Source organism: Prunus mume, linkage group LG5 (assembly GCF_029339155.1).
Source record: "Prunus mume cultivar Tortuosa linkage group LG5, ASM2933915v1, whole genome shotgun sequence".
In the NCBI taxonomy this organism is placed as follows: Eukaryota; Viridiplantae; Streptophyta; class Magnoliopsida; order Rosales; family Rosaceae; genus Prunus; species Prunus mume.
In genome coordinates this window covers 14,366,708-14,610,500 of record NC_142702.1, presented here as the reverse complement: position 1 = coordinate 14,610,500, position 243,793 = coordinate 14,366,708, and the positions used below count along the sequence as shown (strand labels likewise).

At 36.6% G+C, this 243,793-nt stretch overlaps 17 protein-coding genes, 5 long non-coding RNA genes, 2 other non-coding genes and 11 pseudogenes across 56 annotated transcripts; 18 read left to right on the top strand and 17 right to left on the bottom strand.

Annotated features, from left to right (window-relative positions):
- Nucleotides 1-449: 449 nt before the first annotated feature.
- LOC103331313 (SKP1-like protein 11 pseudogene) lies at nt 450-917 on the bottom strand (annotated as a pseudogene).
- Nucleotides 918-3,228: 2,311 nt separating this feature from the next.
- LOC103331314 (putative pectinesterase/pectinesterase inhibitor 51) lies at nt 3,229-5,357 on the top strand. The gene is made up of 2 exons (XM_008233934.3): nt 3,229-4,292; nt 4,387-5,357. The coding sequence occupies exons 1-2, from the start codon at nt 3,353-3,355 to the stop codon at nt 5,064-5,066; spliced, it is 1,620 nt and encodes a 539-aa protein (XP_008232156.2). The 5' UTR covers nt 3,229-3,352; the 3' UTR covers nt 5,067-5,357.
- Nucleotides 5,358-5,477: 120 nt separating this feature from the next.
- LOC103322632 (protein ALP1-like) lies at nt 5,478-6,261 on the top strand (the record flags this gene model as incomplete). The annotated part of the gene is made up of 2 exons (XM_089052358.1): nt 5,478-5,703; nt 5,777-6,261. Coding segments are annotated over 2 exons (711 nt in total), but the record flags the coding sequence as incomplete, so codon positions are not given.
- Nucleotides 6,262-6,603: 342 nt separating this feature from the next.
- Nucleotides 6,604-10,454, bottom strand: LOC103331329 (G-type lectin S-receptor-like serine/threonine-protein kinase At4g27290). Of its 2 annotated transcripts, none has more exons than XM_089053193.1 (7): nt 9,049-10,454; nt 8,559-8,690; nt 8,163-8,317; nt 7,875-8,085; nt 7,520-7,757; nt 7,288-7,438; nt 6,604-7,109 (listed from the first exon to the last, which is right to left on the bottom strand). In XM_089053193.1, exons 1-7 carry the CDS (start codon nt 10,325-10,327, stop codon nt 6,813-6,815), a joined length of 2,463 nt encoding a protein of 820 aa, XP_088909319.1. In that variant the 5' UTR covers nt 10,328-10,454; the 3' UTR covers nt 6,604-6,812. The 2 variants fall into 2 exon arrangements, with proteins under 2 accessions (XP_088909319.1, XP_088909320.1); XM_089053194.1 differs by having other exon boundaries at nt 8,163-8,302; nt 9,049-10,452.
- A 3,548-nt stretch (nt 10,455-14,002) lies between these two features.
- Nucleotides 14,003-18,584, bottom strand: LOC148917049 (uncharacterized). Its single transcript, XR_016127318.1, has 3 exons — nt 16,499-18,584; nt 14,983-15,040; nt 14,003-14,588 (listed from the first exon to the last, which is right to left on the bottom strand). It is a non-coding gene; the product is annotated as an uncharacterized LOC148917049 (long non-coding RNA).
- A 325-nt stretch (nt 18,585-18,909) lies between these two features.
- LOC103331315 (B3 domain-containing protein Os04g0386900-like) lies at nt 18,910-20,466 on the top strand. The gene is made up of 3 exons (XM_016794532.2): nt 18,910-19,078; nt 19,486-19,657; nt 19,993-20,466. The coding sequence occupies exons 2-3, from the start codon at nt 19,517-19,519 to the stop codon at nt 20,293-20,295; spliced, it is 444 nt and encodes a 147-aa protein (XP_016650018.2). The 5' UTR covers nt 18,910-19,078; nt 19,486-19,516; the 3' UTR covers nt 20,296-20,466.
- Nucleotides 20,467-24,348: 3,882 nt separating this feature from the next.
- Nucleotides 24,349-26,205, top strand: LOC103331316 (putative pectinesterase/pectinesterase inhibitor 51). Its single transcript, XM_089052955.1, has 2 exons — nt 24,349-25,324; nt 25,419-26,205. The coding sequence occupies exons 1-2, from the start codon at nt 24,385-24,387 to the stop codon at nt 26,096-26,098; spliced, it is 1,620 nt and encodes a 539-aa protein (XP_088909081.1). The 5' UTR covers nt 24,349-24,384; the 3' UTR covers nt 26,099-26,205.
- A 22,041-nt stretch (nt 26,206-48,246) lies between these two features.
- Nucleotides 48,247-49,569, bottom strand: LOC103331270 (SKP1-like protein 1 pseudogene; annotated as a pseudogene).
- Nucleotides 49,570-49,584: 15 nt separating this feature from the next.
- Nucleotides 49,585-58,308, bottom strand: LOC148917048 (uncharacterized; annotated as a pseudogene). The gene is made up of 7 exons (XR_016126989.1): nt 58,303-58,308; nt 53,903-53,956; nt 52,237-52,292; nt 51,978-52,083; nt 51,883-51,893; nt 51,803-51,850; nt 49,585-49,842 (listed from the first exon to the last, which is right to left on the bottom strand). The product of XR_016126989.1 is annotated as an uncharacterized LOC148917048 (transcript).
- A 2,514-nt stretch (nt 58,309-60,822) lies between these two features.
- LOC148917047 (putative disease resistance protein At1g50180 pseudogene) lies at nt 60,823-62,645 on the bottom strand (annotated as a pseudogene).
- A 5,218-nt stretch (nt 62,646-67,863) lies between these two features.
- Nucleotides 67,864-68,835, top strand: LOC148917046 (uncharacterized). The gene is made up of 3 exons (XR_016127485.1): nt 67,864-68,084; nt 68,505-68,576; nt 68,705-68,835. It is a non-coding gene; the product is annotated as an uncharacterized LOC148917046 (long non-coding RNA).
- A 727-nt stretch (nt 68,836-69,562) lies between these two features.
- Nucleotides 69,563-70,446, top strand: LOC148917045 (uncharacterized; the record flags this gene model as incomplete). Its single annotated transcript, XM_089052357.1, has 4 exons — nt 69,563-69,746; nt 69,869-69,961; nt 70,061-70,177; nt 70,285-70,446. Coding segments are annotated over exons 1-4 (552 nt in total), but the record flags the coding sequence as incomplete, so codon positions are not given.
- Nucleotides 70,447-76,106: 5,660 nt separating this feature from the next.
- On the top strand, nt 76,107-76,209 carry LOC148917044 (U6 spliceosomal RNA). The gene has a single exon (XR_016127582.1). It is a non-coding gene; the product is annotated as a U6 spliceosomal RNA (small nuclear RNA).
- A 1,026-nt stretch (nt 76,210-77,235) lies between these two features.
- LOC148917043 (U6 spliceosomal RNA) lies at nt 77,236-77,338 on the top strand. The gene has a single exon (XR_016127572.1). It is a non-coding gene; the product is annotated as a U6 spliceosomal RNA (small nuclear RNA).
- Nucleotides 77,339-77,695: 357 nt separating this feature from the next.
- On the bottom strand, nt 77,696-81,768 carry LOC103343936 (uncharacterized). Of its 3 annotated transcripts, XR_016127189.1 has the most exons (5): nt 81,589-81,768; nt 80,856-80,902; nt 80,507-80,649; nt 80,064-80,154; nt 77,696-78,138 (listed from the first exon to the last, which is right to left on the bottom strand). It is a non-coding gene; the product is annotated as an uncharacterized LOC103343936 (long non-coding RNA). The 3 variants fall into 3 exon arrangements; XR_016127188.1 differs by having other exon boundaries at nt 80,507-80,902; XR_515009.2 differs by lacking the exon at nt 81,589-81,768 and having other exon boundaries at nt 80,856-81,512.
- A 1,116-nt stretch (nt 81,769-82,884) lies between these two features.
- On the bottom strand, nt 82,885-83,557 carry LOC103343934 (SKP1-like protein 11 pseudogene; annotated as a pseudogene).
- Nucleotides 83,558-86,965: 3,408 nt separating this feature from the next.
- Nucleotides 86,966-89,686, bottom strand: LOC148917042 (uncharacterized). Its single transcript, XR_016127444.1, has 5 exons — nt 88,916-89,686; nt 88,080-88,164; nt 87,658-87,803; nt 87,287-87,363; nt 86,966-87,126 (listed from the first exon to the last, which is right to left on the bottom strand). It is a non-coding gene; the product is annotated as an uncharacterized LOC148917042 (long non-coding RNA).
- A 3-nt stretch (nt 89,687-89,689) lies between these two features.
- On the top strand, nt 89,690-91,645 carry LOC103343933 (putative pectinesterase/pectinesterase inhibitor 51). Its single transcript, XM_008247565.3, has 2 exons — nt 89,690-90,776; nt 90,871-91,645. Exons 1-2 carry the CDS (start codon nt 89,837-89,839, stop codon nt 91,548-91,550), a joined length of 1,620 nt encoding a protein of 539 aa, XP_008245787.2. The 5' UTR covers nt 89,690-89,836; the 3' UTR covers nt 91,551-91,645.
- Nucleotides 91,646-94,015: 2,370 nt separating this feature from the next.
- Nucleotides 94,016-94,843, bottom strand: LOC103343563 (SKP1-like protein 1 pseudogene; annotated as a pseudogene).
- A 398-nt stretch (nt 94,844-95,241) lies between these two features.
- On the bottom strand, nt 95,242-98,730 carry LOC103343880 (uncharacterized). Of its 2 annotated transcripts, none has more exons than XM_089053449.1 (5): nt 98,526-98,716; nt 98,350-98,399; nt 98,103-98,208; nt 97,960-98,018; nt 95,242-95,781 (listed from the first exon to the last, which is right to left on the bottom strand). In XM_089053449.1, the coding sequence occupies exons 1-5, from the start codon at nt 98,637-98,639 to the stop codon at nt 95,730-95,732; spliced, it is 381 nt and encodes a 126-aa protein (XP_088909575.1). In that variant the 5' UTR covers nt 98,640-98,716; the 3' UTR covers nt 95,242-95,729. The 2 variants fall into 2 exon arrangements, with proteins under 2 accessions (XP_088909575.1, XP_088909576.1); XM_089053450.1 differs by lacking the exon at nt 95,242-95,781 and adding an exon at nt 95,863-95,887 and having other exon boundaries at nt 98,526-98,730.
- A 2,989-nt stretch (nt 98,731-101,719) lies between these two features.
- Nucleotides 101,720-104,895, bottom strand: LOC103331272 (putative pectinesterase/pectinesterase inhibitor 51). Its single transcript, XM_008233884.3, has 2 exons — nt 103,417-104,895; nt 101,720-102,603 (listed from the first exon to the last, which is right to left on the bottom strand). The coding sequence occupies exons 1-2, from the start codon at nt 104,450-104,452 to the stop codon at nt 101,924-101,926; spliced, it is 1,716 nt and encodes a 571-aa protein (XP_008232106.2). The 5' UTR covers nt 104,453-104,895; the 3' UTR covers nt 101,720-101,923.
- Nucleotides 104,896-107,323: 2,428 nt separating this feature from the next.
- Nucleotides 107,324-114,066, bottom strand: LOC103331287 (crossover junction endonuclease MUS81-like; annotated as a pseudogene). The gene is made up of 11 exons (XR_016127408.1): nt 113,805-114,066; nt 113,631-113,709; nt 113,419-113,505; nt 113,183-113,308; nt 112,346-112,574; nt 111,324-111,472; nt 110,729-110,790; nt 109,435-109,592; nt 108,441-108,518; nt 107,891-108,123; nt 107,324-107,676 (listed from the first exon to the last, which is right to left on the bottom strand). The product of XR_016127408.1 is annotated as a crossover junction endonuclease MUS81-like (transcript).
- Nucleotides 114,067-129,706: 15,640 nt separating this feature from the next.
- On the bottom strand, nt 129,707-131,683 carry LOC103331273 (mRNA splicing factor, thioredoxin-like U5 snRNP). Its single transcript, XM_008233885.3, has 2 exons — nt 131,038-131,683; nt 129,707-130,502 (listed from the first exon to the last, which is right to left on the bottom strand). The coding sequence occupies exon 1, from the start codon at nt 131,520-131,522 to the stop codon at nt 131,067-131,069; it is 456 nt and encodes a 151-aa protein (XP_008232107.2). The 5' UTR covers nt 131,523-131,683; the 3' UTR covers nt 129,707-130,502; nt 131,038-131,066.
- LOC103331274 (SKP1-like protein 1A pseudogene) lies at nt 130,082-130,759 on the top strand (annotated as a pseudogene). The gene has a single exon (XR_016127406.1). The product of XR_016127406.1 is annotated as an SKP1-like protein 1A pseudogene (transcript).
- A 779-nt stretch (nt 131,684-132,462) lies between the features above and the next one.
- On the top strand, nt 132,463-135,545 carry LOC148917041 (uncharacterized). Its single transcript, XR_016127409.1, has 2 exons — nt 132,463-133,413; nt 135,387-135,545. It is a non-coding gene; the product is annotated as an uncharacterized LOC148917041 (long non-coding RNA).
- A 1,169-nt stretch (nt 135,546-136,714) lies between these two features.
- LOC103331288 (eukaryotic translation initiation factor 5B-like) lies at nt 136,715-142,426 on the bottom strand. The gene is made up of 11 exons (XM_089053451.1): nt 140,952-142,426; nt 140,750-140,857; nt 140,437-140,537; nt 140,236-140,326; nt 140,030-140,140; nt 139,829-139,894; nt 139,117-139,176; nt 138,451-139,008; nt 138,022-138,141; nt 137,155-137,274; nt 136,715-137,072 (listed from the first exon to the last, which is right to left on the bottom strand). Exons 1-11 carry the CDS (start codon nt 142,179-142,181, stop codon nt 137,007-137,009), a joined length of 2,631 nt encoding a protein of 876 aa, XP_088909577.1. The 5' UTR covers nt 142,182-142,426; the 3' UTR covers nt 136,715-137,006.
- A 2,166-nt stretch (nt 142,427-144,592) lies between these two features.
- On the bottom strand, nt 144,593-151,539 carry LOC103331277 (signal transducer, putative (DUF3550/UPF0682)). Of its 4 annotated transcripts, none has more exons than XM_089053446.1 (11): nt 151,249-151,539; nt 150,752-151,145; nt 149,938-150,144; nt 149,203-149,424; nt 148,469-148,528; nt 148,076-148,142; nt 147,814-147,960; nt 146,982-147,073; nt 145,892-146,074; nt 145,663-145,799; nt 144,593-145,236 (listed from the first exon to the last, which is right to left on the bottom strand). In XM_089053446.1, the coding sequence occupies exons 1-11, from the start codon at nt 151,362-151,364 to the stop codon at nt 145,002-145,004; spliced, it is 1,860 nt and encodes a 619-aa protein (XP_088909572.1). In that variant the 5' UTR covers nt 151,365-151,539; the 3' UTR covers nt 144,593-145,001. The 4 variants fall into 4 exon arrangements, with proteins under 4 accessions (XP_088909572.1, XP_088909573.1, XP_088909574.1 ...); XM_089053447.1 differs by having other exon boundaries at nt 147,814-147,957; nt 151,249-151,537; XM_089053448.1 differs by lacking the exon at nt 148,469-148,528 and having other exon boundaries at nt 151,249-151,536.
- A 1,940-nt stretch (nt 151,540-153,479) lies between these two features.
- Nucleotides 153,480-156,819, bottom strand: LOC148917040 (uncharacterized; annotated as a pseudogene).
- Nucleotides 156,820-161,142: 4,323 nt separating this feature from the next.
- SAR3 (SUPPRESSOR OF AUXIN RESISTANCE 3) lies at nt 161,143-167,677 on the top strand. 3 transcript variants are annotated; one of them, XM_089052150.1, is made up of 7 exons: nt 161,149-161,260; nt 161,327-161,363; nt 161,973-164,583; nt 165,767-165,890; nt 166,238-166,386; nt 167,123-167,220; nt 167,407-167,677. In XM_089052150.1, the coding sequence occupies exons 3-7, from the start codon at nt 162,022-162,024 to the stop codon at nt 167,600-167,602; spliced, it is 3,129 nt and encodes a 1,042-aa protein (XP_088908276.1). In that variant the 5' UTR covers nt 161,149-161,260; nt 161,327-161,363; nt 161,973-162,021; the 3' UTR covers nt 167,603-167,677. The 3 variants fall into 3 exon arrangements, with proteins under 3 accessions (XP_008232110.2, XP_008232111.2, XP_088908276.1); XM_008233888.3 differs by having other exon boundaries at nt 161,143-161,332; XM_008233889.3 differs by having other exon boundaries at nt 161,143-161,363.
- A 10,970-nt stretch (nt 167,678-178,647) lies between these two features.
- Nucleotides 178,648-192,557, top strand: LOC103331279 (uncharacterized). 21 transcript variants are annotated; one of them, XM_089053510.1, is made up of 20 exons: nt 178,648-179,036; nt 179,567-179,753; nt 180,793-180,847; nt 180,937-181,014; nt 181,126-181,185; nt 181,321-181,425; nt 183,333-183,443; nt 183,982-184,023; nt 186,123-186,233; nt 186,386-186,516; nt 187,161-187,279; nt 187,362-187,465; nt 187,549-187,591; nt 187,712-187,803; nt 189,067-189,115; nt 189,417-189,487; nt 190,413-190,532; nt 190,994-191,079; nt 191,481-191,521; nt 192,295-192,557. In XM_089053510.1, the coding sequence occupies exons 2-20, from the start codon at nt 179,677-179,679 to the stop codon at nt 192,303-192,305; spliced, it is 1,506 nt and encodes a 501-aa protein (XP_088909636.1). In that variant the 5' UTR covers nt 178,648-179,036; nt 179,567-179,676; the 3' UTR covers nt 192,306-192,557. The 21 variants fall into 21 exon arrangements, with proteins under 21 accessions (XP_088909636.1, XP_088909630.1, XP_088909634.1 ...); XM_089053504.1 differs by having other exon boundaries at nt 191,481-191,526; XM_089053508.1 differs by having other exon boundaries at nt 187,359-187,465.
- A 2,935-nt stretch (nt 192,558-195,492) lies between these two features.
- On the top strand, nt 195,493-196,941 carry LOC103331280 (RING-H2 finger protein ATL52-like). The gene has a single exon (XM_008233898.3). It carries the CDS (start codon nt 195,686-195,688, stop codon nt 196,805-196,807), a length of 1,122 nt encoding a protein of 373 aa, XP_008232120.2. The 5' UTR covers nt 195,493-195,685; the 3' UTR covers nt 196,808-196,941.
- Nucleotides 196,942-201,550: 4,609 nt separating this feature from the next.
- LOC148917039 (RING-H2 finger protein ATL52-like) lies at nt 201,551-202,990 on the top strand (annotated as a pseudogene).
- Nucleotides 202,991-213,586: 10,596 nt separating this feature from the next.
- LOC148917038 (non-specific phospholipase C3 pseudogene) lies at nt 213,587-214,582 on the top strand (annotated as a pseudogene).
- Nucleotides 214,583-215,318: 736 nt separating this feature from the next.
- LOC103331281 (non-specific phospholipase C3-like) lies at nt 215,319-219,837 on the top strand. The gene is made up of 4 exons (XM_008233899.3): nt 215,319-216,713; nt 217,886-218,295; nt 218,457-218,627; nt 219,183-219,837. The coding sequence occupies exons 1-4, from the start codon at nt 216,079-216,081 to the stop codon at nt 219,515-219,517; spliced, it is 1,551 nt and encodes a 516-aa protein (XP_008232121.2). The 5' UTR covers nt 215,319-216,078; the 3' UTR covers nt 219,518-219,837.
- A 3,668-nt stretch (nt 219,838-223,505) lies between these two features.
- On the top strand, nt 223,506-227,554 carry LOC103331283 (non-specific phospholipase C3-like). The gene is made up of 4 exons (XM_008233901.2): nt 223,506-224,266; nt 226,180-226,589; nt 226,775-226,945; nt 227,083-227,554. Exons 1-4 carry the CDS (start codon nt 223,638-223,640, stop codon nt 227,415-227,417), a joined length of 1,545 nt encoding a protein of 514 aa, XP_008232123.2. The 5' UTR covers nt 223,506-223,637; the 3' UTR covers nt 227,418-227,554.
- The last annotated feature ends 16,239 nt before the right edge of the window (nt 227,555-243,793 follow it).

Genomic DNA, 243,793 nt, shown 5'->3' with positions numbered 1-243,793 from the left:
TCGTAGAGGGAACAAAGCAGGACATGAGGTTACTCGCTTTGTCACTCGTTCTGGAGGTTCCCATGTTTGGGATGTGATTTGGCCACATTGGCGGTTTAATGTACTAGCTGAGGATGCAAACCTTGATTTACGTCTATGAATTAAATTTCCCGAATTTTGGCACAAAAAAAAAAGTTAATTATTGTATGATCAATTTCTAAGATATGTAATATGTTAAGAATTTATCGAGAAAAAAGAAAAAAGGGAGGCATAATAACTCTTGTATCATTAGACATATTTGACAAAAGAGGTTTTGTAGAAATCTTAGTTACATCTAAGCAATCACCTAACAAAAAACTTAAATAAAAGAAACCCAGTTGAATTATAAGTAGAAACAAAATAATAGTCCAGACTAGACAAAAAGTACAATTATCTAATAATAATAGGCATGTAAGGGTTGTGTAACTCTCTCACTCGAATGCCCACTCGTTCTCCTCACGAATCTCCTTTTCTTCCTCAGGCGTAAAATCATTCTCGATGTTGAAGATCACACGGATCTCTTCAGGTGTCTTGTCCTGGATCATGTCCGCCACAGTCTGGCAAGTCAAATCCAGTAGGCTCTTGATGTCCAGATAGTTTGCAGCCAAGATTAAGTCAAACAGCTTGCTCAAGTCCACCTTCACGAACTCAGCGTCCCAGCTCTTGAGACTCTCTTTGTTCTTGACATCGGCATCCTCTTCATGGTGCTTCTTGCAGTACTCGATCACCTTTGCTAGGGCGCTGCTGGTCACATTTGACAGAGGTATCACGTCGTCGGCACAGTCATCCTCCACCATGTGCTTGATGGTCTGCGACTGCATGGCCACAGCCGCCTCCATCTCAAAGGTCTGGTTGTCGTCGCTCTTTAGGGTTATCTTCTTCATCTCGTCAGAGGCCATGGTTTTTGGTCTTTGTAATATTAATATAAGTCTTTAAGTTGAAACTTAGGAGAGTTTTTCTTTTCTGGCTTTGGAAGTTGAAGAGTTGAGTGATTTGAGTTTCAAAGACTTGGCATGATTTTATAGCCTACTCATAACACTTTGTCCAAGTAGGAGAAGGATGAGATGAGATTAAACTGTTGGCCCATCTCAATCGTATGACATATTTTCGTACATTTTCTCACCATTTTACTAACCCTAAAGTAAAAACAATATGGCTTGAAACAAGCTTATAGTTTCGAAACTAATTTCAAGGTAAAATTGTTGTCTGACAAGCTTCAAGCTACCGTTTGGATTGCTGGAATTCAAGCAATACTGTTTTTCAATGCCGACTTTTTGTATCACATGTTTTACTATTTCTTTTACCCACCAGCATAATATTGGAAGAAACGCAGCTCAAACCCCCAATCATATCCATATTCATCTGTACAAGAGCTCTTACTCAAAATTCATAATATTAGTCTCCTGATTATGCTAGTACATGACTGAACTTCTTATCTGGTCTAAAGTCCAAGCATAGTAATGTAATTCTTAAATACATGACAGAAAAATAGGCTCTTGTTATCTCATTTGGTAAACTCCCAATCATTACAACATGAGCCCTGAGTTTTATCAAACCTGAACTTTTTGTTTTTTTCTTTTCCTTTTCCAAAGGAGGAGAAATCTATGGATCCTGAACCTCTGCATTTTCCCGCATTTCACAAAATGTTGAGCGTTAGGCTACGTCATCTATTATAAATTTTGTGTTTTTTTTTCTCAACAAAATTGACGCGGGTATCATCTTTCCTTTACGTCCCTATATCTCTGTCTTCTATTAGCTCCTATCTCATCGCTATTCAGCCAAAACCCATTGTTTGCTTTGCAACTTATCAATATTCCTCCAATTTATAACTTTTAACTTTCATAAAAATACTCAATTAATTGCAATACCCGTTGATTATAGCCTACCCATCTTTTGCAATACCCAATTGATTGTTATTTGGAATTCAGCCAAATTCACGAAACGAAGCGGCGCCACTCTATATTTGGATGAAATGATAAACTACACAATTGAAATTTACAAAAATAGGTATGTCAAGCAATTCGTTCATCCTCGAAATTTATGCCTTCATATGAACTTACTTTACAAGCAATATTTTCAGCTCACATATTTAATATCTAAATGAGTCCTAAACTAATACCCTCAAGGCTCTCTCCAAAAGATAACCTGCAAAGAAACATTTATCAAGACTTATTAAACAACCCCAAGTAATTAATATCTAAATGTTGCCACACTATTATTATTGACAATCGATTAACATAAGGAACATGTAATCAAAAGAACAAGTTTTTGCAAATAACCCACCAGTGTAGTGATTTCGAGTTCTAGCATCCTTGTAGTATGTGTATATTATCGCCCCTCACAATATAAAAGGTCCTAAAAAAACAACCCAAAAAAAAAAATAATAATAAAATAAAATAAAAAGAAGCTGGAAACCTCAACCTTACAAGGGAAGTCAACGCTTCTTACATAATTGAATCCATAATTGATTATGTTTCTGGCCTGACTTTATTCTTACCTAATAGGTTTTGGTTTCCTTGTAATATGTACACTGATGTGATTTAGCACTACACTACTAAAAAAAGGCTCAAAAGAGACTGAATGCTATCAGTTCCTTTTTGCTTCTTTAGGGACTGAAAACAGTACCTATTGATAATATTAGAGACTGATATATATCAGTGTCTTTTAAAGGGATTATCTATTGATAATGTCACTGATTATAAAAATCAGTGCCTAATTTTTGCAATGGATCCCACATTCCTAGCACCCAATACTCGTACATCAATCCCAAATACATCCGTTCCTAATATAATCAAAAGGCACATAATGCTCATCAGTCCCTATTGAAATAGAAAAGCATTTTCATTATTTTGATATATTTAAATTTATTTGGTGTGTTTTTACAAAAGGGAAAGAGAGGGCCACAGCCTTCTATATTCTTTATGTTTGGAGATATATTGTTGCGATGGATTGAAAAGTCTACCCAGTGGGTTAGCAATAACAAACTGCCTCACCCACTTGACGTCATTGAAAATCGGTGGCTTTTGGAAAGAGCTGGATTCATTCCCTTATTGAGTCATTGATATCCATAACAAACTTTCCCTTTCCTCTTTGTTAGAGAGGCCATCAGCCAACTTTATTTTCCTACTATAACAAGAGATTTCCTAAAACGAGAAAAAAAAATATAGAAAATATTTCTCTCCTCCTTTTCTTGCATCGACAAGGTGGTAGCATTATAGGCTATAAAATCAATCCAAAGTCTCTCAACCTTTGCAACTCAAATCACTCAAACCCTCCAACTTCCAAAGCGAAAAAAAGAAACTCTCCCAAACCCAAGTTCCTGTTGCTCATCCCCATGGCCTCCTTCCTCTTCCTCCCTTTCCTCTCCCTCACTCTCTTCCTCTCTCTCCCCTCCGCCGCCCGCAATCTTCAACCCCGCATGCACGTCACCGCCCCTATCCCTCTGATCCAGCAAGTCTGCAAAGCCACGAGATTTCCCGACACTTGTCAGGCCTCCTTAGCCGGGCTCGCCACTGACCCAAACACCACCCCAATCCAAGCCATCCAATCCTCTATCAAGGTCTCCACCGATGACCTCCACACGGCGCAGAAGATGGTGAAGGCTATTCTAGACTCGTCCGCAGGCAACCAAAACCGCACCACCGCCGCTAACAATTGCCTCGACGACCTCGGGAACTCCCGGTACCGCATTTCGCTGGCCACTGACAACCTGTCACGTGGAAGCATTAAAAACGCACGTGCCTCCTTGAGCGCCGCGCTGCTCTACCAATACGACTGCTGGTCGGGTCTCAAGTACTCCAACGACACCCAGATGGTCAACGAGACGATGGCGTTTCTCGACGCGCTGGCGGGAAAGTCCAGCAACACCCTCATCATGATGTTCTCGTACTACAACTTCGGAAACGACACCAAGTTGTGGGCCCCACCCAAGACCGAGCGCGACGGGTTCTGGGAGCGGGTCGAGGGCAGAGGGTCCGGCCAGGAGGTTCGGGGAGGAGTGCCGTCGAATTTAACAGCGGACGTGACGGTGTGCAAGGAGAAGACGGAGAAATGCTACAGGACGGTGCAGAGGGCGGTGAACGCCGCACCGGATAACGCGGGAGAGAAGAAGTTCGTGATTCGCATAAAGGCTGGGGTGTACGACGAGATCGTGAGGGTGCCCTTAGAGAAGCGGAACGTGGTGTTTTTGGGTGACGGGATTGGCAAAACGGTAATTACCGGGTCGTTGAATGTGGGCATGCCAGGAATCTCCACGTACAATTCTGCCACTGTCGGTAGGTTATTTGCGTAACTTTTTATTTTTATTTATTACAAGTTTTTATTATGCTTTGAAAGTAAAGGTTCTGATTGTTTCTTATTATTTTTCAGGTGTTCTTGGAGATGGGTTCATGGCCAGTGGTCTCACAATCCAGAACACAGCAGGCCCTGATGTCCACCAAGCAGTAGCCTTCAGATCAGACAGTGATCTCTCTGTGATTGAGAACTGTGAAATCTTAGGCAACCAGGACACTCTATACGCACACGGCAACCGCCAGTTCTACAAGTCATGCAACATCCAAGGCAACGTCGATTTCATCTTCGGAAACTCAGCTGCGGTTTTCCAAGACTGCAACATCCTCATCCGCCCTCGACAACTAAACCCCGAGATCGGCGAAAGTAGCACCGTCACAGCTCACGGCAGAACAGACCCTGCACAATCAACTGGTTTCGTATTTCAGAACTGCTTGATCAATGGCACCGAAGAGTTCATGAAGCTGTATCAAAACAACCCCAAAGTGCACAAGAGCTACTTGGGGAGGCCATGGAAGGAGTATTCAAGGACAGTTTTTATAAACTGTACCATGGAAGCTCTTCTTTCCCCAGATGGGTGGATGACTTGGAGTGAGGATTTTGCTTTGAGCACCCTTTTCTATGGGGAGTTTGGTAATTCTGGAGCTGGTTCTGATTTTTCCAAGAGAGTGCCCTTTAGTAGCAAGATCCCACCTGAGCATGTTAATGCATATTCTGTGCAGAATTTTATTCAGGGAAATGAGTGGATTTCAACATGAAAATTTGTAGGGATTTTGAAATCCGTTATTAATAATAGCAGATATATTACAAATTTATAAATAAACCCAATCTTAGACATGTATTTATAAAAAAAACCCAAGTACTATTTAAACATAGAAACACACCCAAAATCAACCCCAAAGTCAACTTTTTGGGTGTGTTTATAAATGAGTTTTGAGTGTGTGTAATGATGGGTTTTGGGTGTGTTTATAAAGTTTTTTGGGTGTTGGGTTTTTTTATAATTTCAACCTCCATTTTGGGTGTTTTAGTGAAACTCCCTTTTTTTATAATTTCAACCCTCATTTTGGGTGTTTTAGTGAAACTCCCTTATTATTATTGTAGTTTTTGTATTAGTTTTAGTACTGTTATTATTCAAAATACATAACATCTAATGCCTTAATTTATTTTAGGGTTGTATTGGAGCTATTGATGGCACACATATACCAGCAATGGTGACAGGGCGTGAAGTAAGTAGTTATCGTGATCGTCATGGTAAAATATCACAAAATGTGCTAGCTGCTTGTAACTTTGATTTGGAATTCATATACGTTCTTAGTGGATGGGAGGGTTCAACTCATGATTCCAAAGTGTTAAATGATTCTTTATCAAGGAGGAACGGACTTAAAGTGCCACAAGGTATATATTTATTTATTTATGTCTATATTAGGTAGTATTGTAAATATTAATTGGATTTGTGTCGTATATTTAGGTAAATATTTCTTAGTGGATTGTGGATTCCCAAATCGGCATCAATTTTTAGCTCAATTTCAAGGTGTTCGATATCATCTTCAAGATTTTGCCGGTCAAGGTCGTGATCCTGAAAATGCAGTTGAGTTGTTCAATCTTAGACATCCTTTCTTAAGAAACGTAATTGAGAGAATATTCGGTATATTTAAATCACGATTCACAATTTTTAAGTCTACCCCTCCATTTCCATATGAGACACAAGCAGAGTTGGTCTTAGCTTGTGCAAGGTTGCACAATTTTCTCCGCAAGGAGTGTCGTTCTGATGAATTTCCTATTGAAGAAAACAACGAGCATTCAGCATCGTCATCATCACTAGAAAATGAGGGAAATAATTATGACCAAGTTTTTCAAACCCAAGAACAACAACGCGAGAATGCTAACCAATGGAGGGTTGGGATATCTTCAAATATGTGGAGAGATGCTATGAATGACGGGAGTCAAAGATGAGCAATGAAGTAGATACTTATTTGTTTTTATGCATTTAGAATTATAGTTTCCTTATCATTTTTTTGTCATGAAATTACTTTTATGTTTTTACTTTTGCGCATTTGTCATAAACATGTAGACATAAGTCTTTATTTGGTTGCACATTTGAACAAATTAGATGCCCTTTTTAAAAAAAATTTCTTTGGATGTATTGATTTGGAAGTTCAATAGCTCAAATGTCTTTGTAAAGGTACTAAATCTAGAAAAACGATAAACAGCCCAATATATATATATATATATATATATATTCGAACTCTAATAAACTCTTTTAAAATCTACGATAAAACTCTAACAAACAACATCAAAATCAATCTAGGAATTCAATCAAACTCTATGTGGAGTTGATAGAAATCAATTGAACTTCATTGAAATCTACAAACTTTATGACTCCATTTAACTCTTTTAAAATCTTAATTGAATACACCCCCTAAGACAACAAGCATCAAGTCAATCTGCCAAACACATTCCGTGATGATAGACAGAACCATCAACAAAGCACCCAGAACAAAAATCTACCGAGCCTCGATCACTGTAGTGCTGCAATAATTCACTGAAAACGGGCGCTTCCTTGATGGTGATTCAGGGACACTTCGTTCAGTGTAAAAACCAGGCTGCTTTGGTGGAGGCAAAGTAATATCACTGCTCAACATTAGAACCACATATGACATGTTTGGTCTATCTTCTGGTACTCTTTGTACACATAACAGCCCCACATGAAGACACCTTAACACTTCAGATATGTTGCACGAATCATATAACGTCGTATCTATCAATTCCCGTTGTTTATCTTGAATCCATAATGTCCATGCCTTGAACAAATTGAAAAATAAATGAGATGTTGGTAGGATGACATGTAATTAGAGCATTGCTACATTCTGTCTATACTGGTATATGGCATGTCATTGGAAAAAGTGCTTAGAACATTGCACTGTCTAATTCGCTAGTTTATTCAAAGTAAAATGATGGTACTTAATGCTTTATACTCACATGTCCAAGAAGGTTAAGGTGGTGATCTGGATGAGAAAATCCCCTATTCTTTTTCCTACTCAACATCTCTAGCAGTATAACTCCAAAGCTAAAGACATCAGATTTCATTGAGAAAATTCCATCTACTGCATATTCGGGAGACATGTAACCACTGAACAATCAAGTTTCAGTAAGTAAGAATTTCAACAAAAACAACACAATGTAAAATGTAAACCATAGAAAATATACTTACTACGTTCCAACCACTCTTTTTGTATTACCCCGACTTTGATCACTTCCAAATGTTTTAGCTAGGCCGAAGTCTGAAATCTTAGGGATCATATCATTATCAAGCAGGATATTGCTAGCTTTCAAATCTCTATGGATAATCCTTAATCTAGAGTCCTGGTGAAGATAAAGAAGCCCTCTAGCAATTCCACCAATAATGTGGAAGCACGTAGGCCAGTCGAGCAATTTTTGTCCCTCTTGATCTGAAGAAAATTTCAGGCTGTTAACTCAATGCAACATTGAATCCTTGTAGAATAAGATTAAAGGTGAAGGATAGTATGACTTAAAAGCCATATGGTTGGCATCAGAGAGGACCATACCAAAAATAAAGAAGTCCAAGCTTTTGTTGGGCATGAATTCATATATCAAGATTTTTTCCTCTTCTTGAACGCAACAACCCAAGAGCTTTACAAGATTGCGGTGCTGAAGTCTTGCTATCAGTATAACTTCATTTTTAAACTCTATAATTCCTTGTCCGGAATTCTTCGAAAGCCTTTTCACTGCAATTTCTTTCCCTCCTATCAATGTACCCTATGGATCATCATTTAGAAAAGCCTTAAAACTTGTATCACAGAGTAGCTCACTTTCGATGCATAAATTTATGTTACCTTGTACACAGGTCCAAAACCACCTTCTCCCAGCTTGTTGCTGCTTGAAAAGTCATTAGTGGCTTTAGCTAGGGTGGGCAAATCAAATAATGGTAACTCCATGTCTTCACTGTCTTCTCCAAGGTAATCTTTTCTGACTCCTGAAATTGGTAGATCTTCAGCATGGATAAACAGATGTGTAAGAATTCTATTGGTTAATCAATTGGTCAAATCACCATATGCCATGTGTCACCATTTAATTGGTTCAATGCTTTACCCTAAACCAACTCTTGGAGAAATTATAGAATAGTCTAATGCATATTTCATTGGAACACAAGAAAATCAAACTATCTAAATTAAATACTAATAATCTAATGCATATTTCAGTCGAGATACTTTCCATGTTGAGATATTTACCTTGATTTCTGAGTTTCCTCTTTCGTATATACAATATCAATGCAATTGTAAACCACACAAGAAAAACTGCAGAGCCGATGAGTATTCCGGGTAGCTTTTTCTTCTTGAAAGTGCTCTTTCTCTCAATTCTATCTGAAATATTATAATTAAAACAGAAGCTTCATGCAATTTTCTCATGGTTAAAGTAATGGTGAATCTAAAACCAACTTATTTTAGCTATACTTTGCATAACTGCAGATGAAGCAGCAAGGCCAACCCAGGAAATCTCCACCATTTGTGGTTTTCATGCTATTACCATTAGGTAGAAGAACATGTAATTCGGGTTTTCATGCTGCTTCTTACTGCTGCCCCATCAAACCCCCTTCCAAAAGCAAAACACAACAAGCAGACAAAAACTCGTTTTTCCTTAACCTTTAAATATATTGTCAAAATGTTTTCCACTATCGTCTTGAAAAACAAAAATAAGATCAAATAAAAGTCTAAGACTTACCAAGTTCTGAAGCTTCAATCCGTATGTAGAGGTCTTGACCGCCACCGGCAGTTAATTCCTTTATGTCAAGGAGGCTACCAAACCACAGCAAGCAGCCAGTTCCCCTGATATCTAAATTTGCATATGCCGTACATGAGCAGTTGTTCAAACATAATCCATTGCATTCCTTGAGGCTCATGCTTTTGTCAAACCATGAGGAAGATGTGTCTGGCAATTTAACCCCAGTGTATGTTAGGAAGCCATCTCCAGAGCTGCAAGCCAATGGAATCTTTCTAACACACCCATCAGACCAATATCCTAAATTCCAATCTTTTGGAGATTTTGGTACAAATCCCTTCAAGCATGCACATATGGGAGAGACATTGATACGGCAACTAGAATATGCACCACACAAGGCATAATTCTCACACTGGTCTGCTTGGAATGTAGAGGAAAGTTCCCAACTATGTGTTTGGTACACCCATCTGAATTGCTGCACAATGCCTGATGGATTCAACATATATCTCAAGAACATGGACGTGTTTAGAAGCCTGTACTCATAATAGATCTCATCCTTGTTCAACACAAATTCAAACTCCAATGTTGGGTTTGCTTGTGTTTTTGGAGGATATGGATATGCTGTAAAATAAAGGCCGTTCCATGACCCTCCTCTAGCCATTATCTTAGCTCCTTTCATAATAACAACTTGTGGCAAACCACGGAGATCCATCCCTACTGAAAACTCTCCAGGAGCAGGATCGTCTGTGCTCTTCCAAGACGAGGCGTACCTATCTAAACCAGTAACTAAGTCCCAACCAAGCTTCATTTCTGGTAACAATGTGTCACAAGGATAATCAAAACTCTGCCACAAGAAGCTATCAGGGTTAGTTTCATTTCCATCTTTCACAACAAGGTTTCCTGAATCCATGAGTTGTGATACTGGATTCCCTGCAGTTCTAGATGAATTGGATGTCCATTTCATGCTGTTTGAGCTATTGAGAAGGACTAGAACTCCTTGCTCGGTAACCTTCAAAACTCCTGAAGAATCGCCAAGTGGTGTTTCTCTGTTGGCTACCCATACAACTGTATCAGTATCAAAAGAGTACCATATTCCCAAGTATCGGCCCTTTGACGCACCAGGGCTAAAGAATCCCAGTTCGAAGCTTCCACCTGCTGAAACTAGAGTTTCACCATCTCTCATCGATCGACTTGGAGTGATTGTGTCTAATGCGGTTGTAGTTGAGATTCCTATGAAAGAGATTAACAAGGAGCAGACAAAAAGTTTTCTCAAGGCTTGCATCGATATTCTGAGACTATAAAAGTTATGCAGAGAAGATGGAAGAAGCAAAAGCTAGAAGTAAAAGACCCCTGGTTTCGAAACTCTTGGCCGTGGACACCCTTTATATAAGCTAGATGTATTATTCTCTTAATGCTAAGGAAAAACAGAGGAAATATTCTCTTAATGCTAAGGAAAAACAGAGGAAACCTTAGATGATTGGGGACAGGTGCCGACAATTCCAAGGTAGATGTATTATTCTCTTAATGCTAAGGAAAAACAGAGGACACTGGTCCCATCACCAAGTGGGCCTTCGAGATACTGGGCTTGCGGGTCAGAGAAGAGTGGTTGTATCATGAATCACTGCTGACACAACACCTTGGTTTCGAAAGTTTTGGCCTTGGACTTTGGTTTCTTACAGTGCTTGGTTTTTTTATAAATACATGTTTAGGATTGAGTTTATTTATAAATTTGTATAATAATAATAATATTTACTATAACGAATGAAGTAGTCATTACTTATCTTAAAATACCACATAGCTTCATAAACACATCAGGATACATCCTATATAGCTGTCGAAAGTGTTGAGGATCCTTATTTAGTACCTTATTTATATAATTGTACCCAATTGTAGAAATTGGGCATCGAGCTAACGAAAGTTCAATATGACCATCATGTATGAGAGCCATTAAAGCATTGAGCACTTGAGCTATTGCTTCTGTTGCCATCAACAGTATTTTAATGGTTTCATAATCATGTTTTTCTAATTCTTCATCGTCCATTTCCTCTTCTTCTTTTTCTTCCCCGATTTCTTCATTCCATAGTACTTCATCTACTTCTTCCATCTCCATTAATAATGTTACTAGATAATACATGCAATTTTTAATTAGTTCATAAGAAAAAAATATATATATGAAGATAATTTTTTCCCTTTTTGTTTTGTTTTGGCATGGACTAGATATATATAGTACATTGATAAAGAAGGGAAACGCAGAACAAGAAAAAAGGATGATTGTAGATGAAGAAGGCTATTGACATTTGATGAACAGCAACAACAACAAAAAAGGATGATGTAGAAAAGTACATAAACAAAAAAAAAACAGCAACCAAAAACCTATTTAAAAAAAACAGTAACCAAAAATAGAAGAAGGGAAAAGTAGAAACAGCAATTGCTTGGGAAACGCAGAACAAAAAAAAAACAAGGGATGATGCAGAAAAAGTACAGAAACAAAAAAAAAACAGCAACCAAAAAACTGTCCCAGAAAAAAAAATAGCAACCAAAAAAAAAGAAAAAGAAGGAAAAGTAGAAACAGCAATTGCTTGGATATATGATGACAACAATAACTAGTCAACTATTCATACATGATGTGCATCAAATACAAGCAACAGCAATTGCTTGGATATATGATGACAACAATAACTAGTCAACTATTCATATTTGATGCACATTGCTTGTATATATGATGAAAACAATAACTAGTCAACTATTCATACATGATGTGCATCAAATACAAGCAACAGCAATTGCTTGGATATATAATGATGTATAGCAACATCAATTATTCAAGCACTGGAAAGCTAGAAAAAGAGAAGAGATTTTTTACCTCCACTGGACAAGCACACATGTTCAAGGACTAGAAAGCGTAGAGCACGTTCAAAGTTTCTAGGGTTCACATAAGATTTGTCAAAGCATTTTGTGTTTATACTTACCACTTTATTTTCTAACGAAATCGGGCAACTTATTAATTCCTTCAAAATAAATTACTTTTTGAATACACCTAAATTTTGTTTGACTTTTTAAAAGTCATAATTAAATATACCTAGATTTCGATGTATTTTTTTAATATCAATTGAAATCTGAATTGAATACACCCAAACTTTTACAAACTCTTTTAAAATCTAAATTGAATACACCCAAACTTTTAAACTCTTTTAAATTCTTTTAAAATCTTAATTGAATGGGAGACAATGACATGAGACATTATCATTATTCATGTTATGAAAGAAAAATGTGTTGAATTAGAAGTTGGTTTCGAGCTTTGCCATTCATTTTATTTTACTCTGTTCTACTCCCCCAAGGTATGCTGTAAGTAATGATATTTTACAACCAGAAAATGTGTGAATTGTGAATAAGTGTGAGACTTCATCCATTTAGGTAATTTTACGTTTGTTGAAATTCACATCGCAGCCCAATTGGTGTTTTTTTTTTTTCATTAGTTATTTCCTGATGCACAAATCTTAGAATGAACACTGATAACAGTAAAAGATGAAAACATAGTGTTTCTTTTCTTTTCATTCCTTTGAGAATAAGATTGAATTTCAGCGGGAAGGAAAGCAGTTAATACATCAGCGCATAGGAGAGAGGAGACCCGAGGGACCTTCATCTAAAGAAATGCCATATTTGGCGCCACACACGCTTTAACAACCAATGGAAGTAGAAGATTATGAGTAACAATTTTCCCAACTCTCAATGAAGTGTAAAGCTTTTTGGATTCTCTGAGGAAAATGCTAAAATATAAATATGTTTTGAATGTATTAGGTTAATTTTATTTTTCTCCATAAGGAGGTATATTTAAGAGTTTACAGGGTGCTTTACAAGAAATTAGATACAATAAAGAATTAGAAAAGTATCTCCTAATTACACAGTGATTTGTCAACTATATAAAAATAGAAAAGTAAATCCCTTAATTAATCAAGGAAGTAAATCTCCTTGATTAATTAGGAGACTCACGTCAACAGAAAACTCATGTCGTGTTTGGGACGATATTAACATAGGTACGGCACGCAGGTCTGGTTCGGGAATTTGATCGAACAAGTGGGGCGCATTAATCGCCTGAATCAAAGTAAATATTGAAGAACCGGCCCAGGTGATCTTATTTATTATTATTGTTCTAATGGCTTTTGCATCTTGTCACTCATTTGTATTGTTATGTAACATACGCAAGATGAATTGAAGGTGCACCACTATATTTACCATTGCATACCCCATTTCTACCACAGTTGAATTTAAGTAGAGGCTGAGTTGTGCTAATCCTTGATTTCCATTTAAGATTTGACATGCATGCATGATGGCTATTTTGGGCTCTTTTTGAGGTTGTAAAAGTCAAATATGTTAACCAAAAGTGAAGCTTCATGGCTTCTGGGTAATTGTCATGTGGGTTTATATGAGAATTCTACAATAAATTTGTTTGGCAATCTACCACTGGAGATGACACACACACGTAGTCAATTATCAGCTGTCAACTTGGTCGAGTCTTTTTCCTCCTGTGAAATGGCCTTGTATTGCATGTCCTAATTGCCCGAAGTCCATGACTTTATTCAACGGAGACCAACTTTCCAAACCAAGGTGCCGTGTAAAATAAGAAAACCAAGTCTAACAAGTATACGCTTACTTGCATCCCAAGAAATGCAAAATCATATCCAAACTCCACTCTATATAAAAGACAGAGATTCACTATTCTCGCGAATCTCAAAAATCATTTTATGATGCCATGTGGATTAATTCTCACAACAATTTGATATTTGAAGTAGAAACACACGAGGAACACTACAACAAGCCAAAATATTTTTAACAAGAATGGAAGGTTCCAGAGCCAGATACTTGCAAGTTCTCAAAATTATAAATGAAAATTAGCCAATTTGAGTTCGGGTTTTAGCAATGGAATTATTTACAAAAAGGTAAAAACAAGTAGAACAGATTAGAAGTATGACTTTGTCATCATAAATAGCAAGAGAGAAATGCAAACGTCAATGGAAAATGTGGAGTTCAATTATAGGACTCAAAGCAAGTGGAGAGATTTTGCAAAGCCCAGAAAGAATAGGGCCACTGAGGAGACATGCGGCCTTACTAAGATGTCCCAGGGAGGTGAAAGTGAAACTGACTAGCTGAAGCCCTACTTATCCAAGGATGAATAGATCGACTCAGTTGAGTTCTTCATATAGGGGAAACCAAAATCCCATGGTGGGTTTTTTGCTCCACAGAAGGCCAAAATAAGTCCCAGTTGCAATGTCTTAGGTTCTCAAAACTGCATACTCTAAATTCACGGTAACCTATTTTTGTAACACGACGTTGATGTGGGAACAAACCAAAAAGGTAACCCAAAAAAATAAAAATAAATAAATGCATAAAAATATAGAGATGACGACGTTGGCCATTGACTCTAGTACTGTTAACTATGGGCTGTTAACTACGACTTGAAGAGAAGACGGCATTGGTCGGAGGTTGTTACGCCGTTTCGCCTCATCTGCTATTACTCAGGTCAACCCCTTCGGAGAGGTCGTGAACTGCATGAACAAAAGCCACAGTCGAATACACATTTACAATAATATTACTGACAATTCCACAGGTATATACTTTTCAGAAAAAAGGCCATTAGCTTAGCTTCACAGAATTCACTGCGCCATTTCATAAAAAACTACTCATAACTGAAGAGGGAAACATGAAAAGTTCCCTCATTGTATTTAAAATTTTCAGCTGACTCAATCATGAAGTAGCAAAATATGTCAACACAATACAAACACACAAAAAGTAACCAAAAGCAGAACCAAAAGTCGCCATGTTTTGTGAAACCGATACAAAGTAAAACATATAAAAATGATACTCAGACAGTTCAAAATCTAGTTAATGTTCAATGAAAGTATTAGAAGAACTAGCATATAACAGACTTCGAGGACTGACCTCTATTTTGATTTTGAATTGAGTATGAACATTCTCAATTATTCTCCCAGGTCGTGATCTAAACACAATAGACACGAAATTAATCACAGTTCTATAAACAATAGCAAACAATGGACAAAGAATAGGACAAACATTAGTATTGACTATTGAGGATAATACAATAGCAAGAATCCAACATGAAGAGTACATAAAAGGGAGACCAGTTACAACACGACACAGAGGAAGGTGCTCTCACTCAAAACCGCCCCTCTCTCTTCTCTCTCATTGATCTCCCTCCCTTCGAGCAAGAGGGCTTGGGGCTGATCGGAGAAGAAGATTGGGGTTGTTTTAATTCTGTTCAGCTTTCATCGTCTCCCAGTCTTTGATTCTTCTCTTTTTATTTGTAAATATTTAAATTTAGTATTGCTCTGTCTTTCGTTCTGAAATAATTATTACTTAACCACAAAACTCTTTCGATGTCAAGAAAGAACAAGGAGTATCTTTCACTGGCTTTGACATGAAAAGAAATATGGCAGAAGAAATAAGTTACTGACCCCCCGAGTGGCAAATTGCTCTCGATCATCCAAAATCAAGATCACTTGATATGCATCTTCAAATGTCTCCCCAAAACTTAGAAGCAGCAAGGAAAAGACATTTGAACTTGCTTTGAAACCATCTGATCTAGACTTGGGCACAGGATGACACTAAGAAAATCAACGAGTCAATGAGCAACAACATATAACAGTACACTCTGCAGTGTTCAACACAACTCGAAAAGGTGACTTTCAAATCTAATAAGGAAGTGCTATAGAGGTTCCTACTTCGGTGTTACAAATCTACAGCTAAAATTAGCATGTGACTCTTAAAGTATGATTTTTAGTAAAACTCCGTATGGAACTATTTTGACACTTTTCAATTTGACATGATATTTTCAGATATATAACAATTCAAAAGAAGGTGTCAAACTTATTAACAAGGATCCAAAGAATCTAAGCCTAATATACGATTCATTGTTCTACCCCATAGATAAGCATTGAGGAAGCCTCAACTGAAATTTCACAAACAAACAAATGTAGGCAGTCAAATAAAATGAAATCATACAAAGGTTGTGCATAAGAAAACAAGATCTGGATTCTATACAAAGGTTGTGCATAAGAGAACCCACGCTGAACTATACAAAGGTTCCAACAGACGATAGCTTAATTTTTCATTGCCACACTCAAGTGAACACTTTAAACTGACATTTACAGGCAACCTGCCTTCGTGGTATTAGGTCATAACTACCTTCATGGTCTTTGGACATGCATATCCTCTACCAACTGAAAGATATTCACAGAGTTCCAATCCATTTGCCCATTCCTTTGAAGGAAAATCCTTCAGAAGCCTAGGTTTGTTTTAATACACTTAAATCTCCTTCTATCTCTTTTTATAAAGAAAACATAAGGAAAAAGATAAATGCAACATTCAAGGGCCTTCAACAATGCTTATCAACAATAGGAGAATATTAAAAAGAAAATTAGCAAATTATCATATGGACCTGCTTGAGCTTTTAGGCTTGAGGTGTGAAAAGGCACCAGATTTTACGTCAACAGATTCACCAACTGCCACTGACAAAGCAAAAGGAAACTGTGGCTGTGCAACTTTGTCATCACTCTAAGAGACATAGTTAACCGCAGGAGAAGCTGCATCAGAATCCTTCATTGAAGTAACTTTACTCCCAAAGCTCAACATGGGAGTACCAGCATTTGATTCTTCTGCTGGGTATAGCCAAAAACTTTCATAATACAAAATGTAAAATGAAAGTACATAAGAGAACTTGGGTCATAAAGATATTTCTTTCCATTGGGTCATCAAGATACTTCTTCCGGAAACAAAAAATCAAGATACTTCTTCCCATTGATGTCATGAAGATAGCCACCTTGAAATCAAGAAAAAAAAAAAAGCTTTCAAAATAAGAAAGCAAATACAATGATTGTACACAAGAGTTATTTGTATTTTCACAAAGACAATGTTAGGCCAATTCAAGGACACAACTAAGAAGTTTACTTCAGACACTTTTATAATCAAAGGATGCAAATCGACACTCTGCCACCCAACTGTGAAGGTTTGCTTCAAGATCTAACAGTCATTACATTCATGGGTTCTTGTAACTAGTAGGAAGGAATTCAAGGAGACAAAAACATATGGATAAACAGTAAATAGTGTGACAGAATTACTTTTCACAGTGGAATAGTCAAGACTCAGGGAATATGTAAAAAGGCTACAAGGATACAAGAATACAAGACGACTCATAATAAGCTTTCATGAGAAGAGAAATGCTAATTACTACAGACGAAACCAAAACTTGGTCCCTTTATCTAATGAAGCCACAAGGAAATGAAAGGGGAAAGGATAGAAAATACATATTACTTAGTACCTCATGTATGTAAAGCGTAGGAAACCATTTCAATATTGTCTTCATATCAAATACCAATACCTCTACACTAGTCCAGGACGTACGATATATCTAATTTCTAAATACATCCAAAATATTGGTAAAGATTAGTGCCAAAAGAAATACTTCCACACCTTATCAGCATTGGTATTAGTAGCATTGCAGTTATCAGCTGCTAAGCCCCATCTCAACAGAAAAGCAGCAGTAAGAACATTTTCTAGATCCAGTAAGAACTTAAAGTTGAAAACAATGGCACAAGCAAAGACTCATATTTAGCCCCAGATTCCAAGTGAGAGAGTCGTCCTACTCTTTTCTAATAGATTTTAAACCTCAAACCACAGCTTTCCAATACCTTAGCCTCAATTAAGCCATAAGGAATAACAGTTAATTGCCTGATTATTAATGCTGCCAGAAGACAGCTAGTGGCAGCTCATTATAGATCAAAGGCCATTTGATCCTTGTCATCATCTTCAAGAAGAGCACAAGCATCAGTGTAAAGTTGAATAGCTTCATCAGGTACAGAATCTTCCAGAGCTCTGTAATAAGGTCATCATTTCAAATATATTTGCAAAACACAATAAGAAAACAAAATAAATCACGAACGTATATTTGCAATACACACTAAACAAGAGCACTAGTGACTCCATTTCCAAACTAGATCTCTATAAATACTGTAACAAACACCTTTTATGTTTTTGTTTTCTTGTTTTAAGTACATTTGAGTATTTCAGGTTGCAGATAGAGTTTGAAAGACAACCCCCAATGCAGAATGGTAGAGAGAACTTACTGTCCCTTCAAATCCCAAAACACCTAAGGAAGTTAAAAGGCCGTAAACTTTTGGGTTCAAAACAATCATCACCAAAATTGAATAAAAAATTTATCAACAAATTCTCATATTGTTTTGCAGTGGTTTCAACCCAGTCATCTCCAAAACCAATTAATACAATTTGCAGTTAGCTTGAAAGTGCATGAATCATGAAAAGTTCTTTTATGAACTAATTCCGGCAAAGGACTTAAAAATTCTATCGAGGGTTAAACAATCTAGGACATTCCTTGTAAACCCGATTGAATTGAAATCAGAAAAACCCACCAAAGCACCAAACCCAAACGCAATTTATACAAAAACCCAGATATCAGAATCGAACATGCTGTCTGTGGTTGACATGGGTGATGAGCACTAGGGCTGAAAGGACTGCAAAAATCGGAAATTTAAAGCAAAAAACCTGAAAAAGACAGAGACTTTACTTACCCGCTTGTCTGTGCTAAGTCAAAAGTCAAATGACAGCTTCTTATCAACAAATGTTTTATGGAACTATAATATCATAATCCACATGGGATTAGTTTGTCAGACCAGCCGTTACAAAATATACCAATTAACAACACAGGTCAATGAAGAAAGAAACGAAGACTTCTTCATTGACAGCAAAAGTGCCAGAAAGAATTGGAGGGAAAATTAGTTTCAAATTTCAAATTTTAAGAAATTCATATATAAAATAGGAATATATGAACGTACAGTCTTACCAAAAACAAATTAGCACAGTTCTTAAACCGAGCTGAGCCTTTTTTGGCTGATTGGCTCTCTTCTTCTTTCTCTCGCCGTTGGCTCTGTCAATCGGCTACTTCCACCAGATCTTCATGCTCTCTTCTTCACCACACCAAGCCACTTCCACCAGATCTTAAAAGGTAGTTTCTTTTTCAAAATGGGTTTCAAATTTCTTGGCTTTAGGCATTGTTGTGAATGTAGTAAGCCTAAGAGCTGCCGATTATATAAGAAAATGCCTAAATTTTTCATGTCTTAAGGCCTACCCAACAGATGGGTTTACTGCTTTTGTCTATTGACAAACGTTATGTTTAGTCTCTTCAGTTTCTATATGTCTCATGCACTTGTTTCATTGTGTTTCACCCTTTCGGATTATTTATTTCTAATAAGTTTTTGCCTACAAGTGCATATAATTCTGAAGTTCTCTGAAATTCTTTGCAACTTTCCATAACCTTTAAAATTCATGATCTCTTTTTCATCATAAGATGTTTTTGGTGTTTTGTTTGTACTGTTGAGTATGTTTTCATCAGTATTATGATTACTTTTGCAGATAATTTCATTGTTAATTTCTAGTTGATGAAATGGGAGAACCTCAAATGGGAGATCTACCCCCATCAAATCCCGTGATTGAACTGGAAGGGGATGAATTTTGGCCACTTTCTGAGAAACCCTTTTTTGATGTGGTTTTGACGAAAACAACTGTCAAACCCATATACCAACTGGTAAATTATCCCATAATTTTCCATATTTAAATGATGGTGAGACTTCCTCCTATGTCAATTTCTTAACTATTGGTGCCAGTCTACATGATTGACCATTGCAATGAAGTAACAATTTATTTGATGAGCATGATGTATGGGCAATTTGTACATACGTTTTAGTTTTAAATAAAGGGTTGCCTTGTTCAAGCGAAAAATAATATGGCTACTACTGAAACTTTCTTTTTCTTTGCAATTGTAGGTAATAATGTTGTGCATTGCTAATTCTCTAATTTGGGATTATCATTTTCTTCGCTTTAATTAGTCTAATTTGTTGAAACAATCATTTGTTTGAGCAGGTGGTCCCAGGCAAATTTAGTGCAACACTACCTTCCTGTACAATCCCCACGTTTCTCACATTTCGGGGAAAGAACTGGGAGATGATATATCATGGATCATCTAGTTATAAAAGACTTGATAATTGGAAAGTATTTGCCATTGACAACAATTTGAAGGTTGGAGATGCTTGTGTGTTTGAACAATTGGAGTGCAGCAGTACTAGGCTAGTATTCAGAGTCCAAATTCTCAGAGGTGACATCCCATCTGAATTTCTAGACAAGCTCGATGGTGATAATGTAGATGCACCAATTGTTCTCGAATAGTATATGCCATATTGTCTTTTACTGGATGTTGTTAATTTCCCGAATGAGATTACTTTTGTTAGCTAATATGATTTGAATTTGATGGAACTCTAGCATAGCCTATTAAGGATGTGATAATTGTATGATTTTGAACCCATGTGTTCCAATCTAGGAGCTATGGTGTCATTTGACAAGATACTTTAGTAACATAAGCATCTATTATTGTTCAGATAACTTTAAAGAATGTAATTTAGTAGCGTACTTTCTAACAAACATCCTCTTTAATAATTTCGTACCATTCAACTGTCATGCTGCTCAAAATGCATCAAATAACTTGAGGAATGATTTCTGAAGGTCTCATAACCTACGATAATAATTGTACTGTCTGTTTTCTGATGAGTGGGATTTAAAGTAAAAAACCAGAAAAAGATAGAGACTTTACTTACTCGTTTGTTTGATGTGGGAGCCAGAGATGGAGAAACAAGCAAGGGAAGGCGATAAGGATAAGGATAAGTCCAATACATTTGCAAAACACAATAAGGAAGGATGATATGGCAGAGTACAATAATATGCAATATGCAGAACTCAAATCCCAAATTTCTTCACAAATGTGTTAGTTTAACAATTCTTGACAAGAGCAAATGAGCAGAGGAAAGTTGTCTCTTGAGGTTTGAATATGTTAAGTCAGGCTAAATCCATGAGATAATAATTCCAGTATCTTCATATCTAAATAAATTCTATTTAAGCATCCCAATAGAATCAGAAATGCAAAATCATGTCCAAACTCCAATCTATATAAAAGACAAATTTAACTGACAATCATTTCACCATACCTTGATTAATAAAAATTCAAATAAAGAAAATATACATTATCATGTCCAAATTAATAAGTTTCCTGGCGAGCCTGATGATCTGCACCTATTTCACTTGCATATTCTACAAGGAAATAAACCAAATTAATAGGTTTACATTTACCTCTCTGCTCATTGTCCACTCTAAGACTTGGAAATCATCAGATGGGTAGTGCAATAAAATCAAACCAAATTCCCGATTGAATCTCTTCCTCCCCAAAAAAGTAATTCTTCAATCCAAATATCTTAACAATACATCTTCACTGCAAGTTTCATATTTAAACGATGAACCAAACTTAAATGTGATGCGATCAATGACAACATATAAATAATATAAGTCATGAAATCAACAAGTTATAAGTTATAACTGTAACTAATGGTATAGGGCTTGTTTCGTTCAATGAAAATTATGAGAGGGGAAGCATTCCCAATATGTCAAGTACACTCAAGTCCTATTTAGTCTTATTCAAGCCTCTACACTTGAAGTCCCAATACAAAGTTTTTTTTTTCTTTTATGAAAGGATGTTTGTATATCGACTTTCACACTATAAGGGCGATAGCCCTCTCTATTGGAAGTCAAGTGTGCACCTACTCTAATAATAACTTTCACACAGTCCCTATTGGGTAGCCCTCTCCATGTTACTAAATTGGTTTACTAGCTTCACAATATGGGAAGCCGTTAATGTGGTAGCTTTCACTCTATTAGGGTGGTAGCCATCTATGTTAGAAATGAAGCATATACATCTACCTACCTCAACATTAGCTTTCACTCTACCCTAATAGGTAGCATTCTCCTAATTTATTGTGTACACCTATTTTGTATAGGTAGCTTTCACACCATTAAGGTGGTAGCCCTATCCATTAGAGATTAAGTGCGCACTCACACCTCCATGGCAGCTTCACACGTCCCCTACATGTAGTCATCTCTATACATAAACTATCCTTAAAACGTAACACTAGTGGTCAATCTAGAGTCATCATTTTACAAGTTTTGGAAGAGTTTACTCCATTGGTCAATCTATGCAGTCTTTTACAAGACTAAAAAGAACTAAATAGGACTTGAGTGTACAGTAAATATATGTATCAATGTTAGGAAAACAATATCTGCAGATTTGAATTCAAGAGTATGATTATGTCTATTGACCCTTCTTACTTAAGCTGGATATAGAGAATGATACATCATCTGGAGACAACTAGCCAAATCTTCTCCACACACATACTTATACCTGCAATGCAAGTTGCAACTTAGGATATTCAATTAATTTAAATTTATATTTTAAAAAAATAGGGCCGTACATAATACCTCAATTAATCTTCCAATGATAAGATAAGGTTGGACCATATTCTAGTATATAAAAAAAGATTTTCTATTTAAACCCCGCACTTCTCTTTGTTCACCCCACTACTTAAATCATTAAGCTGTAAGTTTTATTATCGTGTAAAAAGACAAAAAATGTCATCCAACTTAATAATTAACCTTAGTACATCTATACACACATCCCACACACCCCACCACTCTTCATATTAAGTTTTAGAAACCTCCTTCCATCTTCAAGTTTACAAACTCTCTCTCTTTCTCTCTCTCTCTCTCTCTCTCTCAACTCAACAATACCCAAGTGTTAGAATTCCAGTTACAGTTCTTGGAGATAGGTAAAGTTGTTCTCTTTCTCTAGAAGTATTAAATTTTGGATTTGGGGTTTCATTTGTTTGTGTTTTTTTTTGCTGGAAACAAAGAAAATTATGGGGTTTAAATAATCTCTTTTAGTTCTTATTTCTTTAGTTTGGGGTGTATTTAAGGGTAGTTTGGGAAGATAGTGAGGTTTTCTTAGAAATTGCGAAAATTTAAATTAAAAGTTAGGATGAACTTAGAACATGAGGTGAACTAAGAGAAGTGTGGGGTTTAAATAAAAAATCTCTATAAAAAGAACATTATTTGGCTCATTATTTAGAAAGAACAATCCCTAAACTTACTCGAAAAAACATATGTTTTCGTCTACGTATCAACGATAAATTTAACAAGGAGTAACGACTCATTTCACATAATATTTCTTTACGTAAATGAATTTGGTGGTAGGAGCTTTAGTTGTGGCCGGCTTATTTTTTATTTAGTTTTAATTTGTACTATATACTTTCTATTATCCATGATTTGGCCTTTTTTTTTTTTTTTTTTTGGTCTGAACCATGATTTGGCCTTATATCACTAGCTAGTAGTGCATCGCATGTTAAGCTAATATAACTAAACAATTTAATAATAAATAAAAGGCGGGCTTGGAACATTGCAATTGACCTGTTGACGTGTGGCAACAAGGCAACAAGGCGTCGCTTTTTCCTGAGTTGCGAAGGGTTATCGAGCTCGCCGTATCCACCGTAGTAACTGTCACTGGAGTAGTTTTCCACTGACATACAGCAATGCCTCTCTCAGCGACAGATTGAGGAAATGAAAACGCTCTCGAACTTTCTCGCTCTTTCTCTCTCACTTTCCCGGGAAAATTGATGTCAACTAATCTGCTGCTGAATCTGATAGCTAGCTGGCTAGCTAATTAGAAGAAGTGAACAAGGCCAGAAGGGCGGAGCTGCAGAGGTTACAATAAAGACAAAGGAGGTATGGAGTGGAGCGATAGGAGCTTCCACTTGTAAGAGACGTCGTTCTGCTGATCTCTAAACTCTGTCGGTCCTTTATGGCCACGTCACTCCGCTAGCTAACTCCGTGGTGACCTCAACCTTGTAAGGGAAGTCAACTCTTCTTACATCAAATATTCCCTTTGACGTATTAAATCCATAATTGATTGTGTTTCTGGTCTGACTTTATTCTTACCTAATAGGTTTTGGTTTCCTTGTAGTATGTACTGATGTAATTTAGCACTAGTTTACTCCTTTCCCTTATTGAGTCAACGGAATTATTCACACAGCCTTCTATATTCTTTATGTTTGACCAATGGTTGTCAATGTCATGAGGGTTTTCCCATCCCAACCAAGCTACCTGCATGAGAAAGGAAAAAAAACTTTCCCTTTCCTCTTAGTTAGAGAGGCCATCAGCCAACTTTCTTATCCTAGTAACAAGAGATTTCCTAAAACGAGAAAAAAATATATAGAAAAATTTCTCTCCTCCTTTTCCTGCATCGACAAGGTGGTAGCATTATAGGCTATAAAATCAATCCAAAGTCTCTCAACCTTTGCAACTCAAATCACTCAAACCCTCCAACTTCCAAAGCAAAAAAAAAAACACTCTCCCAAAACCAAGTTCCTCTTGCTCATCCCCATGGCCTCCTTCCTTTTCCTCCCTTTCCTCTCCCTCACTCTCTTCCTCTCTCTCACCTCCGCCGCCCGTAATCTTCAACCCCGCATGCACGTCACCGCCTCTATCCCTCTGATCCAGCAAGTCTGCAAAGCCACGCGATTTCCCGACACTTGTCAGGCCTCCTTAGCCGGGCTCGTCACTGACCCAAACACCACCCCAATCCAAGCCATCCAATCCGCTATCCAGGTCTCCACCGATGGCCTCCACACGGCGCAGAAGTTGGTGAAGGCTATCCTAGACTCGTCCGCAGGCAACCAAAACCGCACCACCGCCGCTAACAATTGCCTCGACGACCTCGGGAACTCCCAGTACCGCATTTCTCTCGCCACCGACAACCTGTCACGAGGAAGCATTAAAAACGCACGTGCCTCAATGAGCGCCGCGCTGCTCTACCAATACGGCTGCTGGTCGGGCCTCAAGTACGCCAACGACACGCAGATGGTCAACGAGACGATGTCGTTTCTCGACTCGCTGGTCGGAAAGTCCAGCAACACCCTCAGCATGATGTTCTCGTACGACAACTTCGGAAACGACCTCAAGTTGTGGGCCCCGCCCAAGACTGAGCGCGACGGGTTCTGGGAGCGGGTCGAGGGCAGAGGGTCAGGGCAGGGGGTTCGGGGAGGAGTGCCGTCGAATTTAACGTCGGACGTGACGGTGTGCAAGGAAAAGTCTGAGAAATGCTACAGGACGGTGCAGAGGGCGGTGAACGCCGCACCGGATAACGCGGGCGAGAAGAAGTTCGTGATTCGCATAAAGGCTGGGGTGTACGACGAGATCGTGAGGGTGCCCTTAGAGAAGCGGAACGTGGTGTTTTTGGGTGACGGGATTGGCAAAACGGTAATTACTGGGTCGTTGAATGTGGGCATGCCCGGAATCTCCACGTACAATTCTGCCACTGTCGGTAGGTTATTTGCATAACTTTTTATTTTTATTTATTACATGTTTTTATTATGCTTTGAAAGTAAAGGTTCTGATTGTTTCTTATTATTTTTCAGGTGTTCTTGGAGATGGGTTCATGGCCAGTGGTCTCACAATCCAGAACACAGCAGGCCCTGATGTCCATCAAGCAGTAGCCTTCAGATCAGACAGTGATCTCTCTGTGATTGAGAACTGTGAAATCTTAGGCAACCAGGACACTCTCTACGCACACGGCAACCGCCAGTTCTACAAGTCATGCAACATCCAAGGCAACGTTGATTTCATCTTCGGAAACTCAGCTGCGGTTTTCCAAGACTGCAATATCCTCATCCGCCCTCGACAACTAAACCCCGAGATCGGCGAAAGTAGCACCGTCACAGCTCACGGCAGAACAGACCCTGCACAATCAACTGGTTTCGTATTTCAGAACTGCTTGATCAATGGCACCGAAGAGTTCATGAAGCTATATCAAAACAACCCCAAAGTGCACAAGAGCTACTTGGGGAGGCCATGGAAGGAGTATTCAAGGACAGTTTTTATAAACTGTACCATGGAAGCTCTTCTTTCCCCAGATGGGTGGATGACTTGGAGTGAGGATTTTGCTTTGAGCACCCTTTTCTATGGGGAGTTTGGTAATTCTGGAGCTGGTTCTGATTTTTCCAAGAGAGTGCCCTTTAGTAGCAAGATCCCATCTGAGCATGTTAATGCATATTCTGTGCAGAATTTTATTCAGGGAAATGAGTGGATTTCAACTTGAAAAATTTGTAGGGATTTTGAAATCCGTTATTTAATAGCAATATTAATTAGTGAATGTACAAGGAAACTCATCTTATTGTCAAAATACTTTTTTATTTGAAGTACTAATTTGTTTTTGGTAAATACCATGAGGTGTCCTTACACCCGACCCTGTGCAGAGTTTGACTTGCACCTAGCGACAAAGTGCTCTCTACTAGTTTCGAAACCCTACCACTTAGGCACTAGGCAATCTACTAGCTGGAGGTAGCAGTTTGCCAGCCACACCACACATTGTGATTAAAGTATTAAATTTTTCAATATTTAAGTTTTAATGCTAGTTTTCTATGCATAATTTTATTAAGGGAAATGAGTGGATTTCAACATGAAAAATTTGTGGGGATTTTCAAATCCTTTATTAATAACAACAAATATTAATTAGTCAACATAATTTTTCAATTTTTAATGCTAGTTTTTTCAAGTACTGTTTTTAGGGATTAAAAAATGTAGGTTTGACACATTTGATTGCTGGATTTTTTTCAAAGGGGTCAATGGTAAAGATTGCTGAGAACATCAATCACCAAGTTTTTATTTGCTTGGAAAAGACCTTTTTTTTCATTAGGATAATTGGTTGAGAACTGCCAACTGGTTCACTAAGAAGGTGAAAAGTCATGCCATCAATCACCAAGTCATGGCTGCTCTTGCATCCTGTATATGAATATAAAAAAACTTCAACATTATTGCAATACCTTTAGCCGACATTGATTTGGCTGATTGAAGGAAAAAGTTTGTTTTGTTGGTTTAGGGACATTGATTTTACAGTTGAGTGTTGAGGTACTTTAGGGACTTAATTCTTGTTGGTTTTCATATTTGCTTGTCTTAACTAGCCTTGTGATTTTACAGTTGAGGTTCTGTTGTGATCAATGTTTATACTCAAAATGATTTTTCCACACAAAATGATTTGGTCTATACTCAATTCAGATTATAAAATTAGGTCTTTGGCTTTGAAAACTTGTTTGAGGAATTCTTGTAAGTAATTAAACTTAAATTAATATGCTTGGACTTTAGTCGACACGTTCGCCTAGCATAAGAAATTCAGTCATGTACTAGCATAATGAGGAGGCTAATATTATGAATTCTCACTCAATTCAGGGTCAGCCATGACTTTTGGGTGGCCCTAGGCTAGAAATGAAAATGAGGCTCATTTCTTTTTCATTCTCCTGAATATAATAAACTAACATGGAAAAAAAAAATTCAATTAAATACAATTTGGATAAATAGACACGGCTCCAATATTGCCCATATAATCGCTTTCCCAATCTGAAAATAAACAAGAATAAGGATACAAATAATTTGCACTCTTTCATATTTCCTTGCTAAATAATCTACTGACAAGAATTTTTGGATAAATAAAAGAATTTCTAGTCCCTATTGGCTTTCTTTCTTTGATTGCTACTTTTAGCAATTAAATACTTAAATACTTTCAATTGATGTTCACATATTACATAATTTTCATTTGGACTATTCAAAAACACTTGTAATCAGATTTGGGGCCTCTAAATCCAAAACTATTGAAATTATTCTCCTCTAAAATCATATTCTTCAGCTTGGTACATAAATAAAATATATAATTTGGGGCCCTATAAATGCGAGGCCCATGGCCATCGCCCTCCTTGCAAACCCTCAGGGCCGGCACTGGCAATCACCTAAGCGAAAACAAAAATAAAAACCCAAAAACCAGTTGAATTATAGGGAGTCTCTAACTATATGATATCCAACATATCACTACTACGTTTCACCATTTGCGCGACGAAAGATTGCGCGACGAAGAATAATTCATCGCGCAAAACATCTTTGAGCGACGAAACAAAATATTCGTCGCGCAATCCACTGAAAATTTGCGCGATTAAATTTTTCGTCGCAGGAAATGTCTTTGCGCGACGAAAAAAATCGTCGTCGCGCAAAGCGATGTTACAAAAAGCGGGGTGGAATTTTTTTGGCGCGAATCATTTGCGCGACAAGACATATCGTCGCTTAAGACAATCTTGCGCGACGGTACATTAATTCGTCCCAAAAAAAGGACAGAACCTAGTGGGTCCCCTTATTTGGCGGTAAAAACTTGTGCGACGAAATTCTTCGTCGCACAAGACAGCTTAGCGACGGGAAGATTGTTCGTCGCGTAAGAGAACGAGGATATTTTATTTTGGCGCCAAATTTACCTGGTTGGGATATTTTTGTTTGCGCGACGTACGTACTTTTCGTCGCGTAAAGTTCCAAGTTTGCGCGACGAATATATTGTTTTGCGCGACGGAATTTTGTTTTTGCGCGACTATATTGCGCGACGAAAGGTTGCGCGACGGAAAATACCAGCGTCGCGCAAAAGTTAGATGTCGGCAGGTGATAGCGCGACGAAAAAAAGGGTTTGCGCGACGGACGGTTTGGTTTTTTGCGACAGAAGTTTGCGCGATGAACTTGTGTATTCGTCGCGCAAAGTCCTTCTTCTTCATATTTGAATTCTGCCATTGCAGAGGCAGAATGCAAAAACAAAGCATTCTGCCTCTGCCTCTCTCTCAACCTCTCTGCCGTTATTGGGACTTGAAAACATTGATTGGGTAAGTATTTTTCGTCATTAGTTTAAAAGTATTAATTTAAGTTCGTACTAAGGTTTTTTATTTTGTTTTCGTTAGGGACATTTGTAATTAGCGATTGGTGGAGAACGATTGAGAAGGTATTTTATTCGTTTTATATATTAATAATGCCAATTTGTTATGTTTAAAATTTTCTTGTGAAGTTATATTTATATTATGTTGTTAAATTGTGTGTAACGTAGCACAATCTGTTGTGATGTACGAAGTTAATTGAAATTAACTTCGTGCTTTTATTTTTATGTTTAGTAACACTTAGTTTCCCGTTTGAGATTAGTTGAATTTCGTGCATGGATGCGTAATGCATGACTGCGGTCTAATTAATTCTTGAATTGTCCCATTATTTGGACAGTTTGGTAATGCATAGTGTTGTCACGTAATCTATGGCTACATGATTAGGTTTCGATAGTGGATATTTCGATGTCATCTCGGTACGTTCTTCGGGTGGTACGTAGGTATTTATACCTATGGCCACCTCAAGAATGGCGAGATCTTGTGAAATTCATCCACGTCGAAATCTAATCTCATGTAGTCGTAGGTTACGTGGCAGGAGTATCACATTCGAATGGGATAGGACCCTTACCGGAGGCATAAGGTGACATTATAACTTCGTATGAAGTTGTTGTGATTGTTGTGTTGTGATTCTAGTTTCAGGAATTATGGATAGAAGGTGGATACTGAGAACCCGAATAGATGCGCAGACGAATACTTGGATGGAATCGAGGATTTTATTGAGTTTGCACGTAGACACAACCCGGGTGCAACTAGAATCCGTTGTCCTTCTAGGAGGTGCAACAACACGTTATGGGAGACAATTGAAAATGTTGGATTTCATTTAGTAAGGAATGGAATGATTGAGACATATAGCATTTGGAACCTTCACGGGGAACAATTAGAGCATGCTTCGTCTTCAAATGCCACAATAGTGGACAATGTTCAACCTATTGTGGATGCTAATGATCAAGTCATGGATATTATACAGGATGTTTTTCCATTTGCATCGACCAACATGAATCAAGAAAAGCAAGATGATGTGCCTACACCAATAGACAGTGCGGAGTTTGAACAATATGAAAAATTGTTAAAAAATGCCAACCAAGAGTTATACCCGGGGTGCGAGAGCTTTTCCGTTCTCACGGCCATTGTGGAGCTAATGCACGGAAAAATAAAGTATCGTATGTCGAACCTGTGTTTCGATTACTTTTTGGGGGTTTTCAAGAGAATGCTTCCGACGGACAATTGTTTGCCGAAAGACTATAAACAGGCGCAGAAGGTGTTGAATGGTCTTGAATTGAGTTATGAAAAAATCCATGCTTGCAAAAACAATTGCATGTTATTCTACAAAGAGCATGAATCGTTGGATACATGTCCTATATGCAATGAGTCGAGATTCAAGATGACATCTCAGAATAGGACGACTAAGATCCCACAAAAAGTCATGCGTTATTTGCCCCTAAAACCTAGGTTGCAACGATTGTATATGTCGACGCATACTGCCGCAAACATAAGATGGCATAAGGAAAAACGGGTAGACGATGATGTCATGCGGCATCCTGCAGATGGAGAGGCATGGAAAGAGTTCGATCGAACGTTCCCCGAATTTGCTGCTGATCCTCGAAATGTTAGATTGGGACTTGCCAGACGGATTCAATCCGTATGGGGTTCTAAACCAACAGCACAGCACTTGGCCGATTTTCGTATTCCCATATAATTTACCGCCTTGGAAATGCATGAAAAAGAATACATGATGATGACTGTTTTGATAACTGAGGATTCTGGGAGGTCAATCGATGTTTACTTAAGGCCGCTGGTTGATGAGCTGAAGGATTTATGGACAAGCGGTGTTCGCGTCACGATAAATCAAGCTGGAAAGATGTTTACTTTGCGGGCAGCAGTTATGTGGACTGTGAATGATTTCCTAGCATATGCAATGGTTTCTGGGTGGAGCACAAAAGGTTATATGGCATGTCCTGTCTGCAAGGAAGATGTAACTTCTGGTTGGCACGCTCGAAAAGTTTGTTACTTTGGTTATCGGAGATGGTTGCCATGGGACCATGAGTGGAGGGAAAAAGATAAAGAGTTCGACGGGAACACAGAGCGTCGCCTTAGACTCAGAGAATGGTCCGGTGATGAGATATTGGACCAGCTTAACGGTTGGATTTTGCTCTCTTGGGAAAGCAGTTAGTCGTGTCGGACTTTCTACACATATGAACTGGACGCACAAGCCTATGTTTTTTGAGCTTCCATATTGGTCGAAACTAAAATTGAGGCACAATCTAGATGTGATGCATGTTGAGAAAAATGTATTCGACACATTGGTGGGCACGATTCTAGATATTGAGGGGAAGACAAAGGACACGATCAAAGCTCGTCTTGATTTGGAAAGAATGGGCATACTGAAGGGGTTTATGGATGAATAGGGACAATGATAAAGCTAGAAGGGATCTTGCATTCTTTTTATGAAACCGAATGACAAGAAAGAGTTTCTAAAGTTTGTATCGTCAATAAAGTTTCCCGATGGGTATGCTTCTAATATCGCACGTTGTGTGAATGTTGAGGGGTAAATTTACTGGACTTAAGAGCCATGACTGCCATGTGTTTATGCAACGCCTACTTCCTGTTGGTATTCGACACCTATTGCCGGAAGATGTAGTGAAGCCAATCATTTTGTTGTTCAGATTTTTTCCCAATGACGGCAAAAACTTTGCAGCGGACATGTTTCATTGCGCCATGACATTGTCCAAGTCCTATGCAAGTTTAAGATGATATTTCCTCCAGCTTTCTTCACAAGTATGATGCACATGATGGTTCACTTGCCAGAAGAGGCATTGCTTGCTGGTCCTGTCAACTATCGCTGGATGTATCCAATAGAAAGGTATATAATCCTTATCGTTTGTGTATGCATCATTATCACATGCTTGCTAATTTGTATCATATCGTTTTATTTTGGCAAGCTTCTCGGAGAGCTGAAAAAAAGTGTATGCATGCAGTGGCCGAATGATCAATCGTAGAGGCTTGGGTTCAATATGAGTCGCTTACTTTCTGCGGAATGTATTTAAAAGATGTGGAGACGGTTTTCAATCGTCCTCAGCGCAATCATAACGGAGGTATGAGAAATGAAAAACTTTCTGTTTTTTCCCAAAGCACATGACCCTTTGGAGATCCTGGACGCGGAGAGTCGTTTTCTAGAAATGACATGGAGGTAGCGCATTGGTTCGTACTGAACAATTGTGATGAGATCATGGGATACTTATATGAGCATGAAGAGATGATGAAGCGAGAACATCCATCACATTTGGTTGCCTCCACAATGGTTTTTGGATTCTGTAAGTTATCAGTGTTTGTTATTTGAGAAATATAAATTGTAGTTTTTAATTTTGTCAGACTAACATATGAATGGTTTTGTATAATATTAGGTGAATAAGTTGAAATCATCGAATTCCCCAACTTACAATGATGAGTTATATAACTTGGCGTTCGAGCCGATTCGCGCTGAATTGTTCTCGGGTTGTAATGTCAACGGCGTCAAATTTTTGGGCGAAGCACGAGATGACAAGTTGTGTACGCAAAACAGCGGTGTCCATGTCCTAGGTGGAGGCGAAAGTACGGACATTGATTTCTATGGCAAACTCACAACTGTCGTGCAATTTCTTTACAAAGATCGATACCAAGTGATCATGTTTAAGTGTCGATGGTTTGACACCAACCCAAATAGGCCGGGAAGTGTTAAAATCGATCATGGCTTACTATCTGTGAACATGAACAGAACTTGGTATGATGACGACCCTTATATTTTGGCAAACATGGCAACACAAATTGTGTATCTAGATGACCCTAAAGCCGGAAGCGGTTGGGACGTTGTTCAAAAGATGGATCACGGAGCGTGTATGCTATACCAGAACTAGACCCAACGACAACGACGTCGACAATGTGGCTGACCAACGTTTAGAATCTTCAATGAAAAATGATGCGGAAACACTTCGAGATACTAATGTTATACAAGAGCCATTTCAAATACAAGGAGTGTCTTCAATCGAAATACTGATTCAGTCAATTACAATTGACCTCGGTGATCTTCCGCGATACGATGTTGTAGTTGGCTCGAGCAACGACGATGATGTAGTTATAGAGGAGGCGGAGGACGAGGAGGAGGAAGAAGATTGGGAGACCGAAAGTGATGATAGCGAGGATAATGAAAGTTATTATAGTTTAGATGATGAATGATGAATTTTTTTTGTAATGTTATTATGTTAGTGGACATATTTTGTGATATGCAAATGTTTTGATATATGTACTTCTTATATGCAAACATTATATATGTGCAAAAATGAAACATTATTAAAATAAATGTAGTTATACACCATTGGTAAATAAATATATCCAAGTAATTTGTATCATAAAGTTTAAATTTATTTTGACAAAAAACTTTTAAAAAATGAAAACCATATAACCGAAAAAATGAATACAAAGAAAATAAGATTATCAACCATCCTTCAATTCTCAAATCAAAAGAAAATAGAATAAATGATACTTTCATACAATTAATTATATGTAATGATGAATAATTCAGCTTAATAATATGTGAATGAAAATAACCTTGCGCGACGAAGTCATAATTGTCGGGCACATTTTGCGCGACGGAAAACGTACACGTTGCGCATACTCTATTATTGCGCGACAAATAATTCCGTCGCGAAGTACCTTTTCCACGACGGACAATGTACACGTCGCGCATACTCTATTATTTGCGCGACAAATAATTTCGTCGCTCAGGTAACGTTTGCGCAACGAACAAAAGACCTCGTCGCACAAACATATACATATATATTTCTGATATATACACACGTATATATTTGAAATTGACGATCGAAGTAGTTCACTGTATTCACATAGGGTTAAACAGTGTAGCTGTAAAAAATCATCAAAATCAGAGTCAAAATAACCGTTAAATCATGAATTTTCGTTTATAACCGTCGAAACGTTTTGTCCCATTACTTGATCTCTGAATGTTTTTTTTTTCTCATTTTCGACGTATACGATCTCGAAGTATAAACAAACATATGTGACGGCTGGATTACTGAAACTAGTTTCCTAGAATGTGTATTCCATCAAAACACAATATTCATAAAAAATGAATAATTGCTTTATACATTCATTCAGTATAACATAAGATTATGTGATGTCCTGTACTGTAAATATCTGAAATTGAAAATCGAATTACATCTCTGTATTCATATAGGGTCAAGAACCGCAGCTGTAAAAAAATTTCAAGATCGGAGTTAAAATCACCGTTGAATCGGGACAATTTGTTTAGAAACGTCGAAAAGTTTTGTCCCGTTACTCAATCTCTGAATGTTCATTCATTATGATTTTTGACGTATACGATCTTGAACTATAAAAAAAGAAGATTGTCGGTTGGATCATTGAAACTAGTTCAGGAGTTCGGGTTTAGGGCTTAGGGTATAGGTTTTAGGGTTTATGGTACAAGGGTATGGGTTTGCGCGACGAAATCACATTGTATTCGCGCGCAAAAGATATGCGACGAACGGACGTTGATTCGTCGCGCAAAATGATGAAAAAATTGCAGCCCTTCTCCGCTCCAACACTTAGCGAAATTTTTTGGGAAAAGCTAGATTGCGCGACGAAAGTAAGTATCTTCGTCACGCAAAACGATTAAAAATATTGCAGCCCTTCTCCGTTCCAACACTTAGCAAAATTTTTTTTGGCAAAAGCTAGATTGCGCGACGAAATCAAGTGTCTTCGTCGCGCAAAAAGAGTAAAAAATATTGTAGCCCTTCTCCGCTTCAACACTTAGCGAAATTTTTTTGGCAAAAGCTAGATTACGCGATTTAAAGAAAGTGATTCGTCACAAAATGAAAAAAAATTTGCGTCCCTACACTTGGCAAATTTTTTGGCAAAACCTAGATTACGCGACGAAAGAAAGTGCCTTCGTCGCGCAAAATGAAAAAAATTTGCGTGCAACACTTGGCGAAATTTTTTAGCAAAAGCTAGATTGCGCGACGTTTTTAAGTATCTTCATCGCGCAAAATCCTTTGATTTATCTTCCCCGCTCAAAATCAAATCCCAAAATTTGGGCGGCTGGACAAACTTGCGCGACGACACTAGTGTTTTCGCGCGCAAAAGTGATATTTTCACAACTTTGTGCGACGAAAGGATGGTTTTAGGTCGCACAAAGGTCATATTTTCAGAACCTTGCTCCACGGGAAGTCATGTTTGCGTCGCGCAAAAGTTATTTTAATTAATTTTGCGCGACGGATTTTGTTATTCGTCGCGCAAAGTCGAATAAGTTTTCTGAAAATCGCGATCTTCTCCTTCTTCCCAGTTTCTCAAACGGAACCCTAAAACCTCTCGCTCTCTCCTCCGTGACCTCAGCCTACTCCGCCCCAATTGGACCACTGCCCACGGCCGTCGAGCCATGGAGCTTGAGCAGACCCGCCGGAATTACCCGAAACGGCGGATCCGTCTTGGTGCCGACATCATCGATGCGGGCCCACTTACTAAAACCCAAGACATTCTACCAAAATTTTGGCAGAGTCTCCCCTGTAAAATGCTCAAACCAACAATAAACAACCTGCAATAATTTACATCAATATACAATCCAACTGCCAGCATGCTTTTAACATACTACAATCCAACACAAAATGGCCTCCGGCCTCAAGTAGTAGCCTAACATGGGCAATAACAGAGCGTCTACAGAATTTATTTACAACAAACAGGGGAGTAGAAAGAATTTATACAGACCCTATTAACAGACGACAAGTTCGAAGCTCGTGACTTGCTCGAATGCCTTCAGAGAGCAACTCATGCAGGGGCGAAAGAAAGATGTGAGTGGACAGAAATAAAGTTTCACTTTAAAACAACATAGTAACCCCACCAAGTAAAAATAATGCTCTAGCATGCAGTTTCACAATTCAGAAACCAAAACTCAAGTACAAAAATCCCAAAGTCCAAAACATCTCCACAACTCAGGCTCACAACTCATTTCCCAAAATATATGCAACTCTCAACACCCGTAAATCCCCATATATAAATATACATATAGCTAGGACTCTAGTATAGTATATATATATACTCCTCTCCAAACTAATGTACCGGGGAGACAATCCAACCGGGGGATTGTTGGCTGGTACGCAGGATTTTGAACCGAACCCGCGTCCGGGATGAGTAGTCCAACCGGGGGACGGAACTCCATAGCTCACACGCCGGCGCGCCAACGACACGTGTAGCTCACAATCTCATATCAAGTCCTACGCGCGCGAGACGGTATCATCACCCCACCGCATCGCGCCAACGACGCGTGTGTGATGATACTCAAGCAATATGCATACTCTCCCCATACGCCGCACCGCCAACGACACGTATGGAAAGTGTCTCACACACGCATCGCCAACGCCATGTGTGAGACCCAGTAATCTCATGGCCTTCCCACCCCACCGGCACTGCCAACGACGTGTGTGGGAAGCCTAGTAACTAGGGAAGGGTACTCACCTACCATACTCATATCTCACAACCATCCATCAAACTCCTATCTTTCCACAATCTCACACAACAACCTCTCATACTCTATACATAGACAATATAGATAGCCATCCCAAAATCCATATCAACATAATCATCATACTCAAATATATATGTTCATATTCAAAATATATATATCCAAGATATATAAACATATTCAAATCATCGACCAAAGACTTATTACATCAAAGTCACCATCATTTAAAGTATATGCACAAAACTTTCATAATTAAAAACCATGCATATGCTTAAAACAAAGTCCACTCACAAGTAATCCCAAGCTGCCCGCCCCGTGAGGGTCCTACTTGCAGTGATCAACCAAGTACCTATTCCAAGATACAAATCCTTGGTTAATAAGACGATGCACTTCCAAACGGAAATTCACGAAAGGAAATACTTAAATCCCCAAGTTCCCGTGCGCTCACGTCCCAAAGGAACATCCTAAGGTCAGTTCTGATTGGAATTCGCTTCCCAATCGCACGGTGATCGCGATTTCCTAAACTTCACATTATTGAATCGGAACATCCGGGGCTCCAATTCACGATCCGCGAATTCCTATAGGTTTCTAAGAGTACCTAAATCAACATACTTCAATTTGGAAGCGATCCAACGGTCAGAACTTATCGAACCCGGATAACGCACAATATGCGAAATCCGTTCGATAGTCAAACGATATCCAAATTGAGATCCGCGAAATCCTACGCACTCGTGACAGCCTAAGGATCTCAACAGGACGAAAAACAACTTCACCCACCTTGCCCACGCGCCGCCACGCGCGCGGCAGCGCTGGTGTGTAGAGAGATTTCCGGCGACGGAAAATCTCCAAACCAACGTTCACCCTTCCAATCCTAGATACTACTCGAAGAATGGAGCAACTTTTTCAACTACGGCAACATCCAATTCGGACGGCAAGTGGCCGGAATTTCAAATTGAAATCCGGCCAAAACCTAGATTTCCAATTCGGTTCCAAAACTCAAAATCGGTCCAAACCTAAACAACAGTCAGCTAGAACACGTAAAGAGGATGAGAAACCTCACCTTACCCGTCGGAAATGGTGGTGGAGGTGAGAGATCGAGCGGTGAGAAGTTCTCGAAACCGCCGTTTTACGCAAATTACGGACAATACGGCGGTGCGTGGTGGGACGATCGGGGACGGAAGCGGGAGTGGCGGTTCGTTTGGGCAACGTGCCGTCAATCGGGGTGGCCGGAGATGACGGTGGTGTGGGTTATTCTGTTCGGATGAACGATGTCGGGAGGGAGCTCGCGGAGAGAGAGAAGACGGAGGGAGAGAGAGAGTGAGGGTAAATGTAAAAACTGATTTTTACCCCAAATTGACTTGAAATAATTACGGTTCTGCCACCGAACAAGTTTTGATCGCCAAAGCTTCGTTAAATCTCCGATTCAGGCCTCTCACATACAGTTTAAATCTCAGTACCACCCACGCAACCACACCACTCACGGTCCCAAAATCTTCCCGGATAAGAAAGTGACCAAAATCACCCTTAACCCAGGAATAATTTAATATTTTTCCCTAATTAAATTAAATAGGAAAATAAACGGGGTCGGGGTGTTACATTCTACCCTCCTTATAGAAAATTTCGTCCCCGAAATTCACATACCTGTCAATGGAAGAGATAAGGATACTTGGCTCGCATCTGCTCTTCGGGTTCCCAAGTAGCTTCTTCAACAGTTTGGCTTCTCCACAAAACTTTCCTACCGGGATGGATCTAGAACGCAACTTCTTTCTTTCCTATCCAAGATCTGTATGGGTTGTTCCTCATACGTCAAATCTTCTTCCAATTCCACAGGTTGGTATTCTAATACATGGGAAGGATCTGGCATGTATTTCAGAAGCATAGATACGTGGAATACATCATGAACTTGAGACAGTTCTGGAGGTAAGGCTAGTCGGTAAGCCACAGGTCCAATGCGCTCCGTGATCTCATAGGGTCCAATGTAACGAGGGCTTAACTTCCCACGTTTCCCAAATCTCATCACGCCCTTCCATGGAGATAACTTCAGGAACACCCAATCCCCGACTGTAAACTCAAGATCCTTGGACCTGTTATCTGCATAACTCTTCTGTCGGTCTTGTGCAATTTTCAACTTCTCTTTTATAATCTTCACCTTCTCATTTGTTACTCGGATACTATCCACTTTTTCCAGTTTCTTGTCACCCACTTCATTCCAACAAATAGGAGTCCTGCACTGCCTCCCGTATAACGCCTCATAAGGAGCCATCCCAATACTCGAATGATAGCTGTTATTATAAGCGAATTCCACCAAGGCAAGGTGAACATCCCATGCATCTTTAAACTGTAACACACAGGACCTCAACATGTCCTCCAGAGTCTGGATAGTCCTTTCCGATTGTCCATCGGTTTGTGGGTGAAAAGCCGTACTGAATTGCAATCTAGTACCCATAGCTTCTTGCAAACACCTCCAAAATCGAGAAGTGAACCTAGGATCCCTGTCCGATACAATGGATACAGGTGCTCCATGCAATCTGACAATCTCGTCCACAAAAAGTTTTGCCAACCTTGTCAAAGGATAGGTCTCCTTGATGGGTAGAAAATGAGCAGACTTGGTAAGTCTATCCACTATCACCCAAATTCCATCATGACCCTTTGAAGTACGTGGAAGCTTAAAAACAAAATCCATGGTAATCGCTCCCACTTCCATTCAGGAATCTGAAGTGGTTGCATGAGTCCCGATGGCTTCTGTCGCTCTGCCTTCACTTGTTGACATATCAAACATCTGCTCACATACTTAGCAATGTCTCCCTTCATATGCGGCCATGAATAATATGCCCGTAGCGTTCGGTACATCTTCGTACTACCCGGATGCATGGTGTAAGTAGAGCAATGAGCTTCCTCCAAGATTTCTCTTTTCAACTCAACATTCTTACCAGGTACACATAGACAAGCTCCTTTTACCAAGGCTCCGTCTCCCCTTATAGCATAATCCTTCCGCGTTCCATTCTCTACTTCTCCCCTTATCCTACAGAGTACAGGATCTTCCAACTGGCCTGCAATTACCCGTTCCACCATAATGGGTCTCACATGCAAGCTAGCAAGGATTCCACCTTGTTGAGTCATCTCCATTTCTACTCCATCTTTCCGTAGTTCCACCAACAACGGAAGATAGGCCGACCTTAATATGGGCTAAGTTCGCAGGAGCCTTCCTACTCAATGCATCTGCAACCACATTAGCTCGGCCTGGGTGATACTCGATCGTACAATCATAATCCTTGATCAATTCCAACCAGCGCCGTTGTCTCATATTCAGTTCCTTCTGAGTAAAGAAATACTTGAGGCTCTTATGATCCGTGAAAATCTGACAGGTCTCACCATACAAGTAATGTCGCCAAATCTTCAGAGCAAACACTACTGCGGCAAGTTCCAAGTCATGGAGTGGATAATTTCGCTCATGCTTTTTGAGTTGCCTCGAGGCATAAGCAATCACCCGGTCATGTTGCATCAAAACACATCCCAATCCCTGTAAAGATGCATCACTGTAGATCACAAAGCCCCCCGAGTTATCGGGAAGAGCCAAAACAGGTGCGGTGGTCAACCGCTTCTTCAATTCCGAAAACTCTGTTCGCACTCTTCCGTCCACTCAAATGCAACATCCTTCCTTGTCAACCGCGAGAGGGGTGTCGCTATCGAAGAAAACCCTTCCACAAATCGACGATAGTAACACTGCTAACCCCAGAAAACTTCGCACTTCCGTTACACTTGTGGGTTGTACCCAATTCACAATAGCCTCAATCTTCTGTGGGTCCACATAAATCCCTTCCGTTGAGATTACATGTCCAAGGAACACCACTCTATCCAGCCGACACTTGCTAAATTTGGCATAGAGTTGCTTCCTTCTTAAAGTCCTCAATACCAACCTCAGGTGCTTTTATGCCCTTCCAAAGTCTTAGAATAAACCAAGATATCATCTAAGAACACAATCACAAAGTGATCCAAATAAGGTCGAAACACTCTGTTCATGAGATCCATAAATCTGCTTTGGAGCATTCGTCAACCCGAACGGCATCACCAGAAATTCATAATGTCCATACCGCGTTCTGAATGCGGTCTTGGGGACATCCTCTTCTCTGATCCTCAACTGATGGTATCCTGACCTCAGATCAATCTTAGAGAAATACTTGGCATCCTTCAACTGATCAAACAAATCATCAATCCGCGGCAAAGGATACCGGTTACGTACTGTCACCTTATTCAACTGCCGGTAATCAATACATAACCTCATGGTCCCATCCTTCTTCCTCACAAACAACACCGGTGCACCCCATGGGGAAACACTAGGTCGGATGAAACCCATATCCACTAATTCCTGCAGCTGAATCTTCAACTCCCGGAGTTCAGCTGGTGCCATCCTATAAGGAGTTAGATAGATAGGATTGGTGCCTGGAAGAAGTTCAATAGTGAACTCAATTTCCCTTTCAGGAGGTAACCCCGGAAGATCGTCTGGAAAGACATCAGGAAACTCACTAACAACAGGAATATCTTCCAGATTCAAGGTGATCTCTCGGGTGTCGATGATATGAGCTAAAAATCCTTCACATCCTTTCTCGAGTAATCTCTTAGCTGTAATAGCAGAGATAAGGCAAGTAGGGAGAATTCTACGTTCCCAGGAAAATTACTTTAGGCTGTCCTGGACTCAGAATGTCACTTCCTTCCGGTAGCAATCCACGGACGCATGATGCTTCTCTAGCCAATCCATCCCCAGGATGATATCCAAATCCACCAATTCTAAAGGGATCAAATTGGCTTCCAACCATGCATCTTCTACTTGAACATAGCATTCTCTGAATACGGTCTGCAAACATGACTTCCCGTGGGTAGAGAAATACTAAAACTTCTGTCATAGGTGTCGGCCTCACTGACATAGGGTACAAAATTGTGTGCTCGAAAGAATGTGTGGCCCCCGGGTCAATTAAAACACGAGCAAGATAGCCGAAAATAGGGATCATACCGTAATCACATCCGGGTGGCTGTGCCTCCTGGGGTCATAGAAAACACCCTAGCTGAGTGGTAGAACGCCCGGTGACCCTTGAATTTCTGCCACTTCTTCCCAGAAGATGGCGGTGCCCTACTCTGGAAGATCCTGCTGCGGAGGAAGTAGCACCACTCGACTCGATCTTGACCCATAGTACCACTGCCCTCTGGCTCCGATCCCCTGGTACATCAGGGGTAAATCGATGGGCAAAACCTCTTGGTATGCCTGCCTGTCCACAAAAATAGCATACTGGGCCGCCGCTCAAGCTTGGTTTACCTCCTTGAAAGGAATTAGGGCAATCCTTTGCAAAATGCCCCACCTGTCCGCAACTGTAACATGTCAACCCGTCTGCACTGGAGGGAGTCCTAGTGTGCTAGATGCAGGCTGCTCTGGCGAGTCCATCTTTGGGCCAGTACGGATCTCCACTACAGGCTGGATCCTCGTCCACCCGACCATCCACCACTAGCGAGCTGGAACTAGATCCTCCTCTCTTGGATGGACCACGACTTGGGCCACCCAATCCTGTGCATCTCTCGGCGTCTTCCTGCACCCAAGGCACATGTCCTAGATACTCTGTCAGCAGCTTGAGCTAAAGCTCTCATGTTGGGATACGTGCTAGCGGTAACCTGGTGAATCTCCCACCATAGACCACCCTCAAAACGCGTCTGCACCGGTCCTCTTGGTGGCCACTAATTCCGGTGCAAACCTCGATTCATTAAACTTGTGCTCATATTCGGCCACTGACATTGATCCTTGCTTCGGATACAAAAACTCTGTCTTTTTGGCATAGCGATAGGAAGGTGGATAGAACTGATCAGAAAAGATCCTTTGAAATTCCTCCCAGGTAATTGCAGCTGGATTCCCATAGCCCCTCTTTGCAGCTTTCCACCAGTGATAAGCATTCCCTTTTAACAGAAAGGTAGCCAAACGGACCCTATCTTCATCAGGACACTCCGGTACCTCAAAAATCCGCTCCACATCAGGTAATCCATCAGCCTCTGCCGGATCTGGGCCACCCATGAACTCTTTGGCTCCGAGCTCTTTCACCCTTTTAATTTCCGAACTTTCGATTACTCGCCTCCCATAAGCGATAGTCATGGTGCGGGTGAATTGACTCAGCACATGGCGCAAGTCCAGGGCATTCTCTCCGGCAGGTGGAGATGGTGGAGGAGATGGAACTGGAGGTGAAGGAGGTGGTGACGGAGATGGTGGTGGAGGATTTGGGCCCCATCTTTGACCACGACCTCGTGTTCTCGGTCGGCGTGTTGCCATGGTTCTACACAAAGAAACCATCGAATCATTAGATCAACAATGCAGCAAAAGTGCAAGTGTCGAAGGAAAATGAACCTAATGCTCGATACCAAGGTGACAGGACCGCCGGAATTACCCCCAGGCGGATCTCGTCTTGGTGCCGACATCATACGATGCGGGCCCACTTACTAAAACCCAAGACATTCTACCAAAATTTTGGCAGAGTCTCCCCTGTAAAATGCTCAAACCAACAATAAACAACCTGCAATAATTTACATCAATATACAATCCAACTGCCAGCAAGCTTTTAACATACTACAATCCAACACAAAATGGCCTCCGGCCTCAAGTAGTAGCCTAACATGGGCAATAACAGAGCGTCTACAGAATTTATTTACAACAAACAGGGGAGTAGAAAGAATTTATCAGACCCTATTAATGCAGCGACAAGTTGAAGCTCGTGACTTGCTCGAATGCCTTCAGGAGCAACTCATGTCAGGCGCAAAACAGAAAGATGTGAGTGGACAGAAATAAAGTTTCACTTTAAAACAACATAGTAACCCCACCAAGTAAAAATAATGCTCTAGCATGCAGTTTCACAATTCAGAAACCAAAACTCAAGTACAAAAATCCCAAAGTCCAAAACATCTCCACAACTCAGGCTCACAACTCATTTCCCAAAATATATGCAACTCTCAACACCCGTAAATCCCCATATATAAATATACATATAGCTAGGACTCTAGTATAGTATATATATATACTCCTCTCCAAACTAATGTACCGGGGAGACAATCCAGCACCGGGATTGTTGGCTGGTCGCAGGATTTTCGAACCTAACAGCGTCGGGATGAGTAGTCCAACCGGGGCGGAACTCCATAGCTCACACGCCGGCACGCCAGCGACACGTGTAGCTCACAATCTCATATCAAGTCCTACGCGCGCAGACAGTATCATCACCCCACCGGCACTGCCAACGGCGTGTGTGATGATACTCAAGCAATATGCATACTCTCCCCATACGCCGCCTGCCAGCGACACGTATGGAAAGTGTCTCACACACCGCACTGCCAACGCCATGTGTGAGACCCGTAATCTCATGGCCTTCCCACCCCACCGGCACTGCCAACGACGTGTGTGGGAAGCCTAGTAACTAGGGAAGGGTACTCACCTACCATACTCATATCTCACAACCATCCATCAAACTCCTATCTTTCCACAATCTCACACAACAACCTCTCATACTCTATACATAGACAATATAGATAGCCATCCCAAAATCCATATCAACATAATCATCATACTCAAATATATATGTTCATATTCAAAATATATATATCCAAGATATATAAACATATTCAAATCATCGACCAAAGACTTATTACATCAAAGTCACCATCATTTAAAGTATATGCACAAAACTTTCATAATTAAAAACCATGCATATGCTTAAAACAAAGTCCACTCACAAGTAATCCCAAGCTGCCCGGCCCAGTGAGGGTCCTTTGCGAGTGATCAACCAAGTACCTATTCCAAGATACAAATCCTTGGTTAACGATGCGTACTTCCAAACGGAAATTCACGAAAGGAAATACTTAAATCCCCAAGTTCCCGGTGCGCTCACGTCCAAAGGAACATCCTAAGGTCCGGTTCAGATTGGAATTCGCTTCCCAATCGCACGGTGATCGCGATTTCCCTAAACTTCACATTATTGAATCGGAACATCCGGGGCTCCAATTCACGATCCGCGAATTCCTATAGGTTTCTAAGAGTACCTAAATCAACATACTTCAATTTGGAAACGATCCAACGGTCAGAACTTATCGAACCCGGATAACGCACAATATGCGAAATCCGTTCGATAGTCAAACGATATCCAAATTGAGATCCGCGAAATCCTACGCACTCGTGACAGCCTAAGGATCTCAACAGGACGAAAAACAACTTCACCCACCTTGCCCACGCGCCGCCACACGCGCCGGCAGCGCGGGTGTGTAGAGAGATTTCCGGCGACGGAAAATCTCCAAACCAACGTTCACCCTTCCAATCCTAGATACTACTCGAAGAATGGAGCAACTTTTTCAACTACGGCAACATCCAATTCGGACGGCAAGTGGCCGGAATTTCAAATTGAAATCCGGCCAAAACCTAGATTTCCAATTCGGTTCCAAAACTCAAAATCGGTCCAAACCTAAACAACAGTCAGCTAGAACATGTAAAGAGGATGAGAAACCTCACCTTACCCGTCGGAAATGGTGGCTGGAGGTGAGAGATCGGCGGTGAGAAGTTCTGTCGAAACCGGCCGTTTTGCAAATTACGGACAATACGGCGGTGCGGTGGGACGATCGGGGCGGAAGGCGGGAGTGGCGGTTCGTTTGGGCCGTGCCGTCAATCGGGGTGGCGGAGATGACGGTGGTGTGGGTTATTCTGTCGGATGAGCGATGTCGGGAGGGAGCTCGCGGGAGAGAGAGAAGGCGCGGAGGGAGAGAGAGAGTGAGGTAAATGTAAAAACTGATTTTTACCCCAAATTGACTTGAAATAATTACGGTTCGCCACCGAACAAGTTTTGATCGCCAAAGCCGTTAAATCTCCGATTCAGGGCCTCACCGTCTACGGTTTAAATCTCGTACCACCCACGCAACCACACCACTCACGGTCCCAAAATCTTCCCGGATAAGAAAGTGACCAAAATCACCCTTAACCCAGGAATAATTTAATATTTTTCCCTAATTAAATTAAATAGGAAAATAAACGGGGTCGGGGTGTTACAGAGCTTCTACGCCGTCGCCGTCCATCCTGCCGCCGTGATTTTCTCCGTTTAGGCGAATTTTACGCCGCCGTTGTTCTCTCTCCTCCGTGCACCAAATCAGGCAATTGAGGTATGCTTTCTGGACTATTTTTGATGCTTTAGCTGATGGTTGGGTAGGATTTGATTGATTGTGTGCATAGGGTAGTGAATTTGAAACCCTAGGATTCGGCCGGTTTTGAAATTGAAATTCCGGCCACTTCCGGCCGTTTTTCGGGGTAGGTCCGAGAACAAAAGTGCCTCCAATTGATGTTTTGAACCTAGGGTAGGAACCTTGGCCCTTAATTTTTAGGATTTCCCGGTGATTGTTATCGCTTAGGGCACCCACCCGCCGCCGGCGTGAATCTTGGCATAGGGCTTTTGTCCCAGGTGCAAACATTTCGTTGTCACGAGCGCGTAGGTGTGCTCGGATTGGAATTTGGTTATCGTTTGAGCCTCAAACGGTTCGAACCTATTGTGCGATTTTTGGGTTTGATATGTTCGGACCGTTGGATCGAGCTGAAACTCACGTATGTGGTACCATGTATTTATAGGATCGTTTAGGATTTGATGGATCGTGGATCGGAGTCCCGGATACTCCGAAATCGCAAACCCTAGGTCAAACTATGATTTTAATTAGTTAGTTCAATTTTTTAATGACATTGTATGTGCTACATTTGATTAATGAAATTGTGCAGATGTCAGACTTGATTACACGTCGTAGGGCGGTGACGACTACACCGAGTTGGAGCCCGGCTCGGCGATGTCGGCTACCTTGCTCGGCAAAGACGATGTAGCGAGGATCACGTGCTAGCTGGTCTGGGGATCGGCGGTGTATCATCATCTTCTTGGTGGTGCAGCCTCTTAGCGTTAGGTGGCGACACCGCCCGCTACCACCACCGACACCACATCGGTCGATCTTGGTGCCTCGGAGCACCTCAAGTAATACCCTTCCACTTTCGTTTTTGTTTTTAACATTTTTTTAATCGGGAATTTTATGGTTCAATTTGTTATTTATGTAACAGTATTGTCATATCCCTTTGCAGCCAAGAAGAACACCCGAGGGCCATGTCGGCGGTGAAGGCGGCGAAGGTCACCGGGTGACCAACGATCGTATCGACATCGGATATGACGAGCGCCATCGGGCTGCACCGACGGCGGACTTGCATAGCTCCTTGGCCCACGACATTGGCCACGTCGTGCGGACCCATTGCCCGATGCAATGGAAGTCTTGGAAGGCCATGCCTGACGAGATCAAGATGCAAGTTCGCGGCCAGTTGTCGGTATGTTTCCTATCTTTTAATTATTTTTCTTTCAAACTTTATATATTTCTATTACTTAATGTATGTAATGAATTTATTGCAGACGAACTACCACTTAGAGGACATCAACGAGGAGACCTTGGCGTACGTCAACAGACTCTTCGGTGAGAGGTACAAGTAGTGGAAGAGCGACTTGCACCACCATTTTCAGGCTTTTGATGATCCGCAAGTCGCTCTTCAGGAGGGTTGCCCGAAGGAGCTTGAGGGGCGAGAGGATAGTTGGGCATGGCTCTGTGCTCATTTTCAGGCGCCCGATTATGTGGTATTTTTTTAATAATATTTGTTTAATTATTACTGACAAGAATTTTTGGATAAATAAAAGAATTTCTAGTCCCTATTGGCTTTCTTTCATTGATTGCTACTTTTCGCAATTAAATACTTAAATACATGCAATTGATATTCACATATTACATAATTTTCATTTGGACTCTTCAGAAACACTTATAATCAGATTTGAGGCCTCTAAATGCCAAACTATTGAAATTATTCTCCTCTAAAATTATATTCTTCAACTTGGTACATATATAAAATATATAATTTAGGGCCCTATAAATGCGAGGCCCGTGCCATTGCCCTCCTTGCCCACCCTCAAGGCGGCACTGGCAGTCACCTAAGCAAAAACAAAAACAAAAACCCAAAAACCAGTTGAATTATAGGGAGTCTCTAACTATATGATATCCAACATACTAATTTTAATAGATCACTCAAATGTCCACCGGTTCTCCTTAAGAATCTCCTCTTGTCCATTTTGCACCATCTAGTCAAAATGTTCTTCAAAACCATCTGTCCATTTCACTGACGCATAGAGACCATCAAATGGAGAAGTTAAATAGATTTGTCATGTACTCATCTGTCCATTTCACGATGTAAACAATTGTGTGGTGAAAACATGCAAGCATGTTGATGACATTAGATTTTATGTCTGCATGTGGAAAACAGTACTTGATGCGCACTACATTAATTCAAGTGTTGTGAATGACTAAAACAATGATTGGTTTGTCTTGAGCTTCTGAATTATTATTGGGAGTTTCACTAAAACACTCAAGATGGAGGTTGAAATTATAAAAAAATCCAAGCACTATTTAAACATATAAACACACCCAAAACCCATCATTACACACACTCAAAACTCATTTATAAACACACCCAAAAAGTTGACTTTTGGGTTGATTTTGAGTGTATTTCTATGTTTAATAGTGCTTGGGTTTTTTTATAAATACATGTCTAGGATTGAGTTTATTTATAAATTTGTAATTATTATTTGTGTATTGAATTCATTCACCATCCAAAATTTCAATCTGGAGTGGTAAATTTCCAGCTTTAAAAACAAAACGAAACAAATCTCAATTTATTATTTTGAGTTAAACTCTATTGCAATCCGTAGAATAACTTGGCCAATTTGCAAACTTGGGAAGAACCAATTAGAAAAGTCATTAAGTTCTATTAATCTTTTACGTAACATAATTGGTTAATTAAGATCGTCATTAACTTTGTTCCTGCATTAATCTTTTACGTACGTCTTCTTCAATTGCATACTAAACTTAGACAGAACCAAAACCAGCCACCAATTCGAAGAATCCAAATTCCAGAACCAAAGAAAGAAAAGAATTCCAAAACCAAAGAAAGAAAAGAGACATAACTCTATCATTAGAAATATTTGACAAACAAGGTTTGCCAGAAATCTTGGTTACATCTGAGCAATCACCTAACAAAAAAATTTATTAAAAAAAAAAAAAAATTGAATTATAACTAGAAGAAAAATAATAGACAAAATGTCAAATTATGTAATAATAGCATGTATGTAATGTAAGGGGATCTCTAACTCTCTCACTCGAATGCCCACCGGTTCTCCTCACGAATCTTCTTTTCTTCCTCAGGTGTGAAGTCGTTCTTGATGTTGAACGTCTCACGGATCTCTTCAGGTGTCTTTCCCTTGATCATGTCCGCCACAGTCTGGCAGGTCAAATCCAGCAGGCTCTTGATATTGAGATAGTTTGCAGCCAAGATTAAGTCAAACAGAGTACTCTGGTCCACCTTCACGAACGCAGCATCCCAGTTCTTAATGTCCTCTGTGTTCTTCTCGCCATCGGCATCCTCTTCATGTTTCTTCTTGCAGTACTCGATCACCTTCGCTACGATGTTGCTGGTCACGTTCGGCAGAGGTATTGGGCCATCGGCGCAGTCGTCCTCCACCATGTGCCTGATGGTCTGTGACTGCATGGCCACAGCCTCCTCCACCTCGAAGATCTCACCGTCGTCGCTCTTCAGTGTTATCTTCTTCATCTCAACGGAGGCCATTGTTTTGGTCTTTGTAATATTAACTAAGACTTTGAATTGAGAACTTGGAGAGAGTTTCTTCTTTGGCTTTGGTTGAGAGATTTGAGTTGCAAAGGTTGAGAGACTTTAGGGTGATTTTATAGCCTACCCATAACACCTTGTCCAAGTGGGAAAAGGAGAGATTTTTTTTCTCATATTAGGAAACATTCTCATACTAGGAAAAGGAAAGTCGCTGACGGCCCCTGTAACAAATAGGAAAGGGAAAGTTTTACTTTAATTATATATTTTTTCATGCAGCTTGATTTTATCCTACCCTATTATTGGGCAAGATTTTGGTAGAAGATGCTGGGGGCCTTGGCTGCACTAATTAAGGATGGCATGACTTTGACCTCTTGATCTATCTTAATCCTAATGACTTACCCTGATGAGTTAGCCGTTGGCTCGTTATGCGTTAACAAAGAGAGAAAAGAAAAGGAAAAAACTGGCTCAGAGACTAAAGTAATGAAATGTAAGATTGATACAATTTCAATCTTTTGCTATTTCTTTCACCCACAAACAAAACATAGGAAGAAACACAACAGTTGAAGTAAAACTCTAAACCTCGGTTTCATTCAGATTGACTAAAGTCCAAGCACATTAATGTAACTATTACAGACGTTAAAGAAAATAGCAAAATATGAAGGATAAAATATGAACCCTAATGCCAGACATTCTGGACAGCCTGAACCTGGTTTGTGGCTCAACCTGCAAATCATTCCACTACATGCAAGAGGAGAATTGGAAAATGAACTCTTGACTTTTATCAATCCTGTTTTTTTCTTCTTTTTCCAGAGTTGGAGAAATGGATGGCTTCATACGAACTTACAAGCAACATTTTTAGCTCAGATATTTAATAATTAAATGAACCCTTGATACCCTCAAGGCTCTCTCCCAAAGATAACCTGCAAGGAAACATGTATCAAGAGTTTCAAAACAACCCCAAGTAATTTGCCAATGCCTTGATGCGATTATTTATGTAGGTAAACTGTCTTTAGCTTGAATTGGAAACTGTAAGATAAAAATCACCAAAAAGTGAGAAAGAAAAGGTTGCAGCAGACACAACTTTTACAACACCAATACAAGTAATCTCAAAAACCCAATACAAAATTACTCGACCAGCCTGGCAAACTAAGCACAAAATTAAAAGAAATGGGCAGAGACAAAGCAATGCGCTGGTAAGGATTGAAACATCTGCAGGAAAAACATTCCTATGCTAAGTTTGGATGCTCAGGACATGCAGCTCATCCCATTATCGACAAGCACACCCACATGCATGTAATTTTTGAAACTATAATAAACTAAAATACATCCATTTAAGTAGACTGAAAAATTGACTTGTTGCATAATTCAAAGGACCTTCTAGCTCCAAAGGACATGTATTTTTTTAAAAAGAAGCTCCAAAAGACATGTTTTATAGGAGCAGGATTAGTCATCTGATTTGACTTCTTATATATACACTTTCACTTAAAGAAAAATCACAACTTCCTTCAAGGCTCTATATACCACAAAAGGCAGCAGGGTAGCATTATCTAAATAGTAGGAGAAAATACTCTGCCAATATAACTTCAGCATCTTAGTAAGTACAGAAGCAAGGATGGCAACCAACACAGCACATCTAATCCCCAACCTATGGTAAATTTGTTATACTTTAACAACACTGCCATAAAGCAAAGAATAACTCAACAAGTTTTCAAAGCCACTTCCAGAAAGACCTAATTTATCATATCAATTGAGCGTAGACCAAATAGGCATGATCCACATCACTATCTACTATTACCAAGTGACAATAAGGTTCACATCCTCACACTAAATAACAATAATCTTTGTAACATGTCTAACATCCAGATCAGTTATTTTATTTTTATTTTTAATTAAGAAATTTATCACATTGGGCATAACCAAGCATTGAGGAATGAGAGGAAAAAAAACAGAAAAAAGAAATAAGGATAGCACAAAATCAATCTGCATGGAAAAAGTAGAAGAGATCTTATCTATCTTTTTTGTTTTTTGTTTTTTTTTTTTGTGTCAAAAGAAAGGATCTATCTAATCCACTCAAAAATCCATTCCACCATTGTATCCCTCAATTCCCATTAAAGAACGGTCTTCTCCCTTAAAAAAAATTATGTTCCTCATTTGCCAGGTTTGATCCGATTCATAATAAAATTTGGTGCTAGTAAATATGAAAGGTGGCTGCTGGTATAACCTGAAGGGCCACAAACCACGGGAGACTGGCCTTGATGAGCACCACCAACACTGAATTTAAAAATGAGAAAATAGTAATAACATTTTAGAAGGAAGGGAAAGGTTCAAGAATTTATCCCAGATGTCAAATGATAGTGCGATACTCAGCTCGCCAACCTCCGTTAGGTAGGGGATCTTTATGAAAACCCAACAAAGAATTAAGTCCCTAAAGTGCCCCAACACTCAACTGCAAAATGTAAAACACTTCAATCAGCCAAATCAATTTTGTAATGTTGGCTAAGGTATCGCAATCATCTCAAGTTTTCTATATTCATATACAGGATACAAGAGCAGCCAAGCCTACATTCTTACATTCAGGAAAAAGAGCCTTGATTTTTCACCTTCTTAGTGAACCAGTTGGCAGTTCTCAACCTTTTTCCCTAATGAAAAGAAAAAGAAAAGTCCTTTTTTCCAAGGAAATAAAAATAAAAATTGGTGATTTGATGTTCTCAGCAATCTTTACCATTGACCCCTTCAAAAATCCAGTAATCAAATGTAAAAACTACATTTTTTCAACTATGGCCCTTATGTTATCTTCAAAATTCTAATTATCATGTTGCATCAACTCAATAGTACAGCAAAAAAAAAAAAAAATAATATCCCTAAAGACATGGAACTTACTTGTGCATACAGTACTTGAACTCTTGGCCCCTAACTAGATCTTTCTCTTGAACTCTTGGCCCCTAACTAGATCTTTATCTCCTTCTTCAAGCTACAACCAGAACACATGCCACATAAAATAATAAGTTTAACGGAACCAAGCCAACAAAGGAGAGCATAAAATAGTCCATCTTACCGGATCACTCTCGTAGACAAGCTCATAACAAGTTGAAGAAAGGCATCGCAAAGCACAATTCTCTTTTGCTATCAAAGAAGACTTACATTGCCAACCCCACAATCCGCTATTCCCATAGTGTAAGGAAAAAAAAAAGAGCAATCAGAGCACTATCATATCTATCATATCTATGATTTGCAAGCTGACAATATGCTTACTACTAGGAAAAGCACAAAAAAATAGTACATGGGAAATCAAAAATAGAGGAGGAGGTTGATACCTCTCCTCGTCTCAATAGCAATGGCATTGGTTCTTCTTCTGCCTCGTCTCAATATCCTGCCAAATACCCACATACAAAAACCCATCAAAATTCAGAATTAATAAAAAGAAACAAAAATCCCACAAGCATAGTATTAGTATCGATAAGAAATTAATAGAAAGTCAGAAACAGAAGCATTACAGAGATTGGGCGTGAGACTTGGCGAGAACTGTGGGAGATAACAACAACAATAAAAAAACTAAAAGCACTGGAATTCCAAGCAAGGAAGAACATGAAGAATGTTGATTCGCCATTCTCTTTTCCTTCTTCTGCGAGTTGAATTTTGAACAATTATAACTTTTTCTTCTTCAAGTTTGTGAGATGAGCGGCACGGACACCTGACGTGACTTGGGCTCAGGCTCAGATTCTCTGCAGACGGTGCTGGATCAAGCTAATGGCCCAATTATCATCCCCATCGTTTGGCCCGTAAATTACTTTTTTTTTTGTTTTACGGACGAAAGCCCGTAAATTACTTTGATACAACCAATTTGACTACTTTGCCCAACAAAATATTGTGTTTTTTTTTTTTTCTGTTGGGACCAAAATTTTGTACTTAATGGTCTTGCAGTGGACTCTTTTATAATCTATTCTATGCAATTATTTAAGAAAATTATCTTTTTTGATTTAAAAGGGTAAAATATCAATTTTTCTAACTATAACCAAACCATTCTGATAATTGATTTCAACTAGTATTATAAAAAATAAAATAAAAATGTATTCAAACGATACTCTAAAATAACTCTAATCGATGTGGAGGGGGACTCGAATGAGGACTTCACTAATAAACCCATTTTATCATGACATGATATACAAAAACTCTTATAGACCCTATTTGGAGTTAAACAACCCAAAACTAGCCACTTGTCATTTTCTAATTGGTTCTTAATGTGTTCAAATTTTATAATAACAAGTGACTAGTTTTGAGTTTTTCTCTTCAAATAAGATTTATATGAGTTTTTGTACAATATGTCATGCTAAAATAGGTTTTTGAATAAATATCTGGACCTGAATTTAAGTGCAGGTGCAAACTCACTCCATGGCCAACTAACCTAACATAAGCAGTATTAAAACTTAAATATAGAAAAATGTAGTACTTCAAAGTAGGGGTGGGCGCGGTTCAGTCCGTTTCAGATTTCCACCTCACAACAGAATTGCTACTATTTAACCAATGCAATTCTATCTCGTTTTGGTAAAAAAAAAAAAAAAAAATTATGAAACCAGTCGGTCCAGTTTAAACTTGTTCCGGTGCGGTTTCCAGTTTTTTTGATTTTGGACAGTATATTATTTTATTTATTTTCAAATTATTTATTTTATTTATTTTCAAATTATGAAACCAGCAGCTATATAGGATAATTCACACAATTTCATTTCCATATTTTCAACAATATAGATTTTGCTGGTTTGCAAAAACTATAGGATTGCAATGCAAGTTACAATACTATTATTGTTACAATCAACTTCTCCTTAAATGATGTTTAATATTGAGATGTACTTCACTCGACTAGCTTCTTTTGTTCTAGCATATGAGGAAACCATAATATTTTTTGTTTGAAAAATGAGAATAATATCAGGGAATTGTTTAATTTTGCTTTGTCTAAGATAAATGAAGGTAATCAAAGTTTCTTACATGCAGAAATCTTCTCATAACATCAAGTGCAGTGGTTTTGCGAATCACATTGGCCTGCCAAGAGGAAATATACATAAATTAAAAAGCTAAAATTAAAGTTTAAAAGCATAAAATAAGCATGTAATGTGTGCAACAATATTAGATGCCAAATCAATTCACCTCTATTTTGATACTTGCTCAAGACACGTGCCTTCACACACATAAGTACTTCGATGTATCTATAAACACACAAATAGACAAATATAAGGTTATCAATTGACATGCATGAGTGGAGTCATTCAACCGCTTTCAAGTCCGGACATTTTCTGAATGTTTGTCTAGGGTAGAAGCGACGATGTATTGAGTTTAAAGGATGGAGGCGTCGAACCATTCGGAAGTGAGAGGTAAGAATTGTAAGCATATCGTGTTATAAGTTATGAAATTGCATGGTTTCATTGTACACCCGATGACGCTATGAAATTGCTTCTTTACATTACGTATATGTTATGACATATTGTATAATTGTAGTTGGTATAGAATGCACTAGTGAGACGGTGAGGGCCTTAGAGGCATCAAATATTGCTTCCACTGACGAAAGATATCTTGGTGGTTGTGAAGTATCAAGTCACGAAGCACAAGTAGTGAACAGTGAGAAAATGTCAACCGAATAATCGATGGGTCAAAGTAGACAGTATAATGGGCTTAATTGGAAGCATTTGAGGAAAGAAAATGTTATAGGGGTTGGAGTTTAAAACGTTAGAGTTAGCAAAGGAATTTTACTTAAGCTATGCAAAGGCTATTGGATTTAGTGTAAGGAAAGACACATTGATTTATAATAAGGAAGGAAAATTAACAAGGAGACAGTGGTGTTGCTCAAAGGCAGGTGTGAGAGAAATGACCTATCGAATAAGGTGCGATCACCTAGGCGGTTGATAAGAGAGAATTGTTTGTCTTTTTTGGTGGTGAATTATGACAAGAAACGTGAGGTTTACATCATAAAAAACTTTGAACCAAATCACATAAATGAATTAATGATGCCATGTGAATCACCTTATCTCCGATCAAACGGAATGTTGCGAAGGCGGATTTAGCCTAAGCAATGGCAATCCGTAAAGTTTTGGTGATGACATGTCATATTAATGAGTACATGGTAGACCAATTAGTGTTGTATTTGAACGTGGGCTTCCAAATCAAGAATTTATATAATAAGTTGGATGCATTACATAGGAAAATCTTGTTGGACAGTGAAACTAACGTTGCACTCGTCTACATGAAAGTGAAAGGGTCAATGGATCTTGAACTTTTTTGTAAGTTCAGTGTGGATGAGGAAAATAGGTTTGCTAACTTGTTTTGGAGAAACTCTACTTCACTTTAGATTATGTTGCCTTTCGAGACGTCCTCATATTCAAGAGCACATACAAACTAATATTTACGACAAGCCTCTAGTAGTGTTTGTTGGTTCGAACAACCACCGAGCGAGTGTAAAATTTGTTTGTGCCTTATTACTTGATGAGACCTTTGAAACATACAAGTGGTTGTTAGAAACATTCATATCCTCCATGAAAGGTAAGAAGTCTATATCAATACTGACAAATGGAAAAGAGGTGAGGCGCAAAGTAATTAAGTATGTGTTTCCATGTGCAATCATAGGTTGTGCGCATGACACATGGAAAGGAATGCACAAAATAACTTAAAGGATGAAGAATTTGTACGAGCATTTAAAACATGTCTTTAGGAACCAATTGCACTTAATGAGTTTGAAAATAAATGAGAGTTTTTGAAGGAAAAAGTTACTACACACTAACAAAAGGAATGGCTAGAAATGATGTATGTAAAATGAGATGTGTGTGCGAAATCACGCCTTAGGCCCAAGTTTTTCGGTGGTATATGCAACGCATGAAGTGTATGAACAAGTTTAAGAAAGATTACTTGAGGAAATGCGTTAAGTTGTTTAAATGCATTTCGGCAATAGATAAGGCCATGACACATATAAGGAATACTATGGCGAATGAAGATTTCGAGCCAAAACAGTAAAAGGAAGTGCTTACAACAACATTGAAAATTCTTGAGCAACATGGTTCCCAAATTTACACTCATAGGTTCTTTTTATTGGTACATAACGAGATCAATGCTTAGTCAGGGCTTATTCATGAAAAAAAACATTAATAATTTTGGAGGACGGTTGTATATTTTACCCAAATACGGAGAATAGCAAAGTAATTGGAGTTGTGTATGCCTTGGTAAGGAAGATGTTCGAGTAGAGTGCGTCAAATATAAAAGCGAAGGCATTCCATGTTTCCACTTGTATTATGGGATGAAGTGGGAGCATGTTATAGAAACTCCCTTGTCACTCATAATGAAGCGATGGACAAAGAGTGCCTGAATGGACATTAGATACGCATTTATGTCACAAAGTGGTAGCAAGAAGGTTGTAGAAACTGCAAGATATGGAAGTTTAAGTTGTATGGCTAAGAAAATGTGTTTGTATGCATCAAATAGTAGAAATGGGTATGGGCTTTTAAAGAATGAACTCATTCAATTGGAAGGAATAGTTGAAGCTTTATGGCAGAAAGAATATGAGATGAGGCTTAAATTGGGTAACACGCAAGTACAACAACGCATGTTGTGTTGCAAAAATAGACACACAAAACGTAATTGCTCTCAAAGAAACATCCATCCGAATGGAAATGAAGTCGTGAATTTGCCTTCTGGTAGTCAAAGCTATGTTCGAATCCCACATTTCCTATATCACTTATGCTAAAAACAAAATAAACAAGAAGGGTGGAGAATTAGAAATTGGTAATGATTAGAGAGCACAATTTTATAACTATAGATATCAGACCAGCCATTACAAATTAGAAATTGTGTTTTGTTTGTACTGTTGGGTATCTTTTCATCAGTATTATGATTATTTTTGTAGATAATTTCTTTGTTAGTTTCCAGTTGATGAAATGGGAGAACCTCAAATGGGAGATCGGGCCATATCAAATCCTGTGATTGAACTGGAATGGGATGAGTTTTGGCCACTTTATGAGAAACCTTTTGTTGATGTGATTCTCACAAAAACAACTATCAAACCCCTGTACCAACTGGTAAATTATCCCCTAATTTTGCATGTTTAAATGGTGGTGAGACTTCCTCTTATGTCTACTTCTTAAATATTTGTGTCAGTCTATATGATCATAGTTGCCAATTTTATTACATAAATCAAATAATCTATTTGGCAATTTACACATACTTCTTAGTTTTAAATAAAAGGTTGCCTTGTTGAAGCGAAAAATAATCTGGCTATTCCTTAAATTTTCTTTTTCTTTGCAATTATAGGAAATAATGTTGTGCATTGCTAATTCTCTAATTTAGGTTATCATTTTCTTCTCTTTAATCAGTATAATTCGTTGAAATAATCATTTGTTTGAGCAGGTGGTCCCAGGCAAACTTAATGCAACACTACCTTCCTGTTCAACCCCTACGATTCTCACATTTTCGGGTAATAATTGAGAGATGATATATCATTGATCATATAGTCATAAAAGGCTTGATAACTGGAGAGCGTTTGCCATTGACAATAATTTGAAAGTTGGAGATGCATGTGTGTTTGAACAACTGGAGTGTAACAATACTAGGCTAATATTTAGAGTCCAAATTCTCAGAGGTGACATCCCATTTGAATTTCTAGATAAGCTAGATGGTGATAGTATAGATGCACCAGTTGTTCTCGAATAATATATGTCGTATTGCCTTTTACTGGATGTTGTCAATTTCCTGAATGAGATTACTTTCTGGAGCTAATATGATTTGAATTTTATGGTGTCATTTGACACGATACTTTAGTAAGATGAGTATCTGTTATTGCTCGGATACCTTTAAAGAATGTAATTTAGTAGCAAACTTTCTAACATTTGTCTTAAATGATTTTGTACCATTCAATTGACATGCTGCTCAAAATGCATCAAATAACTTGATGAATAATTTCTGAAAGTCTCATAATCTATTGTCTGTTTTCTAATGAGTGGGATTTAAAGCAAAAAACCTGAAAAAATATAGAGACTTTAGTTACCTGTTTGTCTGTGCTAAGATGTGGGAGCTAATGAGCAAGTGAGTGAGAGAGAGAGAGAGAGAGAGAGAGAGAGAGAGAGAGAGAGTTATAGTGGTAACGATAAGTCAAGTACATTTGCAAAACACAATAAGAAAGGATGATATGGCAGAGTACAATAATATGCAAGATATATGTCATTCAGTTCAATATACATAACTCAAATCCCAAATTTCTTCACAAATGTGTTAGTTTAATAATTCTTGACAAGAGCAAATATGTATAGTAAAGTTGTCCCCTGAGGTTTGAATATCTTATGTTAGGCTAAATCCATGAGATAATAATTCTAGTATCTTCATATCTATTAGAGATTTAAGTGTGTACCCACCTCCATGGCGGCTTCACATGTCCCTTACATGCAACCATCTCTATACATAAACCCTATTTAAAACGTAACAATAATGGTCAATCTAGAATCATTATTTTACAAGTGTTGGAAGGGTTTAGAGTCTTTTATAAGTAAATATAAATAATATACGTATAATATGAGTCATGAAATCAACAAGCTATAAGTTATAACTGTAACTAGTATGGTATAGGGCTTGTTTCAGTCAATGAAAATTGTGAGAGGGGACGCATTTCCAATAAGTAAGTACACTCAAGTCCTATTTAGTCTTATTCAAGCCTCTGCACTTGAAGTCCCAATGCAAATATTTTTTCCTTTTCTTTTCCTTTTCTAAAAGGATGTTTGTATAGCGGCTTTCACACTATAAGGGCGGTAGCCTTCTCCATTGGAAGTTAAGTGCACACCTACTCTAATAGTAGCTTTCACAAAATCCCCAATGGGTAGCCCTCTCCATGTTTACTAAAATGGTGTACTAGCTTCACAATGTAGGAAACCGTTAATGTGGTAGCTTTCACTCTATTAGGGTGGTAGCCATCTCTATTGGAAGTGAAGCATATACACCTACCTACCTCAACATTAGCTTTCACTCAACCTTAATAGGTAGCTTTCTCCTAATTTATTGTGCACACCTATTTTCACACCATTAGGGTGGTAACCCTCTCTATTAGAGATTAAGTGTGTACCCACCTCCATGGCAGTTTCACACGTCCCCTACATGCAACCATCTCTATACATAAACCCTATTTAAAACGTAACATTAGTGGTCAATCTAGAGTCATAATTTTGCAAGTGTTTGAAGGGTTTAGAGTCTTTGTTGTTTGGATGCACAAGCTCATTACTAAAGTAGTTCTTAAGCTCGTTGATTCCAAGTGTTTAATGGAATTTTTGTAATGTTGTTAGAGACCTTAAGAAATAAATTTATAAAAAGACTAACAAACTATGTCCAACCAACCATGAGTAGAAATATCAACACAAAAAAGAAGCAAGAAACACATAAAAACTCATATGCCAGTGCTAAACACAGAAAAACAATGCTCAAGAACTATCCACTTTCCCCCCAAACAGAGCATACAACGAAGTTCCTTCGTTGCACACTTAGTACTGGACTCAATATTGAACATACGACATAGAGTCTCGGTCACATCACCCTTGGTCCTAAGCCCAGCCAAAGATGTCGACTCCACCGCCACAACATGCATAAGTCTCGCATAAGATCGTGAAGATGACAAGTCTTAATCTTCTTACTCAAACCATGTTTTCCAACTTGAACCATGCACCTCCCCACTAACTCACTTAAGCACATATATGATACAGCTTTTATTACTTCCACTGATGTCAATGATATAAAACCTTCTGCCATCCATAGTTTAGTCAATGTACTCACCGGTTTTTCATAATCTTCCGGAAAATGGGCTAAGTAGAGAAAACATAGTTTTAAGTAATAAGGTAAGTTATCGTAACTCAATTCCAATGACCATGATACCCCTTCATATCCTTCACCTTTGTAATCGAGCCCAAGGTCTGTGCCTCTTCTTATATATGCATAAACATTCTTATGAACCGCATTCCACTCTTCAACTGTATCTTTTCTAGCTAGAAGTCATGCAAGCACTGTGATGGCTAGTGGCAAACCTTTGCAATGTTAAGCATCTTTGTTCCTAACTCTTTCTTTTGTTCATAAATTTTATGGTATGAGAAACAATATTAAGATCAGATACATGTGTTCAGTTGACAAAAAGTATACAAAACAAATTATCCCATAAGTTTCTTATTTGTCTTTGGGCTACAACTTTGATTTGTGTTGGTCTGTTATGTGGGCCCTGATTTATTTGGATATTAAGTGAGAGATTTGTTGTTAGGTACACGTTCTTTCTATCGAAGAAAAGTAATTTCTAGAGCATAAGTTTTGATTTGAGCATATTTTCTGAATATAAATATTGTAATAATATATATATATATATATATATATATATGTGTTGTGATAATAAAACTAATATCTTCATGTAGAGGCGTTTTGAATATTCTATAGTAGAATTTTCTTAAAGTGACAAAGAAAAAGTTAGTTGACACACTAAATTGATAAACAAGAAAAGTAGAGATAAAAGGTTTGTGTGAGAACATATTTGTATCTTCCGTTCCAAACATTGATGTCTTCTCAAATAGTTCCTAGCTTTCATCATCATTCAATGACTGTGGTTCGAAGAGGAAACCATTTTGTTCGCATGTGAAGCGACTTCTTGTTGGGAGTAGTGAGTTAAATTTGACTCTTAGTTTCCTCATTCATTAGAAATCTAGCTTGCAAATAGCTCCACGCATTACTGATCCAAATGTCATCAAGCACCACCAAACATTTCCTCTTTCTTTGCGTATTCCAAAGCCTCTCTGCTATTTGATCAATCTCCAGTTTTGTAATTTCTTGTCTTTGCTCATTGGTAGGAGCAATGAGTTTAGTTAGAATTTCTTCCAAAATTTTCCGTGCTTGGCATTTTGAGAGATACACACCTAGGCAAAGCAATCGAAATGACGCTTAACATCACCATGATGATAAACTTGTTTTGCAAGAGTGGTTTTACCCAACCCGCCCATCCCGCAAATAGAAACAAGTCGGAGGCCTTTTTCTTTGATCAAATGCGTAGCCAATATCTCTATTCCAAGGGCTAAACCAACCACATGAGGGTCAACAATATGAGGATAAGCTATCCTCCATTCCTGTTGCCTCTTGAAAAAAGTGTCACCTCCACTCTCTTTTGTTTGGTGTAGGTTTAAACTTGGCAAAATCGAACTCAACTGTGAAATTTTGGTTGTAATTTTCTCAATTTCTGAGCCAATTTGATGAAGATTAACTCCTTTTATGAAGATGCTAGTACACCTTGTCAAAACATTTGGTTTCCTCTTGAGAACCACTTTTAAGAAAAAAGTTTCGATGACATCCTCAAGATCATAAGTAGCATCTCTAACACTTGCCACCCAAATATGTATTGCTTCATTTCGTCATTGTCTTGCGTCTGCGTCTTTCAAGTAGCCTTGCATGATTTGTAGCTGGGTTTGTCCAATCTCAATCTCATAACCCACTCCATCCAAGAATTTCAATTCCTAAATGATAGGGCTTTTGAGCCCTTGAACCACTATTGAAACAACACCCTCGGCCATAGTAACAACTTTTCTTTTTTCTTTTGTTTTTTCAGATTGATAAAATAATCTTACCAATAGAGAAGTCTCAATTCCGTTCATATAGGAAGTAGCAGAAGTGCAGAAGTGCAGAAGTCAACCAAGTCTCCGCCCTGTTGGTGAGTCCTTACTTAGTTAGAATTTTGGTTCCTTATTTAGTTAGAATTTTAGTTATTTATCAATTATTATTTAGTCCTATTGTAATAGAGATTTATTTCCTATTGTAATTTAGATATATTTCCTATTTTATTTAGGGTTAACACATATTTGTACTTGTATAAATACCTTCATATTGAAGAAGAATATGAGCAAATATGAGCATATCTGAATATTTGCCCTACTTTGTTTGACATGGTATCAGAGACAGGTTCCTAACCTATGATAACCTCTGCCAAATTGAGAGTTGTTGGCACTCCTCATTCCTAACCCACCATGGGTCTTCATCTTGTATAGTCATCATCTCATATGTGTTTTAACCACACCTAGCCTTCACATGCTTCTTTGCTATTGTAACAAAAAAATTATTTTTCATCTTTGTATGCCAGATGGTCTTTCTTAATGTCTCAGCTTCTTATCTTTGAAACTTCATAACAAGTCTCTTTACTCCGTGAGCCTCGTCACCGCTCACCGAGCCGTTGCTTTCCTCCATAAGCCTCGTCACTGCTCACGGAGCCATTGCTTTCCTCCACGAGCCTCGTTACCGCTCGCCGGGCCTTTCCTTTGACTGTTATGCTGGTCTCTGTCTTCTTCGGCTGCTCTCTTGAGTTGCCTTTCCACTTCTTAGTTTGAGCCCCTTATCTTTGTCTTTGTCTCTATTCATGATTTATTGGGTTTCCTCCCTTACCATTCTCCTTATATGAAGTTTTTTCTTCATGGGACAGCCGTATGCTACCACCTTCCCCTCTTGCATTTGTTTCTGCTACGAGACTGGCATGTTTGAGTCTCTTTACTATTATTTCAATTTCTCTTCTTCCAAATCTCGACCCTTTACCAGTGTCAGATTTGATGGGAAGATAGATGCAAATTTATTTGGGTGCTGCAACTTTATTTTTTGGTGTTGCTTTCTCCAAATCTCGACTCTTATACATTGTCGGATTTGAGGGGGAGTGACACCGCTGCTCATCTATTACGCTGCAATTCAGCTACCTATCTGCCATGGCTGATTCTTCTACATCTGAGCATCAGTCAACTTCTGTTTCTTAAGTGCCACTTTTCTTATGATTCCGACAACCCCTTCTGTTCAAGGGGAGATGGGGAGTGAAGAGAAGTTGTCTTTGCGATAATGGAAGTATTTGTCATTGTTGTTGCTACTGACTACTATGTCCTTTGCTGGTGCCAATATAGTTGCTCATACCTATTGGGTCTCTTGCTAGGGACAATGTTATTGCTCTTGCCTATTATGACTCTTGCTAGGGACAGTGTTGATTACTATTAATGATGCATGTTATGTCCCTGCCTTGTTGCTCTTACTGGTGCCAATGCCTTGTATTGCTATTGTTGGTACCAGTATTGTTGCTCCTGCCTGTTATGATGCCAATATTGTTGCTCATGCCTTTGCTAGTGTGTTTTCGTTATGGTCACGCTCGTTGACCTTGCCTTTGCTCTTGACTTTCTTTGCCTTACCTTACCTTATTTCTTTAAGGTTTTGCTTTACCTTGCCTTACCTTATTTTTTAGGGTTTGGTTTCTGCAATACCTATTGACATGCTCACAGGGTTCCTGTGTTCTGTCTTATCTATTGCCGTGCTCACGGGTTTCGTATTCTCGCTTTATCTACTGTCGTGGTCATAGGGTTTCGTGTTCGCCTTACCTACTGTCGTGCATACAGGGTGTTTGTGTTCTGTCTTATCTATTACTGTGCTCACAAGGTTTCTGTGTTCTTCTATGTGCCCTATTTTTTAGAGTTTGCTCTTGTGTTTCCACTGCGAACTTTGCTTTAGTTTGTCACCTGTTTCACTCGTGATTGATGAAAAGACCTTCTCTACAATTGGTGCTTCTCAAGTATGATGTTTTGTGGCTCGCTTGTCAAGTTGAGTGTGAGAAATATCTTTGGCCCAACTTAAGGGAGAGTGTTGGTGAGTCCTTATTTAGTTAGGATTTTGAAATGGGTCTCCTAAGTGTGTTGAAATGGGTTGAGCTATTGTAGGTTGTCCTCAAATATGATAAACAGCTTTATCAGTTAAATAGTTGTTTCACCTAGAAATGCTTAAAGTACTCCAAAAAATCATATATACCTTATAACCACCAAAATATCATGGATGGATACAAAACAGTGCAATACTATGTACTGATGGAGAAAATGCAGTTGGATATTACTTGTCAGAAAGTCACTAAGCAGTAGGATATTTAGCTAAAAAGTTTGGAAATTCAATGGTATCCTGGCAAAAATGCAGATCACATGGACGGCCTCATAATAGACTTATCACAGCCGCAAGGGACTAATTAATGGTTCTGGGTTGTGAAGATGGCTGTAAAAAGTTAAAAACCACCCAAAACATACTAGAATATGAAGGCAAATGATTTCTGAGTTAAATTTGGTTTTCTTTGACTGCAAACCAGTAAATTGGGTGTCCTTTTGTTAGTTGCCCTTAGTCATTTGTGTACACATCTAGAACATGAAAAGGAAGGAAAACAGAAAACAAACAGGACCATGTGTTCTTGATCTAGTCATACATATTTCTCTTCCTAATGTTATAGAAGATGTCCTGTAAAAAGTTAAAAACCACCCAAAACATACTAGAATATGAAGGCAAATGATTTCTGAGTTAAATTTGGTTTTCTTTGACTGCAAACCAGTAAAATGGGTGTCCTTTTGTTAGTTGCCCTTAGTCATTTGTGTACACATCTAGAACAATAAAAGGAAGGAAAACAGAAAACAAACAGGACCATGTGTTCTTGATCTAGTCATACATATTTCTCTTCCTAATGTTATAGAAGATGTCCTGTAAAAAGTTAAAAACCACCCAAAACATACTAGAATATGAAGGCAAATGATTTCTGAGTTAAATTTGGTTTTCTTTGACTGCAAACCAGTAAATTGGGTGTCCTTTTGTTAGTTGCCCTTAGTCATTTGTGTACACATCTAGAACATGAAAAGGAAGGAAAACAGAAAACAAACAGGACCATGTGTTCTTGATCTAGTCATACATATTTCTCTTCCTAATGTTATAGAAGATGTCCTGTAAAAAGTTAAAAACCACCCAAAACATACTAGAATATGAAGGCAAATGATTTCTGAGTTAAATTTGGTTTTCTTTGACTGCAAACCAGTAAATGGGTGTCCTTTTGTTAGTTGCCCTTAGTCATTTGTGTACACATCTAGAACAATAAAAGGAAGGAAAACAGAAAACAAACAGGACCATGTGTTCTTGATCTAGTCATACATATTTCTCTTCCTAATGTTATAGAAGATGTCCTGTAAAAAGTTAAAAACCACCCAAAACATACTAGAATATGAAGGCAAATGATTTCTGAGTTAAATTTGGTTTTCTTTGACTGCAAACCAGTAAATTGGGTGTCCTTTTGTTAGTTGCCCTTAGTCATTTGTGTACACATCTAGAACATGAAAAGGAAGGAAAACAGAAAACAAACAGGACCATGTGTTCTTGATCTAGTCATACATATTTCTCTTCCTAATGTTATAGAAGATGTCCTGTAAAAAGTTAAAAACCACCCAAAACATACTAGAATATGAAGGCAAATGATTTCTGAGTTAAATTTGGTTTTCTTTGACTGCAAACCAGAAAGGGTGTCCTTTTGTTAGTTGCCCTTAGTCATTTGTGTACACATCTAGAACAATAAAAGGAAGGAAAACAGAAAACAAACAGGACCATGTGTTCTTGATCTAGTCATACATATTTCTCTTCCTAATGTTATAGAAGATGTCCTGTAAAAAGTTAAAAATCACCCAAAACATACTAGAATATGAAGGCAAATGATTTCTGAGTTAAATTTGGTTTTCTTTGACTGCAAACCAGTAAACTGGGTGTCCTTTTGTTAGTTGCCCTTAGTCATTTGTGTACACATCTAGAACAATAAAAGGAAGGAAAACAGAAAACAAACAGGACCATGTGTTCTTGATCTAGTCATACACATTTCTCTTCCTAATGTTATAGAAGATGTCCTAATTTCAAATCATCTTCCCCATTAATTAAAAAACATTAATACTTTTATGCTCATATAATACTTCTTCATTGAAATACACAGCAGCAAAGAACACAGAGGCAAAACCAGTCAGATGATGGACAAATTTTTTATTTCTTCTTTGGTGGCCAACAAGCCAATTCATAAATAAAGAGTAAAAATCTGTAGCCAGAAAGTGCAGAAAACAATAATTTCACAACATATAATCTATTCTTTATTGGAACAACACAGATTAAAAAACAAGGATAGGTTGAGACTATACCTTTATTGGAGCAAAACGAAGTCTTAGATTGAAAGATGATAGATGGCAAAATCTGAAAACCAAACACACTCTATCAGATTAAAAAAGATGATTAACTTCTGTTTTTTGGGTCGAAATCTAGTTTCAAAATGAAACCACTAACAAAACAGAATGTAGAGATAAAGAATCACTGTGCAGAGAGTAGAATACAAACAGAAAGTAGAATACAAACAGAGCCCAGCCAAACCCATTAGATAAAGAATCATATAACAAAAAGAAAGTAAAGATAGATAGATCAAACCCATTAAATTGAATACCCATAAATAATATCAACAAAAAAAATTAAAAAAATTGCAACTAGAATGAAGCTCACCTGCGAAACTTGGATGGCCTGCCTTCTTCTCCCACTCTTGATAGAAAACTGATATAAGGTGTATTTCTTAGCGCGCAACAAAAAAAATTTCCCCTGCTCTTGAGATTTGCAGAATTCCACCAATTATGAGATTTGCAAATCCCGTCTTTATTTCCTTTTGCCAAACACACGGTTACTGTTTTTACTGCTGTTGAAGTTAGGGTAAAAGCTAAAACTAATATGGGTAAGTTTTGGGCGTGTTCTCCCCACCCCATGGCTCCACTTTTTCTTTTCTTTTTTTTTTTGTATTTTTTTTGTATTTTTTGTATTTTTTGTTTTTTTAGGTGCTGACTAAATATGGAATAAATTTTGAAAGACAATAACTCGTGTGTGGGCTGATGATAAAGCATGATTGGGTTTCCTCAATCCAGAGTTAGAATTTTGTGTTGTTTTCTCTACCTAGTTTGAACGGGTGAAGCAAATTCGTGCATTTTCAAACTTTCAGGGGAGGTCACCAAATCCAAGAAAAATAATTGAATTCCTTTACATGGTGATATGGGAAACAAGACTATTGAATTTGGCCTAAAATGCAATACCATATCGAATTTGGATTCGAATTATCATATTTAACACATCAATGGTTTTTTCAGATTTTCAAATACTCTTGATCACATGTTCTTCCGATTGATAAAGATAACAAATTATCAAATAACATAAAAAAGTTTGATTTCCCTCATCATCATATCGAAAGAATTAAGTGAAATTACTAATGTAAATGAATTTAATTTGGATTACATTGGCCTAATTTGGATTAAGTGAAATTACTAATGTAAACGAATTTGGATTGTATTCGAATTTTGAAATAAAACTCTTTCGTACTATAAGACCATCAATTTTAGCTTGATCCTACCTTTTGTTTTATCATTGAATATGTAACATAATGGAGTTGAAACGTACAGTCGGGTATAGATAATATGATCAACACTAAAAAATATAGATGTCTTTATCAATCTCAAATAATTTAAGGAATTCAATTATTTAAGTACAAATAATATAGATTTGTCTATTTCAATACTATTGATTTCATGAATTTGGATTCAATTGGCCTAATTCGAATTTGGATTCAATTGGCCTAATTCGAATTTGGATCGTAAACAAATTGGATTTGGATTACATTGGCCTAAAATGCAATATACCATATCGAATTTGGATTCGAATTATCATATTCAACACATCAATGGTTTTTTTAGATTTTCAAATACTCTTGATCACATGTTCTTCCGATTGATCAACATATTTAAACTTGATCAAGTTTAAAACGGACTCTTTCGTACTATAAGACCATCAATTTTAGCTTAATCCTTCCTTTTGTTTTATCATTAAATATGTAACATAATGGAGTTGAAACGTACAGCCGGGTATAGATAACATGATCAACACTAAAAAAATACAAATGTCTTTATCAATCTCAAATAATTTAAGGAATTCAATTATTTAAGTACAAATAATATAGATTTGTTACAGAAACCGTATATGTGACAAATACTAATCTCAAATGTGATCAAGTTTCAAAGCCCTTTGTTTTATTTTCTTTAATTAATTAATTAAAGAAACAAAATATAAACAAATCAGCAATTAACTCCCGTTTGCCCAAAAAAAGTGGGGGAAAGCCCAAATTAATTATTTGTTTGCCGCTCAAGCCTCTTTTTTAATTTAGGTTTTTTGCTAACCCTAACAGTTATCAGTTTTCAACAGCAGCCACAAAAGAGAAAAACAAAATCTTCCATACGTCTTCTTCATACGTCTTCTCCCTAAACCCTCTTCTCCTCAGCAATATCAAGGAAGCCATTGAGCCGTACAGGTAATTTCCTTTAGCATACCCATCTAGTTTGAACTGCAACTTGCAGTTTTTGGAGAAAACAAGCAAGCAATAATAGAACGGCAAGAAGCAAAGGCCAATTAGGACTTTGAATTGGAAATATCCATGTATCTATCTATATCTACTGTAAAATTGCATCCGTGTCTTCAATCCCATGCTGGTTGGTTGACAGTCAACATGATACATGTAGATTAATCCAATAATATTTTCATGCGAATTGAAGCAAGACCTCTACCTCTCTCTCTCTCTCTCTCTCTCTCTCTCTCTCTCTCTCTCTCTCTCTCAGCAAATTGTTTTCTCTACCTAGTTTTTCCTTTTTGGATGAATTTTTTTTAAGTATTATTTCTGATTTATGTTTTTTTTAAATTATGACATGGGTTCTTTTGTGATTATAAATGGCAGCCATGGCAAAAAAGAAAAAGAGCAATAATAGAGCATCACATGATCGTGAAATGCAAGAGACAAATCAAACATGTATGAGTTATTTGTGTCGTATTATCGATTAAATTCTTGTTTCTATTATTTTTTATAGTTGTATTTCTATTATATGTTTTTAATTTTTCAATTATGTTTTGTGTTTATATTTCTCTTACAAATGTTAGCCGTGGCAAGAAATGGAAAGAGTCAAGATAGAGCATCAGGCACTGCACATCCTCAGTCATCTAGACTCTCCTTAGATCGTCATATTTCCAATGAGTCATCACATGATAACGAAATGCAAGAAACATGTATGATTTATTTTGAATTTTGAATTTTCTTTGGTGTATATATATATATATATTTCAATTATATGATTAGTTCTCAATTAATTTTCAATTTTTTGCTCTATTATAAATTGTAGCTAGGGCAAGAAAGAGAAAGAATCAGAATAAAGCATCCAACATTACACATCCTCAGTCATCTAGACCTTCCTTAGACCAACATGATGACCCCATTGAGCCATCACATGATAATGAAATGGAAGACATGCCCCTTGAAATCGAACCATCAAATGAAGAAGGTAATTTTTTATTTATATATATATGAGGTTTAAACTGAACCTTCACATGATAATATTTATATATATATATATGATCCTATAGCTAGTTTTTTTTGTACCTTGTACTTCAAATATATATATATTTTTTCTTATTAGGTTCAACTGTTGGAATAAAAAAAGGTAGAGGGAAGGCTAAAGGTAAAGATGGAAATGGCACTCCAATTGTAATACGTAGAGGAAGGTAATGTATAAGCCTACAAAGTTAGTCATTTCTCGTGTAGATTTATTTATTTTTATTTATTTAAATTTGGTTTAAATTTTTCAGGATTATAACCACTGGAGCTGTGCGAACTATAGGAGTGCTTTTTTATCAGGCTATCGATGGAGCATAGCCAACATTTAAAACATTTCCATCAACTCAAATGGATTTACTGTATGATCGCTTTAACACAACAGGATATACACACACATGCTCAGAAGAAGAGATGAGGGAGGCATTCGAACAACATATTAAATTGCGATATTCCGATTGGATGTCCGCATTGAGAAATAGCGTTTTTAAGAAATACAAGACTACTGGTGATAGATACACTCATTGCCCATTAGGAATATCTCAAGATGTTTGGTCTAAACTGGTTGATCATTGGTTGCAGCCTACATGGCAGGTAAAAACTCAATTTAAAATAATATTGTTATGACTGACTAGTGTATGCTTTGTTTTATTTATAGATGCCTTATATGTGTTCACTAAGTTGATATTAGGTTATGATTTACTTTTTTCATGTAGGATAAAAGTAAAAGAAACAAGTCTAATAGGGCGAAATCCACAGTTGTGCATACCACAGGTTCTGTTCCAATGGAAAAGTACAGAAAAGATGAGGTAAAAATATCCATTTGGTTGTTGCTTTTTGTTGACTGTTCCTTTTGTGGTTATTTCCAAATTTGGTCCTAACAAACTTCATTGTTTAAATCTTAATAGCTTGATCGAACTGGAATTGAACCGAGTCCAATTGATTGTTTCAAAAAGTTCCATGTAAGTAAGCCTAAGAATGGAGGAGAAGAAAGTTGGCCAAGTGAAAAGGCTAAAGAACTTTTTGTACGTTGCCCCTACTTTGTTTCTCTTTTTCTTTTTCTTTTTAAAATTTTTTATTCACATGACATTTTTTTTATATCCATGTTTATATTTCAACTATTTCATTGAAGGAAAAAATGGAGAATAAAAAGGTTGCTGCAACGGAAGACGAGAATGAAGTAGATGATTGGGATATATACAAGGAGGTTATTGGTGGGCCAAGTCACGGTCGTATCCTTGGCTTAGGTGGTGGCTATAGTACAAAAGATGTGTATCCCTCAGATGACCAAGGTTGTAATAAACGTATATGCTTAGAACGTGAAGAAGAGCATGAGAAATTAAAGGAGGAAGTGAAGGACTTGAAAAGTGTGCTGTATGAATTGAAAGATCTAGTTCAAAGTATGAGGGAAAACAACTCAAATACTTATGCACGCTCAAGACAATCTGCTTTAATGGTGAACTCTTTTCTTTCTCATTTCAATATTTTGCTCACTGTTAAATATTGTATTTGTTATTTTTATTCTCAAATGATTTATGTCTTATTAATTATTATCTTTTATTCGACAGGACAATGTAGAAAGTTGTTCAGATGCTCACCTCGAAGACGAGTAGTGCAACATCAATTGTATTTTGCTACAATATGTATTTTGAATTTCAAAGTTTTGATATATTTGCGGATTGCATATATGTTTTAAGGATGATGGGGATTGTTTATGTTTTAACTATTTAGAATAATTTTAATTGAATGCATAAATTTTTGGTACAGTATGGTGTCGTATGATTTTTTTTATTATTATTACCAATTAAATACGGATGATTAGAAAACTATTTCTAGCAAATATTATAATTCAAATTTCTTTTTATTAATTTTTTTTATAAAATAATTACATTTTTCGACCGCATTTCCCTCTCGATAATGCATATTTCCAACAAACACTTTATCATCGGAAATAGTTTCCGACAATAATTGCCTATTTCCGACAAAATTCCCCACGACATAATCGGGTTGAAACAATTATATTTCCAACCACTTGTTCGTCGAAAATATTTTCTGATAGGATTAATCTATTTGCGACAAACTTTGCGACGAATAAATATGGTTGGAAATATATATTTCCGACATAACTTGCCCATCGAAAATATATCTTTATACTCTTTTCCGACGAGCTATTATATATTTTCCACAAACTCTTTTGGTCGGTAATGATAATTGCGACGAAATCTAGCCCTCACAAATAATATATCATTGTCGGAAAAAGTATTTCTGACGACACTCATTGGTTGAAAATATGAATTCACAAAAACAAGAAATCACGATAAAAGAACTATTTCCGACAATCAAATAAGTAATTACGACCACATGTACGGTCGGAAATAAATATGTAGGGTCGTTTTAAAAATCCATTTCGATAGAAATTTAAGCAATAGCTACGAAGCATGGGCGTCGGAAATACATTATTTCCGACGGAATGGTCGGAAATGAAGTATTTGCAACCGAGCTTTTAGCGACGACTGCCGACGGACTTTTGCCGTCGAAAAAAGATATTTGCGACGGCAAAAGGCCTTTTGCAACGACAAAATGCCCTCGCAAAAGGGCTTCTGTTTTGTAGTGTCATTTAATTAGAATTTTAGTTACTTACCAATTATTATTTAGTCCTATTGTAATAGAGATTTATTTCCTATTGTATTCTAGATATATTTTATATTTTATTTAGGGTTAACACATCTTTATACTTGTATAAATACCTCCATATTGAATAGAATATGAGCAAATATGAGTATATATGAATATTTGCCTTACTTCGTTTCACTCGCCCTACCGTGTCCCATAATTATTCTGATATTTCCACAATCAATGCCAGCTTTGAAAAGCATCCTATTCCAGCTTTGAAAAGTAGCAGAAGTGCTCACCTGAGGACCAAATTTTGAGGGACTATGAGTGCCAAACACGTCATCCATTGGATTAACTAAAATGGTTCTGAAACAGGAGATAAAAAGGAAGAGGGAAGCAAAATGGGTTTTGTTGGACTTTTAAAGCTACTATATAAACACCGTTGGATTAATCCAATGGGTGAGATGTGTTTGGCTCTCAGAGTCCCTCAAAATTTCGTCCTCGGTCGAGCACTTCTGTTGAAAGTAGAGCTTAATCTCATACAATCACTTTTTGAGACAAAGCGACAGCATTATCTCATCATTCAAGCCTCATGCAAGTTGTACCATTTTATTCTGTAAAACTCCATTGTAGGAGAGTGACCATACCACCAAGGCCTCACTTCCTACCCATTCATTTCCATACTACCCGACGGCCCTTCCCATTTCTCTCTCATTAGCTCTCCATTTTCTCATGTTTGGCTCTTTCCTTCTCCCTCAATATTTGTTTTTGTTTTTGTTTTATACCATCCGTTGCCCTACACTCCCACACTACACCACCCTGTAAATTTCTTCTTTGTGTCCCATCCTTTTCTATTTGTTTGGAGAGATAATAGTTGACATGGCTTTCAATCTCGGTTTTTGGTTTTTTAATTTTTATTTTAATAAGTAGCTCAATAAATGAATGAAAAATAAATAAGTCTAGTCAATAAATTGTTTGGCGACCGTCAATATTGCTTCAGTTGCATTTGGTTCATGGGAAAGGAGGCTCTAAGATAGAAAATCAATTGCTTTCCCATGTTTGGTAAGTTCAGACAGAGAAATAGTTGCCTAAAATATGGGAAATAAGAGGAAAATGTAATCCTCCTCGTTTTCCCTTTCCATGGAAAACTATGGAAAAATGGGCCAAAATTAATTGCATGTTTTTCATGACCATTTTGTCCCCATTAAGAATTTAAAATTACAATATATCATTAAAAACATTCTATTTAATTTAATATAATATATGTATAATTGAAAAATTATACAAAATTTATTTTTCATTCCTACTCAAAACAAACATTAAAAAGTAAATAAAATGATATGTCCCGGTTACTTTCCAAGCATTATCTAACATGGAAAAAGAATCTTCAATTTCTCATTCCTTGATAAATGACATGGGAAGTAATTTCCCCTCAAATTCATTCCGTAAACCAAATGAAATCTTGTCTAGTTTTTCTAAGTCACGAGTATGTCATTGATTGACAGTGACATAAAGAAAATAGTGATAGATGCAATATTTTTCCTTTGAGTTGTTTTTCTTGATTCTTGTTTCTTTTGTGGGTTTGATGATTTTCACATTTAAAGGTAAGAAATAGAAAATAAAAGAGAGCTCATTTTCCCACTCTTCTTGAATGTCTAGCTAGAAGTCATGCCAACTTCATCGCAATTCTTACTCGATTATGCTCAATTATTTATTAAATAATAAACTGGTCCCAATTTTTATTTGGGAATAGGAAATTCCAATTCGGGATTCAGCTATTAGCGTAAATGCTCTTAAATGTTCAGAGCTGCAAGACCCAGTAAAAAATAAATAGTTGTTCATTGGAGAAATGCAATTTGTTTTCTTTAAGCTTTGAGTTTTGTGTTGGTAAATTAATTTTGTGCATGTACAAAACAAAAAGATGAAAGGAATTTGTATGAGCATCATGTTTAAATTAGAGAGATTAACTATAATGTTTAAAATATAGGGGAGGTTTATGACAGCATGCAATAGAAATAGTATGTTATTATAAATCAGTAAAGGTTGTAGAAGAAGAGATTTTCTTTATCTCTTCCAGCCGAAAGCAGCCCATATCTCGTTTTTATTTTAAAAGAAGAATAATCATACTCTTACCACATTTGTATATCATATTTCCATACCACTTTATGTGGCAGCTGAGGTGGACATCCATATCAATTAAAATTATTTAATATTCTCTTTTCTTTTATGATTTATTAACACTTTAAAAAAACTATTAATTAAACTTTCTTTATTAAAATACACTTCATTGATTTAATTGATGTGGCATATGACATGGACATGCCATATCATTTAGCATAGAAATATGGGATAAAAATGTGGTAAATGTAACATTACTCTTTTTATGAAATGAAAAGGAGAAAATGAATTTGCTTTTTCAAGATATTAACACGACCAATTGAATTAGCTAAATTTTCCACAATATGTTTTTTCTTTTTTGGGTGATAAAATAGAAGCGTCGAGTTATTTTTGAGGACTAACTAGTGACGGTGAAGACTGAATAAAACCGAAAGAGACTGAAAGATGGCAGACCTTCCTACGTCGTCGTTTAAGGCAAACACCGGTAGATGGTTTAGTTGTTTGGGTTCTTCCCATAAGCCTAGATGGTTTAGGTTTAACATGGTTCAGTTGAGAAATTCATGTTTTCCTTAGCATCCAATCTTTTAGGGCCCGTTTGAGAATTATTTCAATATTATTTTTTAGTTTTCATTTTGTGTGCTCTAATTGGTGTTGTGAAACAGGATTCAGTGTCTGAACCGCTTATTGTTGCAGATTCCTGTTGGTTGGGCGGTCGTGGGGATTCTTGTCTCACCCATTTTCTTATTTCTAAAATGGGCTTCTAACGTGGACATAATTTTGTGAACAATACATGTAGAGACTTTTAGACTGAAGCATTATGTTTCAGAATTTTGTACAAATACCTTTTGAAGTATAGGGGTTATGAGGTTATTAATATACGTCTCTCCCTCCTGCCCTCCTTGGTTGTCTCCCTACGCGTACCCTCCCCGATCGCCCCAAAAAATTGGTACATTATTATGATTATACACGAAGGTACATACATGTACATGCAATGTACATATGAACGTACATTAAATGTACCCAAGTTTCCAACAAGGGACAAAAATTGAAATTTAATCTAAACATGGAAGTTTAATAAACTATCTTATTCAAGGGTAACAGTGTAATTATCTTGATATATGTTCCTATGGATTTCATCCATGTAATTGGTTAAATTAATAAACGAACAAACATTGGAGAACCATGACAACTGAGAGTCATATAACCCTCACATGCGGACTTATATATAAATTATTTTGATCCTAAATTCATGATTTTATAGAGTTTTCATCACAAATGGTCTTTGATTGTTGAAAACCCCGAAACTGAAGTTTTTGTCCTCCTCTCAAACTGTGTTTCAAGAATATATATATATATATATATATATATATATATACAGTCCCCTTCTATTAAGGGATCCCTCAAATAATTTTATTTGAGGGACGCCCTTTAGGGTACCCTACAAATTTTTTTTCAATGATCCAAATCATCTATTTTTTAGGTCTTCATTCATAGATCATCTTTACAAAAAATTAGACAAATCAGAAACCATTTCGAAATCCAATTGTGTCCTACAAAATCAATGAATACGGTGCTTCAAGAAAATACTAAAATTTCAATAAATCAATTGAATGGTCAAATGATATCGGATTCAAGTGATTTTTTGTAGAGATGATCTTTGAATGAGTATCTACAAAATAGACGGTTTGGATTAGTGAAATACAATCTAGAGTGGGGCCTACAAGGGTGTCCCTCAAATAAGCTTATTTGAGGGATCCCTCAATGGAAGCTCTCTGTATATATATATAGGGTTCAGGGTTTAGGGTTTAGGGTTCAGGGTTCAAGTAACTTTTTGTAGAGATGATCTTTGAATGAGTATCTACAAAATAGACGGTTTGGATTAGTGAAATACAATCCAGAGTGGGGCTTACAAGAGGTGTCCCTCAAATAAGCTTATTTGAGGGATCTCTCAATAGAAGCTCTCTGTATATATATATATATTCCTGTGGAACTTGTTTATTGAATATTTGGAACGAAAATTATTTTGGTGGCTTAACTGCTCTATTAACGGCAAATGGGGTTGTTTCTGGGCTTTTAGTTTTTGGATTAAATCAGCAAAGAAAGGCCCAAGTAATAAAGCACGTTAGACCTTGTTAGACATGGGATACGTCACACGTGAATCCCACATTCGAAAACCTCTCTATGCATGAAAGCTTTATATATGGTCGTTTAACAACAAAGCTCGTCCCTTCGGGGACATCCGATAAAATTGGAACGATACAGAGAAGATTAGCATGGCCCCTGCGCAAGGATGACACGCATAAATCGAGAAATGGTCCAAATTTTTTTGGCCTTTTTTGCGCGTGATTTTCCTGTTGTCTTGAAGGTGTTTGATGTTCAGCGGATGATAGTCTTCATTCTATTTTTTCGATGTCAAAAGCTCGCCTACCGGCTGTTTGATAAAATGACTCTGTTACTACGGCCCTTATAAAATTGTTCAAGTTCAAACTTTCCCAAATGATCACAAGGCAAGATAGCATCTGGGTTTATATGCAATGCAATTCAATAACAGTTTTGCTTGGTTCGAAGTGTTGATAGGCTCCATTCAACTTTGTTTCTTTTAGTTCAATAAAACCAACATACATATTCTCCGCTATCTAGTTTTCATCTTTCATATTCATCGTCTTGATTAATGAGAGTATGTATGGCCTTGGCAATGGTATGTCACCATGTTAAGATGCCAGTTTTTTAAACAGGAAAGGAGGAGGAAAACAAATGCAGCAGCAGCAATCTAGGAAGTCTATGAAACTTTTCGTACATTGCGAAGAATCAACTATCGTTTGTTTCCCTAGTTGCAGAAGATTATAGATCAGTTCAGTAGCTGATATTGCAACTGGTTTTGACATTAAAATCATTAACTTGCGGAGCTTTTACACATTTTCTGTATGATTTTTTATCATCTACAACCCGTGTTTTACATAATATCCTATACTTCGAAACCGTGTTATGATCACGATGATCACGAATATGATGCCTCAAGTACTGACAGATTACTTGGGACTACATCTGTACAATACCTTGAAAAAAATTCTCCAAATCTCAGATCAATGTTAATCAAGAAATCTTAAGATGTTTGGAATGAAAAATTGTGAACCTTTTTACTCATGAATCAATTAAGTGGGGTTATAATTCAATCCACAAAGAAAGGCACAATAATTAAAGAACGTGACCGTGTGTTGGGAGATTGGGCTAGGGATCCGATAACAAAAGGTGGGGAAGCAGCTTCGCTATTAAAAAGATAGCACAGAGTCCCACATTGCAAAAACCTTCTATGCATCAAAGCTTTATATATGGTCGTTTAACAACAAAGCTCGTCCCTTCGGGGACATCCGATAAAATTGGAACGATACAGAGAAGATTAGCATGGCCCCTGCGCAAGGATGACACGCATAAATCGAGAAATGGTCCAAATTTTTTTGCACTTCTTGTGTGATTTTTGATTTTTTTTTGCTCCCACCTTTTTTTTTCCCGGTTTTCAAGGTCTGAGTGAATCTTTTAGACAGAAGCATTATGTTTCAGAATTTTGTACAAATACCATTTGAATTATAGGGGTCATGAGGTTATTAATATACGTCTCTTCCTCCTGCCTTCCTTGGTTGTCTCCCTAAGCGTTCCGTACCCTCCCCGATCGCCCCAACTATCCTCGATCCTCATCTCTGAGCCACACCCCAACCACATCCACCCAAATCCACACCATTTCATGGAATTCAAAAATCAAATCTTGCAGTGTGAAAAACAAAACAAAAAGAACACAGCAGGGGGAGAATCTCATGTTTTCCACCATGTATATAGCCTACATTTGATGATCTAAACACACCCGGGTTAATTTTCATCACATTGTGAACAACTTAAGCAAGACCCAATTCAAAATTCTAGAAAAGAAGCCCTACATTGGATGCAAGCGGTCTCTTCGTCACGATCCATGGCGTCCCCTTGAAGACTCTGTTGGGAAAAGGGTGACTTGTCCCCCAACAAGCTGCAATTACACCAAGAACCAGGGCAGTCAAAAATGGGGCATGGAGGGAGAATCAGAAAAGTCAAAGAAGAAGTAAACGGCATGTCGTGTACTGGAAGAACAGCCATTCGAGAAGAGCATAGTGTTCCATGCCGGCAAAGAGGAGAGACTGAGCAGGCACATTGGCTCTCGATCAATTCAGCATCACCAGCTTCCTCTGTATCTCTTCCATTTGTCTCGCTGCCATTTCTAACTCTAACACTAAACCAAACAAAATGTTATTAATACACAATAAACACAATGTTATTATGATAATTGAATGAGACAATGAAGGGTGTTTCTTAAGACTTTTTTTAATTCAATTTCTTTGTATGATTTGAAACTTTGCAAGTCTATAAGAAATGCAGATAATTCTCTTGGAAATTTTACTAATTTTGGCGTTGAAATTTCTTTACAGTGTGTTTGGACAAGGGAGTTTAATTTTTTATAGAATTTGTAAATGACGGAACTTGGAAACCTTAATAATAAAAGTATAGTAAATTTGGCTTACACCCTTCAAATTCAATTTGCCGTACCTAAAACCCTTCACTTTTTGTTCCTATAAATAATACCCAATTTGTATAAATAAAAACCCATGACTAGGATTTAACTCAGCAAGTTACCTAATTAAGCATAAAATCTGATTTATTGTACTTTTCGGATTCCAAAAATACCCCCAACTAAGCCATTATTGCATTTTGTATATTAATGTATGAATCAATATGGAAATAGTTTTTAATTGGATTGTATATAATGACAGATGTTGAATTTGGAAAGATCTCCAAATGGTTGTAATGGATGTAAGAATTAATTTTGAAACATTTAAAAAAATTTAACAATAAATTCAAATTTGGGTAATCGGTTTGTTTAATAAAATGTTTATGTTATTTTCTTTTTATGAATTATACATGACTAATAATCCACTTTATAATTGTTTATGAATAAAACTGTACATACTGATTATGTTGAAAAAATAATGTACCTATTACTTGTTTGTTTCATGAAAAATATAATTTACCTAGTATGAAAAGTGTACATAATTATCTATTCCAATATACCTACATTATACGACATCCAATATACCTACATTAATTTTAATGTACTTACAATTAGGATTTAGGTATTATATGTCATCCAATGTACCTACCATTTGAATAATATACCTACTACGAATAAAGTACCTATTATTTATCTAATTAATGTACCTATTTTTTTCTATAAATAATATAGCCTTTTTTCTCTGAATAAAGTACCTATTATTTGTTTTATTAAAAGCAATTTTTTTAAATGAACCTATTTTCTCTCTCCAAATAACGTACCTATTTTTTCCTCTAATAATGTACCTATTTTTCCTCTCCAAATAATGTACCTATACACATTTACAGGTATATTGTAAAATAATTTACCTGTGGGTAAATAATGTACCTATATTTTATATAAATTATGGTGCACCTATTTTTAATTATGAAAAATATACGCAATTACAAAGTAACTGACTTTGTTTTTTTTTTTGGTAAATAATATACCTATATTTTATATTTATATATTTATATTATATTTTTCATAGGTACATTATTGGATATGTAATTTACAGTTTTTTTTTGTTTGCAATTTTAGTGGGCGAGATGTGAGAGGGAATGACAACTAAAAGAAATGGGGTGATTGATATGCTATTAATAGGGAGTATATTAATTACAATTATGGCAGTTAATGAAATGCTTGAAATAAAATTATAAATAAAATATGAAGTTTAGTGGCAACGATGTAAAAACATAGAAATACTACGACCTCTTATATCATACTGGTCATTTAAATTTGAAATTGGGTTTTACACATAGATTTATAGAGTGATGGGTATATGTCTAGGAAATAGAAAATGTAGGGGTCTATATTGGACAAGCCCATAAAAGTACAAATATGATTTAAAGGAGATGCTAATGATATTTCTCTTTTCAAAGTTGGAAGAGATCCAAGTATTATTTTCTACTTTTTGAATAATCATATGAATAGCTGGAATAATTATATAGCACAAAGAGAACTACGTGAAGCTGATCAAATAGTAGAACAGTTCCAGGATACAAATCATAAGAAAACTAAGCAATTATTGTCAAATGCAAGAAGATCTAAGTTGAGGAACAGAAACAAACCTTTGATGCCAAATCGTCAACCTTCTGTTGAAGACTTAAGAGTATCTTTGATTGTTCAGAAAGTTTTTTTCCCAATTCAGAAACATCAGGCCTGCAAGTGACCTTTGATTAAACGTACAGAATGTTATTGTATCGAATGAAATTAGTAGTTCAAACATAACTTATGCAATCAACCCGTCTAAGCATTTTATCTAAACTGATTGGGATTCGATTTTATCAGAGGTGGTTTTTTTTTCCAAAAGGATAAAAGGTTTGACAATAAACTTTCAATGAAGCAATTATTCTTTTTACTTCAGCAGAGTTGAAACACAAATCGAAAATAGATACTCTTACACTGCATCTATGAGGTCTCTTTTTAGTGGAATAATAAACTCTCAATGAAGCAATTGTTCTTTTACTACAGGGGAGGAACGGAAATTGAACTGGGAAATAGATATTCTTACAATGGATATATGGAGTCCAATGTTTTATGGACTGAATTTATATATCAGCAGGGAAAAATTTGCACTCCTCGGTGAATATTTGAGCTTGTCTCTCAGCAATGGAATCAATTAGTTGTATGTCCCTTGCTCCCTGCTCATTGATACTGCAGAAATCACAGTTCATACCAGATCTCAGGCCAACATGGGTGTTTGAAATAAGAAAACAAATCACGTGCATAATATAGAATGAAATTTGAAATGATAGAAGTGCTAGGAGTTCCTTTATTAAAAAATAAAAAATTCCCAACACAAATGCAATACTTAGTATCATCCTTAACCTCCATTCTTGATTATCAGCATAAATGCTCACCTCCACAAGATCTACAATTAGACGAGATCTTCATAGCTTCCTCGTCCCTGCAACAAAAAGGTATCACATTCAGTAAGAGTGTTGGAAACTCACAGAATAAAGAGTTGCTAGATTTCACGTCGAGTGCAGAAGAATGCATGTGGTCCAATAAAACATTTTTATTCCTAAATATGTTAATCTTGTCTAGAGTGCCAACTAGATGCATAATGTGCATCTTGCAAACAAATCTTTACGTCATCTTTGATTATATTCTGTTTAGTCTACCTTCTATTGCATAAAAAGTTTTTGATGATCTGCCAGTACAACTTTGTTTCAAATTGACTATTTCCATGGAGGTACATCAAGGGAGAATCATATTTGACTACTCTGATCGTATCTGGGGGACTAATCTAGAATTTTTGGATGTAAAGGAAGCTCCAACAAGTGGATAAGATTAAACTTTATCATATAACCAAAAGGATTCAGATAATACAGCAATTTTAAATAGCTTGGCATCCTTTAAGAAAAGAGTACCAGTTACCAAAATTTACTAGATCAACTCATGATACTATCATATCCTAAAAAATTAGTTGCCCAACAGATACGAAAGGTTAATTGAAAACCAATAAACAATAAATTCAAATGTGATAAGTAAAAATGCACTTAATTTGTACAGCTAAACTAGAGAAAAACCATTTTTCACCCATATCAGCCAGCATAAATACTCCTAAATCAACATAAATCCACAACTAACTTGGATAGCTTCTGCGTCTATAATAGTAGTAATACCCAAAAACTTTGCAATCTCTGCCAAATCTGCAAAACAGAAGGTCATCATTTGTTATAGTAACAATAAAGAGAAACATGGTCAGATTGTCCCATCAAGTGACTAAAACAGTGCAAAATAGCAAGTTCATCATATATAACCGACATACTAAGAAATTTAGAAATTTGGAAATTTAAACAGTCAACGGATATATCAGCTGGGTTTAGAAGAAGAAAAGGTAGACATAAACTGAAGAAATTCTTTACTATTGGAAGTCTTCACAACAGTTTGTCATCTTAATTATCATCAGGAAAATATCAAGAGTTTGCAAGACTAGTTGAGCTAAAAAATTGCAGCCCGCATTTTCATTTAAAATAATATTATGCAGGATGACTGCTCTTAACTACTTGAGCTAACATACCCTTACCTTATTGAATTTTAATTATTGTAACAATAAGATAATAGAGAAAGAGGGGCATAATTGAAGAAGCATTTTTGCATTAATTCCATCAGAACTTATCACTTCCTAAAAGTTCCTCTGTAATTTGATGATAATAGAGCATGATATAGAAACTGACAATGAACGAGGTAATATATTATATAACCATCGATTTTTCCATCATTATACGTTTGTAAATATTATTGAGTTGAAATGACCCTCTCAGTTTCTCAAATTATGAACTCATTAGGAATAAATATCAAAACCAGTAAATACCTTAAATTTTGTTTCCTCTCAAAAAGCTATTTATTCAATAAATGTTTTATTACATGCAGCATGAGATGATCCATGCAAGGCTACAAAAGTTCGAATACAAGATTAAGTTTTTTTTATAATTATTCTAGCTATTTTTTCCTCGTAAATGATGCTTTATGTGCTTGTAAATTATAATAGGTTATAAGAAATTAGATAGAACAGCGTGTGAAGGTATTTGTGAAGTGATGGGACACTTGTGGTTGGAATGGTTTGTGATGAACAGTTAAGAGCAGGTGAAGTTTTCGTTTACATCTCGTAGAGGGAACAAAGTAGGACTGCATATAACATTGGCGGTTTGGAGGTTCCCATGTTTGGAATGTGATTTGGCCACATTGGCGGTTTAATGTACTAGCTGAGGATGCAAACCTTGATTTACGTCTATGAATTAAATTTCTCAAATTTTGGCACCCAAAAAAAGAAAAAAAGTTAATTATTATATGATTAATTTCTAAGATATGTAATATGTTAAGAATTTATCGAGAAAAATGAAAAAAGAGAGACATAACTCTTGTATCATTAGACATATTTGAGAAAAGAGGTTTTGTAGAAATCTTAGTTACATCTAAGCAATCACCTAAAAAAAACCCTGTTTAATTATAACTAGAAGCAAAATAATAGTCCAGACTAGACAAAAAGTACAATTATCTAATAATAATAGGTATGTAAGGGTTGTTTAACTCTCTCACTCAAATGCCCACTTGTTCTCCTCACGAATCTCCTTTTCTTCCTCAGGTGTAAAATCATTCTCGATGTTGAAGATCACACGGATCTCTTCAGGTGTCTTGTCCTTGATCATGTCCGCCACAGTCTGGGAAGTCAAATCCAGTAGGCTCTTGATGTCTAGATAGTTTGCAGCCAAGATTAGGTCAAACAGCTTGCTCAGGTCCATTTTCACGAACTCAGCGTCCCAGCTCTTGAGACTCTCTTTGTTCTTGACATCGGCATCCTCTTCATGGTGCTTCTTGCAGTACTCTATCACCTTCGCTAGGGCGCTGCTGGTCACATTTGACAGAGGTATCGCGTCGTTGGCACAGTCGTCCTCCACCATGTGCTTGATGGTTTGCGACTGCATGGCCACAGCCACCTCCACCTCAAAGGTCTGGTTGTCGTCGCTCTTTAGGGTTATCTTCTTCATCTCGTCGGAGGCCATTGTTTTGGTCTTTGTAATATTAACTAAGTCTTTAAGTTGAAAATTTAGGAGAGTTTTTCTTTTCTGGCTTTGGAAGTTGAAGAGTTGAGTGATTTGAGAGAGACTTGGCATGATTTTATAGCCTACTCATAACACCTTGTCCAAGTAGGAAAAGGAGACAATTTTTTTCCTCCTATTAGGAAACATTCTTATATTAGGAAAAGGAATGGGCTGATGATGGCTCCTTTTTCAAAAAGGAATGGGAAAATTTTTTATTTTGTTCAATCATATATTGTGAAAATTCCTTTTTCCCCCGATAGGCAAAACCCCATGACCAAATTTAGAAGACGTGTTAAGATGCTGGCTAGTTTTCACACATGCATCATGCAGAAACATAAAGCATACAACACCTGACTCTTTGGGGCAGATTTTGCATTTTGTACATTTTCTAAATGGTATGACATATTTTCGTACATTTTCTTACCATTTTACTAACCCTAATGGGTTAGCTGCACAAATGTAAGATACTCAACTCAAATGTAAGATTGATACCGTTTCGATTGCTGGAATTCAAGCAATAGCTGGAGAATAAACAAGAAACTCGGCTGAATTACATCCAATTATTGTTTTTACTAATTATTTTACCCACCAGCATAATATTGGAAGAAACACAGCACAGCGCAACATTAAAAGTAAAACTCAAACCCTCCATATCCATATTCATCTGGCTCTTACTCAAAATTCATAATATTAGCCTCCTGATTATGCTAGTACATGACTGAATTTCTTATACTAGGTGAACCTCGGTTTCGTTCAGATCTGGTCTAAACTCCAAGCATATTCTTAAATACATGAAAGAAAAATAGGCTCTTGTTATCTCATTTGGTAAACTCTCAATCATTACAACATGAGCCCAGAATTTATCAAACCTTGACTTTTTTGTTACTTTCTTTTCCTTTTTCTGAGGACTAAAAATTTATGGATCTCGAGTCTCTGCATTTTTCCGAATTTCACAAAATATTGAGTGTTAAAATAATCCAATATATGGTTGTAGATAGGCTACATCATCTATTATAATTTTTGTGTTTTTTTTTCAATAAAATTGACGATACCGTCTTTCCGTTACGTCTTTGTATCTTTGTCTTCTATTAGCTCCTATCTCATCACTGTTCAGCCAACACCCGTTGCTTGCTTTGCAACTTATCAATATTCCTCCAATTTATAACTTTTAACTTTCATAAAAATACTCAATTAATTGCAATACCCATCGATCACAGCCACTACCCATCTTTTGCAATACCCAATTGATTGTTATTTGGAATTCCGCCAAATTCATGAAGCGAAGCGGCACTCTATATTTGGATGAAATGATAAACTACACAATTGAAATTTACAAAAATGGGTATGTCAAGCAATTCGTTCATCCTCGAAATTTATGGCTTCAAATGAACTTACTTTACAAGCAATATTTTCAGCACACATATTTAATATCTAAATGAGTCCTAAACTAATACCCTCAAGGCTCTCTCCAAAAGATAACCCCTGCAAAGAAACATTTATCAAGACTTATTAAACAACCCCAAGTAATTAATATCTAAATGTTGCCACACTATTATTATTGACAATCGATTAACATAAGGAACATGTAATCAAAAGAACAAGTTTTTGCAAATGATCCACCAGTGTAGTGATTTCGAGTCCTAGCATCCTTGTAGTATGTGCATTATCGCCCCTCACACAATATAAAAAGTCCTAAAAAAACAACCCAAAAAAATAAAAAAAAAGCTGGAAACCTAAGTGAGACTGGAAACCTCAACCTTATAAGGGAAGTCAACTCTTCTTACATAATTGAATCCATAATTGATTGTGTTTCTGGTCTGACTTTATTCTTAATTACCTAATAGGTTTTGGTTTCCTTGTAATATGTACTGATGTGATTTAGCACTACACTACTAAAAAAAGGTTCAAAAGAGATTGAATGCTATCAGTCCCTTTTGGCTTCTTTAGGGACTGAAAATAGTACCTATTGTAGTATTATGGACCGATATATAGGCCTTATCATTTGGCCTATGGGCTCATGGGCCGATGGGGGCCCGCCCTCATTGGAAAAAGCGGCCCAGCCCGTTATGGGCTTTGAGATGGCTCGGCCCACCTTGGGCTGGGCTAGGCTTGGGTGTCTGAAGCCCGGCCCGATTAAGCCCAAGAAAGTCCGGCCCGGCCCACTCACAAAAGCCCGGCCTGTTAGGGCCGCATACATATATAATTATGTATAAATAAGAGTTTAGGATTAGGATTATATCATATATACAATTTGTTTCATTTCATTTACTTTTCTTTACTCATTCCTAGTTTATAATTGGATGATTAGCACATTAATTTGTGTCAATTATTGATACAACAATTATATATATACATAAATAAAATGAACAATATATCATATCACTAAATATAATCATATCACGAAACATAATCGTACTACTACCACCAAATATAATCATGTTTTTCTTGAACACATCACCAAACATTTACATATTTATTTATACAATCCTTTAAAAAAAATATCTTTTTGGTACTTATTATTTTTTAAAATTATTTCTTAAAACGTATTACGGTCTAATTATGTAATAACCTCAAAAATAATACTTTGTTTTATTATTTTTGTGGAAAATCTTATTAAGTTGTGTGACTTATTGGGTATTTTATGAATTTGGTTTGATGTGAAAATATTGGAATTAAGTGAGTTTAATCTCAAATTTAGACTCAAATGCCCTTATGATTAAGTTTATGATTTTTTTCGAATGAAGTAGGCTCGTTTCGGCCCGGCCCGTTGGGCTTAGCCTAGCCTAGCCCAATGGACTTTCTCAAGCCCGACCTGGGCTTTGAATTTTCTAAAAAAACCCTGCCCGATATTTTCTCTCTCCTCTTTAAATCCCGGCCCGACCCGGCCCAAGCCCGTTAATTTTGGGCCGGGCTAACCCAACCCGACCCATTGACGAGCTCTACTGATATATATCCATGTCTTTTAAAAGGGTTCTCTGTTGATAATATGTCACTAATTATAAAAATCAGTGCCTAATTTTTGCAATGGGTCCCACATTCCTAGCACCCAATATGCGTACATCAATCCCAAATACATCCGTTCCTAATATAATCAAAAGGCACAGATGCTCATCAGTCCCTATATTGAAATAGAAAAGCATTTTCATTATTTTGATATATTTAAATTTATTTGGTGTGTTTTTATATTATTTGTAGTTTCCGTGCCTTTCAAACATTCATTGGTTTTTTTTTTCGTTTTCAAATATTCATTGTTTTCCAAATAAATGAATTACATTCCTAATGGAAATACTTATATTCAACACTTCAGAAAATAATGAGAATACACCATACACAATAATTCCATTAATCTTTTCATAATGAAAATACAAAAAGTGTTGCAAGTGGTGGACCTATTACAGAACTATGATATTAAAAACCAAAAACTTAATTGGAAAAGAGAAAAATACAGAATTTCATTAAGCTCCACCTAGCTGTTCACCATTAACTGCCATTCAGCTCCTCCTTGCTTGACTTGATTCGCCATTGAGTTTCTCCTTGCTTGACTGGATTTGCCACAATCACTCAACTGAGTATTGGCTTTCCTCTGGCCAAAAGGTAATTGTAAGGTACTCTCTATATGCTGAGGTATATATCAATATAAATGAAATACAAACAGCATGCCTATAAATTACTAATTTGCATATTCTCATTCATTTCAGTGGTTCTGACAAGATCTGGAAGTGAGTTTTCACAGTATAACTCACCCTGGTAAGAACTTTGCAAGAACAGACAATCTTTTAGCACCGGGTCTCCCAACTTGCTTGATTATGCAGTCGTCTTCCTGACATCCAGAAAATGTGAAGAATAAAAAAAGGGAAAGGGCAATGATCAAATATCAGTTTACCATATAGTCAAAGGATTATTTCTCCATTGTTACAAAAGAAGTAACTTTCTGATTTGAACGAGTATGACAATATATATAGCAGTTAAATTTCGCATTGAAGAAACAAATGGGAATCAATGTAGATAATCTCTTGGAGTTATTTCAGTCAATGATAAATCAAGATCACATAAGCATTCAAGAACCAATAACAATTTGATAAACCCATGTCAAAACACAGAGATATGCACCAACCTAGCTATGATTTCCAAACAGAACAGCCTATAAAGCTTTAGCCCATGGCCTTAACTTTCTGTCCGCCGAACCATATCCTCCTCATGATGCAAAGATTCAGGACTCTAGACTATCTCTCCAAGTCATTTGTTGTTAGAGAAAAATACCTGCAACATATTACCAAATAAGTCTCCGGCCAGCTTGTCTATTGTATCTTAAAAAGAAAGACATAAAATTAGAAGGAAAATAAAAACTCCAACAATAACAAATAGAAGCCACAATTAGTCAAAGTGGTACACCAAATTTAACCTTATGTCTCTAACTCTACTCAATACAAAACTTCATCAAAATAAACTAAATTTATCAGGTAAAAAGGACTAATAAATATATTTTAGGAATATACATTAAGATATAACATGTGCTCATCAACAGCCATAAAATACCATTAATTAAGCTCCTCCTCCTTGACTTGATTTAGTCTCCATTTGCTTCAAGGGGCAGCTCATCTTCAAGCCTTTTTCCATTCCTCTACACCAAATTTTTCCAAGATATTAAGACAAATTGTACCTAATGTCAATTGTCATGTACAGCACTTGTGCCCCTGTTATAAGAAATTTATGAATTACCTCAACACCCATGTGTACCACAAGCTTACCAAAAATGAGAAGAATCTAAGACTCATGAATTAGTAAATTCGAGGAAAGCAGAAGATGACATTTAATCATAATGCTGCAGTTAATACCTACCATAGAGATAGATGACTATTAGTAATTAAGATACATGGGTAAAAGGGTAAGGAATAACTCAAAATTAGCTTAAACAGTAAATGACTACTATGTTGCTACTCTTACTCCTGCCTAGTATGTGAATCCCTCCTATTCATTGGTTTTGGTCAACATATTTGCATTTTCAAGCTCAAAGAAGCATCTTTGTACCAAAATATTTGTTGCAAAAACTGCCTCAATCCTTCATTTGAATGAATGTGTTAACTAATTAATTAATTAATTAATCTGCTTCAAAAAGAGAGAGAAAAAAAAGGAGGAATTCAAGCATTAGGAAAAAGTAGCAAATTTATGATGAGAATTGAAGGTTAGTGCAAGTGTAGATAAGGGCAAAGTTCATATCTTGAAATGCAATATGATTCAGAGAGTCCCTTTATAAAGAATTTGGGCTTGTGCGAGTGCGCTGTCAAATGGAACCCTAAAAATGATTCAAACATGTCGCCTTTGAAGAGTCCAAGTTCACAATGAAAAGAAGAGGAGAAAAGAAACAACTATACCTTTCGCCTTTGAGCTGGAGGAGGCAGCTGTTTGAGTTTGGTTTATGGGTAAAATTTTGGGGTTTTTCGTCTGGGTTTCGGTGGGATCATTCGATGGTGCAAGACGCAATTAACGGGACTGAGAGGGCTGAGGGAAGACTGCGGTGTGGGAATATATTAACGAATAAGATGGAGAAGCGACGTGTCAATTGCCGAAGACCAATGGACATCGTCATAAAGGTTTAAAAAAAAAATTGAAACCTATGAAGCCACGACAATCAATCCGAGAGAACGGAGGATCTGAGTGAGATTGAGAGGTTGAGAGAGGAGGGAGGGAGGAGAGGAGGTAGTTCAAGAGTTGAGAGAGAGAGAGAGAGAGAGAGAGAGAGAGGTCGGCTTGCCTGAAAAAAAAAAAGGAAAAAAAAACCTAAAATCTGAGGGTAAAAGAAAGAAGGAAGGGAGTAGATGATGATGTATACGTATAAGTTTTTAGTTGGTACTTGGTACAATGGCACGGTGGAGGGCTTTTAGGCATGGTTTTTAAGTTATCCGTGCCTGTAGTGAAGATGGCGGAGGGCTTCTAGGCACGGTTGTTAGTTATCTGTGACTTAATGGTTGTCATTGTCAATGACATGAGGGTTTTCCCATCTCAACCAAGCTACCTGCATGAAAAAGGAAAAAAAATCCTTTCCCTTTCCTCTTTGTTAGAGAGGCCATCAGCCAACTTTCTTTTCCTAGTATGACAAGATTACCTAAAACGAGAAAAAAAATATAGAAAATATTTTTCTCCTCCTTTTCCTGCATCGACAAGGTGGTAGCATTATAGGCTATACAATCAATCCAAAGTCTCTCAACCTTTGCAACTCAAATCACTCAAACCCTCCAACTTCCAAAGCAAAAAAAAAAAACTCTCCCAAACCCAAGTTCCTCTTGCTCATCCCCATGGCCTCCTTCCTCTTCCTCCCTTTCCTCTCCCTCACTCTCTTCCTCTCTCTCACCTCCGCCGCCCGCAATCTTCAACCCCCCATGCACATCACTGCCCCTATCCCTCTGATCCAGCAAGTCTGCAAAGCCACGCGATTTCCCGACACTTGTCAGGCCTCCTTAGCAGGGCTCGTCACTGATCCAAACACCACCCCAATCCAAGCCATCCAATCCGCTATCCAGGTCTCCACCGATGGCCTCCACACGGCGCAGAAGATGGTGAAGGCTATCCTAGACTCGTCCGCAGGCAACCAAAACCGCACCACCGCAGCTAACAATTGCCTCGACGACCTCGGGAGCTCCCAGTACCGCATTTCTCTCACCACCGACGGCCTGTCACGTGGAAGCATTAAAAACGCACGTGCCTCAATGAGCGCCGCGCTGCTCTACCAATACGGCTGCTGGTCGGGCCTCAAGTACGCCAACGACACCCAGATGGTCAACGAGACGATGTCGTTTATCGACTCGCTGGTCGGAAAGTCCAGCAACGCCCTCAGCATGATGTTCTCGTACGACAACTTCGGAAACGACATCAAGTTGTGGGCCCCGCCCAAGACCGAGCGCGACGGGTTCTGGGAGCGGGTCGAGGGCAGAGGGTCAGGCCAGGGGGTTCGGGGAGGAGTGCCGTCGAATTTAACGCCGGACGTGATGGTGTGCAAGGAAAAGTCTGAGAAATGCTACAGGACGGTGCAAAGGGCGGTGAACGCCGCACCGGATAACGCCGGAGTGAAGAAGTTCGTGATTCGCATAAAGGCTGGGGTGTACGACGAGATCGTGAGGGTGCCCTTAGCGAAGCGGAACGTGGTGTTTTTGGGTGACGGGATTGGCAAAACGGTAATTACCGGGTCGTTGAATGTGGGCATGCCCGGAATCTCCACGTACAATTCTGCCACTGTCGGTAGGTTATTTGCATAACTTTTAATTTTTATTTATTACAAGTTTTTATTATGCTTTGAAAGTAAAGGTTCTGATTGTTTCTTATTATTTTTCAGGTGTTCTTGGAGATGGGTTCATGGCCAGTGGTCTCACAATCCAGAACACGGCAGGCCCTGATGTCCACCAAGCAGTAGCCTTCAGATCAGACAGTGACCTCTCTGTGATTGAGAACTGTGAATTCTTAGGCAACCAGGACACTCTCTACGCACACGGCAACCGCCAGTTCTACAAGTCATGCAACATCCAAGGCAACGTTGATTTCATCTTCGGAAACTCAGCTGCGGTTTTCCAAGACTGCAACATCCTCATCCGCCCTCGACAACTAAACCCCAAGATCGGCGAAAGTAGCACCGTCACAGCTCACGGCAGAACAGACCCTGCACAATCAACTGGTTTCGTATTTCAGAACTGCTTGATCAACGGCACCGAAGAGTTCATGAAGCTGTATCAAAACAACCCCAAAGTGCACACGAGCTACTTGGGGAGGCCATGGAAGGAGTATTCAAGGACAGTTTTTATAAACTGTACCATGGAAGCTCTTCTTTCCCCAGATGGGTGGATGACTTGGAGTGAGGATTTTGCTTTGAGCACCCTTTTCTATGGGGAGTTTGGTAATTCTGGAGCTGGTTCTGATTTTTCCAAGAGAGTGCCCTTTAGTAGCAAGATCCCATCTGAGCATGTCAATGCATATTCTGTGCAGAATTTTATTCAGGGAAATGAGTGGATTTTAACATGAAAATTTGTAGGGATTTTGAAATCCGTTATTAATAATAGCAAGTTTTTTATTTACTTGGAAAAGGACCTTTTTCTGGTTCACTCTAAGAAGGTGAAAAGTCAAGTCCTTGTTGCTGAATGTAAGAATGTAGTCGTGGCTGCTCTTGCATCTTGTATATGAATATAGAAAAACTTCAACATTATTGCGATACCTTTAGCCGACATTAATTTGGCTGATTGAAGGAAAAAGTTTGTTTTGTTCTACATTTTACAGTTGAGTGTTGAGGTACTTCAGGGACTTAATTCTTGGTTGGGTTTTTCGTATTTGCTTGTCATAACTAGCCTTGTGGGCCAACTTCAAAGAGAATGGCGGCTGAGGCACAACTTCAGAGAGAAAGACGAGCCCACAAACGAGCAGCACAACAAGTCCCAACCTCAATCTCAGTTTATCTTCTCTTTGAAATTCCGAGAAATACTAACAAGGGCTGTAAGCATGCTCTCTTCTACATGCTCTCTTCTACATGTTCTCTTTCTTTGTAACTATGTTTATACTTAAGAGTTCCTCCCAGCCACCATATGTGTTGAGCCAAAAGCTGTGTTTATCTTCTACAAAACTTGTTTCGTTATCTGCAACTAACCCAAAAGGCTTGTACGTAGTATCATGAGGTCTTTCAGATTATGCCATCGGCCACCTTTCGTATCTAATACCACAAAATTTTATTACGAATATAAAATCAAATTTGACAAATGAGTAAGACAGCTTTTGAGGGAGATGAATGGGAATTGAAGGACAGATCAGTGCAACATATTTTTGAGTGGTTTGGATAGATTGATTTTGTGTAAACCTTATATCCTTTTTTTGTCATTCCTGCATTGGTTACGACCAAATGAAAGTTTTGGGATAAATTTTTTACTTAAAAACAACTGATCTGGAAATTGGACATGTTACAGATATTATTCTTATTTAATATGAGGAGATGAACCTTATCGCCATTTTGGAAATAGTAGATAGTGATCTGGATCTTGAAATTTGGCCTATACTCAATTCAGATTATATATAAACTTTTATTTGTGTTATTTTTAACAAACAAACCCTTTTCATATTTGACAAAAGTGAGGCTTGCAGAAATCTTGGTTAAACCTAACTAAATAATCACCAGGGGCTCGCCCTGACTTTTGGGTGGCCCTAGGCTAAAAATGAAAATGAGGTATATTTCTATTTCATTCTCCTGAATATAATAAACTATGCAATTAAATACAATTTGGATAAATAAACACGGCTCCAATATTGCCCATATAATCACTTCCCCAATCTGAAAATAAAGAAGAATGAGGATATAAATAATTTGTACTCTTTCAGATTTCATCGCTAAATAATCTACTGACAAGAATTTTTGGATAAATAAAAGAATTCTAGTCCCTATTGGCTTTCTTTCATTGATTGCTACTTTTCGCAATTAAATACTTAAATATATGCAATTGATGTTCACATATTACATAATTTTCATTTGGACTCTTCAAAAACACTTATAATCAGATTTGGGGCCTCTAAATGCCAAACTATTGAAATTATTCTCCTCTAAAATTATATTCTTCAACTTGGTACATATATAAAATATATAATTTAGGGCCCTATAAATGCGAGGCCCGTGCCCATCGCCCTCCTCGCCCACCCTTAGGGCGGCACTGGCAATCACCTAAGCAAAAACAAAAACAAAAACCCAAAAACCGTTTGAATTATAGGGAGTCTCTAACTATATGATATCCAACATATTAATTTTAATAGATCACTCAAATGTCCACTGGTTCTCCTTAAGAATCTCCTCTTGTCCATTTTGCACCATCTAGTCAAAATGTTCTTCAAAACCATCTGTCCATTTCACTGACGCATAGAGACCATCAAATGGAGAAGTTAAATAGATTTGTCATGTACTCATCTGTCCATTTCACGATGTAAACAATTGTGTGGTGAAAACATGCAAGCATGTTGATGACATTAGATTTTATGTCTGCAAGTGGAAAACAGTATTTGATGCACTACATCGATTCAAGTGTTGTGAATGACTAAAACAATGATTGGTTTGTCTTGAGCTCCTGAATTATTATTTGTGTATTGAATTCATTCGCCATCCAAAAATTATTATTTGTGTATTGGTAAATTTCCAGCTTCAAAACAGAACAAATCTCAATTTATTATTTTGAGTTTAACTCTATTGCAATCCATTGAGTAACTTGGCCAATTTGCAAACTTGGGAAGAACCAATTAGAAAAGTCATTAAGTTGTTAACATAATTGGTTAATTCTGTTCATTAATCTTTTACGTAACATAATTGGTTAATTAAGATCGTCATTAACTTTGTTCCTGCATTAATCTTTTACGTACGTCTTCTTCAATTGCATACTAAACTCAGACAGAACCAAAACCAGCCACCAATTCGAAGAATCCAAATTCCAGAACCAAAGAAAGAAAAGAATTCCAAAACCAAAGAAAGAAAAGAGACATAACTCTATCATTAGAAATATTTGACAAACAAGGTTTTGCAGAAATCTTGGTTACATCTGAGCAATCACCTAACAAAAAAATTTATTAAAAAAAAACAATTGAATTATAACTAGAAGAAAAATAATAGACAAAAAGTCAAATTATGTAATAATAACAGGTATCTAGGGGATCTTTAACTCTCTCACTCGAATGCCCATCGGTTCTCATTACGAACCTCCTGTTCCTCCTCAGGCGTGAAGTCATTCTTGATGTTGAAGATGTCACGGATCTCTTCAGGTGTCTTTCCCTTGATCATGTCCGCCACAGTCTGGCAGGTCAAATCCAGCAGGCTCTTGATATTGAGATAGTTTGCAGCCAAGATTAAGTCAAACAGAGTACTCTGGTCCACCTTCACGAACGCAGCATCCCAGTTCTTAATGTCCTCTTTGTTCTTCTCGCCATCGGCATCCTCTTCATGTTTCTTCTTGCAGTACTCGATCACCTTCGCTACGATGTTGCTGGTCACGTTCGGCAGAGGTATTGGGCCATCGGCGCAGTCGTCCTCCACCATGTGCCTGATGGTCTGTGACTGCATGGCCACAGCCTCCTCCACCTCGAAGATCTCACCGTCGTCGCTCTTCAGTGTTATCTTCTTCATCTCAACGGAGGCCATTGTTTTGGTCTTTGTAATATTAACTAAGACTTTGAATTGAGAACTTGGGAGAGAGTTTCTTCTTTGGCTTTGGTTGAGAGATTTGAGTTGCAAAGGTTGATAGACTTTAGGGTGATTTTATAGCCTACCTATAACACCTTGTCCGTGTAGAAAAAGGAGAGATATATATATTTTTCTCAAATTAGGAAACATTCTCATACTAGGAAAAGGAAAGTGGCTGACGGCCCCTGTAACAAATAGGAAAGGGAAAGTTTTATTTTAATTATATATTTTTTCTTCTTCGCTGTTTATTCTTTTTCATGCAGCTGATTTTATCCAACGCTATTACTGGGCAAGATTTCGGTAGAAGGTGCTGGGGGGCTCGGTTGGCTCGTTATGCGTTAACAAAGAGAAAGAAAAGAAAAGGAAAAACTGGCTCGTTATGCGTTAACAAAGAGACTAAAGTAATGAAATGTTAGATTGATACAATTTCAATCTTTTGCTAATTCTTTTACCCACAAACAAAATATAGGAAGAAACACAGCACACCTTTTAAAATAGAGTTGAAGAAACCAACAGTTGAAGTAAAACTCTAAACCTCCATGTTAATATTGAAACAGTAGCAACACATTCTCTTTCATCTCTATCAGGATAATACACAAAGGTTTGATTTCTCTTACTGAAAACTCATAAGCAGCCTCCTGAATATGCTAGCACATGAGAAATTCGGATTCTAGGCTGACCTCGGTTTCATTCAGATTGACTAAAGTCCAAGCATATTAATGTAACTATTACAGACGTTAAAGAAAATAGTTGCAAGTTGTCGCATTCGGTAAACTCCCAATCATTGATGAAGGATAAAGTATGAACCCTAATGCCAGATATTCTGGACAGCCTGAACCTGGTTTGCGGCTCAACCTGCAAAGCATTCCACTACATGCAAGAGGAGAATTGGAAAATGAACTCTGACTTTTATCAATCCTGTTTTTTTCTTCTTTTTCCAGAGTTGGAGAAATGGACAGCTTCATACGAACTTACTTTACAAGCAACATTTTTAGCTCAGATATTTAATAATTAAATGAACCCTTGATACCCTCAAGGCTCTCTCCCAAAGATAACCTGCAAGGAAACATGTATCAAGAGTTACAAAACAACCCCAAGTAATTTGCCAATGCCTTGATGCGATTATTTATGTAGGTAAACTGTCTCCAACTTGAATCAGAAACTGTAAGATAAAAATGACCAAAAAGTTAGAAAGAAAAGGTTGCAGCAGACACCACCAACTTTTACAAAACCAATACAAGTAATCTCAAAAAACCAACACAAAATTACTCGACCAGCCTAGCAAACTAAGCACAAACTAAAAGAAAAGGGCAGAGACAAAGCAATGCGCTGGTAAGGATTGAAACCTCTGTAGCAAAAACATTCTATGCTAAGTTTGGATGCTTAGGACATGCAGCTCATCCCATTATCACCAAGCACACCCACATGCATGTAATTTTTGAAACTATAATAAACTAAAATGCATCCTGCATTTAAGTAGCCAGAACAATTGACTTGTTGTATAATTCAAAGGACCTTCTAGCTCCAAAGGACATGTATTTTTTTAAAAAGAAGCTCCAAAAGACATGCTATTCTCCATCACCAAATAACCTAGTTTTATAGGAGCAGGATTAGTCATCTGATTTGACTTTTTATATATACACTTTCACTTAAAGAAAAATCACAACTTCCTTCAAGGCTCTATATACCACAAAAGGCAGCAGGGTAGCATTATCTGAACAGTAGGAGAAAATACTCTGCCAATATAACTTCATCATCTTAGTAAAGTACAGAAGCCAGGATGGCAGCCAACACAGAACATCTAATCCCCAACCTATGGTAAATTTGTTATACTTTAACAACACTGCCATAAAGCAAAGAATTCCTCAACAAGTTTTCAAAGCCACTTCCAGAAAGACCTAATTTATAATATGAATTGAGTGTAGACCCAATAGGCATGATCCACATCACTATCTACTATTACCAAGTGACAATAAGGTTCACATCCTCACACTAAATAACAATAATCTTTGTAACATGTCCAATGTCCAGATCAGTTATTTTATTTTTATTTTTAAGTAAGAAATTTATCACATTGGGCATAACCAAGCATTGAGGAATGAGAGGAAAAAAAACAGAAAAAAGAAATAAGGATAGCACAAAATCAATCTGCATGGAATGCAAGGAAAAACTAGAAGAGATCTATCTATCTTTTTTTTGGGTGTTGAAAGAAAGGATCTATCTAATCCACTCAAAAATCCATTCCACCATTGTATCCCTCAATTCCCATTAAAGAACGGTCTTCTCCCTAAAAAAATTATGTTCCTTACTTGTGAGATTTGATCCGATTCGTAATAAAATTTGGTGCTAGTAAATAATGAAAGGTGGCTGCTGGTATAACCTGAAGGACCACAAACCACGGGAGACTGACCTTGATGAGCACCACCAACACTGAATTAAAAACTGAGAAAATAGTAATAACATTTTAGAAGGAAGAGAAAGGTTCAAGAATATATCCCAGATGTCAAATGATAGTGCGATACTCAGTACGCCAACCTCCACTAGGTAGGGGATCTTTATGAATGCCAACTATTTGCTAGTCAGTACAGTTCTGAGGATATATTTCAGTATAATACCAGAAATTGTGTCTTTTAAGAGGTCCTAGACTGGTCCAACAACTGCCCTTGACTATACCTTTAACCCATCGCAACACAACCTCAGTGTCTACACTAGACAAATTAGCCCACAGGCGGGTTAACACAAGCAAATATTAAAACCCAACAAAGAATTAAGTCCCTAAAGTGCCCCAACACTCAACTGCAAAATGTAAAACACTTCAATCAGCCAAATCAATTTTGTACTGTTGGCTAAGGTATCTCAATCATCTCAAGTTTTCTATATTCATATACAGGATACAAGAGCAGCCAAGGCTACATTCTTACATTCAGGAAAAAGAGACTTGATTTTTCACCTTCTTAGTGAACCAGCAGTTGGCAGTTCTCAACCTTTTTTCCTAATGAAATGAAAAAGAAAAGTCCCTTTTTCCAAGGAATAAAAATAAAAATTTGGTGGTTTGATGTTCTCAGCAATTTTTACCATTGACCCCTTCAAAAATCCAGTAATCAAATGTAAAAACTACATTTTTTCAACTATGGCCCTTATGTTATCTTCAAAATACTAATTATCATGTTGCATCAACTCAATAGTACAGCAAAAAAAAAAAAAAATTAATATCCCTAAAGACATGGAACTTACTTGTGCATACAGTACTTGAACTCTTGGCCCCTAACTAGATCTTTCTCTCCTTCTTCAAGCTACAACCAGAACACATGCCAGATAAAATAATAAGTATAACGGAACCAAGCCAACAAAGGAGAGTACAAAATAGTCCATCTTACCGGATCACTCTCGTAGACAAGCTCATAACAAGTTGAAGAAAGGCATCGCAAAGCACAATTCTCTTTTGCTATCAAAGAAGACTTACATTGCCAACCCCACAATCCGCTATTCCCATAGTGTAAGGAAAAAAGGAGCAATCAGAGCACTATCATATCTATGATTTGCAAGCTGACAATATGCTTACTACTAGGAAAAGCACAAAAAATTAGTAAATGGGAAATTAAAAAGAGAGAAGGAGGTTGGTACCTCTCAATATCTGCATAACATTGGTTCTTCTTCTGCCTCGTCTCAAAATCCTGCCAAATACCCACATAAAAAACCCCATCAAAATTCAGAATTAATAAAAAGAAACAAAAATCTCACAATCATAGCATTAGTATCAGATAAAGAAATTAACAGAGAGTTAGAAACAGAGGCATTACAGAGATTGGGCGACGAGACTTGGCGAGAACTGTGGGAGATAACAACAACAATAACAACAATAAAAGGACTGGAATTCCGAGCGAGGAAGAAGATGAAGAATGTTGATTCACCATTCTCTTTTCTTTCTTCGGGGAGTTGAATTTTGAACAATTATAACTTTCTCTCTTGTTCCCGTTCTTCAAGTTTGTGAGATGAGCGGCACACGGACACCCGACTTGACTTGGGCTCAGCTCAATTCTCTGCAGACGCTGCTGGATCAAGTGTATAGCCCAATTCTCATCCCCATCGATTGGCCCATAAATTACTTTGATACAACCAATTTGACCACTTTGCCCAGCAAAATATTGTGAGGTTTTTTTTTTTTTTTTTTTTTGCGACCAAAATTTTGTGCTTAATGGTCTTGCAGTGGACTCTTTTATAATCTATTCTATGCTATTATTTAAGAAAATTATCTTTATTGATTTAAAAGGGTAAAATATCAATTTTTCTAACTATAACCAAACCATTCTTATAATTGATTTCAACTAGTATTATAAAAAATAAAATATTTTTTTTTTCAAACGATAGTATAAAATAGCTCTAATTAGGGATGGCAACGAGTCGAGTAGGGGCCAGGTATGACAATACCATCCTCGTCCCCTCTGTCTATCCTCGTCATCGTCCTTGTCCCCAAACTCATCCCCGTTTAATAGGTTTTGGGGAATCCCTGTACCCGTCCCCATCGAAGGACTATCCTCCATACCCGCCCCAAATCTCAAATTTTTTTTACCAAAAAAAAATATATCATACATTTTTACATTAAGTTTCATATTAAATTATCATTCAACACATTCAAATTAACTATAAAGTTTAACTCAACTATTCAAAATTACATCAATTCAAATGTGGATTTCACTAATAAACCCATTTTATCATGACATAATATACAAAAACTCTTATATAGCCTATTTGGAGTGAAAACCCCAAAACTAGCAACTTGTCATTTTCTAATTGGTTCTTAATGTGTTAAAATTTTATAATAACCAATTAGAAAATAATAAGTGACTAGGTTTGGATTTTTCTTTCCAAATAGGCTCTATATGAGTTTTTATATAATATGTCATGCTAAAATAGGTTTTTGAATAAATATCTAGACTAGAATTTGGGTGCAAGGCACAGACTCACTCCCTAGTCAACTAACCTAACATCTGCAGTATTAAAACTTAAATATAGAAAAATTTAGTACTTCAAAGTAGGGGTGGGCGCGGTTCGGTCCGGTCCAATTTCCACTACACCGGAACTGCTACTAGTTAAACATTCGATCCTATTTTAGTAAAAAAATTATGAAACCGGTTGGTCCGATTTAAACCCGTTCCAGCACGATTTCCAATTTTTTCGATTTTGGACAAGATATTATTTTATTTATTTTTACAACTTCTAACTAATATTTTATTTTTGGGCATAAAAATTCACAAATGATCCAATTTCATGCAAAGAGAGATTATTGGACCTAGAAAAGAAAGGTGTTTTGAGATTGGGCTTGGAAAAATATTAGTTATGGGATTAGAAATTTAACGTTGGACTTAAATCATTTTAAAAAAATAAAAATAATACCCATCCGGTCCAGTCCGGTCTGATTTGGTAAGTTGTGAAACTGACACCTGAATCGGTTTAGTTTGGTGCTGATTTGTTGACTTTTTAGTTAATGTGATTTTTTTTTCTTTTGGTTATTTTCATTCGATGTAGCTCAGTGTTCCGGTTTTCCGGTCTCGTTGCCCGCCCTTACTTCAATAACAAACTTAAATATTTAAAAGCTAACTACAAAAGACCCATGAAGTCATTTTCAATTTTATAAATTTACACCCTCAGGGCTCGTTTGGTACATCGGATTGTACTAACTCATATATGTCGGATAATAATAATCTGTCCAGATAGTACTAACTATATATCCATAAAATTATAAGGTATTTGGTATTGTTCCGGATAAATAGTCTGACTAAGTTACACGTATTATAAGTTTTTTCTTTTCTTTTGTTTTTGCCAAAATCTATAAGACAAGATTACATCAATTAACTCATTATCATAATTGTAGAACTTGGGATGTTTATTGATGAAGAAAAAAAATATCACATTTTGATATATTTAAAATAAATAAATAAAACTTATTTTCTGATGGTTTTTGTGTTGACATCATCCTTTTACCACCCTCCTCTAAACTCAAATGCAAATTGAAATGTCTACAGCTACCCAACCCAACAAACAAGTCATATATTAATTTGCATATAAACAAACAAACATAAAACTTAAAAATCAAGAAAGTATAAAACTTTAAATCAAAATGATGAAGAAAATTGATGAAAGCAATAAACAAAGGACTTGTTGAAAGGGGAGAATGTCAGACCCGACTTGGACTTGTTAAAATCTCCCTCGATAGGTGGAGAAATATCCGTTGATTGCAGAATTGACTTCGTGATGTTCTGTTTATCCTGGGGACTTTTCCTTCAATTAGGTATGCAAACCCCACCAACCCATTGAATTGCAATTTCACGAACTTGGACGTCGTCGATGGCGATGAAGCGAGAGTCAACCCCAATACCAACTGTTGACTGGTGCCTCTTGCGTAGGAGAATCATAGGGAGAAGAAGATGAAAGCGTATGATGTTTCACGCGTTTTTTTTTTCCTTAACTTTATAATTAAACATGTATTATTTAAATCGGGGGTTTGACTAATATATATATATATATATAAACCGGAGTATATGAGTTGTATTAGTTAGTCAGATAAGAAAAGTATTAAAAGTCCAAATCGTTTAAAATAGTTCAGGTCATTAAATAATACAAATTGACGACATTGACTATTTATTCCTATCCAGAGTCTAATACGGTGTACCAAACGAGCCCTCAATGTTCGTTTTCAAACATAACCGTGTGGTTGGAATATTGAATCTCAATTCTCCCTGTGTTATTCAACGAAGATTGTGGTCGAAAATACACATTCTTATTCAACTTTCATTCCCAATCAACCCAGACAAGACTGCAGACTTTTTCCATTTCTTGTCTCTCAAACCAATTTGGATCTCTCATCTTGTTCAACGAATGCGACTTCACCTTGTTGAGGTTGAAACTTGTTCGTCCAATGTTCGAGAAAACTTTGAATACGAAAAAAAATAAATCAGTGATGGTTGATGGCCCTTGCTCATGACTCATTCAAATCTCACGCCAACCAGAAATGTAAATTATAATAAAGAGGGCACATTATAGGGTAAACGTTACAAGAACTGACAAAGAAAAAATCAACCATCTTTCCCTCCACAGCTCCACTAAAAAGAGTATTTAATAATTTGATATGAGCTCCTTGTACACTCACTGCTAATTAATATTTATTGTTATAAAGGATTTGAAAATCCCTATAAAATTTTCATGTTGAAATCCACTCGTTTCCCTGAATAAAATTCTGCACAGAGTATGTATTAACATGTTCGGATGGGATCTTGCTGCTAAATGACACTCTCTTGGACAAATCAGAGCCAGCTCCAGAATTACCAACTTCCCCATAGAAAAGGGTTTTCAAAGCAAAATCCCCACTCCAAGGCATCCATCCCTCTGGGGTAATAAGAGCTTCCATGTTACAGTTTATATAAACTGTCCTCGAATACTCCTTCCAGGGCCTCCCCAAGTAGTTCTTGTGCACTTGGGGCTTGCTGCGAAACAACGTCATGTACTCTTCCGTTCCGTTGATCAAGCAGTTCTGAAATACGAAACCTGTCAACTGTGCGGGGTCTGTTCTGCCGTGGGCGGTGACTGCGTTGTTTTCGCCTTTCTCGGGTTTCTGTTGTCGAGGGCGGACGAGGATGTTGCAGTCTTGGAAAACCGCAGCTGAGTTTCCGAAGATGAAATCGACGTTGCCTTGGATGTTGCATGACTTGTAGAACTGGCGGTTGCCGTGCGCGTAGAGAGTGTCCTGGTTGCCTAAGAATTCACAGTTCTCAATTACAGAGAGATCACTGTCTGATCTGAAGGCTACTGCCTGGTGGACATCAGGGCCTGCTGTGTTCTGGATTGTGAGGCCACTAGCCATGAACCCATCACCAAGAACTCCTGCATAATAAGTGTTAACAATTAGCATCCTTACTTGCTCAGGAAACTATCAAGCATAAAAGGAAAAAGCTCAAGGAAAAATTGTTGCTTTCATGTCACATTTATTTCCTACAAAACGTGGGTGAAGTTGTGGAAAAATGCAAACTAGAAAGAAAACATCAGAATCAAAATAATAAGTAGTGCCAAACTAAAGGAAACACATTTCTCTGTTTTGTCTTAGGACAAAATTATTGCTAATTGCTCAAAATAAGACAAAAATATTATGATAAAAATGTCCCTCGGCAATATCATCATGACTCTCTCGGTGTCTCGAGAGTCATGTGCAGACAGCAATACCAAACCAAATACGACAAGTAGTGGAATCTTAAGCTAAGCCTTTGAATAAACCCGAAAATCTTAATGCCATAATGCCTCTCAAATCCCCTAGCTTAGTACTAGCCAGCCATTATCCTAAGCACCCATACCTAACAAGATTAATTGAAGAAACTATCTCTCTCCTCCCATTCCAACTAAATACTTCCATGTCTTAAAGAATGAGTTCATTTTACTTCAGAAACACATGAAAGTGTTTCCCACCAATCTTTACGTTTAAAAATTACAATTGCTTAGATGGACCGCAACATAAGAGTGTGTTCCAGCATGTACTGCACGCACCCATCCTCCACAATTACGTGGGTGCGAGTCCACACCACCGCACCACAAATAGTGTGATCGCTATCTACTGCATTTGTTTTTAACTACCAAGTTGGAATGGCAAATTAAAAACTTCAGTAATTAAAAAAATAATAAAAAAAAAAGTATGCAATGACCTACCGACTGTGGCAGTGTTGTACGTGGAAATTCCGGGCTGGCCCACATTCAACGACCCGGTAATTACCGTTTTGCCCATCCCGTCACCCAAAAACACCACGTTTCGCTTCTCTAAGGGCACCCTCACGATCTCGTCGTACACCCCAGCCTTTATACGAATCACGAACTTCTTCGCTCCCGCGTTAGCCGGTGCGGCGTTTACCGCCTCCTGCACCGTCCTGTAGCATTTCTCGCTCTCCTCCTTGCAAACCGTCACGTCCGCCTTTAAACCCGGCGGCACTCCGACCCGAACCTCCTGGCCGGACCCTCCACCCTCGACCCGCTCCCAGTACCCGTCGCGCTCGGTCTTGGGCGGGGCCCACGACTTGGTGTCCTTCCCGAAGTTGTCGTACGAGAACATCATGCTGAGGGCGTTGCTGGATTTTCCGGTCAGGGAGTCGAGAAACGACATCGTTTGGTTGACCATCTGTGTGTCGTTGGCGTACTTAAGGGCCGACCAGCAGTCGTATTGGTAGAGCAGCGCGGCGCTCATCGAGGCACGTGCGTTTCTAATGCTTCCACGTGACAGGCTGTCAGTGGAGAGCGAAATGCGGTACTCGGAGTTGCCGAGGACGTCGAGGCAGTTTTTAGCGGCGGTGGTGCGGTTTTCGTTGCCTGCGGACGAGTCTAGGATAGACTTGACCATCTTCTGCGCTGTCTGCAGGCCATCGGTGGACACCTGGATGGCGGACTGGATGATCTGGACTGGGGTGGTGTTCGGGTCAGTGACAAGCCCGGCTAAGGAGGCCTGACATGCGTCGGGAAAGCGCGTGGCTTTGCAGGCTTGCTGGATCTGAGGGTTGGGGGAGATGACGTGGCTGCGAGGCGGGTGGCGGTTGCGGGCGGCGGAGGTGAGAGAGAGGAAGATAGTGAGGGAGAGGAGGGCGAGGAAGAGGAAGGAGGCCATGGAAATGAGAAAGAGGAATTTGGGTTTGGGGGATGAAGAACAACATGGTAGCTTGATGGGTTTTATGGGTTTTCGATGATGATGGGTGGTCATGGCGTCATGGGTGCGTTATGAATTTGGGTGCGCATTCAATGGGTCAATTTTAGAATTTGGGAGTTAGTGGGTTTTGGGAGTTGGATTTGGTTTGTTTGATTCTGGTTTAATTTTAGGCAATAGGAATTGAATTCACGAGACAGGTCACGGGCATGGCTTTTGGGGATTTTGGTTGCTCTGTGTGTCACGGATTTACAGAGAGCTAGGTTTAGGGATTTGGAGATTTCAGTGGAACAGGGAAGGCCATCTGGCGGACTTGAATTGGGAGAGAGAAAAAGGCGAGCAGTAAACCAATCCGCAGCTCAATTATTTCTCTTTTGGTTTTGGACTTTGGATTCTTCGAATCCGGTGGATGGTGGAGAGAGTTGTTGGTTTGGTTTTCAGTTTAGTACGTAACTGAAGGAGAAGAAGATAAAATATACAGGGAAGTTAGTGACGATCTTAATCTACCAATTATGTTACGGAACTGTAGATTAACAACTCAATGGACTTTTCTAATTGGTTTACTGTTTTACCTTTTTCATGGGTCAATGGTATCTTGGCGAAACAAAGAGATAACAAACAAAATAGTTTCGCGTGTCTCGTTTATGACACACACATGTACTACTAATTTGACGGTATCTGTTTCACAGAGCAACTTCTATGCAACGAGGATAACATTTTTGGTTATTTTTATTAATAATTTAATAATACGTTTTAGCCAGAATAGTAAAACAGTGTAATTCTATTGTAAGTAAATTTTTCTATTATAATATGAACAGAATTTTACCCAAATAGAAAGAAAATATACATATTAATGAATATTGTAAACATGATCATTTTCCTATTAAGACTTTGAGAAGTATAATATGGTCAATGTAGAGAATCTGAGGTTTTGTTGTCAAACGATAGGGAGATTGCATTAATAAATTACATAACGATAAACATTTCAAAAGTACCATATTTTATTATACTCTTAAAGAGGCATCGAATTCTGATTAGCCTCGATTATCTTCATTTATATATATTTTTGACTTTGTTTCTTCCTTCAATTAATTTATTTGATTTGTTCATTTTCTCCATCAATTGTATTGTTTGACTTTTTTAGTTTCATGCCTTTGAAAAAATATATATATCATTACGCGATTATCTTAAAATTAAATTATGTTTCACTATAATTATAAAACAAGTCAGCGCGTCCAAATTGTTTCCACTCTTTGTGACTAAATTTGCACAAGGAGTGGAAACAATTTGCAGATCATGCCATGTTTTACTTAGGCCAAATTCTTCATGAAACTTTTTGAACTGCAAAGTATTTCTTTTGTATAAAGAAGAAAGATGATATATAATTCTCATGACAGCACTTGAAGGAGAGGAGGAGGACGGCCAATATAGACAAAGCAATTGATATAATCGAAATTTCACAGATTAATTAACAAGGCCCCCCCCAACAATACTTATGATAAAAGAGTTTACAAAAAAAAATAAAAATGTAATGAAATATTATGTAAGATTTTTATTGATTAGGAACATATTTCAATTGATTGCTATTCTGATAGCGAGGGCTTGGTCGTTTAAGTGGGGTTAGACTACCAATAAGCCGAAAGGGAAAAATAAAGAAGATAAGAAAGAAAGACCAATTATAAAGAGGGAAGAAAAAGTAGGTGCTACGGCAACGATGATGGAGGGATTGTTAGCCGTTTTTGTTTTTATTTTTATTTTTCCGTAAAAGGGACTGTTAAAGTCAATTTTAAAGAAAATTGCGAACTTATTAAGTGGGTGTGTTCTCACGCATTGAATTATTTGGATGATCCATATTTTATGAAATGCGGGTAAATATAAAATCTCTAAATGGAGAGGCTCAGGATCCCTACCACGGTGCCATGAGAGTTTGAGCGTATTGGTTGAGTTAACTACAAGAGGTTTGGCTAAGCACAAGTTGAAAATTGACAATATTTGCTAAGCACGAGTTGAAAATTGAAATTGATTAACACATCAATGTTTCGAGCGTACATATTCAAGAAAAACCTGGATGCACTTTGTAGGCTTGTAACCATTGCAAGATGTTTCGTTAAAACTCAAAGGAACATTTAGATTGCACATGACCTCACCGCCAATCTCATGATTCTTATCTTTGAAAGCAATCACCACGTCAATACTGTAAAGGCGAGTAGTATTGAGAAGCAAGGGTTCCTCAAACACCATAGGCTTCCACCCTTGAACAACTGCATTCTGAAAGATGGTTGGATTATTGGCTTCTAGGCGAAACGTTGTCCGGGTGTCGATCAAGGTGACAAGGCCAAATCTATTTTTTTTTTTATAGTATGCAGTGACTTGGGTGTCAATCAACTCAAAGGGATCCTTGTAAGGGTTTGTGACGGTGATGTTGAGGGGGAGCTTGTAGGAGAGAGTATGGTTGGTTTCGGTGTAATTAAATCGGGTAGATAAGCATCGTTGATGCTGAATTCATGGCCTTTTGGCTCTTCCAAACTTAAGCAGGCATACAAAGTAAAAGCAACCAAACAAACACAACCCCAATATTTCCCAGGAATCGCTGTTATTCTCGTTGCATGAACTTCGAATTGCAGACATGGCTAACAAGAAGCAAGAAACCGTTTAAGAAACTAATGGATACAAAGGCTAACTACAATTCTAGGGTTTATATTATAGCCTGCCCCACTCCAAAGCCTTGTTCAAAGAGAAGTTAGAATCCAAATCAATTGCAATTAGGTTGCCTTGATCTTTTGGTACAAATAGGAAACTTAGTAGGAGAGGCGGATTAGGATTCGGTTGGCGCCTATTATCATGGGTAACTTGTGCTTTCTTTTTTTATTTTTCAGACCAAAAAAACTTGTTCTTTATTTTCTTTATTATAGGAGAGAGAGAGAGAGAAGAAAACAAAGACTCAGGTGTCTTTCTGATTAATAAACTCCAAAAAAACTCTCTTTCTGATTAATTCACATATATCGATGGGCAATAGTCTTCAATTAAATTATTATGTGATAGGCCCTTGCAACTCTAATAGTCTATAAAGGATAAAAGTTGCCCATTTCTTATTACTTATTTACAAAACCCTGCCATTTTTGTTATCCAACTTTTTTTCCTAAACAATCCCTAATATCTAGCCTTTCCATTATTATGGTGTTGCTTGGACTTACAAGTAGAGAGTAGGCACGGGCAAGAGATAAAAGTGTCGAGTACAAATCCAGAACAGCAAAGGCAACTTCCTCAGTTACCTGGGGGACCTGCGTTTCAAAACTCAAGATGTAAGTCTTGCTCATCACTTTGTCACTACAAATATCCTACTTCTAGACCAAGTAAGAACCCATAGAATTTAACGTTTTCCATGTTGTTATACATGAATGAACACATAGCTTGTTATATCTAGGGATCAGAGCCAAGACGCCATTATCTGTCAAATAAGGGATGATATTCCTTTCTCTCAGAAACAGTAAATACCTGCATGAGCTGAATGGCAAATACATCACTGTCTTTTATCCGGGTCTTCGCATCTTTTGATAACTTCACCAAAACAGGGACAACTCCCAGCATGGCTACGTTGTTCCTCAGAATACTCTGATTTCTAGTATTGAGTTATTGCTTCAGTAAGATAAACATACTTCTTCAATGTATCAACCAAGCCAATGGTTCTCTGAACATCAAATCCCTCCAAAATTTCAGTTGTGAAACAGCTGCGCAAGATGAGAATTATAACTGTTGAACCCAAATACTAATAGTTACTTTTTGCAATCATTAAGACATCTATAGAAGGATTATTATATGATCTTAAGTGCAGCTTATAATTAAAAGGAAAAGTAACAAATAACAATTATATCTTGTGTAAATCTTTAGTTTTTCATAACAAGATCAAAAAAGTATATACCATAGACCTTTTAACCAAAGCCAGAGGTTTACTTTCCTAGTTTAAACATGATGATTCACACTAAATGAATATCTAAAGTCATGCAGGAAGAAATGGAGCCATTAAGAATATTACAGGAATGCTTACGCTGTTTTAATGCTTTCTGCAGCTTCAGAACAATTTGGATCACCTTCCACAAGATATCAGTTTCTTAAGTCCACACCTCTAATATATACAACGGAAAGACCAAGCACATCAGCATAACGTAAAAATAATATAATTTCACAGTAACAATATATGATGACAAAGAGCCTAGACTAAATCCAACATTCTAGGAAAGCTAAACCATCAAATGCATGTTAAAACACGCTAGAAGTACACAAATTTCTCTAGTAAATATTGGAGCCAAAAGAGCCAAGCATAAATAGAAAACAAAATAAATAAGAAACAAAGACAAACCAATCATTGTTTAGTCATAACTAATCAGTTGTAGTCATTCACAACCCTTGAATGTGGTGCATCATAGTATCCTTGCACAAACATTAAGTCAGGATGATATCCTATTGTCATTCAAGCACTGTTTTCCACACAACATGCATGCATGTTTTCCACCCATACTTTTGATTCATCTACTTTCAATAAGCAAACAAATGTTTATCTTCAATACCTACCAAACAACACAGTCTACATAGACTGGGAAAATACGAGCTTAGATGGTCACCAGGAATACCAGAAGTGCATCTGGCCAAAAACAAACAGGCAACAAGGTACTTGCCTAGGTACATGTATACACGTATGGAAGATATATTGCTACCTTTCAAATTCGTCATCCTTGACATGAGCACAGAAAAATGTTACAAATACTCAAATAGGTGTATATATATTCAGTCTTCTAGAAATAAATTTTGTTTTCAGCCTTCTATTTTGATATTCTCCTATTCATTCTCTAACTAAAGTTGGTTATTTAACATTTTCTAACTAAGATGCAGTAAAAGCAGATTCATATTAAAAGTTGAAGCTAAAAAAAAAACAGCTTAGTTATGCTGCAACATCTGTAAAATAACATGCATGCAACATATAAAAGCAACTTCACAAAACAAAAAAAGACAAAACCTTGAGTCATTTCGTTAAGAGCCAATACCAAAAGTCTCAGTTTCTGATCCGGGTAACGGTTGTCTCTGATTGAACAACGTAAATCATCCACTTTCTTCCTCTCAACAATAAAATCAAGTACATATTCACTCTCAAGATGTTTATGACGAGCTACTCAGATTCCATCTCCAACTGGTAACCTCCTAACTGGTAGAAGAGTCAATTTGTTAACTCCAACAAGTGGAAAGAAGATTGGTAACAAGAACAAAGACAAGAAAGTTTAGTAAGACACAATTTTACATTGTAAAATAACAACTAGAAAATTCACTATTCACACAAATCTCAAAAATCATTTTATGATGCCATGCGGATTAATACTCACAACAATTTGAGAGTTGAAGTAGAAACACATACGGAACACTACAACAAACCAAAATATTTTTAACAACAAGAATGGAAGGTTCTGAAGCCAAATACTTACAAGTTCTCAAAATTATAACTGAAAATTAGCCAATCTGAGTTCGGGTTTTAGCAAGGGAATTATTTACAAAAAGGTAAAAACAAGTAGAATGGATTAGAAGTATGACTTTGTCATCATAAATAGCAAGAGAGAAATGTAAAAGTCAGTGAAAAATGTGGAGTTTAATTATAGGACTCAAAGCAAGTGGAGAGATTTTGCAAAGCCTAGGCAAGAATAAGGCCACTGAGGAGACATGCAGCCTTACTAAGATGTCCCGGGGAGGTGAAAGTGAAACTGATTAGCTGAAGCCCTACTTATCCAAGGATGAATGGATCAATTCAGTTGAGTGCTTCATATAGGGGAAACCAAAGTCCCATGGTGGGGTTTTTGCTCTATAGAAGGCCAAAATAAGCCCCAGTTGCAATGTCTTAGGTTCTCAAAACTGCATACTCTAAATTCACGGTAAATGCGGGAACAAACCAAAAAGCAACAAGAAAAACAAAATTAAATGCAAAAAAATTACACACTTGCAATATATTACTGACAATTCCACAGGTATATACTTTTCAGAAAAAAGGCCATTAGCTTAGCTTCACAGAATTCACTGTGCCATTACATAAAAAACTATCTCATAACTGAAGAGGGAAACATGAAAAGTTTCCTCGTTGTATTTAAAAGTTTCAGCTGACTCAACGATGAAGTAGCAAAATATGTTAACACAATACAAACACACAAAAAGTGATAAAAAGCAGAACCAAAAGTTGCCATGTTTTGTGAAACTGATACAAAGTAAAACATATGAAAAGGATACTCGACAGTTCAAAATCTAGTTAATGTTCAATGAAAGTATTAGAAAAACTAGCACATAACAGACTTCGAGAACTGACCTCTATTTTGATTTTGAATTGAGTACGAACATTCTCAATTATTCTCCCAGGTCGTGATCTAAACACAATAGATACAAAATTAATCAGAGTTTTATAAACACTAGCAAAACAATGGACAAAGAATAGGACTAAACACTAGTATTGAGCATAGTACAATAGCAAGGATCCAACATGAAGAGTACATCAAAGGGAGACCGGTTACAACACGACACAGACATGATGACATGACAAATCTAAAAAATTCAGGAAATGCACACAGGGGAAGGTGCTCGCACTCACAACCGCCCCTCTCTCTTCTCTCTCACTGATCTCCCTCTCGAGAAATTGAGGTGGTAAGAGGGCTGGGCGGAGAAGAAGACTGGGGAAGATTTATGTTTTAATTCTGTTCAGCCTTCACCTTCTCCCACTCTTTGATTCTTCTCTTTTTATTCATAAATCTTTAAATTAATTTGATAAATTATTGCTCTGTCTTTCATTATGAAATAATTATTACTTAACCACAAAACTCTTTTGAGGTCGAGAAAGAACAAGAAGTATCTTTCACTAGCTTCAAAATGAAAAGAAATATGGCAGAAGAAATAAGTTACTGACCCCCGAGTGGCAAATTGCTCTCGATCATCCAAAATCAAGATCACTTCATATGCATCTTCAAATGTCTCCCCAAAGCTTAGAGGCGGCAAGGAAAAGACATTTGAACTTGCTTTGAAATCATCCGATCTAGACTTGGGCACAGGATGACTCTAAGAAAATCAACGAGTCAATAAGCAACATATAACAGTACACTCAGCAGTGTTCAACAGAACTCGAAAAGGTGACTTTCAAATCTAATAAAGAAGTGCCATAGAAGTTCATACTTCAGTGTTGCAAATCTACAACTAAAATTCGCATGTGACTCTTAAAGTATGATTTTTAGTAAAACTCTGTATGGAACTATTTTGACACTTTCAATTTGACATGATATTTTCAGATATATAACAATTAAAAAGAAGGCATCAAACTTATTAACAAGGATCCAAAGAATCTAAGCCTCATATACAATTCATGGTTCTCCCACATAGGTATATTTTGGAAGAAGCCTTGAGGAAGCCTCAACTGAAATTTCACAAACAAACAAATGTAGGCAGTCAAATAAAATGAAATTTTTTCCTCGGAAAACAAGATCTGGATTCTACTCCACTTAAAATACTAAGCAGTCAATTTTTGTGCACAAAAAAAGCAAAAAATAAAAAATAAAAACAACGTTCTCTGTTCAAGGAATCATTTCCAAACTAACTTCATTCATCTAAAAATAATTGTAACACATTTCTTATCAACATTTTAGCATATAAATCTACTTAAACAACTCCCCTTTGAGCTTCAAAGGATGGGAAGAAATAGGGGGAAAGAAAGTGGGTCCATATCACTTGACATGACATGATATTATGGACAAAGAAAACCCAAATCAGAGGGAAGGTCTAAAACGAACTAAGCAACCAAGACCAAACTCTTTAGTTAAAAGTTTAATATTGGAAAGGAGGGTGTCAGCAATTATAATAAATCAATGAAGATCGAAACTGATTATTATTCCCAGTCCACAAGTCAAGATAAAATTAAAAAGCTAGTAAGAGACATACCTTCACAATGTATAGCCGTGGAATATCAAATGATTTCTTCCACCTACTCACAGTAGGGGATAACAATATCATTTCCGTGGCTGAGTCACGATGAGCAAGCTCCTGATGTGAAATATTCTCCACATCCAGAACAGAAAGCACTTTAGCATTTTTTCCAATGGGGTTTTCCATACTAGACCTCATGAGACATTCACGTGCAGCTTCCTGACCTTCTTGATTAAGCATGTACCTGCAGTTTCTACATGCATTACCATCTTCTAATAGCAAAAATGCAATCCAACTGTAACTTGACAATTTCCAGGTCTATGTTTATAAGAACTGCTCACCATAATACATGATTTCTAAATATTTGGTTCAAGCAAGTACTAAATCAGGTTGAACCTAACCATACCACGAACAAGGTTCCATAGCTAGTAGTATCATTATTTTCTTAAGCCTGTAATCAACTCAAATGTCAATTACCTAAAAAGAAAATATTTGCCCATTGCCGGTTTGACAAGACATGCTTCTATTAAACAGAAAAGAACTAACTGTTACAACAACGATTCTAATAAATTTCACATGATAGTCCATCTGTAAATGATCATTTATATGAAAACAGATCTTTCCTACTATATACTTTTTAGTTGTGAATGATTTTGTAAGTAATTCATTTTTTCATAAAGACCATGTGGTTTATTTTTCCTTGTTCTGCGTAAATTTGTGAAGGTCATAAGGCGAGAGCTCTTGCCATTCAAATTTACAAGTACAGAGGCAGAAAATTGATATAAGATAAATATTAAATTTCTAGACAGCATAACAAAACATGAGAAAGAAATGTAGATACAAAAGAAATACTTTGCTGGGCAACTTGATTTGATAACCAGTCTCTTGGATATCAATGTCTTCATGCAGGACCATCCACTATACCACTCCCTTGCAGAACTCCCAAAGCGTCCAGCTTTTCCCTTTCCCTTCTCTGGCCTAAGAGCAGAGAACCCAGTCTCAAAACATCAGATACATTCAAATTAAACCCAAATAAACAAAAGTAAAACAAAAGATAATTACAGAACTAATATCATAAATTAACATACATAATTGGCACACGAGAAAGCCCACTTGCTTCAGCTGCATCGATAAGATCCTATTTACGCATAAATTCATTCCCATTTCCAATTCCCCTGATGATAACTTAACATCAGAAAACTCCAATTTTACAAAAAAAAAATGTGACAAAAGAAATTCAACCACAGCTGTGTGAGAGTGCATTGCAGTGAATATTAGCTAAAGAAAAATTCCAGTTTACCTGTAAAGTGTAATCAACAATGCATATGCTACAGAATTCTTCTGAGGAACATAGCGTCTGCTTCGTTTGGTTCTCTTATCTAAAACAAAAGGCATATTTGACAGCAAAACTAATGAATTTGAAATGGAGATCATATAAACAGAGAATGTAAAGCCAACGAGGAATGAAACGCACAGTTTCTAGACAAGTCTTCTGGTTCAGAGCTGCCTGAACCGGTCTCGGAAAACCCTTGCATGAGGCGCGAAAATCAACTTCACTACGTCGCTTCGGTAAATAATTTGTTGAGGAACAAAGAAGGTGAGAGCTTTGGGAGGAAGAATTAACGGCCCAGAGGAATCCAGTAGGCGTTCTCGGCCCAAAGTGGTGACAAATCCAGAGCTTTTTTCTTTCCTTCAATAAAATGGCACTTATGCAAAAGACTCAATAATGTAGTGATTTGGACTCACTAGTACAGTAGTTTGGAGTAATTGTTTTATTTTCCTTGGTAAAGTCCTGAATTTGAGTCCTAGCATATGTGTTGTGTGTGTAAGTTTAATACAAACTTATAAATAAACCCAATCCTAGACATGTATTTATAAAAAAAACCCAAACACTATTTAAACATAGAAACACACCTAAAATCAACTCCAAAATCAACAATTGTATATTTTTTGGGTGTGTTTATAAATGGGTTTTGAGTGTGTGTAATGATGTGTTTTGGGTGTGTTTATAAAGTGTTTTGGGTAGCCCCCATTTTGGGTGTTTTAGTGAAACTCCCTAAGTTTAATATATTATCACTCCTCTCAATAGAAGATGTCCTTAAAAAAAAAAATGGCACTTATGCCATGTAGTTATCCCTTCCTCCTATATATGAAACTCATGTGTATGTGATTCCTTAAAAATGAATATATGATCAATAATGTAGTTGAACTGTTTGGTTAGATCAGAGTTCTAGTGAGAAAGGTTAAGGGCATGTTCGGTATTTTACTTGGACCTATTTTATAAATTTAAAAACAAATTTTAAGTTCAAAGCTATAAAAAACCCATTTGATAGGCCTATTTTTAAAAATCCAAACCCAAAAAAAAAACAAAAACGAAAAAACCCATTATTGAAAACAAAAAAGCCATGTGTTACTTTTTTCCTCTCTTTCTCTTTGTTCTTAATTTCAATTTGGGAATTAGGGTGTCCAAATTTCTGATTTTAACATCATTTTTTTCAGATCTTAAAAATTGTTTGTTGTTCAATACCAAATAAGTTTTTAGATCCTAAAATCAGTATTTAAAAACTCTTTTTTTTTAAAAAAAAATCATGATTTTTTTAGTTCTTTTTATTTTTGCATGATACCAAACGAGCCTTAACATTCTTCAAATTAGTTAATATAAAAACAAAATTCAGTTATTTCTTTGTATTTTTATACGTAAAACTGAGTTTTTAGAGCTTACGAACGAAGAAAATGTCACAAGAAATTCATACGAATGTACAGTGTATTTTTAATTTCATACACATGGATCATCCAAAAGTTTGTTAACTATGATCACGTGGCTGTGGTGTTTTATAATTTCATACACATGAATTATTCAATTGAGTGATGATGTGGATGACAATGATGCCAGTGTTAAAAGTAATAGAGTTTCCGGTCATCAAATGTGCCGAAAAGCTTGTCGGGGAGTTTGTGGTGGTGGTTGGAGGAGGGGATAAAGGGGCAGGGTGTCGAGAGTTATTTTTTATTTTTTTATTTCCTTTTAAATTCTTTATTAAGATTTTAAAGATTTTTTAACTTAATTTTTTATGTTTTATTTTAATTTTTAATTATATTAATTATTAGAATAATAATTATGTTTTTACCTATGTGGAGGAGGGTGTAATTGGTACTTAGGTGAAGGGAATAAATTAAAAGCTACTTTAAAGACTTACCAACTAAACAAATCTGAGCTTAAACTGAGATCAATATGACTAGTCAATGGAGAGCCATAAAATAGCAACAATCACACACAGAGTAAACAACTGATACCTGCAAACCTAGAAAATCACTAGTGACAACCTAGACACTTAGAAGACTCGTCAATCTAGGCATCCCTTGTGTTAACAACAATTAAGATGAGATGTGTGTGTGTGAATACATCAAGAACAAGTATATTGCAACATTCAAATGATGACTAGTCAAATAGCAAGAACACAAACCCAGCTAAACATGAACAACAAACCCAGAAAATTGTTCACCTAGAAACTCACCATTGGGAAAAACTGGGAGTCATCATCCGATCAGGCAATCCACTAAGTAAAGAAAATTCTTACAGAGAAATCACAGGCAAAAATCAAGGAAACCTAGATCTATTTAAGGAATGAGCTATACCTCCTCCATGCAATCTTCTTTTCCAAACTTAGCAAAGCTTGCAGCTAGTCTTTCATGGCAATGACAACTTCCTCTTCAGCTTGTTCATCCCATGGCACCGGCGGCTTGGCTTCAATCAGAACAGGAACCCAAAATTTGGATTCAAAATAAAATGACCAATTGCTTCAAGAAACCATACTCTTAAGAAATCAATCTAGAATATGATCTAGATCTATATGAGTATGTGTTTGATTTAGCTAGATGAAAATTTCATTTTCAATGCAATTTTCAAAATCTATTTAGAAAACTCATTTATGAAGAGATGGAGAAATCACTTCCAAAGAAAATGAGAGCAAAGGAGGAGAACCTCACTACCTCTCAAAACCACCTTTTCTGAAGTAACAACCCCAAAAGGAATGAAGGGACCATTTACCCAAAATTCCTAGGTTTGAAACAGACAGATGACAGCAGAAGAATATCAAAGAATAAGACAAAATTCCTTAAGACCAGCTAGGAAAAACGAAGTGAGCTGGCATACCTCATGAAGCACAAAAGATGACTAGTCAAACACATACAAAATGACTAGTCATAACCTAATGCAATCTAATGAATGTAATACATAATTTACCTTTTGCATCCCTTGAATATGTTGAGCCATTAATGATCACAACCAAAGGAGAACAACTAGATAACAATTTAACCCAGTCTAATAACCTTGAGCTTGGGAAATACATTACATGACTTATTACAAAGTTGGCAAAGAAAGCTAAAAGAATACTAGCTAGAATACAACTCAACAGCGGGCTCCATTTGCCATGTCACCACTCCATTGCTGGATAATATTCCATGTGTATGAAATTACAAAAACACCCCTATCACATAATAAAAGTAAATATTAGGGCTAAAGTGAGTCACCAAACCTTAGTCAGCGGGGGGAAGTGAGTGATTTTAAGTTTGAGGGGGCAAAGTGAGATTTGACAGTAGTTTCAAGGAGAATTAGTGTAAATAAGCCTTCTTTTTACACAATACCCAATTCTGTCTCTAAACACCCTTTTATTTTCCAATAAAATGGCCTTATGCCATGTAGTTATTCCTCCTATACATGAAACTCATGTTGTATATGTATGTATGTGAACTATTTGGTTGGATCATAGTTCTAGTGAGAAAAGTTAATATTCTCTTTTTTTTTTTTCTTTATGCCAACGAGAAAGGTTAATATTCTTCAAATTAGTGTTATAGTTCGGATAAAAACACAATTGAGTTTGAGTTATTACTTTGCATTTTTATTAGTCACAATGACACTTTTGGGGCACACCAACGAAGAAAATCAGAATAGTTATTCCTATGAATTTATAATGTATTTACTATGGACTATGGAAGCTAAAACATAGAAAAATAATAATAAATTGAAGAGAATGACACTTGGCAATAGTGGCAAGGTGCGTCGTACTCCACATGTCATTTAAACATCATTTTTTTTGTTTTTATCTTTTTTTGTTTTTTTTTTTTTTTTTGAGAAATTCTAGGATTGCATTCATAATTCAGCCAAAAAAGCCATTAGCCACAAGGGGCCAAAACAAACTAGATGGTTGGAGGAAAATTTTAAAAAGTCACAAAAATTTATTATCAAAACTCATAAAAAATACATCAAAAATTGCTATAGAACTTATTACAACATTATCTTCGATTAAGAAGTTCCAAATCAAATTTTGATTTAGGGAAACTGGAAAATAAAATTGGAAGAAGAGTTCTAGTGAAGAAGGCTAATGATTCAATTTAGTATTATAATTAGTATAAAAATAAAATTTAGGTTGAGTTATTAATGTGCACTTTTATTGTATGTCAAAATGAGTTTTTTGGTGCTTTACAAACAAAAAAAATGTCAGAATGAGTTCTTAGAAATTTTCGCTATATATTTTTCTTTTAGATTCTTAATGTATTTATTACGAATTTGGGAGATAAAAGCATGAAAAAATAAAGATAAATTGAAGATAAGGACACATGAAAGCAACGTAAGCATGTGTCATTAGTGTTTCTAACAGGTGTCATTCTCCAGTAGTGCCACGTGTCACTAAAAATTTAACAGTTACATAATAAAGTTTACCCAATGCAGAGATACATTCCAAGCATAGACAATTTGGCTTCACAAAAGTAGTTAAGTATGAATTTAGAAATTGAGGAGTTCTTCTGTTTGGAGATCTTATAAGCTTTAGTCTTGTTTTCTCCAAGTTTAGCTATGGAAGGAATCTCTTGTATCGAACGATATGTTGCTGAGTTTTGTGGAGGTTATATTTACTAACTGCCAACTTAGCTTCTCTAAATCCATGTCCATAAATTTTGTCAACACCCATTGTCATCTTGTATGCTAAATACATTTTCAACTTCCTGGTAAATTGAGTAAACTTGATTATGTAAGACTCCAAACTATTTTTCTCCTCCTCACAAAACCAATCCAACCATTGGTATTCGATTGCTTCGCAAATACCTTCACAAACTGTTTTATCCAAATCCGTACAACCTATTACAATTTACAAAGTACCATTACTAAAAGAAATTCATTGGACAATGATATTTTTTGTTCACAAAAGAAGTTTGTATACATTTTTGGTTCCTAATATACTAAAGGGCTTTCCTTTAATATAGTGGATACGAAAAGTGCCAATAAAAATAAAATATTTGTGGACACCAATACCTATGTCCATTGATTTTTTTTTTCAGTAGTAATGTACAAATATTTTATTACAAGGGAAAAATAGCTTAACAAAAACTTAATCCTTTTTAAATTAAGTGAAGAATAATCTTGATTTCAAACCTTGAAGATATAACTATGCATGCATCATCTCATGCGCCAAAATCCTACCCATTGTTACCCTGTATGCAATAAAACATTTATTAAAATAAAAGATTTCATAATTTGAGAAACTTAAAATAAAAGTTTAACAAAAAAAAAAACTTATAATAAAAAGTATTTGAGAAAAAATAGGCCGAACAAAAGAAGAATTGATGACCCTTTGCGCTTGATCAACTTCTTCTCTTTCTCCACTTGGATATTATACCCATTTTTGGAACAATTTGCAATTTGATACAAATTAGAAGCACAATTGTCAACCCCAAACAAATTTCTCTCTCTCTCTCTCTCTCTCTCTCTCTCTCTTACAGAATCAACCCCAAGCAAAATTCTTCTTTATCTGAAAAATAAATAAATAAATTTCCCACATGTCCTAAGAGCATCCACAATGGACTCCCTAAACCACCTCTTTAGATAAAATTTAGGGAGTAAGTAAGAAAACCCACCTCCAACCATGCTCCCTATCTAACTCCTAAAATAGGGTGACCTCTAGGAGCTCCTAAATCTGAGGAGAGATGATGAACTCTTAGTGGCTCCCTATAATTTAATGCTACCTTTTTAATGAATATTTTAAAACCTTTAATCAATATTGTCTATTTATATATACTAGCCTCTCCACACGCGCTTCCGCGCCTGCGGAGGGCTTTTTTTTAAAAATAATTTAAATTTATTTTAGAATTAAAAAAGATAATGGGTAGTTGTATTCCATAAAAATAGGATCCATTATCTGATTTTTCTTTTAATTTTAAATTTTTTTAAATATGAAAAAGTTTGAATTTACCATATTGTCCTCATTTAATTAATAATTTCAATTCTTAATGTTTGTATTAACCAAGGGCATTTTTGGTATTTTGAATGTTTCATCATTCTCTACCTTTTGCTTTATATATAGAGATATATATATATATATATATTAATAGAGATGGACCATTTATGTTGAATTAAAATATAATTCTAGCATTTATGACTCGCTAAACTTGAGAGTAAGATTGAAGTTGAAATTTTATAGAAAGCTCCTAAAAATAAGCTTATTTGAGGGATACTCCTTGTAGGGCTCACTTCGGATTGTATTTCACTAATCTAAACCGTCTATTTTGTAGATACTCATTCAAAGATCATCTCTACAAAAAATCACTTGAATCCGATATCATTTGACCACTCAATTGAGTTCTTGAAATTTTAGTACTTTCTTGAAGCACCGTGTTCATTGATTTTGTAGGATACAATTGGATGTCGAAACGGTTTCCGATTTGTCTAATTTTTTGTAAAGATGATGTATGAATATAGACTTAAAAAATAGATGGTTTGGATCATTGAAAATAAATTCGTAAAATACCCTAAAGGGCGTCCCTCAATAGAAGAAGACTATATATATATATATATATTGTTATGAATCTTCCTAGGCAGGCATTATTGATTGTAAACAATAACTTTTTTTTTGCTTTCTCCAATAACGAGATTAATATTGAAACATGGATCACATTAGACTACTTTGGGCCTTAATAATTAAATTACAAAAGGGACCATATAGGAATATTTCTTTAAGATGAAAAAAAAAAATGCAGGATTCTTGTTGTAACACCCCGACCCCAAATTTATTCAATGTTTAATTAATTTAAGTGGAATTGAAAAATTACCCGTGGGATAAGGGTATTTTGGTCATTTTCTTACCCGGAAGGAATTTGGGAATTCCGGTTGTACCGTTGCGTAGAGCACGGTGAGATGAGTCCGTAGACACGTAGTGGGCTCGAATCGGAGTTGTAACGAGAGAGATATGATCAGAAGAAGCTCAGTGGCATAATCGTAAATATTTGGAAATTGATTTTGGTTAAAAGACGGAAATGCCCCCGTCTGTCTCTCTCTCTCTCCCGCGCTCTCCTTCTCCCTCCGCTGGTTCGCGATAAAGAATGGAGGCCGCCACGTTTTGGCCGGCCGTGCTCTCGTCCGGCCACCAAAGTCGACGGCCAGGTACAAAATGACCGCCACCGTCCTCTTCCTACCCCAGTGGGTCTCGCCGCCACCGTGTTTTCGAAAACGAGGAGAAAGCGCCGGTTTTGATAGAAACTTCGCCGGCTTCGTTCTCCGTCGTCCGGCCGCCATTTTTGGCAATCAAGGTATGGAAATTCATCCCTTCTGCATGATCTAGCTGATGGTTGGGTAGGATTTCATAAATTTTGAGGCTAAGTAGCTCGATCTACGATTTGGAATTCGGCCGGTTTTGCGATCGCGATTCCGGCCACTTCCGGTCAGTTTTTGGGGTATGTCCAAGAACAAAAGTGACTCCAAATTAGGTGTATTACCTAGGGTAGGAGTCTTGGCTCACGATTTGGAGGATTTCCGGCGATGCGATATCGCTTTAGACACCCACGCGCCGGCGCGTGTGGCGGCGCGTGGGCACTGTAGCTGAGGGGCATTTTTGTCCCATTGTGATCCTCTCGATGTCACGAGCGCGTAGGTGTGCTCGGATCTCATTTTGGATACCGTTAGAGTTCCGAACGGATATCGCATATCGCGTATTTTCCGGGTTCGCTAGGTTTGGACCGTTGGATGGTCCTGAAATTATAATATGTTGATCTAGGTATTACCAGGATCATGTAGGATTTGACGGATCGTAAAATGGAGTCCCGGATACTCTAGAAATGCCAACCCTAGGGTTAGGGTTTTAGTGACCGTCCGATCGTGCGATCGTGAGCGATCCGACCGTCCGATCTGGACCAAACTTGCAGGACATGTGTCCTAGAGCCTGTAGAACCTATAGGAACTTTCGGATCAGAATTTGGAGGTTGTGGGCCCCGCAGGCTCGTTTGACCCTAGGTCGACCGTGAGACTTCCGAGATAGTCTTACCTTTCTTTGAAGGTTAGAATGACCTTAGTGATAGGTCTTGAACGTTGTCGAGCTAAATGGATTTTGTGGGTTTAGGATAATTGATGAATATTATTGGGGGAGTTTATAGAATGCTTTATTGGTTGAGGTTTATATAAGTTTAGAAATTATTTTATATATTTTAATTGTGTGGATGTATAAAGGTAAATAAAGCGATTGAATGTTAGCTTACAGTGCTATACGCACTACCCCACGTACACTTCCATAATGTGATTGTGTGAGGGCTGGTGAGAATGTAGTCGCCTAGTGGTGAGGTCGCACGCCTTTGGATTAGCCGGCGTGTTGATGCACCCCATACGTGGCCGGTACGTCCCGACGTATGAGGAGATGTGATTGTGTGAGGGTGGTGAGAATGTAGCCAGCCCGGTGGTGAGGTCGCACGCGCTTTGGATTAGCCGGCGTGTTGCGGACTCCCATACGTGGCGGGTGCGTCCCGACGTATGAGGAGATGTGATTGTGTGAGGGCTGGTGAGAATGTAGCCAGGCCCGGTGGTGAGGTCGCACGCCGCCTTTGGATTAGCCGGCGTGTTGACAGACCCCATACGTGGCCGGGTGCGTCCCGACGTATGAGGGGAGATATGGTTGTGTGAGGGCTGGTGAGAATGTAGCCAGTGCCCAGGTGAGGTCGCACGCGCCTTTGGATTAGCCGGCGTGTTGATGACCCCATACGTGGCGGGTGCGTCCCGACGTATGAGGAGATGTGATTGTGTGAGGGCTGGTGAGAATGTAGCCAGGCCCAGGTGAGGTCGCACGCGCCTTTGGATTAGCCGGCGTGTTGACACCCCATACGTGGCCGGGTGCGTCCCGACGATGAGGGAAGGTGTGATTGTGTGAGGGCTGGTGAGAATGTAGCTGACCAGGTGAGGTCGCACGCCTTTGGATTAGCCGGCGTGTTGACAGGCCCCATACGAGGCCGGGTGCGTCCCGTGGTATGAAGGGGTATATTGTGATTGTGTTTGGTGGGTTGTGATGGATAAATATTAGAATATATGAAATGGGTATGGCTGTAATGGTTTATGTGATATTAGGAGTCAGGATAGATACGGAAGAGCTACGTGTGGCTTGATCCCTTAGCAGGTACGTAGGCAGCCTGAAGTTACTAGGTGCAGCCACAGATTAGACCCCACTTAGGTGGTCTTATTGAGATTGGGTTGGACCTCGTTGTTGGTCCCAAAACTTGGTTGAATTGAGACTCGTCCTGTGGACTGAGCAAGTGAAGGTGTGCGTTTTTAGATTTTGAGGTTGTTATATGCATGTTGGATGCATTAAGTTATTTTAAGAACTTTGTGGGCAGTTCTGCTAGAATCATTTGAAGGCCGGAGGCCATTTTTGTAAATTGCATGAGATTGTATTGTGCATGCTACCGGTTGGGTTATAAAATGCGTTCTATGCAGGTGGAAATTTGGGGAAATGTTCAATTTACAGGGGAGACTCACGAAATTTCGGCAGGAAGTCTCGTGCCCTAATCCTCTCTGTAAACGAGGGCATAGATTTAAGGAGTGAACCCGGCATGGGGTGATGCCGGGATCTCCGCAGGTTCGTCTCGGGTTCTGGGAAATTCGGGACGGGTCCTGTCACTTGTGATATACGCACACTTTGACAAAACTAGGTGATGTTAAATTGGAATTCCCAATCCCACTTAAATAAGGAATTGTGCAACCCTATTAAAGCCTAATTAAATAAAGAGAACTCCCAATCCCAAGGAATTATGGAGGCCATATTAAAAGCCCACAAAATGGCAGCATGTTTTTTTTTTTTTTTTTAAAGCCTAGTCCAAAACGATTTCGTTTCACTACAAGAACGCATGCATTAGTTGACACTTCAGAATTTGTATAAATTCCATGTGAAACACAAACAGGGGCCGTGTGCATTTATGATCGAGAAAAAAGAAAATTTACATGTTATATGGCATCCAGACTTTGTTGTGTGTTGCAATGTACTACCATCTTGGACAAAAACCAAAGCAATTTGGGAATTTTGATGAACTCAAGAATTATTATGAGAAATTACTCATTCCATGAGGTTCCCTGCGCCCCTCATTCGCCGGATTGTATGACCAGGGTTATTGGGACTTGGAATGGGACAATATACGCTGGAAGGAGGAAGAACAAGAAAGATTTTGAGGGTGGCTCTGATGAGGAGCTAGAGAGGCCGCTTTCCAAGTATGAGAGGAGGCAAAAGACGCTGAAGAAGGAAGCTCTAGTGTACCTGTTGGGTAGCAAGAATCCGGAGAATGCTGTGGCTGTGATGGAGGAATTGGTAGCAAGGAAGAAATTGCTGAAATGTGTTTCGAATATGGATTCGGAGGAGCTCGGATTGTTGCTGATGTTTTTGCAGAAGCACTCGACCTTGGACTGTTGATGGGGTTGACAAAGAAGGTTCTTGAGATGAGGGCTGAAGACATTAGAGCTTCTGACGATTTGAAGGGTCATATTAGAAAGGTCTGTTGCGGAGGAAATACAAATACAACAATCATTGCAAGAGATACAGGGTATAATTTCTCCTTTGTTGAGGATCACGGGAAGATGATGAAACTTGATTGCTTCATGGTTACGTTTTTACTTATCACCTGCCCGAGGTTTCTTCTTATCATGGCAAGACAGCATCTGCAATTTTGTTTCTTTGGAATCTTCTCTGTATGTTTGTTTTTTTAATGTTGTTGCAAGCAGTCTCAGTTTTACTGACAATAAATGTTGGCTCATGTTAAGTAGTCTTACACCCTTGATATGTTTCCATTTACGTAGGATTCCATATCACCATCTGGGATGGTCTTGTTAGTAGTAGGTAACAGGCCGTGTAATTCTTGAGCTTTTAATTTTTCTTCTATTTATTTTAATTAATTGTGAACCCTATAATTTAAATAATAAAATTTATACAAATTATGTTCAAGAACTTGCTCATCCTCCAAATCATCCATCCCTCTGCCAATTTTCTCTACTTTTTCATATGTACATTATTGGATATGTAATTTACTTTTTTTTTTTTTGGTTTACAATTTTAGGGGGAGATATGTTAGAGGGAATGTCAACCAAAAGAAATGGGGTTATTGATATGCTATTAATAGGGAGTTTTAATTACAATTATGATAGTTAATGAAATGTTTGGAATAAATTATAAATAAAATATGAAGTCTGATGGCAACAATGTAAAAACATAGGAATACTATGAGCTCTTATATCCTGCTGGTTGTTTAAGTTTGAAATTGAGTTTTACACATATATTTATGGAATGATTAAAATATGTCTAGGAAATAGGAATTATAGGGACCTCTATTGCACAAGCCCTATAAATTAAACTACTTGTCATTGCTCAAATATTATTATAGCCAGGGAATTATGTACATAGTAAGAGAGACACATAGAGAAGAGAGTCACTTATATTAACAACAAGTCAAAGCTGCTCTAGAATCTAGTCAGTAATGACCTTGATTATCGCGTGATCGACAAGGTTGGTGCATGTAGAAGAAGCTCTTCTCTTCTTCCATATGCAATAAAGGACTCCTAGCAATGTGAGGAAAGCCACTACTCCTTCTATTGGTGCAACAATTGATTCAATCCACATTGTCTGCCTACACCAAACCAATTACATAATTAGTTACCACTACACTGTATTTGAAAATAAGGAAGGAAAAGAAGAAGAAGAAGAAGAAAAAGGTGGACCATCGTAATTAGGGGTCATCATTAAGCCTGCGAGCCTATGCGCCGATAGGGGGCCGTCTAGCCCATCGAGAAAAAGTCTGGCCCGACCAGTTATAGGCCATGGGCCACCCTAGCCCATTGTTGAGTGGGTTGGGCTTTGGCTTAGGTGTCTAAAGCCCAGCTCAGCCTATAGGCTCGACCCATAGGCTCGGCCCATTTGAGCCCAAGAAAGCCCGGCCCGACACGCCCATAAAAGCTCGGCCCATGGGCTCACATACATATAAATAAATATATAATATAATAAACCCAAGTTAAATGAAAGATTGAGAAAATTATTATCTATTATCATTGTAAGAACTAAAAAAAATGAAGATAAAATATGAGTTTATTAATATGGCGGTTGTATAACTATATCTTTATATTTATGGAGAAAAAAAAAAGAACTATGAAGTTATTAACAAAGAAAAAAATGGAGACATAAACTTATAGACAAATGTAAATAGAGAACTATGAAAAAAAAAAAGGAAACATAGAAACACACCAAAACATAGAAAAAAAAAAAGAATTGACAAAAAAAATCCATATAAAAAAAAAAGGTCAAAATAAAGTAAGCCCATTTAGGCACGGCCCATTTGGCTTAACCCAGTCCAGCTCATGGGATAAGCTTGGGCTTTAAATTTTTCAAAAAAATTCGGCCTAACCCGTTATTTTCTCTCTTTATTTGAAGCCTGACCCTGCCCAAACCCATTAAATTTGGGCCGGGCTTGACGAGGCCTAATCCTAATGGATTGGAGGTGTGGAGAATAAACTAATTCTTGATTGAAGAGGGAAGATATGATATTTGATTGAATTTAACCACATGGCATTCTGACCTATTCTCTCCTATGTGCCTTATATGCTAAGCTTATTTGATTGTGTCTCATGCATCGGGATGCAATGCGTGTTTTGGATTGGCTAATGCCTGATTGGGGAGAGAGAGAGAGAGAGATTCTTTTTGTTGGATTCTAAATGAATGAACTAATTGAGTAGGGCATTGAAAATGGTTAGTGGAGGTATGAAATGACAAGACATTGACAAGTTATAGTGTGAGAGAGAAATTGGGTAAGTGAAAGTCACTATATCACTTAAATTTAAATTTTAAAGGGCACTTTTGGTTCACAAAAGAAGTTTGCAACGACACTTTTGGTTCCTAATATACTAAAGGGCATTCCATTAATATAGTGGACACGAAAAGTGCCAATAAAAATAAAATATTTGTGGACACCAATACCTATGTTCATTAATTTCTTTTAGTAGTAATGTACAAATGTTTTATTACGAAGGAAAAATAGCTGAAGAAAAACTTAATCATTTTCAAATTAAGTGAAGCATAATCTTGATTTCGAACCTTGAAGATATAATCATACATGCATCATCTCATGCGTCAAAATCCTACGCATTGTTACCCTGTATGCAATAAAACATTTATTAAAATAAAAGATTTCATAATTTGAGAAACTTATAATAAAAGTTTACAAAAAAAAAAAAAAAAAAAAAAAAAACTTATAATGAAAAAGTATTTGAGAAAAATTACTCCGGTAGTCCGAACAAAAGAAGAATTGATGACCCTTTGCGCTTGGTCAACTTCTTCTCTTTCTCCACTTGAATATTATACCCATTTTTTGAACAATTTGCAATCTGATACAAACCAAAAGCACAATCGTCAACCCCAAACAAATTTCTCTCTATCTCTCTCTGCTTTTGGTTTTTTTACAGAATCAACCCCAAGCAAAATTCTTCTTTATCTGACAAAAAAAATCCCACATGTACTAATTGATATGGTAGCAAAAATGTGATCTTTCTAGGCATATATATATATATTTTTGGTAATGAATCTTCCTAGGCAGGCATTATTGATTGGAAACAATAACTTTTTTTTTGCTTTCTCCAAAAGGGACCATATAGGAATATTTCTGCACCTATTAGGACGGTGTGTGGTGGTAAGAATAAAATAAAAACGAAATAAATCTTTGAGTATTGCAATATTAAACATCATTCAAGGAGCTCAAGTTGTAACAATATCAATAGTATTGTAACTTGCATTGCAATCCTACGCTTCTTGCGAATCATCAAAATTTATGCTGATGAAGATATCCATTATTCATTTCATGATCATATTTTACCATTAGAAACATGAAATGGAAATTGTGTCAATTAAAAGGAATATTAAAAGATTGAAAATTAATGAAAGTGAAATGGAAAATTTTTCGGAAATGTTTCATGTATGGAGATGTGATGTGTAGAAAAAGCGTTGCAAATAAGATCACCCTATGTGGCACACTTTTGGTAATGTTGAGAAAGTAACCGGGAGATATCACTTTATTCCCTTTTTCATGTGTTTTTTTTACTAGAGGTGTCAAACGGGACAGCCGGCCCAAGACGGCACGAGCCCAACCCTTTTAAATGAGGCGCACGAATATTAATGGGCTGTGCTCGGCACGACATGAAAACTTGGGCAGGGCTAGGATTAAAAAATGAGGTCCAATGGACCGGGCCGGCCCATGACCCGAGCCCGCTTTAAGCACGACATGAGCCCAAGCCCGCTTTAAGCACGGCCCAAGCCTGGTCCACTTAACATTTTTTTCTTTCTCAAAAGTCAAAATGCAATAATTTGACATATAATGTCATTATTTATATGGTTTTTTTTATATTTAAAAAAATCATAAGCATAGATGTCTTTCATTTTAGGGAAATTACTTGGGTCCTTAATTAATTAAACATATCAACTACGAATTAATTAAACAACATTGGACTTGATATCTAATTAGTAAATATGACATATACGCATCTCTTATAATCAAAGCAAGACATTTCTTCTCATATAAAATAATAAGTTGTTTAAAGATGAAAAGTTGAAGTGGACTTTGTGGAGTTGGACACTTTTTGCCCTCCGCCCTTTCATATTATTTGGATGTTTGATTGATTAATGTTTTCAAATAGTTCATCATTTCCTACCAATAATTATATTTTTAATGTTTATAATTTGAATTATCTAGTGGAAAAAAAAATCAAGTGAAAAAAATTCAAATTAAATGGGTTGGTTCTTGGGCCCGAGTATGGCACAAGCACAGGCACGGCACGAGCCCGGCCTGGCCATTTTCAATGTGGACATGGGCTTTGGGCCGGGCCAGGATCAATAATTTTACTAAATGGGCCGGCACAACACGGCCCGATAAATTAAATGGATGGCTGACCTAAAGACGAAAATACTAAAAGCACGAGTTTAAATGGGACGAGCCGGCCCGGCACGACCCGTTTGATACCTCTAGTTTTGAGTATGAATAGAAAATAAAATTTGTATAAATTTTCAATAATCCATATTAAATCAAATTTAAAAAAATGCATTTAATGATATATTGTAATTTAAAATTGTTAATAGGGCCAAAATGGTCATGAAAAATGTGCATTTAATATTTGTTCATTTTCCCAAACTTTCCTATGAGAAGGGAAAACAAAACCCAAGTTGAGAGGAGGGCTTCACTTTCTCCTCCTACTTTCCTATGTGCAAGGCAACTATTTCCCATGTATGAACTTACCGAACATGGGAAAGCAATTGATTTCTCATCCCCAAGCCTATTTTCCCATGAACCAAATGGGGCATAATAGTGAAAGTAATTGTTGGGAATGAAAGTGAGAAGAAAAAAACTCTGTATAGCAATGTGTTAATCTTGGGAAACTTACGAGTAGAAAAGTGAAATTTACCCTAATTTCTATAAACAAACCCCATACCATTTAATTTCTATAAACAAACTCAAAAAGGATAGATGACCCTGTTGAATTTAATTTTGATTATTAAATTACTTTGATGTCATGTTGAGTGTTTTTTATTTTTTATTAAGAGCTTTTGGGATTGGGCTTGTTTTAAGAAATCAATTGTAGTTTTGTAATTTATAGGAAGTTCTAAACCTCTTTGTTATGTTGTAAATGAGCTTTGTGTGGGTTTCTAAAGTCCATTTCATGTAAGGTTATAATGTGGACCCCTATATTAGTTATAATAGTGAAACTCTCTTATTTTTACATGCTTTCTAGCATCCGAGTTTTCCTTTTTAAGAGTACCAAGAGAGGGAAATACAAATTTCTAAACCAAAAACATACCAAAACAAAATTTGGGTATTTGGTTGCTAAGAAAATTCGTCTTTGGAAAAGCAGACGTAATATATATATATATTTTTTGGTCGGATAAAAGCAGATGGAATTTGAAGTTGGGGAAAAGGAGCCGAGTATTTAGAGTGTGATTTTGTTCTCTTATGAATTTAAAGTCGCCCCAATTGATGAATTAAAAAGTTAGTTCAATTGAGGAAAGCAATCAGGAGTTGTGCATATTTTTCTGAATTGTGGCTATAAGGGTCAAAAGATACAGAGGAAAGAAAAAAACCTTTCCCTTTCCAATTTGTTACAGGAAAAAGTTTTTAAGAACTTTCCCTTTCCTATCTGTTACAGGTCAGACCCAAAAAAAACAATTATTCCTATTTGTTACAGGGGCCATCAGCCAACTTTCCTTTTTCCTAGTATGAGAACATGTTTCCTAATACAAGAAAAAAGGAAAAAGAAAATATTCATCTCTTACTCCTAAAAGCACAAGGTGTTACGAGTAGGCTATAAAATCACCCCAAAGTCTGTTAACCTTTGCAACTCAAATCACTCAACCCTTGAACTTCCATAGCCAGAAAAGAAAAACTCTTCCAAGTTCTCAACTCAAAGTCTTGGTTAATATTACAAAGACCAAAACAATGGCCTCCGTTGAGATGAAGAAGATAACCCTGAAGAGTGACGACGGTGAGATCTTCGAGGTGGAGGAGGCTGTGGCCATGCAGTCGCAGACCATCCGGCACATGATGGAGGACGATTGTGCTGATGGCGCGATACCTCTGCCAAACGTGACCAGCAACATCCTAGCGAAGGTGATCGAGTACTGCAGAAAGCACAAAGAAGAGGCCGCCGATGGCGAGAACAAAAAGGACATTTTGAAGGAATGGGACGCTGAGTTCGTGAAGCTGGACCAGGTCACTCTGTTTCACCTAATCATGACTGCAAATTATCTCAACATCAAGAGCCTGCTGGATTTGACCGCCCAAACTGTGGCGGAGATGATCAAGGGAAAGACACCTGAAGAGATCCGTGAGACGTTCAACATCAAGAACGACTTCACACCTGAGGAAGAAAAGAAGATTCGTGAGGAGAACCGGTGGGCATTCGAGTGAGAGAGTTAGAGATCCCCTTAAATTACATACATGCTATTATTACATAATTTGACATTTTGTCTATTATTTTTCTTCTAGTTATAATTTTTTTTTAACCTGTTCTTTTTTAAATAAATTTTTTTGTTAGGTGATTGCTTAGATGTAATCAAGATTTCTGCAAAACCTCTTTTGTCAAATATTTCCATCTAATGATACAAGAGTTATGTCTCCCTGTCTTGTGTGTATGGACCAAGCTTTTTGTTATCAGATAAATTCTTAACAAATTACATCTCTTGGAAATTAACTAAACTGACTCACAGACCAAACGGCTAACGTTATCATGATTGCTCCTCTAATTTTTTTTCTATTGGGAAGAAAAGCATAGTCACCAAGATTGACATCCAACCAAAAGATCACAGGCAATAAGATTTATTTATTTATTTTTCTATTGGCAATCTTTGTCAAATACGCATCAATATGAACAAAAAACTGCAGAAATCAAGAACCTGATCAAAACTCCTGAGTTGTGCAACTCCTACACATCTTTGTACAGCAACTGATATTTGGGTATTCGTTCCGGCGGCAACGGGCAGCTCACGATCAGCTTCCCTTTCATAGCTCCTCTAAAAATCGCCTCCACGACATCAATGAAGTCCTGTTTTCGCTGAAACGCACCGACCCATTTGGTGTGATCCGCTGTTCCCGAGTCCATCTTCATGTGGTGGGCATTGAAGAAGAACACCGTCGATGGAATCAGAGTGATGTCGAAGTATTTGGCGTAGACTTGAATGTCCTCCGAATCGATATCCACGAGCGCAACTGCTGCGAACCTTGAGACCTCTCGCGCCGTTTTGGCGAGGACGTCGTCGAGGAGGAGGCAGACGGAATCGGAAGCTCGGCCGAAGCGGAGGAGGAGGACTTTGTCGATGGTGGATCTGATGAGAGAATCCACCTCTTGCTTCTTCGTCAGCGTCGTCAATAGGTAGTTCATCTTCCTGCCCTAGAGGGACAGATTTAAACGCAGTGATGCAATTCGATAACAGAAGCTTGAAAAAGAAAGGGGAAGGTTGCAATTCAGATAACAAAGAGATCAGGAGAATGGGTGCGGTTTTGGGATCTGAAGGAGATGAGAGAAAAGAAGAAATTTTAGGATTTTGGGCCTTGAAATTTATTGATGATTTTTAAAAATAAATTGTCAAAATTAGGATTTGGGCCTTTGAAAACATAAAGATTTGTGATAAAAATTGAAAACATAAAGTAAAAAAGATGCTAACTACAAATAACCTAAGCTATTAAAAATACATATATATTGTTGTTTCCCTCCCGACAATTTTTTATTTTTTATGGTTGGAATCTAGTTTCATTGATAGAAAGGCAATGCCAATTACAAGATAGTGGAACTCATAAAAATGAGTCCAAACAAATGCAACAGTAAAAGCCCACTAGAAATAAAACTAAAAAATGCATAAACCCATAGTCCACAACTAACATAAAGTCAGAGTACAAAACTGGGATAAAGCCAAAGCCAATCAAAAGCAGAAACACCACCAAACGCCAAAGTACCGTTGCCGCTGCTTCCATGAAGACCGAGACATCGCCACTAGCACTAATGATGAGTGAAAGAATTGCAAATTGTTGGAAAATTTAATATTAAATAATATTGATTTTCCTATTTGAATGGAAATTAATAAAATCCCTTGGGTTAAAGACATCTTCACATGGGGAGTAACAACTCTTCAAACTAAGGGATGCATTGTTTGGGGTGACAACTCTTCAGACCAAGGGATGCGTTGTTTGCCTTTTGAGATTGAGATACCTTTTTAGAAATGGTATTTCATCATCTATAAATAGAGCAATCATCCTGCAGTTTTATTCATTCAGTTTAATTATCTACATACAGACTTTTACACATAGAAAGCATTAGAGTTTTCATAAAGAGAGGTTCCTGCATAATTTGGTTCAAAGTTCCTTGTGAATTGCAGTGCTTCTTTCACAAGGAAGGGAGTCGTTGTATCCTGGGAGGCGAACGCTAGTGAACCATAAGCACCAGTGTGGGGCGTAATTCGTCTTAAGGTCAGAGTGTCCAACACTTGCCTCGACTCAATTAAGGTTCTTCTAATTCAATTCTCCTTTTGTAAAAATCTGTTTTATGTGCAGTATTTATTTTATAGCAATTTAGCACTCAAATTTTCCAACAATCTTAAGACGAATTATATGTGTTAATTGCTATATACATTAATCTGTGTTTAATTGCCATATACATTAATTTGTGTTTGTGCATTTAAATGTTAGCGTTGCAAAGGTTTGATTTTGGTACAAACAGAAAAACATCTTTTAATGAGTTGTTTATTCTATTGAATTGGTTTCCTGTTAGTTTCTTTTGTTTTATACAATTCAAAGTTAAACAAATCTAAATAATCGGGACCATTCAATAAAGTCTGCCACAAACACTGATTGCCTTCTGTTTCTATTGTTAAGAAAAAGGTGCAAAATAGTTTGCATATGTAGTCTGCACCCGTGTAGGGAATTTATGTATATTGGCATCACTGATTTTGAATCTAATGCATATAACAGTTTTAGTGCATCGTTGACTTGAGATTAAATTAGTTGCTTATATCGAATGCCTAGTTTAATTTCAACTCCATCTTTTGAATGAATACGCTGTCGCTGTTTACTGTACTCTAATTTTAAGTTGTTTCATATTGTGACTCTTGGATATGTCATAATCAATTAAGAGTTGTCATAGCCAGTGTATATATTTGTGACAGTTCCATGCATTGGAACAGACTAAAAGTTGCTATGATATTCGCCATGACGAATTGCAGACCAAACTAAGTGGTTTCGAGTTCCACTGTCATTATGCAGATTTGGATGCCTTCAAGGTACTGTTAAGAAACCATTTGATGTTTTCTGTCATAAATGGGTCTTAAGGCTATGAAGATGTCCATCGGTTACACAAAACCAGATTTTGGGTTGAGTCGATGTTTGTTAGAAAATTTGATACTTACATATTAAGTTTTCTAAATTAAAGGAAAGTGGACATCAAAATCTGGAAGTTTTGCTGGTGTTAGGCAAAACAAAATTTTGTGAAGGCAACCCATTTTATGACAAAACATATATTCTATGATTTTGTATAGAATATTAGGTTCATGCAATGTGCTGGGGCTGTTGGAGATATACTACCTATAGAATGAGATGCATATGTACAAAGGGTACCAAAGCCTTACCCTATGTATAAATTGATGTGCACTTTATAAAGAAAAATTAGTTTTATAATGATTTGCTTTAATCAATTAATGAGGGTATGGTAACTAGAACATGTTAATTATGTTATAAACATGGTTCTATTACTAATGCAACATTGAATTGATTTAAAGGAAGTTATAAACTAATACTATAGAATATTATCTCATTCTTTAGAATAAAGTAAAAGTTTTCTCCTTCTTAGGCATATGAAAAAATGATTAACAGATTGCTTAATACCTTCCACAATTATGTGAAAATTGTGGGGGTGACAGGCATGACGGAAAATTTGGAATTCTATTTCCTGACAAAGAAAATAGAAGTTTTCTAGATTAGTACATAAGCACCACGTTTTTGTGGAGAGAGGCTTTGATGTTCATAAGAGTTTAAATTTCTCTTATACAAGGTATGAGAAGGTTAGAGACCTTCCTATAAGTACCACAAATGTGGGGGTGTCTAACCGAGTATTAGAAGGTTACTCAGTTGACACAATTATTAAGTCTTAACAAAATAAATTAAAACTACTCTTGAATGTAATTTATTTCCATATATGAATTCATTATGGCAATATATTACAGAAATAGTCAACCTAGTGGATCCAATATTTAAAGGTCAGACTAAAGAGTTAGTTGATCATTGAGGGGAATGGGAGTATAAGCCTAAATATTTAAAGTCTCCATAGTGGATACCCAACCTAGCTGACTGGAGATCCCAAGATCTAGGTTCAAAAGGGACAACCAAATTATGGATGACTAAGTAGTAGCACTGCCGAGATTACATCTCCTACCCATGTCCTATGATGAAACAGTGCTACCTGTAGAGTGTTTTAGGGTAATCTTTGATTTTAATGATTCCTATAGCTTGGAAATCCGAGCGGGGTAGTGCAGGATACTCTTAATAGGAAGTCACCTATGTGAGTGTGAAATGAGGCCGTTTTTATGAGAATTTTTTAAGGCTTGAATTCTCTAAAGCTCTCATGAATACCAGGAATCGCTCAGGGCCAAAACGAGCACAACCGATCGAACCAGATATGTTTAGAAGGGTGTTGTGTGAGTGCTATTGTCTGGGTTTACACAAAAGGCTGAACAGTTCAAGACATCACGTTCACTGATTAGCCAAGTAAATCCGATAGTATTTCACTATGGAAGGTTCAAGGCCAAAAGCTACCTATCCAGATGCAGTATTCTTCTAATAGGAACTCTCTATAGTGTCTTCATTTTTTGTTTGCATATTGTTGAGTCAATTTCCATTCATGTGGGGGATTGTTGGAAAATTTAATATTAAATAATATTGATTTTCCTATTTGAATGGAAATTAATAAAATCCCTTGGGTTAAAGACATCTTCACATGGGGAGTAACAACTCTTCAAACTAAGGGATGCATTGTTTGGGGTGACAACTCTTCAGACCAAGGGATGCGTTGTTTGCCTTTTGAGATTGAGATACCTTTTTAGAAATGGTATTTCATCATCTATAAATAGAGCAATCCTCCTGCAGTTTTATTCATTCAGTTTAATTATCTACATACAGACTTTTACACATAGAAAGCATTAGAGTTTTCATAAAGAGAGGTTCCTGCATAATTTGGTTCAAAGTTCCTTGTGAATTGCAGTGCTTCTTTCACAAGGAGGGGAGTCGTTGTATCCTGGGAGGCGAACGCTAGTGAACCATAAGCACCAGTGTGGGGCGTAATTCGTCTTAAGGTCAGAGTGTCCAACACTTGCCTCGACTCAATTAAGGTTCTTCTAATTCAATTCTCCTTTTGTAAAAATCTGTTTTATGTGCAGTATTTATTTTATAGCAATTTAGCACTCAAATTTTCCAACACAAACACACAAAACAAATACAAAAACTAAAAATTTGAAAATCCCTAGCAATACATAAACTAACCATCAAAGACTCAATCACTCCTACAAAAACGAAACCACCAAACCACCAAGAGCGAAGCAACAGCCAATCCCAGAGCAAACCTGGGATAACACTTCCCAAAGCCAAAGAAACCAACATCCTAAGCAAGGAAGGAGGTGGTAACAACCCAAGAATGGAAGGAGGTGGTGCAAGCACCCGAGCAAGAGCTCTACACATCTTTTGAAGGGGACACAAAAAATCATGTTTGGATTAGTCGCTAAAGCCCAAGGGGGTTGATAGATCCAATAGCCATATAAGGAGGGAGGAATTTAAAGGGAGTTGGGAAATTTAAATTATTAAAATAAATAAATAAATAAAAAGGAAGATAATAGAGATGGAGTGAAGAGGAAGATGGACGATAACAGAGATGGAATGAAGAGGAAGATGGAAGATGGAAATTGGAAATTGAAAGGGGTATTGGGGGTAGGGAAGGAGGGGTAGTGACCACCTCCCCCCTTGTTGCGTTGAAAGACTGAGGGTTTGAGAGAAAAAATTAAAGTGGTTATCACGGCACTTCTACTTACATATCATATGTACACCACTTACGAATCACATATACACAAACAAACAATAAAATACAAATAACAAGATTTCATATACACATTAACAAACAAGAAAATGAAAACAAAAATGTTCGAAAAGAGTGAAATAACACATTCGGGAGGCATCAACGGCCAACATGATACAAGTGAATTCCCTTTTTATGCGTACGTGGATTTTAACTAAAGAAAATTAATGATAAATAACACATAATGTAAGTGTAGGGTTTACTTATTCGTAAATCATCCATAATCAATGTATGAATTTAAATTTAAAAATCGAACACTAGTTTGGGAGTTGTACATAGTTAACCCAAACAGTAAATAGTAGATAGAAACTGAGGAATTGAAACAAACTTCAAATTTGGGAAGAGTTGAAAACCCAAAGCATTGAATCACAAATCCACTGACGGGTAACAAGAACTTGCACATTCTAGAAAGAGAAACAAATACCAAGGCACAGAGAGGGCATAGCAAAAAAGCAAGATACATTTTCTATCAACAATACTTACAGAATTGCACACTTTGATCAACAATATTGCAGTTTAAAAAGAAAACCACATGGAAAAAAAATTGAAATTAGCCTAACAGGATAAAAAATCAGAGGTCTGTTTGTAACTTCGGTAAAAGGACTTCCTCATGCAAACACAAAATGGAACCTTCTCTCCCTTTCCATACATGATCACATCTGAACTTGAATGCCTAAATCTAATTGGAATGGTGCAGTAAAGCTTAAGGATCAAAATCTTTCTGTGACCTTGGATTCTTTCTGGTTGCCGCTTCTCTCACAGTATCTCGAAAAGTTTCTTCAATTTTACAACCAGCTTCCACTCGTCATTTGAGAGTTCATCCTGAATATTTAAAATTACAATTAAGAGCTATGGTTGAGTTGTACATTGTCCAAGACTTAACTGTAAAAAAATTCAAACTTACCGGGTAATTCGCCTTCAGTGCATCAATCGACCTCCTTGAGATATGGCTGACAAGTTCATCTTCAATTCCAAAATGCCTACCATACATCTTTTGCTGCTCATCAGGATTCGTCCCAACTATCTGCATGAACACACACAAAAAGACTTGAAAAAGCACACTACAATTAAGTGCAACGGTTTTTTCTTTTTGGTTAAGAAAAGAATAAATTGACCATATGGAGAGTAGAGCAAAGTCCAAATAATACAACAAAAGTTCAAGTGGACTTCAATATCAACATAGGACAGGAAAAACACAACACAAAAACAAACAAAATACAAGATAACAACCACAGCAACAAACCAATCCAGACCTAAAAGATTACAGCACACAATCAGCTAGCAACTAACACTTTGGCAAAATGCTAAAACCAATAAAGAATCATAAAAACGAAGGCCAAAAATGCACCAAAGAACTAGCTCGAGGAAGTCCAGTATACTCCATCGGGGAGATCCCAATTGGATTTGATCTAGAATAACAAAGTAGACAAGAGTTTCCCATTCAAGTGAGCTGCAGCCCAATCAATGAGCCATGGACATGGAATGCAAAGTTTCCGAGTACCAAGATTCTCATTATGGGACTCCTAAACCCTACGAAGATGTCATTAGTCATACAAAAGAGCATTGATTCAATAAAGCCTAAATTTCTACGAGCCACTATTTCATCAATAAAGTGACAAAGCCCTATAACTTTTGCTGGGATAACTCCATAGATTTACCCATGACAAGAATAGCAGCAGCTTCAAAAAGAACATTAAAGGTTGCAGAAATGTACTACCAACTGATACTGACAACATGAGTGTGTATATATACGTGTCAAAATTTATCATACCTTAATGGATACCTTCATTCCCTTTTTTGCTATATCAACAGGTCTCTGGTTATTTTTTATGGATGCGATGCACCCGATAGTAATAAAATCTCTTTGACGAATACAAATTGGAGTTCCAACCTGCACAAAGTGCATAAAATATAAAGATAGCTGGATATAATTGACAAACATTTCGTTAATCTTCTAATATAACCCTTTCAGAAAACTCCTGTGAAGCCCCCTGAGCATTATCTAGGCCCCAGTTTCTAAAATAAATCATGGAAGTCCATAAATCTTCTTGAGAAACTCCACTAGTTTATCCAAAGTGATGCAGGAGCTTCTGAAGGCTTTCAAAAACCAAGTGGCTTGGGTTCTCGTTAAACGTTTTTTTCCTTTTTAAGAGGAGCAGGGCGTGTGGAAGTAAAACAAATCCAGCGTATATAGTGGTACCTTTAAAATGCCTTCAAGAACATCAACCCCCAAGAGAATTGGATTCTTCTTCTTGAAAACAGAGTTTGGTAAAATCTTGACCACAGAAGGAAAGACAGCTTCATCAGCAGATTCCTTCTTCTTTTCCTCCTTCAGATTGTTGATATAGCCCTTAAATTGATCGAATAAGTGATAGATGATGTCAGCCATAAAAATCTTCACACCCAAATCATCTGCAAGTTTCCAGGCCTCTGGTGTCACTTTGACATCAAATGCCAAAATGGTGGCGAACTCTTTCTTCCTTTCAAGCATTACACTGGCCTTCATGACATCCTTTTTATATACAGTGCCTATACTAATACCGCTAACAGGAATATTAACTTCTGGGGTCTTCAGAAACTCTAGCAATGCTTCCAAGGAGCCTAGAGTAGATGCTTGTACGCAAACTCCCTCACCACTCTTGTCAATCCTGCTCAAGACTGACTTCATGTCTCCCATAGCTGTTTCCTTGACCTCTTCCAAATCATCATGAGGCCCTACCACATATAGAGCAGCGCCAGCAATAGCATGCTCAAGACCCTGCATAAAAAATGAAACATCAAGTAAATCTCACGCAACAGGGGTCTACTGACAAATACCTTATAAATAAGTAGAAGTGGATTGGCCTTGACTTCAAACAAGAATTACCGGTGCTGTGATTTTGATACCCTGTGCGCCCTTGATTGCACGATGATTCTGATACGTTCCCTGAAACCAAGAACCATACAATCATCATCTGATGCAATGGACAGTGCGTTGTCTCAGACACTAGAGGTTCATATGAGAAACCAATTTAACTTTTGGAATAATCCAGTTGATAACAGAGAAAAAAATCAAAAGATATATTCAGCAAAAAGGATGTTCAAATAGTTAGCATCCAAAAAAAAAGAAACCCTGATGCACTTCAACATTACTTAAACAGGAAAAGAATCTCAAATCTGGAACCTATTTTATTATAAAGTTAGAAATGCCACATGGATCGTTGTTGAGGGGAAAAAAATGTGAATGAAAGATCCCACTGGATTGAATTTAATCCATGGAAGGAAATAGAATATTTTATAAAACTAGGTTAATTGTGTGGTCCAAAATGTTTCCTACTGTATCTGAACTGAAAAAAACAATTAAGCTTTAATCCAAACCACACAGGGTAGCTACTGGAACAATTTTGTGCTAACCTGGTCTATCAAGAACAATTACTGAAAAATTTTTATAAAACGAAAATTGGAAAAGAAAAAGAAAATAAAAGAACACAATATGCATGTTTAAGGAAAAATGCAAATGCATTCAATCAAAGAGAAAGGCCTAAAAATACATCAATAACAAAAAGAATATGTCAAAAGGAAAAAGAAGAAAAACTTACCTTCACACGAAGTTCATTCATCGGATGTGGTGTCAATAAAGCTCGAATTGAAGTAACGATAGGTCCCTAAAAGGACCGAAAATGGTATTTAACATGATAATCATCTCTAAAATTCTGAACATGTTGCATTTGTAAAACAAATAATGGAAAAAGTTTGCAAAAACAGTAAAAATGTCTTTGATAAAGATTTTAGATGCTTGCCTGTATGCCGCAAACAACAATTTGATCTCCTTCGTGAAGCACGCCATTAACCAGTACAACATCAATTGTTGTCCCAAGGCCTTCAATAACCTTAACCTCCAACACAGTACACTGGTGCACAAGATCAGCCTCCAATCAGATCACTCAAATTTCTCAACTGTTAAACCCTTTTACATAACTGGAAACAAGGTGAAAAGAAATCAAACCTGCACTTCATTTCTGTAAGTAAGATTCTCAACCATAGTTTTCTCGGTCAACTTCGCCAATACTAATAACAAATCTGGAATCCCTTCACCGCTGGAATATTCAGAAACCAAATTATCAGGACACAGCAGAAAGATAACCGCTGAAATAACCTTCACAGCAGAAACTATAAAAACAAGATAAGGCTAGCTCATAAGACATACCTAATGGCACTTGTAGGTACAATTCTGTACGTTTCCCTCATTTCTTTATCCATATTATTCAGTTCAGTATTTAATCCCTGCTCCTTGAATTGAGTGATAATCTGTCAACCCATGCAAACATTGAAGGTTTAAACAGGAAAGTCAAATTAAATAAAGTGAAATAAAAATATAAGGTTGCAATGCATTCAGTATTCAACCCCTGCTCCTTGATTTGAGTGATAATCTGGTAACCCAATACAAAAATTGAAGGTTTAACCAGGAAAGCCAAATTTAATAAAGTGAAACAGAAAGACAAGGTTGTAATGCACAAGACCTGTACGAGCTGGGTTTCGAACTGTATTTTTACATCCTTTGATTGCTGCTTCATTGCCTTCTCAATCGGTGCGTTTCGACAGGTTTTCCACCCGTATAGTCTGTCCACCTAAAAGTTGGATATTCAAGAAAATAAAATTAAACATTGATGAGGAGAACCTAGTAGTGAACCAGAGGGTGGATTTGACCATAATAAACCTCACCTTATTCAATGCAACAATGAACTTTGTATTCCTCATTTTCAAAAGATTGAGTGACTCTATTGTTTGAGGCTCTAAGCCATGCATAATGTCAACAACCAAAACTGCAATATCACATAAACCTGAACCTCGCGACCGTAAATTAGTGAATGACTCATGACCAGGGGTATCAATGACCAATAGACCTGGGACCTTCAGCTTCACATCAGCTTTCAGTTCCTTAGTTCTCTCACGGATGTTCTCAGCAGGAAAATATGTTGCACCAATTTGTTGAGTAATACCTCTAGCCTCACCTTCCTGAACATTTGTGCCTCGTATACAATCTAATAGCTTAGTTTTACCAGTATCCACATGGCCCATAATGCAGCAAATAGGTGAACGAAGGTTATCCTCACTCTCTTTTGGGGCAGCATCTGAAGTTGCTATTTCTTTTTCAACAACATCTTCCTTCCTACTTTTTTTCTTATTCTCAACATTCTGAGATTTTATTGATTGAGTAGGAACATTTTTCTGGGCAGAAACTGTTGGCTTGGCACCTGCACTCTTTATGTGTTTTTTCACAACAGGTTCAGGCTTAGAGTCAATCTCTTCATCAGAAAATCCATGTTTAAGAGAAAGATTAACAGCAGAATCATCCCAACTCTTTGCATCCCATTCATCAACATCATCAATTTCTTCTTCTGCTTCTCCTTCCATTCCATTATTTTTAGCAGATTCAGCAATGTCAGATTTTTCCTCTATATATGTTGATTCCACCTCTTCAACATTGTCACATTCCACAGAATCCAGCTCAGGTACAGTGTGTTGCTGGTTTTCTTCTTCTTCTTCTTCTTCTTCTTCTATGTTTTCCACTGCCTTTGCAGGAGCCACACCATTTGGAGCGATGGCTGCTGGTTTTGACTTCTTTTTCTGAATCAAGGGTCTATTAGCCGGTTTCTCATGGTCTGTGGTAGGGAGAGGCAAACTCTCTGCTGCATTAGCAAGTATCTGGTTTCTCATTGCCTCCAGCCGACGGGCTTCTTCTTTTTCCTTTGCAGTTATAGGCTTGCCTTCCAGTCTCTTCTTTAGTAGTTTCTCCCTTTCTCTTTCCCTTTTCCTACGTCTGGGATCCTCCCTTTGCCTCTCAAGTTCCTCCAGCCTAAGCCGCTCCTCTTCTTCCCTCCTCTGTCTCTCCTCTTCTTCCCTTCTTCTTCTATCTTCCTGTTCATTTCGCCTAGCAAGAGCCTCTTGCATCTCTCTAACATGCTTTGGCACTTTCTTTTCTGCTGCTTTACCTTTCACCTGATTTGTCTTGGGTTCTGTCCTTTCAATTTCTGTTTCTTCATGGTTTTCATCCTTAAAACCCACAGAAGAAGTAGCATCCCCTGCAGCTGCTGCCTTTTTCTCCTTTTCCTTCTTCTTTTTCTTCTTCTTTGCTGCCGCAGACAGCACAGTAGGAGGAACTTCTTCTTCACCATCCTTCTCAGCCGGACCATCGACTGAGGCAACTAGATCAGGTTCAATCTCCTCTTGCTTAGGCAGAGCAGCAGGTTTGGATGTCGAACACCCCTCACCTAGCTCAGAAAGAATCTTATCCAAATCATCTTCTTCTTGAGCAGTCCTTCCAGTCTTCTTCTTTTTCCTACTTTTTGAAGTTTCTGGAACCTCTTTACTCTTCATAACTTCAGAATCAAGAGCTTCAATTTTACCAGTTCCGGTACTTGATTTTTCGTGTTCAACTACATCCATAACGTCACTCCCAACCCCAGCTTCTTCACTCAATGCAGTAAAAATATTACAATTGTCTTTCTTTTTGGATGATTTCTTCTTACCTATGAATATCACACTGTTTGATGTGTCGACAGATTCTAAAACTCGACCATCAATCCCCATTTCAATGCTAAGAGCTTAGAGTTGAGATGATCTTGATACTGAAACCTAACTGATAAAGAGAAAATACATCATCAATTACGCTAATAAATTCCACATGCAATGCCTGAAATATCACGGTATCATATACTATCAACATGTAAAGCGGGCATAAACAAATTGGAAAATCTGAGATTCTGAAGAAATTATATTTTATATACTAAAACTGAATCCGAGTTACTGTTCCTAAACTGTTCATTGGAAATATTGAAATGACGTTTGTGCCCCTACTTAACTGGTTGCCCTTTTAATTATGTTACTAATGAACAGTACAATGGCCTTTTTGCCCTGACGCACAGCGACATAACCCTTTCGCCTGATCGCTTCTTTTCGGAGAAACCAAAGCAGCTTCATCAAAGAGAAGTGAGAGAGAGAGAGAGAGAGAGAGAGAGAGGCCTCACAGCTCCACTGCAACTTATGGACAAGGTGGGATAGAAGAGGTTCAGTCCACTACCAAGAAGAACAGCGTAGCCACTCATTCCCACATCAAAGGCCTTGGTCTTGAGGTCTCTCTCTCTCTCTCTCTCTCTCTCTCTCTCTCTCTCTATTTATTTATTTATTTTTGTTCTAAATACGACTGATTACCCATAAACATATGCCGTCTTGTTTCACCGAAATTTGAATTGAAGAAGAGGAAGCAGAAGAACTCCTCAAAACCAAACCCTAATTACAGTTTAAAAATTCTGCCAGAACAAAAAAAAAAGGAAAGGAATCAGAGATAAAAAGGGCAGAGCTTCTTCTTCTTCTTCTCGCTACCTTCTCTCTCTGTGTGTTTAAAATTGTAAGCTTTTATTGCTCCTGCTTTCTGCCGACGAGGTAGGCGAAGTTTGATGTTTTTTTTTTGAAGCTAGTTTCTTGGAGGGCAAGTAAAAGCCCTCCGACTGTGGGCCAAGCCTACGGGAAAAACGTCTCGGATAACACTAATAATATTATATACAAAAAGTATTTCTTGTGGACCAAGTGAGCGACCTCCGGGTAGCTTCCTTCCAAATAGATATATGACCTCACTAACTTATGAGCTCACTCTTCACCAGACATCTTCCCATTCCTTTCCCAATTCCAGCATTTCTAATCTTCTCTCCTCTCTCTTTTAATTTTCTTCCTCGTCTGACTTTTATTTCTCATCTCTATTTTATAACTCATCCCATTGTTTTTGCTTTTGTTTTTATTTTTAATACAACACTATCAATATGTCATAAGGTTCGAACTTGAGACCATTGGTCTGCAAATCAAGATCCATTTCCACTTTTCAATAGAGAAAAGCAATAATTATTCATAAATTATGTACAAAAACCATAAACCACAAGAGGTCAATACAAATACCCATAAAAAGTTAATACAAAGATGAAAGCATAGTAACCACGCAAATGTTAATCCAGATACATAGAATGACTGGCCTGATATTTTTCCAATTTAGGGTATAGTAATTTTTTCTTTTTTAAACGGAACCAAACTGAAAATTGATGATTTGGTTTGGATAGTATTCTCAATAAAACTCATCAACGGAACCGTGCATGTGTGGTCAGTCCACCCCATTTTATTGGGTTGTGTAGACACTGTTGATCAAATAATTCCAATGTACATGAAAAATTTATGCCTCATTGAGTGAAATTCACTGCCATTTTGGACCCTGCTTTTTTGTATGTCATGATTAATTTTTTTTCCAGATGTTATGATTAATTGAGTATCAATGAAATCAAATAAATATTTTGACAGTTTGTGTTTCAGATTTGCAATAAAGAAAATTCGAATGCAATGAGTATAAATCATCCACAATAGTTTACAAAAATAACGTTGCACCTAAATGAGATGTTGGGCAGCAAGGCTTACGACTTGACTCGAGGGAAAACTGAAATCCAGGCCAACCTGATTCAACTAGGACGGGTCACTCGGTGGATTGCCAGGAGAAGAGCTATCTTCTATTATACAGACATCAATTTTTGTTTTTCTTTCCATTTAATAAAAAAGAAAATAATAAATCCAAAGTCCAACTTGTCTCTTACAAAGGTTTTGCATCATCTTGGACGTTGTTGAAGGCTTAGAAATTTCCTATACAAACACCAAGAATCTGAAATACCAACAGGGAACTCACAAACCATTCATTTGTCTATCTCTTCTCTAATGTCCTTTGCCCCATATGATTCATCAAGATGACATTGATTCCGAGTCACCCTGTCTATTTTCTGGGAGTTCAAGTCCTTCTGAAAAGATGAACTTGCCTGTGGCTCCAAAGACGTTCGCTATCTGCAAAATTACAGTTTGACATGCTGCTGTCGTTGGCAGGACAGACGCTGGAAGACACGGTATACATTTGGGAATAAATTCCTTCTTATTGAAAGTTGGAGCATAGAGTGATAGCGCTGCCCGACAAAATAGGAACCTGAAGGAAGAAGACATAATTTATACAGAGATACATGTATCACACACACAAGGGAAATACAATTGAGCAGAATTTGTACAACTTAAGTACTGGAGAGAAACACTAAGATGACAAGGAACCGTTCGCCCAGGAGATAAGAACTCTTGGAAAAAATAAGCAAAGAGATGAAAAGGTTAACCAATTTGAGAGCATTAATACAAAGAGCTGATAAAGGTTTGATTTTCCATGCTCACAGTGACAAAGAACCAAAAGATGTGTTTGTAAGAGCAGTCCATAAAGCTTCATAGTGGTAGACAAAATTACAACAACAAAAAATAAATAAATAAATAAATATAAATAAAAAGAAGAAGAATAAAACACTAGAGACTCTGCAGGGCTGCACATTATATACTTTTACATAAGAGCGAAGAAGAAATAAAATAATACCGCAAAAGGAGTCGCCTTAGGAATGGGTCACTCAAAATCTGTGCCCAAACAGGATCAATAGTGTCTGATGTCACCAAAGTAGACCCCCAGTCACTAAATGAACCGGAAAGAAGCTTCTCGGCCTTGTTATATGTATCCTGATACGTTTTCATTCCATAACTTTTTAGGAAACACTAAATAAATGTATTTTTCAAGTAAGAAGAGAAAAAAGTGTCAACTTTTTACGCACCATGTCAATGTCAGATCCTGAAATACCGATCAATAAACAGAAAGCCTGCAAAGGAGCTGTGAGGAAAATAGTGAACAGGCTTCCACTTGACTGACGAGAGGAACCAATAGAAGCAATGTGATATGAAGAACTAGAAGATAGGAGCATTGCAGGTGCTTCACCTCTTTGCACTCCATTTATGGCCTGAGCACATTTTAAACATTAATTATCTTCCCTATAGTTTAGAGTAATAGAGATTTCTACTGATCCTTAAATGAATTTTAAGAAGAGGGAAAATGGGGGAAAAATGAGCATAGGTCTCACTCATCAAGCTACCATACCAATAATTCTGCTCAGTGGAGAGAGAGCGAGAGAGAGAGGAAGGTTAAGATTATTACATAGTGACAGGTACATACATCTAGGTGTCATCTGATTCTTTGGGGAGTAGATATAACTGACTATGCAAGTCTAACAGTACCCAATTACTACATACATTAACAGCTTCTTCAGAGAACAATATCACACATTTGTGGAAATTTGAAATCACTACCAAAGACAGTACTCAACCTTCAGTCATTTTGTGAACTTTAAGAAATTAGCCAATTTAGGAATGATCAGTGCATCCAACGAGGCCATATGAAAATTTTAAGAGATGTAACATAAGGGGAGAGTTAGGAACTTGCAGCAGATATTGTAGTGTGATATGAAGAGCTAGAAATATTTATATATTTCTGAAGTAAAATTAAATATACTGATTTTTATAACATTTTTCAATACACTTCACCTGAAGTGTGTATATATTTTTGCAGAAAGATGTTTGGTGGCGTAATACTAAATGCTGCAGAACGAGAGCACTGCAAACTTTAAACATAAACTTATTTGCTTAAAACACTTAGAGCTAATGTATGGACCATAAATCTATTGAGTTGTAATAAGAGATTATCCAGCTACCCTTGACATTTCAAACCTCACAGCATATCTTCAATTTTAAATCCCTAAACTTCTTTACAGGTAAAACAAATTATTGAGATTCCAGTCCAACCCTCATACACACATCTAGAAATTTCTAACTAAAGGATGTGTAATAACAAAATAGAGTTAATACACTTACCTCAAAAGCTTCACTGTTGTCAGAGTCAATGACTAGAAAAAGTGGTCTTCTTGTAAATGGAACCAAGTCACTAGGATAAATGCTATTCATTCCTGAAAAAGGTATTGCGTATAATATCAGAATAGTTGATCCTTAGAAGTTATGCAAAACAAGGAAATGAAACAAGATCCAAGTTTGAGCAAGCCATTCCTATTGTTCAATTCAATATCTTCATAAACAATAACCAGGAAATCCATTGATGAATTACATATTAGTGAAACATGACATGTGAGAAACAACAAATGTAGGTCTAGACTTTCTATGGGTACATAATTACAAATTCACTACAAAGTGTTAAAATATTTTGCTTCTTATTCAACCAAATCAATCTCTTCTTAAACCCACTCAACCTATCCTACCCCTTCAACCACCATAATTCAGAAAACATATAACCTTATATTTTATTATTGCTGCCAGTACTAGAGATCACTTGATTTGAACCAAGGCACCTCCTAATCAAGAGTGCACCATTAGCTTCTCCTTGATGCACCCCTACAACCTCATCTTGCAAGAACTCACACAAAGGGAAGAAAGAATGACAAACTACAAATTCTGACAAAACACTTGGCAGGCATTTCAGACGTTTTGAGTTTTTTCTTTCTTTTGCTAGGCCAACTTTTTAGGGACATCGTGCAAATCTAGACTCAGGATGGCCCCTTAGACAACACTTTTAATATTTACTTATGCATATAACCAAATTTAATCATTTCAATGGATGGTATGTAATTATTTGTTCCTCATTTGTTTCAGTAGATGGTTTGCAATTATTTGGTCCTCGTTATTTGAAAATTACCTCCATTTCCATGGGTACCAAACTGTAAACAACCCGCTTGAAAGCTTGAGCCATCTCCTTTACTTTGTCCGCGAGAAGGGTTTAGTCTATCAGATGGATAAGCCAACGTAGAAGGGGAGGTCGCATCTGAGTACATTCCAGCACCTGCTGGGGATATAATATCTATTAAATGAACCATTTTAATTATGAAAAGAAATGTTGATTTACACAACACATAAACAAAACAAACCCCTGAGCTAAGATACAAACTAATTTCTCACACCTGAAGCTGACAGATATATCAAGATAACTCCATCAGGGGGAAGCTCCTCACAAACTGTGGCCAAAACCTGCCAGTCATGCAAACAGTATTGAAAAGTTATCACCTATGCAGCTCTTAATTAAAAATAATACATCGTTGTTGCAATCTTGCAGAGAGAGGATCATTATTCAGATACAAGGAGAATTAACTATTGCAAAAGGGAAAAAATGATGGTAAGAGTTATATTTGATCCAAAACCATTCCATGCGTGTTTACTGAAAACAATGGTGTGCTTACTCAAAGTCACAGAATAAATATAAATTGTTCATCATTTTACAAATTGATATGTAGTAATTATTAGCTTGATCCTCCAACTATAGATACTATGATGCAGAGACATGCCTCCTACCACACCTGATGCCCATCAGACGTGGACAGGCACTCAACGTACGTCAGATGGAATTGCTTAAGTGTCTGCAAAAGGAAAAAGGATTATGGGCCATGACACGACTGACACAATCCAAACACTTCTGGGTCCTACACAAGATTTGGCCCATGTACAATAAGAATCATACCTTAAAAAATTTCTTTTACTAGAATGAAGCATGAAACTTCAGTTTCAAGCATAAATCCTACAAAGATGGCCGAAACTAATTGCATAGAGGGGATGAGGGGGCAGATGTAACAGAATCAAGGAGAAACTCTGTTGTCATATACAAGTTTGTTGTGACACAGATGCATAGCAGGATGATAGCTGCTCAAATCAAGAACAAAAGGACATGCTTCTATGTAACTTGCATTAAACTCAAGAGGGATATATTTCAGAAAAAGAAACTCCAACCTCACAATGTTTACACAAGAATGATAGTGTAGGTCACTAGTCTTTGAATTCATTCTAGTAGTTCAAGTAAACAGGGTTTTCCATGGTTTTTCCATTTAAGTTGATTCTCATTGTTTTACAAAGGCACTGCTTTTAAGACTTTTGGTAGTCAATGCCATTGAACATAACTAGTATATGGAAGAAAGGTTACAACCTCATCATAGATTTATACTACTGTAGTCTCAATACATCCAAAATGTTCTACAAGCTAACAAGTCAAGAGCAACGAGCAATTGATCAGTAAATTAACATTACTCATTATACTCACTGCTAGAAAATGGGTAACAGAAGGACGATATAAGACAGCTTTTCGTGGGTTTGGTGGCAGGGTAGGATCAGCAATATCCTGGGAGTAGTTAATGCGGCTGGACGCTGGTGCCCCATTCTGACCATTTTTAGCACCACTTGACTGGTAAAATGAGCCACTAGGTTCCCACTCCAGACACTGAAGCATCCTAAAAGTGTCAAGAGTGAGCTCTGAAAACTTTACCTGATTTGGATGTAACCATAGAGAAAACAGAAAATGTCACAAAAGTAGTCCAGTTATTATATTCATAAGGAATCAAAAAATATGCAATTGAGAACCTTGACTACTTTGTGGATTGGAAACATCAACAAGTAACTGAGAACCTATTCCAGTTATTTTTGCAGATTGGAAAGCTGTTCGTATTTGGATTTTTTTTTTTGTCTTTTTTTAATTCAAGAAAAACAATTTTCACTAAATAAAAGATGATAGTTACAACACATAAAACAAGAGGTCCCCTTAAAGATCATCCATCTGAACTACATCTAGAAACAGAAAGATCAAAATAGAAAAAGAAGAAAAGAGAACTACATAGTCCACAAGGATTGGCTGTTTTGTTGGTGTTAGCTAGAGCTTTTGTGCACTAGCTGTTTTATATTAAGTGACACAACTTGTCCACAAAGGATTGCAATTTACTTTAACAATTATTATTTCATTGTCCAAGAGAAAAAGAGTGAAGGAAAAACCTCAATACCTAACCTCATTATGATGGTAGCTGCTCAGTATCGCATCTCGTAGTCTCAAAGACCTCTTTGCAACTGATGTGGAAACATGTGGTAAGGAATCTGGATGACAGTCTAGGACAAGACTATACCTCAAAGGCCTGATATTCATAAAAGCTGTGTCAGCTTTCAAAAATCTAACTATTTCCTGAATCACCAGCTTCCATTCTTTAAAATCAGTTTCCTGGAAACAAGATCATTAAAATGTCACTATAAAACCTATCTGCAAGAACACAAATGCTTAAACTTTTCAACTTCCTTTCATGAATTTGAGCGGGGAAATGTAAGTATAGAGTTATGCATTACATATTACATGGAAACAAAACCGTATGACTAAGTCATAGACCTCAGTTAACCCCATAAATATCAAAAAAATAAATTATGATTTTACAATCAAAGCTACAACATCCGTTTGGGAATCCATAAAATCACACCAAACTGATGTTTTTCCATTATTCTCAATGACTGCAGAGCCTTTTAAAACTATTCCTTTATCCATGATGTTATGATTGCCTAGTTAGTTATATATAATCTTATATAAATATTGAGATATATTTATTGCGTTCTTATTTTTCTTTCTTTCTATTTCCTTTTTTGTATATACTTGTACAGATTTTCGATATTTCTTGTCTTTTCAAGTTTGAAATTAACTACTGGGGATAAACACGCAAAAATACACACTAAATTTAATTTTTCATTTTGAAAACGAAACAAAAATAGACAGAGCAATTCAATGTTCACGAGTAGTTCAAGAAAAAACCTTAATAACAAAATACTGAAAAAGCACAAACCTGGAAGGTCCTCTTGCACTCATCAACCAAGACTCTGAGCTGATTAAGCAGCTGTTGCACCATCTCCCGCCGATTCAAAAGTAAGCAGACCATGAGAAACCTAGAAATGAACCTGAGCTGCTTGCTGGCCAAGCCCAGGTCCTGAAACATGCCCTCCTTAAAGTATTCTCTGCTCAGAATCGCCTCGTAGAATATGTAAGCCTCGGAGAGGTAGCTGGCCTCGCTGGTCCGCATGTACTGGCCCAAGTACAGCTGAGCGATTCGCGACGCGATCTCGCCGATCTCCGATCGACGAAGACCAGCCTCCACGAGCTTTTGGCGATTTTCTTGCTGGAACTTCCATAGCTGCGTGTACACCTTGAAGACTTTGTAGAAGTAAGCATCGTACTCGTGCCTGACCAAAATTTTGAGAAAATAAATAAATTAAAATTAAAATTAAGAAATAAATTTTGAAATTTTAGATTTTGATGCAAGAAATGGATGGGAATTGGAAGAACCTGTTGCGATGGTAATAAGGGAGCTCTCGAATTTTGGAGAATTTTTTGTCGGCTTTGTGGAGGAGAGTCCAGTAGAACTCGCTAACTGGGATGTTGGGGGTTGGCTGTGCTTGCATTGTCGTTTTGGTTTGGTGTGGTGTCGTTTTGGTGGGGGTGGTGGTGGACTGGAAGTGTGAGTGAGCTAAGAAAGGAGGAGGAAGAGGAGGAGCGAGGAATTTGTCTCCATTTCCTTTCTCAGTTCAGTAAACTTTGGAAATGGGCTTTCTGTTTGGGCCATGTATGGGTCGCTAGGTTTTGTTTTGTTTTGTTTTTTTTCATTTCTCCATCAACACAATAAATCTATATACATTTCAATTAATCCCCAAAACATGTTAGATTTTCTTTCCCGGGAAAAAAGGATTCGGCAATGGTTTTTAGAGCATGTCCACCCCAAAAGGTTAAGGCTAAAGAAAAGGCAAGACAAGGACTGATGCTATTCAAGTAAATAGTGGCAGCCTTACTTTTTTTGGTTCCACCCCAAAAAGCTAGGGCAAGGGCAAGAAAAAAAAAAAGAATATGCAACAAAATATAAACAATTTAGAAATGTAAGAAATAAAATGATTATGCAAGAAAAAAATAAATATGGAAAAAATATAAACAATTTACAAATGCAAGAAAAAAAATTATTACAATTTACAAATATTGGAAGGAGAAGAGTTTGTATGAGGATTTGGTGTGGAAAGTGAATAAAATTGTTATGTATTTATAGGGAAAATATCCATAATTTTTTGGTTTTTTTTTTTCAATTTTTTTCATTGTCGACGTTAGTGCCTTCAGTGAAGCCTAGGCAAGATCAACCTTTGGGCTTGCCCGGGCTTTTGCACGCTACCAAGGTCCAAACCCGAAAAGGGCCTCTTGCCCTCGCAAAAATGGGTCTTTGGAGGTGGCCTTAGGGATTCCTCGAACAGTGCTGTTAATCGAATCTTAAAATTAACTGAGTATACAATAATATTTTAATCAAAATGTAATTAACTAAGTATACCCTATTGAACTACCAAAAATACCCCTAGTACACCATAATACTTGTAGCATTACTTTATAGTTGATCTTTAGCTTGACTTTTTTAATAGTGTTTATAAATCCTTGACTTTTCATATGGATTTATGCTTCTACTAAAAATATTGACGCTTTTTTTGCAATTCCAAGTTCTTGTAATCATCACCTCTTTCATTAAAAGGACAAATGGGAAATTAAGCACAAATTATCTCATGACATTTTTTATGCTAGAAAAAGCCAAATGAGCAAAAAGTCATCATAATTATTATATTTATGTTACAAAACAAGAACTGTCAATGGTATGAGAGATTATACAATAGTACCATAGCACAAATGAGGTGGTGCTACGGCCGGTAGTTTTTCAACACATGGTAAAATTTTGACACGTCGGACACTGCTTAAATGTGTTCTAACGTCATTACTGATGTTTTCAAGTTACAGTTCTAAGGTCAATTATGTTCCTTTTTTTTTAATTATGTTCCTTTTTTCTGCTAAGAAACCGAAAGAAAAGCTTTTTTGGTCCAAAAGAAAAGCTCTTCACAGTTCAAAATTCTGATTGATTATTTGAAGTATGGATGAGATTGTTGTTTCTTTTTCTTTAATAATCGAGAACGATATCATATTGTTTAGGGTGGAATCAAGATCTGAATGTGGTAGTCGGCGAGGTCAAGGTGGTCGTCGTGGTGCTTTGCAGTAGCTGATCTGGAAAAAAAAAACTAGTCTCCATCGCAGCCCCTCCCTCCTGCCTTGTAAATGACAACTGATTGAATGTAGGATTTTTCGAACCCAACTCCAGATTGCACTAACACCTCAGAAGATTCTAAAAAAATTCATACGTGCCTTGATTATTAACAACAATGAATGCTCAATTTCATCAACGATTTAAGAAGAAATCGAAAAATTGGCTTAGAGGAATTGAACAATAGAAAACCTAGACCTTGAGAGTAAGAGATAAATTTGAGGACCTTCAACAAATTATTAGAAATTTCAATCCAGAATAGTTTCAAAGAAGAATCTAGTCGGGTTAAACGCAAACGGTGTTAAACCGTCAAACGACCATAACAACGTTGCCTAACGTTACAACTTCATTTGAGTTTAATTGCTGATGTGTTAAAGTTTTATTGCTTGTCAAAAAAAACTACTGGGCCGTAGCACCACCTCATCTGTGCTACGATATTATTGTCTAATTCCTCCAATGATATAATGAAAATGAAAATATTAATTAATGTCACCAATATGATGCTTCACAAAACTACTCAATAAATATAGGGTCATTATCATAAGGGTCCCCTACACTAGCTTCATTTCTAAACTGACGTATACGATGTTGATATGGGGTAAGCCAATCTGATGCAGTTATGGTTGTACATCTCAACCAACACTCATCAACTGGTGGCATAGGGCGTTGACCTTCCAAATAAACCTGTAAAATAAAAAAATTAAATAAATCAAGTTATGTGAAAAGAATAGTAAGCAAACATATATATGCATAAACATCTTAATTGTTTTACCTTAATCCAATGATTGTGGTTAACAAATCCAATAGAAATCTCATGGCGATAGATAGAATCCAATGGAGCAGTCTCATATGGAAAAAATATAAGTGACTGATGTATTGACTAAGTCATGAGGATTACATTATAACAAGATGCAATTAAGTGTCCCATATCTGGTATAGTCATCTACCTATCTTGAAGTGGGAAGTCCTCAAAATAGTCCAACATAAACTTAATATGTTGTACTCGTTCTTTACCATTTAATATTAACTAGTATATGACAGATTCTTTCCTTAACTCCTTTAACAAGTCTGCATACTTTGCCCCAAGCATTGTCACCAAACCCCATCAATGATCCAATGGCACTAAAACCACAATTAGCATCACGCTTAACATCTTGTGCCCTCTAATATGTATCAACATATGTTTAGGAAACCACTTGTTAAACTCTAGTGTTAAGCAAGAGTCATCTACAATGAGTTTAGGCCTATAGACCTGCATATTACAATTACATAAGCCCAAATTATGATATAAACAACAATATACAAATTTAATATTGTAACTATTTACAGGTAGATCCTAAGGCGGCTTCTTTGGATTCACATATGGCAATGGTTGTGTCTGACTATTGCATACTGATCACTGTTGGGGTATAGTCTTTGGCTTCTTACGTGGCGGTCTTGTAACAACATTGTCAGTTGAGTGTACACTATCTTGACCAAATAAGACAACTTCAAAAGCAGAAGGCAAACGTCGAGTAGATGTGTCAACTTTTGGACGACCTTTTGTTTTAATCTTCACCTGGGGTTTGGTCTATCCTTGCAAGTGCACAAAATTGATGCAGTATAGCGTTTGACAAGTCCAAGTATCGTTCCCACGAGGATTCCAAATTAATCTAATATTCAAATACCTAAATTAAATCTAACTAATACGCAAATAAAATTGTAGAGATTGTTGTTGTGAAAGTTTATGAAACAAACAATGAAATTAATTAAAGCAATTAAGAATAAAAAGATTAAATTTTAAGGTTGAAAAACAATGATGAAGGTCTAGGGTTTCGGAATCAACCACAAGCAATCCAAGTTAGATTTCAATGCATTCAATAGATTCTTTTGATTCTTTAGATGATAATTTCCGTATCTAAGTCCTTTTTAGGTACTCAGACCATAGTTTTCCTTAAGTGTAAGATTGTTTTCTAGTTCAGACAAAGATCATATATTCAATCCTGCAATCTATCCTGGTTAAGGCATAAATTTAACAAGTTGAATTCATTACGTTATAGAAAACGAGAGAACCAAGCAAACCATTATTCTTCATCAAGCAATAACGTAATTCACCACACTTAATCACAAGAAGCTAATTGAATTATATTGCAAGTTCTGCCTCAAATTCATCTTCCAATTTACTAGATGCAAAACCCTAAGGTGATCAATCAAAAAACTTAAACAAATAGCAACAATTAAAATAGTGATTAAACATTCATCTAAAAGAAACTTAGAATCCATTACATAGCATTAAAAATCATAACTATCCATGCTCGGGCATCATCCTCGCCCTAGAGAATAATTTAGTCACTCATGTTCAAAGAAAACATAATTGAAAAAACTAGAAAACATAAAATAAAACTTATGGATTGTGTTGATGCTTGAGAACTTGAAGATGGCAGTGACTCTCTGACTCTCCTTCAAATTCTAGCATAAAAGAACCCTATTTTCTGGTATTCTTTAAATAAAGAACAAAATCTCTTTTGACTTGGTAACTATCCTTTCCTAGTTTAGCTTCAATTGTCTTTGATTAGTTGGCATCCCAAATCCTACTAAATATAGGATCAGACTTCATAAAATAACTCCATATCCTTATAGACACTTTCCAAATGCAATTTACATAAATTGGATTCCAAGGATTGGACTTCCAATGGATTATTTTGCAAAACCCGCAGAACACATTCTGCCCGAACTGTCTGTACTAAAACGGCCACAACTCTCTCCACACATGTCCAAATCACGAACCATAAAATTATACAGAAAGCTAACATCCGTATCTTTCCAACGATATAAGGCTCAACATCTGGTTCGCTATGAGGAAGTACAGTATATTCTGCTCCTAGGATTTCACATTATATTTCAATCCCAAAATTGCTCCTTTTGCTTGCTTTTCCATCTTTACTCTTCAAACCTAGTAAAACACAAAATTAAGAAAAAATGGACTAAACTCACTCAAGAACATAGCAAGAATCTAAGAGAAAGATAATAAAAATGTACGAAATAATGGTTATATCAGGGTTGTGTAAGTGTGGTAGATGCGGGATTCATAATCTCTTGTAATTTCATACTAACATGTCTCTTTGTCCCAGAACTACAACTTTGAAACCACTTCACAAATAATTCTAACTGTGCATTTTCTGGAGGATTATTCAATGTAGCTGTAGGTCGAGACTCTAATAAATACAATCAAGTGGAATAGGTTGTCCGTATGAACTCTTGCATCTTATGTGCACATGGCAATCCATGTGTGTGTTTTATTATGCAACCACATGATATCGGATCAACCCCATCATGAGGACGTCTCCAGAGGCAACATAATCCAAAAGTGAAGTAGAGTCTCTCGAAAACAAGTTAGCAAGCCTATTCTCCTCATCTACACTGAACTTACAAAAATAAAAATAAAGATCCACTGAAGCTTTTGCTTTCAAGTAGGCGAGTTTAGCTTTAGTGTCGCCGTCTAACAATATTCCCCTACGTGATGCATCCAACTTCTTCCTTAAGAATCCAAGTCCTCAACTCATGCATTGATTGAGACTTAAATCTTACACCATATGCAGCATTCTCTTCCACAATAGGTAGCCAAAATGGATCATTTAAAATATTAAATGGGACTGCTCTATAGAAGAAAAAACGACCAATCTTTTGACAAACTTCCTTTCTTTCTTCTTGTTTGTATGCTGAATTTAATGTACTTTGCCGAGCTTCCAAAGTGACAAATCTATCCGTTGGTCCTTTTGATTTAGGCTGTGCTCTAAGAGCCTCATCAACTGCAACATTTCTAGTGTGCCATCCCCAATCTCTCTAAGAATTTCATTTTTCTTTCTTTTTTCTAGCTGAAATTTTTTCAAAGTTGCGACATACTCTTTTTTCACATGCTCAGGAACTTGCTTACATGATTTCATACCATGATGAGTTTGACTCAAATGATGCTTAAGTCTAGAAATTTCTCCACCACATCTTTGATCACAAAATGTGCATCTCAAGTATTTTTTTTCCCCTCTATTTCTTTTGCATACTTTCACGCAAGATCTTTTCGATTCATATCTATAAAACAACATCATTAATATTTCGAAGATACAAGTATGATGCATGTATGTCAAATTTCTACTATATCACGTAAACGAATAAAATAACTAATATATTGAAAAAAAATTATACGGAACCTCAAATTACAGTTGCGAAGAATTAGAGAGAAAAATGAAATGGCTTACTTGCAATCAAAAGATGAAGAGAATTTTTGAAATTGATGAAGATTATTTGGTAAGGGTAGAAATTAGGGTTGTACTATACAATATATATACTAGCTCCTTGGCACATACTCACACATGTGCCAATTGGTTTTTTTTTATTTTTTTATTTTTTATAATTATTATTAATTTTTTTATATAGTATAAATAAAAGAAAACATGAGTAGTTATTATCTTATTTCGTTTTTAATTTTAATTTTTTTAATATAAAAATATGAATGTACCATATCATCCTTATTTAATTAAGGGAGCTTTTGGAAAATGCCAAAGGAGAGAGAATATTTTGAAAAGAAGACAAAATGGACAAAAATGCCCTTATTTATTTTTGGATTCCTAAGGAATCCATTATATTTACATGTCTTTGGTTTGAAAAGTCAAAGCTTTTTTTGTTTTTTTTGGAAAAGTTTTGGCTTTTTCCAGAAGTGAAAATTTTTGTATGGCTAAAACCTAAATTTACTTTTAATTAATAATTTCAATTCTTAATGTTTGAATTAACCAATGACATTTTCTGGTATTTTGAATGTTTCATCATTCTCTGCCTTTTGATTTATATATATAGATAAGTCCATGTGTTAATATATTAATTTAGAAAAGAAAAAAAAAGTAAGTAGAATAAAGCTACAGCTGGCTGGATTTAGAAAAGACAATAAAGATATTAATTCTTCTTGTCTTAAGTTTATTACAATAAAGGTAAGAAGAAAAAAAAATAGAAAAGTTTGTTGAAGTCCAAAAATCCAATCAATAGTTGGGTCTAGTCCTCGAATTATTATTTGTTGATACAAGTCCTTTGACTAGTTTGCCACGTAGATTACATTCCATTTTTGACATGTTGATTCAAACTTTTGTATTTGACTAATTTGTATTAAATTTTTTCTTCATATTATATCCTTATTGTCTAAAATGAGTAAGATGAGAATTTATATGCCATTAATGATTAGATTTGATCATGTACAATTAAACAAATAATTACATTTTGAATGTAAATGTCGAACCTTCATTTTTTTTTTCCTTGACTCAAATTCCTATTTAACGTGGATTTTATTATTGCTCATACTTTTAGGGTTATTTATTCTTTTGGAGATACAATTTCTCCTCGAATTTAGCTTATTAACTAGATGCACGTCTTTCTTTTTTGTTCTTCATCTCTATCTTCTTCTTTCTCCATTTCTTCTTCATTCTCCATCTTCTTATTTTCTTCATTTATATATATATATATATATATATCTATTGGGGTCTTCTTCGCCCGAAGGCTCAACTGGGTTTTGTTGATTCTTGGATCGCCGTAAAGTAATGAATGAAGACTCCGTTGCCCCTTTGTCTGAGTTAGCGAGAACTAGGCCCAAAGTATCCTGAGGGAGAAGCAAGTCTCGGAGGAGTACTTTGTTCTTCTTCCAGCAGCTGCGTGTTTTGTGTTGATGTTTCCGGCAGCTCGACGAAGAGTTGAAGATGACTTGCTAATATTGATATGAGATTATATGGGTTTGGCATGAGGGCTTGGAGTGTGGGAGCTAAAGACTCACAAGTTTAACAAATGAGAATGCATGTGCTTGGCTTGGTGCTGGATATATTTGAGTTTGGTGTTGATAATTTGTTGTGTGTGGCTATAGCTATGAAGGTTTAAGAGTTTCAAGAGAAGGAGGATGAAAGGAAAAGCTTGAGGTTTGAAGGCTATGATGTTTAAAGCTTGGAAGGAATGAAAAGCTTAGAGTTATGCTTGGTGATGCTTTATGGAGAAGATGATGGATTTCAAGGGTGAGAAAGTAAAAGACATGGTTGTGATGGCTGAGGAATGAATATGAAGGCTACTGGAATACTTGCAATAGTTAAGGAAATGTGAGTTCTCATGGTTGTTGAGAAGCTTGCAGCAACCAAGAGGGTTGATGGCTGCTGGGATGCTTGCAGCAACTGAGTGAAGAGTGTTGGCTGAAGAAAAATTGGTGCCCTTTGCTTGAGCCATGAATGCCAATTTATAGAGGGGGGGGTTTTCCTTTATTTTCAATAGGTAAAAGGAGGTGCTGGAACGAGCCTATTTCCAATGGTTAAAAGGAAGCACTGGGGCATACTATTTTCCAGCATGTAAATCTAGGTACCACAAACTGATTATTTCCTATGGGTAAAAGAAAGCATTGGAAACTGCTTGTTTCCAGTGGATAATAGGAAGTGCTGAAAAAAGGCTTGTTTCTAACGGGTAAAGCTAGGTATTTGGAAAATGACTATTTCTTATGGGTAAAAGAAAGTGCTTGAAAAATATCTCATTTGCTCACCCACATTGGAGAACTCTAAGTAATAGGCTTAGACTTTGGTGCTCCCAAGTAGCTAGCCCAAAGTCTCTATTATTCGAGAGCTTCCATGGGCCTTGTGGACCTCCGTAACATTCCACACCACAATCCCTCATGCAAGCCCATAAACCACATGACTTGGGTTCATGTGAGCTTGATAGGTGATCGGCATGAGAAAAATCTATTATTAGTTTGGCATGACATGTACGTTATTTATATATTTAAATCACAAAATACAGCTTGAATTAACGCATGACCGACATTATATATTATATTGGGCTTTAAATGCCTTTGGACTTCCCGTAACTTTTTTGGGCCTCAACAATATCCTATAGTAGAGAATGTTGATCTTGTATGGTCAATTGACAATATGTACATTGCCACATATAATTCTAGAGCCTCCTCATGCTGATGATTTTGAATGTAACCTAATATCATGGCATTCCATATTACAAGATTCCTTTCTCCTTTCGTTTTCTTCGAAAAGTTGTAGGTAATTATTTTTATTTTTGTTCACCCTATGGTAGAGGTATAGTATATACTTTTGTAGATAAATTATCTTATGGTGTAGGTATATTGTCATATTGCCTATTGCATAGGTATATATATATATATATATAAATATATGTTTTTTCATATTTTAGACAATAAATAATAGTATTTTATGTACATTTTTTTTTATAGGTAACATACAATTTTATTTGTCTATTTTTTATATGACTTGTAGGTAGTCTTCTAATTTATGTTTCTTACTTACATGTGGTATTCTAATTTATGTTCATGATTTATCGGTAACACGATTTATCACTAAGTTTTTTTCATTGCTAATAAGAACACTATTTACCTGTATGTTAGGTACAATGTGAGTGCTTGCCTAATTGATTAGTATAATATGTGGGCCTTTACTTTCATTGATTAATTTGTATTTTACCCATATATAAAGTAAATATTAGGGAGTTTCACTAATACACCCAAAATAAGGGCTGAAATTATAAAAAAATCCCACATGAAAAACACTTTATAAACACACCCAAAACCTATTTATTAAACACATTCAAAATCCATTTATAAACACACCCAAAAAATATACAATTGTTGATTTTTGGGTTTATTTTGGGTGTGTTTCTATATTTTAAATAGTGTTGGGTATATTTATAATTTCATGTCTAGAATCGGGTGTTTCACTAATTTTGTATAAATATTATCAATGAAAGAATTCCAAATTTAATCACAGGTAAATAATTCATTAAATTTAGATTTTCAATGTTTTCCTTATTTACTTCAGAAGGTAAAATCAACACAATAAAAAGAGTAATAAATGTCAAATGACCTACATCTAAAACAAAAAACGCGTGGACTAAACTCAATGACAGCTAATCGTTTTGGACCTAGATCTAAGAACTAAAAAAAAAAAAAAAAACCAAACAAAAACTTGCATTTTTTCTAAATCAAAACACTCCAAGGGAAACGACGTCGTTTCATTTAGAATTTTTTTTTTAAAACATTGCAATCGAAACGACGTCGTTTCATTACAATAAACCTAAAATGAAAACACGCGAGTTGTCTTCCTCGCAGAGTTGCAGCCAATTTGCATACTCGCAAAATCTCTTCAGGTTCAGAAGTGTCCAGATCTGCCACGCCTGGCTCCGGCTGGCCACGCCTTGCAACTCCTCCTTACGCCTTCCCCGCGCTAAACGTGCAACTCGTGAAACAGCCGACCACCTCTGGCGATTTCCTGCCGCCTCGCTCCGACGCGCACGAAGGCATGTCTTTAAAAACACTGATTTTGTACAAGTAATTTGCTCATGCATTCTATTATTCGTTCTGTTGGGTAATACGTTGTATTTATTATTGATTGAATCATGCTTTAGCTGTTTTTTAATTTTAAAATTTAAATTTTCCCATCAGTAGAAGGACTGTTCTTCCATAATTCTCAATTTATCTGTATTAACGACCCATGTATTTTTCTCACTTTTGCCTCAGGGTTTGACACCTTTTTTTTTAAACAGTTCTTAGTAACTATGGGCAGCTGTCCAGCACCATTTGTGAGCCTGATGTTTCTCTTTTGTTATTTTATTCTTTTCTCAGAAGTTTCATAGAGTTGGGTTCAGTTTAAATCATTTGAATCTTCTTTAGGGCAAATCATTTTAATCTTCTTTAGCGCAAGCTGGTCACAGGTTTATGGTTTCTTAGGAAATGGCTGTTCGTACTTGAAATCCAAAGTAGTTTTCTTAAATGAGTTTATATTGTATTTGATTTTTGGAATATTTTTGACGATTTTATACTGCAAGTATTGTGTAACTTGACGTTTTTAGAGTATTTCGATGGATGCTGTGCTATTGAAAGCACTATTTTTTGTTTATTTATAATGATTATGATTAAACTTTGTCTTTTATTTCACAGTTTTAGGAACGTTTTCTGAACTTTATGATACAAGAAGTGAACCTATAGAATGGGCATTGATTCTGGAACTTGTAATGCACTAATTGTGTGCCAACACAAAAAAAGAAGGATATCTTCGAACACTGGCATTTCGTTGTGTGAGACATTTAGTCCTCTTGAAGCTTCCTTCCCCTATTTACCAACTTTAGAAGAAGCTGATTACTACACGCAGCCCTCTTTGAAGGAATTGGCTGCTCGAGAATATACAGATCCTGGTTTTTCTAGTCGAGTTTTGGACTTTACAGTTGGAAGATTCGGTTATGGATCCATCAAATATATTGGGAAGACTGACATTAGGAGATTGGAATTAGATAAAATTGTGAAGTTCCGCAGACATGAGGTTATTGTATATGAAGATGAAACTGCCAAACCTTTGGTTGGCCAAGGCCTTAACAAGCCTGCTGAAGTAACTTTAGTGCTACAAACAAGACCATCAAATATGGATAAGAGACAGAAAGATAATAGTGTGAAAAAATTGAGGCAGATTGCGGAGGGACAAGGAGCTCAGTTTATTTCGTTTAATCCAGAAAATGGGGAATGGAAATTTTTTGTTCACCATTTCAGCAGATTTGGATTGAGTGAAGATGACGAAGAAGACATCATGGTGGAAGATGCTGCTGCAGCTCAAGATCTTGTGGAAATGAACCATGGTGAGATTTCTGATGCTGATGAAGAAACCAAAATGGATCCCACTGGAATTGTGCTTTCGCATTCTCTTCCTGCTCATCTTGGGCTTGACCCTGTAAAGATGAAAGAAATGAGAATGTTGATGTTTCCTGATGGGGAAGAAGAAGCTGAGGAGCTGAATCAAGTACCTGCACATTATAATCCATCCTTTGGTAGAGAATACATAAGACCTTCTTTACAAAATACATCTCAGAGGATGAGTGATAGATCTACTCCACCACCTGTTCGAAAAACCCCATTGGCATTGCTCGAGTATAAGCATGGTAGTTTTGACTCAAACTCTCCTGGGGCCATTCTAATGTCCCAAGAAAATAAGGTCATGCCTCCAAAGATACTAAAAGAAGGTTTTAAGCTTGATCTCAAGCATGAAACACCAGTGACTAAAAGACATTGTCGCAACATAGTTGATGCAGGTCTGTTGATGGGTAGGTCATTTCGAGTAGGATGGGGTCCAAATGGAACCCTAGTCCATGCTGGAACACCTGTTGGGAGTACTGGTTCTCAAATGATGTTATCATCCACAATCAATTTAGAGAAGGTTGCTATTGACAATGTTGTTAGGGATGAAAATAACAAAGTTAGAGAGGAACTTATTGACACGGCTATTGATTCTCCACTAGATTTTCACATGGGATTACTTCATCAGACAGAAGAGATTGAAGTTGGATCCTTCAACCTAAGGCTGCAGAAGGTTGTCTCTAATCGCTTGATGCTTTCAGAGATTTGCAGGAGCTATGTAGATATTATTGAGAAGCAGCTGGAAGTTCCTAGGCTATCTTCCTCTGCTCGTTTGGGTTTGACACACCAAATAATGATTTGGGAACTGATAAAAGTTCTTTTTTCTGATAGGGAAAATGGTGGGAAAATGAAATCTTTGGGTGCTGATAATGAGGAAGAAATGGTGCAGGATGTGAAGGAAGCTTCTCAAGAAGTCGACCTGGAAGCATTACCTCTTATTCGGAGGGCAGAGTTTAGTTATTGGTTGCAAGAGAATGTATGCCATCGAGTACAAGAAAGAATGAGCTCCTTGAATGAGTCCAGTTATCTGGAGTACATATTATTACTTCTGAGTGGGCGCCAATTGGATGCTGCTGTGGAACTGGCTGCTTCTCGGGGAGATGTGAGATTGGCATGTTTGTTAAGTCAGGCTGGAGGGTCCATAGTCAATCGTTCTGACATGGCTCAACAACTTGATCGTTGGAGGAGCAATGGGCTGGATTTCCATTTCATTGAGAAAGACAGGATAAGGCTTTATGATTTGCTTGCTGGTAATATCGACGGTGCTTTTCATGATGTTAAAGTTGATTGGAAGAGGTTTCTAGGGTTATTGATGTGGTATCAATTAGCACCTAGCACCTCATTGCCCACTGTTTTTCGCACTTATCAACATCTTCTTGACGAGGGTAAGGCTCCATATCCTGTTCCGATTTACATTGATGAAGGACTGGTAGAAGAGTCTGAGAATTTTAATGCGGTGAAACGTTATGACCTATCATATTATCTTATGCTGCTTCATGCCAGTGAAGAAAGTGAAGTTGGCTTTCTAAAGAGCATGCTCAGTGCCTTTTCATCAACACATGATCCACTTGATTACCATATGATCTGGCATCAGCGTGCAGTGTTGGAAGCAGTTGGGGCTATCAGCTCTAAAGATCTTCATGTTCTTGACATGGGATTTGTTTCCCAGCTGTTGTGTTTTGGGAAATGTCATTGGGCCATCTATGTGGTCCTTCACATGCCCCATTGTGAAGATTTTCCATATGTCCATGCTAATCTTATTCGGGAAATCTTGTTCCAATATTGTGAATCCTGGAGTTCTCAAGAATCACAACGCCAAGCCATTGAGAACTTGGGCATTCCTAAGGCATGGCTTCATGAGGCTATGGTATGTCATATTTTTTTCATCTTTCTGATTCAATCTATGCCAAACTCGATTGTGGCTCCCTCTATCATCTTATCATACTTAGAACGTAAATCTTGTTTATAAAAAATGATGAGCTTGGTAGCTTGTTGGCAATGGTTGACTCTATGTTCAGTTTGAAACCCTTATCCGAGTTTAAAATGGTTTGTTATTACAATTACTCTTACTTTAAAACTCCTTTAAGTTTTCAGTCTTTTCATCTTATTTTGAAATTTCTTAAGGGTCCATTTGGATGGAAGGATTTTAAATGAGATATTTGGATTTGACTTGTCAATGCAAATTGCTTTATTGGATTTTCAAATATTAATATCTTATGCTTATAAAATCCTTACATAAATTTGATTATTTTATAAAATTGAGGGATTTCAAATATCATTTTTTCCCTGTCTTGAATAATCAAATTTATATTTGGATTTAACTAATGATCCAAACGAAAAACTCAAATTTAAATCCCTCACTCAAATTTAAATCCCTCATTTAAAGTCTTCCATCCAAATAGACCCTAAATTTGCAAACCAAAGATTATGAACAAGATTTTGAAATCCTATGCTTCATATTTTTCTTTTCTATTTCCGGGGAGTTGGGAGTCTTTCTTTGAGAAAAAATCTGTTGGCTACCAGTCTGCTGCTGATGACTTTTATTTTCTTCAGGTTCACAAGTGATGTAACATAGTAAGACAAAACATCGGTGAATTGTTCAGGGATATTGTTTATCTAAACCTCCCTTTTCAACTTGTATGCACTAGGTGAAACTTAATATATCATGCGATAACAAATGTTCTGAATTACTGATAGAGGCGATAGGATGTCTGCCCATTCTCATCACCAATTCTAACATACAAATCATGGAATGTTCTGAATTGCTGATATAGGCAATAAGATTATCATTGTCATATATACAACCCATTACGAGGCTAGAACTTATCAATTTCCAGTTTTCGAATCCCAGTATTTGGGGTTCCCTGTGATGATTCTCATCAAAAATCACAGTTTAAGCTTCCTAGCTAAAAATTTGATGTCTGATGTTCTCGATTAATTTATCTGTGGCTACTTATATGAAAGTCTTGGAAATGGAATTGGAATTCTGTCTTCCAACTTTGGAGCATGTTATTCTATTGGTGAATGACTAATATTTTCCTGGATTGCAGGCTGTTTATTTCAACTACTATGGGGATCTTGCAAAGGCCCTTGAACACTTTCTTCAATGTGCAAATTGGCAGAAAGCACACACTATTTTCGTAACTTCTGTTGCCCACAAATTATTCTTGTCTGGTATGGATTAATAATTTCTATGTTCCATTTAGTGTCATTATGTATTTTCTTAAGTTTCTGGACATATTTGACGGAATCACTATTTGGAATCTGTTATAAAAAATATACTTTTCATTCCGTTTCTAAGTGTATGCATATAGCTTGAACAGTTTATAATCGTTAGCATTCTACATGATAATTGAGTATCATTGGACCTAGTGAATCTATAAGCAGGTAGTTGATTTGTTTAGGGAAAATGTACCTTTAACCGATTTGATTTACAAAGTTAATATTTTAACTAATCACGCACTCGATCTGGACCACAGTTGCTTCAGTTGATGTTAATGTATAATTTTTTTTTCATGCAGCTGAACACTCAGAGATATGGAGGCTTGCAACTTCCATGGAGGACTACAAATCAGAAATTGAAAATTGGGACCTGGGAGCTGGGATTTATATTTCATTCTATCTAATTAGAAGTTCATTGCAGGAAGCGGACAATACCATGAACGAACTGGTATGGCAGATTATTCTATATGATATGGCTGTTATTTTAAATATTGGGTAGATCTGCATCAATAGGCAACCTGCAATATCTTAACTAGCAATTGCGTTGTTTTAAACACCAAAGCTTGGTTTGCTCTATTGCTAGGTTTCCGTTTCTCATAATTTAAGGCTTAAGCTGGAACACATTGTGCCTAACAGTTATACTTGAGTTTGACTGATTGGCTTGGCTTAGGCTGTCTAAATGTGGCTCAGAATCAGATAATAAAGTAATTCAATATACAACATCTCTCCAAAATGAAAATATAGCATCTGTGCAATGGTATGCCTGCTTTGATAGAGTGGGTCTTTCCTAGTAATATTGGGCCAGATGCTGATGCACTTCTTGCTCTTCCTATTGTACTTATCTTGGTAGCAGGAGGCCAACAAGATGAGCATGAATGAAGATAAGGAAATAGCTTAAAGCCCTATTACTAAATTGATATATAGCCCCATTTTTTGCTACTGTACTAAAAAGAACTTGATTGTTATTGCTAAATCTTTGTGTAATTTACTCCATGCTACAAGATCTTTATCATGTCGGAAAGGATTTGAACAAGTGATGATATTTTTATCCTGTGAAATACAATGGAGAATGACAAACTCAAACCAGACCCAACTTGATGCCATACTCTCAATTATAAATTGTGATTGTCATTTGGTCTTTCTTTGTCAAATGAGTGCTGAGCACTCTGTAATGTTTACTGCAGGATTCTCTTGAAAGCAAAAATTCTGCATGTAGAGAGTTTCTTGGTCAGTTAAAGCAGTCTTTGGCTGTTTGGGGTGTCCTGCTACCCGTTGACGTGAGGTATGCTCAACAATCCTTGACTCAGATGTTTGGTTTTATTCAGACACTTTAACTTATGCTTGTTAGTGATATGATACATTAACTTCTGTTTTATTATTGTTGAGACCTCTCCACATGACGCCTGTTTATTATAAGGTGGTATATCTCTACGGTTATGAAATTTATGTATTTACCAATGTGTTACAGGGTAGTTTATTCAAAGATGGCAGATGAGATATGCAATTTGCTTTTATCTGATATTGGAGACGGCCCAACACGAGATGTTCAATTAAGTTGTTTTGACACCGTTTTTAGTGCTCCCATTCCTGAAGACCTTCGCGCAAGTCATTTGCAAGATTCACTGTCTCTCTTTACATGCTTTCTTTCAGAGGTTGCTACATAGGTTTTCCCCTTTTTGCAAGGCAGTTTGTTCCAGTTGAAATTATAAAATCCTCGCAAGTTCCTATTTTTGCTTTAACAGCTGTCTCTTCTGAGTTGTGCTATTCTGGAGATGCATAGTTCATGTATGTTATTTTACAGAAAAGCTAGAACTGATGGTGGTCAGGGGTTTCGAACCCAAAAAAAAAAAAAATTGCTGGGCGCCTTGCAGGTTGCAACCTGCGGTGTGATTGCACAGGGTTCTTTTTAGGCCTGGGAGCGGATCGGTTCGGAACGGTAGAGGGCTCTTCTGTTAACCAAACCAAAGACTTTGGTAGACCATTTTCTCTTCCATTAACTAAACCAAAGACTTAGGTAGGCTTCGGATTAGTTAACCTAATATTCGATTTGAATTGGTTCGGTACATCGGTAGTACCGTAATAAAAACGTACTAATAAAAATACAATTTATAATACTTTCGCATAGCATAAGTTCTTGAACAAATACACTAAATTATCCTTGTAAAATATAAAAATTCAATAGTCTAATTCATTCAAGTACGAAATCAAATGACTTGGGCTCGTTTGGAAGTGCTTTTGGAGCAACGAAAAGCGCTTCTAAATTGGTGAAAGCGTTTCTGTCTTTTAAAAATGGTGTTTGGCAAAAATTGCAAAAGTGCTTTGGGTGATATCCAAAAGCACTTGGAGTGGTTTTGGAAGAAGCACTTGATCTCTTGCTTAGATGCATCTTCTGGATGCTGTTTAAAAAAACCCTCATTCGTCATTGTTCGGTAAACACACTTTAGCCTAAACCTAAAAAAAAATCAAAGTCAAAATTAATACCTCTTTTGATGATTTCCTCGAAATGTATGAAGCATCTATTCCAAAATTTCAAACCCAATTTGCAAATTTGCATAATTTCAAAAGTACAAAAGAGGCTTTGAAACTCCTTAGGATAGGAATCCAAATACATATATAAATAAATAAGCAATTCAAATGGCGCGTTACTTTACAGTGGAAAGGCTAATGAGGGCAATAATTCCTAAGCTATGCCTCAGGCCACGGCGGAAGAAAAAATTTCACCATATGAGGAGGAAATAGAATCTAATAATCAATTAACTAATTTATATGAAGTTCTGTCATGAAACAATAAACTAAAGTAAAATTGCACCATGTATACAAGCTTATATGCAAAATTAAAGACTAATTGGATTCTAAAGTACAGAACAGATTGAAAACCTTCTTGTTATTTACTCACATCAAGAAACAACAAGTCTACTTTTTAAGATGTCCAATCAATATGCAGAACTAATTGACATTGACAACAACCAAGTCAAAAGCACCCTTCTAAAAGTTGTCCAATGTTGAGTAGATGTGTCACCGAACTGAAGGCTGCTTTTTAAGTTGTCCAATCCAAGTTGTCAAGAAATAGTTCCGAGAAGAAAGAAGAAAGGCTTCATCTGCTCCAAGCCCTGCTAGAGCATAAGGAACTTCGTATCATAAGTGGAATCAGCAACACAAGAAAGAAGAAGGAACCCCAAAAAGCCACTCTAACTCACGGATCACAAAGATGGATACCAAGCAATCTCTTGCTTAGGGTTGAATATGGTTAGTAGGGTATACTTATTAAAATTATATTTGTTTCACAATTCCATATATCATTTTTGGTCTTTTTATATTAAGGTAAATCAATAATTCAATAAATACTTTTGTAGTAGGGTGTACTCAATTAATTTTAGGGTTCATTTAGCAGCACTCTTCCACCAATAAATTCTAGCCAAATGAAAAAGGGCTTTAATTTGTAGATCAATGGTCTCTATCTTTTTGTAATTTAAACTATCGTTTGCATTAAAAAATGACATTCGAACTTGGTATTTTTTCCAATGTTTTATAATCACGGTCTCTCCTCTTTAATGCATAAAAAAGTGTGGCATTAAAATGTGAAAAAAAAAAAACAAATATATCTAGATTTGGTAGATACGGTTGAGCTTGTGACTTGTAATATCTTCCAATCTTCCAATATTTGAACTTAGGACAACCTTCGTGAGCGGCCTCTCCTCTTTCCCCAATAACTCTAATGTTTGCTAATTTGCTGAAGCAGCTAAACCTTAGAGCACCTCCACCCCAAAGGGCAAGGGTAAGGCAAATGCAAGGCAATGTTTGTCACCATTCACGTGAATAGTGGCAGCCTTGCCTTTTTTGTTCCCACCCCAAAGGGCAAGGACAAATGCAATTACTATTCACTTTAATTTATTTTCTATTTTTTATACTTAAACCATTAGTTTTGATAATATTTTCGGATAATATTTTCGGTTGCCACATGTCACTATTTATTATAAAATTCTCATATCAAATTTCGGATTAAATTTTAGGATTAAATTTTTAGATAAGATTTTCAGTTGCCACGTGTCCATATTTATTATAAAATTCACATCTCACTCATCATACAATTGAAATACCTACTAGCTCATCATACAATTGAAATACTCCCCGTCTTCATAGTCTGACGCAGTCGAGAACAAGGACGACTCAATCATTGGCGGAGGCGGTTCCACCGAATCACGACGTGAGGGAGTATTTTCCTTCAGAGGACGTAATAGTGCCATTATTCCAGACACGGAACACATCACTGGAACCGACTGCGAGCATTGTTCACTTGAGGAGCCATGTGTAATGGTTTTCCTCTTTTTTGTTTTGCCTTGAATAATCTATTAAAAAAATGAAATTGAAAATGCAAGAAATATATAATTAAAAAAATTGGCATTAAATTAACAAAACGGCAAAATTATTTTTTTTACCTCGTCACCAAGATTTTGATGGCTTCGAACGTTTGTGCATGATCCTCCGGCTTCGATGGAAGAGGTCATTCGTATTTTTGCACAAATGGAATATTGTAGTAGAAAATTTGGTGTGGAAAGTGAAAAATATTGGAAGGAGATGATTTTGTATGAAGATTTGGGGTGGAAAGTGAATAATATTGGTAGGTATTTATAGAAAAAATTTCTAGAATTTCTTGATATTTTTTACAAATTTTTTCTTCTTTTTTTTTTTCAAATTATTTTAGTCAAAAATTGGATAGTCGTTGGATTGGATAAAATTTTTGGATCGAAGGCTCCAGGAGAAGTCACGTGACTTGTAGCCGTTGGTTTCTGGTAGTTGTGGGTGAGCGCTAGCGTCGCTTCGATGTTAACCTTCGGGCAATAGCCCCGATCCTGCCCGTGGGCTTGCTCGGCTGGTGGGTCCCACAGCTTGCGGGTTGGACCTTGCATGCCGGAGGGGGTTCGGGGCTGGGCTGCCTTTTGTCTTGGCCAAACCCAAACGCTGGAGGTGCCCTTAACCAAATGAATATAGGAAAAGTATATTACTCTTCCAATTCCGAGAGATCCAATACTCTATCTCGAGCGATTCCAAAGAATAACACTCACCCTAACAGTCGGGCCCGAGTCCAAAAGCGCTTTCCATCGGGCTTGTGAAGCCCGAGCATGCCATGGGTCCCACTAGATCGGGCCAGCCACAGCGAAACCACCTTAAGGCTTTAAGTCGACAAGAATTCAATTTTTCTACCACGTGGCGTGTTCAGTGCGTAGATGCTTTTTTAAAAAAAAAAATCCAACGGCTAGGCTTTTTGGGCAAAAAATTGTGAAAAAATTGAAATTTTTTAAAACTTCACCAAAAATTATGAACTTTTTTTCTATAAATACCTAGGGGTGCACATTATTACCGAAAACCCGACCGAACCAGACCGGTTTTGTAGGGTTGGTCCGGTTTTTTTATTCAAATTATTGAAATCGGTAGGAAAACCTGCCGACCCGAGTGTGAACCAGTTTGAATTTTTTTAAACCAACGAAACCCGAACCGGACCGATTTCATTAAATTGCCTAAAAATTTAGACAAATGCCATGACGGGGAATCGAACTCTGCTCATAGTTCATATATAAAGCCCAAATACCACTAGATTGATGTGTCTTCTTATGTAATGTGTGTATAATTGTATTATTTATTACAATCTAAACATTTTTTTTTAAAGTTAGGGTTTTCCCTACCCCACACACTCTCCTTTTCTTTTTCTTTTCTCCCACCCCAGCTGACATCCCTTTTTTCTTCTATCTCTCTCCATCTTTTTTTCTTTCCTCTTCCTCCCGCCGTTGCATCTTCTTCTTTTTTTCTTTTCTTTTTTGGGTAAATAGTTGCATTTTCTTCTTCTTCTTTCCCTCTTCTCTCCATCTTCTTCTGCTTTTCTTCTTCTTCCTCCCCATACCCTCAACCAGAAGTGGTCCTCAATCTCGTTCAATCCTCTGCCATCGATGCTGGCCGAACCAAACTGCACCGACTTCTCGGTGTGCCGATTGTAGTCGGTCTTGCATCTCCTCGGCACAACGTCGGTCTCCAAAATAGGTGCGCCGATGACCTCCGGTTCGGTGGTCGGCAACTCCTCCAAGACACGGTTGTCGAACCGTGAACAGCTATATAAATACCTACCATTTTTCTTCACTTTCAACACAAAATCCTCATATAATTTCTTCTCCTTCTATTATTTTTCATTTTCTACACAAAATTTTGAACACATTCCATACATCAAACAAAATATAATTAAAATAAAAAACCACAACAAAAGCTTAACTGAAAATAAAACATAAACAAAGCATAAATAAAAATATTCTCCAAGTTAATTGTTTAGGTTTTTTTTTTAAAAAAAAAAAAAACCAAAAGTGAATAGTATTTGCCCAATGCCATGGCAATGAGTGGAAACACACATTGCTTTTTGCAAGGGCCCCTTGCCCCTTGTCATGGCAAATGGGTGGAATCGCTCTCATTTAAGGGCCTAACAGTGCGTTTGGATGAGGGAAATAAACTTGGGATTTTGACAAAAATCAGAATTTCTAAATTGACTGAATCAATTCCCGTGATTGGATAAAAAAAACATAAAAATTTAGAAATTCCGCTTGGGAAAAAACATGGAATTTGGAGATCATAAATCCCAACTTTAAATTCTATCTAAAAGTCGTCATTTTTAAAATCCCAAGAAAGATTGAGTTTTTAAAAAAGATAACTTTACAAATAAATGTTAAATTCCGTGTTTTAAATCAGTCACCCAAACAAAAAACTTTACAAATTCTACAATATTAATTTATGTCATTTTAAATCCCGTCATTTATGAAATCCTTTGTACTTTTAAATTTCTTTATCCAAACGCACTGTAAAGGAACCATAAGATTATATTGGAAAAAGGGTTTTCTCTCTTCCCCTTTCGAAATGAGAGTTACTGTACCTTGTGGCTGCTAGGTTCTGCGTCTTTCCTTTGTGTTTCTTCACAAGATCTGGTATTCTTTTATGTTTTTCACAAGACCTAATCTTAGTTTTTTAACTAGGGACAACCCAAGGTGCAGAATCAATCTTTCTCCTCCAAGGTGATAAACTCAAGGTTTCAGAAATATGAGCAATTTCAAATGGAGGAAGTTCAAACAAGCTTTGACAAAATTCTTACGTTGACAGTAGAGGAAGCCAATCCATTGGTGATTGAAGAAGAAGATGATGGTGTAGCTCAAGATATCCTAGAGAGAAGTTTAGTGGCAAAGATCTACTCACCAAAACCAGTTCACAAGAAGTCTTTTTAAGAATATGATGTTGGAGATTTAGGACCTAGTTGGTTAAATAAACATTAAAGAACTCCCAGGTAACCACTTCTTATTTACTTTTGGACGTATGGAGGATAAACAAAATATTTTAAAGTTTGCCCTTTGGAAATTTGATAAAAAGCTTGTTTTGGTAGAGGAGCCAGATGGTACTATGGCACCCTCTAAGATGAATTTAAAATTTGGTGATTTCTGGGTTCGAATCCGGAATGTTCCCCTCTTAAAAATGACTGAGAAGCTTGCTAGGTCAATTGGAGATAGAATTGGCAAATGCATAGATATATCTCGATGTGAAGGGGGTGAGCTGGTGGGAGGATTTATGAGGATTAGAGTTTGAATAGATATTACTAAATCTCTATGGAGGGGACTGAGTTGGGGGTAGTACTGATCTAGTCGCATTTGTCTATGAAAAATGACCCAAATTATGCTTTGGATGTGGAAGAATTGGGCATAACTTCAGGATTGCAATTATGTGCCAGAGCAATAGAAAAGGGCTACAGATCAACCGTATGGAAGATTCCTTACCCCAAGAGGCTATGGTTATGCCTAATCCTCAAATAGCGAGTCTTATGATTCCAGTTCAGAAGATGAGGAAGAAAATAGAGGAAATAAAAGAAATTTTGATGCCATAAAGTAGAAAAATGTTCCAAGAGAGTTTTCAGATGCTGTCAGCTCTCCAACAAAGAAAAAACAGACAAGTAGTCTTGAAGTCAGTAACAAGATTCAAGCTGTTTCTTCACAATTATAGTCAATGAATGCAAGAAAGTTACAAGTGAAAGAATCGTCCAGAGAATGGTCCAAAGGAAAAGAAATGGGACACTCGATTTCAAACTCATGGAGTTCACAACGAATTTCCAGAGGGTCAGAACAAAGGGATAGAAATTGGAAAAATAAGGAGGAAAACGGAAACATTGCTCTAACGGAGGCAAAGAAGATTAGTGAGGGGGGTGGTTCAACCTCCTCTGTTTCCACAAGAAGCGTTGAACCCAATTGTCAAGCGGGAGAGAAAAAATAAGAGATTTGTGCCATATCCCACTCTGAAGCTGATAGAGCTTTATTTGGCAATTTTGAGGTGGTAATTCAGTCTGAGTTTGATCTTGACTCACAGAGGGACAATCAGGCTGGCAAAGAGCCAAAGGGTGTGCATGCCAAAACAGGGAGAAGCTGGAAAAGATTAGCAAGAGAGGGTGGTTCAAGTAAATCCTCCCATGATCAGACAACTCCCATTATGCTAATTGGTGAGAAACGGAGTGGGGATCCAGTTATGGAAGGGGAAACTTCAAAGCACAAGAAAGTTGAAGATGGAAAAAACAATGAGATCGTCATGTATGAATCGGTGGTGGGCCCGGAGATGTTGGCCCACCACGAGAAATGAATATCTTAAGTTGGAATGTCCGAGGTTTGGGGAATCCTCGGACATTCAGAGCTCTCAATGATTTATTGAGAGAGAAAAATCCCCATGTAGTTTTCTTTATGGAGACTAAATGTACTAGTGTGCAATTGAAAGAAAAGGCAATGAAATAGGGAAATTATAATTATTTTGAAGTAGAGAGAATTGGAAAAAAAAGGGGGGTGGGTCTTGCAATGCTGTGGAGGGAAGAAGTACAAGTGAGTGTGTTGTTTGCATCAACTGGCCATATAGACTGCTGGGTGAATACTCATAACATACAACCATTCAGAGTGACTGGTTTTTATGGCAACCCTGAAACATCCTTAAGAATTTTCTCTTGAGAATTGCTTAGAAGATTGGCAAGTTATTGTACAAGCCCTTGGGTATGCTTAGGTGATTTTAATGAGCTACTTTCAGAAAGAGATTCAAATGGGGTTAAAAGGAGACCAATGTATCAAATGGAAAACTTCCAAAAGTCTCTAGAGGACTGTAACCTGAGTGATATCGATTTTGAAGGCTTTCCTTTCAGTTGGAGTAGGAAGAATGGTAATGGGAGTGTTCTATGGGAAAGACTTGATCGAGTAGTTGCAAATACATAGTTCAGGCACTTGTGGCACCAGACAAAGGTTCATCACATGAATAGTAATGTTTCTGATCACAAGCCAATTCTTTTAACTCTTATTTCTCAAAATATTAATGATGACGTAATTTCAGCAAGAAAGTGCAGATTTCATTTTGAAACGATGTGGTTGAAAGAAGAGGGATTTGAAGATGTTGTGAAGGATGCCTAGGAGTATAATGTAGATGAACACCTTTCCGTGAAAGAAAAGCTCAAAAGGTGTGCTATTTCTTTTAAAAAGTGGGAAAAAGATGTCTTTGGTAGTGTCAGGACTCAATTAAAGGAGTGCAAAGAAGAGCTGGAACTTTTGCAATGCATTAACCCTTTGAAACAACAAAGTCAGAGGAAGGATTTTCTTGAAAGAAAGATTGACGACCTACTAGGAAAACAAGAAATTATGTGGCAACAACGTTCAAGGGTGGAGTGGTTGAAAGAAGGTGATAAAAATACTAGTTATTTTCATAAAAGTGCGAGGGAGAGAACAAAGAATAAGTTCATAACAGGGATGTATAATTCAAAAGGGAAATGGTGTACAGATAGGAAATTGATAACAAAAAATTTCAGTTACTATTTTTAGTCTATCTTTGCCAAAACAGGAGGTCATAACATTGAGGTGATTACTGACATGGTTAATCCAAAAGTGCCTGATCAAATGAAGCATTTCCTTGCTAAGCCTTACAGTAGAGATGAGGTAGACTTTGCTCTGAAGCAAATGCCTCCTTCAAAGGCTCCTGGAATTAATGGAATGCCCGCTTTTTTTTTTTCCGGAAGTATTGGCACATTCTTGGGGACGATGTTGTTGAGGTATGTCTAAAAATCCTCAATGGTCAGGAAAGTGTGAGAAGCCTGAACAAGACTTTGATAACTCTCATCCCCAAAGTTGAAAAGCCAGAATTTGTGACGCACTACAGGCCAATATCTCTCTGCAATGTGATCTATAAAATTATTTCTAAGACCATAGTCAACAGATTAAAGTGTGTGCTCCCAATGGTTATATCTGAAAGCTAGAGCGATTTTGTTCCAAAGAGGCAAATTTCAGATAATATCATTCTGGCTTTTGAAACAATTCACGCCATGAGAATTAGAAGGGGGGAAAAAGTTCCAAAGATTGCTTTGAAGTTAGACATGGCAAAAGCGTATGATAAAGTTGATTGGAATTTCATTTGTAAAATGATGGAGAAATTGGGTTTCCCTGATGACTTTATTAAGCTGGTCTTTGAGTGTATATCTATTGTTTCATATTCTTTGATAAGGCATGGAGTTGTTGAAGGTAATGTTATCCCAAAAGGGGGATTAGACAAGGAGATCCCTTATCTCCCTATATTTTCCTTATTTTGTGCGGAGGGTTTTTCTTCACTTCTTAAACAGTCAGAGCTTTCTGGTGAAATAAAAAGGATTGACGTGGCAAGGGTGGCCCCTCTAATTTTTCATTTTATTTTATTATTATTTTTTTGTGTGTGCAGATGACAGCCTACTCTTTCTTTAAGAAACACCTCAGACCTGTAGAACCCTTAAAAGGGTGTTTGAGATTTATGAGCCAGCAACAGGGCAAAAAATAAATTTGGAGGAGTCAGCAATTGCTTTTAGTCCGAACACTCCTGTACATTTAAGAAATGAGGTTAGCAGCCTTCTAAAAATCCCAATTGTTGAGTTTCATGAGAAATATTTGGGACTACCAACTGTGATTGGTAGGAAAAAGAAGGATTGTTTTAACGGAATAAAAGAAAGATTGAGAAAGAAGCTTAATGGATGGAAAGAGAAATGTTGGAGACTTCTTACTAATGAACAGTCCATGATTCACAAGGTGTTAAAAGCTTGATATTTTCCAAATTGTAATTTCTTGGCAGCTGGTTAAGAAATAGCTTCTTCATATGTTTGGAGGTCTTTGATTTGGGGCTGTGAATTGCTCTTGAGTGGGTTAAGGAAGATGATTGGAGATGGACAAGATACTCTAGACTATGGAGATGCTTGGATTCCTAGACCTAATTCTTTCCGCTCTTGAGTGGGATGAAATTTGCTCGGGATGCTGGCTTTTCTTCTATTTTAATTGAGTCTGATTCACAAGGAGTGGTAAATGATGTAAAGAAAGATGAGGAAGAGTCGTGGGCATCAGATGGGCATCTCATTGATGATATCAAGAGGAGTCTGCAACAATTTGATGATGTTACTGTTTCTTTCAGTCTAAGGGGGTCCAATCAAGTAGCTCATTTTCTAGCTAGGCATGCACTTAATTGTAATACTGTGGTAACTTGGATTGAAGAGGTTCCCCTCTATCTGGAGCCAATTGTACAAGATGATATTGTTGTATCATCTTAATTGTTATCAATGATTTCCTCTTTCGCAAAAAAAGAAAAAAGAAAAAGATTATATTGGAAAATTGCTTTCTGATTCATTTGTCTAAATTACAAGTTCAAAGCATTGAGGTTTCGCCCAATAAATTGAAGTTGAAATTTACAAGTCTTAAACTTCATGGTCATCACAATCCCTAGTGTAGCAGCAACCAGAAAAATTGAGTCGATTGCTGGTTATAGAATTATGCAAAAGGAAATAAAGAAAGAGATATTTAGTGATATACCCATTTTTAGCACTAATATTATAAATAAACCATACACATTGAATTTCTATAAACAATCAAAAAAAAAAAAACCAAAAAATGACACATGGCCTTATTGAATTTAATATTGATTATTAAATTACTTTGATGCCTATTGAGTGTTCTGGGTATTTTTATGAGATTTTAGGATTGGGCTTGTTTTAAGAAATTGATGGTAGTTTTGTAATTTATAAGAAGTTAAAAGCTTCTTTGTTATGTTGTAAATGGGCTTTGGGTGTGTTTATAAAGTCCATTTAATATGAGGTATTTTTATAATTTGGGCTCCTATATTGAATATAATAGTGAATCTCCCTTAAAAAAAAGTACTTATGCAAAATAAAATCTTACAATATCGAAAGAGTAAAATAACAACGTTTTAAAAGTGACCATGAAATTGTTATGAGAGGAATTATTATTATTTAAAATATCTGAAAACTTGTGTGCTTATTTGACTATGTTTCGTTTGCATGTCTTTTGAGAGAAGCTAACTTTATGGGTGATGCTCTAGCTGCCCTAGGACTTCGGCTTAATCACCGCCATGTTTAGATTTGTTCTCTTTCAACGAATCATGCTCGTACTTATCAATGAGTTGTCTTAGAATGGTGGCCAAGATTAAATGCAGTGACTGGTTGATAGATACACTCTCGTCTTCGTCTGCCGTTTGGTGATGTCAACATTTGCTGTCCATCTCATAAACATCATCATAGAACGACACATCATCATAGAACGACCTGGAAGCCCAGTCTAGTCGCCAAAGAATCCCACTTCCAAACGGCACCGTTTAAGTCTCAAATTTTCTTCTTTTATCTATAAATAAAAAAAAAAAAAACAATTCCATTTCCAGATTCCAATTTTCAATCTGCCAAGGACCCGTAAGTCCCATTTCACACTTGACTACGATACTCACGAAACTCAAAACCTTCATCCACAGTGATTAGCTTAGCTTAATCCAATCTTTCCATTATTGTTGATGCGATAATTAATAATGGTACGTGGAAAAAACTTCGACGACTAATGCCCATTGACTTGGGGAAGAAGAACAAACAAAGCACACACCTTTCAGCTTTCAACCACATCTCTCTCTCTTTCTGCTCTTACTGATACTGTTAGGCAGGCAGAGTATTAGATCTGTGCCCTGCAATCAGTACATAGAATTCAACTGGGTCTTGTAGCTTGCTTCTTTTTATAGCTTCCTCGGGTATTTCTGCCTCTGCAAAAGGAACAGGTACACAATTTCTTTACGTGTTTTAATCGTAATCTTTGTTTCATTATTGTTCTGGTACACGCCCAGTTTTACTTTTTATGGTAGCTTTCTGTTTGTGGAAAGTCTTTTTCACATTGCTAGGCAGGTAGTGTTGTTGCTAGTTATTACTTTAGTTGTTTTGTTGATGGATTAAATTTTTTGGGGTTTGAGAATTTTGGTTAAAGAGTTGAGATTTAGGTTCGACAGTGATTGTGGCTCACTGGGTTTCAGCCATTTTTCCTTTTTCAGAGGGGACTCTGGTTTTTCAGACTTGTAAAATGTGGATAGAAAACCGTCTTTTAATGGAAAAAGCAATTGAAATTAAGACAAAGTTTGGTTTTTATTGATTTGGGTTTGAATGTTATGTTTACTAGTTCAGGCTCCAGATGATGGTATTTGTAATTCTATATTTGGGTAGTGGGGTTTGCCTATTAAATGCAATAGTGGCCTAATTTTCATTGTTTTGATATTTCTTTACGTCTGATGACTTCTTTATAAATTATTAATTGTAGGGAGCTTCTTGAATCAGAGTAAAATGCAAGATTTAGTTAGTAATAATGGGAACAATCAGTTATCACGCCATTGGAGGTTGTCTTGAAGCGAAGCTTGAACTGCCAATGAGATGTCTTCGAGTAAGAGGGCATCTCAACAGTTGAAGGATGGTAGGATGCGGAATCAAAGCACTGATGTCTTGAACAGGTCATACCCACAACCAACTTATTATAAAGAGTGTTTATTCACCAGTGTTTTGTTTCCAGGTTGATTGATTCAACATTTCCCTCCTACTGATAGTTGATTGATGTAAAAATTTTGTGCACTTGTTAATAAATTTCAAGCAAGCATAGACCTAGAGTGCAAATGAGGTTGGGTAACCTATGGGGTTTAATTCTCAATGATGCTAATCCTTACAGTTAGAGTTTAGTGCCTCTTAAAATGATGGACATGGAAGTTTGTTTCTGTGTGAGATTGCTTGTGCAAAAAGGTTTTTGTAACTATACATAGCGGGAACCTTTTGAGATTTACCAACTACCAAGTTACCTTAAAATTTCAAAATTTGAGCTTGAGTCGTGTTTTGTATGGGTCATGTTTTGGGAGGAGGTATGGCTTCCAGATTTGGTTATTGGTTGATGTGATTAATAAGTTTTGTAGACAATGAAGATATTAATAAAGAAAAAGAAGGAAAGATTAAGAAGAATGATACTTTCTTTTTGTCAGTTGGAAAGGTTGAGAGTAAGAAACCTTGGAGTCACAATAAAGCCTTTCAAAACTAGAAGTCTTATCTGGAAGATGTTTAATGAATCTCATTATAAAACTTTTTGTTGTTGTTGAAAAGCTAAAGAGAATGAGAAGAAAACTAGCGGAGTACTATTTCAAGGAAACTTCAAAATAGAACTCATTTATAACTTAATTGGTGCACCGTGCACAAAAGATCATAATTTTCCTTCTTATGAAATTTAGATTTTCAACCAAAAAATGAAATTTAGATAAATTTATAGGGTAATGATTTCCCCACTCCAATTTTATCCACTTACACTCCATTTTTATAGTGGATAAAATTGGAGTGGGGAAATCACCACTCAATTTATATTGAAGTTTTCGTTTTGGTATTAATCGTTTCCTTCATTGAGCCTCTTTACATGTACTACTGATCCCCATCTATATGAAAATATACAAGTTAAATGGTCTGTTTAATGCTCATGTTCTTAAGTATCTTTGTTTTCCCCCTTCCATTTTGTAGGCGTAGCTCTGAAGCACAGCTTACTCCAAAAAATTTTAAAGATCGAGAATCTATGGTACTGGTACTTCATTAGTTTATACATAAAATGTATGTTAACAAGCAGGAACTTTATTTGATATTTTACACTATGTATAACACAAGCAGGAACTTTATTCTCGAGCCAGAGCGCAGGAAGAGGAGATCCAATTTCTCCGTGGGCAAATTACTGTTGCTTGTGTGAAGGTATAGCAATTCTTAACTTGCCATTTGTCACATGCATTTGCATTATCCTTATAGTTGGTTCAATTTTGGAAATGTAAATGCTTGAGAATTAAGTGGTCTTCATTGTATCAGGAATTGCGCCTGCTAAATGAGAAATATGCATTGGAGAGGAAATTTGCTGACTTACGGATGGTTTGTCCATCGCTTGATAATCAATATGGTTTTTTCTTGGAATGCTCTGATTCCTTTGAAAAAAAGAAAAAAAAAAGAAAAAAAAAAGAAATTGGAAGATGCTAAAGTATGAAATAATATTATGTTGATTGATAGGTGATTGATGAGAAGCAGAGTGAAGCCACTACTTCTGCGTTAAATGAATTGGCACGCAGAAAAGGCGATCTTGAGGAAAATCTAAAATTAACTCATGATTTAAAGGTACACTAATATTTAAAGATGGTGCTAGCTTTAGAATATTATGGTAGTTTGTAGCTGGGAGGCCTATTCTTTGTTGTCTGTTCAAAATAATAGCAATAACCTGATGCCCAAGTATCATATATTTGATTGATTTATTGCATTGCATGAAGACAATGGAAAAATGGTTTTATGTAAAAGAATTTATCACAGTTTTCTCTATTTCATGACAATAAACACCTTTTGACTGGTTTTCTCTTAAGAACTCTATGACATTATGTAATGAAAGTAATTCTTTTAGCTATAGCCTGAAGAAAAGGAAAGCTAGTGATATTAATGGTTTTCCAAAAAATCTAAAATGGTTGATGAGAAATTAAGCTCATTAATAGATCCGTTGTGTTTGTCAGGCAATTCCTCCCCTTTTAAATATGGTTGAAGGTTGAGTTTGAGTTTGAGCTCCTGGATCCAATCTGGTGGTTACTTGGTGCGATTTACCTAGTAAGATAGTGAAAAAATTGGAGAATATTGTGCATAATCTATATGGTGGCCAAGATTAAGTGCCATTTAAATTTATTGTACACGATCTATCTGTTTGAGGTATAGTGTTTTATTGGTTTACAGAATCTACATAGAAAAGCATAAACTCTTGAACTTGAACCATATGGGCAGGGAAATTTTGTTCTTTACTGAAATTTCTTAGTTGATTTTGTGTTTGATGCCATGTAAGATTTCACCACGTGTTTATAAGCTCAGAAGAATTGATGTAAGATTTCACCACGTGTTTTTCCTGCTAGTCGGGAAAAAATTTATTATGTTTACACTATTTCTATCCTTTGCAAAGGTTTGCAAGTCATCCTTCTAACAGAAAAAGAACCAAAAAAAAAAAAAAAAAAAAAAAAAAAAAAAAAAAACGGATGTACCTAATGAGCATACATCCCTATTCTAAAATTAATCCATCTAACTATTTTCAATTAGATGATAAGGGTTCTCATAAAAAATTACTCTACCTGATTAAGAATAATTTATTGGTACTCTACCCTGTGACACACAGATACTACACAATACAAATATTGCAGGTATAGAGTATCTGATTTTGATACGGCCCTGATATGCCCTGATTCATATTGAATACGAATTCGGAGAAACTGGTTGACTTTTTGTATGTTTGACTTTTGGATATGTTATGTATAGGGTGGGATACATGTTGAATACAAATTAGGATAAAAGAGAGGTTGTTCACAATTTTTTTAAAAAAGGGATGTGATGGTAACTTAGAAAAGTTGTGAAGTACTTTTAAAATAAGTGGGCCTGAGTAGTATTTCCAAGTGCTTAGAGTTAATGCAAAAGGAAAAAAGAAGAATGATGAAATGAAATTAATGGATATGCATTTTACTTGTTTTTCTTTTATGTTCTATTTCTATCTGAAACCTTCTATAATTGAATTATGTTTTTACTTTTTTAGCGTTGTTGATGATTATTGAATATAATTTTATTTTTATTTTGTGGCATGCCCTTTTGTTTTATTGTCCTAGGTTTTAGAGTTCTGCTAACTTTATCACATCGTTTCCCGTATTCTGTTTCCCCACTGCCTAGACCAAACTTTAATATCCAGATAACCATATGATCAAATGCCAAAAGTCCACATTAGTTTGTTTATAGGGTATTCGTACACACTTAATCATATTTGGATTATGTTTTAGCTTGAGGACATTTGGGAATACTATGATCTTGATATTCAATATGTCCACATATTGAGCTCAATATAAATGCGTTGATGTTTCAATAGGCTGGTTAAACCTCTCTTAAACTGATGTATGAATCGGACTGATAACTTTAGATCTATCGTCTTTTTTTTTTCTTGCACATTATTGTTTTTGCTCTTAGGCTTTCTCTGTTATATTGCGGTTATTAATAGTTTCTGTATTTGGTAGGCTGCAGATGATGAGAGATATATCTTCATGTCATCTATGCTGGGGCTATTGGCTGAATATGGTGTTTTGCCCCATGCTATTAATGCTTCTGCAATATCCAACAGTTTAAAGGTATCAATCATATAGCGCACAGATAACATATATTGCATGTAAAAAGTATCCTGGCTTATGGGTGATGCCATATTCTTTTGTACAAAGTTTCTTTCTGCTCTGGCTTTCATTCAGGGTTTTATTTTTTTCAAATCACATTCATTTTCCAATTCCTTGGAAATGAGCTATCTCAGATGATTAAAAAGGAAAGAAAAAACCAGTGACATCTGATTGATGCTGAGTTAAGGTGACATGTTTTGTGCAATGATAATTGTTCAGAATAGTCAAGGATGAGCAGGTGTTATGTTAGATTTATAATGGAAAGGCCGAGTAAAATGAAACTAATTGAGTGCCAACCTCTGAATCTTAGCACAAGAAATTTATTCTCTTTTCTTTTCCTGCATTTTATCGAGAGCAATATTCTTTGGGTATATGTGGGGAGTAAAAACTGCCCATATTTTATTTGGGTCTATCAAAATTGGCAATCTGTTTTCTGTCTATCAGTCTAGCAAAGAGTTTTCTCAAGTCAGCCTTGATCTTTGTTTTCTTGAACCTGCAGAGACTACATGATCAATTGCAGTGGAAGATTAGAACTTCACATGTAAGCAAGCACTCTTGTTACTTCATGCTGTTGTCAGTGATGATTCTTTGTTTCTATACTGTAGAGTGCATTGCTTTACCCATTATTATGTATAAAAATTGTTTCTCTCCACCACCTATTCTTTGCTGCTTAGTCTTTAAATCAGTATTATACTTTTTGCTCATACACGTATGTGCTGAAAAATATCTTATCCTTATATGATAAATAATATAATGCAGGCATATTCTTTCCAGTGTGACCTTTTTTTCCTTCTTTTATATTTTAAAAGTTTCCAAATATTCTTCTCCCTGCAGACATATTTAAGCAGATAACTTACAAATTGTAGCTGAGACACTGCATATCCCTGTTTTGATTTATTTTGAAATGCATGATTTTAGTTCGATGAACACCCCTAGCTCTAAAAGAGGATAAACATTGGGGCCTGTTTTAGAAAAGTTAAATAATTGGAAATAGGGCTAATTATTTGGCTTTTGGATGTATTTTTACCTTACTACTAGCTGAAAACACTGCACAGGTGGGTAATAGGCTGACGAATATGAAATATAAGAATTGGTGAAGACTTGAGAGAACACCTACTGTTTTGGGTATCACACCCAAGAAAAAGATGCATCACATTTTGTGCACAGCTTCTGGAATTTTGATATTTCTTCATTAGAAGTAAACATCCATACTTAGCTTTCGTAAGCTACAAATGCATATTTGGTGGGCTTAGGTTTTAGAAACTTTTATTTTTAAAGGTTTGTGTTGGTGATAGAGAAGCTTAGGGTTTGTAGATGAATTCGAGTACAAAAATTGATATTTTATGGCATAAAGTTGACATAAACTGAGAAGTAAGCTTACTCTAATATTTTGGGATTTTGAAGGTCTATTTGAGACTCTGGGGTCGTAAGGGTTTAGTTAGGCAGAAAGCGGCTAGGTTTTTGGATTAAGGGAGGGACACAGAGAGATAAAAAACATGCATGTGGAATTACTTCATAACTAAAACACACCATTAATTAATCAATGCTCTTTCTTGGATTACAGGATTACTTATGGTCTTCTTTCCTTATATTACGAATAAGATTAGTAATCTAATACCAACTCCTAATAGGACTAGTAAATCAAAGGGCGCGTATAAAGGCCGATTAACTATATTGGATTTAGATACTAATAAAATAAAAATCAAAACCGCAACTAGGGACCAAAACTGGCAAACATGGAAATTATTACACTAGCCCTGGCTATAAATAGTTGAAACTAAACCTAATTATAAGATTTCGATGGCCTCATTAACTATCATGAAGCCTTACTGCTGAAAAAACAAAACAAAAAAATCTTATGGGTGGATGTTAAGTCTTCTCTAATCACGCTATGGCTTCTCTATTCCTTTCCTCTTTGAAAATCTTGAGATGATAAATCTGGTAGCTGCTAAAGAATTCATGTGTTGCGTAAGGACCCCCCTATTTCTTAAAACTTTGTGCTGACACTGAGAGGCATTTTGAACTGTCCTGACCCATGAAGAATCCACTCATATTTAAGCTTCTTGTCATTTGGACGACACAAGAGAATATAACAAGGCTTAGAGGGAGGATCAAGTTGCATGATATCAGCCAACTCACTAATAGAATAAGTCAACGAAATTAGTGTTTTTAGTGTTGTTCACCAAAGCCACATTGTAAGAATTCAGGTGGGGTTTTGCCTTTGAGGCTTCATTTAAGGTTGAGACTTGAGTGAAACTGAAGCTTTTTGCCTGGTTTACTTGATAACATTATCTCTTTTCTCATTCTCCTTTTTCGAATCATGATATTACTATAAGTTTGCTTTTAATGCTCATATATGCTACATATAGATTTATATGCATGTTTGTTAATGAATATGGGAGACACAAATATGCACACTTGTGCAGGTGCCAAAACCTTTCAAAGAAAAAAACTAGAACAGTTTTACTTCTTGCCTTTGAGTGAAGACATTTATTTTTATTTTTATTTTTTGCTATTCCCTAGTTGTAAAGTGCAGAAGCTTCTTTTCTTGAATTAACATTTGTTAGGAATATTATACGACTCTTTTTATCACAGTTGTAAGTTAAAGACAATTGCAGTAAGGCATCTTCTTTATAGCAGGATAAAATTAGACAATTAACATCTGGCGTGGAAAATGTTGCTGAAAGTGAATCTCATGGTAAAGATAGCCGTGGTCCTGGCATTTTGAATGGCCAATTTCCTCATATCTTGGTATTTAATCTACTCATATATTATGCTTTGTTGGTCTGTGGACTTGGACGAGTATTGTTTTCTTTCATTGTTCACATCACCGAAAACTCTCTCTCTCTCTCTCTCTCTCTCTCTCTCTCTCTCTCTCTCTCGCCTGGTCTTTCATAATGCAGGAACAAGGCTTTGATCATTATAGTGATCGACAACATCTGGAACCAACTGACAAATTGCCGAAATATGTGGCTGACATGAAAATGCTAATTAATAATGAAGTTCCACATGAGTTCACATCCAATACAGAGAGGTTGGCATAATTCATCTTTGTTCAGGAAAAAGCTTTCTTTTTTCCATCTATTATTAAGCATGTATATGTTGAAAGAACAAAGCTTTCTATATTGTTATCGTGCTAAAATTTTATTTATCTGTGAACAAAAATAGTTAAGGACACCTGTATTTTGCAGAGCCATGTTTGATCACTGAAACAGTTTCTTTGTAGTTTAGAGTTCCTTTGAAATTTCATATGTTGGCCTGTTCCTGTGCTTTGGTTATATTATTTGTTGAAGATTGATATTTCATGACTCTGCCATGTGAACGAAGTCGTCTATATGGTGCCATTTGAAATCAATCTCAATTACATTTAGATGTCTTTATCGATTTCTTTGATGTGATTCATATCAAGTTATTGAAAGCTACAAGTATCACAAATTGTTCCTTCATATAGACTATTGGTGGTGTTTTATAGCTTCCTATCACTGATTCGTTAATACATTTGGATTGACTCTTAAACTGAGGGAAATTGATAGGTGTAACCAAAATGGAAGGGTTTATTCACAATTCAACCATAACATTATAGAATTATTTTCTGTATACCTATATTTCGGTGAGGAGCTTTTTACATGACATCTTTTCCCCTTGCTTATGTTTGACTGTGAATCAAATGACTCATAGGCCGATGGCTGGCTTTACTAATAAAGATGATGCGAATGTGAGAGCTGGGAGAATGACCAATGGCACCTTATCTTCTCCTCACACCACACATGATGAGATTGCTTCCTCTGCTTCTCAAGGTGATTGATGTTTTTATCTTTGAATCAGGGATTTTCTTGCTTGACCTTTTGATATCTAAAATGTTTCTTTTGCATTTAGAAGGTCCTACAATAGAGAATTTTCAGATTATTGGTGATGCTGTTCCGGGAGGCAAACTTCTTGGATGTGGATACCCAGTACGTGGAACCTCACTTTGTATGTTTCAGGTAAAATTCCTTGAACATTCTTCATGTGTGAACTTCCATCTATGTTATGATATACTTATATGTCATCGTTGTTTGCGTATCAGTGGGTTCGTCATCTTCAGGATGGCACTAGAGAGTTCATTGAAGGTAGACAGTTAAATGAATTTTGACTTTCTTGATTTTTCTCTTGTATATTAGATCCTGTTAATCTTTATCTACGAATTATTGTTTTATTAATGTCTTTATGTTTTCTTTTCCTTCAATCAGGAGCCACAAACCCAGAATATATTGTCACAGCTGATGATGTTGATAAAATAATTGCTGTTGACTGCATACCAATGGATGACCAAGGCCGTCAGGTTTCTATTACCTTGTATATACATGCACTTGTATATGTTGATACCGTCTCTATATTTTTGTGTATGCACGATTGCAAAAATGTGCAACAGTCTGTATGTTTCTTATTTGAGTAGGTGAAATTTCCTTTATTTCTGCCATTATGCTTTTGGTCAATGTATAGGAAAAATATGTTGTGTTATTTTCTTTTCGAAAATTTTATTTATAAAAATACCAGTCTTTCTGAATCTTCTTGGGGATAGTATTACAAAGTGCAAGTAATTTTGACTAGATTATCACACCCTTTTTTGAATGGTTGTGCACTTTGATAATCTTTTGTTTGAGACTTTGAAAATATGTTTTCTCATTAGTTCAAAATGATGATGATTTGATCTGCATATCTTTTAAGTTAGTTTTAATATATCAGTTGAAGTTTGGGGAGAATTAGTGAAGGAGAAAATAAAATAATAATGTTCCCGTATGAGGCCCAAAAAAGTTGCTGCCCATAAATTGATGTATGTGTGTGCTGTATCATCCAAGAAATGCAATTTAACTAGCAATGCATCAAGTAAAAATTGATTGATATTGGATAATCCTCTCTCGCCAAAGTTGTCAAGGCACTTTAGTCAGAGGTGGGTGGGTATGAATATCATTGCCTAGAATGCATGCTTTCATATGATTCTGCTACGCATTCGCACCACTGCACATAACTAGCTAGACTTTTGAAATCCTGAGTCCATTTGAGGAATAATTGAACCATGAGTTTTGGCAGCTTTATGTCTGATCATGCTATACATCCATACCTACCCCTCTGAACTTTTAGCAGGCAAAGAACCAATGTTATAGTACTAAGACTAATCTTTCATTAAAACCTCAGTTCTCTCTCTCTCTCTCTCTCTCTCTCTCTCTCTCTCTCTCTCTCTCTCTCTCTCTCTTAAGCTTATGCTTTGGGACTCATGCTAATGCTTTTGATGTAGCATAGTCATTTTTATTTGAAGATTTTGTTTTTTTTTTGCTTTGGATATAGTTCTTTTGCTATATACTTATTGTGTACCCGTGCAGCACCTCTTTGAACATGCTTTGATAAACTTTACCAGTTATCAAAAATATTATTAATGATAACTGGGTGTAACCTTTTTTAATGATTTATCTTGCTTATTTGCATGTGCAAAGTCCACATTTGGTTTCATGGAATTTATTAAATCACCCAGGAAGTAATGCCATTTTATATACTTGTTGTACATGAGTATTTTTTTTTTCCTAATAAATTTGTTTTTCATTATCAGGGGGAACTGGTGAGGCTTTTCGCTAATGATCAGAACAAAATCAGATGTGGTATGTCCATTTATATTATTGATGAGTTCGGCATAAACATGCCTTATATGATTGACTTTTTTATAGTTGTTTTATGTATAATGGATTCCTTGTATATGTCTTTTTTTTTTCTTTCTAAACGTCTGCTAATAAGTTAGTTTCTTGCTTTCCAGTTGTCAGTGTGTTTTTGCATCTAATTGTCAGTGTGTTTTTCCCTCTCATCCCCTTTTGCCAACAACATTAATTATTTAAAAGGACAAAAGGATAGTCGACTGTAATCTTAAATTTTTCTTTCATTGTATTTTCATGAGGTACTTTCTAGACCCAGAGATGCAAAAGGAGATTGACGAACATATTTCTAGAGGACAGGCCACTTTTAGTGTTCTGCTACTGGTAAGTTAAATTCTTGCATTTTTCTATTTTCTTGTTGCATATCTAATTCATCAGTCTGTTTAATGTAGATTGATAAACTCATCTCCTGACAATAATCTAAAATGCTAGTTTATAGGAAACTTTGTGCTTGGTGAAATTCAAATATAATGATTGAGTTTGTGTACATTTAGGAGAAAACTCCAATATAGGTACTTTTATTAATAATGTTTTACCAATTGTGCCAATTTTTGTTTAAACTCATTGCTAAAATTTCTTTTGCATTTTATTTCATCCTCTTGCTTTTAGTATATTGTATAACTTGTATGAATATGGATGAAACGTAAGCATCTAAATTGAATTATTTGTTGCGTAATTAATAAGAATATAGTAAATATTTTAAGTTACGATGAAAAGAACAAAAGAATAGATTAAGTGAAACACCCCATGTGATTTATACATGTATTGCAAGTCTGATGCACGTATAAATTGCCATGATGATCTCAACCTGATTTTATATGAAATGGGTTGAAAATATGGTATAGATGGGCAATTATTTGAATCAATTGAGAACTCAGAAAGCTATTTCCCTGCAACTTTTTTTTTCCCTGGAGGATGGGTACTAAATTCCCCTGCTTGGTTAAAATGCCTGGCTTATAGAGCAAGATTGGGAAATTGTTCCAAATCGGGTGATATGCCTCAATCTACTTTATAATAAATTACTAGCTTATATGCTTATTTTAACAGTGCCTGGCTCCCAGGCTGTTCATTTTGTTTGTTTGTTTTTGTGGGGTGAGTGTGGTTGACTTTGTATTGTCAAAATGAGATAAATTTGTACCTTATTGATCCTTATATTCATAAGTTTGTAGCTATATGGTTTTGTCATGCTGCTAAATCTGTTCCTTATATCACATGAAAAACTTTTGCCATATCATCTTGTTGAAAACAGATGGACTCTTCTGAGAATTGGGAGCCAGCAGCTTTAATTCTGAGACGGTCAGGCTATCAGATCAAGATCAATAGTACAGAAGCTGTTGTAATTGCAGAGAAATTCTCAAAGGAATTATCAGTATGTTCTTTACTTGGTGACACTTCATTTGAGAAATTAGGTTTTTATGTCATGAGATGTTCTCCAAGTTACTTGTTGAAGTATTGGATGAATTTAAATCGTAATGAATAAGTTTTATACAACTGTATCAAGTTGGTCTAGAAAAAGGTTATAATAAAATTTTTTGTATCTACAGTTTCGCATGATGAAAGTGAATTCCTTGTCAAAATATGTATCCATCATACAGAACTAAAAGCAATCATGCTTTCTTATAAGCCCTACAGTGTTTGACAAAATCTGCAAGAATCTGCACTGTTGAAAGGCTGAATAGAGTTTAATTCATATAATGGATATTTTTTTACCAGACGTTAGTTATAGTTTCTGTCACTAGTCATTTGTAAGTAATCAGAACCTACAATGTAATTTTATATTTTCTAAACATAAGACAATCCATATAAACTTCCATAATTTGTTGGTTGCAGATCAAAGTTCCTTGTGGCTTCTCAACTCAATTTGTGTTGACATGTTCTGATGGATCTTCTCATCCTTGTAGCACGTACAATGTTCGGTAATACTTTAATTTTAATTTTATGTTTCATTTTTATTTTGGTCAATAACTTTTGTTGTATACTTGTATATTTAAATTAAAGCATTCTTGATATGGTAGTGCTGCATTGGATCATTTTCTGGAGATTTTATGGTTTATCAGACTTGTATTTTATGTCCATTTTGTGATATGAGAATGGTACAAAAAATTTGCTGTTGCCATTAGGATCTATACGAGAATCACATATAAGGTTACTCAGTGGATAATATGTTAGAATTGTGATGATTAAGCCTATAACTGAGGAAATCAGCTGGAGCTAATCTTGGAGGAGATATTGGCTGTAATCAAGTGAATCACACTAAACATTCTTGTTTTTGTCAACAATATGCCATCTGATATGATATATTCAATTTCTTTTGCAGGATGCGCGATACTCTTGTGTTGACCATGAGAATACTCCAAGGCAAGGTATTTCTTTACTTCAAATTATGCCCCAACTTCTGCATGTATGGTTCTTTTATGTGTTTTCATGCAAGATCTGGGACATAAGTTTTATGGTTAACAAAAGAATTGGGGATATGTTTTTACTCCTCGTCATCAATTCTTTAATATGATTCCTTTTTAAGCAGTACAAATTCAATTGACCCTTTTTAAGCCTCAAGTGCAAAGAGATGCTTTGAAACATATTTGGTCTGACTCTGATGTTAGTTTAACTATTACAGAATATGTGGATTACAGTAAAACTCAAGAGGCGAAGCACAGAAGTATTTTTTGTTTTTGTTAAAGAAGCATGGAAATGTTTTGAAACAAACAATCATGTTCTGATATTTAGTAATCTATCTAGATTATCCTCTAACAGTGGAGCAAATAGGGGCTTCCATATCATATTCTTTAGAACTTTGAGAAATGAATGTAAGAGAAAATGTAAAGGGCATATCTATTATACACACACAACACAACCACACAGAGATGGTCTTGCAGTGTAAGAAGTTATATTTCTGGACTGCTAGTTGAGATTCTTGATTAGGTGGCATCACTTCTAGATGTGTAGTAGACCTAGTGGTGCCTATTTGATCAAAAATTGTGATTGCTAGCCCCGCAAAGGGCCAATCTGTAGGGTTAGGTTCGGGAGACACGCATATTTTCATTAGTTTCTTGGTGATGCACTCCATTAGTAATTCCTTATCTTCAAACTTGGAAATTTATTTTCCTTTTGTTTTGTGTTTTCTGGTGCAGGCACTGGATGACAAAAGGAAAGGAAGAGTATAGCCATAATTTGAGCATAATGTTTATAGCCATCATTCATTCATAGTAAAAAGCGATAAATAATTAATTAAACAGAGATCTAAATAACAGCATGGGTAAGTTAAAGATAAAAGCTTTTGTAGTTTCTTCCATTGTATTATGATTCATAGTCGATGCTCATCTCTGAACCACAGATCACACAGGCATTCTGTATAGACAAGCATGAATAAAATAGATGTATTTTTCTTGTATTACCTTATCGATTAATTTAGGCTAAATACTCGTTGTGTGTAGAAACCAAAAATGATGTTACAACTATCAATTAATTAAGGCTAAAAACTCTCTTTTCTTTTAGTGAAGTATTAGTTAGTTTAAGCTGTAATTCCATATGGACTATGACTTATTCATCAAAAGAGTTATTTATACTTACACCCTCTGAGTTATCTTGTGTTTTCACAAAACTCCCGTAGGTCTCAAAGATTACACGAACACCTCTTGAAGTTTTAGTTTGTTTTTACAAAATCCCTTTTTGTTGATTGTCCAAAAATTGATGATTTCATTGGACAAAAAAACTTATGCAAATGACAAAATTAACCTCAATGAAGTATATGCAATTTAATCTAAAATGCCAACTTTGTCATTTGGAGAATTTGTATAAAATTATCAATTTTTGAATGAAAAATCAATGAAAATGAGTTTTGTAAAAATAATTTAAAACGTTAGGGAGTATTCGTGTAATTTTTAAAACCTCATGGGCTTTTGTGAAAAAGTAAAAAAATTATGGAAGTGTTGGTGTAAATAACTCTTCATCAAAATAGTCTGTCATATTATGGAATTCTTACTATATCAAATATGTCGTGCAACCAAATGTATATACTTTTCTTAATCTCTGTCTTCACGTGATAAAAGTTATATTACGTGAGGAGAGAGAAGCATGGATAGGAAGATCTAAAGTAGGATTAGTTGGTAACATGGATAATAAAAAGGCAGATTCACTATTATACTCAATATATAGGCTCAAATTATAAAAATACTCTATATGAAATAGACTTTAGAAACACACCCAAAGCCCATTTACAACATATCAAAGAGGCTTTTAACTTCTTATAAATTGCAAAACTGTCATCAATTTCTTAAAACAAGCTCAACCCCAAAATCTCATAAAAATACCCAAAACACTCAATAGGGCATCAAAGTAATTTAATAATCAATATTAAATTAAATAAGGTTAGCTGTCATTTTTTGAGTTTGTTTATAGAAATTCAATAGTGTAGGGTTTATCTATACTATTAGTGTTAAGAATGGGTATATCACTAAATATCTCTAATAAAAACATATAGTGCATCGTACAATAATGTTCATAAAAAAGTTCATTTTTCTTTCTCTGCATATTTTTTTGTTATCGGAAAAGCAATAATTTATTTTAAGGATAAATGTACATTGAGGGCTAATACAGATTTTATATACTCTAATTGAAAATAAAATGTAATAGTTAAAATTCTAAAACCAAAAAACATAAAACATTTTCAGTTAAGACTTATAATGTTCACATCTCAGTTTACGATTTTAATGTGTACCTAAAATGTGTGTCGCGAATGAACATTGACTTGATTCTTTAAGAACGTGTCATTATTAGGTCAATCCGTTATTAATCTGACTTGATAAGATGGATCCGAATGATTATTGTTGTATCTGTAGATGCATACTCTTTATAAATTTTGTCATGCGTACAAATTAAATTTATAAACTTGTGGTTTCCATATCAAATTTTAGTACATGTTTCATTGTAATTTTAAATTTGAGATTTCAGTTCAGTGGCTGGGAATACTCTCTTTTCCTTGGAGCCAAAAGATCAAGTTTGAAGCCTATAATTATTTTTTCAGACGGCACAAAATTGGAAGGGTACTATTGGGCGATGTTAAATTCATTAATTTTTTTAAATGCTACCTTGGAATTGCAGAAGGGTCAAATTTTCCATCTGCATGCAAAGCCTTTCATTTCACATCACAAATTACTTATTTTTCTTTTTCTATTTTTTCTATATATTTTTTTGGTGAAAATGTTTTTTTTTTTTTTTTGGGGGTTCTTTTTCTGGTCAAAACATCCTAAGTTCACTTAAGCCAGCCAATAAGATCTCAGTAATTGCATAGAACTCACATGGCTGCACGTGTTTAGCTCACATCTCAATCACATTTCTGTAAAGTAAAGAAAAATTATTCTTTGGGTTTAAATATTTTATTATTTTTATTAAGATTAATATTTATTTTTATACTAACTTTTGCAGTAATTTTACGTAGGATTATTCATTGCTTGTGGAAACAATAATGATTGTGTTGTATGTAACGCCGGCCTCCTTAGGCCTGCGCCTACCTAGAATAATCTCATGCTCATTTGAGAGAACCACAACTCAACTAACTTTATTTTAGGGAGACAAATCCTTTCGAAGTAGGAATCTCAACACCTATTAAGATTTGTTTTGTTCAACAACATCACAAGTATGAAAGACACATTGGGGAAAGGTTGTTTCTATTGTAACGTCTGCGTGATGGTTTTTAATACACGTATTATAATATAAATGAACGATAGATTTATATTATAAGGGTATAATATTAATAAACATAATGGAATTCTAACACGATTGATATACACCATGTAACGATATACTCCATTGATGCATCAATGTCCACTAACTTTAGTAAATTCTTCTTTTTTGTTTCTGTAGGTGAACTATTGTCAAACAAGTTTTCTAACGAGTGGAGATATATAAATGTTCCTAGATAAAATGGTGATTGAGAACCATTACCAAAACATAATACATGTCAAATTAACCAATAATACTAAAATGTGTACATATTAAATTAAGTAAAAATGATTACTCCTTTTTTAAGATGGCAAGGAAGCTGAGGTTGAGTTAGTTGGAAGGGTGGTGTGCTTGCATAGAAAATGCAAAGAGTCCACTCTCTCACCTATATTCACCGACTAGAGACTTGGACGGTTTCTTAAGCTTTAGATTCGTCACTTGGATCACAAACTCAACTACCAATCATCTACTTACAAATAGACTAGAAAAGAAACCGTCACCTCCTATAAATAATGCCAAAGAAAAAGAAAAAGAAAGATAGAGATAAAGAAAACAAATGAAAGAAAAAGTAGAATGTAAGGGAGACACACATCAATAATCCATCTCCTCTTCTACTTTGCTTTACTTTCCATCTAAGCCCCTCATTTTTCTCTTCTTTTTCTTTAACACTTGCCTACCTCTCTCTCTCTCTCTCTCTCTCTCTCTCCTCCTTCTTTGGCATATATCAAGCAAAGGAAAAGTGACCAAATTAAGAAAAGAGGCCAAGATCTGGTAGTGTGTGCCATTGAGGTTTTTGGTCATATGGGCTCTTCAGGGAACCAAAATCCTTGGGCACCATATGACAATTACAAAGATTGTTCTCAAGGAATTTGCAGCATCTACTGTCCACAATGGTGCTACATCCTTGGCCCTCCTCCCCCTCCTTTTGATTTTGCAGAAGCTGATGACAGCAAAGACTCTGCTACAGATTTCTCTCCTCTCATTATAGCAGTGATTGGCATCTTTGCAAGTGCTTTCATTTTAGTCACTTACTACACCATCATATCAAAATATTGCCGGCGAAGAGATAACGATGGTGGTCGAGACATTGACATGGAGAATTCGAATCCAAACCAAATTAGTGAATCATGGCAAGGCTCAACAACTGGCCTTGATGAGTCCCTGATCAAGTCAATCAAAGTTCACAAGTATAAGAGAGGTGACAGCCTTGTAGAAGGCACTGACTGCTCTGTTTGCCTAAGTGAGTTTGAAGAAAATGAGAGCCTGAGGTTATTGCCAAAGTGCAGCCATGCTTTCCATGTTCCTTGCATTGATACTTGGCTCAAATCTCACTCTAGTTGCCCGCTGTGCCGGTCGAATATTGCTGCTCCTGCCATAGCTTTGGTGCCTCATCATCATCAACAAGTGCTGTCTCCAGTTCAAGAGAATCCACAGCTGGAAGAAAATGTGACTGCTTCAGAATACCAGCACAGAAGCCATGCAAGTGTTTTGGTTGTCCAAGATTTGGAAGAGGTTGTAAGTCTTGCAAATGATCATGTTGTTCCGAAGACTACAACTCAAGATATTGTTAGAGAAAGGGCTCACTTGGAGAATACAGTGAACAGTTGTGAGATTGGACAAGATGGGATCCAGCAATTGAGGAGATCAGCTTCTTTGAATTGTGTTTCCATTGCTGATGTGTTGCATTTACATGACAGTGAAGATGATGAGGACTTGGAGAACCAGATGGAAAATGTCCAATTTTCCATGGGAATTGGATCCTCAAATAGAGTAGCTGAGGAACAGAATTCCAAATCCGACAACCATAGAAGTGGAGTTTTCAGCTTGGTGAAGGGTCCTCTTGTGTTGAAGAGATCAACTTCAACAGGGAGATTTGTGTTCACAAGGTATGGAAAGGAAAAGAATTCTATAACTCCTAATTAAAACCATTTATTCCCCTTTCCAAAATTAATCTGTAAAACCACAATTTCTTCTTCTTTTGTCTTTGTACCATATTTTTATACACAAAAAGAGAGACCCTGCATACAAATATGAGACTAATTGACTTTCAAATCCTATATGGTTATGTCCATAAGCGCCTGGTCTAGTGCTATTTAGTCTCTAATTTGTTTGTTGAGGAGGTCTTGAGTTCAAATCTCATGAACTGACGTGATTGAATAAAATTATTCATCAACTCCTATGCGGGTATTTTACTTGAAAAAGTATAAAGCTTTCATGAAAAAAATTAGCAGAATTGCTGGTCTCTGCTCCAATTATAATTTGCTTTGCATCTCCTAAAAATAATGTGCTCCCCTCTGCACAATTAGTACTCAATAGTGAAAAAAATGAGAATATTAGTTGGCGAGCTACTTGATCTCAATGGTAGGGGTTTGAAACCCGTTGGAAGCAGTTTGTGGTTAAAGGCAAGCCGAACTCCGAGTGGGGATTAATCTTACCCTTCAAGTGTGGGGACACCTCGTGACATTTACCAAAAAATTGAGAATATTAGAGGAAGGTACAACACAAGTGCTTGTGGGAATAAGAATTGTTCCCATATGATTAATTGCCTTTGTTCAGGAATCTTTTTATTCTGTGCTAGCTACACGCTGTTAGAAAAGTCCAAAAAGTAGAAAATGATGGGAAATTACCCCAAATTGGTACTGTATTATTAGGCCAGCTAAAATCCCATATCCATATTCTCATATTTGGGTTCAAAACTGGTGGGGCTTAAGATTTATAATTTTTTTCCGCTCCAATGCATATAATTAATAGTCAACGGGGTCTAACTCTGTGGAAAATGATATTGACTTGTAGACCTATAGTCTTAAGTTGAACTCCTATGACACTTTGGTAGTATGTGTGAAAATCTCCCTCCTCCCCCTTAACTTTCTCAAAACAAAAACAAAAAATTAATACGGGCTTGAGTTTTGGGTAAATGTTAAGTTTAAGTTTTGAGTTTCTAATGCATGACTCTAACTTATAATTTGACCCAAAATTTAAGATGAGATTTGAGTCTTAGATGATCTAGAAAGGGATTTGGAGGGTGACATCTGGGGCAAGTGCCAGAGATATAACCCAAAACCTAAGCTCCTTAGAACTGAAGGCTTGGTGGGTGACCTTAAATTGGCCCACCATTTTGGGAGGTAGTGGAGATTAAATTTCCAACCAGTTTTGACAATAACAGATCGAGTTGCATTCAAAGAGTAAGTGGTGCCTTAAGCAATGCGTGAAGCTTTGAGTAGGAGCACACTTGTGAACTTGTGAATCACCCAACAACCACACAATCGTATTCATCACTGTTTTTTTTTCTTTCGGTTTACTTCTATTTTGATAAGATTCAGCAATAGGTTAAATTGAATCCATAGACTTAAAGTTGAAGGAAATGAAGCATCTAGACTCTAAATATTATATTAAAGTGTGAAAGAATACAAAATGGAAATACATTGGGAACAAAATGATACATCGGACGTTGAACAACTGATATGGACAGGGCATCTGTCCTTGTTCTTTTTCAAATAATTTATCAATCTTTTATTATTATTTATTTTATCAATCAAATAGAAACTTAATTAGATAAAGTTCAACAATACGATCAAAAATATCAACAAGACATCTAAAATACCAATTTTAAGAGAATAACAAACTAACATGCTAAAAGCAAAATTAATGCGAACAAAAACCGCACTAAAACTATTAATCCAAATCACCACAATTTATCAATATCTTTAGATATCTATATGCTTGAACAAACAAGTAGATTTTTTTAAATTCAATTAAAAATAATGTAGGAACATCTTTGCATAAACTTTACTATATATATATATATATATATATTTTTTTTTTTTTAAATTTTTGCATTTGCTTTAAGCTTCATGAAATTAGAGGCCGGATGACGGGACATGGCCCGCATTTTTCAGTCCTATATATTTGCCTAGTTGTTCATATTTTTAAGATTTTCTATATTGCAATAATCTCTTTGGAGATCGTGTTCTTCCTGCTTGTATCTTTTATTTTGTTATGTTTATATTGTTTCAACCAAAAAGAAAAACAAAATCACTGATTTTTTTTGTTTTTTTTTTTGTTTTTTTGTGGTTGGAAGTGAAGTAATGTAGATTAAAGATCACATGTAAACAACCTTCGCCGCTGCTCTAGATATATTGGTATATGGTCATTAATTATTTTTCACATGCATGTGAGAGGCGTTATGTATTCATAACTTTACAAGGATACTCCAATGACTTCGACTGTTGAGTGTTTTTCTTTTCCTCCTTTTGCACTACTAACTTGGGAAGCCATAAGAATACAAATTGACCCCAAAATTTTGTTAATGTTCAGAAAATCAGGAGGTCAGCAAGTTTATAACTTCTAATAGTAGTACAGTAGTAATCTTAGGCCATTTCTAAGATTTTAGAGGATGTGTGCGAGACGGGGACGCACAAATTTTTATACTAAAATACTATATATGCCATAAACAAATGTTATACTAAAAATCATCACCATTTAACATGAAATTCCAAAATTACTCACAAACGAAACAAATAGACAAACCATTTCAATTATTTCATATATGGCAAGTTAAAAAAGAAAGTGGCAATTTATATGCAACCTAATGATCTGTTGGAGATACCGATTGTAAAAGTTGAGTTTTTATGGCGCTTACTAACCAATGGATAATTCAGCAAGTTGAGAATTGAGGTTACTCCTAATCCACCAAGTTTATTAGAGTTTGAGTCCCGGCAATTGCATATGCATCCTTCAAATAGAATACGTTGGTCTTTAGCCGATGTGAGTTTGAATTTCGTTTTTCTCTCCCTTAAATTGAAGAAATGAAAATTAATTTATAAACATTGATAAAATTCATAATTCGCATAAGTAACATAAAAAAAATCCATAAGTTGGACAATCAAAGAAACGCAATCACCATATAAGTGCAATTCCTATTCTTTTTTTCTTTTGTTACTATACAATTTCTATCCTAATTTAAAAGGAAAAACAATCGAAACTAGAGACCTTACGTTCTCTTGAACCTTTTTAATTCGAACTCAAGAGCCTAGCCCTTTTTCGACAAACAATTATGTTCATGAAACCGACTCAATACTATTATAGCCCAAATAGACCTCACAAGCCCATAACCCTAAATAGGGTTTCAGAGGAACCACTATATATGGTAATCCGTAGCCTCTCTATCTTTCAGACTTCACTCTCCGCAGAGAGTAGACCTCTCTAGGTTGCGGCACTGTTGCGAAGGCATCATATTATGAGTAACAGTTCTTCTTCTCCACGGGTAAATCTATCAACCTCTTTTTTACTCTTTTAATCTTTGAGATCACGATCTTTGAGTGGTTGGAGGTAGCAGTAGCAGTAGCATATGTGATCTAATGGGTTACGCTCTTTTCTTGAATTTGAAGAAGACTTGGTTCAGATCAGGAGCCATTAGACCGGGAGAAGCATTTGGTTACTTCAATTTACATGTTGGTCTTCGTACTGTTCGACCGTGATTTCTTTGTATAAACAAATGAGTTAATTGTTATTGTCATTTGAATCAGGGTGGACTTGGGTTTCATTCGAGTTTACATCCTTGTTCAAATTACATAAATGGAAGATGGTCTACTATATGTGTTAGTTAGAATATCACCCTCTGAAGTGACACCGAATTTTGAATATTAAATTTGAAAGTTGAAGATTTTGGTCAGATCATGATATTCGGTTACCTTGCGATACAATAGATTTGTGATTGTATAATGTTTGTACCAAATTGTATTTAGATGAAATTTGTAATTTACTTTTGACACCAAGGTAATAAAAGGTTACCTTGTGTGTTGCTTTAGATTATGCGTTTGCAAATCTTTACATAAGCCATGTCTTGATGATCTAGATAAAGTAATTTCTGCGCACTTAATTCAATAAAACGCAATTCTCTTTTCTCACCTGAATCATAGTTTTGCTGGTAACAAATTTTAGTGTGTGTTCTGCTCTTGCTTTACATCAAGTACGTTGTTCCTGACTAATTCGAATTTTAATGTTCGAAGACTTTGAAACTAACTGAAAGATGTTTCTGAACTGAATTCTATACTTTGCCCCTGAGAGTCATTTTCACCCAACTTGTTCCAGAACTCATCTTTGCATGTTCAATTTTACCCTTGAGAAATCCTGTACTAACTGAAATATGTTAGCAAGTATTAGAATTTTCGTCCAAAGTGATGACGTGGCACTTTAGAAATCCCTTGTTTTCCTACGTGTATGCCACTTTATAAGAGAAAAACCATAACATTTTATGTTTAAACAATGAGAGAAAAATAATACTAAGGCTCCATCCCCATCCCCAGCCACTCTCCACATCCCTTCCGCACCCGGAAGCTCACCGCAATCACCTCATATGACAACATCGCCAAGATCTTGAGTTGCCGAGTCGTAAATCACCCCCTATGACAACAGTGCCAAGATCTTGAGTTGCCGAGTCGTAAATGCGAACAACGTTGAGGTGTACGTGTCGGACAAAGCATGGTCTACAAGTTAAAAAAAATATATCCTATTATGCTGAATAGGGTGACCAAACAAGTCAATTGGAATATCGTACATTTAAGTCTCATGGATTTGCAATTTCCTAATGCAAATACACTTAGTTTAATTAAGGCGTGTTGGCTTGAGGAGGTGCCTCCATGGCTAAACCATTAGATTAGTGACGTGATGGATGTACTTCGTTTTTGTTTTTAATTAAGCTCCTCTTTTCAATAATAAGGAGAAAAAAACTTAAGACCGATTTGATAATCATTTTATTTTTAAGCTTTAATTTACAATTTTTTGTTAGAGATGGGGGGAAACACAAAATGAGGGATGAAAGAGTGGTGAAGGAAGGGTGATAGGATGGAGGCTAGAGACACGAAAACAAAAACTTTCTACTAGAAATTGTTTTTAGTTTTTATTTTGTATATAATGAATAATTCTGTTGTGGAAACAATTGGACCTAACCGAAAATGTGCTAACTAGGACATCGGGCCTCCAAGGGTGGTGGACTGTGACTACCAAGAACGGTGTCACACTCCCACATCGCTTGGTGTACATCTCTTCCACATCTTTCCCATCATCTTTCTTCCACCATTTTTAAAGGTAATTACAAAAAATCCTTGGGCACCATATGACACTTACAAAGATTGTTCTCAAGGAATTTGCAGCATCTACTGTCCACAATGGTGCTACATCCTTGGACCTCCCCCTTCTTTTGATTTTGCAGAAGCTGATGACAGCAAAGACTCTGCTGCAGATTTCTCTCCTCTCATTATAGCAGTCATTGGCATCTTTGCAAGTGCTTAGCCTTGTAGAAGGCACAGACTGCTCTGTTTGCCTAAGTGAGCTTGAAGAAAATGAGAGCCTGAGGTTATTGCCAAAGTGCAGCCATGCTTTCCATGTTCCTTGCATTGATACTTGGCTCAAATCTCACCAGCTGTGCCAGTCGATATTGCTGCTCCTGCCATAGCTTTGGTGCCTCATCACCATCAACAAGTGCTGTCTCCAGTTCAAGAGAATCCACAGCGGGAGTAAAATGTGACTGCTTCAGAATACCAGCACAGAAGCCATGCAAGTGTTTTGGTTGTCCAATATTTGGAAGAGATTGTAAGTCTTGCAAATGATCATGTTGTTCCAAAGACCACAACTCAAGATATTGTTAGAGAAAGGGCTCACTTGGAGAATACAGTGAATAGTTGTGAGATTGGACAAGATGGGATCCAGCAATTGAGGAGATCAGCTTCTTTGAATTGTGTTTCCATTGCTGATGTGTTGCATTTACATGACAGTGAAGATGATGAGGACTTGGAAAACCAGATGGAAAATGTCCAATTTTCCATGGGAATTGGATCCTCAAATAGAGTAGCTGAGGAACATAATTCCAAATCCAACAACCATAGAAGTGGAGTTTTCAGCTTGGTGAAGGGTCCTCTTGTGGTGAAGAGAACATCAGCAGGGAGATTTGTGTTCACAAGGTATGGAAAGGAAAAGAATTCTATAACTCCTAATTAAAACCATTTGTTTCCCCTTTCAAAATTAGTCAGTAAAGCCACAATGTATTCTTCTTTTGTCTTTGTACCATATATTTATACACGAAAAGAGAGACCCTGCATACAAATATAAGACTAATTGACTTTCAAATCCTACATGGTTATGTCCATAAGCGCTTGGTCTAGTGCTATTTAGTCTCTAATTTGTTTGTTTGAGGAGGTCTTGAGTTCAAATTTCATGAACCGATGTGATTGAATAAAATTATTCATCAACTCCTATATGGTTATTTTATTTGAAAAAGTATAAAGAAAGCTTCCATTGAAAAAAATTACCAGAATTGCTAGTCTCCACTCCAATTATAATTTGCTTTGCATCTCCTAAAAATAATGTGCCCCCTCTGCAAAATTAGTACTTAATAATTAAAACCTGAGAATATTAGAGGAAGGTACAACACAAGTGCCTGTGGGAATAAGAATTTTCCCCGTATTATTAATTGCCTTTGTTCAGGAATCTTTTTTGTTCTGTGAGGTACACACTTGTTAGAAAAGTCCAAAAAGTAGAAAATTCTGGGAAATTGCTCCAAATTGGTGCTATATTATTAGGCCAGCTCAAATCCCATATCCGTATTCTCATATTTGGGTTCAAAACTGGTGGGGCTTAAGATTTATAATTTTTTTTTTTTTTGCTCCAATGCACATAATTAATAGTCAACGAGGTCTAATTCAATAAAAAATGATATTGACTTATAGACATGTTGCCTCAAGTTGGAACTCTCATAGCACCTTGGTAATGTGTGTGAAAATCACCCACCTCCCCCTTCCTAACTTTGTAATAAATAATAAATAAATAAAAAGCATGATTAATATGGGTTTGATTTTGGGGTAAATGTTAACTTTAAGTTTTGAATTTCTATGCATGACTCTTAACTTATAATTTGACCTCAAATATATGATGAGATTTGTGTCTTGGATGATCTAGAAAGTGATTCGGAGGGTGACATTTGGGGCAAGTGATAGAGATATAACCCAAAACTTAAGGGCCTGTTTGATAATCATTTTATTTTTATTTTTTATTTTTTATTCTAGAGTATTGAGGAAATTGAGATTGAGAATGAGAGTGAGGATGAGATTGAGAGAGAGGATGAGAGTGAGGAGTAACAAAGTAAAAACAATTTCAAATAGATTTCAATTTTTAGTTTTTGTTTCACTTTTGTTACTTTTCCCTCCCATCCTCTCCTCTCATTTTCCCTCTCAATCTCATCTCCACTCTCATTCTCCCTCATAAACGAAAAGTTAAAATTGAAATGGTTATCAAACGGGCTCTAAGCTCCTTAGAACTGAAGGCTTGGTGGGTTACCTTAACTTGGCCCACCATCTTAGGGAGGTAGTGTAGCTTAAATTTCCAACCAATTTTGACAATAACAGATCAAGTCACATTCAAAGAGGAAGTGGTGCCTTAAGCAATGCATGAAGCTCTGAGTAAAAGCAGACATGTGAATCACCAACAACCACTCAATCATATTCATCACTGTTTTTTTTTTTTGGGGGGTTAATTTCTATTTTGATAAGATTAATCAATGGGTTAAATTGAAACCATAGAATTAAAGTCCAAGGAAATGAAGCATCTAGACTCTAAATATTATATTACGGGTAAATTACTCAAACGGTCCTCAAATTTTTACGTGATTTACATTTTGGTCCCTAAATTAAATTATTAGTCCAAATGGTACATAAACTTTATTTTAATCGCCCATTTGATCCAACCGTTACATTTTCTGTTAAATGTAACCAAATTTTAGGGGCAAATACGATTTTTCATAATTAACAAATAAAATAGGGTTAAAATAAATATAAAATACAAAAATGGCGATGAAGATGATGCTCTGCAATACTTTCTTCTTCTCTCTTCGTAATCCCATTGAACCCATTTCAATGGCTGGAAGAAACAAAGACATATTGAATAACCAAAAGCTGTTTAATTTCAGGTGCTTGGACTCTATTCTTCATGCTGAACACAAAAGCATCTTGGAAGCAAACGGGGATGAAAAAGTTGAAGCTGACAAGCAAATGCCATTCGATTATGTTCTGGAATTGAAAAAACTCTTGGGTTCTTCGGCTAAGAACTTCAAGAGGTATTAAGAACTTCAAGAGGTATCACAAATTTTCCTGAAAGTTAATATTTTTCTTCATTTTTACTACCCAATTTGTGAACTACTGGGAAACTCATCAAGCACATGAAAAATTGACAGTGGCTGTGATTTTGGGAGGTGGGGTTGGCGGGTGATGAGGTGGGGAGGAGGGTGGTGGGTGGTTGTCTCTCAACAACAAAGGGAAATCAAAGGGGAGAGGGAGAGGGTCTGGGTGGTTGGTGAGATGGGGTTCTGGGTAAATTCCCTATAAACCCTAACATGCTCGTCCTATACCATAGAGGCTGAATAATTATTGTTGCAGAGGCCAACCAATTTGTTCAAATACGCTCTGATTTGATCGTACATTCGAGCTCTTGACAATATATGTACAATTATACCATAAGACTTGAGGTTGGGCCTAAATTTTTGCTGCTTTGAAGCCAATTTTGAAAAAGCTGAAGCAGGCTACCAGGTTTAGCTTTAGTTTTCGGAGGATGGTGTTGAGGAGTTGGTCGGAGACCACCTCCACCAAGATGGCTCGGGCACAGATCCTCTTACCCAATGCTTGCTACGGGTAGGTTCAGGGGTAAAAAAGAAATGAGCGGAGGTGGGGTGGGGGATTTGTATGCTCTGCATCATGGATTGCTTCTCATGTGTTCAATGAAATGCACAAATGAATATAGAACTGGAGATGATGTTGAACAAAAATCTGGAGCCTAAGAAATGTTTTATGAATGCGGGTAGATAGCGTTGGAAATAAAAGGCAATTTGATAGAGATGGGATTTTGCCGAATGAATTGAGAGGTCAGCGGATTATAAATGGAGAGATGGGTTTGGGATAGAGGGTGGTTGTTGGATAGGTTTTGGTGGAGAGTGGTTGTGGGATGGGTTTGGGGGTTGGAGCTTAAGGGTGGTGGCCATGGGGGAATGGGGAGAGAGACAGACAGACAGACAGAGAGAGAGAGGGAGAGAGGGAGAGTTTTTATTTATTTTTTAGCATTTATTTATTTTTAACGTACGAAATGACCAATTTGCCCTCATATTTAACAGCAACATTGACAGAATGTAACGGTTGGATCAAATCGGCGATTAAAATAGAGTTTATGTACCATTTGGACTAATAATTTAATTTAGGGATCAAAATGTAAATCACGTACAAATTTGAGGTTTGAGTAATTTACCCTTATATTAAAGTGTGAAAGAATACAAAAAGGAAATATACTGGGAATAAAACGATACATCAAACTCTGAACAACTGATATGAACATGGCATCTGTCCTTGCTATTTTTCAAATAATTTATCAATCTCTTTAAATATCTATATATAAGAACAACCAAGTAGATTTTTTTAAATTCAATTAAAAATAATGTTGGACCATCTTTGCATAAACCTTACTATAAATATATACATTTTAAAAAATTTATATTTTCTTTAAGCCTCATGAAATTAGAAGCCAAATGACGGGACATAGCCCCTCATTTTTCAGCCCTATATATAAAAGAAAGAAAATTTATTTTTAAAAATCACTGACCACTGTCTTGCAATGTATGCGCTTAGTTGTTCATGTTTTTTACATTTTCTGTATTGTAATAATTTTTTTTGGAGTTGTATTCTTCCTGCTTGTATTCTGTGTTGTGTTCTGTTTATCGATGAATTTTACTGTTTCAACCAAAAAACAAAACAAATCACTAACCAGTGAAGTAATGTAGATTTTTTTTTGGGTTGGAAGTGAAGTAATGTAGATTAAAGATCACATGTAAACGACCTCGGCCGCTGCTCTAGATATATTGGTATATGGTCATTAATTATTTTTCACATGCATGTGAGAGGCATTATGTATTCATAACTTTACAAGGATACTCCAATGACTTCGATTGTTGAGTGTTTTTCTTTTCCTCCTTTTGCACTACTTACTTAGGAAGCCATTTTTCTTCTGAAAATTGACCCCAAAATTTGTTAATGTTCAGAAAATCAGGAGTTCGGCAAGTTTATAACTTCTAAGGCCCTGTTTGATTCATGGGAAATGAGATTTCGGAATGGGAAATCAATTTTTTTCTCACGTTTGGTAAGCCCTGACATGGAAAATCGTTGCCTAGCCCATGGAAAAGTAAGGGGGAAAGTGAAGCCATCCTACCAACTTGAGTTTTGTTTTCTCTCTTCATGGGAAAGTTTGGGAAAATGAGCCAATATTAAATAAATATTTTTCATGAGCATTTTGTCCTCATTAACAATTTAGAATTACAATATATCATTAAACTCATTCTTTTTTTATTTGATTTAATATGGGTATAATTGAAAATTTATACAAACTTTGTTTTTCATTCCTACTCAAAGCAAACATGGGAAAGGAAATAAAGTGATATCTCTTGGTTATTTTCCCAGCATTACCAAACGCTGGAAAGGAATCTTCCATTTCTCATCCATTGGGAAATGACATGAGAAATTATTTCCCCTCAAATTCATTCCGTTAACCAAACGGGGCCGAATAGTAATATAGTAGTAATCTTAGGCTGTTTCTGAGATTTTAAAGGATGTGTGTGAGAAAGGGACACACAAATTTTTATACTAAAATACCGTATATACCATAAACAAATGTTATACTAAAAATCATCATCATTTAACATGAAATTGCAACATTACTCAGACATGAAACACATGGACAAACCAATTCAATTATTTCATATATGGCAAGTTAAAAAAGAAAGTGACAATTCATATGCAACCCAATGATCTGCTGGACATGCTCATTGTAAAAATTGAGTTTTGATGGTGCTCACTAACCATTGGGGTTTGGGGTTACTCCTAATGTTTATTAGAGTTTGAGTCCCGGCAATTGCATGCGTCCTTCAAATAGAATATGTTGGTCTTAAAAAAAAAAAAAATTGTAGACATTAATGAGACCCATAATTCGCATAAGTATAACATAAAAAATCCATAATTTGGACAATAAATCACCATATAAGTGCAATTCCTATTCTTTTTTTATTTTGTTACAATACAATTTCTATCCTAATTTGGATGGAGATGGAGCAAAAGAATTTCTGTTTAAAAGGAACCAAAAAAAAAAAAAAAAAAAATCGAAACTAGAGACGTTGTGTCCTCTTGAACCTTTGTAATTAGAACTTAAGAGCCTAGCCCTTTTTCCACAAACCATTATGTTCATGAAACCGGCTTATAGGCCCGGCATGGCCAATATTATAGCCCAAAATAGACCTCAGAAGCCCACAACCCTAGATAGGGTTTCAGAGGAACCACTATAAATAGTAATCGTGCATAGACTTCACTCTCCGCAGAGAGTAGACCTCCCTAGGCTGCGGCAATGGTGCGAAGGCATCATATTATGAGCGACGGTTCTTCTGCTCCACGGATAAATCTATCAAGCTCTTTTTTACTCTTTTAATCTTCAAGACCGCCATCTTTAAGTAGTTGGAGCTACCAGTTGCAGTAGCAGTAGCATGTGTGATCTAATGGGTTACGCTCTTTTCTTGAGTTTGAAGAAGAGTTGGTTCAGATAGGCCAGGTGAAGCATTCGGTTACTTCAATTACATGTTGGTTGGTTTTTTATGGTTCGACCGTGATTTCTTTGTATAAACAAATGAGTTAATTGTTATTGTCATTTGGACGAGGGTGGACTTGGGTTTCATTCGAGTTTACATCCATGTTCGAATTACATAAATTAAAGATCTATCATATGTGTTAGTTAGAATATCACTCTTTGAAGTGACGTTGAATCTTGAATATCGGGTTTGGAAATTGAAGATTTTGGCCAGATTAATAAAATATGTGTTGGGTTTAGTGATCTTCTTTTTTGAAGACGAAAGTTTTGGATAACTTGGCTACCCTGGAACATTTTCTGTTCATATGAATACAAGTTACCCCTTGCGATAGTATAATATTTGTACCCTTACGACAGTATAATATTTGTACCAAATTGTATTTAGATGAAATCTGTAATTTACCTTTGACATCAAAATAATAAAAGGTGTACACCGAATTGTTCCTTTAGATTTTGTGTTTGCAAATCTTTACATCTAAGATGCTTGATGATGTTATGGCCTGTATGCTGATATTTTCATCTAGATAAATTAATTTCTGCTCACTTTATTCAATAAAACGCAATTCTCTTTTCTCACCTATAGCTTAGTTTTGGTAGGAACTCTTTTGTTGAACATTTGTTTTTCAGACTTAGAAAATCTTAATCGTGGAGAATTAGTTTTAACTTCAGCGTGTGTTCCACTCTTGCTTTACATCAAGTATAGGGAAGACTCTAATATTTATAAATTAACAGAAACTAAGAGAAAGATGTTTCTGAACTGAATTCTATACTTCACCCAACTTGTTCCATAACTCCACTTTGCATGGTCAATTTTACCCTTGAGAAATCCTACACTAACTGAAAGATGTTAGCAAGTTGATTAGAATTTTCGTCCAAAGTGATGACGTGGCACTTTTGAAATCCCTTGTTTGAACAAAACTTAAAATAATGTGAGAGAGAAATAATACTAAGGCTCCTTCCCCATCCCAAGCCACTCTCCCACATCCCTTCCACACCCGGAACCTCACCGCGATCACCTCCTATAACAACAGTGCCAAGATCTTGAGTTGCTCAGTCATATTGCGAACAACGTAGCGGTGTACTATCGGAGAAAACATGGTCTACAAGTTTTTTTAAAAATCAGAATAGGATGACCAAACAACTAAATTGGAATATTGTACATAAAGTCTCATATGTATTTGCAATTTCCTAATGCAAATACACTTAGTTTAATTAAGGCGTGTTGACTTGAGGAGGTGCCTCCATGGCTAAAACATTAGATTAGTGACGTGATGGATGTACTTCATTGTTGTTTTTAATTAAGCTCCTCTTTTGAATAATAAGGAAAATAAAGAACTTAAGATCGATTTACTTCATTGTTGTTTTTAATTAAGCTCCTCTTTTGAATAATAAGGAAAATAAGAACTTAAGATCGATTTGACAATCATTTCATTTTTAAGCTTCAGTTCACAATTTTTTGTTAGAGACAGGGAGAAACACAGAATGAAGGATGAAAGAATAGCGGAGGAAGGGTGATAGGATGAAGGCTAGAGATATGAAAACAAAAACTTCTACTTGAAAAATAAATAAATAATAATTCTATTGTGGGAAAGAGTTGGACTCAACCGGAAATGTGCCAACTAGGATGTCGGGCTCCGAGGGTGGTGGATTGTGACTACCAAGAGTGGTGTCACAGTCCCACATCACTTGATGTACATTTCTTCCGCATCATCTTTTCTTGCACCATTTTTAAGGGTAATTACAGAATTAAAAACGAAATGATCAAAAATACTGATAAAGTTGAACAGAATTTCGTTTCTCGTTGACCTCGAGATTGCTTCCGCCATTACAACTCCGTGTGCCAAATTTACACGCATAGCATATTCTTTGTTCGTTCGCATGACTTGGTAAACCCAAATTTCATACCTACTACAATTATCCATACACAGTTGACCACAGAAAAGAAAAAGAAAAAGAAGAGAAAATCCTATACAATATACTTTTGGCAGCCTATAAAATAAGATATTTCTTGTTGTGGTGCCTTGTGGGCTTCTGCTTTAACATGCTCATCACGTACTTTGAGATCGCATTGCAAGTCATCAACTCAACTGCCACCCCAAGATATATAGTTCTATACGCATCTTTTTATGTGGTCCCCTCATTGTAAGAATAATTATTCAATTGAGGGAAGACTCTAATATTTATCAATTATCCGCAGACATGGTCCTCATTTTGAATTCTAGTTCGAGCTTTTTTCTTCATAATTTAGATTATATTAAAGTAGAATATTTTCTACTTAATATGCTTATCTTTATAATTTACAATATATGATTGTTTACGTTATTATAAAAAATTTACTCTTTTAGAGTTAAATATCGATGTACTGTAAGGTGATGTTTATTGCCATAAAAACTCAAGAGAATGAAAGCAATACTCTTGCTAGCATATAGTGGTTCCGTTATTATTGATGGTAGAAGCAGGTTTATCTTAAGTTAGCCTTTGTTCACATGAATGATACTTTTGGTATGAATATGAAATTAATTCGTTTATTCCGACCAAAAAACGTCATTTATCATGTTTGATAATTGCAAACATGTATGGGAAAGAGAGGGTGGTTTTCCCATTCCCATGGGCATCCAAAGAAAGAGACGGGCTTCCTGTTGTAATGATAATGACAATTATACCTTATACTTCACTTCATGAAAAGAAAATTTTAACGGTATCTTCAAGGGCGGAACCAGTAATTTATTAACGTGTAGGCTAGCTAAATTTATTAGCTTAAAAATCTAATAATCATTTTCTTTTGTACTTACAATTTCTATTGCCTCTCTAGAGATAAAAGTATTCATTAAATCATATAAACCACACTAGTTCCTCAAGTGCAAGGCTAAATGCTAATTTCCCATAAGTTTTAGCATAAAACAAATACAAATTAAATGCAACCAAAAAACACATATTATCAAAATGAAAATATATTCAACAGCATAATTGAAAGTGTACATATTTTCATGTATATTTTTATTGATGCCCAAAGACTAAATTCATAAAGAATTGGACTTCTTTAGACTTTAATAGATTAATACATACTTGGCTATATTTAAAATAAGTCAAATATATTGGTTTGATTTTTTTTATCCCTAAAAACCTCCCTGGGCTACAGCCCACTATAGCCATTAGCCTAATTCCGCCCATGAGTATCTTGTTAACACCATTTTTATTCTCAGTCCATCCCTTCGCACCTACTTTATAGTCCCTCTTCTCATATATTAGATTAATTTAAAGTATAATAGACTATCGTTTTTATTCCAAAAAAAAAAGAGTATGAAGGTGAAAACCTAGATAAACTGCTTATTACAACCAGTTAAAAGAATTCTACAATAATAGAATACTACTCTTGTGAAACTCTACCCTTTTTCGCAAAATAGAAAATCAATCATATCTTTTCCTCTTTATTAATGATGTGTTTACTAATCAAGAATTGAATTTCACCTATGGCGGATTTCTGTATTTACTTCACATCAAGGAATTCAAAAGTAAATGGGGCCCACATAAAATTAGGAATTGAATTCCTGATTTTGGAGGAATTCAATTCTTGGGTGGGAGATGGTATTCTAATTCCTAGAGAATTAACTCATTAGGAATTCATATTTTTTACCCATTATATTATCCTCACACAATTTTTTAAAATTTAAATTTGGCATCCACTTTAACCCAACAACGAGGACATTTTAGTAATTAGGACCACTCCTACCCTAATTTTATATGGTTTAGTAAACAACTTCAATAGGAATCCGGAATCTAATTCTTCTCAATCCAACTCCTCCTCAATTCAATTCCTCCTAATCAAATTACAGATTAATAAACATACCATAAGAATAATTATTCAATTAAGAGGAAGACTCAAATATTTAGAAATTATCTTTACAACATATGACACTATAAGAAATTTGCTCGTTTACAGTTAAATACCAACATGCTTGCCAGCTAATAATGGTTCTGTTATTGATGGTCGAAGTAAGTTCATCTTAGGTTATACTTTATATTTCATGAAAAGAAAATTCCAACAGTATCTTGTCAATCCGGCACAACCGATGAAATCGGCCTATTTAAACCATAATTATCAGTTTGATTTAATTTTAATTAAGAAAAAGTCAAACAATTTGAAAATCGAACCGGATCGTATATGATTTGATTTGATTTGATTTGATTTGGTTTTGTTGTAAACCGGCCTGAACAAAACTGAACTGTTTATGTGTATATTTATTTATTTTATATTTTACATGTGTAATACTCTAATTAGATAACAACTATGTATAGATATTTCAATTGAGCTATATTAGTGATTGAAATTTCAACTTTTATGGCATGTTGAACTTTAGGATGGTTTCGTGCTCTAGCAAATGATATAAGTATGGAGCAAGTTGAGAATTTGTTGGTTGTAATTAGGCTAATAAGGTTGAAAAAATGAAAAAGGAAAGAGAATTGGCTTAGACCCAAACCGGCCGAACTAAAAAAAATCAAACTTTCTTAAATTGGTTTGGTTTGGTTTTCTTCATGGCTTTTGTCAAAAACCGAACCGAAATAAACCTTTATGTTGTAATTCCCGCCGTGATTTTAAGGTAAAATCGATTCAATTTGAATAGTGTCCACCCCTACTTGTTAAGATCATTTTTATTCTCAGGATAGTGAGTCCGTTCTCTTGCACCTAAGTTTGAGTCCCCCTTCTCATAGAGATTAGATTAATTAAATTTTTTATATAATAATAAGCGATATAATATTATTGATGTGAAAAAACTAATACAAGGAGGCTGAAGCAAGGGCAAAGGAGATTAGATTAAATTAAAATAGATTATAGCTTTTATTCAAAAAAAAAAAAAAAAGTACTCTAAGAAAGTGAACAAACCAGATAAAGTATTACAACCAGACAATAATATAATTACTACTCTTGTGAAACTCTACCCTTTTTAGCAAAATAGAAAATCAATCATACTCATAATGTCCAATCTTCTTCTCCAAAGTCCAACCAAAACTTGTTCAACATCATATATATCTCTCTCAATAACCATATATAGCCACACACACAACGTCGACCAGCTCAACAACATTTTACACAACTTTCAAAATCCCCAAGCCACCAAACCACCATAAAAAATGGCTTCAGAGTCAAGCAGCAGCAGCAGCAGCAGCCCCATCAAAACGGTGGTCGTTTTGGTGCAAGAGAACCGCTCCTTCGACCACATGCTGGGGTGGATGAAGTCCCTAAACCCAGAGATTAACGGCGTCACCGGATCCGAATCCAACCTCATTTCCACCTCCGACCCGAACTCCACCCAACTCTTCTTCGGCGACAGCGCGGCCTACGTCGACCCAGACCCGGACCACTCCATCCAAGCCATCTACGAGCAAGTGTTCGGCGAGCCGTGGACGGAGGCCTCCGCTTCCAAAAAGCTACCTCCGAAAATGAACGGTTTTGCCCAAAACGCTGAAAAGACACAGACTGGTCTTGCTGAGACGGTGATGAGTGGTTTTAAGCCGGAAAACGTCCCCGTTTCAGCGGAGCTGGTGAGGGAGTTTGCGGTATGTGACCGGTGGTTCGCTTCAGTTCCTTCTTCGACGCAGCCGAACCGGCAGTTCGTGCACTCGGCGACGTCTCATGGGCTGACGAGCAACGACACGCAGAAGCTGGTCGAAGGGTTGCCTCAGAAGACAATATTTCAGTCGTTGGATGAAGAAGACTTATCTTTTGGGATTTACTTTCAGTCCGTACCTTCCACCCTTCTCTACAGGTAATAAAAACAATTTAAATAGTTTATCATTTTACTTTAATTACTTTTTTTTTCACACACGTTCAAAATATCATGAGGTTCGAATATGAGACCTTGATTTGCAAATCAAGACTCTTTCTTACTGGACTAAACCCCATTGACGAATACTAATCATTCTCTAAACACATTAAAGAGTTCTATCTTCTTTTTTTCATTAGTTCTTCATGCTTTAGAAATATATCCCATTGAAAAATGCACTAATTGCCTTGAATATAATACTCGGGCCCTTCAAGTAGTGCTTGACCTCCAATCGAGTGAATTTTTTCTTTCAGCATTTCCCATCGTTTTTCATCAAATTTACATGCATTTTCTAGTGCCTTTTTTTCTTGGGAACTTCTCCGGTTTTACAATTGGTTAAGGATTTTTAAGTCATTTATCATGTTTGATAATTGCAAACATGTATGGGAAAGAGAGGGTGTGATTTTCCCATTCCCATCCCACGTTAAATACCAATACGCTTGCTAGCATATAATGGTACTGTTATTGATGGTAGAAGTAAGTTTATCTTAGGTTAGCCTTTGTTCAAAAGAATGATTCTTTTGGTATTCATTTATTCCGACCAAAACAAGTCATCTATCATGTTTGATTTGCAAACATGCATGGGAAGGTTTTCCCATTTCCATGGGCAACCAAAGAAAGAGAGACGGGATTCCAGTTTTAATGATAATGACAATTATACTTTATATTTCATGAAAAGAAAATTCCAACAGTATCTTGTCAATCCCGCACAACCGATGAAATCGGCCTATTTAAACCATAATTATCAGCTCGATTTAATTTTAATTAAGAAAAAGTAATCGAACCGGATCGCATATAATTTGATTTGATTTGGTTTTGTTGTAAACCGGTTTAAACCAAACTGAACTGTTTATGTGTATATTTATTTATATTATATTTTACATGTGTAATACTCTAATTAGATAATAACTATATATGGATAAATTTGAATTGAGCTATATTAGTTATTGAAATTTGAAGTTTTATGGCATGTTGAACTTTAGGATGGTTTCGTGCTCTAGCAAATTATTTAAGTATGGAGCAAGTTGAGAATTTGTTAGTCGTAATTGGGCTAATAAGGTTGAAAAAATGCAAAAGGAAAGAGAATTGGCTTAGACCCAAACCGGCCGAACTAAAAAAAATCAAACTGTCTTAAATTGGTTTGGTTTGGTTTTCTTTATGGCTTTTGTCAAAACCCGAACCGAAATAAACCTTTATATTGTAATTTCGGCCGTCATTTTAAGGTGAAATCGATCCAATTCGAATAGTGTCCATCCCTACTTGTTAAGATCATTTTTATTCTCAGAATAGTGAGTATGTCCCCTTACACATAAGTTCGAGTCCCCCTTCTCTTAGAGATTAGATTAATTAATTTTTTTTTAATGATAAGCGATAAAATATTATTAATGTGAAAAAGTTAATACAAGAAGTCTGAACTTGGATCAAGAGCAAAGGAGATTAAATTAATTTAAAATAGGTTAGAGTTTAGCTTTTATTCCCAAAAAAAAAATAAATAAATAAAGTACTCTAAGAAAGTGAACAACCAGTAAAGTATTACAACCAGACAATAATATAATACTACTCTTGCGAAACTCTACCCTTTTTAGCAAAATAGAAAATCAATCAGACTCATGATGTCCAATCTTCTTCTCCAAAGTCCAACCAAAACTTGTTCAACGTCATCTCTCTCTCTCTCTCTTTCAAAATCCCCAAGCCACCAAACCACCACCAAAAATGGCTTCAGAGTCCAGCAGCAGCAGCAGCAGCAGCCCCATCAAAACGGTGGTCGTTTTGGTGCAAGAGAACCGCTCCTTCGACCACATGCTGGGGTGGATGAAGTCCCTAAACCCAGAGATTAACGGCGTCACCGGATCCGAATCCAACCTCATTTCCACCTCCGACCCGAACTCCACCCAAGTCTTCTTCGGCGACAGATCCGCCTACGTTGACCCAAACCCGGGCCACTCCATCCAAGCCATCTACGAGCAAGTGTTCGGCGAGCCGTGGACGGAGGCCTCCGCTTCCAAAACGCTACCTCCGAAAATGAACGGTTTTGCCCAAAACGCTGAAAAGACACAGACTGGTCTTGCTGAGACTGTGATGAATGGTTTTAAGCCGGAAAACGTCCCCGTTTCAGCGGAGCTGGTGAGGGAGTTTGCGGTATGTGACCGGTGGTTCGCTTCGATTCCTTCTTCGACGCAGCCGAACCGGCAATTCGTGCACTCGGCGACGTCTCATGGGCTGACGAGCAACGACACGCAGAAGCTGGTCGAAGGGTTGCCTCAGAAGACAATATTTCAGTCGTTGGATGAAGAAGACTTATCTTTTGGGATTTACTTTCAGTCCTTTCCTTCTACCCTTCTCTACAGGTAATAAAAACAATTTAAATAGTTTACCATTTTACTTTAATTACTTTTTTTTCGCACACGTTCAAAATATCATAGGATTCGAGTACGAGACCTCTGATTTGCAAATCAAGACTCTTTCCTACTCGACTAAACCCCATTGACGAATACTAATCATTCTCTAAACACATTACCGTTGAAAAATGCACTAATCGCCTTGAATAATACTCGGGCCCTTCAAGTAGTGCTTGACCTCCAATCGAGTGAATTTTTTCTTTCAACATTTCCCATCGTTTTTCATCAAATTTACATGCATTTTCTAGTGCCTTTTTTTCTTGGCAACTTCTCTGGTTTTACAATTGGTTAAGGATTTTTAATCTCAATCATTTATTAGATGTGCTTGTTAATTAAATATCTTTTTAATATGTACCACAGCAATTCCCTCTTTCTAAAAAAGAATCTAAGGCTCTGAGTAACAAATAATTTATAAGTGTTATCCTTTATAATTTGATTGCTTCTGGTGCTTTTAAAAGTCATAGGGAAAAGGTTTCTAATGATTATTCAAGTGGCCAAGTAGCATAATTTCTAAGACGTCTGGTTGGGACTTTGGATTCTGCCAGAGCATATTGCTAAGACTCACCTAAATTTAGATGGTTAGCCGCCATTAGTTTTTGTTCTATCTTGGCGAAACTAATTATATAGCCGTCATTAATACCTAATTTTCAATTCTGTACAAAAGAAATCAAAGAGAAAATGAATTGTTAGACCTCCAAATTGCATCTCTCATGCATGTGGATATTGCTTACTGTTTTTATTCAAATAATGGGTCAACTCTGATCTCTAATCTCGGCATGCCACGTGGCATAATTGATTAGCATGCCTGACCATTTGCTTGCTATTCAAAATCCCAAAATTGTCCTCCTTCCCACCCAAATTGGCTTTGCTTCTTTTCTTGCCAGCCAGTGGTTTATCTTGTCATTAGTTGGAACCCATAACTAATTATATTCAAATGGACATTCGTCGGTATTTGATGACACATTACCTTTTCTCTTGTCGTATTAGTTGTGGTGTCAAGCTGGCTAATCAATGCTTTGGTTGAGCTTGAAGTCACTAGCCTGTCCTCATGTGCAATGATAAAGGATAACATTTTTATATACTTTAATATTCACGAAAGAAGTACACACCGCTCATGACAGGAAACTAAGAAAATTGAAGTACATCGACAATTTCCATGCATTTGATCTGCAATTCAAGAAACATTGCGAGGAGGGAAAGTTACCAAACTATGTGGTTGTGGAGCAAAGGTTCTTTGATGTTTTATCATTTCCTGCAAATGATGATCACCCATCCCACGACGTCTCCGAAGGCCAGAAGTTTATAAAAGAAGTGTATGAAGCACTAAGAGCAAGCCCCCAATGGAATGAAATGTTGTTTGTAATAATATACGACGAGCATGGCGGTTTCTATGATCATGTTCCAACACCTGTGACAGATGTTCCTAGTCCGGATGATATCGTTGGTCCTGAGCCATACAATTTTAAATTTGATCGTCTTGGTGTTCGGGTTCCAGCCATCTTAATATCTCCGTGGATTGAACGCGGAACAGGTAACTCAAATAATAAAATTATCTATACTAATTATGTTTCTCAGCAAAAAAAAATATTTACTAATTATACTGTTGATTAGATAGGTCTTATTAGTTACTAAAATTATTACAAGTGGGAACAACTTGCACGAATTAATCTTTTGTAATAATTAAAATTGCAGTGTTGCATGGGCCTTCAGGGCCGTATCCCTCATCAGAGTTCGAGCACTCCTCAATCCCAGCAACAGTTAAGAAGATTTTCAATCTGAAAGAGTTCTTGACAAAGCGTGATGCTTGGGCGGGAACCTTTGAGGGTGTCCTGAGCAGAACTAGCCCAAGAACGGATTGTCCAGGTGAGCCTTGCCGACTCTTACCTATGTGTACATAATAATATCTCTGTGCTGTCACTTGCCAACTAACTCATACTACCAAATTGAATACGAACGTGACGTTCTAGTACAAATCGACCTTATTAATGAGTCAGATTCACAATTTAACAACATATATATTTTAAGTTGCTGCATTGTTTGAAGGGAACATTTTTCATCATTATATAAGTTGATTGTTGCAACCATTATAACTTGCTTATATGACGGGTGCATGTCATCTTACAATGTGTAGAGTGATTGTTGGTGGGTAGCATGCATATTACATGAAAATGTTAGAGAGATCACATTTATGTACCAGTTTTCTAATAAAAGTGAGACTCATTGTATGGGTGTGCTCCACTTTTATTAAAGCCGTCGTATGCAATGTGGTACATAAATCTAGTCTTCATAGCATACTCCGCATGGTATAATAGAGCAAAGAATAAACGAGGGAGAAAATGTTTCGTATTGTCCGGAAAGTCAATATTGGATTATAGATATCATATGCATGAGTTTGATTTGTTGATTAATTAATTGCAGTCACTTTGGGTGAACCTACGAAACTACGAGAGACTGCACCTATAGAGGGGGCCAAGTTAAGTGATTTTCAAGAAGAACTAGTGCAATTGGCAGCGGCTTTGAACGGAGACCATAGAAAGGATATATATCCAAACAAATTGGTGGAGAACATATCTGTTGTAGAAGCTCACAGATATGTGGAAGCAGCATTTGAGAAATTTTCAGATGCATGTGAGAAAGCCAGGGAAAGTGGGGCAGATGAATCTGAGATTGTCGTCTGTGAAACCTCCCCTTCACCACCACATCACAAGTCGTTTGCTCAAAGGATATTTTCTTGTTTGGTTTGCGATAACTGATGACTCAATTTGTTTGGAGCACCTAAATTTCTTGGGTTTTACATCTCAATCATTCATGAAAAATCATTTAGACCAACAACGTTACGGGTCATTATTTTATTTTATTTTTTAAAATAAGTAGTTTTTATTGTTAAATAAAACATAAGTACAAGACAATTATGTTGCGGGTTATTATTTGCTTGTGTTGTAAATTGTCTTTTCATATGTCTCTTCATTGGAGTGTAAATTCCTAAAGAAAAAAAACATTGTATATGGACGCGTTTCTTTTTCGGTCCCCTTTTCTTTCTTTTTATGTGATTAGAAGCTTTTTGTTTGCACTAGTGATCGATTTATGTGTACAGTCCAAATCATAAAGTTCATTTGAATTTGGCTTTTTACGTTTTATAATGTTTTGGCCATGCTAATCATGGTGTTTAAAAAAAAATCAATGGTATTTTTGAATGGTCATATATAACCATTCAAATCTACACAAATCATAGGAACAATGAACTTTGCTAATGAGTGCGACTTGTTTTTTCGTGCTTGTTTTTTCTAGCCTCACGTTCAAAATCAAATAGATGAAAGTTAGCTATTTTCCCCTCTTGTCTTTCTCATTCATTTTTGTATCACGCGTATTTTATTTACACATAAATTTATGTATTTAATGTGTTTAAAACTTCTTTATTAACTTTACAAGCAAAGCATTAGGGGATTTGAACCAAAGACTACTAGTTTGAAAGTCAAGGTCATTGTCCATTGGGTTAGACCTCGTTGTCTCTAAAAATTCATATTTTGAGATTCAAAAACTTGTTTGATATGCAACTTAAAAACTGTTACTAGAAAAAAAATTCTAACAAATATTTTTTTCTTCTATTTTCAAGTATTTGGATTTTTTTGAGCTATTTTTTTAGTTTGAATTTTCAAAACTTGACCTACCAAACATACTTTTTTGATTTTGGAGTCATATTCTGTTTTGAAGTTAAACAATTCGGATTCAAATAGAATGCCAAACATGACTTTAGTATTTTGTACTAAATACATAGATTTATGTGTAAATTGAATACATGTGACACAAAATAAATGAAAAAGACAAAAAGAGAAAGCCAAAAGAGACAGTAATTAGCATTTCTCAATAAGATATAGTTGTTAAACTATAATTTTTCTCTCTCAACCACATCTCAACATGAAGGCCCACTATGAAATATGGTAAATATCATAATTGTCTATCATCGATTCTAGTACCCAACTAAAGAATCCAAGTTTTAACAATTATGCAATTACTTTAAAAAGCACCTAATTATTAAAAAGGAAAGTGTGAAGAAGGCCAAGAGTTCAATGTAACTTCAAAATCATACCGGCTACGTACTTTTGAAAAGGTGTGTCATATGCAAATGTGGGAATAAATATTTTCATGGACTTAGAGCATCTCCAGAAGAATCTCTTCTAGCTAAAATAGCTAGAAAGCTATTATAGCAAACAACTTAAAAGGTGTTTCTTTCAGCAACGTTCTCTATTTTGGCTAATCTGAAATATTTTATTATTATTTTCTCTTTATCTTGCAAATCAAATATATTAAAAAGAAAAGTAGAAACCCAACCCCACCAACCTCCCAATTGTCTCTATCTCTCTCCCATTTTTCTCTTTCTTTCTCTTTCTCTTCAATTTGGCAAGCCTCCATTTCTCTCTCTTCCTTGCTAGATGTAGAGAGCCAAAAGTTGGTTCCCCAAAATAGAGAGCCAAGTAGGGAGTCTACTAGAAGGAGGATTTTCCTTCTTTTTAGCCAAAGTAGGTAAAGATGAGAGGATAGGAAGTCTGCTGGAGATGCTCTTAGCTAGGGATACCAATGGTCATGTGACTCTTGTTTCCTCCATTGCTGGTGGGAATTGAAGAAGCACCTTTGTGTAACTGAAAAGGAAAATATGAAGAAGGCCAAGAGTTCAATTCCTCTTTGTGTAACTTCAAAATCATAGAGGCTAGGCACCTTTGAAAAAGAGACATATGCAAATGAGGGAAAAAAAAAATATTACCATGAACTTATCTAGTAGAGGTGTCAAACGGATTGGATTGGCCCTAGCATGAGCACGACTTGCTTAAGTGAGACCTGGCACAACATGGCCCGTATCTTTGGGCTGTGCCTGGACATGGTAATTAAGTCCAAATGACCAGGCCGGCCTGTGGTTTGTCGTGGGTTGTGTCGGTCCGAAATCCAACGGGTGACCCTGTTTAAAGCCTATTTCTTAAATTATACTTATTTTAGAGAAAAATAATACATAATATTATTACATATATATCTTAAATTCAAGTCTATTTCTTTTCTCTAATAATATATATTAAAAATTAATGTTTCCTTTATATATAAACTAATGATTTTATTTTGCAAGTTTCAATTTTTAAAACCCAAACAATAATTTAGCAATTTTCTATTTAAATGTACTTTAAATAACTTTATTGACCTCTTTTTTTTTTTTTTTTTAAAAAAAACAAATAATAAATCTTATTCATATATACATAATTGTGCAAAATATTTAAATGAAGTTGTAAAAAAAATTACAAAAAGAAGAAGAAGCAATAGATAAGTCAAATTTGACGTGGGCCCATATCAGCCTGTTTAGTAGCCCAACACGAGCACAGCCTGAGTCCATATGAGTTCAGGTTGTGGGCTCGGGGGATTGACATTTTCCTAAATAGGCAGGCTAGACACAACCTGTTTATTAAATAGGTTAACTCTAAATGGGTCGAGTCACCTGACACGAATAGCTAGTCTTTGAACACACTGATGTTGTGTGAGCCAAAAAACCTGTGATGCCTAAATCAGTTTGACCGTACAAAGAGAAAAATAGGGTTTCTTAGCTCAAGGAATAGTTACTTTCTCCTAAAGGCGAAGGTTGGTTTATATTCAGCTTTTTGAAAGATGATTTATGACCGTGAAAGACTATGCATTCGACATTTATTGGAGGGAGTGACAATCCATTGATGTGGACGCTTGAGACATTTACACAAAATAGGTGAGCATGATATCCTCAATAACCCTGGCTGAGGAATCCCTTAAGCAATAATGCCAACTGCCCATAATTAATGCGTGATAAGATGTTTCACATCTTCTCTCGCCTTAATCAAGGACAATTCATTCCTTGTGGTCTCCCTTTAATCTATGTGCCGTCTTAAGATTAACATGCGATTATTTTATCCCACACAAACCATTACCAATATTGAACCTTCACCATTATTTATTCTACTACAAGAAGGACTTCTGAAAACTATTCTTATACCTTGAAACCAAATGTAATGGCACCTTTGTGAACTAGCACAATCATTTTAGAAGAACAACGAAAATTTACACTGCCGCTTAAATGCACATGGAAATTGGGCACAAGAGATTGGAACTCATTTCGGAGAGGGGCAACAAGTCTTTTGGGTAGGAGAGAATGTTATTTGTTTATTTAATACTAGCTCCTTGGCACATGCTCACGCATGTGCCAATTAATTTTTTTTTATTTTTTATTTTTTTAGTATGAAGAAAAAATAACATGAGCAGTTATTATCTGATTTCATTTTTTATTTTATTTTTTAATATAAAAAATTTAAATTTACTATATTATCCTTATTTAATTAATAATTTCAATTCTTAATGTTTGAATTAACTAAAGGTATTTTATATATTTTGAATGTTTCACTATTCTCTGTCTTTTACTTTATATATATATATATATTATGTTTTATATTGAAATTACATTCTCAAAATTTATTAATTTTTTAAACAATTTATTTTTTTTAATCTATGCGACACACATTTGTCATCCACATAACTAAAAAGAAGTATCCCATAATTCTCATGTCATCAATTAACGAATAGTTTAAGTACTTCTTTGACCAAATATTGAGAGCATGGTATAATTGTTTTACATGAGGTAAATGAAATAATAGTAAAATGTAATTAGCCCCTAAAATGAATCACGTGTTTTTTTTTTCTCCAATATCCTCTCTCTCTCTCTCTCTCTCTCTCTCTCTCTCTCTCTCTCTATAGATACCCATTATCAAAACATCCAAAACGTAAGCTGAACAACATTTACACAATACTCATATTCCGACACCACCAAAACACCATTAATTGCCGCTGCCGCCACCACCACCACCACCAACAATGGTTACAGAGTCAAGCAGCAGCAGCAGCCCCATCAAAACGGTGGTCGTTTTGGTCCAAGAGAACCGCTCCTTCGACCACATGCTAGGGTGGATGAAGTCCCTAAACCCTGAGATCAACGGCGTCACCGGATCCGAATCCAACCCCATTTCCACCTCCGACCCGAACTCCGCCCTAGTCTTCTTGGGCGACAACTCCGCCTACGTGGACCCGGACCCAGGCCACTCCATCCAAGCCGTTTACGAGCAAGTCTTCGGCGAGCCATGGACGGAGGCCTCCGCCACCAAAACCCTTGCTCCCACAATGAAGGGTTTCGCCCAAAACGCAGAGAAGACACAGACTGGTCTTGCTGAGACGGTCATGAACGGTTTCAGGCCCGAAAACGTAGCCGTTCACAGGGAGCTGGTGAAGGAGTTTGCGGTGTGTGACCAATGGTTTGCTTCGGTTCCGGCTGCAACGCAGCCGAACCGTCAGTACATCCACTCTGCGACGTCGCATGGGCTGACGGGGAATGATACTAAGACGCTGGTCGAAGGGTTGCCTCAGAAGACTATATTTCAGTCGTTGGATGAAGAAGACTTTTCTTTCGGGATTTACTTTCAGACCTTCCCTTCCACTCTTCTGTACAGGTAAAAAAAATTCAAATCATTCTGTTTCAACAAGTTTCAGCATTTGTAACTTCCTCTTTCTTTTTTTTTCGTCTCTCTAAAAATATTGATTAATTTTTACCAACAAAAATATAAGTATTTGATGAGCAGAGAGATACAAGTGAATTTTGAGTGATAATTTTTTGAAAACTTGGAATTTATAACAAGCGATTTTAAAATTAATACATTAGAAACTTTTAGGTTCTTTTTTTTTGTTCTTTAGACCTGAATTAAGATATGTAGCCTACGTAATTCCATAATCTATATATATAGAGCAAAATACAGAGAATGATAAAATATTCAAAATACTAGAAAATACTCTTACTTAATACAAACATTAAGAATTGAAATTATTAATTAAATGATGATAATATGGTAAATTCACACTTTTTCATATATAAAAAATTAAAATTAAAACAAAAATAAGATAATGGATCCTATTTTTATGGAACGCAACTACCCATTATCTTTTTTAATTCTAAAATAAATTTAAATTTTTTAAAAAAGGCCTCTCACAAACGTGAAGCGCATATGAAGCTAGTTTCTAATTAAATATTTAAATAAGTGTTTAGAGTAACAATCCAGATAAAAGAATCCAAGACATTGATAACAAAAACACATAATAAAATATTGTCTTTTTATTTCATTGTTTTTGTTGCTTAATTTCTTCTCTAAAAAAATGAATTTAATTGGCCATAGACAATGCGAACTAAAAATAAAAATATTAGTACAAGCCAATAAGTTCTAGCACAGTAGAAGGGCGTTCACTTTTATATAAGAGATTTAGATTCGAAGTTCTAGCATAGTAGAAGTGCATTCACTTTCATATAAGAGATTTCAGATTCGAATTACATAGTATCCGTGAGAAAAAAATTAAGTACAAAATCTCTATTCCGAAAGGCTATGTTGCATAATTTCTAAAACGCCAGGTTGGAATTTTGGAGACTGCCAGCTGAATCCTTGCTAAGACTTCACCTAACTTTAAATGGTTAAACAAACGACTGAAGTATTATACAAAAGAAATCAAAGAGAAAATGAACTGGTCAACCTCTGCCCTTAAATTAATTAATATAAAGTACCTATACTTTATCAACAATTCTGCTTCAGCATGATTGATTATATATAATATATATAAAAGAACATGCATGCCATGTGAAAATCCACCTAATTAATGATTCCATTTGCCATTCAAATCCGAAGTTGTCCCCTTATTACATAACTATTGCTTTGTCGCTTCTCTCTTCCTAACCATTTAATTTATCAAGTCATTAACATGAAACCCATCATTACTTCAAAGTTATTTTAAAACACATGTTACTTTTTCTTTTGACATTATTTAAACAGACCAATTGCGCTATTAACAAAAAACAAAAGAAAAAATTGAAACATCCAATCTTGAAATTGGATGGCCAGTTGTTATATATATATATATATATATATATTATATGTCACATGGATCATTAATATTAATATAATTAATGTTTTCAGATAAGATATTTGTGTTGGAGTGTGAATCCCATGTCGGGGAATTAAAGTCTTACTTAATAGTTAAAACGACTTATGTCTTTCTATTCATTGCTAATTGATTTTAAGTTGGATACTTGCGAATAATTTGAAAATATTTGGATACATAAAAGATGAGAGGGAAAAAGAAATCATGATAACACATAAACAAAGACAATCGTTCTAGGTTATAATTTTAATTTTACAAAAGCAATCTATATATTGTCTTTCCTCACATGTATCACCTCTTGTTTTCTTAAACCTTCTATTATCTTATTCCTTCTCTATCTTTTTTGTCAAACCATTTATGGTAGAAATTCATTTATTTATTTTAATTAACAAAGAAGTAAAAAGCGCTCATGTTTCGTTTTGAATTTTAATTTACATGGCAGGAACCTAAGAAAATTGAAGTACATTAAGAATTTCCATCAGTTTGATCTGCAATTCAAGAAGCACTGCGAGGAGGGGAAGTTACCAAACTATGTGGTGGTGGAGCAAAGGTTCTTTGATGTGTTATCATTTCCTGCAAATGATGATCACCCGTCCCACGACGTTTCTGAAGGCCAGAAGTTTATAAAGGAAGTGTATGAAGCACTAAGAGCAAGTCCCCAATGGAATGAAATGTTGTTTGTAATAATATATGACGAGCATGGCGGTTTCTATGATCATGTTCCAACACCTGTGACGGATGTTCCTAGTCCAGATGATATCGCCGGTCCCGGGCCATACAACTTCAAATTCGATCGTCTTGGTGTCCGGGTTCCAGCCATCTTAATCTCTCCATGGATTGAACGTGGAACAGGTAACTCAAACAACTAAACTATTTGTATCGTATTTACTAATTATAAAAGTATGACTTAAGGGTAACCCCTTGCATAAATTTCCCATACATGGATGGGGATAAAAAAAAGTAGTCATTACAAGTCAGACAAAAAAAATTACTGGGTTACTAATTAATTTTTATTTATTTTTATAACAAAAATGCAGTGTTGCATGGGCCTTCAGGGCCATATCCCTCATCAGAATTCGAGCACTCCTCAATCCCAGCAACTGTGAAGAAGATTTTCAACCTAAAAGAGTTTCTTACAAAGCGTGATGCTTGGGCGGGAACCTTTGAGGGTGTCCTAAGTAGATCAACCCCAAGAACTGACTGTCCAGGTGAACCTAAATTTAAAGCTTTTTTGTTTTAATACATAAGTATCGATCTTTTTTATGCCTACAAATTTGTGGTGTTGTTGAATCACCGTTTGAGAGTTTTTGAGTGTTTCAACGTTTGACGTCTCTGCCTTTCGCAGTGACTTTGCCCGAACCTGTGAAACTACGAGAGACTACATCCAAAGACGGGGCCAAAATGAGTGATTTTCAAGAAGAAATAGTGCAATTGGCAGCGGCCATAAATGGGGACCATAGAAAGGATATTTATCCCAACAAACTGGTGGAGAAGATGTCTGTTTCCAAGGCTGTCAACTATGTGGAAGCATCGTTTAAGAAATTTTCAGATGAATGTGAGAAAGCCAGGGAAGGTGGAGCAGACGAATCTGAGATTGTGGTCTGTGCAACCTCACTTGAATCGCCATCTCCCAAGTCGTTTGCTAAAAAGATGTTTTCTTGCTTGGTTTGTGATCACTGATGATGACACAAATTTTCATTTTCATTTTTTGGTTTTTTGAATTGATTCCTAAGATTTGATCTGTGATCACAGCCTACTTTATTTGCATTTCTTGTAATAATTAATTTTTTATTATAAAATAATTCGTTCTTGGTTCACTTTTCTTTTTTCCGAATACAAGCGATAGTCTAAACTACAAGGAGAGCGGCTTTTCACATATACACTACCAAGGTTGATTACGGACCTAAAACCACTAGTATGCATATCAATACTGTTTTCCACTAGATTCATCAAAACAAAATTGTGAAAGAGTTTTTCTATAAATATTTTTTTTTGTTCAATCATAAATTCAATTAAAATGTCAGAGTAGACTTCACCTCTTTCTAAGATACGAATCATAACAAGACAGTAGATGCATGAAACACCAAATACGTACAAAAATACAAATGACTACAATTTATGTCCACAAGTGATTATAAAAATTTCGACCAAAAAAATAGTGATGATAATAATCCACGAAGAGAAAATAATAAAGAATACAACTTTAACAAAGAACAAATATATTCTTCCAATCGCACAAGTAACTTATCCCTGCTGTCAATAAAGAATTCTCTACTACAACAGTCTCTTTATTCAAGTTTCTAGAGGTTAAAAACAAAGTCGCAAGTGGAGTATAGCTCAATTGATTGAGCTCTTTCACTTACATCTATGTGGTTTGAAATTCCCAGACATCCAATGAATATTTGTGTAAACCCTCCTCTCCTAATCACTTGTACTCAAAAAACAAAGTAGTTATGCAACTTCATTATTTCATTCCAATTTTAGAGCTTGACTTCTCCTCTCCACATAACACCTCATTTAACTTCAGTTTAAGAGCTTGAAAGTTGACACATCACAAATTTTTTTAAAAAAAAAAAAAAAAAAAACAACAATTTGCTTCAAAGGTAACATAACTTCTTTAATTATTTGAAAAAAATTATAATTTAAAGTTTAAAATTTTTGTAAAGAAAAAGATACTTCTAGTAAACCATGTAGAATTGTAATGTTAATAAATCGCATAGTATTCAACAATTAGAATAAATATGAGATGATCAGTATAACATTTCTTTTTCATTTAGAAATTAATTAAAATTATATAAATAAAAAAATGTTTTATTTGGTATGTGATTAAACCTATTGTACCTCATATCAAAATAATAATAATAATAAAACCCTGTTGTACCTTGTTAAAAAAATACGTGACAATATATGAAAGAAGAAAGAAGTATTTAATTATAAAATCCCCTTCATTTGATATAAGTATATTATACAATGGGCTTGCTAAACGTCCTTAGACAAATAAGGATGGAACCCTAGTCCCCTCTCTCCCAAAAAACACTCCTAGAGCCGTTTTCACTTTGAGGGGGGAGGAAGCTACTGTTCTTCCTCCCCTCCCCCCTCTCCTCTCTTTTCTTCCTCCCTCTATTTTTCCCTCATTTTTAGAGACAAAAGGTTTTCCCTATTTGTCTTCGTTTTGTTATGATTTTCCTTCAACCATCACAGGCGACTACGTCTTAGCATCAGATCTTCACATGTGTTTTGGCATTGGATCTCCACCACCATCCTTTTTGCAGTTTCTTTATGTTTGGAATAAGTCACAGAGATTCTTTGGGTCCTTTGTGTAGTTTTCACCTCTCCTTGGTGAGAGCTTTTCATCTCTCATTTGTAAGAGTTTTATTTGTATTCTTATGATTTGGTTTTTTCAAGCTTTATTTCTTTTTGATTATTTTGAGTTTGCAATCTTAGTTGGGATGCCTATACTAGAGTTTCTTCGATCATGCGTGATCGTATAGTCATATTATTATTTTTATTTTAGTACTAATTGAAAACACATTACTCATCTACTATTACCTTAAATAAAGACCTACATATCAAAATGCTCAAATGTTTGAACCACATTGAATTAATTAATGTAGGGTTTAACATTGTAATTGAGAACCATATAACTAATGTATATGTGCGTTAAATGAATAATTTACTCAACGAATGACATTATTTACCCAACAAAGGAGCCCTTTATCATTTACTTGGTAAATTATTTTGTTCGTTATGTAATTTACCCAACAAACGAAATAATTTACCCAAGCCATCCCCGAGCAGAAAGTCAACCCTAAACCACTAAAAAACCCTAAGGATAGGGTTGCCCCTTGTTTTAAAAATTAGGAAATTAAGTAAATTATTTGGGCGCGGGATATTACACAGAGACTTTTTGGGTTCTTTGTGTAGTTTTCACCTCTCCTTGATGGGAGCTTTTCATCTCTCCTCTGTAAGAGTTTTATTTTTATTGTTATGGCTTGATTTTTTCAAGCTTTATATCTCTTTGATTATTTTGAGTTTGCAATCTTAGTTGGGATGCTTATTGATAGGCTTTTTAGTACCTGCGCAAATAGGGTTAAAACTCCTACAAAACTTGCAAGAATGACAAGGTTATTGTAGTATAAATGATTCTCACAAGGTCGTTCTCCGCATGGATTATTAAATAACTCGTAGCAACCAAATTCTAATTAATTATTGCAAAAGAGAAAGTTGAGATGTTTGAATTGAAGACCTTAAATTAAAAGGAATTTAACTAATAAAAATAAGGCAATATGCAAAATTAAAGCTAAGAGCAAGAGAAACAGTTGTGTTCTTAGAAATCAAATTAAGAAAGCACTAGGGATCCGCCGTCACCTTAACAATTCTATATAGTTCCCCCAATTACTTATGACCTATACATGCATATTGAACAGAAACTACATATTCTTGCTAAGGCTCGTGGCCTCACCCTAGCAAAAGAGAGTTAGTTACGCATGTTCACAATTGAAATCCAAGAAAATATCATTAAGAAGAATAAGAATGAAAACACCTGAAAGTCGCGAAAATCCAAAACCCTAGCAATTTCTCCAAAAACCAAAAAGAAACCAAAAAGGGAGTCCCCTAAATTGCTGTGAAAAGGAGCTTAAATACCTCCTAAAACCTAGCTGCCCAATCCCCACAAGGAAACTAGGTTAAAATAAGATAATACTAGGATATAAAATCCAAATTGGATTAGGAGAATCTGCCCAAATCTGCCCAGCCACGTTTTGGTCTCAAATCTCCTCCAAATCTGGCCCAAGATAGCTCGTTTTAAAGATAAAAACGTTCTGAACACTTCTCCAGAAGGCCACGAACCCATCTGAGGTCATCTTGGGCTCCAAAACACAATAAAAGCCCAAATCGTCACTATTCCAGCACCGCGCACTGCTCCTTTATTTTATCGCCAGAAAATAACCGCTTGGTAGAAAAGTCTTAAATTTTGATACGATCAAGCCAAGTGACTCATGAACGTCCTCCAACTGGAATTACTCCAAAATTCGTCCATTTGATTATGTTTTGCTCCAGAGGGAGTCGAAAGTCCTATATTGAAAATATAATTCAAAGTATCAAAATTCTTCCAAAATATTAACCAAAATATATTAAGAATGGGGTTAAATATATAATATAAAATATGCCCATCACTTATGCCAGAATTTCTTCAATCATTCGTGATCGTATAGTCATTTATTATTTTTATTTCAATTCTAATTGAAAACACATTGCTCATCTAATATTACCTTAAATAAAGACCTACATATAAAAATGCTCAAATGTTTCATCCACATTGAATTAATTAATGTAGGGTTTAACATTGTAATTGAGAACCATATAACTAATGTATATGTGCGTTCAATTAATAATTTACTCAACGAATGACATTATTTACCCAACAAACGAGCCCTTTATCGTTTACTTGGTAAATTATTATGTTTGTTATGTAATTTACCCAATGAACGATCCCCTTAGTGTTCCTTGTGTAAATTATTATGTTTGCTTGGTAACAAGTCTAAATGCCTGTTACCCACTGAACATCAATTTTTACCCAACGAACGCTGAGGGAGTCGTTCGTTACTCAACGAATGACATTATTTACCCAACGAACGAACCCTTTATCATTTACCAGGTAAATTATTCCGTTCGTTATGCAATTTACCCTACGAATGACATAATTTATCCAATGAATGAGCCCCTTAGTGTTTGTTGTGTAAATTATTTTGTTTGCTTAGTAACGAGTCCAAATTCCTATAACCCATCGAACGTCAATATTACCTAAACGAACGCTAAATGAGACGTTCATTGAGTAAATCATAGCGTTCATTGAGTAATTTACTCACCAAACAATATTGTTTACCTAACAAACGAGCTCTTTTTCGTTTACCAGGTAAATTATTTCGTTCGTTAAGTGATTTATTTTTTGTCAAGGTGTTTGTTAAGTGATTTATGCAACGAACGACATAGTTTACCCAATGAACGCTGAGGGACTCGTTCATTGAGTAAATCATGGCATTCGTAGGGTAATTTGGTCAAGGGATGACATCATTTGCCTGACGAATGAGTCACTTAGCATTTGTTAGGTAGGTTTGTTAGAATAAATTATTCAATAGAACTTTTTTGATTTACTACTAAATTGAACCACAATGAATTAATGGAAAGAAAATTGAACTCTGTTGATCAATTGTTACTATATATTTTTAATTAACAAAAAAAAATCAATAATATCAAACATATTACTGTTGAAACAAATATGAATTTAAAAGCTTTCAACAAAAAGAATTACTAAATGGCCGAATGATTGAACCACATTGATTTAATGAAAAATAAAATTGAACCACATTTGAAAGCTCATATGTGCAACTCTCAGTTTACAATATACAATTGCATAAATTGATATTGTTAAATTAGTGTAGTCATGTACTTGATTGGAAAATCTCATTTATGTATGGCTCCCTAAAGTGCATCACCCCGGGATATTGAAGAAGGGAAAGACCTGCATCAACAAGCATTAAAGTAATGAGTACTGAGGAAAGAGCAAGCAACCAAGAAAAGAAGAGATTAGGATGCATACTGCAACATATATCCTAAATCTGGAATAAAAAAGATCTCAATCATGTGCTGGATCCATAAGAAACAAATGGAAAAGATTCATTGAGTTCGGAGATGAAAGCCTTTGAATTGCTTAAACAAACATCATCCCCCGACCCCATCTACAACGAAAAAGGAAGGGTTTAGGGAGGTTTTAGTTAGACAGAACTTTTCCTAAAGTTGAGTAATTTCGTATATAGAAGATAATTTTTTCTTTTTAACAGGTCCTTCCATCCATTCACGAAATATTTATTCACGAGATCTGACGATTGATGATTTTATGAAAGTAGGTTCGAATGAATTCTGCTCTTTGATTTTGGTCTTTCTTGGTCACTATAAATTGGTTTAAAATGCGAAGAATTGACACATGAGAGAAGAGCACATTTCAAGATGAGATGCAGTTTGCAAATGCTGACTGCAGTTCAAACACGGTGAAATTATGCCTGCCTATACTCATTTTGCCCAAGAAACAGTGAATCACTCAATTTTTTAACTATACGTCAACTGTCTAGCTAGCTATGAAGATTATGTTCAGCCACCTCAATCACTACTACACTTTAGGCTTTGCGCGACGAAGGAATGTTCGTCGCGCAAACATGATTTTAGTCGCACAAAATTATGTGCGACAGAAGTTTCGTCACGCAGAATTCGTCGCGCAAAGATTGTGAAGAAAGACTTTGCGCGACGAATTTATGACCTTCGTCGCGCAAAAGAGTGCGACGTAGCACCTTCGTTACAAAAAACGTTTCGAGACGACCAAATTGTCCGAGGCACAAATGTTTGCGCGACGAAAGGCTGTTCGTCGCACCAAGAATGCGCGACGGAGTGCTTCGTCGCGCGAGATACGTGAAATTTGCACGACGAAAACACCTTCGTCGCGCAATTAGTCTTTGCACGACGAAAAGCGTCGTTGCATACAATTCGCGTGATTTAAAATATTCGTTGCATACACATTTCGCAACGAAACTCTTCGTCGCGCATGATTAAATGAAGTGTATTAAAAATATATTTTTCAACTTTTTTTTTTATAAATGATTTTGCGCGACAATATACATTTTGTAGCGCAAAAGTAATATATATATATATATTATATAATAAAAAATAAATTTTGGAAAAAAATAAATTTGGTTTTTTTTTTTAAAATTAAAATGAAATTGCAATAAAAAGATTAATCGTAAAGAAAACATTTATTATATAAAATAAAATGCATGTATACAAGAGAAATATTTTAAAAGTAATTATAAAAATAAAAAACTAATCAAATAATGTTTCAAAATCTACTTGGTCATCTGCCACATGCGGCTAGGAGGTGCAGGCGTCTCAGGGGCTATGGTCTGCTGGGGATGCTCGAGGTGGGCGGGCTCGGAGGTCGGCGCACAAAATTCGGAATTGGAATGCGGACCACGCGAGAGACTGCAGAATCATCGACATCGACCCTCAAGCTTGGCAACCCGCGATGTCAAAGCAGTCACCGACCGTTTGCTGCGACAATGACCGCGGTCGAGGTTCCCTCTGTCGGGCATTCCTCATCCCCCTACAATATGTTCCCGGCCTCCTCCCGAGAGTCTGATCCAACGTCTGCGTTAAAATCTGAAATCCAGCATCCTGTGGAGGATCCACAGACTTGATCAGAGTCTCGGGAGGAAGTTGGGAGGCGGACTCCTGAAGAACCAACTGGCTCTTCTCCACTATCGTCGTCTGTTTAACATTACATAAAATATAAATTAAAACATGCATATAAATTGAAAGCGTAACATAAGAATTAAAATTAAATAATACTTACATGAAGGGACTCGGCCAACTCATTCCCGAGTCGAACATAAACGTCACCAAAGACGTCGATCTCTGGAAATTTCGACTCCCCCTAAATTGAACAAGAGAAGGAAAATATTAGTATGAACAAAATAAATTAATAATAATGACGTATTAAAAATGAAATATAAATTATATTGTTCTTACCCGACGCCGTGCATCCATCCTATATGAGAAGGGCCTAGATCCGGAATGGTGGAGAAGAGTCTTCTTCTTCCTATTGCCCTTATTCACTTGGGCTTTATTCTGTTATACAAAAAATAAAACGTATTTGTTGAAATATAAATAAATTAAATAATAATGACATATAAAAAATAAAATAAACATTAATAAGAAATATGTAATAATTAAAAAAATACCACATAATCGAGCACTTGAAAATGAGCGCAGAGCCACGCCCAACTATCCTCCCGCCCCTTAAGCTCCTTCGGGCAACCTTCCTGAAGAGCGACTTTCGGATCATCAAACGCCTCAAAATGGTGGTGCAAGTCGCTTTTCCATTGCTTGTACCTCTCATCGAAGAGTCTGTTGATGTACGCCATCGACTCCTCATTGAGGTCCTCTAAGTGGTAGTTCATCTGCAATAAATTAATTACATACATTAAGTAATAGAAATATATAAAGTTTGAAAGAAAAATAATTAAAAGATAGGAAACATACCGACAACTGGCCGCGAATCTTCATCTTGATCTCGTCAGGCATGACCTTCTTAGACTTCCATTGCATCGAGCAATGGGTCCGAACGATGTGGCCAATGTCATGGGCCAAGGAGCTATGCAACTGGGCCGTCGGTGCAGCCCAATGGCGCTCGTCGTATCCGATCTTGTCATTGTTGGTCACCGGGTGACCTTCGCCGTCTTCAACTGCCGACATGGCCCTCGGGTGTTCCTCTTGGTTGTAAAGGGATAGGACAATACTGTTGAATAAATAACAAATTTAACCATTAAAAAAAATGAAAGTGGAAGGGTATATAAACTTGGCGGTGCCTGAGGCACCGATGCCGTCGATCGATGTGGTGTCGGTGGTCTTTGGCGGGCGGTGCCGCCGCCTAAGCGCTAACGAGCCGCACTAAAAGAAGCGATGATGCGGCGCTGGGATCCCCGGGACCAGCTAGCATGTGGTCTGCTCCATCGATGCTAGAGCGGTGGCAGCCGATACGGTTGAGCCAAGGGCTCGAACTCGGTGTAGTCGTCACCGCCCTACGATGTCTAATCAAGTCTGACATCTGCACAATTTCATTAATACACATACAAATTAATCAAATTTAGCACATACAATGTCATTAAAAAATTGAACTAATTAATTAAAATCATAGTTTGACCTAGTGTTTACGATTTCGGAGTATCTGAGACTCTGATCCACGATTCGTCGAATTCTAAACAATCCTCTAAATACATGGTACCACATACGTGAGTTTGAGCTTGATCCAACGGTTCGAACATATCAAACCTAGAAATCGCACAATAGCCAAAATTCGTTCGAGACTCAAACGGTAACCAAATTCCAATCCGAGCACACCTACGCGCTCGTGACAACAAGGGGATTGCACTGGGACCCAATGCCCAATGCTCTGATACTCCACGCGCAACCACACGCGCCATGCATGGGTGCCCAAAGCAATAACAATTGCAGGAAAATCCTAAAAATTAAGGGCCAAGGTTCCTATCCTAGGTTTAAAACATCAATTGGAGGCACTTTTGTTCTCGGACCTACCCCAAAAAACGGTCGAAAGTGGCTAGAATTTCAATTTAAAAACCGGCCGAAACCTAGGGTTTCAAATTCACTACCCTATGGAAACAATCAATCAAATCCTACGCAACCATCAGCTAAAGCATAAAAAATAGTCCAGAAAGCATACGTCAATTGTTGGATTTGGTGCCCGGAGGAGAGAGAACAACGACGGCGAAGATTCGGCTGAAACGAAGGAAATCACGGCGGTGGATGGACAGCGACGGCGGGAAGCTCCGGGGTTCGACGGTTGTGGTGGCCGGTCTGAATTGGGGCGGAGTAGGAGCTGAGGTCATGGCGGAGAGAGAGAGAGTTTTAGGGCGGATTTGAGGAACTAGGGAAGAAGGAGAAGATTGCGAGTTTCAGAAAACTTATTCGACTTTGCGCGACGAATAAGTAAAAGCGTCTCTCAAAATTCATTTAAATGAATTTTGCGCGACGAAATAAATTACATTTCCGTCGCGCAATGTCGCCATCTCCGCCAAAATTTGGGATTAGTGTTTAGGGTTTGCACATTTTGCGCGACGGAAGAGTTTCCTACGTCGCGCAAGGTTCTGAAGTTACCCACTTTGCGCGACGGAAAGTACTTGTTTTGTCACGCAAATTTGTCCATCCGCCCAAATTTTGGGATTCGATTTTGCGCGAGAAGATAAATGAAATGATATTGCGCGACGAAAGAGACATTCGTTGCGCAAGCTCTGATTTGCCAAAAAATTACTAAGTGTTGGGGCGGAGAGGGGTTGAAATTCTTACTCAGATTGCGCGACGAAATTGACTCTGACTTGTCGCGCAAGACTCTATCTGTAACCTTTGCGCGACGAATACTTGGTCAATTCATCGCGCAAGCTCTGATTTGCCAAATTTGTTTTACTAAGTGTTGGGGTGGAGAGGGGCTGAAATTCTTCCTTAGATTGCACGACGAAAGAGAATTAGGTTCGTCGCACAAGCCTCTTTGTGTAACCTTTGAGCGACGAATAATTGGTCCTTTCGTCGAGCAACTCTCTAATTTGCCACCACATTTTACTAAGTGTTTTTGTGTGTGCCTTTGTTCTGAGGGAGAATGCGCGACGAAAGGAGACGTGTTTAAATCACGCAAGACTTTTCTATGCACTTTGCGCAACAAATATATAGTAGTTTCGTCGCGCAAACCCATACCCTTATACCCTAAAACCTATACCTTAAACCCTAAACCCTAACTCCTAAACTAGTTTCAATGATCCAACCGGCAATCTTGTTTTTTTATAGTTCGAGATCGTATACGTCGAAAATCGGAATAAATGAACATTCAGAGATTGAGTAACGGGACAAAACTTTTTGACGGTTCTAAACAAAAAGTCACGATTCAATGGTGATTTTAACCCCGATTTTGAAATTTTTTTACAGCTGTATTTCTTGACCCTATATGAATACAGAGACTGAATTTGATCTTCAATTTTAGATATTTACAGGAAAGTATAAATAAATTCTTCATTTTTGGTGAATATTGTGTTTTGATGGCATACGCATTCTACCCAACTAGTTTCAGTAATCCAGCCGTCAAACTTGTTTGTTTATACTTCGAGATTGTATACGTCGAAAATTGAAAAAAAATAACATTCAAAGATCAAGTAACGGGACAAAATTTTTCGACAGTTATAAACGAAAAGTCATGATTTAGCGGTTATTTTGATTACTTTTTACAGCTACACTCTTTGACCCTATATGAATACAATGAACTTCTTCGATCGTCAATTTCAAATATATACGTGTGTATATATCAAATATATATATATATATGTTTGCGCGACGAGAGATCTTGTTTCGTCGCGTAAAATGTAATTGCGCGATGGAAACATTTGTCGCGCAAAATTTGAAGTGTGCGCGACGCGTATCTTCTCCGTCGCGCAAAATCCACGCGACGATGGTTTATTCGTCGTGCAAGGTTATCTTCATTTACATATAATTAAACTGAATTATTGATCATTACATATAATTAATTGTATGAAAGTATGATTTATTCTATTCTCTTTTGATTTGAGAATTGAAGGATTGTTGATTTTGTGAGTTCAAATCAAAGAAAGTTTTTTGGTGTATCTTATTTTCTTTTTATTCATTTGTTCTCTTCTATGAATAATAACATATTTATAATAATTAAATAATGATCAATAATTCAGCTTATAAATATATAGTTATATATATTTTATTACGTAGTAAATAAATAAATTACTAAATAGTAAATGATCAATAACAAACCTCTTGATATAACAAGAAATTTATTATTGCTCCTTTACTTTCTTCCGTGAAATTGGTTAACTGGGTCTTGCATATTTCTATATCTCCCCAATTCTCTTTCTTGTTTATAATTTTCTTTTTTTAAAAGTGTTTTGTCAAAATAAATTTAAACTTTTTTATTAAAATGATTTGGATATATTGATTTACCAATGGTTTATAACTACATTTATTTTAATAATGTTTCATTTCTCCACATATATAATGTTTGGATAAAACAACTACATATATTCAAACATTTGCATTACACAAAATATGTCCACTAACATAATAAAATTACAACAAAATTCATCATTCATCATCTGAACTATAATAACTTTCGTTATCGTCGCTATCATCACTTTCGGTCTCCCAATCATCTTCCTCCTCCTCTTTCTCCGCCTCCTCTATAATTACATCATCGTCGTTGCTCGGGCCCACTGCAACATCGTATCGCAGAAGATCACCGAGGTCAATTGTAATTGACTGAATCGGTATTTCGATTGAAGATACTCCTTGTATTTGAAACGGTTCTTGTATAACATTTGTATCTTGAAGTGTTTCCGCATCATTTTCCATTGAAGATTCTAAACGTTGGTCAGCCACATTGTCGACGTCATTGTTAGCTGGGTCTAGTTATAGTATAGCATACACGTTCCTTTGATCCATCTTCTGAACAACTTTCCAACCGCTCCGGGCTTTAGGGTCATATAGATACACAATTTGTGCAACCATGTTTGCCATCATACCAAGTTTTGTTCATGTTCATAGATAGTAAGCCATGATCGATTTTAACACTTCCCGGCCTATTTGGGTTGGTGTCAAACCATCAACTCTTAAACATGATCACTTGGTATCGATCTTTGTAAAGCAATTGCACGACAGTTGTGAGTTTACCATAGAAATCAATGTCCGTACTTTCGCCTCCACAGGACATTGACACCGCTGTTTTGCGTACACAACTTTTCATCTCGTGCAACCCCCAAAAATTTGACGCTGTTAACACTACAACCCGAGAACAATTTAGCGCAAATCGGGCTGAATGTCAAGTTATATAACTCATCACTATAAGTTGGGGAATTCAATGATTTCAACTTATTCACCTAATATTATACAAAACCATTCACATGTTAGTCTGACAAAATCAAATACTACAATTTATATTTCTCAAATAACAAACACTTATAACTTACAGAATCCAAAAACCATTGTGGAAACAATTTACGGTGTTTCTAGGCAACCAAATGTGATGGATGTTCTTGCTTCATCATCTCTTCATGCTCATATAAGTATGCCATGATCTCATCACAATTGTTCAGTACGAACCAATGCGCTACCTCCATGTCATTTCTAGAAAACTACTCTCCTCGTCTAGGATCTCCAAAGGGTCGTGCGCTTTAGGCAAAAACAGAAAGTTTTTCATTTCTCATACTTCCGTTATGATTGCGCTGAGGACGATTGAAATCGTCTCCACATCTTTTAAATACATTCCGCAGAAAGTAAGGGACTCATATTGAGCCCAAGCCTCTACAATTGATCCTTCGGGCTTCGCCCTGTTGCGTACACTTTTTTTCAGTTCTCCGAGAAGCGTGCCAAAATAAAACGATATGATACAAATTATCAAGCATGTGATAATGATGCATACACAAACGATAAGGATTATATACCTTTCTATTGGATACATCCAGCGATAGTTGACAGAACCAGCAAGCAATGCCTCTTCTGGCAAGTGAACCATCACATGCATCATACTTGTGAAGAAAGCTGGAGGAAATATCATCTCAAACTTGCATAGGACTTGGACAATGTCATGGTGCAACTGAAACATGTCCGTCTTTTACAATGTTTTTGCCGTCAGTTGGGAAAAAAATCTGGACCATAAAATGATTCACTTCACTACATCTTCTGGCAATAGGTGTCGAATACCCACAAGAAGTAGGCGTTGCATAAACACATGGCAGTCATGGCTCTTAAGTCTAGTAAATTTACCCCCATCAACATTAACGCAACGTGCGATATTAGAAGCATACCCATCGGGAAACTTTACAGACGATACAAACTTTAGAAACTCTTTCTTGTCATTCAGGTTTCATAGAAAAGAATGCAAGATCCCTTCTAGCTTTATCACTGTCCCTATTAATCCATAAACCCCTTCGTATGCCCATTGTTTCCAAATCAAGACGAGCTTTGATCATGTCCTTTGTCTTGCCCTCGATATCTAGAATCGTGCCCACCAATGTGTCGAATACATTTTTCTCAACATGCATCACATCTAGATTGTGCCTCAATTTGAGTTTCAACCAATATGGGAGCTCAAAATACATAAGCTTGTGTGTCCAGTTCATATGTATAGAAGGTCTGATCAGACTAAATGTTTTCTCGAACGGAGCAAAATCCAACCGGTTAAGCTGGTCCAATATCACATCATCGGACCATTCTCTAGGTCTGAGGTGACACTATGTGTTCCCGTCGAACTTTTTATCTTTTTCCCTCCACTCGCGGTCCTATGGCAACCATCTCCGATGACCAAGGTAAAAAACTTTTCCAGCGTGCCAACCAAAAGTTACATCTTCCTTCCATACAAGACATGCCATATAACCCTTTGTGCTTCATCCAAAAACCATTGCATATGCTGAGAAATCATTCACAGTCCACATAACTGCTGCCCGCAAAGTGAACATCTTCCCAGTTGATTTATCGTATGTGCGAACACCGTTTGTCCATAAATCCTTCAGCTCATCAACCAACGGCCTTAAGTAAACATCGATTGACCTGCCAGGATCCTCAGTTATCAAAACAGTCATCATCGTGTATTATTTTTTCATGCATTTCCAATGCGGCAAATTATATGGGAATACAAAAATCGACCAAGTGCTATGGTGTTGGTTTAGAACCCCATACGGATTGAATCCGTCAGTGGCAAGTCCCAATCTAACATTTCGGGGATCAGCAGCAAACTCGGGGAACGTTCGATCGAACTCTTTCCATGCCTCCCCATCTACAGGATGCCGCATCACATCATCGTCTACCTGTTTTTCCTTATGCCATCTCATGTCTGTGCAATATGCGTCGACATATACAATCGCTGCAACCTAGGTTTCAGGGGTAGATAACGCATGACTTTTTGTGGGATCTTAGTCGTCCTATTCTGAGATGTCATCTTGAACCTCGACTCATTGCATATAGGACATGTATCCAACGATTCATGCTTTTTGTAGAATAACATGCAATTGTTTTTGCAAGCATGAATTTTTTCATAACTCAATCCCAGACCATTCAACACCTTCTACGCGTGTTTATGGTCTTTCGGCAAACAATTGTCCGTCGGAAGCATTCTTTTGAAAACCCCCAAAAAGTAATGGAAACACAGGTTCGACATACGATACTTTATTTTTCCGTGCATTAGCTCCACAATGGCCGCGAGAACGGAAAAGCTCTCGCACCCCGGGTATAACTCTTGGTTGGCATTTTTTAACAATTTTTCATATTGTTCAAACTCTGCACTGTTTGTTGGTGTAGACACGTCATCTTCCTCTTCTTGATTGATGTTGGTCAATGCAAATGGAAAAACATCCTGTATAATATCCATGACTTGATCATTAGCATCCACAATAGGTTCAACATTTTTCACTCTTGTGGCATTTGAAGACGAAGCATGCTCTAATTGTTCCCCGTGAAGGTTCCAAATGCTATATGTCTTAATCATTCCATTCCTTACTAAATGAAATTTAACATTTTCAATTGTCTCCCACAACGTGTTGTTACACCTCTTACAAAGACAACGGATTCTAGTTGCACCTGGTTGTGTCTACGTGCAAACTCAATAAAATCCTCGATTCCATCCAGGTATTTGTCTGCGCATCTGCTCGGGTTCTGTATTCACCTCCTGTCCATAATTCCTGAAACCAGAATCACAACACAACAACTTCATACGAAGTTATAATGTCACCTTATGCCTCCGGTAAGGGCTCTATCCCATTCGGGAATGCATAGTCCTGCCACGTAACCTACGGCTACATGAGATTATATTTCGACGTGGATGAATTTCGCCAACATCTCAATACAGATTCTTAAGGTGGCCATAGGTATAAATACCTACGTACCACGAAGAACGCGTCGAGATGACACCGAAATCTCCACAATCGAAACCTAATCCTGTAGCCGTAGATTACGTGACAACACTATGCATTACCAAATTGTCCAAATAATGGGATAATTCAAGAATTAATTGGACCGCAGTCATGCTTTACGCATCCATGCACGAAATCCAACTAATCTCGAACGGAAAACTAAGTGTTACTAAAAAATAAAAATAAAAGTACAAAGTTAATTTCAATTAACTTCGTACATCACACCACATTGTACTATGACACGCACAATTTAACAACATAATATAAATATAATTTCACAACAAAAAATATAACTATAACAAACTAAGTTCAACATAATGTAAATAATGTAATATAAAATGAATAACATAACTTCTGAATCGTTCTCCACAATAGCAAATTACAAATGCCTATAATGAGAACAAAATTAATACCGTTAGTACGAATTTACGTTAATACTTTTAGGCCTCATCATTTAGCCCGCGGGCTCATGGGCCGATGGGAGCCCGCCTGGCCCATTGGAAAAAGGCCCGGCCCGGCCCGTTATGGGCTTTGAGATGGCCCGCCCGCCTTGGGCAGGGCTAAGCTTGGGCTTGAGTGTCTGCCCGGCCTGGCCCATAGGCCCGGCCCAGTTAAGCCCAAGAAAGCCCGGCCCGCCCACAAAAGCCCGGCCCGTTAGGCCCGCATACATATATAATTATGTAGAAATAAGAGTTTATGATTAGGATTATATCACTTAAATCACATATATAATTTGTTTCATTTCATTTACTTTTCTTTACTCATTCATAGTTTATAATTGGATGATTAGCACATTAATTTGTGTCAATTATTAATACAACAATTATATATATATATATATATATAAAATGAACAATATATCATATCACTAAATACAATCATATCATGAAACATAATCGTACCACCAAATATAATCATGTTTTTCTTGAACACATCACCAAACATTTGCATATTTATTTATACCATCCTTTAAAAAAAATATCTTTTTGATACTTATTATTTTTTAAAATTATTTCTTAAAACGTATTACGGTCTAATTATGCAATAACCTCAAAAATAATACTTTGTTTTATTATTTTTGTGGAAAATCTTATTAAGTTGTGTGACTTTATTGGGTATTTTATGAATTTGGTTTGATGTGAAAATATTGGAATTAAGTGAGTTTAATCTCAAATTTAGACTAAAATGCCCTTATGATTAAGTTTATGATTTTTTTCGAATGAAGTAGGCCCGTTTCGGCCCGACCCGATATTCTCTCTCCTCTTTAAAGCCCGGCCTGGCCCGGCCCATTGACGAGCCCTAAATACTTTTAAACAAACAACAAGTAATACTTACCCAATGAGCGTATTGAATTCCTAGCAGAGACAGCAGCGCAGCATAGCATAGACAGATTTTTCAAAATTTTCTTTGCATTCTGACTCTGCAATGGCGAAATGCAGATATGTAGAAGAAGAAGTTTGCGCGACGAAGAAGTTTGCATTTTGACTCTGCAATGGCAAAATTTTCTTTGCATTCTTCGTCGCG

What these genes read in the sequence shown, in the direction of transcription:
- LOC103331314 (XM_008233934.3), top strand. Translation starts at nt 3,353, where the DNA reads ATGGCCTCCTTCCTCTTCCTCCCTTTCCTCTCCCTCACTCTCTTCCTC. An exon ending in GTACAATTCTGCCACTGTCG is followed by an intron (nt 4,293 to 4,386) that starts GTAGGTTATTTG and finishes ATTATTTTTCAG; the next exon opens with GTGTTCTTGGAGATGGGTTC.
- LOC103331329 (XM_089053193.1), bottom strand. Translation starts at nt 10,327, where the DNA reads ATGCAAGCCTTGAGAAAACTTTTTGTCTGCTCCTTGTTAATCTCTTTC. An exon ending in GTTTTGGACCTGTGTACAAG is followed by an intron (nt 8,086 to 8,162) that starts GTAACATAAATT and finishes GATGATCCATAG; the next exon opens with GGTACATTGATAGGAGGGAA. An exon ending in ACCTTAACCTTCTTGGACAT is followed by an intron (nt 7,110 to 7,287) that starts GTGAGTATAAAG and finishes AATTTGTTCAAG; the next exon opens with GCATGGACATTATGGATTCA.
- LOC103331315 (XM_016794532.2), top strand. Translation starts at nt 19,517, where the DNA reads ATGGGAGAACCTCAAATGGGAGATCTACCCCCATCAAATCCCGTGATT. An exon ending in TCAAACCCATATACCAACTG is followed by an intron (nt 19,658 to 19,992) that starts GTAAATTATCCC and finishes TTGTTTGAGCAG; the next exon opens with GTGGTCCCAGGCAAATTTAG.
- LOC103331316 (XM_089052955.1), top strand. Translation starts at nt 24,385, where the DNA reads ATGGCCTCCTTCCTTTTCCTCCCTTTCCTCTCCCTCACTCTCTTCCTC. An exon ending in GTACAATTCTGCCACTGTCG is followed by an intron (nt 25,325 to 25,418) that starts GTAGGTTATTTG and finishes ATTATTTTTCAG; the next exon opens with GTGTTCTTGGAGATGGGTTC.
- LOC103343933 (XM_008247565.3), top strand. Translation starts at nt 89,837, where the DNA reads ATGGCCTCCTTCCTCTTCCTCCCTTTCCTCTCCCTCACTCTCTTCCTC. An exon ending in GTACAATTCTGCCACTGTCG is followed by an intron (nt 90,777 to 90,870) that starts GTAGGTTATTTG and finishes ATTATTTTTCAG; the next exon opens with GTGTTCTTGGAGATGGGTTC.
- LOC103343880 (XM_089053449.1), bottom strand. Translation starts at nt 98,639, where the DNA reads ATGGTGAATCAACATTCTTCATCTTCTTCCTCGCTCGGAATTCCAGTC. An exon ending in AGTCTCGTCGCCCAATCTCT is followed by an intron (nt 98,400 to 98,525) that starts GTAATGCCTCTG and finishes GGTATTTGGCAG; the next exon opens with GATTTTGAGACGAGGCAGAA. An exon ending in TTCAAGTACTGTATGCACAA is followed by an intron (nt 95,782 to 97,959) that starts GTAAGTTCCATG and finishes GTTTCCTTGCAG; the next exon opens with GTTATCTTTGGGAGAGAGCC.
- LOC103331272 (XM_008233884.3), bottom strand. Translation starts at nt 104,452, where the DNA reads ATGACCACCCATCATCATCGAAAACCCATAAAACCCATCAAGCTACCA. An exon ending in GTACAACACTGCCACAGTCG is followed by an intron (nt 102,604 to 103,416) that starts GTAGGTCATTGC and finishes CTTATTATGCAG; the next exon opens with GAGTTCTTGGTGATGGGTTC.
- LOC103331273 (XM_008233885.3), bottom strand. Translation starts at nt 131,522, where the DNA reads ATGAACTACCTATTGACGACGCTGACGAAGAAGCAAGAGGTGGATTCT.
- LOC103331288 (XM_089053451.1), bottom strand. Translation starts at nt 142,181, where the DNA reads ATGCAAGAGGCTCTTGCTAGGCGAAATGAACAGGAAGATAGAAGAAGA. An exon ending in GTATCAAAATCACAGCACCG is followed by an intron (nt 139,009 to 139,116) that starts GTAATTCTTGTT and finishes TTTTTTATGCAG; the next exon opens with GGTCTTGAGCATGCTATTGC. An exon ending in CACTGAAGGCGAATTACCCG is followed by an intron (nt 137,073 to 137,154) that starts GTAAGTTTGAAT and finishes TTAAATATTCAG; the next exon opens with GATGAACTCTCAAATGACGA.
- LOC103331277 (XM_089053446.1), bottom strand. Translation starts at nt 151,364, where the DNA reads ATGCAAGCACAGCCAACCCCCAACATCCCAGTTAGCGAGTTCTACTGG. An exon ending in CAGGATCTGACATTGACATG is followed by an intron (nt 145,800 to 145,891) that starts GTGCGTAAAAAG and finishes AAAACGTATCAG; the next exon opens with GATACATATAACAAGGCCGA. An exon ending in CTAAGGCGACTCCTTTTGCG is followed by an intron (nt 145,237 to 145,662) that starts GTATTATTTTAT and finishes TTCTTCCTTCAG; the next exon opens with GTTCCTATTTTGTCGGGCAG.
- SAR3 (XM_008233888.3), top strand. Translation starts at nt 162,022, where the DNA reads ATGGGCATTGATTCTGGAACTTGTAATGCACTAATTGTGTGCCAACAC. An exon ending in CATGGCTTCATGAGGCTATG is followed by an intron (nt 164,584 to 165,766) that starts GTATGTCATATT and finishes CCTGGATTGCAG; the next exon opens with GCTGTTTATTTCAACTACTA. An exon ending in CCACAAATTATTCTTGTCTG is followed by an intron (nt 165,891 to 166,237) that starts GTATGGATTAAT and finishes TTTTTCATGCAG; the next exon opens with CTGAACACTCAGAGATATGG.
- LOC103331279 (XM_008233891.2), top strand. Translation starts at nt 179,677, where the DNA reads ATGTCTTCGAGTAAGAGGGCATCTCAACAGTTGAAGGATGGTAGGATG. An exon ending in TGCTTCCTCTGCTTCTCAAG is followed by an intron (nt 187,280 to 187,358) that starts GTGATTGATGTT and finishes TTTTGCATTTAG; the next exon opens with AAGGTCCTACAATAGAGAAT. An exon ending in TGAGAATACTCCAAGGCAAG is followed by an intron (nt 191,527 to 192,294) that starts GTATTTCTTTAC and finishes TTTCTGGTGCAG; the next exon opens with GCACTGGATGACAAAAGGAA.
- LOC103331280 (XM_008233898.3), top strand. Translation starts at nt 195,686, where the DNA reads ATGGGCTCTTCAGGGAACCAAAATCCTTGGGCACCATATGACAATTAC.
- LOC103331281 (XM_008233899.3), top strand. Translation starts at nt 216,079, where the DNA reads ATGGCTTCAGAGTCCAGCAGCAGCAGCAGCAGCAGCCCCATCAAAACG. An exon ending in CCTTCTACCCTTCTCTACAG is followed by an intron (nt 216,714 to 217,885) that starts GTAATAAAAACA and finishes CGCTCATGACAG; the next exon opens with GAAACTAAGAAAATTGAAGT. An exon ending in GTGGATTGAACGCGGAACAG is followed by an intron (nt 218,296 to 218,456) that starts GTAACTCAAATA and finishes TTAAAATTGCAG; the next exon opens with TGTTGCATGGGCCTTCAGGG.
- LOC103331283 (XM_008233901.2), top strand. Translation starts at nt 223,638, where the DNA reads ATGGTTACAGAGTCAAGCAGCAGCAGCAGCCCCATCAAAACGGTGGTC. An exon ending in CCTTCCACTCTTCTGTACAG is followed by an intron (nt 224,267 to 226,179) that starts GTAAAAAAAATT and finishes TTTACATGGCAG; the next exon opens with GAACCTAAGAAAATTGAAGT. An exon ending in ATGGATTGAACGTGGAACAG is followed by an intron (nt 226,590 to 226,774) that starts GTAACTCAAACA and finishes ACAAAAATGCAG; the next exon opens with TGTTGCATGGGCCTTCAGGG.